Source organism: Calonectris borealis, chromosome 1, assembly GCF_964195595.1.
Source record: "Calonectris borealis chromosome 1, bCalBor7.hap1.2, whole genome shotgun sequence".
Classification (NCBI taxonomy): Eukaryota; Metazoa; Chordata; class Aves; order Procellariiformes; family Procellariidae; genus Calonectris; species Calonectris borealis.
This window is the reverse complement of record NC_134312.1, coordinates 41,362,311-41,650,668: the sequence shown is the minus strand read 5'-3', so window position 1 is coordinate 41,650,668 and position 288,358 is coordinate 41,362,311. Positions and strand designations below refer to the sequence as shown.

At 39.4% G+C, this 288,358-nt stretch overlaps 1 protein-coding gene across 1 annotated transcript; it reads right to left on the bottom strand.

The window, feature by feature from the left end:
- Positions 1 to 49,034: 49,034 nt before the first annotated feature.
- TRHDE (thyrotropin releasing hormone degrading enzyme) lies at positions 49,035 to 267,118 on the bottom strand. Its single transcript, XM_075150062.1, has 19 exons — positions 266,301 to 267,118; positions 260,312 to 260,585; positions 228,155 to 228,281; positions 180,564 to 180,718; positions 174,824 to 174,937; positions 162,874 to 163,011; positions 143,235 to 143,300; positions 127,383 to 127,448; positions 124,698 to 124,885; positions 106,090 to 106,178; positions 95,857 to 95,990; positions 95,704 to 95,759; positions 78,973 to 79,120; positions 76,784 to 76,881; positions 76,180 to 76,287; positions 62,206 to 62,373; positions 61,514 to 61,654; positions 55,458 to 55,539; positions 49,035 to 53,588 (listed from the first exon to the last, which is right to left on the bottom strand). The coding sequence occupies exons 1-19, from the start codon at positions 267,116 to 267,118 to the stop codon at positions 53,445 to 53,447; spliced, it is 3,114 nt and encodes a 1,037-aa protein (XP_075006163.1). The 3' UTR covers positions 49,035 to 53,444.
- Between the last annotated feature and the right edge of the window lie 21,240 nt (positions 267,119 to 288,358).

Below are 288,358 nucleotides of genomic sequence, written 5' to 3'. Positions count from 1 at the left end.
ATAACAGTCTGACTGAATACATTGTACGTGGTTATAAGAGTGTAACTAAGTTTAAAAGGAAAAAGTCATAGCCTTAACTCAATACTTTTACTGATAAAAACTTATGCTTAAACCAGGGTTACAATCATGACTTTTAGGCCAATTTCTCGGAATTGAGTAACCTCAATGTTGAACCTGTTACACAGTTAATTCAGAGTAAGATCCTGGGCGTTTAGGTTATCAGATGCTGGTCTGAACAGACATTGTTTCTATAAGCAAAGGTAAGGGATTTTGGACTAATAACTTGTGCGGTTGCAGAAATGCATTTTTTTATCACCAAATTTTATGGTCATAAAATATTTTTAAAGATGATAGATCTAGTGACTGGCAATACTGTTCAAAGGCTGTATACCCAGCAGATGAGAGTTAGACCACATCCTTTTTTTACCTCTGCATCAGCTACCCTATGCTCACAGAATAGCAATCTATTCCCAACCCAGTAGAAATGTGATGATCTTGTACATATACGTAGGAGAAAGGCATTCGTTTCACTGAAGGTAGTTCCACAGAAATGCATTAATTAGCATTCCTACAGAGTGCCCCATTGCCGAAATCAAGTGATGATATGTATAAAAATGAGGAAAAGGTTTAGCAATACTTTATTCCTCTTTGCAGAAATGACTGCCAAAAATAGTTGTAGTACTTTTACTAGTACTGCAGTATATCAGCAGAGATATGAATATTAGTACTGCAGTATATCAGCAGGGATATGAAGTATCTTAGTCCTGCAGTTTTTTCTGGTTTTGACGGGAAGTATTTTGCATTTCTAAAAGTTAATTAATTCATTACAGAAAGGAAGTTTGGAAGCAAAAGTTTAAGTGAGTCTACAACCAATCCCGGAAATTTGCATAGAATAAAGGCGGAAGGAAGCTTATTTTGAAATTGTTTCAAAGAAAAATAGGTCAGTATTATTTCAAAAACCCTGAGGTCACATTGATTTTAGATAGCTCCACTTTGGTCATACTTGAAAAGGGCAAATAAATATTTAAGGAAAAATATTTCAGATGCATTTCACAGAGTGCTGCTATTTGAGCAAAATGGAAAAAAAAACAACAAAAAATCCCCCACACCAACCAAAAATCAAGAAGGCAGCCACCCTCCCTGGCATGTTCAGAGAGATAGATGAATCACAGCAAATACCCCAAGGATCAATGACTCTTAGCTATGTCAGAATGAAGTTCAGGAATACTCTGGGTACCTGAGCTTCTATCCTTTTCACTTTGAGACCACGTGTCGTGATTTAACCCCAGCAGGCAACTAAGCACCACACAGCCGCTCACTCACTCCCCCCACAATGGGATGGAGGAGAGAATTAGAAGGGTAAGAGTGAGAAAACTTGTGGGTTGAGATAAAGACAGTTTAATAGGGAAAGCAAAAGCCGCGCACGCAAGTAAAGCAAAACAAGGAATTCATTCACTACTTCCCATCGGCAGGCAGGTGTTCAGCCATCCCCAGAAAAGCAGGGCTCCATCACACGTAACGGTTACTTGGGAAGACAAACATCATCACTCCGAACTTCCCCCCTTCCTTCTTCTTTGCCCAACCTTATATGCTGAGCATGACGTCTTATGGTATGGAATAGCCCATAGGCCAGCTGGGCCAGCTGTCCTGGCCACGCTCCCTCCAGCCCCCTGCGCACCTGGCAGGGCACAGGAAGATGAAAAGTCCTTGACTAGCATAAACACTACTTACCAACAACTAAAACATCGGCGTGTTATCAACATTATTCTCATACTACATCCAAAACACAGCACTATACCAGTTAATAGGAAGAAAATCAGCTGAAACCAGGACACCACAGATTGTTAGTTTGTTAGAAAACATTGTTAGAATGTTTTTATTGTTCAAGCTATCAGGTAGGAAGTCAAGTCCCTGGTCATTTACTACTTCACAAGTCAAAAACACTTTGATCAAGAGAATGTATAGCTTTAAACACTGCGATTATCAAAGAATAAGCTAAGGTCAAGGATGTTGTACTTACTTTCAGTGTTATTGAAAAATAACTAATGTATATAAACCAAATGGCAATTGAAAGAATATGCTTTACACATACAGTCCAATAAGCTAGTGATAACACTGATTTCACAATTTCTGCATGATATTCCTCACGAATTATTATTAATTCTCTTCAAATCTTGCCCTATCTTCGCATCCTACATAGTCTAAAAGAACTATTGGAAGATTTTGCAATAAATCTTAAAGGATGACAAGAATAATGCACATGCTAACTAGGAAATAAGTGTATCACTGTGGTAGAAATTATCAACTTTCTCCAAGTTGCAGAGGATATGTCAGAATATTTTACTGAAGAATATTTTAATACACAGATGAGAGAAGGGGTTAAGGTAGTAGAGTGATTGATAGTAGTTAAAGGATTAGTCTGATACTTTGTTGTGTAAATTAACTGAGGTGCCTCACAGGGGCAGTTCCTGATAAGAACTAAGAACTTGCCTTAAGAAACCAGCTAAAACCGACCCTGCGGTTTGGACAAAAGTAAGAGGACAACTGAGCCTGCGCAAGAACAAAAGGTTAATAGCGGTGACGAAGAGGAACTATCAGCCTTCATCCCCACGACCCCCGACAACCACCACTAGGAGGCAATGCGCAAGCGCAGATGGGAGGGGTCTATGGAAATGACTTCTTGGAACTCATTTTAATACAAAGCGGGGACAGGTCATGCATATGTACAGGCGTATTATGAAACTCTATGAATATGTAATGTTTTACTGTATATATTTATGGTAAGTGCCGCGTTGAGGCGCACACGACTTTGGTGGGACTACCCCCCCATGCCGCCCAGCGCTGAATAAACATACCTACTTTACAATCTCATAGATTGTGGAGTCCGGTTTCCGCAAGTCACAGACACACTTGCAGTAGAGATTCTAATAAAGAGTGGCCATTAAACAGAATTAAGCATGTATAAAATACTGAGCACTAAAAATACTGTCTGATTTCATAAATTCACTTACCATCCATACTGACTGAGCATATCCCAGGGAAAGTAGCCGTCATTCCAGAAGCTGTATAAAACAGCAGTACTCAGAGACAATTAAAAAAATATATATATATAAGATTATGAAATGACAAGCAGTGTGTCACTTCCCAGCATTTGCCAGTTCACAGCATGTACATTGCAAGAATACAGCTCTTGTGTGCATAAAAAGACAATGGGAATTATATTATGAATTAATTTACAAGGTTAAATTACAAAACCCAAAAATGATGTCTGCGTGAAGCTGGTTTACAAAGCAGTGATACCTGCATATTCTGCCAGGGTTTCCATCCATTCCTATCAAGATTTTAAAGTGGTTGACTTCCCTTTAAAACCTGGAACTTGTTCTCACCCTTTGACCAGGGAGTAAGTCAGACTGATTCTTCAAACCAGGCTAGAAATACTTCATAAAATTGTCCCCCTTGTGAACCTTGGCAGTGGACACAATGACACTGAATGTGGGGAGCTAACTGTGAAGTTCCCACCAGAAACCCTTTACTTATTTTTAGAAACCTCTCACAAATTATTGTGCTGATCCTGTGACTGAAACTTGCATTTCCTGAATCAGGTTTAAACTTCTCTACTGGACTTTTTAAAAGTAAAATGACTGTAGATAAAGACAACCAGGAGTCAGGCTACCCCCTGCAGAAAAACCTCACAAACACAGGAAATATTTTTTGTGTATTTCTTGAGATTGTGGGTGGATGCATTTTACTTCTTGGTAAAACATCAAAAATAATATTCAGGTGCAAAATGATGTTGTAACCTCATATGTCGTCCACATTTTTGAGCAAGACTCTCAGGTCATCTGGGCATCAGCTTCCAAAATACACCTTTTTCTTTCTTCTCCGTATAGAAAGGAGATGCATGAAGTGAGCCTCTGACTTATATTTTGTTTGTTTGCTTGTTTGATGAAATGATCAAACTATATAAAGAAGGGAAACACTGTCATGTGAAATGTTTAATTTTGTCAGAAAACACTATTTTCTAGCCAAAGAACAAGCAATCCCCCAACATATCAGCTCCCAAACAAATTTCTGTATTGTAGCTGATTTGATTTCAGCTGAATTTATATATCCCAGAGTCAAACACTTTCTAAACATCCTGGGGAAAAAGAATTAATGTTCTGTCCATTTATTATGGCCAAACAGAAGTAGCTCATTGTGTCACATGACATCCACAATCTATTCTTTAGTTGTTTTTTTTTTTCTTTTGGCAGCAGAAATACAGGAGATGATACTTTCAAAAATCATGTACAGAACAGGCTAGATAAAACACTGATTTATTTTGTTGCTGTTGATGACTAATAGACTGTTTAAAATATGAAAGAAACTATATACAAAAATAAAATAAGAAGCAAATGAGAAAATATGAAGAATGAAGTTTGAGGAAAAATACAGATACTGCAGTAAGAGGGTTGAAAGAAAATACGATTTTGCAATTACATGCGATTACCTGTGCCTATACACATTAAATTGCAGATTTGCTATTTTCTTACTGTTATAAATCAGAGAGGGTTTATTTATTAGGAATTTTAATTATGCATTTGCACACCTTTAGTCACACATAGTTTGTATGTTTCTATTGTACGGCTCTTTGTGATAGATTTTCCCTATGAAATAGTCTGTTGGTCATGAACCAAATAGAAAATAAAAAATCAATGCCTTCTCAATGTATTCATTCTGCCTTGTAATTGGTATTTACAAGCTAGTGATTATTCTCTTACAGTCCAAAAAAATATAATGGCAAACATCAGATGTTTCATAATTTGTATGCACTGCTCCTTGCCACTGTTTTCTTCTCTAGTGTAGAATTTAGCAGTCTGAGCTGGGTGGTTGATGGTTCAGATTGTTTTCCCCTACATTTTTTTCATGGCCTTTTGTTCTTCAGTCACAAAAAATTTTAAATGTTTTTTCCCTGCTTAAGCAAATATTAACTTGTCAGCTTGTACCTAAATTTTACCAAGGTTTTGCTACTGCATTTAATTTTAAAGAAGACCTTTGATGATTAAAATGTGTCTCCTGGAAAATGAATATTACAAACACAGAGTAATGTATTCCAACAGTGAATAATGAACAGCTAATAAGAGATATCAAACAAGAAGGATGTAAAGAATGTGTTTTAGCTATCATTAAAAGATCACACTGTCTTCCCTTCCTCTGTAACATACAGTAGCCTATAGCCAACAGCAAAACTTGATAATAACGTCTTTAGACGTAAAGACATTCTACTATCGGTTTCATCTCTTTAAGGCAATAATGAAATCTTAATGAGTACTAAAGGTTTCTTTCAGTGGTACAGTAATAACCAAATGTATTTGTGACTGAAAACTACTTATTCTGTGTTTGCACAGAGAAGGCAAAAGATTCTGATTCTTAAATGAATATTTATTTTATATCTATGTATTCCTATATTCCAGGCACTTAAAGACTGTGTTAAAGACTGTGAAAACAAGAAATGGTCCCTAGAACCTCAGCCCAGAGCAACTGTAACTACATAACCTCTCCAAGTCGTCTTCTTCTTCAGGACACCACTTCTGAAAGAAATTTTAACTGAACCTTCAGATCCCTCTTATTGGGATGCTGCTGCCCACCTATCTTTGCCTATATCGCTATGACCTTTTGCACAGGAAAAATTTCTGATTTCGGTGCCTAACAGACAGCCTCAAGAGCACATTTTGTAACACAATGAAAAAGCTCATGTAAGCCAGCATATAGCAGAACTGATGTCATCCTGTGTAGTTACTGGCTCAAAAAGCAGTGGTATGCTATAGAGAGTGCTTTTCAGCTTGTCAGAAACCGCACTGCATTCATCTCATGATTTTAGTACTAAGTATTCATCTCTATCAATATTTCTTAAAAGGTATCATCTGTCAAGCTACTAATAATCCAATTCCTTTTTATCAGGAAAACAACAGTTAGCAGACTACATATTGATGTGTGCTTTACACCATAACAGAGTAGTTAGAGCATCCTCTGAGATGCAGGGGAACCTGGCCTAAGTAACCTTCATCACCTGATGGGAGATAAATCTGTATCTCCAAAAGATTTCATAGTCACTGGAGTATCAGCTATTCTGGGTGAGGTACCACCAGAAGCTGATCCATTTTGCATGGTGAACAAAAAGATTTATTCGGTCAAAGAGGCACACAGAAAGAGAACTTTAAAGACGTCCCCAAGCTTCATCCATTTTACAGAGATGAGAGGTATTGATGCAGAGAAGCCCGTCATCTTTTCTGAGGGCTTATTGGGGTCTTTCTGTGGGTTACTGTTAGGGCTCCTTCCCTGCCCTTTTCTAGTCATCCTTCTAGAAACTACTGTTTGGAAAACTTTGTCTTGAAAGACTCAGCAGCAACCACTGCTCTCCCCTGCTCTCGCTTTCTCTGTCTGGGGAAAGGATGGCTCACGGACCTTGGCAGCAGGTTTGCACTTTGTCCCAGGCACACTGACCCCCTGGACCAAGCTCCCCTGAATCCATTCTGGGTCTGAACCGCCCTGCCCTGGGACCAGCTCTGTCTGTAAAGGTCCCGCACATCCTGGTACAATGACAGAGCTCAGGACTTCTTTGCCACTTGATACGTTAAAGGAAACATGTTACCAGAAATATTACTGAAACTAACAATTGCTTCTGTCAACTTGCCTTGTGTTTTACAGCCATGAGCTTCAATGAAATCTTATTAATAATTAATACCACAATTAATACCATATAGACAAAATAGCTGAAATAATATTAATACATATTTATACTCCATAGCTTTGAATAATTTCAGATACACTTATTATCACAACAAAGCTATGGAATTCTTTAAAACTCTAGTAAAAATGGAAGAAAAACAGTACTGTATAAGAAATTCAGATTGAGGTCATGTTTTTCAGCTCAGCCAAAACAGTTCACAGATGTCCCTGGCAACCAGAATGCATTTCAGTGGCTCCACCAAAATGAACTGCTCAGGTTGGACAAAGCATCTGTTTAAGAAGGACTGCAGTTCAGCAGTACCGCTCAGAATAAAGATCTGAAAGAAAGTGTTATCTCCATCTCCAGCTGCGGGGTAGAAGATTGATGCAAAACAGTTTTGCAAATTAAAGTTGAATGAATGGCAACTACACTGCACTCTCCAGACAGCAGTGAAGACCCACTTGAGCAAGCTTTGGACTAGGATCAAATCCTAGTGGAAATCTAGAGGCAGTCATTTGGTAGTGGACAGAATTTAAAACCTGTAAAAGATGCAGTGAAAATACAGAGGCAATGGGATCCATGGTGATCTCAGTTGAATCAGATCTCTACTGCAATCAGACCAGTTTCTTTCACATTTTCTTCTGCTGAAGATAGCACCATGCAGAGTACATCATCTCCCTTCACATTTGCTGAAGTTATTGGCTTAAACCGGGCCCTAGAAAGAGAGGCAGAACCAAGGCCTGTGAACCTTCTCTCTCCGAAGCTTATACATGCAAAAAATCGTGTCAGAATTCTACTTTTATATGAGTGGAAACCTTAAAAAACTATCTCAGAGATGAAGACCATCACAGCCTCTTCCCATCTCACGTAGTCTCAAACACCAGACAAACCCCACCATTATAAAGGCTCCTGAGGCCTCACAACATGTCAATTTAGTTTGAGACAGCTTGTCCATGGTTTCTTGCACTCACTGCTGACACATCTGGAGCTTCTGAAGGATCAAGAAAAGATTCCTGACCAGTTCTGATAGAGTTTTCAAACCTCAGGAAAGTATTTCTCCTTCTGAACCCCCAAGTCTGCTGTGGAGCTTCCTCAGGAACAAAGCTCACCATCTCTTCTCGCTTGCCAATTCTGATAAGACCATAACCCAAGAAAGAAAATAAGGAAGTCTTCTAAAGTTCATCAGTAATTATCATACAAAAATAGAAACTCTTGAGACTAATAAGTTCCAACAATCGTTCATTGATCTGGCAGTGTTTGAGCATGTATGAAAACATTTATATTTGTGACTTGAAAGTTTTCAGAGTGGTACCTCTCAAGAAATATTAATCAGGTGTATGTATAATTTAAGTCAGAACTTCAAAGCTTCTGCACCTGCAAAAACCACTTCAGAACAGGAGTATTTATGAGACATTTGAATTATTCCTACTGTGCAAATGGACAAAATGAAAACAAGAGGAAAAGGTGAAATAGAGGAAGAAGGGAACAGGATGGATAACAGAAGAGATTAACTAGAATATAATGATGAAAGGTAGATTATTATTTGTCATTATTATATAGCGTGGTATATATATTACATGTATTACATCAATACATTAATCAATACATTAATATACTGCTGTGATAATTTCCACTCCTGAATATACTGACTTATGTAAGAATGTTTTACTGTGACTTTGTTGCGATGACCTTATTCCCCAAATCACCACTGTATATGTCTGTGGTAGCTTGGCATGATCCTGGTCTTCACATTGTCTGAAGCAAGGATTGTGCTTATTCTCTTCATTTGTTGGGCCTCTAAAGAGCAGCACTAGAAACCACATCAGTACAGATAACTTGTGGTTGACTAATTAAAGTAGAGATGTGGTTAATAAGGTTCTGTGCAGTACAAAGCTGTAAACATCCTGTGCCTTGATAGGGAATCTGATCAGTTGCTCAAAGGTGGCTGACAAAGTAAAAAGAAGAGTTGCAAGTTAACAGCAATTCAAATGAAAAGGTCAAAATAGAGGGGATTTTCTGCTCGCTGCCTAGAATTACATCAAAGAGCAGAAACTAGAGCTTAGCAAACGGTGTAGAAAATACAACAGTTTCTATTTAAACAGTTCAAGCTAGCTCACACGGAACATTTTGCGTAAGACAAAATCTCTCCTGTCAAAATCATCATGAAAAGAACAAAAATTAGAGTAGTATGAAAGTCATGTAATGAAGGAAAATGGTGTAAAGGAAACACATTTTCAGTCCTATGACCACTGGAATGTAGATGTCTGGTAACCAAAATAACTGATGGGTTGAATATGTGTTCTGAATATGCAACACAGTGGATCAGCCAAGGAAAGAATACTAATTTTTTTTTCCCAAAGCTGAGGTAGACTGCATAGTCCAATGAATTAAACTGTATTTTCTTTATATTGCACTTACTGAAATTTCTTCACAGAGAAACGTATGAGCTTTAATAACAAGTATTGTCACAAACATTGTTGCAACAGCTTACACAGTAGTTAACAAAAAGCCCTGGTTTTTTTTCTAAACACAGCATCCTTACTTTTTTTCTTTTCTAGCTTTCATTGTATTATAATACTTCAAATTGCTACCAACTCATATGGTCCAAAGAGAAGAGATTTAAAGAATCTTTCTTCATGTCCTGCTGCACCTTGGGACAGAAGCATCTGCAAACCCAGCTCTGTAGGTGTCCTATGACCATGGGGGAAAAAGAAGAGATCTGCACCTAACAGCTTTATGAGATGGTGGGATACATGGAGATAGTGAAATGCTCCCCTGTTCCTTTTCACACCATTTATATGGAGAGAAGAAACGCAGAAGAAATATTAGCAATCAGTAGAGGTGATTGGAAAGACACTGAAAGGATTCTTCAACACTGCAGAGATTTTTATGATTTCGATAGTTTCCTGTTTCACATCACAATTACAGCATCCATAGCTGCCACAAAACAGTGAGATTTATGGACCTCAGGACACCTGAAACAGCACGTTCACTTAGGGCGGGAAAAAGTCTAAGCTGAGACACTGGGTTATATCACGCAGAATATGAATATAAACCCTGCTTTCATGCATCACAGTTGAGCCTGTTACCACCAGCCCATGCAAAAAGGGTTTGCCTAGCATGGAAGTCTCAGCCACAGAAGAGAAATCTTTCTTGCCAAAAGTGTCAGTAAAAGCAGTCCATGCTCCTAGGAGCTTAGGTTTCTATGGGCAGTATATTTCATTCTCAGCCAGCTCCAGTCCACCAATACTCATTCTGTGCCAGTACAATAACTTGTTGAGGATTATTAAAGCACTGAGCCAGTGCTTTATACAGTTGTGTTTGAAAGGAAAAAAAATGCTTTTGCCAGTGTAGTTTATTTTATTGGAAGAAATGATATAAATTATAGCACAACACTTCCTTTTCCTGGCACAGGCTGTCTTTACAGAAAAAGCATTTGCCACTAGAACTGCACCAGCTTAGCTACATCAACAAACCTGTTGTAATATATAAAATGCCTGAGACAGGCACAATCACTCTAAGAGCTGCTTCTGGTGCAAAAGTGGCCTTCAAGACCTTAACCTGAAATACATTCCTAACTTAATTGCAATTCAGTCTCTATAAAGCGTTATAGTACACGGGACCATCACAATAGGCAAAATATACTGAAAAGAAAGCAGTCATTGTTACCAAAAAAACCTAGAATATGAAGTCAAGAACAGGCGAATAAAGTGAACAATCCAGAAGAAATGCTTCATTCTTGTTAAAGTTACTGTTGATGCCTGCTATTGCATTGCTGACCTTTGCACATGATTTGGCCTCTGGGCTCTTTCAGTTGGAAAGTGGATGGAAATGAAAGAAAAAATCCTGGAAAAGGCAACTGAGAATGCAACTTAGAAGACAATATCACTGCAATATTTCCCTCTCCCCCCCCGCCCCCGCCGCCTTTAAGTTTCACTGTTTTCTGCCTTGAGATCATAAGGAATTAGATTTTCCCTTGTTTTTTTTTGTTTCCTTTCCGAAACAAATACTTCAAGGTCTAATGGAGATGAATAATGGAAATGTAGAGTCTCAGGTATATTCAAAACCAAATGGGTTGACTTCACTTCATTGGAAAATGTGATATGAGTGTCATGCAGATCATTAAGGAGTCTCTGGTTTATGACCAGTCATATTTTTCAGGCTTTCATGGAAATGTTTTCAAACATTAAATAAAAGCAGAGAGTTATTCATTGCTGCCTATTGATCCTTCTGTATTTATACCTTCTATTTAAAAAACTATCAGCCAGGAAGTGAGTGAAAATTAAACTAACTGGACTGAGATGACTAATCAGATGCCATGAGTAACAAACCGTCAGAAAGAACTGTGCCGCTTCTGTGAAAGCAGCCTGTGCCAACAGTGAGTGGTTAAGAATTATGGTCTGTGAGAAGATGCTGTGTTTGCAAAATCCTGCTGAGGGTCAGTGTGTTCCTAAAGTCCGAGACAAAGCAGTCAGGTTTAGTACAGAATGCTCCTTGGCTGAATATTTGTAAACACTTAGGGCCAGATCTCATCTGCTTCAGTCAAAGCTTGATTACTGAAACCTGTTTCCATAAGCCCCTGCAGAAGGACCAAAACTGCTTAAGCCTTCAAAACATCCCTGATTGCCCATCTATGTCCAGAAATACCTATGCTGGAGTTTATGATTCAAATTCTATTACAATTTTGTTTGGTTTTTTTGAAAAACCCAAAGGCATTAACTATGGCCCTGAATCAGCTTCTAGGCGATATAACTTTTGTTGGCTTCCCACTGTCAGAAGACGTGTGAGACTATCTTGGATGTGATAAATATAGGGTCACAACAGCAGCAGTCCTTTTTCCTGAACGGAGTTGATACGCTAGTCCTATGCTTCCCAGAAATACTTTTAAAGGACGAAATAATTTTCTCTTGTGAGATGAACTATCACTTGTACAGGTTTGTACCATAAAGTGTCAGAAAGTGTCCTTCAAGTTCAGTGTGAGCCATTCAAAGAAAGGAAACCATAAATGCAATAAATGCATAATAATTATGTGTGAATAAATAAATGAGACAGCTCTAAAATAAATCTTCTTTTTTAAAAATGTACTTACATTTTTTTAATTACATAAATTTTAGCCAAGGATCAAATTAAAGAATTGTTAATGACAGTGCTGCCTTAAATCAGAACCATAAAAGTCAATGTCAGTAGAAATAACTGAGAAGAGACACATGACACTGCACTACAGTCCAGCTCTGGTATCAGAGTTATCAGAGTTATTGGACTGCGTCGTTTCCTTCTGTAAAAATCATGATTCACAACTACATAAACATTCTTTTCAGAGGAAAGGAAGAGTGCTCTCTTCTCAGTTTGTCAAATACTGTTGAGGTGTAAATCAAAATGAGTCTGCTGAAGCAACAAGAACAGGCTGAGAACAGGGTCCACAATATTATTTTTTGTTATCTGAAGAAAAATAGAACTAAATAATAAAAATAGCACTAAATAAATGTGGAGATTTTCAATGTATTAAATGAACCACTAGCTTCTTATGGAAGAAATGAACAATTTCTATTTAAAAGTTTTCTTTCTTTCTACTTGAGAGAGGGTCAGAATTTGTCTACCAGAAGGTTGAGAATGTTTCTCTTCACAATTCAGAGTCTCTGTGCCCTGAGCTACTGTGCTTCAAAGGCTTTACAGAGGAGATGCCCACCAGCTTACACTGATATTCTCACGCTCTAAAGAGGCATGGAATGTTTTACAGCAGGGAGATTCCTCACTTCCTTCATCTCATGTGACTACATCTGGGCTTCTCTACAGAAGGTAAAACAAATCCCAAAATGACAACTGAGACCCAGAGTCACAAGAGGAGAAACCTTCTGCCATCCCTTACTTTTCTGTCAGAAATTTTCCAGTTTACACAAAAACTTTAAAATACATTTTCTAATAAATTATTTTCTACAGTGTTTCAGGTTTGGTTTTGCTTTCTTCTACAAAGAATCACAGGTTTGAATGGACATTTGGAGGGCAGCTGGTCTTAACAGCTGCTCAAAGGGACAACTTAGATTAGGCTTACATCCTGTAGTAGTCACTCATCAACAACAAGAGGAAAAAAGACAAATCTAAAATAAGTTTGAAATCTGATGTGCTGCAATAAAAAAACCCTACAACAAACAGAAGAACTGATGAGGAAAGCTGCAGAGTCAACCCTCAGACATAAAGAGATTATAAACAGCTATAAAATGCACATGTTAACAAGGTGTGCACTATATTGTAATGAGGACATCCTTCTGGAGCATTATAAAAGATATGTCCAAAGATGTGGTGCAGTATTTCCAGGACTCAGAAAAGTATTTGTGAAAAAAAAAAATATACAACAGGAAAATGCAGCAGCTGGGAAGCATTGGCACATCACAGTCACGTAATGAGCTTGCAACATGTTGTTCCACCTCTAAAGCTCAGATTTTTCATCTTTTCATTTAATATAGTAAAAGGGTTGGGTTGTTGTTTTATAAAGTGGGGAGCAGAGCACTTATTCCATTTTTCTAAATGCAATTTTTTTAACTGTCCATTAAATTATTACATTTTGTCCATTTTAAACAATTTACAACAAACACAGTGCTCTGTAAGGCACTTGAAACCCCCAGGGGCTGCTGAAACCAGCAATTGTAACTTATTTATCAGGGCTATAGCTATGCTAGAAGCCTGAAAAAAACTGCAAAAGCTACTAAATATTCAGATTTCTTTTTCTTTTTTTTAAACATACTTTATTCATGGTCAAAGCTAAACATAAACCTACAAAAGAAGGGAAGGCTGATATTAGAATAGTGCATATACGTCTGGTGAGTGCTTTCTGTAAAGGATACTAAGAGATGTGGAAAATGTTTAGAAAAGAACTATAGAGTTGATCTCAGGTCTGGAATAAAAATACCTTGCACTGACAGATTTAGAGCATACAATTTGTTGAGTCTGTCAAAAGAAACAGGAGCTGGAACTTGATTATAGCATGGAACTGCCTTGACAGGAAGAAAATAAGTTCCAAACGCCTTTATAATCTGCAAAAAAAGTACACCAGGAAACAACATTTGCGAGCTGAAGCTAAACAAATTAACATTTAAAAATTCAGCATGTATTTTTTCATTTGGCTTCCAAAAGACAGGAATTGTGTTGTGTCTGCCTTGCCTATCTGTCTATCTCTACCTGCTCGTACTTGAACCTCTTGATCAATTGCCACCATGTTTGCTACAGAGGTAGATTCATTATCTCAGAAGTACTGTCTCACAAATGACTAAGTCTCTGCAAGCTGCCAGAAAATAAGCAACTAGAGGAGAAAGACTGTGTAGATTTTCCCCAATGAAGGAAAGACATGCACTCAGCTCCCATTAGACACCAAAGAATCCCTACTGGAAGAGCCATTATCCATGCTCTAACTATAAGGAAAAGCTTCCATTACAGCTAACATGCTGCTAAACACTGGAGAATCTGAATTCGAGACATAAATCCATAGGAACACAAGATGTTGTTTCTACTACTTGCAGAACTAACAGCTAGAAATGAGGATGATTAGACTCTGGAGCAAAATAAGAAGGGAAGAAATGCACTACATTAATTTATTGCTATTTCCGATAAGGTCACGTCAGGTTAGTTTTTTATGGTAAGAGTTTTTATTCTGGACAGTCTCACATATACACAGAAGAGAATATCAAAGGGTAGAGGAATGGAACAAAGAAGTATCACAATTGCAGAGTCATTGTGTCATTAAAAAAGCTATAGGTTGTGCTTCTAGGAAAGCAGCCCGAAAAAACAGGACAATGGGCTATTGGCCATCTCAGTGAGAAAGGACACAGCTTGAAAGCCACAACTGCTTTGTTAGTCATGCACACCCAAAGACTGTAGTTAAGCTACGGCTCATGTACTACCCTCACTGTTTTTCCTAAATGCAGTGTATACACACTGAGTGTGATCCACCTGGAAAGAGGCAGCATCTGAACAGCAACTGTGTGGCAAAGAAGGCTCGTTGTACTCTTGTGCTCATGATTTAAGTACAAATAGAGTCATAAAGGAACAAAAAACTATTTCATATAACCAACAGGTCAATGACAAGGGCACTCACGTGGAAGGTGAAGAACATATTTCTAAATCTCTGTTGCTCCTGATTTAAAGCAAGGATCTGCACCTGGCTTATTGCATCCCAACTAACTGTCCTAGCCCATAAGTTTTAAAGGCAGATTACCCTTTTCATCTCCTCTTTCAGGCCAAAACCGTGTTTAACTATTTCATGCAACTGCAATAGTGTCATCCAAGAAAATTGCAAAGGAGATCTTGTCCTTGGAAGTGAGAGACTTGCTCTCAGCTTCCAAACACGTCTCCTGCTGCTCAGCTGAATACTCCAGCTACTGGCTTAAATAGGCTGCTAACTGCAGTGTCTCATCTCTATCGCTTATGCAAAGTCTGATCCAGCTCTGAGGATGCCTACCAAATAAGGCCTTGCAGATGATGAGACAAGGAATGTCCAATTTCAGGATCTTACCAGGATTTGCAGATGTGGATTTGACCGTGTGACTATGTACAAACCACTGTCAGAGACGGCACTTCACATTCCAGGTTAACTGACAGTAAGACAAGCGTTTTCAGTAATACAGTGGTGCCTAAATCTTGTACATGGGCCAAGAAGCCTATAGAAGCTGTCAAAGTTATGAATCACATGGCCTCTTACTTTACACATTTCAGGACATTCTCCAGTTTTGCACTGCATCACCTGAAATTTCATGTCAAATTAATTCTCCCTTGGAATACCTCCATTGTTTCTGAGACATGGCTTTCCAAGAGGCAGTCTCCTGATCTGTGCAGATGCTCTGCATTCACAGTTGTGAGATTTTTGGCTCACTATTCGGCTACACTGAAATACATCCCACACGAATAAGCCAAATTTACTAGGTGATCCAAATGCCCTGGGGAGACATTTAATCCTCATCATTATCTGTCTATAAAGTGTCTCATCCATGCATTTTATCAATTCTGATCATAAATATATTTTAAGATCATTGAAGATAATAGTGAACAGCATCCAACCTCATCTGAATACCATCAGTACCCCTTGAAAACCCTTCGGTCCATGATTCCCTTTGACAGTTGCTTTTTGGGATGTACTACTCACTGAATTTTTAATCTATTTAATGTGTGTTTGAATGACAATGTAAAGTGACCATTTTTAATCAGAATATCGTGCAGTGCTAAGTTGAAGGCATTATAAAGTTCTATTAGAATTGAGCAATTACTTACCTCTATCAACCAAACTTACAATTTTCTCAGACTGAACTCAGCATCATCATATTCCTAGACTTTATAGAAGTCCCTTACTCATTGATATTAGGATGAACTATTAAAAACTATTTCTTGGCTAAAGTGAATTGATCTGAATTATCTTAAGTGGCCAATAGTCTTTGTTCCAAACACTCACGTAGAGCAATAGCAAAGAGGTTTCATACTGATAGCCTCCAAGACTGATGTTTTCTTTACAGCCCGCTTTGTTTATCTTTCAACATGGTTCACTTACAGTTTAACAGGTCACTCACTGACTAATACCTAGGGAACATTACTATTGGAGAACTGTACAATATTGGAGTAAAAAACCTGTGCTGCTATGAAAAAAATGGACATTTTAAAGCCTAATGTGTTTTCTGATTTGAAGTAGCGACTATTTAGCATTAATGTCTGGTTTTTTTCTTTGCCAACATAATATTTTAACAAGCTTCTCTTACAAACCAGCAGGCTACCAAATACTAGTTCTAAGTTTTCCACCCACCCTGAAATGTATAAAGTGAAAAGAACAAACAGAATATTCATTTGATGTATCAGAAGGCCTTGAAAGAGAGTGCAGCAGGAAAAGCAAAGAAGAAACGAGAAGGTTACAAATTTGAATTCTTGTGTTTTGCTGGTCCCGGGCACTGGTAGGGCCCTCAAGAAAAAGCAATTCCATCTAATGGGAGAGTTGCCTGAACACACGATATAGGGTGCACAGTTAGCCAGTTAGGCTCTAAAGGGCATTATTTTAACAAAACATGATGGAGATTGCCATTAAAATTGAAAAAGAACTACACAAAGAAGAAAACATGAAAATGAAAAGTCCTAGTTAGCTGCTTTTTTTTTTTCAGGGTGTTATTTTTTTCCAGAAGTCTGCCCAAATTAACCCACTTGGTTCACCACAATGAATTTTTCAAAAACATCAGCTGATATTAAAATGTCAGCACTTTCTCTCCTCTAAAGAAGTTCAGCAAAAACTTCTGGTATTTCCACAGTCATTAACAATAGCCAGAAAATTCTTGGTGAAGCTTTAAATTATTGACTGAAAAGAGATCAGAAACCATTGCGCAGCACTCAGAGGAGGCTGATTGGAAAGATCTGATGAGCATTAGTAAGGGTTAGATCTGGTCCAACTTGCCCTTATAGTGTAATCAAAGTCCTACCTCAAAGTTTTGTCACAGCTCTTATATGAATGACAGCAACAATTTATTTCCACCCAGATTTGTAGCAAGATTGCAGCCGAAAGACTAGAGCATTTGAGGCTTTCTTTCTCCTCCGACTGGGAGGCAGCAGTTTGCTTCACAGACTGCTGATTTCTCTGCAACAGTAGTTCCATTAATACCTGTCTCTTGTTAAAAGGTTGCACCCACCCCAGTCAAGAACAAAATCAAACACAAAAGGAAATAACACCGAAGATCCATCTACGTGAATATCCCTCTCTTTTTTTTTACAACAACAATGAAGGAGAACAGCAGAAGCAATTGTTTCTTGCTGTCAGTTTGACATAACACAAACCAAGTGGATATGGAAAAAATATAATATTAGCTATCCAAGCATACGTTCAGCCTAGTGTGTGCACTCATGTTCACTGGAAAAACACAGTGCACAAATGCAAACAGTACTGTTTGAGAAGTAGCAGTATCTATGTACATGGATGGGCAGTAACATGGAGAAAAGTATGTTCAAAAATTCATTCAACGTCCTTCATTTCACTCTTCTCTCAAATACTGGGTTCACAGATGTTTATTACCCTCCCAAAGCAATGCACACAAATACTCACAAAAAAATCTTTGGTTGCAAAAATATTCAAAGAAAGGAGAGTCCTTGTACATGGCAATGTACCTCAGATCTTCCAGCTTTCTGAGGCATAAATGTAGGACACTTACAGAAAGTGAAAAGGACAAAGAAAATAGGTAGGGAAATTAAGATGTTGTGAGTTTTATTTTCTGAATATAAATAAATTCTTTAATATCACTACCATAATTTTTTGTTGTCCATGTAAATTATCTCCAGTGACATAAATGAAGTAACTTTAAATTTATGCCAGAAGGGAGATAGCTTTGGCGTTGAAATGGAAGCCAATGGAGAATTTGTTTTTATATGTTTTCATGGGAGCATTTTCTCAGGAGACATTCATTAATTGATATTGAAAATTATTTGTGAATTTGGGAATCCCTCAGTGAGGAAACAGAAAATGCTCACTGCTATTTCCTATTCTTGGAGTAAGGTAGTATTGCAAAACCATTATAGACAAAAGCTGCTAAATGTCAGTATTCCCATGAATGTGTCTTTCCCTCTTTCACACAGAAATTGTCAGCTACGTCAGTGGCTGCTCCCATCTCCAGGGTTCCTCAAAAGGCAGAGCCAAGGTAGGTAGGGAAAGGACAGGCCTGGAGTCACACAAAGCTGCTCTCACATGGCTCCCATGGAACTTTTCCAGCGATGCAACTTGTTGTACTGTCCGTTCCAGATATGACCAAAAGCAAAGACCCTGGAGGCTTTGATCCTGCAAGCAGCCTGAAGGTTGTTGGAGACCAGGCTGGTCACAAGGAACTGCCCTAGGAAGATCCCCTCTTCTTGTGGGATGATATGAATAGTAATAAAGAATACTTGGTACAGACTGTGTGAAAATGCCATAAACTACCGATAGAATTTTACGCTGACTTTACAGGCAATGGCAAAAAGCCTAAGGCAATGAAGAATCAGGGCTATTACATTTGGTATTGTCCATTTAGGCAAGACTTCTGCCCATGTGATTCTCACTATGGGGCTAGATTTGTGCCAGATTTCTTTTTTCTTTTTCAGTCTGATGATGTTCATTATCACCATTGACCCAAAATGTTAATAGAGTATTGTAAATTTTTCAAAATAACATTTTTGTCACTACTTGTTATTTTTAAAGTTTTCACGGAAAGAGATGAGTTTTTGCAAAACTTACTATTTTTGCCTTTCCCCTTATCTCTGTATGTGAAAGCATTCTCAAATATTTTCCTTTTAGTAAATTTTCTATTAACCTATGAAGTCACATTAGAATGCTTTATAGACAAATCTTGCTTGGTTAGTTATATTGCAGCAAACTGTCTTTCATATGTGATTAGAAAAATAAATATTAACCCGCCTTAGTCCCAAGATATGTAACTATGTCATTAATGGCTCCTGTTTGGTACCTGACCTTATAAAAAGATAGTTGATTTTGTTGTTCTAAATAAGTATAAATAATTCAAGAAAGTGTTTTTCTAAGTAGGTTATTACCTATAAAGGTGTAGCTTTTAAGACAGCCTTTAGTATAAAATATATATAACTGCCACATATATTATTAACAGATAACCAAAATTGTTAGCACAGTACCTTACTACCAGAAAAACAAATGAGAATTCTGATATGGAATTCTGTATCAGAAAAGATATGTGAGAGTAGACTTTTTCTTAAATGTATTTGCTTTCCCTTCGTGGGAATTTAAACAAACCTCAGTGTAAGGGTTTAATGATGTTTTGTCTCATTGTTATAAATTTAGATATAGCAGGAGAAAATAAGAGCTTGTCCCACAGAAAGGGAAAAATCGTGTCTCACTGGAAGGGAAAAAAGGATATTTGCCATCAAGAGGACAATCTGCTGTTTCATTCCTTTGATGCAGTTTGTATTATGATGGTCAATGTCAGGAATAATTAGACCAGAGGGTGGTGTAAATGCCAAAAGAAAAAGTTGCCGTACATCTGTTCTAATTTATCTCATGGATGTTCCTTCAGTGAGTAAGCGAAGAATGTGGCTTGGGCCATCTGTGACCCAGTTAGAGGGAGCAGGACGGCTTGTTGCCTTGCGGGTGCCAGGACAGGAGTTGTGACAAGAAGGTCAAAGGATGGTCTGAAGAGTGCTGGGGAATTTCCACTCGTTGTATGCAAAATCCGACTGGAGAGATGTAGGAGAGACTCTGGGGTGACGTGAGTGACCTTGAAAGAGAAACTAAAAGCTGGATCTTCTCAGGCGATCCTCTCTAGGATAATCTTCAGCCTGTTAGCAAAGGTATAGACATATTGATAAGTGTCCATTGACTGATGCAGAAATACCGTCAGGAAGAAAGCCAGTTAGAATCCCTACGGAAGGAGGAAAAAGTGTCCTCTTACATCAGCTTTAAATAGGACTCAAGACACCCAGTAGGAAAGAAGGAAAGATGGCAGATGACTCTTTTTAAAGATTCAATAAAAGTTTTATATTGACCTGTACTTTCAATATAAATTTTAGAAAAATGAGATGGGGGTGCTTTACAACGTGATATAATGAACAATGAGCAAAAGCTCTGTGTGTTTGATCGGCTATCTATGAAGTCAAAAGAACAGAGCAGACAAGATGAGCTAGCAGAAATTCCACGTGGTTTTCAAATGTTGGGTCATACAGAACTTGGGGAATGATAGTTAGGAAAATAGTAAAATTGTAGTCAGCCTCAATATATTTCTTACATGCAGCTGCCTGAGAAGTGCCAAAATTCAGTTAAATTAGGCCAGCAATAATCTGTGTTTTTATCTGGTAATGATTAATAAAAAATGCTGACAGTCAACACAAAAGAGAATTGGAAAGCAATGAATTAAAAAAAAAAATAAAAGAATAAACTATTTGAGAACTGAGAATGTGCTATGTAAACAGCCAACTGGAGATGAGTTTGTATTAAGCAAAAAGTCAGTGCAATTTTCTGTTAAATAAGCTAAGGGATCGCGTCCTGGGGTTTTAGCTTTCCTCCACGTGCTAGGAAAGAATTTAGAGAGGTGTAATTAACAATCATGCTTCTACAGGGATTAGCTGAAGAGAAAAAATGGTACAGGGATGGAAAGGAATTAGCTAACAGTGCTGTAATGCCAATAGGAGAAAGCAAGGTACTCAGCTTTGTCAAAAAAAAAAAAAAAAAGACAGGAAAAAAAAAAGAGAGGGAGAGTTTTTAATAAGGTACACACATGAATGGGCATAACTATGAAGGAACAAGATTCAAAACACTAAAGGGTATGCATAAGGGTGGGGAAGAGCAGAAATTATATGAAGCAGCAGGAAATCATGAGAAAGTGTCCCACAGGTGGAGCCTATGAAAGTGAAGAACAGCCTCTTCAGGAGCTGCTGAACCATATGTCTATAAAAAGCTCCAAAGAAAGCATTAGAAAGACAGCCTGATGGAGCTAACAAGCTTTCATTACAGGTAGCTAAGCTAAATAATACATACCTAGAGGTCATTTCCACCACTAATTTCCTATAGCACTTAATTGAATTAAAGAAAAGTTGGAACCCTATTCAAAAGCGCATTGAAACAGATAGACTTAAAATTGTTCCAGGAAGGTTTTGCTTAACTATTAATTTGCTTTACTAGTACTACTGAGCAAAAGGATTACCAAAAGATCCTATTCAAAGAAAGAATTGGGAATAATCTCTTGGATCTTTTCACAGGCTCAGAGGTACAAAAGAATCCTGACTTTTTTTCATGAAGGTCCCTGATTCGCTCAAACCCCAGCAGTTCTGAATTACTATGTTATTGTTTTCTTCCTAACGTCTGCTATGCATCAATAGTTATAATGGAGAGAGATTGATAGAAAGCTGAGATTTAGCAGCAACTCAGCAATTAAATTGCACAACTAGTCTTTGTTCTGCTGTTCCCTAGTGGATACAATCCTGTTCATTAATCTGCATGTTGATTATAGCCCCTCCATGGTATTGATCTGTGTTTCACAGTCCTGTGATTGCAAGAACAGGTAGTTGCCATGGGCAGCTACAGTACTGCATAAACTTTGAATTAATGCTGAAATATTTAAAGCCAGAAAAAGAAAAAAACCTACTGGTCCTTAAACTGATTTGAGCTTATGTACTTTTGCCATGGCAATGTTTTATTTTTCCCTCCAGTTGCTATTAATACAAAGAAAAATTAAACAAATTTAGACAAAAGAAAAAAAGAAAAAAAAACCAAACCCTTAGAAGTTGTTTGACTCGGGGAATCTCACAAACAGTATTCTGTAATTGTTGAACCAATTTCAGGTCTTTACCACAACTTCTTCCTCTCGTTCAGATACATTTCTGTGGACAAGTACAAGGAAGCCTATTATTTGTCATTTATTCTCTAAGACATAGTGAATGCATTTCTCTTCCTCTTGGGTCCTAGTTCCATATTCTGAATCTTCTGTATTTTTATTTGGATTTGCTCTAATGTAACAATTTTTTATTTTTTGTTTATTTAAAGAATGCACACTCGGAAGGAAAAGTCCGTTTGTGGATTCATCCATTTTTGAATTGGGCAATTACCCTGTCGGCTGTCTTCTCTGTGCATCTATACCACCAGATACAAGACCAAGGGTGAAAGCTCCCAGCTGGAGGAGGCCCTCACATCCCACCTGGAAGAAAATCCAAAGAGTGATGTAGGGGGACTGCAGGAGAGACATTCTATATATGACTATACAAAGAGACAGAGAAGGTGTTATAGAAGATACGCAGGGAAGGGGAAAATGAATCTTAACATGAAGGCTGCCTGGAAAAAGCATGTAATGTAACAGCATGTAACAGCAAAAGAAAAGCAGGGCTGGTATAGTCAGTGACTGCACCTCAGGAGCTCAACCCTGTCCCTTTGAGAGATGGCCCACTATGTCAGCGACTTTCCTCTAGTGAGGCAGAGAAAACACTCCTCGACTATTTTTCTTCCAGATTTCTCTTGTGATGAAAAGGGAGTCACTGCAAAGAAGAAAGAAATGTTGCTGAAAGGAGAACAGAAGGAAGAAAAATGACTGGAGAGAAGAAAGGGACTGATGGGGAAAAAAAAGAGAAGCGTGAAATGAATAGAAAAAGCAAAGCACAGAAAACAAAGGAGGGAAAGTAACATTAACCAGCAGATGGAAAGTTTTTCTGCAATATCCATCTTTAAGAATGAAGAGCAAAACAGATGCATTACAAAGTCAGTTTGATTATCGGTAGGACGGCTATCTATAATAAGATACTAGCCCACTCCTGAGACATTCATTCATTTACATGCTGGGGATTTTTCCGTCTTTTTAAACATGTTTCCTACCCCGAATCAGGAAGAACCTGAGAAATCTTGTTTTTTAAGTATTTTTGCAAATTGCTAATAATACTGGTACAGCCAATAACCACTAAGTTACAATTCAGATGTGAAAAATTTGGGTTTGGGTTCTTGGTTTTACTGGTTTTGTGCAGAGATTTGTACAAGCCTGTCATATATTTTATGTGAGTGTCCTATGAGTATAGCTCACATACTATGAGCTCCTTATGTGAGTCTCTTTCAGGGTGACTATTTGCAAAGATTATTCAATATCTTCTGTTGGTGCTATTCCATTTCATATGGATTTAAATTATTTAAAATATGCACTGGGTCAAGAACTATGTGAAAGCTCTGCCTCACTTGCAATGAAGCTAATAGCTGAGGTGGTTTAAGACCATCTTAATCACTGCTTAACTCGGCACTTCGCCGGGGATTACAAATCAGGCGTGATTAAAGTGGACCCATACCTTGGCCACTGGAGTTTGTAGCTTGACATCTTAATACAACCCCGCCTTTATCGGGGTGGTTACGTGAATATACTGGGCTGTGAAATGAAGCATAAGCACACGTTTGCTTTGCACTCCTCCTTGCCAGAAACCTTTGGCAGAGAGACAGAGCAGGCAACTGCGGGCAGCAGCTTCTTAAACTGCCAGAGCTGGATCCATCAAAAATTTTCTGCCTGAGTGTTAAGTCTAGACCCGGTGGTAACAGTACCCACCTGAGAAGGGACAATCCCAAGTCACATCATTTCCAGAGTTAAGCAGAACAAATATTTACCCCTTGCCTTGCTCAGGGAAGTGTCCTGTGCCCGACAGTATCCTCTTCTGGTTTTTCACTGGCACTTCCTGTGGATCATTGAAAATTTTCCCAAAAAAGCAGTTTGCCAAAACAGATCAAAATCCATGGTGTGTTTACACTTTAGTGAAGCAGCATGGCTTGCTTTCTGCTTTCTGCCCAGCTCCTGAAGCATACAGACACCTTGAGCACAACAACAGACAGCTCTAAATGAGCCGGAGATTTTCTCTGGCAATATTTTTGTTATCAAACGTCTGGCTGTACTTATTTTTCATTCACTGACTGCTTGATTCATTGCCAGCGGTTCTCTGCCAGTGGAAACATCCACCCCAGTGGATGGCTAACAGCGCTATGGCTTTAAACTCCGGCCAGATTGCAGAGAGCATAGCCGGCAGGAGCTGCCTGGAAAACCCACAGGGCCGGCGCATCTCCTGGGTGCAGCAAGGGCCGTGGCTGGGAGCACCGCAGTGCCCGCACCCTGCAGGGGCTCTCCGGTGCCAGGAACTGCCGGGGCTTCCACCCACCACTAATGAGCTTCTTAAATATACACCCAGTTTTAGCGCTCTCCCACTAATTGCATTTTCTCTATTTCTAGATATGGTCATTTCCATGCCTGCTTCTGTTCTGCATTTGGTTTAGCCAGTTCTTGCCTCCTGTTAATTTTCCTCCGTTTTATTTCACATCTTCATGACATTTTCCTCAGAGGTCATTTATTCCTGATGTTTTATATTCAGGTGTTCTGATTTGTTTGGCCTAATACTTGTTTTATGAGTCTCCACTTGTTTTTTGATTTTGTTGCTAATGCCTCCATTTTTTTACTGTTATTGCCGTTTCCATCAGCCTGACCTTACTCTTTGGACTGTTGCTCTCAGCCTCTAGAGCAACACTTCCTCCTGGCTTTTATCCTAAATTACCTCTTTCATGTGAGGCTCATTCAAATGGCATTTGGAATTCAGATTTCCTGAGCTTGATATTGCAAGCCCCAGAGTAGTTCTTGAGAAAAGAAAGGCCATCCGAATTTGATTAAAGCCAAAAGGGTTGGACAAAACATGCTGCACGGATGTTGTCTGTTCCTGCACGGATCAGCCCTGCAGAGCCATCCCTGCTCCCCCAGCTTGGCAGAAGTGCCCTGCCATCTTACTGCTGCTGGCAAGCCTCTGACTCCTGCTTCCAGCGACAACCTGCAGGGTAATGCACCGCGAGATGTCAGGATGGTTGGCGAAGCCCGACCCTCTGTATGCAAGAACGTGTGATGTTTTAACTTGGCTGCTTCCTTGCTCCTGACAGATGAAGCTTCCACTTCTCTACATTTAATCTTAGCTGTGCTCTGTACTTTGTATTTGCTCATACAGCCTCTCCGTGATGATGCACTTTATCCATCCTTTTATTTATTATTTTAAATCCTTTTCAAAAAGCCCAGCCAGCCTTACACCCGGAGGGTTGATTCACCATCTGTTCAAAGTGGAAAACATCAGGGTAAATAAAATTTGGGTAAGGAGGCTCAGAGCAAACAGGCCAAATCTTTCTAAAATGTTGGAGGTGACAACGCATCTTAATCATCCAGTTTTCTGTGTATTGAGTGCACCCGTTTGCTTTGAAAGTTTTGTCAGTCCTTAATTTTGAATCTTTCTTTCCTTTCAGCTTAGGCTATAGCCGACGTGAGATATGACTGAGAGACTTGAGGAGGGAGGAAGGAGAGTTAACAAATTGAAGGCATGGGCTTTCCACAAAAGCTAGTGTTACATATTTTTCCACATCAAAACACAAAGAATAGGCACTGAAATGACCTAAATATATTTTTACAAATAGATGCCTTAGAGCTAGTGGATTTTAATCTCAGATGCATGCTGCACGTGGTTGTCTATCTCAGAAAATCTGATGCTCTTAATGCTTGCACATGTGAAGGGCTAAATTTTTATGCATTTTTCTGGGGTACAGAAGTGCCTGACATTTTGAAATTAGACCTTAATTTGCAGGCTAAAGAAACCAAATTTTGATTTACCCAGAATCCACTTGTTTACATTTTAAGGAGTGTTTCAGCCCCAGAATTTAGAGGATTAAGTTCATCCCTTAATTATTGCAAGTGACCAGGCATTTATCTTCCAGTCTCATATTGAAAATTATGCAATTTACTTGAGAATTTTAAAAAGAAATCAATATGTTCCCCTGATAAACATACTGTCTATCCTTACTCACACTAGGGAAGCCAGTCAGGGGATGTTAATTGCCTAGACCCGGCAGTGCGGAGAACAGCATTAATAAATGGGGTGTACTGGCTTGTATAAAGGACAGATGTGAGTTTTCTGCTCCACTGTACGATGAATTAATTCTCTCTCTTTTCCACTTTTTCTCAATTTATATATCGCAGTGGCCATTGAAGAGCTGCCTTTATAGCCACTTTGGCAAAGTGTTCCCGGAGCCAAATCCTGGCAACATCTTGCACTGTGTGGCCATATCCTTATTCTTCAGTCCTCATCCCAGAGTCAGATCAGTCTAGAAAAATTCTCGAGTCTGAGATGTAAGAGAAGCCTAATCTGAAGATGGGAATAGCTGAGCAGCAAGGGCGGGAGAGGTTTGCAAGCTGACCCATTCCCCATCTCACTTGCTGTCATCTACAGACGCTTTCTCTCTCTCTCCCTGTCTCCCCTCTGTATTACTACTTGCCCCTGGGGACTACAATTTCTGCACTCTTTTGCAGCCCTTACCAAAAAAGCTTGCTGCAGAGGAAAGGGTAGGATCCAGAAAACAGTCAAAATGGGGTTTGGCAAGTTGGGTGGTTCTTCAGGCAAGAGTGACTTCTGGCAAAGAGACTGCGTAACCGTCAGCTGTGCGCTAGCAAAGACAGAGTCATTCAGGGCAAGACGGCACTCATGGCTCTCTGGCTCCCCTGGTTTCTGCCCACTAGAGCTTGTGCTGTTGCTTATGTGGTTGAAAGATTAGGGCAATTGAGCTAGGCCAGGGGAAAGGGGGGAGCTGGCATGCCTAACAGAATTGCAAGGCTGCTGTGGTTGGAAGAAAGAAAGACGGCAACAGCATGGCAGAGACAGCCCCAGCTTCCTAAACCCGTTCAGATAGCTCTCATCCTTGTAGACACACCACAGGCCAAGAAAGATGCACTTTATTGTGGACAGGAAAGGTGTTAACTTGCAACATGCTGGTTACTCCGCGGGAATTCCCTGCATGGATCCTGTTAGCCAAAGGGGAACATGGAAGAGGGCAAACATCATCATACTGACAGGGGGGCTTATGAGCACCTACCCCAGGAGTTGCTGCGCAGTAGCTATGAGTCTGTCACACTCACCCCTGAGATTACTTCACAGTAGCCTCTTTTATGCCCAAAGCCAAAGTCATTATCAGATCTGTTACCATTTTAGGGTTCAAACTTCTTCTTTTAGAACTTTTCTATCAATTTAAAAGGCAGGACTATGAAATATTACCCTTTCCCTATTTGTGTCACTAATCTGTGCTTCCCAGCTTCCACGGGAAAGTAGTCAGACACTATTTAGAAATATGTCGTTTCAGTAAAATGTACTTTTGTCAGAAAAAAAAATTGTCTAGAATTACAGGGACCTCTCAGTCTGATGTGCCGAGGATTTGTGCAGGCTTGGGAGTTATGTAAGCATAAATCACATATCATATATATATACTCCATAGTATTTTTAAGAAGTCACTTATTTTTTTAAACATCTCCTTTTAAAGTTTCCACTTGCTGGGGACAAGTTGTACCATTCAGCTGATAATTTCACATTGATTTATTCATTCTACTGCTCTAGTCTACTGTTCCCCACACACTTGCCATGGTAAGTCTATGTGATTCTACTGTATAGCTGCAGGCTAGTTTAAGGTGTACAGAATATGGTTTGAGGCATTCACACTAAAGCGCTCTTCCAAGGTCATCCAGAATCTAATCTAAAGTCCAGCAAAATCTCTGGAACTCTTGACAATGAGTTTATTGGGGTCTGGATCAGGCAATATGTAAAAAGACTCTTTAAAAAATATATTTGCAAAGAAATGGCTGAAGAGATCCTTGCTACTCTTTCAAGTCTAGGCAGTGAAAGTATGAAAGAGAGATCTGTTAGATCACACATTTTTTTCCAGAAAAAAAAGAAGGAGATTTGAGGTGTTTGTCTTGCAGGCAAATGATAGGCCAGAAACAAAGAAGGTGTCTACATTTATTTTTAATATGAAAGTTTTTAATAGAGAATGCTACCCTATCTAAAGGCATACTGAATCCATGCAACAGAATACTACAGCAAGCATAATATTTTCATTAAATGTTAAAGTCTGTGTCAAAAACATATGGAAAGCTTTTAAAAATTATATTGAACTTTTCTATCAGGTCTATCTTGTCTAATGCAACACGTATCATTTCATTAAAATTAAACACATAGCCCTCCTCTCTTCCTCTTTGCTGCTACCACTCATGCTAAGATTTTCTGATGTAAGAGGGCTTAAACTGACACCTCCTGAAGGTATCAAATTAAAAAGCTGTGTTCATAATTCCTCATTCTACAGGGAAAACATGATCATATCTCAAAGAGCATTCTTCTTATCCTTTCATTATCACATAAAGAACTACATACTCACACTAATACAATTACAAACACTGGCTAATCTGTATTGCTTTCTTTCCCTTTCACGTATCCTTTGAGAAAGCTACTGTCTTATCCTAAATATTTTTATATCCAGTTTTTTTTTCCATTTACAATGAGATTGATTTCATCTTTTGCATAAACATTTTATTTACAGTGTTTGCTCTCTTTGGCAATTATATTAATTTTGAACTCTATAGCTGATTAGCCCTTATACACTTTAGAGTACTGTCTTGACATACACATATGTGCACACTTACATACAAGGAAAGAGACTTTAGCTTTGCTATATATTGGTAGAAAACGACTAAATATTGCAATTCCCAAAGTCTCCAGTGAGGACTAACAAGCTGTTGTGACTTGCACTGTACAGAAAAGAAAATTCGATTGCATCGTACAGAAAAGAAACAATAGAGTTATCCCCCATCCCTAGTCAATATGTGCACTATAACTGGGCAAATGCATCAGCGGGCTTTTTCATGTTCAATGGTGCAATTACATCCCATATTCTCAGAATGAAAACAATTATAGTGCATAGAATCTACAGTATTGTATTTAAAAAAGAAAAAAAAAAAGACTAGAAAGCACCTCTTGCCAAAAACTGTAGGATATTGTCTGTGGTATGGCTCTCTTCTCCAAAATAAGTGGATGGAGTCTTTATAAAATGATTTTGCATAATTCTAATGCTATGGAAAAGACGTTACCTTCTTCCTGTGCCACCCTGCTTAAAAACAAAGCAAAAGCTCATCCCATTTATCTTACACTGATGATATCTAGTTTGTCCTGACATTTGTAACTTTCTGTTTTACTTCTGAACCATCCATTTCAATTGTTATCATAATTACCAGTCTTTTTGTGCAGCATTTTCCTTGCCAAAAATTACAGAGCTGGTTTAGGCAGCCCTTACTGTGGATGAGCCTATGCTGTCAGACAACTGGCTCCCCAGCTCCTTCCCAGGCCCTGCTCTCCTGATCTTACACAAACTCTATCTATGTGCCTTAGGTCACTCTTCAGCTCTCTTTTGAAGTGAAGTGACTCGGGAATACAAACCCACAATTCATAAGCACAACCAGCCAGCTTTGGCTACCTCAGCCCTCAAAAACTAGCCCAAAAATCCCTGCACCCCTCAAACTGTCCTGCATCTCCCTGCCATGCCCTGGGGCATGTAGTACACACTAACGGCATCATGACAGAAAAGAAAACGAGAGCAGCCTGGCAGGCTAAAACACAGCCCTCACATTATTCCAGACATTTTCTTTGAACTGAAGAAAATGCGCAAAGCAAGCAAGCAATTATTTCCTAGGGCTGTAAGCATGCTACCCAGAGCCCAAAGAAGACATGAACCCAGCCTAAAGAACAATGTGAATGAATATAAAAATACGTTATGATTTGGCCTGGGAACTATGCGCCATTCCCCAGAGCAGATGCCTTTTAACAGTGTGGACATAACCTAGAGGTGGAAGATGTCTGCGCTGCATCATCCAAGACGTAAAGGTTTCTTTGAAACCAGGCTGAACTGTTAACTGAGTTATCTCCCACACAGGCATCTTAAAACAACCACAGAGGCTGTCTGCTGTGCAAAAAGGTAGGGATTTTCTGCAAGGCCCTTAGATAGCAGCAGCTTCAGAAATTGAGTCATCGCCCTCAGAGGTAACATCTGCAGAAAAAAAAAGGTAGTCATGGAAATGTCACTCCGGGCCTTGACATCATTTATTTCCTCCTGAATCCTTTGCTGAGAAAGCTCTGAAGAGGCTCAGGACCTCGCCTCATCTATGCCCTCATCCAGGGAAGTATCAGTCATCGAAATTGCTCCTGGTGGTGAGCAAGACCACCTTCAGGCCCAGAGAGAGTGAAGGAGCAATCCAGAGTGAATTCTGGAGGGACACCTGCAATAGCTGCCACAGCTCAGGAAAGGACACCATTGAGATCTGGAGTCACAGGCAGAGTCACACCAGGGGAGGAAGAACTAGGATGTTATCTCGGGGTCTGTGTGCTCTGCTGCCAGCAGCACGGGGGTCTCCTGCCTCCTAACCATGGGGCACTTGTTAGGAGATATAATAGCACAGGTAAATGAACACAAGCAGAGCATTGCACAGTTCTCCATATGGTTGCTGTCTCATCTCCATCACATAATCAGGACTGATTTTTCACTGTTATAAAGACTAGAAAGAGACAGATTTACAAGAGATGATCATCAATAATTTCTGACAGCAGCTTCTTGGCTTGCCTCTACCGGTCAGTGGCTGTGCATGATACGAGACCAGCAGCAGGCCACTCACAAGAGCTGGATCCCATCCTGGTAGGAGCTTCGTGAGCATCAGGATGAGCTGAAGTCCCTAACCACAGCAAAACAACCATCTGACAAGGGGAGACAGAGAAATGACAGGGCAAGAAGCAGAGGCTTAGAGACATTTAGCCTATTTGAAAGAAACAACCAGGCTATTAGTGGAAAAAAATAGAGACAGAAGCTGAGTGTCTCACCTTGATGCAGTGTCCTACCTACACTTGATGCAATTTTCAGTGCATTCATAGCTTAAATGAGTAAATATATTCCATTAAGATTAGTGGCTCGCAGATGTGCCAAGTGTTATTCAAGAAAGTAAGGTTGCCATGGTAAGTGCACACACTTTTTCTGTGCAGTAAACAAATAAAATCCAGGTAATTTTTGTGTGTGCATATTGCTGTTTCTTGAAAATTCAGGAAGAGAGACAATCTTATTCCTAACTATATAAAAATAAAGATGAACACTACTTATGTTACTACTTGAAATGACCAGCAGTTAAAATAAAAAATCATTAACATTTTGTATGTCTCATTTCAAGTGCTTAACTGAGAGAAAATGGGAAAATGGGGCTTAGGGTTTCATGTGAAAACTCTGAATAATTAAAAGTTTTGGGTAATTAAATTAATGTCAGCTAGGTAAATCAACAATATTGCAGTAGTTTGAACATAAATGTGATTTTCCTGCCCTCTATAATGTTTTCATACCGGTTTAATACCACCCGATTTCAAAAGAGTTTGTATATACATATAGAGTTTGCATATACGTATAGAGTTTGTATATACAAAGAGTTTGCATAGAGATAAAAAGCCTGAAGTCCATTATCTTTTCATCAAGTAATGCCTATATAAAACCTATTTATGGTGCATCAAGGTAAGATTCAATAATATCCTATACACTTTAGATATCATGATTGATATTCATCTCCGCTCACCTACCTGTACGCATCTGTTCTGCACCTACCTGATTATCTGGACTTTTTGCATGGGCAACGTGTGCAATATATGACCACCTGACCTAATTTAGATATCCACATTACAATGAGATGAACAACACCGTGTTTCTCTCCATTAATTATGAAAAGACCCGATGACTAATTCAAATATACTTTTCTTATTGTCCCTGTTTGCATAGTATTAAACTCTAAGTGCCCTAAGCAACTTCATAATGCACAGTCATAACAAAAAATCAAATTTAAGACCTCAAAGTCTGGTATTAAACTTCCTCTTTAGAGAACATTAAGATCAGTTTTAAGTTTTTTATGTCATTATCAGTTTTAGGGTTTTTTATGTGATTACTTACCATGTATAGATTTAGGTCCTTATATTTAAAAAGAACTTTAATTTGTGTTACTCTTGTTTTAGTAAGTATGAATAAGATCAGTGAAAGAATGGTTTTGTATTCTAATATACTAACTGATATTTTTTGTGCCTTTTAGGGCTTTACTTTTTCAAAGTAGTTTTATATACAAACAGCCTATGATGAGAGCCTTGAAATTATACTTGTGCATCATAAGACAAAGATTGGGGTGTACCTTTAAAGAGAATTCCCATCATTCCCCCAAACCTTATTGCACTTTCATTCACATCAGGGATCCATACTGGAAAGCTTGGATTCCTTCTGGAGGAAACTGGGCCAGAAGATGCACTCCAGCAGCTAACAGGCATTTAGTCCATGGGAGCAGACCTGAGCTACTCTGAAATAAAATTCCCGGAGTTAGGTCCAGTTTCTCTGTATAGAGCTGCTGCCCGTAACACACACACCCACTGCTGGCTAATGCAGTCTTAGCCAGTGACTCGCTGTGTCACATTTTAACACTATACACTTCATGTGATGTAATTCTGAACCATACCATTCTTCTCCTTTGTGTATGTGCATGAGTCAAACAACTCTTTGGCAATTCCTGAAGAGGTGGCACTGCAGTTTTGCTTTACCATGGGTTATTTTCTACAAGGTAGAAGGGACAAAAGATGTGGACAACAATCCTTGCGTGAGCCAAGATGCCAGAATTCAACCTGCACTTTCCTTTGGTTCAAGTGCTTTTTACCACTTGTATGCCAAAAGTAACTCATTTCATTAGGAAAACGGGATGATAAATAATCGCAATGCGTTCACACTTCTATCTGAACTTCTGAAACAGTCTGCATCCTCTTCCTCCTCTATCCTATCAATAGCGGGATGTACTGCCCCTGCTGCAGCCTGCGCTTCTGCTCTCTCCATTAGGACTCAGATCGATCAAAACATGGCACTCTGCAGCACAAATTCTGTCACTCCTTAATGTATTTGATCCCTAAAATCTAATTCTGCCAGCTTACACCCTTCTCTCTCCCATGGTACATACCATTGAAGCAGATGGAAAAAAAATGCGTAGTGCTGAATTTTGACAATATGTAGGTACATTTACCCTCCAATTGCCTTCCTTTGGCACTTCAGGCTGTAATTTATTTCATTTGCTTTCTTCTGCACCATGTGATGGAGAATATGAAATTTGATTCTTGAGTTTCAGCACGGTAGCATTTTGTTGCAGACAAGCTTGACAAAGGCTGTGTTATTACTTTTAGCGTAATTAGACTATTAAAATGATTCATGTGCAGTATTTCAATCACTCATTATTTTGCCTCACTGTTTTCTTCAATTGATTAAATCTCTGGTAATCAAAAATGTTGCATTTTAGGCCTACAACTTATTTTGACTACACTTCATTGTTAGGACTGATCATTTAATAAATATCGATTGAGCAAGCTGCTCAAAATTCACCAAGTTTAATGCATGAAAATGTACTTAGATGGTAGTAGCTTTGTATAATGCTGCTCCCAGAGAATAAATGGAAATTTACAATTAACCTCATGGAAAAAGAATTAGGACAATGCCTATCGAGTTCTTTTGAAAATCGTGATTGTTTTGCCCAAAAAAATTGCAAACAGAGAGCAATCCCTTTGAAAAGTGTTCTCTTAGAGTCTCAGGTCAAAGAAAGAAGAGAGAATACAGGATCCTGTGGAAAGAACTCCACAGGATGTACTCCTGGAGAGCCTGCAATGTATGATAAAAAAGTGTCCATAGGCTCTGTGAAATCAACTTGTTTAATTATACTAATAATAGGAAGTAAGAGTATAATGCTGAAGTGCTGCAAAGCTCAAGATTTGTTTTCATAAAAGTCCTTCTCTAGGGAAGAAGAATATAATTAAAACCTTAGTTTTACAGAAAGTATGGAGATCTGAAGAAAACGGGAGTTTAAAAGAAAGTTGTTAGTCTTGATCAAAGTTATTTGATAGAAAATTAAGTCTTTCTTTGCTAAATGTTCCTGCTTACAATGTAAGAAGAATTACTGTATTAACTTTTACTTTGCCATTTTTGCTTAAAAGACAATTGTTGCCTGTGTTGTTCATGATTAAATATTCTAAAATATTATTCTTGCAGGCAGATAACATTCTTTTGGTGAATTGGTTCTGTTTGGTAATGCCAGTCACTGGGAACATTTTAATGACTGCAGTGACAGTATCACCATTATCTGAAAAGGCAATATGTCATCAGCCACGATGGCATCCACTGTCCTTTGGAAGGTTTGGACTTGATCCCATGGCCTTCACCAGGTGTTAGTTGGCTTAGGCTATAAATATCCAATGGGTTCAGTTCATCTTCCAAAAGGAAAATGTGGACCAGGGCTTTTCTGCATTTCACAAAAGGTGAGTGAATGTCCTTGAAGATCAGCCCCAAGAAGAACATACCTTTGAATTTGCCCTGAAGCAGAAGCGGCATTCATTGAAATGATGGCATTTGCATGTGAGGCCTCAAGGAGAGTAGTTTCTAGCCACGAGTCTTCCCTGGAGGCTCTGGAACAAGAAAGATTCAATTAAGAACTTGAAAATGACCATAGTATGAAGTTAGACCATATGAGACTAGAAACATGAGCTGAAGATTGTAAACATCACGTGAGAACTGCCTGTCAGCAGCGTCTGAAGTTTCTCAGTTCAGAGGCAGCATGCAGAAAAGTATCAGCTTATTTGTCCTGTTATGAAAGCTACATAGTTAGCTTAAAGCTATCTATAATAGCACTTGTGTGGCTACAGTGTAAGCATACACTTTGATAGGAAGCCAGAAAGAGTGCTTACATGAAGGAATTATCATAATTTTGATAGTGCTTTGAAATGTTTCTCTGATCAGGCAGCGCTGCTCTTCCCATGAGATCACTAACCACTGAAATTATTGCTGCTTCGTCAGGACACTCTTGGAGCAGAGCACCAGGAGTCTGGAAGAGGTGCTCTGCTGTTGGATTTCTTTGTCTCCATCTTTCTCAAGGGAAAACGTGCAAAGATTTGGTAGGGACCTCCCCAAATTACACTGGTGTCTCTCTCAGGCTGCTTAGGGACCAAATAACTCCTGGGAATCAGCAGTGCCAAAAATTGGGGGTGTAACAGATCAAAGTGTCAAAAAAAATACTATTAGCTAAGTTGGACCAGAAGAAAAAGTTAATTGGTATTTCCACAGCAGAAATAGGCCTCAGCCACCTTTTTCACTGAGATATTTGGCAAACTCTAAGGGTGTCCAGCCCTGAGGTTGGGAAGCCAGGGCTTGGACAGAGCCGGCAGCCAGCCCGCCTCACCGCAGCGCCCTGTGTCAAGGACAGACGCCAGCGTGGCTCTCTGCGCACCCAGCCAAGGGCTCACCGGCCACCGGCACGGCCTGACGGCGGGAGCTGCTGGGAGGAGAAAGGCGGCAGAGGCTTCAGGGAGGGCAGCCCTAAAGCAGCCGCTTTTCGATTTCATCTGCAGTCACAGCCTGGTAGTTGCCCTGTGCCTCTCTAGGTGGGCGCGAGCTCCCCCCCGACGCAGCCCGCCTGCGAGCTGAAACCTCCTTTTCCAGCCCTCTGCCAGCAGACTTGAATCACAGCGGCAGCGCTTTTTCCCTGCCTTGACTGCTTTGACTCTTCCAGAGACATTGCTCAGGGTCCTCTCCATCTTCTTTGTAAAGTATGATGAAAATCCCTCACATTAGAAGGCATCCGGGAAGGTCGGCCGTCCAAGTTAATTAAACAGTGCCGCAGTCAGCACAGCCACACATAGATCTTGTATGTTCCTTTTCTGCTGGAGTTACATTGTCCAAGGCCAGTGCCTCTGCCAGTGATCAAGCATCTGAATTAATTTCATTTTCTCCAGTGATTTCTGTTACCCATTTTCAGAAAATATATTACTCTCAGTTCAAGCTCTGGTTAGAGTGTTATAGATCACAGCTCTTTTACAACAATATTTTGGAACATTGATGCTAAATACTGCATTATTATAAAAATAAGGATGGGGAATGTAATTACAAACACAGTCAGGATGTTGTCAAATTCACTCACCCCACACCTGTCGGTCCAAACTCCATCAAGAATAAGAAATCTCCAAGGTAGCAGCTATTCATCTATCCATCAATTTTCACATCTTCTTTTAGCTTTCAGGTTAGAAACAGCAGTATTAGCATCAACTGATAAAGACATCGTGACGGTGATGGATGGAGTTCCAGAAACATATGCTGGGGATATGACTGATTTCAGAGATTTACATAAATTAAGTGAAGAGGTTGTATCCAGTCTGGTGGAGCCAGTGTCTTGATCTCCCTCACCAAAGGAATCTTACTAAGCTATGCAGTCATTTATCAGATGATATGGTAATTAAAGCAGTGTCAGCAAGGCATCTTGGCAGTCTCCACTGAATATACAGCTTATAAATTTTTGCAGAGGTACTGTTATTGTAGCCAGGATTGTCTGCATGAAGGCTGTACAAAGCTGGTAGGCAGAAATATATCTTTTATTCAACCTACTGATAGATTTGGAGAAAATCCCTAAGGTTTCAGGCACAAAAGCCCTTCTTTAGTTTTGAAACAGAACAACCTACAGATAAGTTCAGATCGCCACTTAACTGTGTTAGTCGGTGAGACTGGGAGAAGGGAGCAGTTTGTACCTGAGGAAGAGAAAGGAGTACCAGCGGTTCAGCCGCGTTTGAACATGCAGCCCTTAAGCTGAGAAGCCGATTACAGAGGGGAGGTAGAAAGGCAGCTGCTTCGGGTCAGGCTGTGAGCTGGGCTGGAGGGACCACAGGACTGCACCATGTCAGCAGATGTGCCTCGGAAGTCTGGGGATCCCATGAAATGCTCCGAAGACGTGCTGTGTCCCTGCTGCATTGAAACTGTTCCTTTTGTAGAACACTTTGCATGAACATAAAGAGGTTGGGGAGGTGTCAACCTTCTGTTCCAGGGTCAATATTAGTGATAGCTGGATGACAACTGCATCAGTGACAGCCTTGCCAACACACAAAGAAATCTGTTAGCAGATATGAGCAGGAAACAAGCGTTAGGAGTGGTAAGTAGCAAGTCACCCTCTTCCTGCCCATTATAGCATGTAAAAACAAGACAAATTTGTATTCACAAAACAACTTCTACCAAAGGCTCTCCAAACTTTTCTCCACCTTTCAATACTCAGACCTCCCAATACCCCTCGAGGGGGAAAGTATTATTATGCAAAGGCTAAATGACTTGTATTCTGCTAAGGATAAATGATTTGCCTAAAGACACAGAGCAAATCAGTGGCTTTGATTTATAGCTCTGATCTGGCCTGACTGCAAGGGAAGACTTTTCTGGAGCCCCACTGAAGTCGCCAGCCCCCATCAGAGAAAGAGTCAGTGCAGGGTCAGAAGCCAGCAGTCTGAGTCTCAGTACTCCATCTAGGAGAAGGCATTCACCCTTTTTCTTGCCCAAGGTATTCTTTGCGGAGTAATGTCTGCAATGTCTTTGCATTATGCATTTGACAGAAAAAAAATAGAATATAATAAGAATACTATAATGTGATAATGTATGTTTATATGCATTGCCACTCTTCTTAAAATTGTGTTTGAGCAATCTAGTTCGAATATTTCTTGTTTCTATAGAACTCTTTGCTAGCTAATTTTGTAAGTGTGTCTGATCGGGCTCATTTAATTCATCATTTTCATTTGACTCATTAATCTCTGCCTCTCCTTTGAAAGATAATCTGCATTTAATGGCTATGTTATGTAATATGCAGCAAGGCAGGAATATCTTGCATGCTTTCAGAGGGCAATATTGTAATGTGTCACTAGATTTATCTATGCATCAAAATCTCATTTTTAAGATGCCCAAAGTGCTTTCAATTACCAATGGGGTGAGTTTCTGAGCACTGCTATAATTTGTTTCTGGGAGAGTCTGAGGATTAGAAATCAGAGTCATGTAAGAATTTTTCAAGGTGTAGTCACAATCACACAAAAAAGCTTAAGACACGAATAAATTAAGTTTAAATTATATGCTTTATATTTTCTTATCAATAATTACTCATCCCAAAGCCATCCCTTCTATGCTAAGATTGGTCATGAGCTGATTCCAGGCCCTGGCAGGGGGATGGCCCAAACCCTCCCATTCCCCATGCTCCTTGCAGCTCCCAGTAAGGATAGCAAGGTCTTTGCGACTCCGCTATGGGCAGGTAGGTGCAATCCATTTCTAGTGGCAGATGTCGATCTGCACAGCTTTCAGCTAGTGAGTGAAGGTGTTTGGTGTTCTTTAAACATCTTTTAAAGACACAAACTGACAGCAGCTGGAGAAATTTAAAGATGCAACAGGGCAGTAAATCTGGCCCACTGTTGATTTCATTCAGTCTTTGTAATGTTTTCCAGACCGGAGAGTCAATGGAAACACTGAGAGGGCACTTGCAGACCTGGATGTTCACCTGGGTCTGGCGTTTCTTTTCTTAACTTCATCCCATTATTCTCACTGGAGGATAAACCCTGTCCATTCTAGGAAATTTGGGATAGCTAAGCTATGATATAATCATAGAAACTTCCTCTCCTTTACTGCGTTTAGGTTACTCATAGACTGTCTTAGTCACTGGTCTTTCATTTAAGATTTTCTTAATTATCTTATACCTATCCAGTGTACATACAAATACACAGACACTTTTTATTTTCATAATCTCTTGGCCAAGAACTTCATTTTATTAGCAAGTTGAGAAATCTGATTAGAGCAATCAAATACCATCTCCCTAAACCCTGTTTTGTTTCTCATCTTGAATCCTTTCCGTTTCTTAAATTCTTTCTGCGAATGAAAAACCGTATCCAATTGCAGTCAAACCAAAATTGGTAGACAAAGATTATAACTCCTTGCTCGGTGACATTATGCATTACAGTGTGATCCCATAATGGCACTAGCTCATTTTGCTACTATAACTCATTGCAAACTTATACCTGCTTTGCTCTGCTAACTCCTCTAGACTATTTTGCAGTGGTACTATTGAGGTTTCTCCATTCTACTGAGTAACTGGGTTTGTGAATGATTTTTCCCAGGAGAATTAGCCTGCATTTAGAGGTGAATCTTATTTCCTGCCCATTATTCAATTCTTTAGGTAGGGTCTCGTAAATTTTCCCCATCCTTACTGTTGTTAACAAGTCCCTCACACTGTAAATTTCATTAAGAGGCTGCTTTTCCCTTCCTTTCTGAGAAATCATTAATGAAGATATTAAAACTTGAGCAAACCAGGCATCCACTAGATATCTCACCCAAGTCTTAGAGATTGCCACTTCTCATTATCTTTTGTTAACAGTTCTTCAGCCAACTTCAGTCCATGTGAACATGTTTGTTCCCTGGCCAATTTGAATTAATTTTGAAAGCTGCTGTCAAATGCTTTATTAAAATCCAGATAAATGATAGCTACTGCTCTGAATTCATGCAATAATTTTGCAATTCTATCAAAAAAGCAATCATCGAGTTTGTCTTGCAAGATCTGTACTTGATAAATTCACACTGCTTAATGCTGTTGAGTCCATTATCATCCAGAAGTCCAGAAAAGCCTTTTTTCCCCAACACTTCTTCTTTAGCATCCTAATGATCAAAGTTAGACTTATTAAAGGGCAATATTCTGGCTGCCTAAGTATACATAATCATTGTGTGTTGCCACCTTCAATTTTCTGAAGCCCAGTAGTAGGTAATAATTGTTTTAATCTATTCCTCCCTTTCTATTCTGCCATTTGCTTACTATGTTTCTAATAATGGTTTGAAATGTGTGTAGAGGCTGTGAAGCCTGAAGCTGCTTCTTCCTTGGTCCAAGGAAATAGTTCATCTTTATACATAATTTCCAGATTATTGATGCTGTATTGTACTGTTCCACTTCTATACTTCTCTCTCAGTATCTTTCTGCACTAAGTACTCAGTTGTCTGGTGCTCTTTTCTTGTCCCAGATTAAAGTGGTATGTTAATCCATTTCAGTCCAATGCCTTTATCCAAGGCCATGAGCACTTTTGTTATTTTTTTACATTCCTACAACCTACTTTTTTTTTTTTGCTCCAGCCACCTTGTTCATAACTTATTGCTAATTGCCTTCACTGTGAAGGAAATCATTGCACCACCTTACGTTTGCCATTACATATGCTTAGATACTACTTCTGTTTTTATAATGTAAGACATTACAAACTGAAAAGACCCGACAATATAAAGGATTTTCTCTATCAGACAACATCTCCCCTACCATGGCATCAAAGAGTCAGGAAGAAATTATGTCATTCATGAATAAAACAAACTAGAGCCTTGCTCAGAGAATGCATCTGCTCTCTGCCCTTGGAATACATCAGGAGCTAGGCTAGTTTTAGCCAAAAGCACTACTCCATGTCTGTTCTTGAGTAATGTCATCAGGAAACAGTCAAACCCTAAATACTAATTAAATGAACAAAAGCTAATATCCCACATGTGGTGTGGAAAAAAAATCTGGGTTTAAATCAGCTTGTAAGAATGGATTAATTTACCAACTTTGCAGCAATTACCTGCTATCAGAGGATTGTCATCTGTCAGAACAGGCAGCGTATATCCTCAAACATATTTTGACTAGGATATATTGTTTCCCTCTAACACAAGTGACAGAGGTCTATGAAAAAAACAAAAAAGCCCTACTGAGACTCCCTTGGTTTGATGGTTACTTTTTAACATTCATGTTCTGACCAACTCAGGGAGTTGGTCTTTAATCACTAATTTTATTTACAGCAAATGGAGTCAGTTTTTCCAAGAAGTTCATCACCCACTTCAAGTTATGCCTTAAAATTCCCTATGTACATTATCCTACTACTGAAATTCATGATATTTACCTTTTCTATCTACCTTACTGCATTAGTTGCATGTTTTATGATGTGGCTTATTATTTTTTTCTCCATGTTGACTAAGGGATCCTCGATAACTAGCTCAGATGCAGACATCTGTCTAGTAGACAACTAAACTTAGCAAATCCGACACACATTGTAGGAACCAGGCTCTTTGGAAGTAGTGTACTGCACGGCTTTGTCTCAGCTGTTCAAATCTCTCTAGCTCTGCTAAAATAGGACTGGATAGTACATTAATTGAATCATTACTACTAGGACACATGGAAGTCCCACTCCTGCTGTGCCTTCAGACCAGTGGACACAATTCTTCTGTTACCAACTCTGATACAAATTAGAAGTTGCTAGCACAACACAGAGAAAGTGGGTGTACTTACTAGGAAGACGAACTCTATCTTGCCCTGCTGAAAGTGAGTCAGCTCTGTTTATTTGAGTTTATCCACTTGTCTATACATGTCTGCACTTAACCTGCTCGTTTTTCTAGAGTCAGTTGTCATTACAAATTTCACTTAATCCCTTGGTTCTAGCAAATCTCATTATTTACTTCAGTTTTTCAAGTGTAGCGCAATTAGCATTTTGTACCTTTATGTCCTGTCAGGTTTGTATCTGGTCAGCAGAAGCTGCAAGTTTAACATATGTAGGAAGGAAGTAGTAGACTTCTGTCCTTTTATAGCCTAAACAAATCACTTAGACACTTAAAATGTGTAGCACCATTTTATATCCTATTACAAAGTACAATTGCTGAACACAAGTGAAATGCTTTTAAAATTGTAATTGCAATTGCATACCTAACTTTATACCTATGACCTTCATTTTCCCGTTTATTATATGCATAATTTTGAGTACTTAGCCTCCATAGAAATTCCATGCAGCTATATCAATTAAATATTTGCCCATTTTAATTTAGTGTCATACCATGCACACAAAAATAGTAAAATGCAAACCCCATATATGCCTTAGAAATTTTGGTATTGGGCAAGGTCACAAAAGAATGAATTATGTAAAGACAGATGCAGAGACAGTTTTTATGAACTATGATCCTGATATTTTGCCTTTAGTTTTTTTATTCATTTGACTATTTTTCCCAGGCTGAAATATGAGTTACTGCAAAATACCCTCAGTGATAAGGAGATTTAAAGAGAACAAAAAAATTCCTGAGTCAACCATTTATCTGCTACTGAATTCTGTGAACTAATCTTAGTTTAAGCAAGAGCTCCCCTAAGCAGTTCGTATATTTTAATATGGTACAAAGCACTCTGTATACATGGTACAGCTTATGGCTTACACTGTTTTAAAACTAAAGGGAAAAGTCTGCAGCTGCATAGCACACCGGGTGAAATCCTAACCAAGGCTCCCAGCCCACCAGCCGAGGCCAGTCACAATAAGGCACTAAGGAAGTCTTCATCTTTTACTGCTTCTCTAACCCCCCACATTCAGTGGTAACCATCACCCAGTGTTTATCTTAAGCAAAAATAACCTGTCTTACAGTTGTTGGTAACTCCAGGAAGAATGTTTTAAAATGCATGTGTTTCATTAATCTTATGACATTGACCAGTGAAGACTTTTTAACATAAAAACTTGAGCTCTCTCCTATCACACTGGTTCCACTGGAAATTATTGTAACTGCTTGGCATATTGAGTTAAACCTGTTGATGTGAAATAACTCTCTGTACATATTTTTTTCGGTCTTTTAATTCAGCATTTAGCCCAAAGTGCTTTCTCTGTAAGCTTTCCTCAGAGCCACAGTCCCAATTCTTGCTTGTGTCTTTTTGCTCATTTGCTCCAGCTTCTTTGGTTGGGGTTTCACTCTGCTTGTCCTTTACAGCTGCACAAATCTTTAGAAAACAATCAAGAAAGACGTCCTTTCTTGAGGCACCCCCCAAAGTGCCTCTGCTTTCCAAGCTCACATGTTTTCCTTTGGAGTAACTTATCATCTACCTTGGGGTTACTTACCTGCTTGGGTTAACCTGCTTTTGATATCAACCACCCACTTATAGGCACTTTAAAAGGGACAGAACTGCTCTGATTTCCACTTGTCCATACGGAAATACATGCTGATTTTGTGCTAAGACTTCTGTTACGACACCATTACTCTAACCTCCATAGAAATGTATTCGAAATGTGTCAATCAGCTAAGCAACTGAGTGGGATGGGGAAAAACGTGTTACATCCATGATTATAGAGTGGAAACAATATACACTTTTGGTATTAACTTTAAATAGTTAATGGATCTAAAAGTGCATCTCTGAAAATAATACCATTTATTTAAATCATATTTGTGAGCCATTTCATCTTTTTTAAGGGGCATATTCACATTTGTGCTTGTGCTTATGACAGTTTTATTGTTGAAAAGTTCAAGGTACGTCTCATAATTGTACCAGGAACATGCATTTATCACTGGCAACAGTTCTGTGCCACATGAAATGAATTACTGTAATAGACATGTCATGTAATAGCATCTCATTATCCTCCCCCTCTTCCTCCTCTTTCTTTTTCTTAACCTTCTGCAATGAGCAGGTCAAAAATGACGGTAAGTATAACAGACAAAAGTGATTCCTGAGTAAGTGCAAGAAGCAAAAAGATGTTTGCTAAAAGTAACACTGTAGCAGTACAGGGAGTAATTAACATCGTGTTCAATACCCTGCAAAATGAAAGTGCTATATTAGGGCTTGAGCCCTAATGCTGCTGCTTAGGCCCTAGCAGTTTAGCAGGTAGTGAGGCACTTCAGTGGGTCAGGGGCAGGATGGCTGGCACCACGGAAGATCAAGGCCACTTAGAACCTTCTGCCCTGGTTTCTTTATTGCAGCCCTCTAATTACTGCTGAGAGGCAAGGTGATACAAAGGCAAAACCATACAAAATATACCCAGGCTCTCCCTGCTGTTCCTACAGTTGCTGTGGCCTGAGAAGAGCAGCAGGACCATGACAGAAAGGGAGGAGGTGACACATGGAAAGCATACCTAAGCATCAAGTCTCACCATGGTCCTGCTGATGCAGTTCTCACTCAGCCTTGCATCGTTAGTCCAAATTCTAATGGGCCGACTTAGGACAAATTGGCACAGACATACAGGTCAGTATGGGCTAGATTCAGTACAGAGGAGTTTCCGTAATTTGCCCCAACAACAATTGCAAACAACAATCGCTAGTAGGGTGCCTCCTTAACCATTCAGCAATTTCTGTTTACGTTTAATTAGATTTTGGCCACAGTAGCTGTGGCTGCTAACTCAAAGACTAAGTTTCAACATAATGAGGCTTTAATATCCCAAGTATATCCTCATTATTTCACATCATTTCAGCCTTACCTTCGTTACGCTTTTCTGACAACTATCTTTGTGCTCATTTTCCCATCCCATCCATAATACAACCTTGGCCATCAAATATGTCGTTCTGTTTCTCTAACATGGGGTTCATGTGCTTGGTTCTCAGAAAAGCCAGGACTATCACCAGCTCACTGAGTTGTTTCTCGCCACTCCGGAGGCCTTGCTCCTGCTCAGTTGCAGTATGCAGGAGTCAGAGACCTCTGAGAGCAGTGGGGCTCTGCATGGTGGCTTCTACACAGAAGGTGCAGCTTAAAGGAAGCTAGATCATTTTTGCTAGAAATAGGAGGAAGCAGGGCATTAGTCAGCAAAAACTGATTTTTCATTATTAAGATAGCAAATACTCCTAAGTCAATTTACAAACCAAAGGCTCTAACTCCTCTCCCTCCTACTCCCTCCAGCTCAGCTGCGGAGCTTTCAAAGCAAATGGGTGCCTTTAAAGTTCTGCTCTTACTGAGGACACTGAGCTGAGAGCAAATAAACAGCTCTTCATTTGGTCTTGTATGAAGATGTTCAACTTGAAAGCAGCTCAGCCACTGACTGAAGTGCTGCTGATTGCAGTGGCCGCACTGGGGATGAAAGAAGCGTGTTCCTTTTGATGTTTGATTAGGAGATGTGCTGCCACTGGGATTTCAGAGGGAAGGGCCATTTCCCCCTCCTCATGTCCTGCCTCCTCTCCCAGGGATGCTTCCAAGGTGGCCGTGCACTTCCAATCGGCTGTTTCAACACTCCGGGAGAGGTATATGTAGTAGGAAAGGGAGGGACAAGGCCCCTTTTGGGGACAGTAGTACATCACAGCCTTTCACAGTTTATCCCACATACCCTCTTAATGTGAAAGCTCTCTACTGGCTCCCAAGCCACCTCCTCGGGCCTCCGGAACTCCTGCTCCAGACCTGAACTCGGGAAAAATGTCATGAGGGGTATGTCTCCATACTCTGCTGACGTATGCATATAGGACGGTCAAAATTCTAGCCCCAGTATAACACAGTGAAGTGTTTAATGGTAGGATACTATAAATATACCCATTTAGGCCCCAGCTCTGCTCACCTGTGCTCAAAGCATCAATGCTGTCTGTTGTGCTTTGCAAAACCAGGACCTTAAAAAATCCCTTCGGCTTTTCAGCAGACTAAGATGTGCAGTACAAAAGAAAACATCTTTATTGTTAAAGAAAAAAAGACATTCTGGCGTTGAAAGGTATATTTTGAAAAATACAGGGTTGGCTTTTAACTGCCAGTGATGTCAATGTCAAAGCTCCAATTGACTTCAGTGGGAACATGATTGTATCCAATGGGTAAATAATTGCACATATTTCACATCTCATTGTTTCTGAAAACTGTTCTTCAAAAAAGGAAAATAATAGCCTGAATTCAAGGACTCTATTAAAAAGTCATTTGAACTGCATTCCAGTTGAAATCACTTTTACCAATGAAAAGACCTTTTTGCTTATTCAAAATTTACATAATTAGAAAAGCACGAAAGACTCACTTTTCTCTCTATTCCAGTCTCAGTCCTGTTAGTCTTGGAGTGCTTAAAAGTACTTCCAAGACCAAATTTTGTATTTTCTGTGGATCTCTGCTTTCTACTAGTCCCAGGATTTTAATCTGTTTTGAAAAATTCTTCATGTCAAAAAATACTTTTTCTTGCATGTTTTTCATTGTAAAACCTCAGTGTATCTATTCAGCATTATTAAACTGTTATCTCAACTGAAATGGGAACATAATCAAAAGGCTGGGTATTATTTATCTTAGCCATGTCTCCACGTCAGAAAATTAAGACAGTGATGAATTACACATTACTATACAAAATTTTATTATCAGAGACAAAATTCAAATTTGTTCTGCTTAAAATACAGAAGATAAAGTTTCTCATTTAAAAAAAAAATCCATTTAGTCAGTCCTTAGTTAGAGTGGAATAAAAATTTTACGTTGAACACATAGTGGTCCCATATTTATGGAGTAATTTTTAAAGGCATATCATAGAAAAACACTCTTCTGGTAAACTGTAACAGAAATTCATACACTTTATTTGGCTAATGGCTTAAATAGCTGATTAGATCTATATTCACTAATTAACATTCTAAGAATAATTCTGCTCTTATTCTCAAATCCTAGGATGCTTCAAACAATAAATGAAAAACCTTGTTAAATTTGGCATTTTAGATGTACTGAGAATCAGTTAGTATCTCCCCTCTATATGCGAAATATATGCTTTTCTATAAAAAAGAGAGAAGAGCAGTTGGCTCTATATAAAGTAAGTTGTGATTTTAAATTCAGCAAAAGCACATCTCCACATCCTGCACTTGAAACTTGTGCAGAAACAGGTTTCAACCTACATCACTTTCCAGAAAGACTGTTTCAGGCAGATGCATGATTTGATCCATAATTTGAAGCACTTGATTAATCCCACAGAAATCAGTGGGACTGCCTACATGCCTATATATGTGGCTGAGTCGTGGTCAACACAGCCTCACACCCTGCCTATGTCCAACTGCTTTGCTGCGTTGAAACTTTTGAGTAAGATCTGTAAATACAAATAACCAATGAAAGCTTTGTCAAAGCAAATGGTCCAGAATTAGAAGCTATACGTGCATGTTTATATGGTACATTAGAGAGAAAACTGTGACATTATGCAATGATCTACATTTCCTTTAAATGAAAATGGCATTCTCATCTTACAAACACTCTTTTGTGTGAAACCATTGGTGAACTGTATCTAAACTGAGCCACCTACACCTCTTACTTGACAAAGAACTGAATTCCAAAGAGTTCAGATCTGAGAAGCGATGGAAAAATATGTTCTCCTAATTACAGTATTCAGAATTAATCTAAGGCTGAGACAGAATTAATAGAGGGATTCATCCATTATAACAGCATTAATAGCTGCAGGACTTCTTTCTTCTTAAGGTGTCAAAAGATCTTACATGTGGAGTCTCTTGGGAAAATAATGCGATTTATTATCAAGCCGTTATTTTCAATAGTATGATCCATTTATGACACTGACGTGTGTGTAGTGGAATAGATCATTAGTTTTCAGGGAACTGGTTTATGTTTATCTTCTGCAAAAATAGAGCAACTGAACACCTTTCCGTAAAACATCAGACAGGGACCTACAATCTCTGTTTTTATAAGGCTATACGTCTCACCCACACCAAAGCCTACTGTCCCTCAAACATAAAAACAACATAGCAAAATTACATTTACACACATAGTAAAGCTGTCTTTGTACAGGGTAGTTATACAGTAATTACAATGATGTTTCCATTAGAAACTGTTAGAACATTTTTTTTTCACAGAGTGTCTAAGTCCAGGGAAGTCCATCTCTGCTGAAATCGACTGTTTCCAGGAAGAAGAGAGGCGAGTAGCCACACTCTTCGCAGTACAGTTTTCTGCAGTTCTCCAAACATATTATAAAGCTTTATCACATTGGAGCCGATCACAAAGTATTATTCTAACAAAAAGCAAAAGGAAAACAAAAAACATTTGTCATCCAATACGTGCTACTGAAACATAGATACAAATACGCAAAACGTCCTGTACGCCAGCCCAGCCGGCACCTCAGGGGGCTGTTTTGAAAGCAACGGGTTAGATCCTCAGCTGCAATTCACATCAGTTACTTCAACGGATCTACCTCACCGTGCACCAGCGGAGGATCTGCGGCCACACACGTGTCGTCACTTTGGCTACAGGTTATTTTGAAATTACAGAAATGAACATATTAAGCGGACTGAAACATATCGGAGAGAACTGAGACTGCATCTTGGCTCTCGGCCTCGTCCGCGGTGCCAAGGCCGTCCTTACCAGGCAAATCCAAGCGATGCCGCCCAGGAAACGTCGGGGCACCCCGGCTAAAGCCTCCTGGCTCGTGACTGCCTGCTGCAGCACAGTCCCCTCTGCCCTCACAACGCGGCTCATCTGTGTCCTCTACCAACATCGCTTTGATATCCTTAGCAAACAGTGCACGTAAAATAAGCAAAGCATTCAGAAATGCTGCTTGGCTAAAGTCGCACTTAATTCACTAGTTATAAATCAGCCAAATATAAATGCGTTTTTTCTGAGAAACGACATTGGGTCTGACCCACAGCACTTGCTCTTGTGGGTGATTCTCCTTAAGCCCATCTCAATGAAACTGGCTCCACACCCGTTTTATAAAATCTGACCTCAACTGCATTAACACGTGGGGGTACTCTGAGGTCGAGCTACCCTCCACTGTCAGCATAAAGACACAAGGTGGAGCTAAGTTCAACCAGCTTTTTCAAAACATACTTGATTTTAAAATTCTGCTGCAACTAGGGCATGTGGCCTTACTTAGGTGAAAAATCCTTACATGTAGCACTCCCTTTCCCCCTTCCTTCTCATGAAAACTAAATTGCTCATGTCAGCATGACTACTTGCTCAAGTCAGAGTGGTTCCACTGGGTTTCAGTATTGGTTTTAAGATAGGCAGAAGCTTCCACAGTCACATGAGAAACAAAGTGGCCAATTTTTTACATTTTGTATGCAAAAAGGGAACTGCACAGTCACTAGAGCCATATATGTTTGTACACACTACTGAATTTTTTTGTGGTTTTAGTACAGTAATTATTATTACTACTATTATTATCACAAATAATTTGTAGTGACATCCTTCCAAACCATTTGTTAGAAAAAGGCCTGAGAAACTCATGGCACATTTTCAACATATTAACAAAAATATTATAAAGGAAAAAACTGTCTGTGTTCTTATGCATACTTGAAAATTCAAAATATTTGACTGTTTGAAATCACTTCTGAAGAACGGACATTATAATATTCTAGACCTTTACAAATATTTTGGTCAACAGTTTCCAGTTGAGGCGACCAGAGCTCAGGGATTTTAGTTCGGGTTTTTTTTTTCCACAACCCATAACCGGCAAAGGGACCTTCTGCCCTTCCTGTCTAGCTCAGAGAAACTTGGACGGAGCCTCTCTGCACTTCAGGCACTGGTTCCCAGCTGCCTCTGACCCGGGTGGGCTGGTGGCAGCAGCGGATGATGCAGCCGGCAGTTTTCGGACTGCTCCATCCAACGCTGGGCAAACAGCCTCTATTCAGGCTGCTCAGAAGCAGGATGGTCCTTTTACTCCTTCATGCTCATACTGACACTGTGGCTATAAAGAAATGGTGGTAAGTCGATTATATATGCAAACAGTTTTCAAAGCCACATCCCTTTTCCTCAAAGAGAAAGTTGCACATTTGACTCAAAGCCTATTTTCTTTGACTTCAGTATCAGCTATGACCACATGGAAAACCAAAATTTTATTATGCAGGTACCTAAACAAAGACACCCTCATCTGCAAATATTGGCTTCACTTTATTCTATCCAAATAATCAGACTTACTGACATTTTATGAGAAAATTATCTCTACAGAGGATTTTTCACATGAAAATATATATATATATAAAATTTTCTTTTTTTATTCTTTACTACTAAGGATTTAATTGTATGGTTCAGGATCTCTGCTGTGAAAGCATTCTTCTGCATCAGTGGAGGTATTTCCTTTGACACTCTAAAGCTTAGTGAAACATCCACAACAGCCCAAAAGCTACACAAAATTCATCTTCAGTTTCCAACATAGTATAGGAATTCTTGCTATAGTCACTGAAAAGATCGTCAAAGGTCACAAATTTGGATGTACTTAAGGACATATGAAGTTTTTTTCATCAAAATCAATGTCCAAGTACTCCCAGTTATAGCAGAAGTGACATTTCATTTCAGAAGAATGTTTTCACATTGTTCTGCCCTAGTCACAATTAGTAGCTACTATCATTTTAACAGCTATTAGCAGAGGATACATGAATAATTCTACCAGCTACAAAGTAATAGGCTGAGATTTTTGTAGTGGACAATGTTATAAAAATACAATAGGTATTTTTACAATAGGTATATTGTTATGCTGGCGTAACATCATGTCTATTCATATGTCTTCCTATATGATTTAGTAGGCCATATCAATTAATAACTGCAAAAGATCCTGAGTCATACAAAGGCTGATTAGAGACACAGGCCTCATCAAATCTCTACAAAATGACACCCAGGGCCTGGGTAAGGTCCACGTCCACACTGGATTCAGATTTTGCAGCATCTCCTCTCACTAGAAAGGACAAAACTAAATCCTGGATTTGAAAATGCTGAAAAGTTTGGGGTATTTGGCTTCCTAATCATAATCCAAATTATAAAAATGGGGCCCATCTTCAGATAAGGACAAAGGAAGAAAAGGACTGGTAAAGGAGAAAGAAAATCAGTAAGATAAATAGATTTTTCTAAGCAGACTGTATTAGAGTTTTCCATGAGGTATCAACTATTCTTTAACACGCAGTTGTGTGGAACTTATTAAAAAAAGTTTTTAAAGACATATAATTAAATGCAGAGGGGTTGAATATTGTAGAAAACAGCTGTAGTTTTGCTGGATTTAATCCATTTAAATTTAATCCTGATTCAGTGTGAAACAGCAAAATACAAAATATAAAAAATAAAAGAATAGGGAACTATAATGGAAAGGCCAGCTCAACCTTAGCTACAGCAGTAATACCAACGTTACTAGAATACAACAATTATAAGCAATACATAAATAGGTATGTATAATAGATACATTTAGGGCTTGATATCTGTGGTAGACCAGTTGCTCAAGGCCACTAAAATATTAATTTACATCCAACACCAGCTAAATGTGCAAGAACTTCAATTCAAATGAGCAACAGTGGAAATTTCTGTGCACTGTGCAGAATACACAGGCTGAAATAAACTTTTGACTTTGGAACATATTGTTAGCCTGCCCTTTATCAGTGGAAAGACCAAAAACTTCTATACGCATCCTGGGGGTATGTGGTTTAATCTGTGGTGCTGAAAAAGAAAAGTCATCAAAGGCAATCTTAAATAAAATTGCAAAGGGACAGACCATTATGCACACTTCTTTTCTCCGAAATCCTCAAAGTAATTCACGTTTGAGGGCTTGGTTTTCTGCACACTCTTTGGATATCATAATTTTGGCCTTCGTTACAGGGTAGAGGTTACATTAAATAATATTTGGCTTGCTTTTTTATTATAACAAATCTGCATGTGACTTTGTTCAGTAGAAATTACAAATGTGATGCTACATACTGGCATTGAGGTTGAGTTTGGTCAACCACATAAAATAGTACTTTGCACCTTCAAATGCCTTTCATCAGAGGATATTCAAGTGCTTTGCTAACATCAGTCAAGCCTCACAACACCCCTGTGAGGTAGGTAAAATACATAAGAGGAGGAGGATTTCACTCAACTTGGACATGATAATGTTTCTGGGCATTAGGTTCACTAGCATTGTAACACAGCACAAAGGTTTAGGGCTTACTATAAGGCAAAGAGTTAACAGTACAAGAGCACAGGATTCCTTCTCTTGGTTATGTGTGGTCAAGCTAACACGCGGTGCTACACAGCACCAAACAGTGGAGCAAATGCCCACACAAGGATTTCATGCACCCAATCCACAAAAAGCACCCTCTGCATAGCAAAAGACACAAAATGACAGGCTCAAAATGGGTAGGACAGCTTAGTTATGCGATGTGTCTACCAGTTCTTGATTGGCAGAGTACCATGGGAATGAGAGCCCAGAAAACAATACCATCTCCACACAACTCTGATAATATCTGAAAATGCTTGGGTTTGGTTCTTTTTGCATTAGCATTTCAATTTACAACTTACTGGGGATAAGTAACTGCAACTGTAAAGCATGTTGATAACTTCCACACCCTGTGAAGGAAACAACCAGATAAAATGGCTGTTCTCTAATTTGGCTGGCCACATGTTCCCTATATACAGGGCCATGCTGTGGTCAGACGGTTGTCATAGGCTGGGATGGGATAAAGAAACACTGTCATACATCTACATTCCCCCTCTGAAGCTGCTGCAATCTGCCTCCTGAAGACTCCCTGTAGTTTTGTGGGTTTTTTCTTTCTCCATGGTGCAAACATGGGAGAGTATTTGGCCCCCACCAGTTTTATCCTCAACACTTAGCACCAATGGTGCAGATGGTCACTGTACAAGTAGCAGTTCCACTGTATCACTGACCTTTCAGATTAAGGATTCAGAAAAAAGAAACAAACATACGATTAAGAAAAGCGCCACTCATCTAGAATAGTCTATGTGAAATACAAGGAAACAGAAAGAAAACCATGTTCTCGGTATTAGCCAGTACAAATAAACACACCCCCCCTTCTCCATATTTCATTTTTCTAAGTTGGCATAAATTGTACATCCCATATTTGCAAAAGTATTGCCCACATGGAGAATGTGACCTGTCTATCATAATAAATCACTACAGAGGCTGGTCTACCACATGCAAGACAGCCCTCTTAGTTAATTTTATGTCTTTGCATGCAAGGTATTCTCCATGTTTGCTAATTTCCATTTGAATCCTACGTTTATTTATGATATTTGTGCACTATCAGCTGCATAACTTACTACTTCACAGGTTGGGTGACCCATCGTGAATACCACTGCCTTGTAAAATTGCTGAGAAGAGGTGGTTCATGGATTATGTGCAACCAATGCAAAGCTCCCCTCAAACACTGCATATGATCACAACTAAAACTACACTGTTCCACTGATCAGCAGTGAATAAATGTATATAACTCTAATGCATGGATGATGTCCTTCTCACTCATTCTCATTTTCTCTCCCCCCGCCCCTCGCTCTCTATGCTGCTTATTTAAATATGGGACTATAGAGACTGCAGATACAACAACTGGCAACTCAAGAAATGAGCTGGCATCTTTGTAATCATTAAAAGACAGTTTGAGTGGTAGGCTAATTGGCAGCTAGCGGGAAAGCTAAATTTACATCTCATACTGCCCCAAGTTGGAAGCCGCCTGCATTTCCTTTTCCTTCTTTTCCTTTTGTTCACTGCAACACTGATTGTCGTAGATAGTCTTTGTGCTTTGTATAATGCCCATCTTTGATGTAACTGGAACTCACTACAAAATGTGGCTGTTATACATAAGCATGCTAGAATACAGGCAGGGACAGTACAGGCATGCACAAAATAGTCTTGGAGGGGTTTTTGTTTTTCTTCAACATTTACATGCACCACTTAATATCATGTTTGGCTGTGTACACTGAGGACTGGATTTCACAAGCATTCACGATCTTCTCTTCTGAAAAGCTTCTTGACAATTTCACAAGAGCCCAGTGTAAAAAAAAAATCCCACCGTTAAAAAAAAAAAGGAAAAAAACCCCTTCTCCCTGCAATCTGATCTTGTCTTCATGATTTTAATGTTGAACACTTTTAAAATGTCTCCTCTTCCTCTTGCAGAGTTTCGTGTTAAATGGTTGGCTGGAAAGACAGATTAGTGTGTCAAGGATTTTCTTAGCCATTGGAATAGTTCTTCCTTATAAAGCCTTTGCCACCGCACGTTGGCTTCCACAGTTTCCACGGCGCGAGAGAAAGAGGCAGCAGCTCCCTCTTCATAACTCTTTATAAAATTCTTTAGCTGGAAATACAAGTTAACAGGTTAAATTTGCAGGAACTAAAGAAAGTAAGTACTTCCACTGCACACAAACAAGTCAGGCATTTAGGACAAACCTCCACGATCACTGTTGAAGTAGATGTAGTATGGTGAGGAAGATTTAATAGGAAATGTAATAAGACAGCAGACTGTCAATTATATGTGATGCAATTGCTTCAAATTGCACTGGAAGATATTGACATGTCAGTGCCGGATCACATTAATATGATTACCTCCTTCTCTCCTGTAGCCCAGCTGCTGCACTGCGCAGACAGCTGGGCTGCTCTAAACTTTTATTTCTACCTAAGAAACCAAACTGGAAGCACTGGAAATGCTTCTAATTCATGTTTATATGCAAATATCAGCAGAAGGCAGCCCTGATGCCCTTTTGTTTTATCAACTTTCGTAACAAATTTATTTCATTTTGATTTGCAGAACCCTTTTGATGATATAATACAGGTCAGTTGTTTAGAAAAGGAAGGGATTGTTACAGTGTGAAGAGAATGGCAAAATAACAAGTGGACACTCATTTGATGATCTTTGAATGCCTGAAACAGATTTCTTCCTTTATGAGAATCTTTGATCTCTTTTCAGCAGACTGAAAAGGCCCCTGCTCTGTTCTTGCGTATACTCAAATTACAGCACTATCACCTGGATTATTATAGCTGATGGCACTGGTGTGCTTTGAATTACTGTTCTTTTTAAGTGAGAACTGCAAGGCTAATCTGCACAGTAGGTTGCTGGTTATGTTGACTTGTATAAAATTAGATGGTTTTAGCAACACTTATTCATAACTAGTTAATTTTTGTTTCCTGGTGACAACAAATTCACCTTGTTTATTTAAACCTAACTTCCAACAACATCCCTTTGTGCACGGGCTCAAAACTGAAAAGGCTGATCCTGCAACTATCTCACAGTTAAAAGCATGTGAGGGACCTGGAAACTATCAAAATCAGCCCTTACCTGATCTCTGTGCTTTTTATACCAAAATGTTTACACGGCCAGTTTCCTTTAGGGAAAGTGTAAACAAGCAGCCTGCCAATGCTATCAAGGAGGTGGAAACTAAGAGTACAGAAGGCTTCCTTGTGCAGTGCAGATACTCAAATCTGGCCAGCACTGTTCTTCCCACCTGGGTAGCTTTGAGGAAACCAGCTGCGGCTCTTCCCTAAGTTCCTGAGGCCACTAGACTTGAGTGCAGACAAATGGTTAGACACAAAATATCACAGTGCAATCAGAGTTCAATTAATGGTGATTATGCTGCATAAGAACCATTTGACCCCTTTGGGGTAATGTTGAGCAGCTGCTAAGCAGAGCATAACACAACCACACAACTACCTCAGTCAGGGCAAATGTTATGTTAAAATGAGAAATCTTTGCAATCTAAATAAGAAGTATTTAGCATTTAGAACAAATTATTGCGGTGTCATTTGGCCAGAATATCAGGTTAACAGCTTTTCTCACATGGAAATACTGTAGGCAAACAAAAAAACAGAGAAGGCACTAGCAGCTTCTACTTTCAACACTGGGTTTTTTTAGGGTTGCCCTCTGCAGCATAAACTAATATGGATAGAAAGATCTCATCTTTAGTTTCTCAACCGATAGTCAAGAGAAAAAAAACAAACCTACATATCCAGCCAAGCACGGAGAAGTGCCTGCACTACCCACCTCCTTGACATCACCCCTAACCACTCAGGTGCCTTTGCCATTTGCTCCTCATCCTCGTGCTGCCCAGCTGCAGCACGGGTCTGCGACTCCAGCTGAGTAACCAGAGTTCCCAGACAACTGACACCTTGCTCCTGCCCTGCTCCCTGCTTACAACAAATACAGCCTCACGTATTGAGCCTTAAAAATTACCTCTCTTAGCTCTTCTTCGGTATTGAGGAATTCTGTGACCCCACTGATAAGCTTCGAATTCATAAATAATGCTTCTCCGTACCTGCAAGGGCAAAACGAAGATGCACAGAGAGTTAGTGCAAGTGCCAGGTCAGCTGAAAATTAGAAAATAGTCTTCTGTAAGCAAGGGAGAAGACATGAGACCGATTCTGGGGATCCAAGGGAACAGCACTGGAATTGGACACTGGTATTCCAGTGTTTCTTGCTAAAAACCCAGACTGAGACCTTCTTCTAGGCTGAGCTACTTGTAGTTAAATTTTAGTTGGATGTTACTAAGCAGAATGGGCTTAACCGCAGCCACAATTGAGAGCTCCAGAGGAGGAGAGGACCAAACCACAACACCACATCATGCTTAACGAAACAGCTTTCAATGTAATGACACGAAGCAGCTCAAAATACAGGCACCAAAGAAGGAGGGGAGCAGCAGTTATGGAGAAGTATTCTGAAGAAACCTTCTAGCTGTACCATTAAAACAGACTTCTTGAAGTGCTGCAGCCTTCTCTGCATTTTGTATTCATCCACCTCATCTACATTACAAATAGCCTCTAGATAAGTGAACTGAATCCAGTACCTGATAATTAAAATAAACAATACTGATAGAGAATAATACTGCTAAAATAATCCCCTGGGCCATGATGCAGCATCTTCAAAGAACCAACCCGGAATGAAAATTTGAAAGCTTGGGCAAAGAATATTTAAAGGCCAATGTATAACGGGGTAGGATATTCAGCAGCAATCAGCAATGACCTTCTGCAGGTAGTTGCTTTGAAACTGGCCATTCAAATCCTGATGTTCCACTTGCTTTTCCACAAGTTTTTTCAATCCCCCAAATGAAGCATCTACATCACTTACAAGATTACTCAGACTATTCCTGAAGTTTTGCATTTCATGTTGGAATAGTTTGTAGTTGGTTTTTTTTTCCCAAAGTGTCTAGTATGAAGAATGTAATTCCATTGGAAACCGAAAGCAAGTCTTTTATTCCAGTTAGACGTCATTCAGCATAGCAAAAGGCACTTGACAAATAGTTATCCTTATCTTTATCTGCACATATATCCAAAGCAGTATCTAGCTAATCTGAACATGACTGTTTTTAAGATAGGGAATCCAGCTCTCCTATCAGACATGTGTAAGTAATACCAATAGACTTCACTGCAATTAAGTTTATCCGGGGGAACAATTCAGTTCATACCCCGCTTTTACAAACTGATTTAGAGGAGGAATTCAAAATTCAAAGTGAAATGAACTAGCACAGTCACAGCTTTCTGTTCTGCTTCTATTAATCTTAAATTAATTCCCCTTAAATGCTTAGGTACTGTAAGCCACAGTCCTTTCAAACGGGAGAAAGAAAGAGAAAGAGAGAGGGATAGCCGCAGGGAAAGGGATAGAAAGAGGGAAAGGGAAGAGAACTGGGTTTTCTTTGAGAAGATTCTGTTTTAGGGAAGGTGTACTCTGTGTTGCTTACTACCTTGAGCTTGTGTGAGGGGAAACACAGTTATAGGTATTAAAAATCCTACTCCCTGACCACTAATAACTGAATTATTCATGGATATTTCAGCAAGTACATCTCTTTTTCCAAAACTTCAGTCACACTGACATATACAGACATCCAGAGGCAAACGCCTCCTTTGGGAAGTATGGATTTCATGGTCCTTTAAACACGTTTAGGCTTTCTAACAAAGCCCTTTATTATTACAGTCTCAGCTTAGCCTCATAATTGACTGCTTGGAAAATTGGAAGCTCCTCTTGATGGGGTCTTTTGACAAGGTTACCAATCCACTTTACAGAAGCGACCTCATAAAAACTGCTGCAGGGATTTTATTTTTCTTGCAGTCTGTACTGTAGCCACAGTGCAAACAAGAAGTAGCAGAATTCCTTCCACTGAAAATGATAACTTCATGAATACCTGTGCTGATTACTGCCCATTACGCATACTTGGTAAAAAGTCCGCCACTAACAGCAATTCCTAAACGGGCTCTGCTGCCAAAATTCTAGAAAAGCCACCTCCCAAAATAGTATTTTGCAGGCGTGAAACAAGAGAATAAATAGAAAAAGTGTTTGGTCTTGCAGGTATCAGTTTTCCCATCCTTCACAGGAAAGACAACAGCACTACAGAACCAGGACCTTACATGTCTGAGCTCCCTGGAAACATCCTAGAGTCACAGGCTCTCTACCTGCTCCTTTACTTCTGCGGGTGTGAGCCTCCAATGCCTCACATTTGTACAGGCTTTGCACTCAGAATCATAGAATCATTAAGGTTGGAAAAGACCTCTAAGATCATCGAGTCCAACTGTCAACCCAACACCACCACGCCCACTACACCATGTCCCTAAGTGCCACATCTACACGTCTTTTAAATACTTCCAGGGATGGTGACTCAACCACTTCGCTGGGCAGCCTGTTCCAAGGCCTGACCACTCTTTCAGTAAAGACATTTTTCCTAATGTCCAATCTAAACCTTCCCTGGTGCAACTTGAGGCCATTTCCTCTCGTCCTATCGCTAGTTACTTGGGAGAAGAGACCAACACCCACCTCGCTACAACCTCCTTCCAGGTAGTTGTAGAGCACGATGAGGTCTCCCCTCAGCCTCCTCTTCTCCAGACTAAACAACCCCAGTTCCCTCAGCCGCTCCTCATAAGACTTGTGCTCCAGGCCCTTCACCAGCTTCGTTGCCCTTCTCTGGACACGCTCCAGCACCTCCATGTCCTTCTTGGAGTGAGGGGCCCAAAACTGAACACAGTATTCAAGGTGCGGCCTCACCAGTGCCGAGTACAGGGGCACGATCACCTCCCCACTCCTGCTGGCCACACTATTTCTGATACAGGCCAGGATGCCGTTCATGTTCAGCCAGCTGCCAACCAGCACCCCCAGGTCCTTTTCCTCTGGGCAGCTTTCCAGCCACTCTTGCCAAGCCTGTAGCGTTGCCTGGGGTTGTTGTGGCCCAAGTGCAGGACCCGGCACTTGGCCTTGTTGAACCTCACACAATTGGCCTCAGCCCATCGATCCAGCCTGTCCAGGTCCCTCTGCAGAGCCTTCCTACCCTCCAGCAGATCAACACTCCTGCCCAGCTTGGTGTCGTCTGCAAACTGACTGAGGGAGCACTCGATCCCCTCATCCAGATCATTGATAAAGATATTGAACAGGACCGGCCCCAAAACTGAGCCCTGGGGAACACCGCTCGTGACCGGCCGCCAACTGGATTTAACTCCGTTCACCACAACTCTCTGGGCTCGGGAGGGCGAACCGAACCTGAGAGGCAGCATAGTCCATTTACTTTGGAGAGATGTAAATGGTTTCCCAAATATTGTCAAATTCCCAAATGCAGACAAATGATTCAGCACTTGAGAATGAAGGAATTCTTATAGGCAGCTGTTGGATTAAATTTTCACACACAGGAACACGCGATGAAAATGATTTAGGAGCCAGGGTAATGCATGCTCAGGTAACAGGAATTCAAGCATAGTATTTTCAATTCTCTTTTTCAGAATTTTAGCAGTCTTAGTCCCACGGATTTCTTACAAAAGACTTGTTAGGCACCTCAATTTCTAAGTCACCTTTGTAAATGGGATATGAGTGATTTTGAAGACTTTATACATTATCAGGATCTTCTGGACAATATGAATACAAACATACTGTAAAAATATAAAAGGATAACAATATTTTGTTGTCATTCTAACTCTTTGACATGCTATGTTTTGAAGTTAGAGGAAAAAGTGTTATAGTATAATTTAATCACCCTCAGCTATTTCATATTACTATCTCAAACATCAACAACTTTTATAATAAATTCAATGGAAAATACCATTGAGATACCACCATATTAAATTAATGTTTCATACAAAGTATTTTAATTTTAAATAAAATTAAATAATAAATTATAATTGTAGAAAAAAGATGCGTTGGGACAGAGTATACTTGAACAATAATTCCACAATAAAACTTGTATTTTAAAAATGTACTTGTGTGGCAAGCTGAAATCAGAAGCCTGATTTTGCATTCTATCATGTCACTGTTTCACTGAACATTTTAAGGGGCAAGGTGTTAGACTAATTCCATCCTCTCAAAGTCTCTCTTAAAAGGTTTTAATCTATAATTACAAAGTAAAGTTATTTTCATTGTACATCTCATCTGTACAGCTTGCACGAACTATTTAATTCCACTGCATTGAATCTTTTGGCGATTGATAGAAACTTAACTGGATGTCCCTTTCAGAAAAATGCAACTGCGACAATCCTTTTGGTGGCTCTGACTTGTGTTTGGAGATCAAACTGAATGTCGATAACATGAAGTCAGTGTTGGGCAAAGAGGCAGACTCTCTCTTATTTTCTCATTAAAAAAACGGACAATAACAGGTTTTTGATGAGGCTTTGCTGATTGTTAGGAACTCCAATAACACAGTAATGCATTTCAAGCAAGTGAGATAAATAAAATTCAAATTTTAGGTGAAGTTAAGCTATTTAAAATTAAAACACACAAAAAATCTGGCATGTGGCATAGTTTTCTAAATCTTGTCCATTTGTCTACACTTGTTAACCTTGCCCATGTCTAAAATCACAGGTGTTAGCTAGGTTGTCAGATGAACATACTTGCTAAAGCAAGACACAACTTCTGCATGTGTGTTCGTAGCAATACAGATTTTGACAAATTTATGCCTAAACTCTGTATAAATCCCTGGAGGAAACTGAAAAATTATTTGCTCTCCAGAGCATAACTAACTGCACTGGGTTGCATAATAGTAATGGGTCTGCCATCCACTTTCTGGAATAATCATACCAGAAGCAGAGGATTCTTAATTTTTAAAGTTCAGCACTCTTAAAGCTTTTTGGAAATTGCTTTCAAAAAGTATGCTCCTGCAATATAAACTTCCAAAACCAACTCCAGCTCAAACCTATTTTCCCAGCTGAATTTCTTCTAAAATCCCACTATACTATAAAGTATTACCCAAACTAGCATGAACAATTTTTTGAATCTTTAGGAAAGTTGCACAGTCTCTGAGTTTCCTTGGCTCTTCTTTTGATGCCATGAAACCTATACTAAGTTTGTACCTGTATTCATCAGGCACTAGGATTTAGTTGCTTAAATACAGCATCTTAAATATACCATTTCAAATATTCTGTGGTATACTAGATGGCTCCTCACAAGTCCAGAATAGAACAGATCTCCAATATTTTTTCTGCCAACACCATGGGAATGGCCTGACATGGGGTGTCTGAAGTTCTTGGACACCTGCCTTTAAGAACTTGAACCTCATTCAAGTTATGGTCCCTTCTAACCTGTCAGTATCAGATGAGCTGCTGTGAAATCTTTCAGACCCTCAGGCTGTCCCTAAAGAACTAAAGAAATTCCTCATTCATTGAATTAATATCAAAATCTTCATCAATAAGGATTTTAAAATGTTGCCTGGGCTTTTGAGTAGGAGCATGTAGCACTTGTTCAAAGAGAAAGAGAAGTAGGTATAAGGAACAACCCTGTCTCCTTCCTGTTCATCTATTTTTAATTCAAAATGTTGCTCCTTTATTACTTGAAACTCACCTGAAACACAGAGTGGAAGGATAGGAGATGACACTATATTAGCATCCTTTTGAAAATGGAAATGTTTCAAAAAGGGTTTGGTGTTTTTTTCCACAGTTGAAATAATGTTCTTGAAAAGATTTTTTTTCTATCAGACTTAAAATCAGCAAAATTCCTTTGGGAACTGCTGCTTTTTTATCTGTGAAAAGTAGAACTGCAGCACTTGACATATAGATAGAATTCATTATCATAAGCGCAGACACAATACAGTAATAGATATATATACAGATGATTGCTAAGAGATAAATGTTTCTATGCATGTATGTGATAACCCACGAATAAATGCATTTATGACTCATATGTATGTATTTCATATTTAGAGACATCTCTATGGATTAGAAGAGAATGGATTAGATTCAGGGACTTACATGAATACATACATATACAATACTTACACGAATTACATCAAAATAAGAAAATGAAAATAAATTTAGACTTTTTATCTTTACCTAGCATTTAATATTTTCCATTTTTCTCTGAAAAACTTCCAAGCAAGATCCCTTCCATGTGGATTTCGAGCTACGTGGATTATCACATCAATTGCATCCTGATCCAGGACAACTTCTGAGTTGAGAGACAAATTCAAAAGCCTAGTGGGAGAAACAAGGAAAAAAAGTCCTATTTAGTTTCACCAACACATAGTCTAAAAACAGCACATCAGAAAACTCTCAGAAAAAAAAAATCACTGCCAAATGGTTAGTTTAAGTTTCCAAGTGAGTTCAGTGGTTTATTTCTATGATTCCAAAGACCACGCACATTTATGAATCAGAAAAATCTTGATGTAAAAGGATTTCAGTAAAAGTTGAATGGAACTTTACATGTGCATTTTTATGAAATCAGTAAGATCAGATCAGTCAGTACATTTAAATAAAGCATATCCTTTAAAATAAAAATAACAGCAATAATTATTATAAGATTTCAAACATTTCCAATGAACATAGGAAAATCTGGAAATGAAAAGACAAAATATGTGTCACTTTTTATACACATTAATGCAAAAACATAAGACAGTTTAAACAGACAGTAAGCCTGTGCTTGAAAAGCAAAGTTATTTCATTTAGACCAAAGCTGAAGTGATGATCCATAAATGTTGAAGTGATTATTGGTAATAGTCAGATACAGATATAAAATATTTTTGTACCTGTTAAGCAAGTTTCTGTCATCACTGCAAGTTAAGGCTTCTAATAATATTTTCTTCTCAGACACTGCTGTAGTAGAATGAAATTTCATCCAAATGAACTCCCATACATCTTCATCCATCAGTGAAACTCCTGTACAGTAGACAATGTCTCTCACATTGAGTGGGATGCTACAAAAGAAATCAGTAATGCCATTGTGGTAAATAAGCAGCCTCCTGATACTGGAAACAAAGGAGGAACATCACTACATTTATGAGACTCCAAAATTAAAGTGCAACAGTAATCTTTTCTTGGAAAACTACATTTGCATCTCTTCACTGTCCCCAAAATCTTCCAGGCCATCCTAATGGATATTCTAATGGGTAACATGCTTGCCATTCTTTTCATAACACTGTCACATTGTCAGGGGACTATAAATTATGGTCATCCAGTTCATCAACACATAATATACCACATAAACTGCAGGACAGGTAACATAAGCTCTCCAAATTAGCACAGGATCTTATCACTCTGTTGCTGGGCTCTAAGCCAAATCTCCTCTTCTTGTCCTTAGTACTGAGGTTTCAGAATGGGAGCTGATCAGCCAGAAACTCCCCCTTGCTTGTGCTGTGAAGTGCTCCATCTTCATATAGTAACACACAAGTAAGGAAGGATGTGCTGAGATAATGCTACTTAAAAATGGTGTTTTCAGGAGTAAAGAAAATAGAAAGATCTGTTCATTTTTTCAGCGTATTAATACTAGTACAAAACCAGCTATGCCATAGGATGGTTGTGAACTGTGATTACTGCTCAAGTAATATAAACTCAGACTACAGTTAAATGAAAGCTTCTTCAAGCCAAATTCAGACCTAGTATAGGATGTGCACATGTACCATTTTCTTCTAAAAAGATCTCGGTTGGGCTTTCAATTTCCTACCCTGCTTATGTTTCCTATACAAGTATAGAAGCTGAAACATTTGTGAGCTAAAGGGTATTCCTGCAGATAAAGCTAGATACTTCCCAGAGGAATACATTTCTGATTTGCAGGAAAGAACGCCCTCTTTTTTTGGTAAAAATTATACCAAAACACAGTTCTCTAGTTACTAATAGCTGCGCTGAAACACCTCTGAACTTCATATGCAAGACCTATTAAGAGAATCTAGAAGTACATACAGCTGCTGTCAGTGCCTGGGCAGAAATACAGTGGGACAAAGAATAAAATTACCTCTGTAAAATTTGGTATCAAATCTTACACAACACAAAAAGAAAAGGTTACATCAAGACTTTAATTATAAGACTTTCTCCAAAGTCTTATACCATAGACTGGGCTATCCCAGTCAAGAACCAAAGAGGTTCTTTTACTCCCGTCTATTCATTCCCCAGAAAAAAATCTTTCTTCAATAAAAAAATTTTTTATTGTCGGGCTCTGTGATGAGTGTTTTTTTAAAAAAACTTTGGCCATGTCTGAGTCCCTGGAAAATGAAACCAGTGTGGTTTTTTAGCATTTCAAAGTTTTGGTTCCTCTTCAGTATTTCAGGCAAGGTAGGAAACCGTATATTGATGACTGTGAAGGGTTAAAAACTGTTGTTGCCTCTATGAGGTTAGCTGGTCCCAACTGCTATGATGGTTTCTTGAGAAAAAGAATAAAAGGAATATGTAGCTGAACTAAAGCAAAACTGGAAAAAAAAAGTACACTCCTCCTCCTGTTGGCTGAAGGACTTTGGGGAATTAATGCCTACTGCTTTTTTGTTATGCTTTTTTCTGAGTTGTACAAAAGTCCTGACATTGAGGCTTTATTCACATTCTCTGGCAAGTGTAGTCATCAGCTCAGAGGGGGTGTCTGCAGGTTTAGATGCAGCAGTCACATGAATTCTGCTTCTGCTGAGCTGCCATGGCTCAGGATAGTGCTGCTTCTTGGAGTGTTTTTAGCAAAGTCCCATGCTAAAAGAGCCACAAGGGCTGTCTTGACTAGTGCTGAGGTATTTTGCATTTGATGCAGACAAGCCTAGACATTTATTTAGGAATAAACTCTCCAAAGCAAAACTAAAAGGGTAGGCAAGAAAAATGTAATCCATTTTAAAGTTGCTAGGAATATGAAACTTTTAACTACGCGCAGCACACTCTAGCAATATTGCCTTCTAAAGCAAAATCAGAGGTGCAATGTCTCATCTCTGCCATGAACTGCTACCATCTAGCCAGTGTAGATTGGTGCTACAGCGCAGATCTTGGCATGGTTCAAGACCTTATTGTTTCCTCTCCTCCCACCACCAAATCACTGCGTGAGAACATGCCCATCCCGAGCCGTGCCAGGCAATCAGCCTTGCTATGGTTATGACCATATAGCTCAAGCAATTCTTACAGGTCACCAACACATAGATGTCACCTCCAAAAAATGCAGGTTCCACAGTTCCTCCCCCTTGATGCTTCCTTCCATCTTCTTAGATTTTTTTCTTTGATCTTGTGGTGCCTTAAAAAGCTTGGCTCGCACTGAAAGAAGTTAGTAACTTTCCTCAGATCTATCCAGACCAGTTGGTCTTATGGATGGTCTATGCAATTGCTTCTGTGGTCCCTACAGAACTGCTATGCCAAGACCAAGGAAACCAGAAAATTCTTAAAGCTGACCAGATCTATTAAAAGAAAGAGTGTTTAAACATACATGGGCAGTGAAGAAGAAAAGTTATCACTTTCACCAGCCTTCCCATACTATTGAATTTGATTCCCAAAAATTGTAAATCATTAGTAAAATCTGAGTTTCGTTGACATTTGCAGAATTATTCATGTGAGCTAGGTGATGAATTTCCATTTCACTGTAATGGAATTTGTACTTCTTACTTGAAAGTCTATCTAGCCCTTGTTGGGATATTTCAAACATTAATGAATATCAACAGTTTATTTTTTCCCCCATTTAACCTTTCTTTCAAAAAGTGCATGCAAAGGAAACTGCATATAATTGAGACTATTACAGAAAATTAAGACTACATATTTAACCGCAAGAAATCAAGACATACTAAAATTAATGGAGCAGATATTTAGGTGCTGTCTTTGTGCTGGCTTATATTAATTCAGAATGAGGCTTAAAGTTTTCTAAATAACTGCAACTCTCAAAACTTCGGGTCAGCAATTGCTGTAACATAAATATGAAGCCATATACACATACACTGCATGCGACATGAAAATTATATTAGTTATCATTGTGTCTTGATTTTCTGATACACTAGGTTATTTGTTCTTAAAGTACAACTCCTTTACCAGCTTATGTCTTTTTTTGCTTTTAATTTGGGATTTAATACACTGATAGCAGCCGTAAGAACACAGGCTAAATCAAAAGGAGTAAGGGTCCTGACCATGGGACCAAACAACCCAACTTGTTGCCCCGCATCTGTCTTATTATATGATATCTGAATATGAAGAACAACTGAACCCTGTCAAGCCTTATTTCAATGAAGGAAGGACTTTGTATCTTGACACACAAACACTAAATCACTGTTTTAGAAGCACACGTAGTTCTTGCCGGCAGAAATACCATCTTTGGTTTACCGCAAGAGATGCAACTCAGCCAACAGATACTCTAAGGAACTATAAGGAACTTGGAAAAGATAATTCTTTTTTGGTTGATTGCCCCGTTAATTCAGGTAGGAACTGTGTGCTGGAAGGACTGTCACTCCGTGTTTGGCTAGTACAGTCAGCAGCAGAGGTACCTAGAAGTGGATGTCTAACCCCAGAAAGGTCAGCATTCCTCACTTGTGAGGTTTACATTTTTGAAATTTATGGTAATATCAATCCAATGGGCTTTTCCAGCTACTCCATCTTTTACGTTCTAAGTGCCAACACTAGCGATTTTAGCAGCAGTGCAGTCAGTAACCACAGGACCATTTGCATGCTCTGGGAAGGAAGGAGGACTTCAGACAAGTGATGGCACTGATCCCATGCCCATAGCCTAGATGTCACCATGTTTCTTGTGAAGAAAACTCTATTGCCACCAAATCGGTAAGAGCATACTTGCAGTGCTGCAGCAGATCTACTCAATATCATCCAACCAATTGGTCCAGGGAAGGTTTTAGGTCTCTATCTATAAGTTAAGTCATTAGGACAACGTGAAAAAAATCAGCCCCTACAAACCAAGACATCAAAACAAATACTGATTTTAATAGGCTTAGCTTCAGAAACTACAAAACTTATGGCTATGCAAAGCTACAAATTACTCCTGCGAGAGGCTTGTAATCAGGACTGTAGACAGGGGAGTTCTTCTTGTGGAAATGAAAAGTGTTTATGAAAATGCAAATATCCCCAAAGTCATTTCTCTTTAACTATTCCTCAACAGAGAGCCCTCTAATTGAATTTTCTCCATTTGTGGGGATTTTTGCTTTCTCTCTCCTCCCGTCATTATGGGCCCGTATTTCACCATTATCTAAACATGTGAAATCTCCCCAGTCTGCAGATTTTTTAATTTTATAGCTTCATGGAAAACATTGTTCTAAAATTGCAGTTCCAAGGCACTAGATCAGTATGTGGAATGTTTGCCCCCTGTATTAACTGAATCAAGTGGATAAAATTACCATTGTTTCGGTACCGCTTGGGTAGTAACACTGCAGAAGGTATCCCCTTCTTATATTAAACGTCACTTGGGCCTTCAAGCTTGCTCTCATTTTTGAAGAGCTAATATGATGGATACTTCAGAAGAATAAAGATAAAGATTAACTTTTGAAAGCATCACTTTAAATGGCTTTTATTTGAATACTGATCCAATTTATTTAACTTTATTTTTCTTCCTTAAGAGATATGATGGTGAGAATGAAATATGTAGCTAGCAGAGCCCATGTTTAAAAATTAAACACTTTGGGAAAAAAGTTAAAAATTAAACAGTTAGAAAAAAATTAATTAAAATCGTGCTGTGCCTTTACAGGGATTTTTTTTTCAAGAGTGAATAATAAAGCTCTACAATGAGCTATGAATAATCTTCTAAGTTATAATTAATTGGTACATACTTGCTCCTATTTAAAGTATGTTCTAATAATTGGAGATACACTTATAAAATTGGACCGTAATTATTTATCTTCTGGGCAAATTGTGTTCTAATTTTTTAAAATATAATTGCACACAGTTTAGACAGTTCTTTGATTAAGTGACAAATTTCAATACCATTTAGGGTACTATTTGACAAAGAAAATTAATCAGAAACATTATTCTTTATTTCTGCAACTATTTAACATTTAACTTAAGCCTATTTTTCTTGATGACTATATTTATAGTCTTGTTTAATAGGTTACAAGGCTCAGATAAGAAATAACAATGAAGTATTGGTACTTTGTTGGCAGATCTGTAATACAGATTCTGTTATAAGGAACAGCCTCACACAAATTTTTTAAGGTGGCAGTCCCAAAGCTTATCCTCCCATTCTCTATTACAAACTCCAGGAGCCATGCTGCTGGCAGCACTGTGCACACAGAGGAGGGGAGCATCCTCTGCCATAGCACATGCCCAGTCTGAAGAGAAAGGGCAGAATTTCCCCTTGAAAATCGAGGCACAGCGATGGGCTTGACATTCAGGTGCCTGTCACGCATTGAATTCAGGGGATATTAACCAAGGATGTGGCTATTCAGGGTGTCTGCGGCAAAGCTACGCACAGACACCAGGTCTCCTCAGTCCCAGTCCTGTGCTTCTGAGCTTCAGGTATCAGGTCTGACCGAGGCAGGCAGGGAACACATCATCCCTCAAGCGATGGTTACTGCTATGGCTCCTTTCCCTTCCTGCGGCAGATATCCCATAACAGAAGATGTGACTAGCACACTCAAGCTCTTCAACACTGATTTTAACGACTGAGTGGTGAGTTAAGCACTTTTTCCTGAGACTAATCTCTGAATAGATATGCCTTGTTTTCTCCTTTCTGGACATTTTTTGCAACAAAAATATGGTCCTTTCTGTTGAATTGTTTTGCAGAGTTGTGGACAGATCATTCCTGAATGAGAAAATCGGAGATGAATCCATCTAACTTCTGAGGATTGCAAATTAATTTCTGCTAATCCATAATTGCTACATATAAGGTCATTTTATTGTGATCACACAGAAGTCAGAAGGTAAAAATGCTACCTGAACCAGCTGCCCCATAAAGCCCAGCTTTGTCTTTCACAAGACGAAATCCGCTCTCTTTTCAGACATACTCCCCAGGTGGTCTTTCAGAGCACTAACTCCTTGATTAACTCGTGCACTCAACAGTGTTTTCTTCTTCCTTAAACAGTTTTATTGATTTGAGTGCAAGATTCTACTCAAATGTTGTAACAACCTATTAATTAGTTAAATCACTTCAGCAACATTGGCTGACATTAGCTGGCAAAGCTCCAGTAACATTTCAAAATGCATGAATAGCTATGCCTGAACTTTTTCAGTAATTAAAACTTCTAGGGGTTGAGAACATAGAAGAAGGGATCCATTTTATTGTTTTACGTTTATCAGACATTCATCTGTGAAAAAAATGAAAATAACGCTCATTTTTTTCATGTTTGCTGCTAATGATTTCCAAAAATAGCTAGTGAGCCTCAAACCCGTGAAAAAAGCTAGTGCCTCTTCCAAGCAACTAACAAAAATAATTAACCTGTTGGCCACATTCCCACAAATACTTAGGTACGTGGTTAAACTTAAGTACATTGATAAGTTGTTGCAACAACAGTGTGCCCATGTGAAACAAAGCAACAAAATTATGTATCTCAAGGGAGGAGGAAAAGGAAAGAAAAAATGCTTTGTCTGGAAAAACATTTGATTTTCTATCACCTAAGCCAGACTTCATTGAGATGTTCTCAATTAATGACTGGTAATTCGTTATTTACCACTCCCTCAGATCTATGGATAGTTTCATTTATAGACATGTTACAGTCTCCTGTACACTCCTGCAGTGCAATTTGTTTTTCTGGTGGCATTTCCATTGAGTAGTTAAAGGTCCATCCAAGTAAGCACACTGCCAATTTAGGCAGGTGGACATGAATCCATTGTTCCTTGCAGAGGAAATACAAATTCTGCACAAACAAGTATGGAGATTTAGTACTCTCAAATTAGGCTTGTGGGTTATCGCTGTCTTTGTTCAAATTACGTAATGAAACTCACCTTACTTCATTACTTCCACCTTTCTTAAGACTGATAAAGAATTAACTAGTGTTCCTAACAGTCACAGCAACGTGACAAAAGTCTTTGAAATTGCAAACAGAAGTCACTGGAAAAGCCCATATCCACATTATTACACTTAAAAAGATTAAATGAGGTAACTGAGTACTAGGATGCAATCATCCAAGACCCTGATTTCATTTTTTAGTAACCCAAGGTGGTTCATCTGTAGTGCAAAACGACACACGTGTTCTGACTTGAAACCCACATTTTGAACAGGAAAATTCATGGCATATTCTCTTTCCAGAGATCTCTGGCTCCACCTCAGCACCCCAAGACTTCTCAGAACAACCTGGATGATTAGAGACCAGAACAGACTCAAAATATCTGGATTTGCATTCAGAATCGTCTGGCAATCTCTACTCCTCATTCACGAAGACAGACAAATGCAAACTTCATTAACCCTTGGGCTACAGAATAGATGCTGACTTCAGTCTAATTCAGTGCAGCAGCCTGCACACCACTGCAAACATCATCTATTCATCTGAGCGTTGCCTTCCTTAAAAAAGAAAAAGAAAAAAAAAGAAAACCCATGCTTTCCTATCTCTTGTGTTAGAAAATGTAGACTGAACATACACTCAGAATTGCAAAAAAAGAGAAAAAAAAAGTGTTAGAAAGAAGCTAGGTATTGAACATTAGCTCTACTTATCAAATAGCATAGTGAGTTTAGCTCTGTTGATCAAACATTAGCAGATTGTTATCAATCACAAGGTCAGCATCACAGGTGCAAGGACAAGAGACACCAAATTTGCAGACATCAGAATGCAATCCTCACTTTACACAAGTTTGATGTGGTGGAATATTGGATTTTCCCATTTTTTTTTCAATTGATGATATCTGCAAGGCAGTATTTCAAGTAAACAAAACTGATCAGCTTGCTTGTGACAGAAGAATAATAGTAAAAAGAGTAAAAACCACATTAAACCTAAAACCACCCCAAAGTGATATGAAGCCCAGATCAATCAAATGCATTTACTGTAAGTTTTCTAGGGATATTGAGGCAATTAATTAAGGTACTTTGTTTCCATTTAAAAGACAGCAACCAATAAATAGCAATGGTTACGTTTCTAAAGAAGGAAAAAATAAGAGCAAACTGAAGCGGCTATGACTGCCTAGGGGCCTTCCAACCGGTCCAATAACATCTTAAAGAAACATCTCCACATAATTGTGTCTGATGCAATACTATCATCCCCTGCTGCTCACTGCTGCATATTAGCAAAAGAATAGCATCACCACAGCTCTACTAACAGAAGCAGAATACAAGCACTCCTTTTGCTGCTGAAGGCAAAATCAGCTGTTTCAGTTCAAAGCATTCTCTCACATATTCCCATGTTCACGCTATCCTGTCTAACTTTGCCTCAAGCAAGCATACAACCACAGTCCACTTTGCCAGCAGAAATATGTACGTGGCAACCTGTAGCTGATGGATGGTGACAGTAGCTGGAAGAAAATCACGCCTGTACCTACAAGAGAGGTTTGCAAAAACATGCTTGTGTCTATGGATAAGTTATGCTTTGAGCCATCATAGGGTGTATTCACATGTTACCCGTTGTTATGATCTCTCCTGTCAGGAGTTTACAGATTGCAGCTCTCCACACATTCTTTCCTGAACCTCAGAAATACACGTTTACTCAGCCTATCCAAGGCAGAAAGTCTGAAAATGCTAATCCTCTTAGAAACATGTTTTTCTTTCAGAATAGATACGCAGTGAAGGTTAAAGGGGTTAACAAGGCTGATTCTCAAGCTCAGGCAGGCATTGTACGGTAATTTTGTTAATTTTTTAGGCTGAACCACAATGCTGTTAAATCTAAGGAGTGTGAATAATGTATTTCTTCACACATGAAAGAGCTTCACAGGGATGAGCTCAGTTAAATGAAGGTAGGAGCAAACATCTTAATTTTCAGCCAACAGTAGCATCTCTTGTACAGCATTCTGCCGTTGACTGAACCCCAGTAACTTTACATTCTCAAACTATGAGGGAAATTTCAATGTGCTTCTATGTTTTCTACTAGGTTTGTATTCTTCTAAACATCAACATGGAAGTTTCAAGGGTTTCCACTGCTCCGATACAGGAGTAGCATATATCCCAACTTAACAGAGTGAAAATGTTTGCCTTCATATCAACTATCAAGTCAGAAGTCAACGCAGACTTTTAAGCAAAACGTGCTTGAGCCATCAGCCATTTAAAAAGAGCAAAATTACTTAAATTCATTGTATGAAAAAGACAGTAAGACATACCTTGAAGTCTAATCTCAGATTTTCAGCTGAAAGAAATAATCACTTCTTTTTTAACAATTGCTAAGATTTAAATATGATATTAATTCCTAGACCAGTACAACCAGATATCTCCTTATAGCCTCTTCTACACGTGATGTTATGTGTTTAGTTTGTTCGTTGTAGAGCCAAACTTCTTTTTTAGAGTTATGTTCCTTGTTTTAACATCGTGTTTTGCCCTGCAAAAGTGGTAGTGAGCAATACCACCTAAAGCCCTTCGCATTCTAAGTAATCCTGGTATTTCAGGTACTCAAGTCTCCCTCCCCCAGATGAATGCTCTCATCTTTAGGCTGGAGAGCTGTATTATTTCTCTTGCTAATGAAGTAAATCCCAGTGGCTAAGCTTCAACTAGAGGAGGAAAGTGTGTTGCAGTGTCTTAACACTGTCCCAAACATCTCACAGATAGGTCATCAGGGCGGTCTTCTGCATGTGGCAGATGCAGGGCTGAGGTACTAAACTGCAGCTCTACCACAACCTCAGAACTACTGTTTAAAAAGGGATTGAAAAGCAGCTTCTCTGCCAGTTGTGTTTGAAAAGAAAAGGAGCAGACCTTTTCCTGCTTTAGTGACGCTTTTGAAAGGCATCTTTTGCAAGGACCCCTAATTGTATGATCACCATTTACACATTCGTTTGATATAGGTATCTTTCTACCTGCAGTGCTGGACCCTAAAAGGGCCCACTCTCTCTTCGCAGTCTCATGTTAAGAGGCTCTCCACTCAGCACAGTGGCTGCCACCAACTTCATTTAGAGGTTCCCAAATCCCCTCGTACGAAGCGTAATTCCAACTGTCTGATTCTGCCTTGTGAGCCAGGCATCTAAAAATGAAGCACTGCAACACCTAAGTCACTTTAGAAATTCAAGCCTTCAAGACTGTCAGCTGACTTCCACTTTCATGCATGGAGACTAATGTTGCAGATCACACGTATGGTTTTTTTTACTAATTCCATAAGAAAATCTGCAGTGCTACAGTTGGAAATATAATGGCTTTTTTCAAATAGTGCTGGAAACACAAAGAGGACCTCTGGCTTTGTGCTATGAATGACCATTATTTTTCTTGGTGAACAGTGGCAAATTATTTGCACAGTAAAGAACATGTAATTACAAAGTACAAACAGTAACTGATTATTATGATTATTCCAATCCCCTACAGTGAAGAGTAGATGGTAATTAATTTCTGGACCTACCAGACTAAATATAATTACTAGAAACCACAGCAACTGTAGGCATATGCTGGTAAAACAGAGTTAGATGTTACTGTATTTGTTTATTACCCAACACTTTATCCATAATTAAATGCTACAAGTAAAATAGAAAAAATATTTCAAAAGAACTTCTAAAAAGCCATAGATTAAAAATGTGAATTTTTAAAAATTTAAAAACTTTTTAAAAAATTGTGGATTTTAGCATTTGTACATGTGGTATTCAATACCACATATTAATTTAATATTACCCTAACTTTTTATTGATTAGAATCTTGGGACACAAGCCTAATTCCCTCGTCTCATTTTGGGGTCTACTGCTTTGAAGAATTTGTGTTCCTTCCAATATGCACTGCTTGTGAATTAGCTCATTGTGCGAAACATCTCATTTTCCAGAATAAGTTTTGGGAGGGGATCAGTGGAAAGGTTGCAAATTAGCCTTTATTTTTACTCTCATAGTCAAACTCAAATTATACCTGTATATAAAAATATCTCTGAGCTCTCTGGAACTCTGTCTTCGTGCTCTGGCTATGCAAACTCACCAAGACCAGGCTTTCTGCGATGCATCAGTCAATGTCTTTGTTCTGTTTCAGAAAAGGGAAGGGCATCTACAAGAACTTTTAGAGTAGTTTTCGGCAGATACAACTTTAATCGTTGATAAGGAGTGGAACAGGCAAAGATACATATAGTTTCTGTACCTGTCACCAGCTTTCCTCACCAGGAGTTGTCAGATAAGTCTGGAGAAAGATGAGCAGCATGAATTTCCCCTTCTTTGTGAGGAAACAAGCTCTGAGGTTGCCTACAGATTCTGAGGTGGCTGTTTGCAGCACATTGACAAGCAGCTGTTAAGGGCATCAAACTGAGCAAAACACTTGACTGATGAGAGAGAACACAAAATGGCATCTGTTGGTTGTGCTTTCTGCATGTATCTTGTACTTATCTGCTTGCCCTTTGCACCTGAGCTAGCTATTGTCTCCGAAGTGCTAAAAGAGGCAGAGGCACAACTCTAACACCATGTTAGTTAAATTCTTCTTGTAGAATCATCATCATTTTCTTGGTGGAAAAGCAGGGAAAACAGACCCTACTTTATTTTCAGGTTTCAGTTTGAGTTGGTTTAAACAGAGCAAAGGAGATATGGGGTACCTCTGATGCAGCAGGAATCTGAACATTTCTGAGAGAACTCGACAGACCCCAACAAATGTTGTCACTGTGAAACAAAAGCTGATTTTATGTCTCCTGAGCTGCTATTACTAGTAGCTTTGCAATGTCTTTTTAATGTAAGTAGATATGAAATGAGTCTGCTCCATACAGTTCCATACAGTATGGGAGACTGCTCTGAGAATAGCAACTGGTAAATTCTGGGGTGGGGAACTGAACAAATCCTATAATCTTAAGAAATAAATAAAAACGTGTCTCTGTCGTCTTTGCAAGTTATACCCCTATTTATCAGCTGACTGTCAATCTGTATTCTGTAATTACATTATTTGTTGCAGCTATTTTTCAAAACTGTGCAGTTCTTTGGAGAAATGCACTGCTCTAACTTAGTAGCTATTCTCTTCCTCTGCCCTGCTGTGATGCTTTTGTCATAATACTCGTCATATGCTGGCAGCCACAATCTTGTGCTCCCACGAATGGCCCCATAGAAAGGCTAAGATGAATCTTCAGATGGCTCCTTGAATTTATTCCTTTCCTCTCTTGCTATTGTTAGTAAAGCAACAAGCTTTTTTTTTTTTTTTCTCCTAATGTCTCCTTCTTCAGTCTTGTTGGAAAGGATGAAGACACAGGGTAGGAGAAAGCTTTGCAGGGTGCAGCTTTTTAACACTGAATAATCTACTGCTGTGCATGCTAATAGATGGTGCTAAGTTTGATTAACTAATTTTGCAAATGAATATCTACGTAAATTACTTTTTCAGATTGTTTCCAATGATTCTTTCTCTTTAATCTCGTCTTTGAATAGTTTCATACTGATTGTTGCTGCTGACGATAAGAATTCATATAAAACCCTGGGGTATGTATTTCATAGTAAATATATCTGGTATCATCTTACACAAGAAAACCCTCCCCTTCACACACATCTTATTTAAAGGTACATAGTCATAGTTTCAAGACAATTTTTTTCAGAAGTTTCAAAGTCATACAGGAACATAATTTCCATTAATGCTCAGTTCATGGCTGGTGTTAAAAGACACTCAGGTACTTATGTAACTGGGTATGCCTGTAAAGGATTTTCAAAGATTACAAAGACAGACAGACATATTTTAATTGTAAACAAACACCTGATTGGCCCAAGATGTCTTTGAAAAATTCTACATGCCTATATGTCTATAGAGAACTGATCCTTTTGCAGAGCTAATACAAGATTGGGACTAAAAATGTAAGACTTTTTCTCTTCTCCTTTTCTTTGTTACTTGAAAGTAAAATATTTTCCTTTTAACCAAAATATCATGTGATGTACTTATGCAAATACTTGAAAGTAAAATATTTTCCTTTTAACCAAAATATCATGTGATGTACTTATGCAAATACTTCTACACCCACATTCCACATAATCAGAAAATTCATCATTCTTTCTCAAGAAGTCGTGGTCTCAACCTATACTCTGTACTTATCTCATTGTCCATAGATCACTACATACTTAAATACTTGTATTTTCAGTAATTTAACATTTCTTAGATGCTTACCTTTAAAAGATAAATTTCATACACCATCCACAGCCCGTGTTCCTTGCCTCAGCTGAAGAAACCTGTGCCTGGACAGCCTAACTTACGTATTTGCTGTCAAACCACTACCGTGCTGCTAATGCTCAACACATCAGCTATCATATTATCCCCTCTCTGAAACCTTACATGAGCTTTTCCATGCATTCCTGAATCACATTAATTTCCAAGTCTTCACCCTTAAGTACTTCATAATATTTCCCTCAAATACATTGTTTCGTCTCCTTTCTTCTTTCTCCGTCCTTCTGCCTCTAACCTCTCTCACTTCTTTAATCACTTAGCACCTTCTGCTCTCTTGCCCCGACACAGGCTCCGTGTTTGTCTGCCAATGCGGTGTTCACTCATTTCTTTCTTTAAACCCCTCCTTAAAACCCATCTTCTCGCCTTCTAGCATATAATTATCTGACAGCAATTTACCAGGAGTGGGCAGTGGCTACATGGGTGTCCCCTCCACCCATTCATACATGCAAAGTCAAACAATTAATTCTGAAACCCCTCAGACGCTTTTAAATAACAGCCAGCGACCTCTGCTTCCTCTCATACCACTTTGCAGAACAGGGCACTGCGGATGGGGACGGGCAGGAGAGGAAGAGCATGCCAGCTGTATTGTCTCTGAGTAGGAGAAATGGAAAATAAACATTTCAGTTCCACTTACCGGTTCCTATTGCTAGAAATCCAATCTGAGATTAACGTTGCTGCCTGCTGGTGACAGTGTTTGTTACCAAAGCTGCAGGCCAACATGATGACTTCCCGACGCAACTCTCTGTCCAAGTTTAAGAAAGCAATAAGGCTGTATTAATGAATGTGTTTGAATGTTTACAAAAGTTATGTCTTGTAACAGAGACAGCAACTGATAGTTGGGCAACATATCAAAGATATCCAGCTATACAAATCTCAGTGTCAACTTAATGCTTACAGCTGCTGCAACAACTCAAGACAGATTGTGGACCAAAAGCAGTCCCCATTTACACTTATGCACTCTTCCTGACCTCTGTGGTCACATGAGTCCAAATTCTTACATATCCAGTGCAGTCAAATTTTAAATTAAGACTTAGGAAATCATGTTCTCCAAACTCAGGAAAGAGGAATTCATCTCACAGCATCTTGCTCCTCTCCCTCTAACACAGAAAGGAAAAGCAGAAGGAAGACAAAGCTAGGAAAGTATGACATGCTAAAGATGAAATCAAATTTTAGGGGAGTGCATTATTACAACTATATCCTGCAAACAAACAATAATAATAATAAAAAAATAACAGTACTCATGTTGGTAGGATGCTTGAACAAGCGATTTGTTTAAATTATTCGTTGGCCATCCAAGCTTGAGATACATTGATGCAACTTGTCTTAAAATATACTCCTGAGGGGGAAAAGAAAAATATATTTAGTGTTAACATTTATTTTTCATTTGAAATTGAAATACTATTGACTATTGAGTTTTTGTCTTTCTTTTCTACCCTCAAATAATGTCCTACTTTCCAAAGACTTTGATTTGCATTTAGCAAAGCAAGATGTCCACATATAATCCTCCTTCTGCTATAGTGAGAAGTAATCTATAGAACAGCTATTTGATTAGATGCCTAGGATAAGACAATTTATTGTTATACACCTCATCAATTTAAGAAGAGTTTCTTACGTGCTAGTTTGAACTCACAATACAGGGTCGAAAAGTTGCAGGAGTGTCAACAGCTTAATTTCTACTCTATGGCCAATCTCAACTACACTCTGCATGTTCACTTTTAAAAGAGTATTTTAATATCCATAGCAATGGCAAATGTGTCATGTAAGTACAGTCAATTGACTTCAGAATACCAAACAATGTGGCTGCAAATGAGCTTTGTACCGTTAATGACACTGCGTTTTAAGTTTAGGTTCTTGGTGTGCTTAAAGAACAAAACAAGCCCACAATGTATTTTAGCTTACTTTTACTTTCTGCACAGGAGACATATTTACATATTCTGGCCAGTTGTGAAGAAAACCACTGTCACTGTATTCAGCATAATCTTTTGCCAGTGGAATTTACCAATTTGAAAAAGAGAACCGAGATATAAAGAACCACATAGGAGAGCATCTATTTTATTATTATGGATGCACGGGCATGTATATATGATGTCAACACAAAAGCGAGATTCATAGTGCAGCTTTCTCTAGCAGATATGTTATTCTGTGACTAAAAAGACTTTTTATTTCCTCTGCTATCACCTCTGCTTTCAAAGCTCTCATCAGTAGTGATAAAACACAACCCAGCCATGAATTTTACTGGTGTTATTTTATAAAATTGTGTTTTCTTTACACAGCCATATTCAAAAGTGAAATAGCAATGGCAGACTTGTAAGAATTTTTCTTTGCAGTTAACAACAGACTAAACATGCAAGTTATTGCCACATCATTTAATATTATGGCTCTGGTTGGCATGTAGGCCCACATTGTAGGTTCATAAAGAAAGAATCTCAATGTGACTTTATTAATCTGTAGTATATGTTCTAGAAATACAACTTGCCATGTCAGCAGGTAGCTCTGCGTATGTGTGTATATATATATGTATGTTCTTCTACATATATACATACATACAGCCACCTCTAGCTTCCTGCTTTCTGAGCATTTTGTCTCTGGACACACACACACACAAGCAAATATATGTTTAAGAAAAAAAAAGCACTTTGAAGCATTTCAGGCTTTAGAGAGTTCCTTCATTTGAAGGCTTTATGAAATTACATAAAATTACAGTATGTTGGCCATTGAAAATATGTAGACTATACAAAACTCAATGTGAATAAAAAAACCCAAGAGTTCATAATTGTCACTGGCTGCAATCAAATCCTGTGTACTTCATCAAACATGCTTCAGCGTAGCTAGGAATTTTTCTTTATTTCAGGTAAAATGTTAAATTGTTTGTCATGTCTATCTTAATTATCTACTGCTAGTTGTTACTGCTGTCTCTTTGGACCCAATTATGAATGGGCTTTTGATTCAATGGTGATCTAATCCTTGTTAATTAAGGTAACTGCATTGAATTCACCATGGCTTTTTGGATGAAATAATGACTACAAATCCTGTTCAGTTGTGCCTGCATTTGGTGTCCTTGGGCATCAATCTAAGTATCACTGTGGGGCTCCTCAAAAGAGAAAATCTGGAAATAGATTACTTTGGCTCTTTTAAGTGAAATACTTTATTTGTCATAATATTTTAGAGGAGGGATAATTACCTTTCCTTCTACTAATCATATATGCCTCAAACAACAGTTCTCACTGTTCAAATGCAAATGAACCAAAGCTTGACAATTGCTATGTTCAAATAAAGAATAATTAGGAAGAAAGCTAATATCCCTAGGTCATTTACAGTATCTGACTGGGGAATAGTTCAACTCTTGGCAATGAAAGGAGAGAGAGTGAGAGAAAGGGAGGGGGGGAGAGAGAGGAAGAGAGGAAGAGAGGAAGACTGTATCTCTTACATTGAAGATGTTGTAGTTTTCTGTGCGGTCCAGCAATTTATCTAGAGGATAAAGAGCTCGGCTGGCAGCATGCCAAGGCAGAAAATCCTTCTCCTCTGAAAGGTATCTGATAATCTCCAAAGGAATATTCTGAGGCAAATAACCAGCTCTGCAAAACAAAAGAAGTTAGTATTAAATTGTTTTTGCAGAAGATACATGATGAGGCAAAAACGACTTTTTCTTTTCCAAATGAAATTAAAAGGCAGAAAAACATGATAAACTCATCATATTATAATGACATAAAAGTCAACCAGCAACTCACAGTCTCTCCCAACACATGTGCAAGCATCCTTACTGGATGAAGGAAGGCATGAAGACACATGAAAGAAAACTAGGCAAGCTATACCTACTTTTTATGGATTCCTGTGGCTATAAAAGACATGAAGTAACTGACTTTAAGCAAAAAAAAAACAAAAGGAAGGTGCTGCTTTGATGATTTGTAAGATAGAAAGCTGTCTCATAAAATCAACAACCCAAGGCATTTTGCTTCAGAGAACATTTCTACTGGCCATGGGCAATTGGGAAGAACTGATGGAGAAGAAGCATCCTTTAGTTTCACAGTTCTCCTCCCCACTCTTTTCTCTCTCCCTTAGAACTGTCTTGTCTTCTATCCACCTGAAGACATTTTGGAATGACTTATTTTATTAAACTAAAGTGGCATTCAGTGACATCACTTTGGTAACGATGTTTCACCACTTTCCATATAAACTACGTTTTTTTCAGGTGTTTATAAATCAATCAGCTAGAATTTTGCCCCATTCTTTTACAGTCATAAAGGACCTCTCCCTGCAAGGGAAAGAGTTTAGCGGGGTTTCAACTATTAAATTAATAGCTTTACAAGTAAAGTGCCACACAGACAAAGCATTTGAAAGTTGCTTTTTAAAACTGAGTACTAGAAACATCAAGCTTTAGAATTTACACTCATTTTCTTTTTCAAAACAGCATTTTTTCTTAACTATCCAGACTGCAGAAACAAAGTGTAACCCTGTGGGTGTGAACTTTCCAGAAACACACAGGTCTGTTCTTCTCCTGATGCATGTGTTTAAATCCCAAAGGAGTTCTCTACCTGCCTAGCGAGGAGATAATGATTCTGTTTTCGTTAAATACTTAAAGTCAGCAAGTTGGATTCCACAAGCTTCAATTTAACATAGGCTACAGTATGATATATCTTCACAAGCTATTTTTCCTCCTTGCTGGTTGCAAATATTCCCCTTTCCATCACTGTCTGGGGAAGAGATGCATGCATATAGCAAACAAAGAAAATTACACAGATTATTATGGAAATGAACCAATACATACATGTTGATATAAATGTTGATCTCAGTTGTAACAGCATATAAAAACTACTTTGCTAAAATAGTTGAAATAGATTGTTCTTTTTGGTACGATCCAAAACCATAGTTTCCTTGCAAGGTGCACCACATCCATGCAAGCCATTGTTTTTCACACTCTCCATTGGAAGAATTACACCCTGTTCCTCTCTTGTTCTAAGGAAAGAAGTGAGTTCATGTAACAGCTTTCACAAATATCTATCCTATGTCTTTATGATGACCCACTCTCCAGCCTGCTTCATGTCATCTTTGTCCACATTTTGTCAGCAAGGCTCTGTTCTCAACTCCAGTTATAGCACATAGTCAAGCACAAAAAACAAGATCACTTGGGGAGCTCACTGTGTCACTCAGGAACTGAGCAGATACGAAATGAGAATTGTGTGCTCTTAGAGTGCGAGGCGGACAGAATTCAATGCATCTGAAGACAGACAAAGTAAGCTAACTATAAATTACTCCATTTTATAGGTCCTTCTTATTTCTGAAGCAGCAGGGTATCATCCAGATGAGTTCTAGGTCTTAATACTTTGTAAAGATTTGTAACCATAATTAATAGAGCCAGAAGCAAGCTGGATTGACTGCAGTTAAAAATCTTAGAGATAATGTTAGCAAAGAGGTAAACTAGCTTGCAGTTGCATATATGTAATTAGTTCCTAATGGGATTTGTGATTATTGTTACTGATAATTTGATTGACATGAGAAAGTGTGGAATAAGGAACAAGAGGAATAGCTCTAGGAAACATGCTGCTTAAGGAATAAACAGACAAATGTTTATTATAGCTGCACTAATGGACATTTAGGAGCATGCTTCTGAAATTAAATCTCTCTATGCTAAGTGCAAAAGGGAAATCATCACTGGAAAACAAACAGATTATTTCTTTTTAAGTTTAACTTCTCCATAAAGACACATAAGAAGTGAACTCAGAGAGATTTATCACTTATTCCTGAGCTTTTGGCCTTCCTAATCAGTTTCAAAATCGTGATCCTTAGCTGATGATACTCATCCTGTTCACAACAGAAACTGTTACTCTCATCACTCACTGCCTTTAACTTCCAAAGTTATCAGCCCATTCAATTCTGCCTGCCTCTTCCCCGTCCCCCACTTTTCCTAATGTTTCCCTAAGTGTATATTCCTTCTCACAAAAACACATTGTGGCACAGTCTGAGGTTTTCCTGTTTACTCCAGTACTTCCTTCTCTTTCTGGGTATGACCCTTGAAGAGCTTAAGCACAGTATCATCAAAATCAACCCCCCACATCAACAGAATCAGACCCGAGAGCAGGGATGGAGATGAAGGGAGGTCCTTGTGGATGACATAATTCTATAAACGACAACAAATCCATCACTTCAGATCATGATTTTGAGGGAAAGTGGTTATGGCTGCTACGATCAATGTTAAACTCTCTGTCAGCACACGTTGGGCAGATGTGCTTCAAGTACAGCTGCTAGGCTGGACCTCTGAGGGAACTTGAGCAGAGACATATCTAAAATCCTCTTACAGTGGCAGTTAAAATAGGAGCACTTCCCTGAAGAAAACAGAAGTGCTTCAGGAACTTTACCTTGGCAGAACATTCTATATATTCTACACTATTTTATTGTATGGATGCCTACAGAAAACCATGATAGCCCTATTCTTTCACCCTCAGCCACTAAGCCTTATTTATGAACCTCTTATTCCAAATACACTGCACTCCCAGACTATTTGCCATTAAATAGTTTCTGTCAAGAAGTAGTGATAAATACATTCATTGTTTTACCTTTTTGTGTAAAATGTGGTACATAACGCATATGTTATAAAATATTAAATGTATACTACAGCTTAAAAAGCTTGAGGAATTTTTTCATTCACAAAGAAAGGAAAGAGTTTCATAATGGTAATGCCAAATACTAAGGTTGCTAATTTTTGGCATTCATAGCTGAGAAAACAACATATAAGGCGAAGCTCTCATCCTAAACCACACAAGAGAGAAACCATGAACCATAAAACCACGTACGGATAAAAAGTCCTAAAATCCAGATCACAGATCTAGGAGCTGTGTAAATTGTCCTGGGAGGTAGCATGACTATCATGACAACAAGGCCAGCAGAAGACAGAAACCAGCCAAAGCAGCATGTCTGTGTGGTGAGCTATGCTCTAGTATTCTGCATCTTCACAAAGCACAGCGGCTGCTTTCTTAAGCTTTGTATTTTAGTACAATCGTATTCTTTTACTTTACACTAAAAGCTTGTCCAGCACTAAGAATGATTTCAAGACTCCTCTTTCCCAGGGGATACTGCATCCAGCAAGATGTACTGGCTCACTTGAACAGTGGCAAACTCACTCACCAGCCAAAGGGTGCTGGCATGCTGCTAGGATTCTCCTTCACTAGCCTGGAAGAACTAGGTTCAAAGATGGTTACACAGGATCTGGTCAGCAAAAGCAAAATTTTTGCATCCAGCAAAGTAGGAAGGAATGGTCAAAGACTCACGAATGTCACAGGACTTGTGACAAACATACACCACCAGCTGGTGACAACTGCTAATTGAAATCACTTCTGTCATTTATGGCGCAGGATAATAACCAAGATGAGGAAAGAAGGCAGAACAAAGAATGACTCTGTTCTGAATATCTCTGTAAACTGATGGAAAAACACAGACCTGCAGAAATGTTAAACAGAAATATTTAATAATTATCGTTACAAGAGTAAGAAAAGTAACAGTAGCAACCTTCCCATCAAAGGCAAAAATGTAAAATAATTTCCCTGTCATATAATTGTCTGGCAATATTTATTCAAAGGCACTATAGAATATAACATAAGTTAACTACATACTCTACACATGCAGTTTGATTTATCACTCTCTCTTCCAACAATGTCACTGGAAGGTCAGTGACAGAAATCCTTATTTTTCTTGTGTCTTTTTAGCCATCAATCATATTGCTATCCTTAAAGCCCAGCAAAAGTACTATCAGATATTGCCTGCCAAAGTCCAAATGCATGAGAGCCAGAGCTAAGAGACAAGGTTCTTTGCCAGCTTAGTCATCTCAGAGGAAAACTGAAATATTGTCTGTCACTCGGGGAATAACTGATTATGGGCTATACTGAAACCAGGTAACAAACATGAACACCACAGAAATACTGTGATACGACCAATCTTATGTCTGGTCTGAAACAGTCACCGTTTCTCCAGGTATGTCTCCAGTAGCCACCTGAGAATCTTAGCAAGCATATATCTACAACAAAAAAAATTCTGCAGAGGAATATGGGATAGTCTTGGCAAGTATCTTAACAGATAAAATAGTCAAATCAAACAGTGTTGACTCATAAACAGTGGCTGAATGTATACGGATGTTCAGGTTAAGCATTTGTCAAGTACAGGTTAAAAAGTTTAGAAAACTTCACCTATAGGATCTGGAATGAAAAGGCTGGAAGCCACCTTAAGAACTCATCTAGCCTCTCCCCTACCCAAAGCAGGTTCATACCAATGCCATTCCTGACAGAAATTTGTCTAGTTTTGTTTATATAAACCTCTAGCGATGGGTATCCTAGGAGCACTACAATTTCAGTACTCCTCAGAGGCATGGTAACAAGAATATTATAACTCTGGTCTTTTGATCTGTAAATATTCACAGAAGAGTACCAACAGATCCATTTCATGTCCTAAAATGAACGGTTGTTTATGTAGCTTCAGTATAAACTACAAAAAGCAGGGGTCCCTTTTTATTGTATTCTAGATTAGAAGTTTTTGACTGACATCACTGGTCACATAGAAAGGAGCCCAGACTTAAAAAAGAGCTTCTACAAGCCAGCTCTAAGCCAGCCTTCTCCATACTGAGTCATTTAAAAAACATGTTTACCAAAGCAAAATTTAACCAAAAAGATCACATTTGAGACCCTTGGTTGTTTTATCACTTTTTATGTAATTGTCTTTATCCATCAGTTTATCAGCATGTCAATCATTCTTTAGCCACTGTTACACATGAGAACTTTAACATGTGTTAGAAACATGGCACCACATGAGGTTCGTCTCATCGTCTGTGTTCCTAATTTCACATTCGCCTGCTGAACTAAAGTGGAGAACAGAACAGGAACACAGACTAGCAAAGAGATCTGTTTTAGTTATTAGACAAATTACCTCTAGACAAATATCCTGGTCCAGCAGGTTTTTCACGCCTAAAGAGGCTGCTGACGAACTGTGGTGAAAAGGTGATATCCCATTTTTATGACAAGGGCAGAGGTGGAAAAAGACCTTTCAAAAGTTATATATATATTAAGTGGCTTATGATATTATATAATATCATAAGAACCAATGCTTAGCAAGGTACTACCCTGCTTAGACTGAAGAAATTGCTAAGGTGGCCATTGCTACAGAGAAAACAGGCAATGAACAGAAAAAGAAAGTACTGAACGTGGTAATGAAATATCCCTCACAAAGAATTCCCACTAAAAATCTCATAGCAATCAAAAATAATCTTTAAATTACATGAGCTTTTAACGAGTCAGATAAAAGCAGGAGATTTAGATTATATTATGAAACACCAGTGTGTATTCAGCTGCATTCTGACCTTGATTTGTTCTTTACACTGAGCTGCTGAACTTATGGACAGATCCCAGCACATTCATTTTCCCCTTAGGGACAAAATACCAAATGGTAGTGTAATTGCCAAGGGAAAATTATTACTCTGTTCTGAATTATTTCTATCATAAATCCAGCACCAGTCAAACAGACTCTGTCACAAAAACGACAGGGTTGCTGTACAGCGATGAGAGTCCCACATACAAGTGCACCATAAATCCCTTAGTCCCACCACCCAATAAAGTCATTATAAGTCATGTGTTTAAATCAAAATTAGAAAATCCAAGCTGGCAGCAAACCAGTCTGCATTGTTGAAACAATGGAAATGAGGTGATTTACTTGCTGCTGGTTTAAAACTCACCCTGCATCGTCTGTTTCTTATGAAATATGTAAAACATGACTAGCTTTTTGTCTGGATAATTTTGAAGGGGGAAAACGCAGCTCTTCAGAACATAGATGTGGAACTCAGATTAACTTCAGTTCTGTTTCTGTGCATGTGCAATACATGAATAATTAGAATATACTCATTAACCCATAAAGGGACAGCTTAAAATAAGTTAGGGTTCTTATTCATTGATTCGTTCTTTTACCATTAAAGTCAAGTGTGTGGATTAGAATAATTCACAGAGAAACTTAGTGCCAATGAACATTCACATTTAACTGTATTTGGCTTTTTCTAACCCTATTCATTTCTTCTGGACCTACCAAGGACTGGTGCCCCTACTGATGTATTCAGGATATTCTTTCCCTTAGTGCTTTAACAGCAGTTCTTTAGCAGCTGAGTAAAAACAGGTATGTTGAACCCTGACACGTAAAAAAAGCTTTGAGCAAGGCGACCTATGCAACAGGGAAACTAACTCTTGTAGTCACAGATTTCACCTTCAACTCCTGCAAGACTGGGAAGTCAAAGATTAAAAACTTATGGTGACTGGCAACCATGTTCAACAAGGGAAGTTGGAAAAAGAATGTTTTCTCATATAACACTGATGGGCAAGCTGTAAAAAAAGGCCCTGTGATCTCCAGTATCAGAGAATGATCTACCTCATCTTCCACTCCCAGGGTTGGTCTGACTTAGGACCAGATAAGCACTCTGCTTTTCTAGGACATCCAAATTGACTTAATGGAGGCATTATGATTAGTACCAGCTATGGACTTCCACATAAACAGGACAGGAATGCACATCTGCTCTGTGATAAATACAACAGCAACATTTGGCTTACAAGTTTATTTTAAGTACTAAATTTAATCAGCATTCAATTTCTCCAACATCAAAGGATTCAGAGATTATGACACTTTTAAGTGAAGCCTGCTTATTAGTATGTTTTCTTACATGCAAAATATTTGAGAACTCTTCAAGTGGCATTCAACTCCACACAAGAGCATTTGAAGCATCCTACAAAGAATAGTTCAAATTCAATGTAATTATCAGAGTATCACGTGGCTTAAATTATCTTGCACAGTTTTAGAGTTGCCACATAAGCAAAGATTAATATTAATTTGAATTAACCACCTTTGCTGAAAACAGAAAAAACCCCCGAACTTAGAACCCCCTTCTGTTTGTAAAAATGCAACAAAAATTCCTTCGAACTGGAGTTCAGTATCTCTCTTTTCTTCGTCTTCCCCATATGAATAAAAATGAATTAAAAAAGAGTAGTGCAAGATGAAAAGGAATAATCTTACTGCTGAAAATTAAAGACTATGCAGTAAGTTAGGTATGTCATGTTTTTCATCATCATGAAGCCCTGATTCTTGAGAAGTGTGTCATTCACACACTTCAAATTAACTAAAGAAATTTGAATGTATTTCAGAGGCTAATAGATGTCAATTTCAGATGACTCAATTATTAAAAGTGTTATTTATTTTCTTTCTTGATGATTTTGTTGGGAAGGGTAGAATGAAATAGCCCTTCTATTCCTTAAGTTGTCAACGGGCAATGGTATCTATGTTGTTTGAGCAAATTCAAAATTGAGTTCGTTTATTATTATGCACAATACATTTTCATGTCTCTCTGTTTTCCTGTTCTAACGTTTATAATTTGCATATCAGTCAGCCAAGTGAAATATGTGTTTAAAAGCTAGAAACTTCATATGGAAAGCACAGAAGCCTGATCTTGCAAATACTCATATAATCTGAATTTTGTTTGCCAGAATATCTACAGAATTTGATATTATTTCTGTAAAAGCAATTTCCTATAAACATATTTATAATAAAAGATTCTCTGAAATTCTCGTAAACCCTCACCTATTCTCTTATCTCCATTTTACAGGAGAAAACAGACACAAACAGTTTAAGTGGTTTTACCAAGATCACCTAGGAAGTCTATAGCAGAAACAGCATCCCAGGTTTCTCTAGTCCCTGTGCAGTGCCTTACTCATAACACGGTCCTTCCTGTCATTTATTGCTTGATTTCTGGATAGAGGAAAACACACTTCTCGCCAAATAGGAAGGAGCTAAACTAACACAATATTGATTCCCAAGACTTCTCTTAAATTTTATCAAGCGAAGGGACCTTAGCCTACAGTTTAAAAAACTGCTTTATAAAATCACCAAATGAAGACCAAAAAGCTTGGAATTATAATCTGCACTTTGAATTCAAAAGTTCACCCTGGCAGTATGTTCTGCCAAGCAGATAGAGCATACACTGACAAAGACCAGACCTCCTCTAGACAACAGACCTGGCCAACAGCAATCAGATGAGCCCAAAAAGTAGGATCATTTCTGAGAAAAATTGGTGCAGTCAGGTCAAAACTGCAGGTAAAACAGTCAGTAGCCTAAGGTGGCAGACTATTTTGTTTATGCTGATGAGGCATCGGCATTGTCCTTTCTAGCTAGAAAAGCTGGTTCTTGCCTTTTATTCATATATCCTTTGCTGATGTTGGGAAAGGGCAGGGTGTTTAGAGCAGCATCTCCAGCCTCTCAGGGTGGCTTGTTGCTGCTACCTTGACCAAGGTAACAGCAGGGTCTTTTGGTCTCCATACTAGTCCTGCCAGACCCTCAGAAAGAAAAGTAATGGGATAAGGGTAAAGAGGAAAAAAAGCTGCTTATTGTGAGAGGGCAGGTGAGGGAGGTGGAGAAAAAGGCTTACCAGGCAGCTGCGGGGAAGAAAAAGGGGTCTGTAGGTGAGGGGAAGGCAGGGAACGGGTGTATGCTAGGTAGGAGAGGATAGGGCCCCCGCAGAATGGCATAGGTTGTGAGGCTGGACAAAGACTTCCCCCTGCCCCACCAACACACACATTCCTGAAGCCGTATTTGCACCTTTCAGCCCCTTTTCCAGTACTCAAGGCTAAGAAGCCTTCAGCAAGCTCCACTCATGCCACTCTCCTCCTCTTGTTTAACCTCAAACTCCAAGTTAAGCGTTCTCTTGAAGTGTAATTCAGACCTGGTTTAATTAATGTTCCCAAAACAAATTTCGCAGACTGTTCCCCTCCCCTGTCATTACACAGCAGTCCCTGGCATCTGCACTGCAACGTGGAAACATCTACACCAAGCTGGCTTCAGAGACTAGCTTGAACTATAACAGACTGAGACCATGGGGTGAAAAGACAATGGGCTAACAAACGTTAGCTAAAAATCGTTCTTTCACTCCCTTGAAACCAGAGTCATGTTTTCCTGAGAGTTTATTCTGGGTTTGGCTAAGAATAGAGTTAATGTTGTTTACAGGATAAAACAATTACTGCTACAATTACTCAGAAGTACCAGAAATAACTGAAGCATAGGCAAATTTTGTGGGCATGTGGGTTAACAACATCACCCACTTCTACAGGACAGATGTATACTAGACCAAGACCTAACCCCTGCACTAAACATCTGCAGAGAACTCAGATCTACAGTTTCTCTTTTGTATGTGCTGAAGAGTCTTCTCCAACTTCTTCCCCGGCTCTTAGCAGGTTTTTCTATTGTCCAGGATGCTCTTGCAGCACCGGCACTTCGCTGGAATGTGCTGTACAATTTGCTTTACTGCTCTTAGCTACACAACAGGATCAGATGCACGTGATACGTACTACAAAAGCAGAATTGACTTTTAGTGTGCTTACTCTGAAGAATTGCTTTGATTCTTCTTGTATGAACATATGCAAACATTAACTGAAATGTGTATCTCCACATAAAGCAGATATCAAGGCTGTGATGTGTCACAGAACATATGGACTGACATGCAGCATATGGAATGAATGATGGCTACCTTAAAATATTTGTAGTTTTCTATTTTCTCTAAAAAAGGCACAGCTGCTCTGGCCCATTGAGAGAGTATTTATGTCAAAGGAAATCCAACAACTTTTGTAGGAAGCCATATCTAAATCAATTGCTGGTGAACCATCACCAAAATTTGCCTGACAGTGAAAGAGAGTTACCATGGCATCTGCTGAAGATGAGGCCTCATTTATTAAAATAGTAAATCTATACCACTATTAATCAAGCGTGATACAAACTATCGATCTAATACTCATTCCCTTAGCTGGTATTCGGAGGCACTAATTAAGGGAGCTGCTTAACGTATCTGTTGCGTGCCTCTGTGTTAAACTATCAGAAAATGCAATCAGGAGTAATAATGAAGGCTGGAGTTAAACTGCAGTTTATTCATTTAAATGGATCCTATATGATTGTTTATGAACACTCAAGCAAAACAAGGTCAACAACCCTGGATATGGCTGTTGAAATTTTAAAATATTTTGAAGTACATTAATTGGGCTAGGTGAGAACTTCTACCTTTGTCACCTACTTATTATCTGGCCCCAGAATTTTAAATGGGCCCTCAAATGCCTTGACTTTTCCTGACGTTACATTGAACAGGACTTTAAGTAACACAAACAAGTATAACATGGAACCAATTAGCCCAGGTATGTTGGAAGACAACATACTACAACAAATGAAATCTTAATCTCTGGAGAAGGAAAACAATGAAGATCACTTCAACTCCATAGTTTAATTTTGTTATGCACGTATTTCCACCACAAACATCAAGAAAACATTCTTCCAATTTAGCAGTAATAATTCTGGATTTTATGTGGAAGCGTATAAACTAGAGGCTTGGTTACAAGATAACTCTCAGTTTCCAGAAATAAGATCAACTAATCATTATGGGGGGTGGCGCTGCCTAAGGTAGCTGAATGGACAAGATGTTTTTGCCTCAGTGGCAATACTCCACATCCAGGAATTAACTCAAGGAATAAGGAGAGGGTTGGCTTTGATTTGGTCACTTTTTTTTTTAAAGAAAAACGTAAAACAAGGGGTCCTAAAGACATGATTTTCCAGATCTCAAAGGCTTAACTGAGACTTAAGTTTTAAATGAATTTTTCTTTTCAAGTTGGTGAGAAGGTGTTCTGGAATGAGTATTAGCTTACTTCGGTGTTTTACTTCTGGAATCAACTTAGAGTCAAATGCACCAGCTGTTAAAGATGAATTGATGTCAAGGGAGAGAATCTGGGTTTATATATTGAACGGTAGGTTGGTACTGCCTTTTCCCTTACCCTCAGACTTTGGTTTTCTAGAGTCAGCAGAGCTCACAGCTTGGAAAGAAGCAACCCAAGAAGAACTGATTAGCGGCAAGAAAACAATCATCATAACTCATCATACATCTGCACCAGGTTCCTGGTTTTGGCCTGGTGAATGAAAATTCTGAGAGAGAGGAACTCTCATGAAGGCCATCTGCAGCAGGGAAGTCGCCTAGTTCACAGATAATTCTGAAGGTGTATCTTTTTGTCATTGTTCATTTCTGACACAGCTCCCTATATTTGTGAAGTCTACAGAGCCAGGCTTTTCTGGCCTAACAAAACCTTATAGTTTCTTTCTGAAGAAACTATAGCTCACTCTCCCCCTAATCTGTGAGAGGGAATGGACAGCACTCCCGCATGGCCACCCATCCCTGGAGCAGAAGAACAATTATTTAACACCACCACTTCACGCTTTCTCATGAATCCAGTTAAGAAAAAGCTACTGATAAACATCAAAGAAATGCTGCTAAGAAATATGCAAAAACTACTGTCAAGTTTTATCCTTGGCCTTTGTTAATGTGCAACCAATGAGTGTAGTCTTGACGTGCACTGCGTTGTCACTAGGCATAGGCACCCACCCGAAAGGGAACTGTCAGGAAAATCTGAGTATCCGAGGAACTCCACCACTCTATCTTCAACCGCAGAACAGAAGACAAGATATTAATCGATAGCAAGACAGATTGTCAGCATCAAAAAAACGGTTTCCTGAGCAACTGGCATGCAAACCAAGCACCTGCCACCTTAGCACGGTGAGCTGACTGTGGTGCAGGCAAGATCAAAGGGGTATGAGACACACATTAGGTTTCAAGAGACAAAACTGATGGATTCTTCCAGAACTGGAAAGAACAATAACTATTTTAGATGACAGTAAGATAGGTATCCACAGTCACATCTGATCCAACGCTGATTAACACTGAATACAAATCAGACCTCTTTCTTTGACATAATATTGGATTAAGTCAACCAGCTTAATGAGGGGAAGCGAATATGAAGATTTAGAGCCCAGCAAGGAAGAACTAGGGGTGACACAACACTCCTGACATTAGGAGGGTAATTTATCTTATCCTGTGTTGTTAAGTGGCATTGAGAGGTCGGGTGCACGTTTCTCTCCATTAACTGCCAGTACACTGCAAGGTGACAAGCCCAGATTTACAGGTCTACCTTTGGGATGCCTAAAGTGGGAGGCATCCCACCCCACGTACTCACTAACTGACCCTTCTCCTAAGGAAAGAGAAAGACAGGAGAAGCTGACACACTCAAGAAAGAGTAGGATCTTTGTTATTTCCTGTGACACTACTTATTGGAGCTATCTGAACCGCCCTCTGCTCTGTTTAAGCTTAGAAGAGAACCGCAGTTCTATTTGTCTTCTCTCGGCTTTCTCAGTCAGCACATCCCATTTACTACAATCAACATATTTTCAAATTTCATATAAAACATCCCCAAAAGATAAAGGATCATCAAGAAGAAGGGAAGAGAGAGTGCCAAGGTGCTATTCTTGCTCAAGAATTTGGGGCATGTATTTCCATAAGCTATGTTACTGCCAAGGCTACAGCTCTCCAGATCCTCAGGGTGCGTGCATGTACTACAGCTGAGAACAGAATTACGCTTAAAAATCTGAAAAACAAACAAGCTTGCGAGAATTCAAACACAGTGGGCAAGCTATAGCTGTCTTTTATTGTTATTATTCAACTCAAGTCTGCTTGATTAATTTTATGGAACCAAAATACACCAAAAAGGAAGGAGGAGGAATGTATTTCCATATAAAATGGGCAAAACTTTATGAAATTAAAGTTATAGAGTTTAAAATATTCCTTGGAGGTACCAATTGATTTATGTTGAGTTTTTTTGAGAAATCATTACGCTGGACAGTAAAAGGATAATAAACATTTCGGAGGAATGAAATCAAACACATCTTTTTTAAAAAAAAAATAAAATGTGGTGCTCCAAAATAATTTATATGAGCAATTTTTTCATCTTTCTCCAGATCTAAATATTATTAGATTTTACCAAAGATAGGACCTGTACTTGTTCCACAAACAAAATCAATTAGCAGTAAAACTACATAGAAATATCATATTAGGACATACCACATAAGGACAGTGGAAAAATTGAGTCAAACCCTTCTGGTGTGGAATGGAGATTATCTGTATCAAGTTCAACACTGCACTAGGGAGTACTTCAGAAGTTTCTAAGAAGGATGGGGTATTTTGAAGAAATACAGTCTCTTTAGTACAGTAAAAAGAACTGTTTATGTTAGACATTCTTTTAAAAAGGACCAGCATTTAAGAAGTTATGTTTTCATTTTTGCATTATTTTATCACTGAAAATAGTAGCTAGGGATTAAAATAAAAGTATGTATTTCAGAGTTCTCTTCTCTCTCTCTAAATGTGTATGTTTATAGTTGTAGACAAGAAGACAACGTATCAATGCAACTAGGGACCACAACTGAGGACTGAATTACCCTTAAAAACAGCCAGTCTTCTCAGAAGTCAGGTCTAAACTACCAATTACTACCTCTATGCCTGGTCAATAAGGTTACTCACCTTTTCTCATGTCACAGTCAGAGACAATCGTACGCGTTTCATCTCCCCATCACGTAACACTATATGGTCAGGGAGAAACACATGCTGTGCATCGGAGACGAGACTGAATCAGCACCGCATCCGCGAGGCAGCTAACATCCAAACCGTGGTACTGCTCCACCAGAAAGTGAAGAGACTTTCTGCACTGCGCCTCGCAGCCAAGAGGGGGAAAGCTAAGCTGATTTTAGACTGATGGTGGCCTTCTGAACACTGGCTTTCTGAGGAAATTGAAAGGGTCTGTGTGATTTTGACAGCCCTCGGAGCTTGTTTTAGGAACACTGCTGTGTCAAGTCGGAGCACCCGACACAGCAGGGGCAGCTGCGCTGCACTGCAGCATCAGCGGGCAGTTCCTCATGGCTTGTCCCAGCAAGAGCTTTTCCGTCTGCTTTTGTACCCCCAGAAGTTCAGGCGCTCTGCCGTCGAGGCCTGCCCCCAACACACTCCTCTTCTAACAGTCTCGTAATGCCTCTCTAGTCCTACTCTTGATAAAGGAACAGAGCAAGGATTAGGCCTATTCCTGGTTTTTCTTTGTCTGGGAGAGGGGAAATGAAACCAAAAACCACCAAATTCTTCTTAAAAAGGTATCATATAGTCAGCTAGCCAATTAGACTAACTTCAGCATCACTATAATTGTTTGGGTTTTTTTAATAGGAAAGATGATAGATGTTTAGCCAAGTCCACATATCTTATTGCTACTCTTAAAATACAGAGCATAAATCTACTGTTTGCAAACATGCAGATCTTTCCCCTACCTAGACTGGCTTGTAAGGCACGTACTTAAGGTAATACTACTGACAGGAGACTGGGCAGAGATTTTAAAGACACAGGAATCACGCTACGTATCCCTGCTGGAAGAATATTTCCTCATAAGTAATATCTATGCGTGTACATGTGTATATACTGTAAATATTTAGCTCAACTACTTTTTTCCACGGTGCATGAGTAGCAAATGCAGCAGCAGTCTGCTGCAGCTCATCGTTAACGAAAGAAAGTCAAGTTTTTACAACGTGAAATCTCGTGAAAGACTTCACAGCGCTCTGGCATAGTTACCTCTGAAAAAGCAGCAGGAGCCAGTATCACCATAAAACTGCTTTGGAAAGCAAGTGGGGAATGCATTACTCATCTAATCTCTGGGTGGTGTTTAGGTAGACAAAACTGGGCCAGACGATGCAGGTTGGGCCTTTAATCAAGACTTTGTCTTTATACTTCATGAACAAGACATGCTAGAGCACTGGCCCAGTACTGAGTCAGAAGAAAAACACTCACCTACATGAACCAGTTTAAGAAACAGCTTTTTTCAAGTGTCTAGATTTTCAGGGAAGTCTAGCCACATCTGACTGCGTTCAGTGCATGGAAAAAGAAGAAAGCGCCACGCTGATTCTGTGTAACTGCACACTACTTCTCTGAGGTGCCAAAACCAAATAAAATTGGAACAGACTGTTACATTACTGAACATTTAGTAGTTCTTCTAATAGTCTAGATATTTCACAATACTTCGCAATATTCTACTATCCAGAGAGTACACAAATCACGGTCCACTGAAGTCTGAAGCGATGACCTATTTCTAGTCCTTTACTGTTGCCAATGGGAACACGCCACGAGGCAAGAAAGAAGGGCAGTGCAAAAAGCAAATGGATACTCCTTCTCTCCCCATGATGCCTCCTTCCCTACTACGTCTCTGGACTGTTAAGTAAGGGCTAATCACTAGTTTATGTCATATATTCAGTGTAGCACTGGCAGCAGGAACAGTGTGATAGGGCACACAACTGTGTTTTACTGCAGTGATGCTGGAACATCACTGAGCCATAATTTCTGTGTGACACTGTGTGTGAATCTCAAACATCTCCAGTGACTGTTTGTAGTGAAATGTACCTCAGTACTGCCGATTCTTGCAAGCCCCTGCTCAAATATGGCTATAAATACGCTAGCAAACAGAAAAGCCAGTAATATCAGGAATTCTTTTCATGCTGCTTTTGACATCACAGTGTTTTACTGATGCAATGTTCCCAGGTACCTCAAGAATCAAAAAGTTTGAAATGTTCCACTACCTTCCTCTCATTTTACACTTTCACTACCAATATATTGGATGTCCTGATTTCAAAATGGGGACAATTCCATTGCCTCAATTCGTAAAGAAGCACTATATGTGTTAATTATTAACTCTGACCATAGTAAAACACAAAAAGTTGTGTAAATTCCAGAAATGCTCAATGGAACTCTGATTTTCCATTCTGTGTGAAAAGCATCATGCAGAAAAAGAGTCTGTTCTAGCAGATTACAAGAAAAGAAAGATATTGGAAAAATGATATAACAGCACAAGTCAGAGCAAAAAAAATTCCTGAAGCTTGAAGGTGCCTTCCATCACAAATTAAATACAGCACAAGGGTCAATTATAAAAAAAGGAGAGGCAAGGCATTAGGGAGAAACAGAAGAAAAACCCCTCATTCATTAGAGAAAGAGGAAAGAGATTATTTATCTCCAAAGTGTTAAATTGAACTTGCTGCAAAATTGATCAGACCTCTCCAGACTCGGAAATACCCTACGGCAATTATTGATCAAGAGCAGTGAATGTGCTACAGACCATGTTTATGTGCCATACATAAAAAAAAGGGAGGGTAAAAGAACTAAAGTGTGTTTAAAACATATTTAACTTCGAAACACACTCAACTGCTGAGTTAATGATTGCATGAGTTATTGCAGCAACGTGTATGAGGATAGATTATCTTCAGGAAAACATACCTGGCTAGATTGAATGCATCATCGACCAAGCCTGCTCGATTACTGACAGAGATAACCTGTGAGGGGAAAGCACAAAAATTGAACCATTTAGGGTGATGAAACAGTGAGGTTCACCTATCAAAGCAGATTTTAGGGATGAGAAGAGGAGCTTACCTTATGGTTCCTTGTTAGCTGATTAATTAGCAGCCTCCAATTCCTAATATCATAATTAACTCTGAAGTAGCCAGTCTGGTTGATGTTCCCCAGCAACCAGCTTGCCTCTTCCAAAGCAGGAATTCTGTGGCGTTCTGGAAACAAAGAACAAGATGGGAAGGGGACTTGGTTTTAAATTTAAAAATTCTAAAGATATTTCTGCTAAATTCTCTCCTTCTTTAAATATCCATGAAGGCAGTAAAATTAATGTGAAGACTAACAAAAACATTGTGTTTGATTAATGATTTCCTTTATCTGTTCTGATGTAGAGAGACACCAGCTGACAGTCCTATGGGGACCTTTTACACGCAGAGAACTCCAAGGGTGGTTTGTTTCTGGCAAATAGTATTTGTATGAGAGGTGCCCATTTTAAGCCTGGTATCCTGATTCTGGCCATGCTAAAATAGCTTTCTACAACCATAACTCCAATAATTCAATGGATGTGCTATAGAGAGAAGATTAAACCTGTGATTAAAAAAAAAAATATTCTTAAGTGTTTCTGCACATTGTCGATGAAGCTTTTATATTGGATTTTAAATTAAAAGTATTTCCAGTTGTACAGCTTCTAGCTACTAACCACTGAGAGGCTCCCCTTTAGAGCTAGACCAATTAACCTTATATCAACTAACCTGTTCGTCCTCTTTCTCCTCTTTTTAAGTAATCACTTTCGGGATGAAAGTCTAAATTTATTCCAGTATTTGTACAGTCAGGCAGTCCACAACTATTTGCAGGACTAGGGATTTCAACAACAAAAACGCCCTGAACTCACAACACACACTTGTTTCACTACAGAAAGAATCATCATGGAATGAAGCCTCAGGCTTCAATGTCTCTTGAAGAAGCCTTCAATCTAGTAAATTATTTTGACAACACTGATCATGAACCAGAACTCCCTAAAAATTCAGCAACATTTTTTTCTACTATAATAAAATCAGTTTTTATACTGTTGACAAAGGGAAGTCTTCTCATGCATTTTTTTAAATAAAAAAGAAATACATAAAATTTGTTTTAAACGTAATTCCATCAAGGAATTTTTTTGTGTCCTTGAATTCCCTGAAAGTAACGAATGGGGAAAAAAGTTAACAATATGGTCTTAACAATTTACACATACTATCTATACCTAGACTTACTAAAGAAGTTGATTTGTTTCAGCCTTTCTTACAAAAAAGCAATTTCTGAGGAAAGAATAAATGACTAGGACTACAAATGAAAGTTGTGCTTCTCCCTTGACTAAATAGCTCTAGCAAACACACAAATAACTATTATATTAAGGGGCAAAAAATACAAAGAGCAGCAAGACCCCAATCCTGAAAAGACCTAATTATATGTTTAACTTCAAATTCACAGAGTTGTGTAATGCACATGAATTCAGATAAAAAGCTTCAGGATCAAAAAAGAAAGTCCTGTTCTCACCTAGGTAGTTCTGACAGCATTAAAATCTCTTAAAAATACACTTCTTAGAAATATTAAGCCCAGAAGAACTCACTTGTTGCCTATTCAATTCAAATGTTATTGCTTTTTTAGGGTTCGTCTAACTGACTTGCACCAATTCAATTAATTATTCTATAAAAACAATTGAGGAAAAAAAACCAGACCCCTGGTTTTAGTTAAAATATTGGTTATATCCATTTAGTTATCTGTGATAAAGCACCAAGCAGACCCACTCTTTAAGAGCCAATATATCCTGCAGAAATGGAACTAAGTGAGAAAACCAGAATTAAGTCCTACAACTCTGTGGGCTTCCCAGGCGTTCATACTGTCAAAGCACCTAAGCTGCTTTTGCCACGCCATCTGATTTGGAACAAGATTTTAACACCGGGTGTCCTGCCTTCCACAGGGGTCTGTTAAACACTGGGCTATATAGCTCAGTCCTAAGCAAACTCTATTAGACTGCTATACCGAAGTTGCTCCTCTGTTTAAATCCTTTGTTCACTGGACCTGAAGTCAGAATCCACCCAGTTGCTCCAGCCTACTTACGGAAGCCTTGAATCCTGGTTCCTGTGTAAATCACTGAATCTTACGCAAAGAAAAACATTATTGTAGAAATACTGTAAAAGATCATAACAATTCACAGCATAGTGATAAAGGCACTTTCTTAGAACAGATTTGGATCAAATATCTGCTGTAAAACAGGGAGAGAAGGAATTTGAATCTAGATCTACTCCATCCTATTTAGTTGACCCAGTGTGGTGCTGTGAATACAGCTTGTCACCCCTAAATCTCAGTGATGTTCCTTAACAACCTAGGGGGTTTCTTAAGAGCAACAGCAAAAATACCCACTTCTGTATCTAGGAGAGACTGCTGAGGGAAATGACGACTTTTAGAGTTTCTCTGGATCTTCAGGGGCGTACTGCCATGTGGGGTCGGGAGAAGGCTGCTCACGCCTGGCAGAAAATCCTACCACCTTAAGACAGAACTGCTTTCTGCCCATGCTCTTCTGTTGCAAACTAACCTTTAAATGCCACCATCGCTGAAAGCAGCTACTTGTAACTGGTTAATCCCTGCACCTCCATGATACCTAAAAGCGTACCAAATGGGCTATGAGCACACATGAATCAAAATTTGGGTAAATAAATACATTAAATGGAAATATTCAATCAGATGTAATAAAACATCTACATACATTTTTTCTTGTTTGAGTTTTTGTATTAAATTTTGATTTCTGAAGTGAGGAAATTACTTATGCTTTAATAGAGTACTGAATGATACTTGCCAGTCAAATATGACAAGTTCAAAATAACCTATTTCACAAGTAACAGCTGTGCAACACCTCTAACACATATTACTTTAATGGAGAACAGCATCTTTTCAAAGCTCAATGGCATTATTGCTGTTTTGGTCAGTTTAAATCCAACCACAACCCCTTGCTATTATTTTTCGATAAGACTACTTATGTGTTGACCTTCTCCTGAAACACAGGACAGGAATCTTTCATGCCTTTCCAGCTCATATAAACAGGTGGTTATTTTAAGAGACTGCCTGATGCATGCGCTTCACATAGTTCTATATAATTTACTGGAATTTGATGTTTGAGACTGTCGATTCCCATGCCTTCCTATAAAAGAAATTCTTTCTTTTGGTGATTATAGCACGGAAAATTTCAATACACCTGGGCAATTTCTCCACTTACCACAAACACATTTATTAGTTTCCTGTTAAAAGTATTATAGTTAGGGAAAAGGTAGTTATTCGGTGTTAAACCCTATATTAAACCATTCATGACTTTTTAAACAACAACGAAGATTTCATTTGGGAAGAAATCTATCTTTGATGGTTTTAGTTCACCTCTTAAAATTCAATCTAAAATACATATACAGTTGTATTTGAGATTAAAGGGAATTTTTTTTAATCTTCTTCCAACAGAAAGTGTTTTTCCATGGTCATGTTTTGTCTGGATGCCTCAGAAAATAACACTGCTCTGAAACTTCCAGTTTTGCCACATACATATAGGAGACATTAGGAGGAAATGGTTAGATTTTGTAACATTTGTTTGGAAGTAAGAAAATCAGTTAGGGTCTGATTCTCATTTTCTCTGCTCTGAAAGTGTGAGACAGTCCTCCAGCTGGTGCTAACTGCGCACGGCTTGAAGTTCTGAGCTCTCCCAGCTCTCGAGCAACTTCAACTCCATCAAAACCAGCAGGAATGATGGAAGCCTGCTCCTCCGCACCACAACATGAGCACCTTGTGAGGCAGGTCTGGCCAAAGGGCAACCCTCTGCAAGACACTACGCCAATGCTGACAAGAGCGTGGGCTAAACACAGTTCTGCTACCGTTTCAAGTGTTCAGACTCACAGTTGTTATTTTAACTCTTCATTTTATACAGCCCCTAGCGTACTAGGAAATTGGTTTATGCTGGTAGAATCCCTACTGGGAGAACTGACTCCATTTTCCTGCAAAAATAAATGTACAAGAGTAGCACAATTTCATGCCAACAACAGCAAGTGAAATTTTTCCGACAAAGAAAATGTTCCATGAGGAATTTCATCACAATCACAGTATTTTGTGAAAAGATCCGGCTTTAAACTAAATTCTACAAATCTTTTTGCAAGAACTTTTCATACGGGAAGAAGGCAAACCAGAAGAAGAAGCAGTTCTTTCCATCTCACTTGCCATGTTGCCATAGCTCCACGTTGAAAAAAAGAGTTTTGGTGTCGTGAACAACACAATAAATGGAGCACATCAGTAAATAGGATCATGTTCTGTCTCACATACTCTTTCCTCAGACTACCCTTCCATCCATTAACATTCCTATATGATGGAACTGCTAATGTCTAAGACAATACACAATGTAAGCAGCAGTCTTCTGTTAGGATCTTTGCTCAGCTGTTGGGATAAGGGGAGTGATTCTGCCTCACTCTGTCAAAATCATGCCAGGATTGCAGGTCTTGTATCCCTGGTCCTCACTATGGCTGACAAAAGTTGTAAAGCAGGACCTATATATTTCTTTTACTTGACAGTGCTTCCCTTCCTCCTGCTTTTGAAAGATAAAAGAGTGGAGTCTGGAAGCAACACAGGTCAAGCTCAGCAGTTGAGTCTCAGAAAGGAAAAGAAAGGGTATTTTTCTAATGCTGCACTAATGCTCTATTCCCCAGTGGGCAGCCAGCAAACCCCAGCTCAGAAGCAGCTGTCTTCTCGAAAACACTTCATGGAGGAGAATCAGACTGTCAAGGGGTGTACAGGTAAAGTAGAGATTACCTAGTAGGAGGTGGCATAATATAGTAAGTTGGGACCTGCTGTTTGGAAGGCAATTGCCCTGTTGAACTTTCTTTCCCTCATCTCATGGCAATTCTGTGGAGATACGAAGAGGAGTCTGAATGACAGTCACTTTACCAGAGGCAGAGAGGTCCATCAGAAGAATATTTCCCTGAGACATAACAAATCAGTCAAGGTACAGGAGGTGGGGGTGGAGAGGGCAGGGAGGCAGACTGTAAAGCTGTGCTAGTCAGTTCAGCAGCACTTGCTGAGTCGCACGGAGATGTTTCCCACCTGGAGCCTGAGCACCAGAACAATCACGCCCAGGGAACGGCAAGTATGCCTTTGTCCAAAGCCTTGCTCACCTGTTTGAAATGGATGCTAGCTAAACCTCCTCACTTGAGGTTAAGGTCACTTCTCCTGGATTTGCAGAACAGATGAGCCTGTGCTTCCACACTTAGTAATCCTTCAGCAGCAATCGCCAACACCTTCCCGCAAGCCCTGCTAAGCAGTCATCTTGTGGGGACAGGCTGAGTTCAAAGCTGGTCCTTCACTTTTTACCCACTACTGATTTTGGGCTGATCCCAAAACACTGTGGACATTACATTCATACATCATTACAGCAACCTCAAAAGAGGCAACTTATCTAGGAGAAACAGAAACAAGCCCTGGATCTATGACAGAGCAGAATTTTGTAACACCAATAATTTCCACAGTGCCAGTGAAATCTATCGTTCAGCAGACCTGCAAGACTGTAGCACAAAGAGCACTGCAGTCATCTTAGTGTGATGCCTCTGACCTCAGCATGGGTAGGAAGGCTAACCATGAGATGCCTCCTTTGTGACTGGTTTAGTTTTCAGAGGTTTAATAGCTGTCACTCGCCTGAAGCAGAACGGTCTCATCCATGGCTATAGGAACAGGGAAAAAGGTGGTGGTACAGCAGTCTGAGAGCAAAAGAGACAGCTCCATTTCACACGCCCAGACAAACTAAGCCAGTAAAAGGGTCATCTGGTATACGAACTGGTGAGTAGAAAAATGGTTACATAAATGCTATGGCTCACTGGGTAAGAAAGGAGTCTGGCAGAAGCACTTGCAAAATGAAAACCTTCCAAAACTATGACTACATACTTTCCATAAACAGGTGTGAAGAGCTACATTGAATATGAAACATCTTGGAGATTATGCACTTTGTCAGACAAGTTGCCAAAGCCTGGCACTGCCCTTTCTACAGGATTTGTTGCAAAGGACAATGAATTACATCTCAAAAAGATGCTGCATAGTTGTAACTTCCAGTGTTTCCCTTCACTTTGATGTTGTAAAGAGTGGACAGAATGAGCTCTGCTGCCAGCAGCTGGGATGATCTGCAATGACCTGAACTAATCCTGCTGAGCATATTGAACAATCAGCGATTCGCATGCCTCACTATCTCTAGTATGTAACCAGACCGGCCAGGATGAGTAGAGAGCAGCAACCCAAGCATCCTACATTCAGTGGCTCTCACAAGACTGGACAGCAGCCTCTTATCCCTTGCTCATGAAAATGCCAATTGGCATCCCACAATACCTTGATGAGGTCACAGACATGGTAGCAAAGAGGATGCAAAGATCGGTAATTCTCTCTCTTGTCCTTCTTCCATCAGCAAATAACCATCCCTGGTGAACTCTAGTGCAAGGCAGGGGTGTACTCTCCTGGGAAATTGTTATTTAAACTACCACAAAAAAGGAGTATTTCTTGATGGCAATCTATCATAGAATCATAGAATAGTTTGGGTTGGAAGGGACCTTTAAAGGTCATCTAGTCCAACCCCCCTGCCATGGGCAGGGACATCTTCAGCTAGATCAGGTTGCTCAGAGCCCCGTCCAACCTGACCTTCAATGGTTCCAGGGATGGGGGCATCTACCATCTCTCTGGGCAACCTGTGCCAGTGTTTCACCACCCTCATTTGTAAAAGATTTCTTCCTTATAGCTAGTCTAAATCTACCCTCTTTTAGTTCAAAACCATTCCCCCTTGTCCTGTCGCAACAGACCCCACTAAAAAGTCTGTTCCCATCTTTCTTATAAACCCCTTTTAAGTACTGAAAGGCTGCAATAAGGTCTCCCCGAAGCCGCCTCTTCTCCAGGCTGAATAACCTCAGCTCTCTCAGCCTTTCTTCATAGGAGAGGCGTTCCATCCCCCTGATCATTTTCGTAGCCCTCCTCTGGACCCGCTCCAACAGGTCCACATCCTTCCTGTGCTGAGGGCTCCAGAGCTGGACGCAGTACTGCAGGTGGGGTCTCACCAGAGCAGAGTAGAGGGGCAGAATCACCTCCCTCAACCCGCCGGACACGCTTCTTTTGATGTAGCCCAAGATAGGGTTGGCCTTCTGGGCTGCGAGCACACATTGCTGACTCATGTCCAGCTTTTCATCCACCAGCACCCCCAAGTCCTTCTCGGCAGGGCTACTCTCAATCCCTTCATCCCCGAGCCTGTATACTGGGGGTTGCTCTGGGCTTGCCCCGACGCAGGTGCAGGACCTTGCAGTTGGCCTTGTTGAACCTCATGAGGTTCACAAGGGCCCACTTCTCGAGCTTGTCCAGATCCCTCTGAGTGGCATCCCATCCCTCAGGCGTGTCGATCGCACCACTCAGCTTGGTGTATCTATAGTATCTTGCTAAGGTGATTAAAGTCATTACCACCTGCAGCTCCTGATATGCCATGCTGTCCTGTGAGCAGATATTGCATAATCTTGGCCACCCCAGCTCGTTGTCTGCTGTCTTAGCTCAACTCCTCAGTCAACAACATGGTAAACCATGGTAATACAGCTAAAAAACAGCTTTGTGTCCGCAGAGAAATGGCTTGTAATTAACAGTATCCAAATGGTAGGAATTAGAGAGCTGCTCACATACTTCATTGTTAGACTATTACCCAACACATTTTTAGAACTAGTCCTCATTTTTGCCGTTTTGTTCTTTTAATAGATGCAAAGAACTACGAAGAACTAATCTCTGTGATACTTCAATCCATATATGTAGCTATTTCAAAACTGCCGTGGTTTCATTTCTCTCAGATAACACACAGACAAGGTTAATTTTATTGAAAAATGTAAGTGATATGCCAAGATATCATAATGGTAGTCATTAACCTGGACCCTCTTCATTATTGGCAGCTGTCAGTATTACCTGACAGACAATAAACAGCTGTTCATCATCTCCTATCCACTCTTCAGGTTACACTGGAAGCTTCTTTAGCACAGCAGTTTAGTCAACAAGAAGGAAACGCCTGCTCCTTCCTAAAGAGGGATGGAAACCATCCTCATGAACAGCGTTTCCTCCAAATTTGATTTGAGTATCCACACTCAATTACACTCAGTTGAAGAACAATGTGACCACTCCCAATCTTCCAAATACCCTCTGGAGTAGTTTGTTTCACCTCCAGCTTGCAGACTACTTGCTGGGACAACACTGAAACTGTGTCCTCTGCGCAACAGAAAGTCTTCAGGATTCTCCCCGTCCACAAGAACCAATCCTGGAAACCATCCTTTCCAGTCTCAGAATCCCTCCCACATCCCCATGAAACAAACATACCAGCTGCAGAAAATCTCCAGGAGTATCAAAAAACCATCTGTATCAGCCCCAATACATAACGCACATACAATGAATCATACACTGAGTACATCCAGGGATGTTCTCACTGACTTTTTTATGTTGAGCTAGACAACAGTAAGTGGAAGCAAGAGGACATCCTTGCAAGTGAGTGAATGAGTGAGAAAGTAATGAGGAAGGACAAGGATAATGACAATAGATCACAGTGGCATTGATTCGCTACACAGGAAACTGATGACTCAGAAAGGTTCCTCTTTAATTTCTACACAGCAGCCACCCCAAAATCATTGCTCACACTGGCCATCATTAATTTGTTGATTTCTTGAAGGCATTCCGATAGGAGTAGTAGATCTTAAAAGTGGTTTTATGGACTTGTTCTTCCACAGCACTCTGCAAGTAAAAGGCAATGAGGAATGCAGATGATAGTGATATACTGAACTTTCAAGGCAGGAGTGAAGGGAAGGAGGCATGCATGTACAACCTAATGAGATGAGATGAGATGAGATGAGATGATCAACTCTCTCTGAAGTCAGTGGGAATCTGTCTATTAACTTCAATGAGAGTTCAATTAAGCCCTAAAGGACAAAAGTAGAGCAGGTCACTAAAGCAGATTGTGAAAGTGCAAACAGGTTTTGAAGTATTCCGGAGGTGTTAATATTAAAAAGTATGACCAATGCGATATATTTCTGCAAAGTGAGGCAGCATCTGTATGCTCTGACTAAAATATGTTTCCCAGGTATGAAAAGTGCCTTGGTCCCAGGCACATTTCTAGACCATTATATCATGGGAGCAGCGTAAAACATGTTATGTTCTGATAGGCTGCAAATGATCAGGGCAAAGAAACACATACCTTATACCACTAGAAAGTTGGGATACTCAGATTTCCACTGATCGTGCACCATTTATTTCTAGTCCTACTGGCTGCTAAGCTCTATGTGACTATTATCTTTTAGTGACTTATAAAGAGAAAAAAAAGGAAAAAACACAGGCTCACACAGGTTTGACTCTTTCCTCTCTCCAGTTAAATTTCTATCAGAGGGAAATCTCTATACCCTTCTAATTTTACAAGAAGGGGTCAGTTCTCCCTCTATAGCCCATGTGTTGAGGGGATGCATGGATCCTTCTTTTCCCTTCCATATAATCATTCTATTCAAGTCTCCACATTTCTTCCCTCACTCTCTTCAGTTCCAGTCCAAAACTGTCAGCTGATGTAGCATGAACTGCTAGGAAGGAAATAGAGAAATATTTCATGAAATTTCTATGGCAGGATTCCTTTTTTAGGCGATAAAAAAACAGTGGTATCTAGCCCTAGCTGTCCTCAGGACAGTAACTATTATCATCATGTAGGAACTGAGCAGGGAGAAAATAAGTAGCAAGCGGAATAATGCACTTTTGAGGTCCATCATCTGGTTATCTAATAGAGAGAACAAATACTTTGATAGATCAATAACGAAACTTTTTAATGACAGTAAACATTTCTTAGCCCTGGTTCAGACTATGGATCGGAGTTAAAAATGCCAGAATTCTAAATACTTTGCATTTACTAAGTTATACTTATCAGATGCTTTGCTATAAAAATATTACATTTAACTTTCATCAATCAATAAAGTAAATTGCATTCATCAATGATTTGATATATGTTGCTAAATATAAAATACTTAGCACTTAGGTATACATTTCTATGTAAAAGCTTTTCATTATACTGTCTAACTTCTGCGATAATTATAAATCTTGCTTGTTGCTCATCCTTCATTACTCCTCCCTCCCTTCCCAACTCTCCTTTTTTTGTAATTCATTTCAAGTAGCTAAAACTGGGTGCAGAGCAACTAAACAATTATCTAGGATCAATTCCAAAGAAACAGTTGAGGAAAACATAAGTATGCTTTATGAGATTCCACTGGGAGGAAAGTTTATTTTTACCTGATTTGTTAGACACCCATATAATTGCCTCTGATGAGATGTGGCTCGTATTTCCTACTGCAATTGTTAATGGAATCTGCCACAAGTAGCTGCAAGACAAAGGAGGGGGAATCTAAGAACAAAAATACTGAACTGATTCTTCTCACAGCAATCAGGGATCATGTCAAAGAAATCAAAACACAATTTCAGTAGCAGTGTAAAGATGTGGATTCTAACAAGTTACTTTGATTTTGAAATTCATTTGCTATTAGCAATAAAACAATGAAAAAGTCATTCATCTTAAAAAAAACCCCTAAATTATATTTTACATTTTTCAAACACTATCATCATATGAGGACTTTTTTGCAAGGCTTTCCTAATTTAACAAAATGATTCACGAAAGAGGAAATAATGATTTCCCATAGAAAGAAGAACACTTTTTTACATTTACTTAAAAAAAGAGAACCTCCAGGTGAAACATGCTTTGATTTGTAGGAACTCCAAAGTTTAAAAATAACATACTCTTCTAGCAACTTCCTAAAAAGCTATGATGGGCTTTCACAGCTGCTGGTTTATAAAAACAAAACGAATAGGATGGATCTGCACTTTTTTGTACCATTTGTTATCACGTACATGTATGCAAACTGGACAAAACATGCTACATGTGGATTTGGAAATATGCTGGTGTAATCAGACCCCCACTTCCTTATAGGGTATCACAAATGTTATAATCTACCTAAGACTTTTATATAACATCTTTATCTCAATAAACAGAAATTGACTGTATGAAGTCAATCTTTTGGGAGAGAGATGGAAAGGATGAATTCCTGCGTGTTTTCATCATCACCTCTATTCCTGAACTCTCAAAAGTACCACTTCACCAGCCAGTGAAAGAACAGACATTTCCCTCACAGGCCTGCCATGTCATTTTGTACACCACTTAGGGGGAAGCACTCAGTAATGGTACAGGTGGTACCTTTGTCTAGGGAGTATGTGTGCACTTAAGCAAGACAGCGAGGCAAGAGAACGGCCCCAACTCAGATATCACCGTATACTACCACTTTGATACCAAAAAAGTATATCATTTTAGATTGATTGCATTAAAATGGTGCAAGGATAGGTGTGGGCAAGTTCTTGATGTCTACATCAGCTTCTCTCCTGATTGTACACAGCATTGCAAAACTAGCCTACGGTACTAAAAAAAATTAGGTTTGCTCCTTTCCGCTTACCCAGAAGCCTGCTCCACTGAACTACAAACACCACCCAAATGTGCCACAACCGCAGTCGACCCGTGCTGGCTTGCAAGGCCTGCCTTGCTGGCCTCACTTGGAGGCTGGGGGATGGAGAGACCCCTGCCCTGCCAGCCCTGCTGCCATGCTCAGCTCCTGGCTCCCCACCCATTCGTGAAGAGCCCCTCGCATGCATGGGGGGTTGCAGTGCTCAGAACAGAACCGCATGTGCCGGCAAACACTTGTCCATACAGCAGTGATTCAGCAGAGAGGGGGAGATATTTGGAAAACTGTACAGCTGAAAGAGCCATGAGTGACACTAGAAAGAAAACATGGCATTTATTGCCATATGGGAGAAGGAAAAAGGTCCCATGTGATTTTGGGTTCTCTGAATGTTGGTATCATGACACACTGGGAAAATTATTAGATCTTCTCGTGCACCGAAGACACGTTCCACAGGAGCACATACTCTGGCAGATGCTTTTTGGATAATTAGGCTGTGGCATTTGAAGATGCTACTGCCTTTATCAGTCTGCCCACTCCTTGTGCTGGACGTTACCACCCTCCATAGCACAGCCAGCAGAAAAGGATGTCCACTGGTGCATTAGCTTCTCTAGTTCTCAGTCTGGGGTCTTCACACAAAGTTACCTTCATTGTTGGCTTAACTAATATTCTGGATTGTGAACTGGAGTAATGAGGTGAAAACGTGTATTGTGTCCTGCTGTTTCTGCTACAGCAGCAGTAAATTCTGAGTTCGACAGGTGAGGGCAGTCAGGAGATGCTGCGAAGCAATGCACTGGAGAATATTCACTACTCTCTTAAATACTTCATACGTTACTAGACACCCACCAGTGTTGTAGAGTCTGCCCAAAAAACCTTCTAGGAAATATATCATCTTTAAAAACACACCCAGTTCTAAATACTCGGCTCTCCAGAATGAAAAAGATGCTGGCAAACTGTTGTCAAGAAAAATGAGGCAAAATTAAGCATAAAGCTGGTACATTATTTGAAAGAACAAGAACTTTGGTATATGAAAAAAATGAAAGAACTGCATTTGCATGGTATTTTTATGACTCTTGAAATCAACTCCTACTGAAAAAGTTGAACTGCAAAATAAAAGATACTGAGAACTGCCTATGTAGCTTATTTAAACACATATATAAATATACACAAATATAAGTGTATGAACATATACATGGACAACTGTTATTTTGAGAAGGAACTTCATAAAAAGATATTCTGTACATTGCAATATCTATACAGAGAAGACTTTTTTATTACTTTATATTATTATTTTATGTTACCTCCAATTAAGGTAAATCCTATTGAAATAAGGACAGATCCTTCTCTGAAAGGTGATCTAGCTGTGGAACAGGAGTCATGTAAGCAACCCATCCTCAGAAAATACATGTGGATTTAGTCGGGAAGACTAGTACTGGTAGATTCAACTTTTATCTTCCCAAGATGAGAGACCTACTGATGTTCTCAGCACTCTTCAGAACCTCCAAACCTTCTCATCCTCTTGGTTATTGGTTTACCAGGTGAACCACAGATTCCCTTTATAATAGACATCTCCAGAAACCCATTTTTCCTGTTTGTACTGCTGCTGTTCTCTGGATGTTTATCTGTTTTCCCCTTCCAGTCCTCTTCATTCTCAGTGAAACTTCTGCCGCTGTTGCAGAAGCAGCCATGGCTAACTTTTTTATATGTATGTGAGGGAGATGTATCTGGCTCACCTTTCAAGAATTTTTGTTAGGATGACTTCTCCTAAACACCACCTCTGAGTGATCTGTATGGACTGTGTTCTCCGGGTGTGACTAGGAAGAAGCAAACTTTTCTATCGCACTCTTCTACTTCACAGAGAAAAGAGGAAGAGGGCCCACTTGCCTTTTGTCCTCCTGCTTTGTCTGGCAGTAGTGCACATCTTTTATGTATTCTTTATACGTTGGGAGCACGTATGTTTTCTGTGTGTATTTGACCAGGGAAAGGAGCATCCTGTTCCACCTGGCCATCTGCTGCCTGCTGTGACAAACCACTTCCAGAGAAAGTAAGAATCCAGCTTTGAGGACTCAGCGACTAGAGCAGCAGGACTTGAGACCACCCATTTCGTCCTCCTACCCTCAAGAATATGTCTGCAGGAATCGGATGCCTGCTCAGGTAGCTCACTCAGCCCCTGGAGCTAATGAACTGTGTGTCCAATCTGCCTGAGATGCTGCTGAGCTTCAAAGGGATCTGCACATGATGTCCCTCTGGATACAAAGCTGATCACCTTAACAGGGAGCTAAAGGCAGACCACTTAATTGTGGGGAAATTAAGGGTTATTTCAGGAATTTAAGAAACTAACTGCGAGGATGAGGGGGAGAGACATCTAAAATTGGAACAGACATAGTAAATACGAACTGTGCTGTACATAACATTGTTCAGCCATAAATGTCTTCAAGAGATGTAGGAAAGGGGGATCTTGTTGAAAGGTAGTATAAATAAGCCTTTTGATTACAAGTGAGAAACTGTTAATGTGAAATAGTTAAATATAGGTTGACATGCACAATTAAAGGGAATGCTTTTGTGCTTTTTTTTTTTTGTAGCACCGCATCAATGCATAATACTGAAGTGTGTTAGCATCTCCATTCAGCTTGAGGAATAATCAGAGGGACTTGTTTGATGAAGTAATACAATCTTGCATCTGCCAAGGTACATGCAACACTAGAAGCTAGCTAATTATGCTCTGATTAGATTATATAGATTTTTTTGTCTTGAGCATTACATAATGACTACATAGCCAGTATTAATGTACTTTATCTCACTCAGAAAATGATCATATTTGTGATGAGTACTTGCTTATGCCTTGACTTCCAACAAATAAGAACTGAGATCCCTTCACGGGCAAATTCTGAGACCATAAAGTATTAAGCAAACATGATGCCTCACACTTCTGCCTCTGATGAACAGTAATGTTGTAGTAACATTGGATTTTCAGTGGAACAATTAGTTGGCTTATTTGTAAAGAGCTATGCAAAGCAGGGCATAGCAAAAACGGCAGTAGATAGTTTCTTCTGCTGACAAAGCAAAGATCTCAGGTCATTAAAAAAGAAAAGGTAAGGTTCCTGGAGTTTCAGATTTTGCACACCTTTTCAACTACTTTTTCACATTAATGAACGTTTTCACTGAAATGTAAACCCATACGTTTTCAAGATTCATCCTCCCAGTAACCATAATGTGCCAAGCTTTCACCCACTGCCTCTAGTGAATACCATGTACTTCCAGTGACACTTCTCCTTTCTCCCCGGATTCAAATCTAAATAAAGAAGTTCAGCTATTCAGTCATTACTCACAGAACAATGAAGATATCTGCTCAATATTCAGAAGCTTATTATCCTTGGCTGCATTATAAAGAGTAGACAAGTAATGTAATTGCTTCATGTAAAGTGACAGAACATCTGTACCTAAAATACCACAGCCGAACTTAGCTAACCCGCTTTTTGAATGGGAGAGGACATGAACAACCACATCCCTCTCTATATCCTTCTGCTTTTACAGACCTCTGGGTTAAACACTCCTAATGCATCCTGCTGTTCTTTATACAGAAACTATACTTAATCCTTCTTATTGTCCACCTCTGTATTTTTTCTATCTATTATACTCTTTTCCAGGTTAGAAAGCCAGATCTGCCCTCCATGCTTTGAAGGCAGGTCTACCACGGATTAGGAGTGGCATAATTATTTTCTCTTCTACACTCTTTATACTTTTTATACGCTCCTTTCCTACTAATTCCTACTGTTCTATTTACTTGCTTGACTGTGTCTGCACACTGAGCTCGTTTACAGAAAATTACCTACCATAACTTCAAGATCTCTTTCTTGAGAGAGAACCGTTTCTTCAGAACTCAGCACTGAGCATCTAAGGATTGTCTTCCCCACATGTATCACCTTTGTATTTATCAACATTAAGCTTCATCAGTCATTTTATCACCATGTCAACCAGCATTAAGGGATACTTCTGTAATCTTGGTAATTAACTTTTGGGTTTACTACCCTCACAAACCTCCTATTACCAGAAAACTCTGTCACCTCACTCTTCCATGCCCCTTATCACATCATTGAATAGGAAAAACTTCAGCACAGATTTCTCAAAAATTTAATGGGTTATGATCCTCCACTGAGAAATTCAACCATTTAATTTCTCTTTTTTTGCTTGTATTTCTTAACTGAGATCTTCCCTCTTATCCCAGTACAGGCTATTTTCTTTAGGAATCATTAATGAGGAAGCTGGACCTCCAAAAATACATAAATAACAGTTAAAATGATAAGAGGCTAGGTATGTCTAGATATAGAAGACATCTATTAATAGTCTTTGATTATATACTTAGCTGGAAAATCAAAGGAGGAGAACCATGACAAGGTAGAAGAACAGAACAATGTACAGACTTCAGAAAAAAAATTATTATTTTTTACTACATCTAACAACAGAAGAATAAAGGACAAAATTATAATGCTATGCACAAAAGCAAATTAAGTGATCTGCCTCTTAGCAGGATATAAGAAGCATAATTATTTTGAAGTGTAGTGGCAAGCATGAACTTAAATCACAGAATGATTTAGGTGGGAAGGGACCTTAGGAGATACAATCCTCTACTCAAATGTGCTAACAGCACAGGAAAACAGAGTTTCATTGTAGGTGGAACATGAGATCAGAGGCTGTACACAGGCTATACGTTCAGCAGCATCACACAAAGTCAATAAAGCCAAATGTGGCAAATGATTTGCCATCTGCTTTTTTCCCCTAATGCCGCTCAGTGCAAAGCATCTACAGAACTACTTTCAGAAAAGCTGAACACCAAAAGCTGTATGTACCTTCGCACACCTTACTAGGCTGAGAAATGAAATTTTGAGTTGTCTAAATTATCCCTGGTTGGAAAAACAGAAATAATGTATCTTCCATCACCTGGCACTGGTGAAATCTCAGCCATCACTCTTCTCTGACTTTCTCTGGGCTAAATTCAGTTGTGCAAGGTGATGTCAGATGAGCTGCCGTGAGGTACCTGAGACATCTGTTAGGAGCTGAAAGATATGGCACAGCACCTACAGATGCTCCCACCCGTGTAGTGGCAGCACAAGGTCAAGCAAGATACCTGAGGGCACCTCCAATGGCACCAGTCACCTGTGCAAGCAATTAAACGAGCATCTCCATTCACTCGTTGTTGACAATGATACCTTCCACAATTCCCGAGGAAACCTTTTCATTTCTAACTGAAAAAGGCAAATTTTCAAAAACCAAGCTGCTCATAAGAAAGAGAACACTTCAGCACAGATTTTCAACTATAATATTTAAAACAGGCACTGCTGAAATATTTTATAACTACTTCCAGTTTGCTGATTCAAAATGAATTTCGGCTTGAAATACAAGTTAATTGAAGGGAGAAGTTAAAATGAGTGAAACTGAAATGTAAGGTACTGAAATTACGAAATTGAAATGAATGTTCTAAACCAATTTTTCCCCAATTTTTTGCTTTGATTTTTGTCCTGATTCAGTACAGGGAAATGTTTTGATATGTTGAAAATTTCTGTGGGATGGGAATCCATTTTCTTGCTCATCTGTAACACTTACTAATCTTTGTAAAGTATTTTGAGAATATAACAATCTGAGACTTCATATCACAGAAGGATATGATTAAAGCTATTTAACACAGAGATAAAGTGAGGCATTAAAAAAATTTAAGAGTAAAAAGAATAAAAAGAAAATCCAAGAATAAAACTGACCAGTTACGACACCTGGCTCCTTGTTTTAACCACCAGAACTTAACATCCAAAATGCCAACTCTGTCTCTTCAGTTGAAGATAAAAGTTTGGTACATCCAGAGTGGCTGAAGCTGAAAAACAGGGAGCAAGGACTCCTTGGCATTAGTTTCCCATTCTCAGGTCTCCAGATGGGGAATGCTGAAATTTCATTTACACAGAGACATATGCTTGGGTGAGCAGTGCTGAGTCTGAGGAGGAGACACCTTCCCGGTGTGGCCCTTACCAACAGTGACGATTCCTTGATTAGGTTAGGATGCTGACAGGCATTTCTTACCAAAGGAATACCTTGCTATGAGCCGTCCACATGAACTCATGTTGTTGGGATTTCAGAGACAAAAGAACACAAAAGCAAAGTAATGAGAAAATGCGACCTTTTGGAAAGCAAGTAAGTCTTACAGAACAAAATGAAAACTAAGAATTAAAGATTTGTATTTTTACTTCAGTTGCATACTTGGCTGATCTGCAGAGACATACAAATAGTGGCCAGTAAAAGAAGCATTTAGCTGCATGGTTGCAAAAGTTTCTGGCTAATAACCTTAAAGCCCATAATAAAATAAAGGGCATAGAAAGTTGATAACCTGAACCAACTAAAGGATAGTGTGAAGTTTGGATATTAAATCAGTACAGCAGGAAGAAAGTAGAGATCTCTCATTTCTTCTCCCTGCCAGGACAACTGCAATGTCTGTTAGCCAGGCAAAAGAAGGCCTTTGTTTTCAGTGAATTTTGAATATTAAGATAGTGCAAGGTTCAAAGATAAATTGTTAATGGAAAAGCTGAATCTAATCTAATCAACTAATCTGCGAAATTACAAGCCTTGTTGCCGTGATGCCTGGAGGCTTTTATTCCTAGGCTGAGAGCACAAGTAGACATAAGGTGGTCAGTGGGAAATAAGCTGTTGAACAGTACAACAGCTTTAGAGCTTCCTACTACAGAAAGAGATTATACACGAAGCAAAACTCAGCGGTACCAGGGTAAAATTTTGTAAGCCACACTTTCTAGAGAGATTGTGTTGGGAAAGATAATTTAAAAGCATCATAGAGATTTTCCCAGGTTATTGTATAGTATAGTATCTCATTCAGTAAAGAGTGTTTCAGGTTCCAGGGGAAGCTTATGTGAGTATCACAGGAAATCACATACTTTTATTAAGCGTGATTCTACAGAGTGTTAGTTCTGTTTAATGGATAAGGAGCTGACAATATATTCATGTTGTGAATATCATTCTCACAAGACTGAAGAACACAGAGATTTCATTAGATTTAATACGTGCCAGTAAAGTGATTGTAGGCTGTGCCCAGAGGCACAACACAACAGAAGAAGATGTTATTCCCACTCTCGCAAGTATTACACCTCCTATACTAAGCCAAGGTGTCAAGAGATTCCTTCTATGCTGTCAGCACGGAAGATGGCAGATAGGAAAGGAAGATTTCACTAACATTGTAGCAAAGACAAATACAAGATGAAAAATGGATAAAGGAGAACAATTTGAAGTAACTGAGATCAACTGAGCACAGCTTGGAGGTATTCACTGGTCATCGGCATATGCCCAGTGTGATCTTAATTCCTATGTTCAGAGTGAGAACAAGAAGTTTAGTGCAAGCAACAATGAGAAACAAGTGAAAAACACCGGTAAAGGTAACTGATTAAGTTGGATTCCCCTACAAGTGTGATAAAAAAGCAGACAACAGCAGACTTTTTAATCAAATAAGAAGTTGCAATTAGCTAACTTGAATTCAGAATGGACAGCACTTAGGTTTTCTTAACTGGAGAAGGCCTTCTGGTGTCTGAATTGACAGGACTTTCGCAAGTCCTGCAGATAGACAATTTCTGACTGCAGCACTGTATGCAGTGAGGAAATGAAGAGAGCAGGAGACGGTAAGTGTGCCATACCACATTAATTGTGGAATGCATATCAAGAGTTTGCTGGACTTGAGCAAAATAAGGAAAGGAAATGGTGCTAAGGTTGGGATCCTGGGGTTTCAGGGGTTCTTCCCTCACCCAAGACTAACAGACTGGCCAACAAGAAAAAGGTAAGCTAAGGGAAAAAAAGGGACAGAGAAGATAGTAACAGTGACTACATGACCAACTAGAAAAAGACTGAAAGAAAAAGATTGTGGAAGTGTTTACTCCAAGATCATTCTGGACTATACTGGGCAGAGGCACTTCCAGCCCCTTTACAAAAGCAAGGTAAGAATTTGGACTTTGGTGGACTCTCTGAATTAAAGACAGTGTTCCAGCATAGTCATAGGGAGCTCTATCTGACTATAATACAGACTGTATTTTTTTCCTCCATGAGTCCAGACATAATGCAGTTAGGGTGCCATGTAATACACATGCAGTATTGTCTAAGCAGATAACAAAACTGCAACTGAGGCACACGTTACTCAGAAATTAATGGTCTTTCTGTTACCAATGCAACAGTGTCAAAACCTAATTTTTGTATCAGTTTCTTCTTTCTCACTAATGCCTCACCTATGGAGGAATTCAACTTTTTAGTCAGAGCAACCTACCAACCAAAACAGCCCAATGGGGTCAGCTCTTGATAGGTGCTGCCAGGCAGAGAATGGCTTGACCACCTGGTGGATCTGAATGGACTCCACACCTGAGGTGTCAGTTTGTGAAGAGTATTGCAAGTTTTTAATAGAATTGAACTTAATAGATGCCTCACAGATGAACAGAAATCAATTTGTAGAGCAGTCTTGCCTTTTAACTACTAAGATTTATCTACTTTGTCTGAAGTTTTCAAAGGCTCTGATCAGGGTCCACCTAATACGTATTTCAGAGGGAAGCAAGACTTGGGGATTTGGAAGGTATCTGGAATTGTGGGCCTATTATAATTTTGAATACAAATTATACTTAGCTGCATACATGGAGGAAACTATGCATAACCTTTATAATTTGGAGAAATGTTTAGAATTGCGTGAAAGGGTGACTAGGAAGCTATATTCTAGGTCTTGAAAGATGCTAGCACTTCTGAGATGACTTGCTTCTGATGGTAAGCCTCTTTATCTGCAGTTCTGCCTCAATACAGCTGCTAAGTTTATATATTTGTCTATTATGTACGCTTTCATTTAGAAACTCATATTAAAAAAGGCAATCATATTGGTATATTCTAAAATAAGGGTTGGTAGTTGCTTCTAAGAGCACCTATTTCTAGGATAGATCATGGATCATTTGGAGTTTTTCTGTATAAGAATCTAAATACGAAGATATGGAGGGAAAATATTTTCAATGCCAAAACGGTATTGCTAGAATGTATTTTAGAGGCATGTATTTTAATACAATCATTGACACTATAATTCATCTGTAGTCAGAACAGTGATTAATATGTTTAACAGCAATGTGTTACAGATGCGGATTCTGTGGTTTTCCTTTACTCTGCCATAGTCCTAACTCATCCTGGATTTTACAAGAATCTTTGGAATAATTTTCAGCAATGAGTAAGTCTTAGAACTGAAATAGGGAAAACAATTTACATTCTTCAGGAGTCTTATGCCAAATATAATGTCCTTACGAATGCAGCGAAATCACAAAGTCCCAGACATAAGAAAAGGCTTCAGTGCTGTAACAGCAGCACTAGCATAAAAGAGCCCATGCGTGGCTCTGCACTGTGGGACTGCCTTAAGATGACAGCACGCATATTCTATTAGAAAACAGCTGTATGTCTTCGGCCATCCCATATAAACGCCACTCTCCTTTGGTCTGATTGCTTTTTTAAGGGTGGACAAAAGGTAATTTAAATTAGTTAATTTGAATTAAATTACCCAATTTGAAAAGAAAAAAACCTGCATTGTCTGATAATAAAATAATATTATCTGATTATAATTATCTGATTACTAAACCTTCTACAAAGTTCTGTGTAATTTTAGCTTAACATTTCATACCAAAATAAATTATAAATCAGGTGGTTATAAATATTATGGGGTTCTCTAAAATTGACTCATTTCAGTGTCAGTGCTAGCAGAGTACCTTACTAAATTTAGAAAAATATTGTGGGCAAAGAACAAATACTACAAATTCTTTGTCAGTACATGCTTTCTCCCCCCTGCCTAACATTACCTTTTTACACTGAAACACAAAAGGCTTCATTTTCAAAAGTGACAAGCAATTTTGGGTGCTGAGTCAGAGATGGATAGAAAGAAGCTGGGTTTAAGCAGTGTTAAGTGTCTATTCTAACAGCTGCCTCTTTACCCTCCAATAAAGGCTCTTAATCTCTCCGGCATCCTCTGTTTCGTCTTGCACCAGTGCAAAACGTCCTTGCAGAATTGCACACGTGGTGCTGATCATGCAAACCCCATCTCTATGCTGTCCTTTACCCACGAGCACAGTCCCTTGACTACAGAGTGCAGATCTGAGATTTCTCTGAACGGAGTGAAAGGACGTGATTATGGGCTGACGAGAGACCCCCCCTAGTAGGAATAAGAGTAGCATTTTAGCTATGCCTACAATCCTCCAATATGTTCTCAGAGACTTCATGCCAAGTATGTTAGAGTGTGTTCCAATGTTCAGTTCTGATTTTTCCTCAGAATATTGTGAATTTAAGCAAGATTAAAATATAATTCCTATCACAGTTTCTCTTTCCTCCATAAACTTCCCTAAAAGTCCCCCACCAAAGTATCTCCTCCATAAAATCTGAGATTCTACTATTGCGCGTGAAGGCTCACATACAGAGAGAAGGAAAAAAATTCATTATCAGCAACTTAAGAAAGCAAAAGAAGGAAGAGGTAAAAAAGGAGGCACATTAGTAGTTTCATCCTCTGATCTACAATAGGGAATCCACACCTCTGATTTTTACGAAGCCAACAAAATATGACATTTACCCACCTTCATCTCTCCCATTACCCTTGCCTCTGCCAAAAGCTGTTTGGGCTTTCCCAATCTGCTCTTTACTTCACTAAAGCCCTTAGTGAAGTAACCTTCTCCATTTCCCTGGTTCTCCGTATTTCCCTATTCCAGCTACACAACTTTAATGCTCCCGACTCTCACCCATGTCTGCACCCTGCCACACAGCGTTCCCTTTCCCTCCCCCTGCATGTTAGGCAGCTCCCCACCATCACTGCTGCCCTGATTCTCCTCTTCTCCTCCCCACCTCACTCTGAATTAAAACATAGTGCTGCCCTCAAGTACATGCTCCTTCCCTCACCATGAAATTGATTTAATTAATGTGAGTTAATTAACTAGTTTGGGTATCTAGCAACTCCTGAGAGTTAGCATTAGCAAATAAGATGAGGAAAGTGACACAGCCTGCAGTGATAATAAAATACAGCAGCAGCTTTTCCCTGTCAGCCTAACTTCTGTCAGAATACGAGTGCTGCCACCGCACAGGAAGCAATGACACAATACACCAATTTTGTCTTCTTTAGCATCCTGCAAATTCTAACACTGAAAGTTGCCCATATCCTGCACACCAGAGCATCCTGGAAGTTTGCCTACAAACTTCCGAGAGAAGCACTTCTCGCAAATAGAAGCTGTGAAACGGTTTTGGAAATAAAGTGTTAAATTACAATTGGCATTTTTGAGATCTTTGCTAGCATCAAAATCTTGCTGAACAGACATCAGCACAGATATGTGCAGGAGCAAATTTTAAGAGCAATTCCTATTCTGATTTAATAATAATGCAACAACCAGAAGAGCCTCTAAAAAATAAAAAGGCAAGACAAAAGACTTTCTAGTGGCTTCTACAGCAAAAAAATCCTATTGCAGCAGGCAGTGCACAGCACAAGTATTGTGCTGACCAACAGGAGCATCCAACAGCAAAGGCACTCCTCCCGCAGGCGCCCCAGGCAGGCAGGCTTCCTTCAGGTCACCTGTAGAAGCAGCTCTTCTGCCTGCTCGTTCTGAGGAGCCACACTCTGCACAGCACTGTCCTCTCTCAGGCTGCTGGGGTTAAGGACTGTCCCTATGCACACTGAAGGACAAAATCTATTGGTGTCATAGAGCTGTCCTCTACTAAACACCACTGTACATGTAAAGAGAAGGAGCTCCCCACACTTTCTCACTCTTCTGCAAGAACAAGTATTTTCAAGTCCCTGCTTGACCAGCAAAAAAACTGGTTAAATCAATATCTGTCTGTGTTCACACACAGTTTTGTGCTCCACTAAGGATTCCTGACTTTTTAATCTCGTTCCTGATAATTCCATTTCCTCTGTGCCTAATACCAGTACCTTCCTCTCCTGGAGCCCATTCCCTTCATTGCTATTACAGCTGATATAGAGGCACTCAGGTCAGTCAAGATGAACCAGGGTACCACATCTACTCCCTAGGTAGCAACACAAAAGTTGTTTCTAGCAGAAACGCTGATATAAGCATAATCTTTCAGGTATAGTAAAGATGAAAGGCATAACAAGAAAATACTCAAAGGACGTGAGAAAATGGAAGATTAGAGGATATTTCCCAGAGACAGGGAGGTAAATGAGTACTTCTTTTTCTATTTATATTTTGTAATCCCTTTTTCCTCAGCTTATAGAACAATATTTGTCCATATTATGGTCCTTTTTATTACATAATTAATACTAGATATGCTGCATTATTCCACAATTGCTCTAAGAAGATCTCAAAGATACTTATCAGCATTCCCCTTGTGCTCCTAACATTTTGTTTCGTGTTTAACCAGCCCCTCAGCTGATAAGTGGACAGAGTAAGTTCCCCATCGCTGCTCAAGTGATAATGCCATACAAATAGGTAAGAATACACATGGCAATATCCAAACACAGCTATGCTTTTACTATTCAAATAATTATCAGTAAAGGGACAAGCACAGCCCTTTTTCCACAAAGCCTGAATAAATGAGCTTTGTGTAGGAAATTCAGAAGAGACTTGAAGGGAAATAAATTCTGCAGTTAATCATTCATCTTGGAGTGGAGTGACTGTTGAGCAGCTCTGCTGCCCATTGTAAAGCCTTTCAGTTGTCATAATTACTACATGCTGTTAGACCCACGAGTCTGTACAGCTCTAGTTTTGCTGGTCATGTCCCTGGCTTGCACCATTCAACTGAATTTTCCCTAGTTCAACCACACGGAGAAAGGTACCGAGGATTACCGCACTACATCACGAATGAATACCCTGTCCATATCCCGATTTGTACCTCTTCCTTTTCTCTCTTTCCCCACAGCTAGCTGTGTTCATTGCCTAGCAAGACATTTTCCTTTAGGATATTAGATGAACAAGCAAAGATTAGCTACAGAAACTTCATGCATGATAAGAATGCTATACAAGTGAATATTACCTCAGTACCATGAACTTAATTATTTTGATAACATTGGAAAGATTATTTCTCCACTTTTGAAGAGACAAGTTCTGTATATTTTTAAAAGGCAAAACTTATACCCATAACCAGAAAGCTTTGGTCTGCTCTTCAATACAGTATATAAAAGGTTTATAGATTTCATCAAAACTCGTTAGTTTGTTGTCTAGACCACAGATTATTTTTCATAAGATTTCTTGTCATATCTGTGAGCCATTCTTGTAATGATGGATGAGACTGGTGCCTTAAAATCATCATTTTCTCTGTCAGCAGGGAAACCCACTGAACCCTGTCAGATGGAATATCACCTCCTCCCCTGTAGCCTTATAATGTAAGGGCATAATCTGTTCTCACAGGGGTATACAGGAGTCCAGGACTGAACCCACACGTAACTAAAGGATTGTTATTTGGGAGAAGAATATGAATTATACAGTTATTAAAGGAGTTTTAAACTTTTGGTTGGATAAGCTGAAATTGCTGCTGAAACACTGTACCAGCCACAGGCTTTGACATTCAAATCAAAGCCCAATGATTTTGGCCCTTCTGAGGAATGGCGTTCCTAGAAAAGGTATCTGTCATTGTTACTTTTATTCTCTCATAAAATGAGAAGTATGGATCATGTAAAAGCCTCAGTGTCAAGTAAAATCTATGCTCAGTTTGCAAAGAAGTGAAATTGTATACCTTCTGTAATTTCAGGCCAAATGTTAGAGCCTAGCATGCCATACAGTCAATTCTACACTCACAAATAAATCGCAGTTTATATATGTATGGCCCTTGAAACACATATTTCTGCAGTTATAGAGAGACAAGTAGTCCAACTGTACATGAGGTGGGAAAATCAACTATATGTAATCATTCTCTTCTGCAGTAAAATTAAAGACACTTATAGCAATGGACTAGGTAGAACTGGGAGTAAACCACTGTCAAAGGTAGCAACAATTTTCATTTTCACCGTTTATCACTTAGAAAAATCTGCTTATTGCTTGTATATTCCTCTATATGATTTCAGAGAAAAAATTAAATATGTTGCTTCGCATTTCATTTTTAACAGTTAATTGCTGCATAAATACATAACATAAAGAAAAGCACAGACATTTTATAAAACTAAAATCATTCTGAAATATTCAGTTGCCTCTTTATTCGCATTTCTTATGCAGCAAATAGACCTACTCTGAAGTGACTCTTTCTAAAGGAAGGCAAAGTTAAATTTGCCTAGAGAGGGTCTGAACCAGAAGTTTAAACTCCTCATCACTTTGAAAGCAATAGAACTGACGTTTATTGCTGTGCCATGCTGAACTACAGCCCCACCTCTGGATAACTAAAGACTATGTGGCAGATGGATGCTTTAAGAGCCTTCCCCGGAGCCTTCCAGTGCATATCGTGTTGTCTGTTTAGATGATAAACTCCTGGAAAGGCCTGGACCGGTACATTTTTCTGTGTTTTGTGCAGCTCTACTATTTATGGTGTTTAAAATGACCATCACGATTAATCCATAGATAAACCAACCTAAGGAAGCCAATGTTGCCCGCTCTGCAAGAGCAGGGCCTCAAATGTGGCATAAATACCATTTGCTCCCCGTTATTTGCAGTGCCTATTATCGTTCACCAGGGAGCCATGTGTCCAATCCCTAATTCATGGGTCATGCAGGGGAGATCAGCACCGACTTTATTGGACTGTGAATTAGGCCACTGATAGGTAACACCCCCAAAGCCTGCAGGCTGACGTTATATATGTGTATATGTATACCTCTGTGCCTCCCACAATATCTACCTGTGCTATTAGGCCCTGCTGAAGCAGTCAGTAAACCCTTGCCAACGTCCTGACCAAAACCACCTGCAGAATCAGCTAGAACACTGCATTTCACAATATTACTGAACGTCCGTCAACGTGCTGTTTCCATTCCAGTTATCACCCCACTTTGTGTACTTGTAGAAAAACTGGCCCCTTTGTATCATGTCATACAAACTTCAGCTCTTGCAATGTTAAAAACCAACATGGAGTAATGTATCATGAATTATAAAATGACATCACATTGATTGATTTTCCCTGTCTACTGCTTTCACAGTAATTGAAGCAATAGTTACTTTTCCAATGAAAAAAAAAACACAAAAAAAACCCTGGAAAAGATCTACGTCATTGCTGTCAGAAAGAGTAAATTTATTCTCAGTATTCCAATCTTGTTTTTCTACTTAATTTGATGGTATGAAAGAACATGTAATGACACAAAGCCATTGTGCATACCAAGCCACATGTGCCTGTGGGCAGTGCACCAATGAATTGCATGGTCATAGTTGTAACATTCTAGACACTAATTTATAACTAAGTCATAGGACTTTAACATAAATTGGTGGATGATTTTTGAAAGGTGAATGGCACAGGCAAGTTTCACCTTTTGCTAAATGTATATGGTTCCTGTTCTTTGGTATTTATACTTATGTAATATGACTTTCAAATAGCTTTAACTGGGAAGTGGCAAACTAGCTCCATCATCTAACTGGCTGGAGTAAACATCCCATCTGTAAAGCCTTCCTTGGGCAAGGGGCTTCCTTCCCATTTGTGGTTAAAAGGACGTGGAAGCACAGAGAAAAACAAATCCAAAGGGGAAAGAGAATGGGAAAGAGACTTGCAAAAGAGATCCATATAATATGTATTGTACTGCCTGTTAGGACAGTAAATTCCTGGCAGGGCCCATGCTGATACCTTTTTCAGTGCTCTCTATAGCACTAAATCTTACTTCCCATGTTTAGAAATTATAACTATGATAAAATATGTAGGTAAAATCTCCTGAAAAGTCCAGCGTAACTTGCCCTAGTGGTGCAGAACGCTACCCTTCCACATATCTCAAGATACAGTTTGAATTCTGAATTAATGTCACAAATGAAAATAAAACTAAGTCTAATTCTCACCCCTGATGTTCCACCTTACAAAACACTTACACATCCAGTAGTCTTTACTCATGAATTACAGTACCAGTTATTACAATCAATACTGAGTACCTGACAAATCTATTTAAGAAAGTCTCTACAATCCTTAAAAGCCTTAATATCTCTGTTTTAATCGACCAAAAACTAATAATCTCTGTTATTCTGAGTAGTAAAATCCACTCAGATTACGTAACAGGTATATACACTTGCACAAAAGAAATTTTCAAGTGAGTAAGGGAGAACCACACTCATGCAGCACTGAACTGTGAGTCATGAACACTTCCAACAGTCCACGTTCACTTGTTTTATCTCTTTTTCACAAAGGAACTCATTTCAGCCCAGAACTTAAACAGATGCTTAATACCCTGCTAGGTTGTTCCAATACAGCCAGAAAAACAGTAATTTACTCTGTGTCATGTTTGAGTTCCATAATATTCATGTTCTAAAAGAGGATAACGAACTTCTAAACATTTCCCAATAAATGTAACTATATTTTCAGGCCTTCCTCAACAGGAATATTCTATAAGCTCCAGTCAAGCAAAACTTGGTATTAAATTTTACCTTTTACCTTTTAAATCTACTAGACAAGCACAGAATACTCAAAGTTGAGAGTGTGCCCTCTTTCCCACTGAGCATGAATAGGTGAACACAGAAGCTTCTAAGGCTATCTTGTAATTCTCTAGCTCTATATCCTTGGCCTTGAAATATGATGCCAAAACTGCTTTAAACAATAAGATGAGGATTCCCCAGCATCAGCCAGGAATGTCAGCTTGTCTCTGGGATGAAGGAAGTGTGTGGAGTCAGCTGGGAGGAGGAAGGAAACAATCTAAGAAGGGGAAAAAAGGCAGGGGCAGAGATGTGTAAGCGCTTGCTGATTTCAGCCAGTGTAACAGTCCCCATAGGACCAGTTCAGCTGGCTTCAAAACTGGAACAGCTGGAACCTCCTGCCTGGAAAAGAGGTCCAGTTCAGCTCTTGACTGCTTCCCAAGTCAAGCGAAGTATATATGCAACATACGGTTACATCTGCCTACTTGATGTATGAGCATAGAGAGGTCCACTCCAAAGAATTACTTAAAAAGAACTATCAGATCTTCCAACCACATTCCAAATTACTTCATGGTGTGTGACAAAATCAAAAGAAAAGGAGAGGAAATAGATGTGTGACATAAGACGTAAGACACAGTCACAGAGAGAACTGTCAGGATGCAAATGGGCACTTTAAAAGCTTTATCTTGTGGTTCTACTACTTTAATGATTTTTTTCAATTCTTTTAACTAGCCTCATCTTTACTACAGTTCAAATGGAAGGGCCACCACATGCTATTGATACCAAGCAAAGCTCAGAGATTTCTACAGAACCATCTTCATAAAAATACACACATGAAGCACTTACTTATACAACTACAGCCTCTTGAAAGATATTCATTGAGAAATGTAAGTACCTGTTGTCTCCAAGGGCAGGATCCTTGGGTTTAGCATCACTATCATAAACAAAACGCTCTTGGGAGATCACTATGACATTGTCCGTAGTTTCATTTCCCAAGATAGTGATAACAGGATAACCCATCTGTAGTGTCCACTGATCCATTACTTCTTGGATATTTACAGATTTTCCAACCCTTTTTAAAGCCTTCAAGAAAAAAGAAAAGTTTCAATATGTTGAAGCAATACTATCATCCAACATATAAAACTTTTTTTTTTTTGTCCCAGAGACCATAATTAGTTTTAGAGGTTTAAATAACCATCGCACATGCACACACACACATTTACACCCAGCAGTACACACACACTCATAATTTAACCAACAGTCTCTGTATATTTTAAAAATAAACATTGAGCAATCTTGCCAGAGAGGAGACTGACAGTCAGAAAGTCATGTTTCCCATATCATTCAGACACTTTTGCTGTAACAGAAGAAACAACCTGCATTACAGGGTTTTAACAAGAGCCACAGAAATAGTGTGTGGCTGTCTCCAAAAGATATTCTTGACCAGCTAAGGCTAAAAAAGACCCAGTGTTAGTTGATCTAGGGTACCTACAATAAGGCATATTCAAAGGGCCTGATTTCTAAAAGTACAGAGCTTCTCTGTTCTGAAAATCAACTGACTTATTATTTGAAAATACTGTCCCTCATGTCCAAAGTGAGGCCATGTATACAAAGATATCCCCAGCTCCTTCATAAACTGCACCTGTCATAACACACAGAGGATTAATGTGTTCATATTTGATACTGTATGTCAATAAAAATGCTGTTTTACAAGTGGATTTTCATCTGAAACAAAAAGAGATACTATGGCATCATGGGAGATGAGACTGGGTATAAGGAGAATGACAGGCATCATTTGTTCTTCAGCAACGGAAATGTCCCTAGCTGTCGAACAGTCCTAGATCACAGACCGAGCGACCTCTGATGAATACCAGCAGAATCCAGCAAGAAGTCTTCAGAACTGAAGCTGCAATCACAATGTATTAAGAACAAAGCGGCTGGCAACAAATGTGCTTACAGGCAAATGGGATTATTAGCCTTAACAATAGATTTGAGCATACAGTATAACCGTAGTGGTTATGGACCAGAATACAGTATCATTTTTCTTCTATTTTACTAGCTGAGGGTTCTGCTGTTCTTTCAAGATTACATTCATCGCTCTACCTCCCATCACCCAGAACTGTCCCAAAGGCTTTAACATAGGAAGACACCGGGTGAGAAGCAAGAAAGACTTTTGCAGTGGCATTCAACTTCAGATTAAGACATAGATTTAAAAGCCTGACTGTACGTTACACATCTCAACTCTCATTAACAGTCAGTATAGACATAGGACTCAGTTCAGTTGCCCACACATAGGTGGCTAATGTCATTTGACCCTGACCTGCTATTCCAGAAGAGTACAGATTTCCCCACAGATCTTGTGTCAAATCGATTAGACCCACCTTAATGTCTTGAACACCCTACTGCACCTAATCTGGCACTAGTTGCCTATATTTGAACAACTATCTCAAGTCCCTAGTCAACAGTCAGTGGTTCGGGCTCATTATAAAATAATCGTGTAGTGGCTAGTCAACTGAATTGCTCTCTATGCTCTGCTGACTATATTGACTAGATTTCTGGGATTCCAGTTGTTCCTATTCACCAAGTGTCAAATGAGACATCCTAAAATATTCAACACATTCTTGCAGAACTGGTGGACCTACAGCAGACATGCTTATCGCATGTGGCAGCTGGAAGACAGGTAGGATAAATTAAGGTAAACGTTGTTAGATGTCTATGAACAGGCAACTGAATCCAGCCCTCATTGACAACAACTGGAGCTTGGACATGTAGCTTGTATGTATATACCTGCTTGTCTAGATAAATGCAGGTGTCTTGACCTCCAGCTGAATCCTAGCTTTGGTGTCAAGAGTTATAACTAGATTGTCATGTCTACACGTGGCTTGAGTTGGTAGTTGTGCCCAGACTCCCTGACTGTACTCTACATTGCCTTGCACTCTGTCTTTATTCTGGAGTGCCCAGACTAGCTCTGTAGGCAAGAAATTCAGGCATGCTTGGCTCACTTTCTGAAAATTAAACTCTGCCCTTATAGATCCCTGCAGCTGGCTCTAGAAACGCAAGCTGAGCTTGGGCATAGCAACCAAAGGGAGCATGGACATAGCAACTGTAAGTCTATACAGCATGCCAAATGTTACAGCAAATACTTACCTGTTTACACCAAACTTCAAAGCTTTAATAGTTTTGTCGTTCACTCAAATCATAACTCCATACAAAATCACAAACACACCTGATGTCAATGCCAAAGCACAGCACTTTCATGTGCCTTCCAGCTTATGGGTCTCAGCTTGCTGCCACTAAAGTCAATGATAGTGGACTCCACAAAGTATCTTTTACTGCACATCAGTGACATAGCACAAGCAAGTAAATATATTCTATCACAACAAAGAATAGAAATGCTGCAAAAAACATATTTTAATGTTGCCACGAGGTTAACTCAAATGGAATTTCTTTGCATCTATTTTTATATTTGCTCTGGGGTCTGAAGATCTCAGTATGTACTATTCACTCCTAACCTCAACAAGAAAATTTACCACAGTAAATTCCTGCTTCTCCCTCAGTGCAATAGATTAAAGCATTTTACCTTTGACAATGTGTTCCAGAGATCATTTCTGGCTGCATTGCCATACTTGTGAATGGTTAAATAGTCCTACAGAAATAAAATAAAAATACAAATCAGTATTACTATACACAAGCCAAACAACTAGAGCTGTGAATCACTGCTATAAGTTAAATCACATTAATGTTTGCATTTGTCAGAAATCTAGAAATATACAATATGTTCATCCTAAGGGAGTAAATAAACAATTTCTTAAGCTTGTTTACAATGCAAAAATTGTTGCTAAAAATTTCATTTACAGCGTTCAATGCTCTTCTTTTTCTGTGTAAGTCACTCTATAAGCTAAATATTTAAAATATACATTTAAAATACTGTGTAATCTCAGAAGGGCTTCCTTGGTAATTCTCGGCAATGAAAGGAGAATCTGCTGAAACACAGTTCCAGTTGCTATTTTAGCAGGTCATTCAAAAATTTGCTCACTCGGATGATAGCTAGATTTATTACAAAAGATTTAACTGAGCAATAGCCTACCTGAACTACAAACTCTTATCTAGGGAAATCCTGGTGCTTCAACGTCAAAGGCTCTCCATGACAATCACAAGGCTCAATCACAAAGGCTCTCCACGACAGGGAGCGGTGGAAGAGGGGTGACGGGATCCCAACTCCGCGCTTGTGCGCAGGTACATACATGTGTGTTTTCACAACATACGTGACTCAAGCTCTGGGGAGGTTATAAACTGAATGCTTTCACTCATTCAGCCACAGTTTCAATGACCGAGGGTCCATTCTTCTGCCATAGCAACCAGAAAGATAATGCCTAATAAGCTACCATCGCATCAAATTAACTTCCCGAATTAATAGTTTAAGCATGTGACTAGGTTAGGTCTGGGCGTTTCAGGCACAAAATGCTTCTGTTTTTTAATGACATCTGGATAGACTACACTGTCAGTTTCCCACCATCCTATGTCCCTAGACAACAGCTCATTCAATTACAGAAGTGAAATTCAGCAATGATTATTTGAGTAACATATATTTCCAGCATTTTGATTGGAAGAATTAAGTGAAAAAACACATCAGAGGTTGTAAATCAATGGGTTCTCCTGCATTTGAATTTCTACCATCTTCACTTCACACAATGGTAGGAGACAAACCCTAATTTACAGCACAATGATAAAACTGGGACAAATTTGCTGACTCTGTTATCTGTGCTTTGTGTGAAGTAAGATACTTTGGGAATAATTAGTATTTGGAAAGCAAATTTTCTGATACACAAATTGTAGCACCTGTGACAGATTTAGCTTTTGTCAGCCAACTCATAGTACAACAAGCAGCAACTCCCATTTAATCACAGCCTAGGAAGGCTAAATGAGAACACTGACTCTGTAAATGCAGTGCCTAGTCTTAACAATGTCATGAGAATAACTTGGAAAAAAGACAATATTATATAGGCTGCACCCAAAGCACACTGTGCTTCCATTTTGTCTAAAAATACAGAATCATCTGAGGCACAGTGAAATATTCAATAGCTTTCAAAGCTAAAGAAGTTGAATTGCAAATTAAAAAGCTAAAATAGGAATAAACAAAAGTGGGACAAGGTAAATAAATAACAACAAATATACATGTACATTCTAAGTGGTACTAGAAAATGCTGCATGTGTTGGTCTTTCTGAGAGCTGCTTTCAGAATCGTTACACAGCAAAATAAAACAGGTGGAACACTTGAGGATTTACTTCATCCAGTCAATAAACCTATTTCCCAATCTACCATTAGGCATTAAATTCAGCTTTTACATTTTGCATTCAGAAAGACTGCAAAGAGATGAAATGCTTCTGCCCTTTTCGTTTGTTTTTTTCTCCCAATACACAGGTTGGGAGGTTTAGATATGGCTCGTCACTCAGTTAAAAATTTATTAGCCTCCAATCTAACATGTTCATCATACAAAGGAAAACAAAAGGATTGCTAACATTCACAATGAAATAAGAAAATACAATGATAAACACAACATACGAGTACAGTCCTGGTACCATACAACTTGATCATCCATTTTTCCATTATTTCATGGAAGCTGCATTGAGATCATATACATAGCCTCAAACTAGGAGTGTTATCGAATGCGTATTACACAAAAAGCAATCCTAAGTGACAATGTGCATCAAAATATGCTTCCGATAGTAAATCTACATGGCAATCCAAAATCTGAGTGCACTTTCTACAGGCACAAGAGCATAAAGCTACTAAACCCGGTCCCATCAAACGTCCTCATATATCAGTATCCTGTTTTCAACAATAACCAGTAGCAGACACCTAGAAAGGGTATAAAACATGGCAAGCATACAGTGATACTTCCCCAGTATGCTCTCCCAGCATCCAGCACTTCATGGCACAAGGAATCCTGAGCAGATTAGTATCTTTTTATTTAATAGTTATCTTCTGTGAATTTGGCCAGTTGTTTTCTGAACCCATATAAATGTTTAGCATTTGCAACACCTTATAAAAAAGCATTTCCCACTTCAGTGATCTGTTGTGTGAAGATGCCTCTGTTTCCAATATCTGCCAGTCTGCTGGTGTCATCTGTTGCTCCCTAGTTCTGGCACTAGAAGAGACAATGAACTACTGTTGCCTGCTTCACCCTCCCCGAGCCATTCATACTTTTACAGATCTCTATCATATGTGTCCTCACACCAGAGCTTGCTTTTAAACTGAGGACACCACCAGACCCAAACACTTCCCCGCTGTGCTGTAAAGTTACATTTTGTTACCACCGTCCAAGCTGATGACTTCAAAGCTAGCTAGGGTTACCATGACCCAGCCTGAACTCTCATTATCAAATTAGCAGCCTCTCTTGATGTACCTTTCATGGACAGGCTCTCAATTTAAAAAGGAAGAGAAAAGGCTTATACGTATCAGTATCAAATACATGCCAGGAAGTATTAAAATAGGAGCCAAAGATCTATACATACCCTGCCTGTCTGTTCTAAGGATGGAACAAGCAGGAATAGAAATCGTTTTTCCTCCTGGGGACCCATATCTAAGTCTTAAGTAGCTTGCAAAGGAGTAGAAGACATGTTCTCATTCACTGTAATTCTCCAGGACAGGAGTATTAGCCACCCCTTCAGCTTTACATTGAATAGAAAAGAACGAAAGCAAACAGAAGAAAGACGCAAGCCACCGAACAGAAAAGGAAGATGACACTGAAAACACAGCTGCCTGAATCTAAGCTGCGCTCAGCACAGCTCCAAAGGAGGTAAAGTGACTTAAAGCCACTTTCTCACAAACACATATGCCCAGAACCATCTGGCTGCAAGGCTGCTTCCCATCATAAACTCGCAAGTCTATCACCTACAAAAGCTGTTCCATCAACTGGAGTATGCTGGAGCATGAAGATATGCTTCAGCCACCTTCCTAACTTTCAGCTATAACCCTACGGTACGTGGGAGGAGAAAAGATGGCATGAAAACCTCTTTAACAACCCAAGACTTGAGCACTCTTCTACAGCTCCCCCTTCTGCTTCACTGTAATGCCGCCTCTAAACTTTTTCTTTGTCATGGGGAAAGTACAAAGAGAGTTCACAGACCCTAGTGAAGTGTCACTCAACATGAAAATTAATCAAACACACACACAAAAATGATCATTTGGTTTTACATTTTCAGCAAGCATCCTCTTATAATATTCTTCTTAACATCTTGGCATTAAAACATGAAGCCGCTCTATACCAAAAAGAATAATGGAATATGATCCTTTCACCTCTATCAATAAAAAAAAAAAATTAATCAGACAATGTGGTTTTCTGACATGTATTTTAGTAATTTTTAACATCAATTAAAAAAAAAAAAAAACCAGAATCTGACACGCCATGAAAACAAAGTCCAATTACTGCACAACCAAAACTTAAGATCTTGCAAAGAATCCCAACAGATTTAGGCTATAATATAATGTTCTGTCAAATAGTAATTTTAATCCCCCCCAAAAAAAATTAAAAGGCTCAATGCCTTTGAAATTTTTTTATTACTTGAATACTGAAACAGATAGCTTGAACAGCAGGTAGAAATAGGAGCACAGTGAAAAGTGCTAAAGAATTTTGAAAGATGTTTTCAGTAATGCTGTACTGATTAAGCTTGCAGGCCTTTTATTGTATTAGACTTTTTTAAGAATAGGAGATTATTTAAAAGGAAAAAGTCTTTTATCCCTTTACAATCTTAGTTCTCTCAGTACTGCTAGGGATTGAGCCTCTTGGTTTCAAAAAAATGAACTACCCTATCATCCAAACATGATAACGCTCACAACTAATAAAAGGTAGTGACTGATAAATGCAAAGAGGTTAAACAAGTGTAAAGGGGGAATACGTCTCCAAACATGTATCTTACTTTCAGGGGAGACTTCAGACCTATAACCAGGAACTGAAACATCAATTCTAGGACCAAATTCCTTTCTCGGTTTATCTGTATGAAGTTGATTGGTTGGCTGAAGGAACAGCTCCCGACTTATATGAGTGGTGCTGAGATCTGAAACAGATTAACATTGAATAGCTTACTTTTTCTCCTAAAGATACTGGGGAAATCCCACTATATAAGATGAGTGAGGAAAAAGTAGCAAAATATTTTGGCATCAAATTCTGGTGGCTACGTTCCTCTGAATGCCCTTATTTCTCAGGGCTCGGGAGACAGCCGTCTTGCCTCTACCTCCCTCTTTTGTATTTCATTCCTACTCCTGGGTGCACATCCTCCTCCCTTCAGCCTACAGTATGTTCTTGTTGAACAGTTTTATACACGACTGCTGTATCTCACCGAAGATTTAGAGCTACTAATAAAAACATTTAGTTCAAGCGGAAATCAGGCTCTAAGGCTCTGGCTGTCAAATCCAGCGTGTTCGTTTTCCCAGAAATTTGTATACTTAACCTTAAGCTACCAGACACCATCTGACAGATGCTGACTCACTGACTATAACATGCCACCTTTTTTCCCCCTTTCCTTCACACTGCTAACATCAAAGCTGCTATCACGTATTATCTTGACATTGCCTAACATTCCAATAAAAAAGCTTGGGCAAGGCTCAGAAGGAGAAAGGTACTGCATATGTTTGCAATGGTGAGTGACAAACAAGAGGGAGTGAGAACCAGTGGTAAAGCACTACCAAGAAGCTACGAAGAAGATTCCCGTAAGAGAAGAAAACTACTGAATAGAAAAGCTAAAATAGCCAACTAGATTTGCAGTATTTTTCAGCTGTACCACAGACTAACCCTTGAGAAAGAGCCTTAAGGAAGATTAAGGCTGGGCAGTGAGACAAGCAGTAGAGTACAAAATAAGGAGTAGGTAAATTCACCTTATTGGTCATGGTAAACATTGTATGAGGCAAATTAGATGGGGCTTAACTCTATTTGTGTCAGAACTAATTTGTACCAGTGAGTCAAGCTGCAGAGCTACCTCCAAATTGAAAGAACAGCTGTGATCAGACCACTTACCACAGCAGTACTACAAAGCCAGCTAAAAAAAACCTTGGAAACAGATTTTTCCAGGTCAAGTAAGCCAAGCAACTTCTTCACCTTCTACATCAGTTTTACTAAGAGTGCCTAAAACTGCTTCCAGGCAGTCTCGTCAGAAACTGCCAACCTATAGAATACACTAGAGTAATGGAATATACTTTAACTTTCATGGGTGAGTTCTACCAGAGGATCAAAAATGTCGATATCCTTCCTATACTTTAATCTACTATTGCATTCAAATGTGTTCCTCCAATAAAAAATTAGGTTACTCACTGGCCAACAAGCCAAGAATTAAACTAACTAAAAAAGCATTTCAACCTACAATAACAAAAAACAGCATCAAAATGATATTGAAACAGCAAGCACATACGGAGTACAAGGCCATGCCTGCAGTGTAGATAGTCCCCACCTAGTAGTAAAACTATCACATCTGTTTTATATACAGACACAGCATCAAATGCATTCCTGTTTCTCCCTTGAGCCACAGTTTGATGAGACTTGGTGATACAGCTAGACTAAGTACCTTCCGCAACCTCTGCTCCTCCTTGTCCCCGTCCCCCTGTTTGTGAGGCTATTTTGCAAACTAGACCTCTGAAATGGCCTGTATAGGAAGTACATCTATCATTCTGCACCAAGGACACCCTTCCTTCCTCGATCAAGTTTACCAAAAAGGACTCCAAACTCCTCCACTGGTACAAATGAAGTGGCGCTGGGTGGCCACGCATGGATGGGAACGAGCAGCTGGAGGTAGCATTGAGGAAAACAGAAGGGTGGTTTCCTAAGCCAGTGTCCTGTCCAAGTATGCGGCGAGTATTGTGAAAGAGACCAAACAGAAAGAAACACGGTGGTGATTTCAGAAGACTGTTAAGAGAAAGATTATCAATGTATCACATTTAAGGGAAACAAAAAGTTTATTTTGAAGTGCATTTCTCTAAAAGTGGTGCTCAAATGTTCTTTTCAAATGTTCAACTAACGGTTGATGGTATCATTCCTCAGGAATAAGCTAATTTTGCAGTGCATTAGTTAACCTTCATTAAACCTTATGTATGGACACTGTCATTCAGAACTGAAGTACACTAAACTCAGTGACTTCAAGTCACAATGAAAACACTATCATGAATTAAAGTAAATGAAATAACAGTTAACTTCAGTTTTGAAAGTGCCCACATGGGGCTACAATAAGGTTTAACTAATCCAATTACAATTCACACCTTCAGCTACTCTGAATGAACTTTTGTGTGTCCCTGTATAAAGACAGCTTAAACCTTGTTTACTTGGCATTAAAAATAAAACTCTGAATTAGAATGTTACATCTCTTTGAACAATCAAAGAATATAGCTACTAAGGATAATCTTTTTTTTCTCCTTATTTCTAATAATTCTACACATATCAGTGGAGCTACCTGTTGAATCTCTTCACATAGAAATTTATTGGCTAACGTATTTTAAGTGATTACTAATTCTACCCATCTCTTCATTTTCTGAAAGTGGTGTCCCTGTAAGACGTCCAGGCCTGGCAGAGAGGACTGGGGTTTTTTTATTTTTTTAATCTTCTCCAAATCGTTTTTGTCTTTTTCTTTAAAAAATAACACAAAAGAATTATTTTATCTGCTCCATATACAATCACACTTTTTCAATTGCTAATTCATCTAGCCTGTATTTTTATTGTTAGTTGCAATGAGCAATTAAAAATTCCTAAGAGCAAGTAACACTTTCAATGTTCCCAATAATTCTACTGTGGTACAACAGGAAAGCAGTGTTTAAAATGTCCACTATCAGGAACTTCTTAGCTAATTTCTAGATTAAAACTCACAAATAGGTAGAAAGAAGTTTAAAAAAGCCTGAGAGGTGTGCAACCTACTTCAGAGGCATCATGCAAGTATTCAGTTCAGCTGTGTTTTGCTTTCTCTTTGGGCTACTACCTCAGTCAACACATAAAATCCTAGGGAAGGAAATCAGTGAAATCCCACCAATGTACACCAGCTGAAATTCCAGCCCTTTATTTTCAAAAGGTATATTTAGACTTTTTTCACACACAACAGTGATACAATGCTCGCAATCAGCAGCAACTGGAAAATATCCACTGTCAACATGTCATATCTGCAATTAAATCATTACATCCAAACAGCAAGCTATAACTACTAATCAGGAAGAGTGATACTGGAACCATGTATGGAAATAAATCTTAATTTTCTCTAGAACCAATGATGCTGAATAGGCCACATAATTATAGTATTTTACTTTGTCCCTTTTTCCTTTGTAATTCATAATACTCCAATACACTCTAACAACAGATCAGCAGAACTGACATTTCTGGCATTATATGGGTCAATGGGATTTTCAGCATTGATTTCAGTGGGAGAAGAATTAGGGCAATGTTAAGAGTATCTCACCCACGGTGTTGGAAGTGTAACATTCATTTAGAGGATACAGATAGGACCTGCGTCCTGTCCCAAACAGCACGCCATCCAGGCTGAGACACAAGAGAAACTAGTAAGAGAAAGGAGGAGGCAAGAGCCATCATTACGTCAATGGGACTGCTTTCTTCGCTCTACCTGCTTCTTGTTGATAAGACACCAGTACTGCAAATCAGAAGTAACCCAACTGAAATCACTATGGCCCTGTCATTTTCATTCCAATGCAAGAAAAGAATCAAACCTCAAACTACTGTAAGAAATGCAATTTTGCAATTAATACATCTTCTGCAATTGCAACTCAGTGAATCCAGTGTGAATGGGGCATCTAAAACAGATGCAAAATTTGTACTCGGGCAAATTTCCAGCTACTTTAAAATATATCCTGCTTTGCTGGGGATCCTTATTAAAAGATCAGAACTATTAAAAGGAGAAGTTTATTTCCCTTGTAAAATACAGCTTCACCTATTAGCTATTAACATGAAGAGGAAGGAGGTTCCATTTTGAAACACAGCAACAGCAATTGCAGTGTGGTGGCAAAACAGTTTGCATGCAAATCTAAAAGAAACAGAAGGATTGCAGAGTTATTGCCTAGCAGAGTCTGATGGTATCTGCTGTGCAGTGAGACACCTGCTAGTATATTAAGCTTGGCTTTAAAGAAAAATGTATTTGATGTATTATTTGGTAGTGGTACTAAACTGCTGAGCTAAGAACAGACCTTACAGAAATAAAGTACTCTTTGCAAAAATTGAACTACATATCGACTGAATTTGTACATTCATTTTAGTTCTGCCTTGTTTGGTTGTATAATACATTTGAACCTAAAACCTGATATTGCTCAATAAATACATTTTTAATGCACACAAAAAATGACAGAATGTTTTCCAGAGATATTTGGATGGCACCTGCTAATTGTGACAGTTTGGCTGCTCATTCCTCTGCATTAACTTGAACTATGCCCAGGGATCACTAACCAGACAAAAAATCTCTGCTGTACTTTTCTGTAATACTTTTTTCTACAGAAGCCCCAGAATTGGAAAGACATTAATGCTACTTACTATGAAAAGGTCACCATAAATCACTCGAGAAAACTTATTGTAAGTATGATTTGCATGTCACTGTGTCTAGTCCATAATGATCTGCAACATTTGTACAGTTACATGAGTAACAGGTAGGAAAGCAGTAACAGTGAAGCTTCGACTTCGCTTATAAGTTATTTGTTGTTTGTATCAATTGAGCACGTTTCTCATGGTGCAAAAGATCATCATACATACAGTCACTAGAGCTGCATTTAATTTTGCAAAATTAAGACACCTTAAAAATTATTAGCATTTACATCTGGCTATATGCTACTGTGTCTACCAAGCTACAGTAACGGAACTTTAAATGTACGTAGAGAAAGAGAAAGGAAGAGGAAGAGGAAGAGGGAGGAGGAGAAAGCGAAGGAAAAGGAGAAAGAGAAGGAGGAGAAGGAGAAAGTTTTGATGACGGCCTGTTTTATCCAGTAGGGATTTAGCTTTTTTCTGAATGTCCTCCACTGGGCTCAAGAGAAGTAGATGTATTTCATTTCTGACCTGTATTAAGTGTTAACTAGGAGTTCAATTCTGCAATCTTTGTGCTGGAAATATCTCCACTGACTTCTAAAGAGCTAATGAAAATTTTGATTGCACGAGGATGGCAGAATTGCACACAAAACATGTACTTCCAATGCCCTGCGAAGTCCATTGTGCTGCCTCATAGCAACAGAGGCGAGGTTGCCACTGAGGTCCTATCAGGAAAACAGCATAACTTTATTCCAAAAGAAAACATTTTCTTAAATAGCCACTCAGCCTGCTGACGTTATCTGAGAATTCATACCTATCATTCTTCCTCTTAAAAATTCCTATAATAAAAATGAAGGAGAAAATAGTCATAACCGAATTTCACAGGCAACAAAGTAAGAGAAGCTCACTGAAAGCACACCAAGTGAGTAAGTTCGCGGTATCTGTAGTAGGACTGTTTGTAATATTGTCGTAAAGGGCAATCCTGTTCTGAGGAAAAAAACTTAACAAGTTAAGTAAATCATGTGTATATTAATTGTTTTTCTTTTTGTAAGAAGCTTGAGCAATGGAGCAATAAAGCAACATTTTATCCTAGCTGAAGAACAGCTTCCTCCTAATGAAGGCAACACCGACTGTTACCTTGCTTTAAACGTGGGCACTGGCTAGTGTAGCAGTTAGCAAATGCTGGGGCTACAAAGCAAATGAAAAGTATACAAAACTATTGAACAGAAGGTCAATTCAGTTAGCATGGTCCACTTTGTGAATTGAATCAGACAACTGTCCTATGTAGAAAACACTGGGCAATTGCATTATTAAAAATCCTGGTTAAGGTGCATACAAAAAAGGAAAAGAATGCAAAGATAAAATTAACTTCAGCATTTCTCAACAACTGTACATTTAAATTATGCATGTTCAATCACATTTTTTCTTTAAACGGAAGCATTTTGCTATACATATAGTATACTCAAATCCTCTTGGAGCTAGAGGAAGGAATTCCATTTTTAGTAGTGATATCCAAGTGTAGCCCTTACTATGCTGTACATCTTTAACACTTTCAAAGGAAAAAAATATTGTGACACTGCAACTTACAGAAGTTCTTATGTAAATCTTTTACTGACCTATGTAAGTCATGGTGGAAAAAGCTACAGCAAAAGTCCATAACACTGAATTCATTTAACAAACGTAAACCTAAAATCCAGAGTGATGTAAATTAGAAGCGTAAGAAATGGGGAGGGCCCAGAAAAGGCAAAAGAGGTTATCAATCTTGCATGACATGCAGTGTAGAAAACAGTGATGTCAGCTCCTATGAGATTTCCTATGACTTCCTATGTCCTGCTTTTAACATGCTCGAATTATCTTGTTGACAACTGTCAGTAGAAGTGAAACAGTTTAAAAAATAACGCGATCAGTAGCAACTTGCTTAAGGACAGGTCATAGCCAGTATGCCTATGGTGATACTTTGATGTTCACCAAGGTCACACACTCTGTGCTCTTCTACACCAGAGGAGATGGGTGCAGAATTAGCTGAAAAGTACTTTACTCAACATCTACTAAATGCACCAGCTGCAACACCAAGAGGTACTCCAGCTGTAAAGATGCTCCTGCCTGGTGGCAAAAGTTACATCCTCCCACTGAGCAAAGGAAGACATCAGGTAGTTCCATGTGCACTGTTGATCTGGGGACAGCATCGCAGCTCATTACTTCACTGAGCCTGATCCTAAGGTGCCTGATCTTTTTTGTTTTTACAGAAAACCCTATTAAGAAGTCTCAATGATGTCTCACTTTAAACAGCGTACAGCTAACAGTTGTGAATTGGGAATAAAGATATAATAAATAGGTATGATAAAATGAGTACACCGAAACCTGTTTAATATACTAAGTAAAATACACAATTATAAAATAATACTGTGGAAATAGATTAATACATTTCTTGTACTACTAGATTCTTGTACAGAAGTGGCAAACAATATGGAAAATAGCACACTAGAGCTTTTTTTTACACCTAGAAAGTTTCTGATAGGGTTTCACATTGACTGCCACAATTCAAACAGAACACAAGCATGCACAGAGGTGTCTAAAAAGCAGGAAATACTAAGCAGTATAGATGAAAGAAAGTCTAACTAGCTTTATGGTAGTAAAAAGTTATTGTAATCTGAACCATGCTTTATTTAACAGCCTGCATGTCAGATTTCCCCAGACAGCTCCTCTGAAAGGTTGACCAATTTGTTTCAATACAGAGGCCACCCAACAGCACCAAAAAAGACAGCATATATCCAAAGCACTGTATGGAAATTCTTCTTCCAAATGTACAATGTGAAGCCTAAAGTACAAAAGCAGTTAATTTATCACAGAAGCAGAGACTCCTACAGTAACTAATTCAAACTGCTGATGATGCACTAAATCAGAGTGAGTGATGAACACATACATAGCAGCAAGTGAAGTTCAAAAGGATACAGATCTATGTGATCAATGAGCTGCCACATGGCAAATGAAATGCAGTGTTGACAACATATAGTAATAGAGATGAGGTTCTATCAAACCAAATATAAGAAAAATTTAAATAAACCAGTGCAGAAATGTCTCATTACAGAGCTGGAGGTGCCTCTTTACACACATCTAAGTACCAGACTTTCAAATCACTGGGCTTTCTCTCTATATTTAGTATGAAAAACCCCCCACTGATAACTTGAAGAGGTGCCTTGCTATAAAGCAGCAAAACCTTCCAGGAAATGTAATACAGTGACACCAGTCATGTAAGCAACCATCTATTTCAAGCACACAGATTAGGAACAACAGGCTGCAGATGAAAATCTCACAGAAATCTAATATTATATTGCATATTACTGCCCTGAGTGATGAGTGAATGAAAAGGCCAACTTACGGCTTCTTCCTCTACCAATCTATGCAGTTCAGAAACATAATTAGAGCAAGTGATGCTGACCAAGCCTCTTCATACTCTAATCGCTGTTCTAGCTTATTAATGGCTTTTTGACTGAAAAGCAACACCACTTTGTAAGAAGAGTACTGGCATTCAGTGACGTGCACCTCTTGAATTCCCCTGGAGCATAAGAAACTTTGCACAACATGAAAGATGTCAGGACTTTTAAAAAGAAAGAAATCACCTACTGTGAGAAGGAAGGGTTTATTAGACATTTTCTACAAAAATAATAGCTGTGACTTTCTCGTATGCAAGTGTTACCAGTTGTGGCTATTACTGTCATTATTCAATTATTCATTACAGCCAATATAAATATGTTCTCTTTTGGTTTTGTCTATGGAGTGCTATGAGAAAACAGTGAGAAAGTTCTGTCTTTGTTACTAAATCTTCTCTTTGAAAATGTCACATGATTCAAGACATCGTATGTCTTTGAAGAGCTTCCAGAAAATCACACCTTCCCTAGGTAGTCTCTTGGCTGCAGTTGTATTGTGGAACTTCCACACTATAATCCAATGGTTTTTCACAGTATATTTACCGTGATAGGAACAGGCCAATTATTCTTGACAGATATGAATCTCTCCAAAGTCATCTACGCTATAAAACTGAGCATCTTTACTACAATTTTACCTCCTTGCAGACTCCTCAACAGTGCAGTTTGCTGAACTGTTAGGGATCGTGTGCACCTTTGTACATTTGCTTCAGCTCATATTCATTGTTAAAGAATATCCAACAAAGAGCCCCACTCTCCTTCATCAACTTTTTTCTTCTTTTTAACACAATGGATTGTTTTCTTTGACATATAAGGGATTTTTCTCCCCCACGCTATCTTGATCTGCTCTTCAAAAAGTCCACCTGCCAGGTGATAGCCATGTAATTAGATTCAGAAAAAAAGTGGTAACTAACAAAAAAGGTAGCTATCCCATTTGCTTCTTGCTCTAAACCTTATCTTTTCCTCTCCTTAACCCAAAGGTTAGCATATTTGTTGTAGCTTCTCTCATATAAAAGCTCTAATTCTGTAGTTCTTAATTAAGATGATGAATCATACCTTGATTTCGATGAAACCACACTCAACGCAAACACAAATAAAGGGCTACTCATTTTGGTTTATGCTAATGTAATAAGACTACAGGAATACTCTTTTTTATCATCTGCGAAACACTTAAGGACATACCTAATACACTGAAAAGAACTGAAATACTATTAATACTATTAACACTGATGTGCTTCATGTACTGGAGGCTAATGAAAAATAAAGCAAATAAGATAAAGCAGAGGTCCTTCAGAATTCCATTACTCAGCAAGCCATTAGAATAACCCAGGACGAACAAATCATCAAGTGCACTTTCAGAGTATTCGTTATGTGAAGAGATTTATAAATAGTAGTAATATTTGATTTTGCAGCTATCCTTGAGAAAGACCATTTAGTTGAACATTAGAATTCCATGATAAAACTGAATTCAAGGCAACATGATGCTAAATCCCAAGTAATGGTACCAGGGCTAAAGAGCTAAAAAGCCTAAACCAATGCATGATAGAAAGGGTAAATTAGTCCTCCAGTTCCCCTTACCTTTAGCAAAGCTAGCCTCCCAACTCTACAGTGCAGGAACACTGTTTTGTTAGATCCACAAAATACAAAGAATTAAATGATTGACAGATATTTCCAATTGTATAATTTGTAGCTTATGAACAAGCTTACGAACTTTATGTTTTATTTTGTTCAACTTGGACACATAGACATGGAAAATCTCTATCTGGATTTCAAACAGGTTTTATAGGAGAAGTTAGAATATCATCTTCCTACTGAACTGATGCCAAGACTTTAACTAGTCAGATTTTCACAGATTTTTCATAGACTTTCATTAGGAAACAGAAGAGTTTCTATTTAGAGCAGAACCGGTGAAAAGCAGAAATAATAGGAAACCACTCAAATCAAAAAACAAAGCTCCATTACAACTTTATGATAATTACAATTATTTAATCCCTGCATAGCCCTATTCTTTGATCTGAACTTTTTTCTAAATTTATTTCAGGACAACTTGCACACTGTTATTTCTCAGGGAAACGTAGAAGAAAATAGAAAAATGGGGCTTCAGATATATGTATTAAAATGTTCCCTTCCTAAAACCCTGAGTGAAATGCTTTTTTGGGAAAAAGTGCTATTGAATTTCCATATGAACGGATCTGTGTAGGAAAAAGTTTCCAGCTGGAATATGAAGTTTGCTGGACTAAGGACAGAAGTCTTATTGGCTTAAATGAGATGAGGGTTTTATCCTTGACATATCAAGATTTTATGAAGGAAACTTTTGATTTCAAGATTTCTTATCTGGATAAGAAGATTATCTAACTGATCTGACCCCGTGTTACAACTAAGAAAATGATCCAACCGGGTCCTGTGCATAAATTACGCTGTAAACCCTGAATGTCCTGTAAAGTCTTCAAAAAGCTGTATTCCCCCAGCAGGTTTCCTTTCATTGCCTATTGCATGGAACACACCTCTCTGACTAACCAATGCATTTATTTAACTTTTGTTTTATATTTTATCTTCCAATTTATTTTGGTAGAGGTAGAATTATTCTGTTAAAAAATGACCTGATCCTAGACGTAGTTTATTTAAATTTCAAAATGAAAAGCTTACTAAGAACAGATAAGATTGATTGCTCTTTCCATCTTAGCATAATTGTATTTCAGGTGAACATCAATTTACTTTAAAGGACACTTCTAAGTAGCAGGCTGCATCATACATAATTCATCAATCACAGCTGCCTGTAACATGATTTACTCAAGCAGATTTCAATGGAATAGAGGGAGTTGCATTGTTTTTTATGCTTTCGCTTGTTTGTTTTTAAATAGTTTACAAAACACTCATTTGTGCTGAATTATTGCTGAAAAGAGTTCATCCTTGGTAATCAGCACGTTGAATTTCTTTCTCTTCGTACAGAAATGTTACCTTTTTAAATTTCTTTTAAAAGGCAGAGTGAGTTTTCAAAACATCATTAAGGCAGAGAGCACTCCATGCTTATCAAAGGTAAAAATAAAGCTCAAGGATTTTGCTATCGGGGAAGGGAAGGTAAAAATATTTATCTGAAAAGCATTACTAGTTTTAGGGCTGTGTATTTTCTAGCTGGCTTGACATCATTTGTTATTATTTGTTATACCGGCACGCAAACATAATTGAAGCTAGCCCTTCACACAGTTGTCACATGGATAAAATGGTTTTTAGGGGGCAATCTACACAAAACGGACACAAAACTGTGTGCCAGTTAAAGTGCAATCACTTGATACACCAGGAAATATAGGTGAAACTGGGGGCACCGCGATGTGTGTTACACTATGCAGCGTCTTCCATCAAATTCAGCTTCAGGGACATGTTGGTGTCTCAGATGGTCCTGAAGTAAAGAAACATTTCCACAAATAGATGCAAATATAGTTTAAAAAGAAAAAAGAGAGAGTGAGAGAAACTGCTAGAAATGCACACCTACACAAAGACAGAAATGCCTTTACTTACTTGTAAGCCCATTTGAAACACAGAGTGACCCATAAAGTTAGCCAACATTCGAATTAGGGCTGCACCCTGTGGGAAGTAATAGACAAAAAAAGAAGTTACCTTTTTTGCATGTCAATATTACACAATAATAGCAATCTGAAGTAGGCATTTCCATCCAAAGCTATCGTCTTGGAAACTTGTGATTAACATAATCTTTATTTGTGTTGAAATGAAAAAGAGAGAGAGAAGATAACGCAAATGCTTACAAGGAAAAGTGAGGAAGTAGACTGATATTGTTAATATCCTGCCCTGTATGCTGAATAAGGCACAGGTCATAAAACACACTCTCTCCACTGCTGGAGCACAGACGTGTCAGCTCCACAGCTGGTTGCCCCCAGCCCTTCTGTGCACTCAGCAGTACTGCGCAGTTTTAAATGAGGGCAAAAAATAATGTCCGTGCTAAATTCTACCACAGTGATTATTCATAATATTTTTACCTTCATTATACTATTGGTAATCAGGATATAGTGATACTACTTCCCTTTGTAAAAGCCTTCGAGATCTAATGATTCATAAAAATTTTATAAGATGTGGATATACATATTTGACTTATTAATAGTCAGCTTATTTCCCAGACTGTCATGCAAAGAGGTAAGTACTTTTGTATAACACTCTTTCTCTACTTATCCAGTTCTTATCCCTTTGCCCCTTCAGGCAAAGAAGAGAGATCTAGAAAATTTCTTTTGTTTCACAGGTGATTCTAATTCTCCGTACTTACACCAAGAAACAGATAGATACTTGCTAGAGTAGCTTTCTTTAAGGCATTCCTTTTGCATTTTCTCACTCCCTCTCAGAACCACAATTGCTGTGTATTTTCCCCTTGCGTAAGTGCTCTATTTCAAGCAGAAATATCTTTGCAGATCTGATTTGATGATTTAGCTATAATATCCCACTTTGCAAACCAATTTCAAGACAACCAGCCTTCCAATCCCATTAATCAAATGTTATACTTAGTACTGATCACTGCACAAGAGGGAGGACACATTTGATTTAAAGTCAGTGAATAAGAAAAGGCCATATGAAAACATGATGCTAGAACTCAACAACCTCAGCTACAGATGTAGGTTCAGGAATTAGGCTAATGCTCAATTAGAAAACAAAAAAAAGAAGAAACATTTCACAGATTCAAAAATTCACAGGTTCTAAAGCCAAAAGGACTGTTACAACAATGTAATCTGACTTCCTGCATTAAGAGAAGTCAAACAGTAATTCAGGCAAAAACCCAGTGCTTCTCTTTACACAACAGCATCTATTTTAGAAAGATCCAAGAAAAGGAAAATGTTTCACAGTACTACATAACTTGTCACAACTAATATTTACTCTCACGGTGCAAATATGTACCTTTTTATAATTTGAATTTTTCTAGCTTCAGCTAGAAAAAAGATTTGATGTCTTTTCCAGCTAGATTGAAGTTCAAAATAGTTTTGGAATTCAACAGTTGTCCAAGTTTTAGACCATTTAACACATGTTCCACTTATTTTTTTGTATAGTGCCTATTTTTGAAATACTGAAGGAATTATCTGTAATAACCAACATTTGAAATAGTGATATAAATCAAAAAGATTAGTAAATTATTAGTAAATCTTAAGAAACACAACAAGTTCTTCAAAGACAGCAACAACAAATAATATACAGTTACTAAAGTAACTGAAGAAAAAATGAATTAATTCAGGAGATGTTTGTAATTGCTTATGAGAATTGAACAGTGGATAAATCAAAAGATGGTGTTTGCATTACTAACTCTATGCTATGTTTTTATGGTGGTATCTAATCTTACTGGGAGACCAATCATGTCTGGAACACACAGTAGCATAGAAAATAATCCCTGTTGAAACAGATTATTACCTGCCCAGACAAGACCATAGGTCAGGAAGCATTATTACCCTTATTTTACCAGAGGAACAGAATGAGTAAAGTTCTCAGAGGTGTTTAAGCAGATAAATAGCAGATTGTCCTGGTTTTGGCTGGGATGGAGTTGATTTTCTTCCTGTTAACTGGTATAGTGCTGTGTTTTGGATGTAGTGTGAGAATAATGTTGATGACACGCTGATGTTTTGGTTGTTGCTAGGTATTGTTTACGCTAGTCAAGGACTTTTCATCTTCCCATGCCCTGCCAGATGTGCAGGGGGCTGGGAGGGAGTGTGGCCAAGGCGGCTGGCCCAGCTGGCCAATAGGCTATTCCATACCATATGACGTCATGCTCAGCATATAAGGCTGGGTGAAGAAGAAGGAGGGGGGGCGTTCGGAGTGATGGCGTGTGTCTTCCCAAGTAACCGTTACGCGTGATGGAGCCCTGCTTTCCTGGCGATGGCTGAACACCTGCCTGCCGATGGGAAGTGGTGAATGAATTCCTTGGTTTGCTTTGCTTGCGTGCGTGGCTTTTGCTTTCCCTATTAAACTGTCTTTATCTCAACCCACGAGTTTTTCTCACTTTTACCCTTCTGATTCTCTCCCCCATCCCACCCGGCGGGGGGGGTGAGCGAGCGGCTGCGTGGTATTTGGCTGCTGCCAGGTTAAAGCACGACAGTCCTTTTTGGCGCCCAACGTGGGGCTCGAAGGGTTCGAGATAACGACAGGTTTGATTGGAATGTGCTAGATTGAATTTATAGCTGTTACTGCTGTTTAGCTATTAATTCGCAGGCTCTTGTGCTTGCCATGGGGCTTGCTTGCCTTAATGTGTATTAGAGTCTTGTGCTCGTTAGTGGCTGCTTTTTTGCTCTCGCTGCTTGCTGTACTGCTGCACTGCTGATCGTCTTACTGTGCTGTGCCTGGGAACATTCTGATAACAGCAATGGGGATGTGCCTAGGCTGGCAGGTGGCCAGGGCATCGCTGCTGCTTCTGTGCTGCTGTGCTGGACAGGCTGGAACTGCAGCGTGAACTCGAATTGAAGGGACTGTGACCTGTGGCTGAGTCCATGCGGGACAGGACACCCCGAGGCGTCTGTGACTGTGGATAAGCCCATGCCAGAGCAGGTACATCTTGAAGCGTCTGTGGCCGTGATTATGTCCGTGCCGCAGCAGGTATACCTCTGAAGGGATTGTGGCCTAAGGATAAGTCCACGCTGGAGAAGGTACACCTCGAAGCATCTGTGGCTGTGGATAAGTCCATGCTGCAGCAGGTACACCTTGAAGTGTCAGTGGCTGTGCATGAGGCCGTGCTGGAGCACCTCAAAGCGTGTGGCCGTGGATAAGCCCATGACAGGGGAGGTACACCCCTGGAGAGATTGCAGCCATGGGTAAGGCCATGTTAGAGCAGGTTTACTTCTGAAGGGACTGTGGCCCATGGAGGAGGTCACACTGGAACTGGTGCACCTCGAAGCGACTGTGGCTGTGGACAAGTCTGTGCCGCAGCAGGTATACCTCTGGAGAGACTGTGGCTCATAGGTAAGGCTCCACTTGGAGCAGGTACACCCTAAGGGGCTGCAGTCTGTGGATAAATCCAAGCCGGAGCAGGGGCAAGGGGAGGAGTTCATTGCAATGTTAAACCCTATGGTCTGGCCCAAAGGGACCAGGGGTGGAGATTGTAATGGATATACCTTTAAATTGTTGTAACCCATGATTTGAGTTGCATGTTATAGGAATTACTATAGCAGGAACCACCTGAACCAACGGAGGACAAACTTTACAAGAAGCAGCGCAGGTGCAGCAGTGACCCGACCTGAGCTGGTTTTGGTGCCCAGTAACTCCATGCAACACACCACCTCTGCTGACCTGAGTGACCACCATAACAGATGGAGCCCAAAGTCATGGACTAAATGAACGCAGTGGACATTTTGTGGACATTTATGGATATTTTATGGACATTTTACAAGGGTGGTCCATAGACTAAGGGAATGATATCTGTGTATTATATCAAAAGATGAGAAGGGGGATGGTGGGTAATGAGAATGTATTGGATAGTGTGGGACCTGAGCATGATGTAAATGGTATGGAATAAGGGGTGGATACTGTCCTGGTTTTGGCTGGGATGGAGTTGATTTTCTTCCTGTTAACTGGTATAGTGCTGTGTTTTGGATGTAGTGTGAGAATAATGTTGATGACACGCTGATGTTTTGGTTGTTGCTAGGTATTGTTTACGCTAGTCAAGGACTTTTCATCTTCCCATGCCCTGCCAGATGTGCAGGGGGCTGGGAGGGAGTGTGGCCAGGGCGGCTGGCCCAGCTGGCCAATAGGCTATTCCATACCATATGACGTCATGCTCAGCATATAAGGCTGGGTGAAGAAGAAGGAGGGGGGGCGTTCGGAGTGATGGCGTGTGTCTTCCCAAGTAACCGTTACGCGTGATGGAGCCCTGCTTTCCTGGCGATGGCTGAACACCTGCCTGCCGATGGGAAGTGGTGAATGAATTCCTTGGTTTGCTTTGCTTGCGTGCGCGGCTTTTGCTTTCCCTATTAAACTGTCTTTATCTCAACCCACGAGTTTTTCTCACTTTTACCCTTCTGATTCTCTCCCTCATCCCACCCGGCGGGGGGCGTGAGCGAGCGGCTGTGTGGTATTTGGCTGCTGCCAGGTTAAACCACGACACAGATAAATCTGTCTAAGCAGATAAACAGCAGATAAAAAAAAATCTAAGAAATAGATAAATCTTATTTATCCAATAAGTAACTTGGGCAGGGCAACCCAAAACATCTGTAGCAGAATCAAAAATATATAAAAGAAATCAGTCCAAATCCTTACCGACAAAGACATTCTTCTGCTCATCACACATCCCTTTTCCTACTCACTTGTTAGTATTTCAGGGTCCCCTTGTTTCTTTCTCACAGTTTAGATTTCACATAGTAGCAACGGGCATGTATTTACATAGGCACCTTAACTCTACTGATTTCTGTGAGGAGTAAGCAAGGAAAATCCTTCATGTGATCTTGCTCACAGAGTCTTTTTCTATCCAGAGACCAAGAACTGTCAGACACACGCAAAAAAATTACAAAATTCCTCTCACAGGTGACATTTAGCCAAATTGGATGAACTATGGGTGACCCTTACACATCAAACAAAATAAAAAAGCAATTAAAGATTGAATAGGAGATCCAAGGCACAAAGGCAGGACTATTCTCTTAGGATCCATCCATTTTCACAGCTACTTTAGAAGTCCTTTCTACCAATTATTTACCTTCAGGAAATCCAGAAGTCCTACTTACAGCTTCCAGAACAACAATACACTTGTCCCAGCTCTGCCATCTTCCCCACACAGGGAAGGCAAACGCCTTCTTGACTTGTTTGCTGAAGGATAGTACAGGAAAGGAGAGAGAAGGAAAGGAAAGAGATTCTGAAGAAAAAGTGGAAAACAGAAAACCAGAGAACCTCAGGGGAAAAAACTGTCTTGGGAAGAAGGGAGGAGAAATGGGAGCAAATGCAGCTCTTGATGTGGAGAGAAAAGAAACAGGAGGAAGAAAAGGGAGGAAACCACGTATTTGAACCTTTCTTGCACTTTGAAAGCCGACAGCTTTCAAGAGAACAGCAATACATTCGTAAGAAGAGCAGAAGAAATCAATACATGCCCAGCTCTGGGAAGGAAAGGGAAAGGCAGCAAACACTGGCACTCTGGAGATGAAGAGAAATGGGTTTGCAGGGAGAAGGATTGAAAAGCAAGAGGTATGCAGAGTAATTGGCATAAGGAAGAGGGGCTTACTGAAAACAGGAGCTTGGAGGATGACCCTAACCAGAGGGTCCTGGGAGATAAAGAAGGTATGTGCAGTAAGTTCAGTTACAGAAGCAATGAAACACATGACCTTGGGGTCAGCTGAATGGCCCAATGTACTAACATTTTCACTGCCTATTTGCCTAGCAAGCAGTGAACTAGATGGGAGTCCAGAGGACCTATGCTTCCATACCTTCTGAAAGCTTCTCTGACTTAGACCTAAACCTACAGAAAAATCCTAAATCACAACAAAACTGTCCTGCTGTAGAGGATGCTCTTTGGAACCCGTCAGCATCGTTCCCTGAATGCCCTGACACGCAACCGATCTGTTCCCCACTTCACTCTCAGGGCCACTTCTGCTCTGCCAACATTTGTCCAACTGAGGAATGAGGTATGGAGTCTTGAGAAGTGAACCTGGCTCTCTTACAGGGCAGAATGGCCACTTATTGATGATTTAAGTGCTTCCCTCCAGGCAGTGGATGACTCAGTACCTTGTCAAGAGGTAAAACACATTGGTTTAACAGGTCTAAGGGAAAGCAATTCTTTCCTATTCAAAAAACTTACCCATGTTCCTGTCAGTAAAATCTGACTCACCTTAAGCCATTGTACCCCATCTTAACAAAAGTCTAGACAAATACACTGGACATTCTGTGAATGATTAATGGCGCTACTTGGCTCTGTTGAAGCACTGCACATTAGCAGATCTCATGAGTGCTTCATAAGGTACTGATATCAATATCCTGCAAATTAAAGGGAAACTGAGGCACAACCTAGTGAAATCATTTGCCGAAGATCACTCTGCACACTCCTCATATAACCTATGACACAGTTGAAGCTTCCTCAGCCTCAGCACTGCTATAGGAAAGGAAGGTAGAACACGTCAGCTACTCTCTGGAAATTTACTGCACACACAGTCCTTTTCTGCAAAGTGCTCCTGGGAAAAAGCATGCTCTTGGGCAATTATCCAACACTGGCTGAAGTTCTGTAAGTTTATACTCTTTCTTTTCCTGAAGAAGCTGGTTTGCACACTCACACCATGGTAAAGATCATCCATAATTAATAGGAGCAAAATTCCTTTATATGTGAGCTGAACTTGTCTTTGAAATCTACAAAATGCAGAATCACAGCTAAGGCATTCAGTCTAATTCTCTCCATGCCAACATAAAATAATATGATTGCAACCTTGATCTCAGATTAAATGAAACTAATTTTTAAAGACTCACTCCTACATTTTTTGATCCTGTGGCATCACTACAGGTCACAATTACTGTAAGTTAATTTAATTTTCTGACTTATTGAATGATCTAATTTTATTATATCTGATTTCTTAAACGAATTGTTTCACTTGCAACTTGCATCCTGTAATCATTTCTTACACAAAAGAAAGTACCAAATGGAATTTTCTTGAACAGGAAAAAAAAGTAAGTCTTACCTATGAACCCACAAAAGTATGACTACTGTATACAACACAGGAGGGAATACATCTGACCAAATGCAGGTATCTGTAGCATTTGTGTCTACAATTACTTTAGTTGTTTGGACTTCCTTTACAGTCAAGGGACAGCATCAGTCACTTCTGAGTGCACTTTATCTCATTTTAAAGTAGACCTCCAAACAGATCAGGAGAATTGTACCCTAAAAGCACCAATCTCTTGTAATTCACTAGAAAAGCAGCCTTGGGTGTCTAGCTCATATGTACATATCTGCACTGCAGACATCTAAAGTGAGGTGAGACGAATTCAACTGCATTGTCCAAAAAGGCCATACAGACACTGATTCCCCACTCTGTTACAAAAGTTCTGTACGAGTAAGTAGTTCCCAAGAATTTCTGAATTGTGGAGCTATAAAACTGGTGTGACACCATCCTTTTCTATATATATAGTCATATAACATATAACACATTTCGGTTTATTCTACATTGTCATACTTTCATATAATAAAACCAGCAAAGGAAGGTATTGAGGGTCCTGAAGAGAGGGCAGTGTGCTTGCTAGCTGAAGGTGGATGTTTTGTACCGAGCAGAGAGCAAAGAAAAGCACTTAAAATAATGAACTGGTGAAGCAGTTGCAGTGAAGGGAACAATGTAAAAATTAGTAAACCAGCACACAGGATTACGGAGAAGCTAGGAGGCAAGGGCAAGGGGCTCTGTGTGAAGAGATAAAAATGAGCTGTAAATTCATTCAGCATTATTCTTTTAAGGACCAAAAACTATATCGGTATTCTAAAAAGTATTTATGAGAGAAAAATGTCACCAACACAAAACAGAAACCATGAACTACAGCTAACTCTTGTGAGGGTGAAATAATCTATCGTTTTATAAATGCATTGGAGTGGGGGAAGGCAAAGAGAACATAAAAGGCTGACCCAGAAAAAGCATAGCTCTTCTGTCCTTCCCACCAAAACTTGTCATTTTTTCCTAGAACATCAACTTCTTTTTTTCTTTTTGGTTCTGCTTTTGTGTGTTTTGTTGGTTTTGTTTTAACCGTAGGATTGAGATTCATCTGACTGAATGCAGATGCCTATATAGTAGCTATCTGATGCTTACTCAGTTGTGTACAGCTGAGCCAGCTGCCTGACTCCCTTTTAAAGGCAATCCAGAGAGAAGTAAGCACTTCAGCTCATCCCGATTCACCTCATCCAAAGACATGCATCTAAAATAGGATAGATTATTTTCACCCTAAAAGTGCCTGTTTATCTTCACTAATGATACGGGGAAGTTAGAGGACTAGTCAATTGCAGGAGTCCACACAGTGAACATCCCAAGGGAGATGACATCAATCCCTCTGAAGATATTTTATCCTGCAACTTACAGAGCAATCTTAGAAAATGTGAAAGCGTAAACAGTGGAAAAACACCTCCCTGAGCTTGTGAAGTCTGAGACAGCATCTTGCAGGCTAACCTACCCATTTATCTCACGTAATGCCAAATATCAGTAATAATAATTACACAGACCTCAATATATCTCTTCTTCACTGAATGTCCACCTTGCCACCCTTGTTTAGGAATGAAAGCTGTTTATTTTCATTTAGTTCAGAACGATCCCTTTTGTGACATAACAGCTAAAATCAGGAAGTATCCTGGTATGAAAAACACCACCGTGGTATCCAAGGTGTAAGGGAGGAGTGAGTGACTACCAACAAAAATTATATAACTGAATTTCTAAAAAAGAAAATTTAATATGTCAATTTTCCACAAAACCTCCACCCATCCATTTTGCTTTTTCTTCTCTCGTTTAAAAAAAAAATCAACCTTGAATACAGGTGATTTATTAACATTCTTCTATTGTGCAGTAGTCAGTTCAAAATCAGTCTTGATTAATATGTAATAGCACCGCTTGTTTTTCTAATACAATGGGACACAGATAGGAGGCCTACAGTTATTTTTTTGTATGCTGGTATCCCTGCAATTCAAGATTAGGATTACTTTCTTTCTAGCTAAGGGAAATGTGAGGTACTCTGTCCTCTACCTCAATTATACTAGATTTTATTCATATTATTGTTAGAGCTATTATTATCAATAATAACTTCTTACAATAACCTTCCTCTTCATTGATTAAAACAAGACTCAGATCACATACAGGCACTTACAGAGGTACCATTCTTTCATAAAGAGCTCCTGATTTAAGATGAGAATCAATACATGAAGTTTGATGGGTACTAATATATACCTGACACATACTAGTATTCTTTTTTTTAATGAATCAGTCACGTAATACACACATCAAATAGTTCCCTCCTTAAACTATTTACCCTGAGCTATAGGCGAGGTGCCTTGTCAAAGACTTTTTTTAAATCCAGTGTCTACTGACTCCCCCCAAGAACTCCACTGGGTAGTGAGAGAGAATCTCCCTTTGCAGCAGTTTTGTCCTGGCAAGACCAACATATTTATCCATGTGCTCAGTTATCTTACTCTTTATGTCCTATAGAGTCCCCACCTTGCCGGAGAAGGAAGTCAAACTCATCAGCCTATAGCTCCCAGGACTTCCCCTGGAGCCCTTTTTGTACATTACCCCAGCAATTCTCTGGCACAGTGGCCACTTGTAAGGATGGTCTATGTCCCATTGCCAGAAGTTCTGCAGCTCCACATCTGGTTACCTTCAGAATGTGCAGGTGGGTGCCACCCAGCTCTGCAGACTTCCTAACAACTAACTCAGCTCTTCTAGTTAGTGTTTCCCATATGCCTACCTCAAATTGATAGATCCTGCAATCTATCTGTTACAAAAAATAAACTGAGCATGGGAATCAACCCATTCTTCAGCAGGAAAGTCTAATGCAAGTAATTCCCTGCACTTCTCTGCTATATTCTTAAAAATCTGAGTTCCCCTTTTACACTTTGGCCATGACATGGCCCCTCACCAGTAACCAGAGCCACACCTGCTGTATACACTCAAGTCAGGCATGAACTACCTTAGCAGAATCACTTAAGATCACACAGAAAATTTCAAATTTTGCTTAATATGTTTTGAATAATGGTTGAAATGTATCTTTTCTTCATGAAATGTGCTAAAGAAAGGGATTTTTTAGAACTGCAAATTTCATAAAAGCAGCATACGGGTTGTTTTTTTTTTTTTTTTGTAATTGTTGAACATATTTTTACAGTACTCTGTCACATAGAAGGGCATCCACAATCAAATGGGTTCTTAAGTAAATTAGTATAATTTCATTTCAACTCAAAGTTCCTGAATTCATACATTATTCTTTATTTCTCAAAACCTTAATAATTCTGTGATTCTAAGCTCATTTCAAATACTAAAAGAGCATATTACCAAGCACTCACAGAAAGAATGCATATTTGCACATTATTTTTGTAATGTGAACACTAGCCAACAACTAATATCCAAGTCACGTTTTCCAAAACAATCATTCTTTGTTGGTACTAAGCAACCACAGCTGGATGCCCCATGAAATTTAGCTTATTGGGAAAAACACAGCATGAATTAAAGTGAAAGAACAATGTACATCAAACATGTAGCAAAAATGTGACATTTAAAAAATAACTCTTACATAAAATCAAAAAACAAAATGAAATCTGTCGAATCCTGGAGAAATTTAACACAGCAATATGTTTTGACTAAGTCACATCTGCAGAATTTGCTCAAATGGAGATACAGAATAGTGTATATGTGTGTAAATGAACTATTCAAAAGCTTGGCCAACTGAGTTGCAGTGCCACACTACACGTAGTGCACTGAATTAACTGAACTGTCACCCTCAGCACCTTAAAGAAGAGGATCAAGGGATGGGAGAATTCTGGCTGTAATGTCTGTTGAGTAACTGGTGTGACCTTAAGCAAATCAATGGACATCCCTTACTTCTTCTGTAAGAACAACTGAAAACTGGGTAACCACTTTCAAATCTGGGTGTTGCATTTAAACTGTGCTTCCTTAAGCAAACATATACACCATACACTCTTGCTTTTTTCCTTTTTCCCCATGAGGAGAAGTCCAACCATTTGTCAGCTCCCACTCAGAAGGTCATGCTGAAATGTATTTTACCTTCCTACCTTTGTAATCTGAACTGTCTTTCATGGTATATGGCCTTATCCTGATAGTCGTGGAACACGTGTGTCCTGTTCATGCCATCAGTTACAATACGGTACTGTGGCGGGTTCCTGAGAGACCTCTGCTAAAGTCCTTCTATCGAGCTGTAAAAGCAGAGATAATTGCAAAGCCTTCTCTGGAATTCTTCAGCTGTCTCTATCCAAAATATCTCATCTCTGGGAACTGCAGAAGTACTCACTGAGAAATTCTTTTCAGGGAATTAATTAGACTGTATCATGAGTCACCAGCACTAAATCCCTCTTTCATTTTCAGAAACTGAGCACTGTAATACATCAGCTTGGCTATTTTCTGTATTCTCCAACGGCACCTCCAAATACTACAAGAAAAACGAAGCTTAATGCATGTGAATTTGATGAGTGTGAATGCTTCCTTATTTGATTAGGATAACAGAATAGATTTGTTTAAATGAGTAAACATGTGCCTATGATTTCCTCCCTGTGGCAGAAATGTAAAATGTTCAAATGAATTCCTAGGGGCTTTCCCTTTGGGAAACCCACGTAAAAGCTGTAAAAAGAAGTAAGGAGAAGATAGGTATATGCAGATTTCGCAGCATACTAGTAAAGAATGTGACAGTATGAGTCTAATCCTAAATTCTTAGTCTGGGCCGTCATTCAGTTCCTCACTGAAGTACCGTAAATACGTAAGCAACCCCACTTAAATTCCACAGCTTACACACCTAAAATTAAGCAAGTAACTATGTACTTGGCTGAATTTGAGTGTGACTGGTCTTCCTGCACTTGGTAACATATTATTAAAAGGGACTACATTCATTAAAAGGAGCCCAAAAGACTATCACTACTTGATTTTAACAGTACAGACTAGAAAAAAAAATCAGTCATTTAATTTATCTTCTTTACTTTTTAAAGTAATACATAATTTCCAATTGATATTTGCTTAACAAGCAGTGCACATCCACAAGTTAATGTGTTGTTGATATTCAGCAATAAAACCAGAATATATTTTAAGAAACAAATTAAACTTATACTATTTTTAAAACTTTACTTATGGTGTGGTTGAGTCAATATTTTTAAAATCAGCAAATATACCTATAAACCTGTAAAGTACTGTGCTAAATCATCAAAGATGCATAAAGGCATCTTACGTTGTTTTTATAGATTGTAAGGCCATTTATCTGATGCCAAAACATCACTGAAAAAGCAACATTATATTCAAGGAGAGCTTTTCACTAGGAAATCATAATCATTTTCTATTCTGACAAACACAGCTGTTCTAGGGCTGGATAATACCAAAATGGTCAGATGGTAAGATGAGCTTTGGTGAAATGTTTGTCTTAGACATAAATTCTGTTGCAAATTTTAGGAACATGACACAAAGAACAAAATTCAGGGGTAAATGACCATAACTAATCATGTTCTTCAGGTGGATATTGTCACATCATTTTCCTTGAATAATAAAAGGTATCAGTCACCTAGACAAAATGCTATCGGGACTCCATTTACAACAGGAGTTTTATTTAGCCTCACCACCAAAATCTCTCTTACATGTTCTGACACCACTGACAAGGACAAAAGCACATTATACTTTTTCATTAAATGCTGTATGAGGAAATCTTCAAGGATGGACAAACATAAAAGTTTATGACATTATTTACGTAGACGGGCCATCATCAGAAGTTAAGGAAGAAGCGAATAAACTATTGCATCTTAAAATCCACTGTATTAAGAACCTCTTGTAATAAGAAAACTGGCTCCACAAATCCATGTTTTCTATTAGGAGTAACGGACAAAGATTTTCCCTTTTATGATGAATACTTACAGAAGTGTTTACACGGTCAGTTACGTCACTTCAAAGAGGAAATGCATCACCATTTTACCAACCAACTCCATAGAGAATCCAAAAGCAAATTAAGTAGAATAAACCTCAGAATTTGCCATGATTCTCCATTGATGACTACCTTGGGGACCAGTATGATCTAACAGCTATCTATTAATCCAGCCAATGTGTTCTGTAGTGATATGGTACAGCACTGAGTTTTTTTAACTAGAGTATTATGCCGTAATAAAACAAAGATTTTAAAAGTCTATGCCTCAACACAATTTATCTTTACCAACCACACATTTAATCTCATCAAAGATTGAAATCAGGTCTGTTTGACCAGGTTTGTTTCCATGAAGCATGAAAATTAATATTCCTTTTTTTTTAGCTCCCTAAATACCACATAAGAATCTCAATCCATTTGCCTAGGACTGATTTGCAACTAACTACAATTAAACATGCCACTCTACTTTCTCTTTTTTAATATATCTTTTAAGCTTCAGAAATTATCCAGTACTTAAACAGACCTTTAAAAAAAAACAACAACAACAAAACAGTGTGGAAGAGGTTATTTAGAGAGTTCCCTCCTGAATAGAGGTCCTGCAGGCTTGGAGTATCATATTTTGATCAAAATATTGACCATATTTTTATGTCAAGTTTTTTTTTCCTTTTACTCTTATTTCATTACCTCCAGTTTATTTTCTATTTCTAATTCTTACAATTTGTTCCAAATTACTTTAACATTTGTAATTGTTGCTCGTTTTACTGATCTGAACTAGGATGTGTGTCAGCAAAAGTCACCCCTTGCCTTTACTTGGGCATTGTTTTTTGGACTCCTTCAGGGAAAAACCAGAAACTACCTCTAAAGGCTTACAAAGGTACTTTGCTGAAAATGACTGTTACAAAGTAAAGCCGGAGAAGCAGAAAAGGCAAGTGCATTTCAGGAACTCTGGTGCATAGGGTGGTACCTCCACGTACACCCACCTCTATCAACGCTTCATTTTAAGCCATGGAAACATCTGAGATACGGATGCACTATTCTGTTCCTTCTACTCCCTGTTGGGGAAAGAAGTATGAGAAATGATGGCAGGGCACAGTGTCGCAAGCCACCGTTGCCATTTCTGCTTTGACCACCTCCTCTAGCCCTTGGGAGCTGCTGTTTGCTGCTGCCTTTCGACAGGGAACAGGCAGAAGACAGTCTCGTACCACAACACGTTGCGCTTTCCCGATTGCTCTACCTTGACTGAGCAATCCAGACTAACAAGCTCTTCTTTAAAATAAAATGCCTTTATTAACATTTGTGCTCCATTTTTATTATTTCCAATCAAACCCATATACAGTTCTCCCCAGCGTGGGGAACGTAATGCCTCTGAAGCACTGTAGGTGTGTACGTGTTTCGATACCACACAGTGGTTTCTATGTTTCTTCTTCAGAAAGTACTATCTTAATATACACTAAACGGTGTAAAAGGTTAATGACTGTTTTGAGTCAGGAAGGTGCTCAATTTAAGACAGATATCTTGAAGCCCCTGCCTACTTTTATGCCCTAGCACCCACTGGCTGGTGTGGGACAGCCTGCATACTTGAAGTCAGGCGCTCTTGGGACAGCTCTGAACTTGAACCTAAAAGTTTCACCAACTCTTGAGTTTCAGTGGCTTTCATACTGGAAGCACTAACGACCTACAACCTTTTTATCCAAACAGAAAGAAATTATTTTCATTACAAGATACTTCTTCTGTTACGATGTATTACAAACAAATGGCTCCTGAAAACACCTTCCGTAATCTGGGCACTGACCTGCTGCGCTTGCAACTCGTGGCACAGAAACCAGCATCACGCTAACGCGCACCCAGGGCTTAATGACATTCACAGACAACATCACGGCTAAAGTAGTCAAGGAGAACAAAAAGCTTCCCCTTTACACTGTGGTAAGGGAATGGGTTGCAAAGCCACCTGGATTGTATTTTAAGACTTTTAACTAGCTGGATGCCATCTTATGCTACTGATTTAGCTATGTGAGTATTTAAAAACAAAAACTGTTTTACTATATTTTACTATTTAAAAGTATTTCTCCAGTATTTCTTTCACTGTTGATAAGCTGCTCTCACTCTTCTGTGGTCATTTCATAGATGCACATTGTTACAATTTCATTGCAGTCATGAACTCCGTGGATTTCACTCTGATACTAATCCTGATTTTACCGGGCAGAATAGATGTTTTGGGTTTTTTTTGTTTTATGTTGTTATTACAGTGCCAATATCCTTCCCAGTGCCTGAGGAACAGAAGTAAAAAGCACAAAGGTTTCAGAGAGCCTTTCCAGTAGCTGCAGTTAGCCCTCCTGTTCTTCTACATTCTTGCAGAACATGTTATGCTGTAAAGTTTCAAAAAGGATTACACTCAAAAGTGTGAGCAAGCCACTGCTTTCAATTTCTTAAATTCTCCTTTGCCAGAACTGTCATTGCAACATACAGGGAAGCTGGGCATTTTTCTTTGTGCAAATTTTTAGTTGAACAGGTTTCCTAACGCAGAACATTGCCTTTGAGGGGAGGCTGGGAGCATGGTCCCCCTTTATTAGTATTAGAATTATATCTTCCTTCCATCACTCAGACACAGACAGCAGGGAAAAGCATTTTTAAAGAAGTGGCACAGAGTTAAGAAGGAAAAGAAAATTATACATACAAAGGTTTAGGAAATAATTAATTGTTTGCACTACAAAGCCAGGGCCAGTAACTGATCTCACTGCTGAGGTTAATTTTGCTTACAGGGTGGAAAAGAAAAGGAATATTCTTCTCTATTCCAGTCATCCTCTTCCTTGTTTTGATTATTATTTGTCACTTACCAAGACATATTCTACTGGGGGTACTTTTATAGTTACACTCCATCATACTGGTCTTGCCTGCTCTGATTGCTGCTAGAATCTTCAAGCAGTACACTTCAAAGCATGCAGCAGGCTGACAGAAACGACTTCAGATATTATCTGGCTCTCTACAGTGTTCTTGGTGCCCTTTCATCCCTTCTCTTATCTGGCTGTGACTGCTCATCTAGGGCTATGACTCCTTTAGTTCTGTCTGGGATCTCTCTCCCTCACGCTGTTCTGGGTCTGGCTGCTCCCTTTGAGATGCAGCTGTCTTGTTTCTCCATTTTATTACAGTCGGTTTTTCCTTGCTGATTGCTGCTCCTCATGTTATTCTTGCTGCACTCTCTCCTCCTCTGTTGATGCAGCTCTCCAGGGCTGTGATTCCTGCTGTCAGTTATTTCTGGTGTGGAAAGGCTGTCACGCGTTTTGCTTTGAATTAACAATTCTCAGATACACTCTTGTGTTCAACAGGCTATATTTCCTACTGCACTTGGGATATAACCACTTTTCCTGTCATCGTGGGAGGACACTATCTCACTTCCAGCTGCACTGGGAAGACACATCCACTCTCTAATGTAACTTGAGAGCCTTGAATAATCTACCAGTACTGTTTATTAATGAACTATCACGACTTCTCATTTTCCTCTACATATTTGTGGCCCTAGTGAAGGATGACATGCTCCTATCTGAAGAACGACTAGTACGATGCTTTTGAAAGAGGCAAACATTACCCTCAACAGCTTAAGTGGAAAAACATTGTGTGCTGCAGGGCTGTAGTGCCTGTTTCTCTCTGCTTGTGGGATTACCTGAATACCATTCTTCAGGGGTTTATGTCATGAGATTTCTTAACATGTGCTATCACCGAGGACAAGAAAGTGGAAATGAAAAATATATTCAGCTCCAAGGCATTTAAATAGCACAGTTTCAATGGTCATCTCTGAAGTGTACAGAAAGAGAGAGAGGCATATCTCTAAAATGACAGCTGAGTGTCTAGCAGAGATGGGCACTCTAATGGTGTCTAATTGATTTATGCCATATTGATGACAGTAAAGACAATCAAATGACAATGACATTCTCTGACTGTCATTTCACTGAACAAAAATTAGATGGGAGAAAGTTTCACCATTTCAATATCGTGCAGAAAATCGTGAAGAGAGAAAAGAGATCACATGGACAATCCAAGGTCCCAAGGAGCACAAGGTGCATATTTAAAAAAAAATTAAAAGAGAATGAAAAAAAAAACCCATACGAAAATGTAGGGAAAAGATACTGCATGCAGTGCTAGACTGTTTAAAAATGAACATTTTATTTAAGACGGTAGGAAAGTCCTCACTGATGTTCATGATCCAAAGTTTACTAGAGTCAACAGAAAAAATTTCCAAGAACTTAATACTTTACAGCAATTTAAAAAATAAGTCAGCAAGCAACCAAAAAGCCATCCCAGAAACACCAGAAACAACATCCCTCCAGCAGGGCTCATTTGAGGCACCTGAAAATATCTGAGCACACACCTGACCAGGTAAAAGCCTTCAGTATAATTTTACAGTTTGGATTTTATTGACATACCATTCACCACAGTATTTATATTGGCAGACACTAGAGAGCTAGAAGGATAGGCAAATGTTCTAGCTATCTAAGGAACGAGCTTGTTTCCCCAGTCGATTTTAAGTGCAAGCTACGTATGCATGCATACAAGGTTACATAGGAATGAAACAACGTAAGATCTACATGTTAAATTTGCTTTAATTTATCCTCAGAAGGAAACAGTGTCAGGTGTTTGGAAGAAGGTACAGAAACAGTGAAAAGACAGGTACGAGGTCAGTCGGGAAAGTTTCTTCCTATTAGATATCGCTTGCATCTAAAACAAAAGGATGAATGGTTACAGAGAAGAGCAGGCAAATTATCAGACAGGAAACCAAAGACTCCATGCGTGAAAAAGTGGGTCTTTTAATCCCCTCACCTATGAAGATGTGTAAGTAAATTCTTCCATTGCCATTCCTCAAGGGGGTTTGCTATATCTGGCAACTGGGTTCAAAATTTACAGGATCAGGCCCTGTATGAACACACTCAGTGTCACATAGGGTAAGGGAGAGTTGGCCATCAGAGAAGCTGAGTGGAGATGCTGCCATATCCACTGGGCATGGCCACTGTTACGCTGAAAAAGGAACCTTCAAATGGACAGATACAAGATAGAGATTGTACTCTAATCTGCACAGAAAACAGAGTGATCCTATTAGCCTGCATAAAATAGCTAACAGTATACAGATGTATCCTACTGTCCTATTTGTCATTTCAATGTAAATGAAAATTACTTAATGTTTGCAAAGTGTTCATAAGATGAAAAGATAACTGTCAAGTATTACAGCTTACTGTGTGATATTACTATTATCATATTAATTAGAAAAAATAATTAGCTTGAAATATTAAGATACTGATATGAGATAAGCCTCTGAACCTACCGAGGTTCAGCTATCACTAGCAAACATATGATTGAAACATTTAAACAATGAGAATACCTCAGCATGCTAAAAGCTGCTGGCTATTATAGCTTAATTGACCAACAGTAATGTTTTCAAAGCCAGCTAAGGGATTTTTGAAAATGTTACTTGAACAACTCCAGCATTTTAAAATATTTTTCTAAGTATTTTGTGTTTGCATATTACATCTTATACCTATTACATGGACACACACACACTCTCATTTGCCCATCCTTAAAGGCATAAGATCCTTTCATGGAAGAGGATCAAGTTGAAGTTATCGCTGACTGGGAATAACTGATGACTGTAAAAGAGGATACACCTCTTTTTTAGCCCAGAATGAGCACTGGATAAACTGGACGTTGAGTAGGCAAGTCAGTACTATGCTGCTGCTGTCTTGTTGCAGTCTGATGTTAGGCAGCTAATGACGCAGAAGAAAAGATTATCAAAGGCAAAGGTGATAGTCAAAAGACTCTTGTAACTGAATCATCAGCAGAGAGCTCCAGTACAGAGGCAGCAGCCTCTGCGTCATGCATCAAGCACGTTTGGTCGTGATATTAAGGCACAGTGTTACATATCATACCATGTAGCAGAGAATAATCTGGTGGTATGATGGAAACCACCAGCTTTTGGGCCATATGCTAACAGCAAGCCCAGTCATATGATGGAGAAGGTGGAAGAGTGCAGCCCTTTCACTCCTGCACAGAAGCAGTTCAGTCCCAAAGCTGGCCAAAAGGCTTTCTATTCATTGAAATACAATTTGAAATTGCCTAGATTTAATACATATTCCTTCACCACCCCAGAAGGCAGTTCCTCCACTCTCACTGTTCAGCAATGACTTCAGAGTTTTACTAGCTGACAGAAAAATTCTCATGCATAGAAAAAACAGAAAAAACTTTACATTTAACTTTAGCACTTGATAAGTTTTCTAGAGAGTTTCAATAGGACAAAACCTACACATCCTTCTGCTTTTTAAAGCATCTAACACAATTCAGACACTGCCACAAAATAAATAGTAATAAAAAAACCCAAATCTTCTTACTGAATTCTGACAGCCTCCCAACATTTGTAACAAATTTGTAACATTTAATAACACTGAATGTGTTGAATGTAATTGGCTAAAATCACTGTAGTATATTCCAAATACATTCCACACAAATTAAAGTTTCCCAATTAGTAGCCACTGTAGTGTACGTATTTTTACAATGGTATTTGTTTTACAGATGGAACATGATCTTCTAATAGCTACTAACATATCTATAAATAGAGCTAGATAGGTTTAATTAGTCTCACCTTTTTATAGGCAATCCAGTCAAACACCCTGTCAATGTCTGTGGCTTGCTGCACCTCCTGGGACACTGGATGTGAACTTGCCAAGCCATCCAGCAACATCACTTCATGTAGGACATCTGTCAGAAATCTCTGCTTTTCCTGAAATACAGCATATGCAGTAGTATTGCAGACAAACACACATTTACAACAACACGGAAATGATGCACAGTTATCAGAGGCAGTTGACTAATATGACAGTTGACTAAAATCAGACCTTCTGGTTTGAATGTAAGTGCCCACGACCTCCTACAGTCTTGAACAGGTATATGGAATAGATTCTGACTTGAGATCTTTTGCTGCAATGAAACTTGACGGAAATTAAATTAAAGACTATTAAATGAATCAAAATGTATCTGTAGGTACAGACTGCAATTCTGATTATGACTATTCATTCACAGTTACGAGGGGTGGGGAGAGAGGTGAAATAGCATAGTCTTCAATCACAAAAATATATGGATGCTGCAAGTCGTCAAGCTCATTGCATACACAGGTACAAAAACTTTTGACAGAGATGGGTAAATACAATTATAAGTGCTTTATTTAGTGAAGTTTAAGTCACTTGGCTCTTAGTGCCAAGTTCATACGGCAGGTCAACGTGAGACAGGACAATGAACAGAGCCCACAGCAGTGTCACAGCAGATGCCTGCATTGTCTTCCATAATTTTGGTATAGAAATTCTTTCTCCTCAAGAGCTTGCGTGCTCTACAGAGTTTGTAACTTCCATCTGAAGGAAACCATTATTCTCTCTCTTTACAAGTGGGACAATAGCTGCATGTAGAAGTTAAATGACATAGTACATCAGAGGCAGGTGCAAACCCAAACAACATCCAACATACTAATTTGTTTCTATACCTTCTATAAACATGGATTGCAGAGGTATGTCAAAACTGCTGCATATCTACTCCGGCAGCAACATTAATTAAATGTTCACATATACTCCCTGAACTGTGGTGCACTCACTTTTACAGTGCAACTAGATGGGACTTTTTCAGCTGAGAAATGACATGCCTTAAAAACTCCTCATATTGCATTTATATAGTTGTCTCTAATCCAAAAGACTGTGTCAGGAAAGAAGAGCTTCATTTACTTGATTTTTCAAGTCACAAATAAATGCAGAGAGTAAATTAAAAATTGTGGAAGGTTTAAATAAGCTTTTTTCACCCTGAAATGACATATCTCAAACTTTATCTAAATTACAGCAGTTCCTGAAAGAATGTCAACCTAGTGCCATAATATAAAGAAATTCTAGGGAATGCTGCATCTTTTCCAAAAGCCACCTTGATGTCCACAGATAAAATAGCCACACAATTACATAATAAATTCTATGTTTAATTTCTTGGGTGGCAAGGTTTCAGTATCAATGTGTTAATTTAAATTATATTTATAAGACAGCCGAAAAGCTCTTCCAGTGCTGATCCATCTGGAAATAAACCTTTATGTTAAAATTCATTGGAGCACAAGAAATGTACCTTGAGCTGATTGTATATTCAGGCAATTAAAAACACGAGATGCAGGAAAGCCAATTACCCAACACACTCTTAGTGTTCTCAGCTGGCTGCGTGAGGTAAGGTTTGTGAAGGGAAAAGTAATGTCTTGTTCGTATTATTGTTCATTTCCAAATTTTCTCAGGCATACGCAGTTAGTAACTGCCCTTTTTTTATGGGGAAAAAAAGGTGTAGGGAAACGATTATTATGACAGTCCTACTCAGGGGAAAACTGCTGAGGTGTAGGTGCTTTGGTTACACCTCACTTACATTCTCTATTAGTAACAGAGCCCCAGTTTCATCAGATGTATGATATGTCATACATACAGGTATGAACACACAGAGGTATGGACCTTCTCCAAATTCAAGATTGGATATCACAATTGACAAACAGTTGTGGGAGTGGATTGTTACTGTTTGGAATTAACTCATTAAAAGGACCCTTGTTAATCACAAATTAATACTTTAAATACAGAACCTGGAATCAAGAAAATCAGCACGTAGGAAACAAAGTGAAGCTATAAGAAGAAGAATACAAAAGATATAAAAAGGACAGGCTACATTTTGGTTTTCTGTTTTTTTCTTTGGTTATCTCCTGAAGGGCTGAAAAGGAGCGTTTTAGATTCATGATCCAAGTTACCATAGCTGAAAAGTCTTCCTTGGAATTTATGGCAGACCGTCACACTGGGATACAACTGAACAGCTAGTATGCCTCCAAAGATGTAAACTTGCATTTTAGTGAGAATTAAGAAGGCTTTTGACCTATAAAGCTAAATTTATTGAACTAAAAGGATTTCCAAAACATCCCCACCTTTTCCCTTTAGTACGAAGCCTCTGAGAGCAGATTTCAAAAGGAGACTCGAATACAACTCCAGGGAGACACAGAGAGAGCAAGAGAGAGGAGTTTGCTGGTTGACAGGGGGCCTGCAGCTTGAAGAGGCAACAGGAAACAGAAATGCAGAAAGAAACTAAAATTGCCTTAATTATGTTGAAGAAACACTACCTCAACCATTAAAGTCCTATCAGCACATTAAGGAGAAAAGGCCAACACATGTGACCAAACTGCTTATACTGATGGAAGAGGGGCTTTCTATTTCCTGGTTATTTTACCCTATGCAGTATGGTGGGATTGATTTGTTTTAACATGATACATAGAGGACTAAAGAAACACCCAGCACAGAAATTGTAAAGAAAATCAATCTTGGAATGCGTTTAATGAGGCCGGTGAGCTGTCCACACAGTAGGTGACAGGTTTGCAGCTAGACATGAAACAATGACAAAATGTTGTTCAAGATGACCCTCCTCTGAGGGAGTTCAACTGCAAGAAAAAAGCCAAAGACTGTGATCCACCTGCAAGGAAAGGAGGGCTTCAGGTGATTCTTGAGGCTTTGCTTGGAAAGTGTCGGTAGCTGCATATAAGTGCAATGCTGTGCACTGCTAACATAGGGCCAAGCCTCTGAGCAGGAGTTGGTATGACAGCAGCAGAAGCCTAGTCTGAAACAAGGACAGAGGTGCTTCCACTCAAATTTATGCCTTTCTTTAAAGGCAAGCAGGAAGCCGCTCTGTTCCTTATCTTCCTACTGCCCACTTAGAACCTGTCTCTTCATGTCCTCTCCTCAGAGCCTTCCTTGAACTGTCAAAGTCTGGGAGACCAGACCTGTGTTGAGAAGAAAAGACATGTCAGTTATTTCTGGTTGCTTTCCCTCTTACTCTTGAGAATGCTTCCAGGTGCAGGGACTGAAGTGCTGTTATCAGACAAACATGCCTTTCAAAGATGTACATTTTCAGATTATTTCCCAAACATCTGTGGTCATTAGATTCAAGTATTTTTCTCTTCATAGGAATGACTTCTTTTAATCCTCGCCAATAAGACCGTCTCTGTTTGGTACAAGGTTGTCCTGAAAGACTTATCCCTTCTCTGTGCTCTCCCCTCCTTAGCCAACATTTAATCATTGTAAAAATTCAAATTTCACTGCTTTGGGTAAAAGCAGCATAAATGCTACAGGTAACAGGGTCAGAAACTTTCCACCTATAGCAATTCTTCCACATTATGGAAATAATCTGGAGATTTTAAAATGTAGATCTGTAGTGTAAATCATTCCACAGCAAAAAGAATCAGGAGTAAGACACTGGCTAACCACAGGAAAACCTTCTGGTTCTGGTTTATTTTCACCTTGTTCTAGGGAGGAAGGTTTATGGAAAGATAGTGGTCAATCTTTGTGTATTAATCTCCAACAGGATGCCCACCATTCAACTAGTCTACCTCTAAATGGAAAGAAAGCAATTGTGAAATAACATTTTTTGGCAGAAAAGACTGTACCTTCAAGAGCCATTAAAAATTTATTGTGCATAACAGGATAACAATGATGTAATGCTGCTGGTGATTTTATAATATCATATTGAGGCATAATGTAAGAGTACAAGTTAGCATGACAATAATGTAATACTTAAAGTTAGTCAGATAAAAATAATTTCCAAAAATTAATATGAAATACCAGGGAAAAAAATTAAAATGAAAAAAACTGGAAAACATCCAACAGTGGTACAAAAGGAATAGAACAATGAAAGCCAAAACTGATAATTAGTACGCAGAAGAGATCAAAGGCCTCAATATTAAAGGCAGAGCCTTTGTTCTGGGACAGCCATTCAAACAGTTTATGGACTGAGAAATCTACACGAATAAAGCTTAATATTGGTATTGCAAATCTGCAAATGATTTTCCTGACAAATTTTCTGGAAATATATTTTCCAAAATATAGAGCTTTACTAGCCATCAGGAATACAAAGGAGATAAGTGATCTTTCATGCCTGAAAAACAAGCATTTGCAAGACGCAAAACTTGGGTTTATAGGGAAAGTGCACCCTAGGGAAGAAGGAATAGGGCAAATTTTGAAAGCAATAAAAGAACACCAGCATATACACTACAAGAAGTTCAGTTCTAATACAATATATTTCAGGGTGAAGCTTAACAAACTACAGAGAAGTATCATCTATGAGGAAACCTAAGGTTCAATAAAATATCTTAAGGCAGAAAAGAACCACTGGGTGCCACTTTCTGTCTACATGCTTATAAATCCTAACTTGTCATAGCACAGGAAGTCTCCTGAGTACTTGCAAATGAAAGCAACATTTCTTTCTCTTTCTATTTTCCCAACACTAATTTGATGTAATAGCTTGAGCAGCTTACAGATTGTCTTTTTTTTTAATTTATATCTCTGCACATGTGCTTCAATTATGTGCATAGCCTGTTGAAGGAGGTCTGCAACACATTCTACACCTGTGAATATGTCACGGTTCCGTATCTACCTTCATAACCTTTTCTGCATTTTCAGTCAAAGTTCTTGCAAAATTTCTGTCCCCGTGCTTAAGAAATTTTCACACTGACTGACAATTTTTGTTGTTACAAAGCAATGTAGATGTTCTAGGAGTTCGTAGTTAAGGAAGATCAATAGCTTTGAGTATCAGGAGGGAGAACTGGATATGTATTTTCTTTTCAATGAAGTGCCAAACCAGATATACATGATCACCTGCTTAAGTTGCCAAGCAGATGGGTAGTTGATTTGGAGTTTTTAAGCAATTTCAGCAGCTACTTCAACTGCTGTTTCCTCTCACCACTCCGTTTTTCAGGTATAGCTTTGATTTGCTTGTACACCAGATCCATTAGGCCAAATGTAGGCCTACAGAATGGGAGGATGCAGTACAAAAAAGGGAGCATTAGAAAAGGAAACAACACATACTGACCACCAGCACTTCAAAAAAAAAGGCCAGTTTCACTCTCCAAAATCATGTTTTATCACCTTGTATGTAGTTGCCTTCACAGAAATAGAGTCATTAAGCAACTGGATGAACACAGACCCACTGTCTCCTCATGCATTTGTCTCCAGAGCATTTTAAAACATTAGGCAACAAAGTATGAAGTTTATCCTCTAATTCAAACTCCACAGGGGAAATCTGAAGAGAAAATTCACCTCAATTCAAGAAGCAGTAAATAATATTTAAATGAAAAGTAGCTTTAGGATATGGTTGGTATACTGAGTCAACTTCCAGCAACAACTGCCAGAGGTCACCATCAATGAGAATACTTTTCGGGTGCTCTAGCATTTGCTGGATGGATTTTGCACACCTAGACTGTTTCAACCTGAAAGTGATGAGATTCAGTGAGCTAAGACGTGAAGGAACCAAAGATGTTTTGCAAGCACACCAACAATCACTCATCAGCTTCTGCTCCAAGTAACTGCACACTGCCACAATTTTAAAATAAACAGTGGCAGCCCATTCAGGACAGCTGAAAATTTGAGAAGCAGAGTCTTTCAGTAAGGATGCCCTCAAATATACAGCTACAGCTTTGCCATTGAACTTCCCATATCAACTATACTTCCTGATGAAGTGCGTATTCTTGTTTCAGGAGGGCTACCCTGCAGTGAGTCCTTGCCTTGAGGCAAAAGTTGCCATAAAATTTCTTGCTCGTTTTTACTGAAGAAAAAGTGGTTACTAATTCAAAATTATGTGAAACTCAGCCAGTTGACTGAAGTTTCTTTCTGAAACCAAAGCTTCATCTAAACCCTGAACTCAGGAGATTTGAACTCACACGACCCAAAAGCTCTCATCATAATGTCATTTTAACTGCTCTCTCAAGATGAGCAGATAATGACACAAAGAAAGAAGAGACACTGACATTCTCCAAACCTGTACTTAATCTCTTGAATAAATGTTTCATCTAAATGTTGATATTCTTTTACGTCTGATCTCTAAATGTTAAGAGTTAACTACTTAAAGTTAAGCGTTCCATATATTAATCCACCTTGCCACAGCATAAAAAAAGAAACTGTGTTAAGGAAGACCATGTGGAGACGGAAATTTATTTTCTTAGTTATAAGCTAAATTTAGTATAAGGATTTCTCAACTGGTATACTTAAAAAGGACTAGTAATTAGCAACCAGAAGATCTTGCAGCTTACCTTTACATATCTCTTTTTTCCTGCCAAAGTCAATTATACATGAGATTCTAGTTAATTTTACATTGAAAGCTTCCCCCATAGTTGAGTTAAAACAGAAAATCATACAAGGACTGACTTCACTGAGCAGTTACTGGGGAAAAAAACACTCCATGTGGTATTAATTAAAGGCTTACTTTATACCAGCATGGGGAGCCTTTAACCAAAAAAGAAGAGATAAAAGTAGTTTTAAAAAACGAGAGGCTGAATCTCTCTCAATGCTGACCCAGCGCGATATTTATGTTGGGAGGATCAAGCAGGCTACAGCTCAGGTCTGAAATGCCAAAATAATAATGAAATAAATCAAACAGGCCCTTGTCTTAAGTCTATTTCAAAACTTCTGATTTTCTGGTTTTCTATGAGTCAAACAATGCCTAAAAAACTTTACAGGTGGAGACAAATGCTTTAGGAGGCAATCTGAGTCAAAGCACATTAAAGATATGCATGTGTCTAATGGCCGTATTCACTTCTATTACTTCAACCGAGTCAGTGAGAAAGACAGGCAATTAAGATCATTTATCAAGAATTTGGGCAGCACGTTGCATGATGTTCAAAGTACTTAATGTAATGAAGTTCAGTTAAATGGTTTTCTATTAACTTTTTTAGGCACAGGTAATTTCTTGCAGCACGTATTTTTAAAACAGAAATGTTGATATGCAACCTCATTATTATTTTCAGCTGCCTATAGTAATGGCAGGATCGTCTAGACTGTGGAACCTAATAGTGTGAAGGAAGCACGGTTCACTTTAAGAAAGAGCAAAGATGCCCTTCCCTTTTGTAGACACAAAGTTTTACTCCACTTTAATCACTATTATTTAATACTAAGAAAATTTCTGGCAAATATTAATTTTAATATTAATATTAAAACCATTCTTAATTATAAAAGTAGTAAGCACACAAGAAAGTGGGAGATCTTATCCCAGAGCTTCAATGGATAGAGAAGGCAGAGGATTCAAAGCTATCACTGACTCAACCAATACAGTTCTCAGCAAAGCTAACTTTTATATAAGAAAGAAAAGGGAGAAGGCAGCTGGGCTCTGTGAAATACTTTTTCAGCATCAAGCTGGGTACTGACCACTAAAGTATTTGATGCTCGTTTGATGGATGAAAGGGAAAATTACACGCCAGTAATTCCTGCTGTCATAGTCCTCAAAACCTACCCCAATACCAGAGACATTCAAGGACAAACATGATGGTTCCTTCTACTAGAAAATAAGGAGGCAAAGATCAGCCAATAAATTCCTGGATCTGTAAGCCTCAGTTGAATTCCTTCCTTTACATTGCCACATACAAAGGACTTCAGGATAATGAGAGAAACAAGCAGAGAGGAAGACGGAATATATAGTGGCAAATGGGCCTCTGAAAGGAGGAAGGTGAGCAGGGTAGATGAGAAAAGACAGGGCTATGAAATGGAAATTACCAGCATGTAGTTTTCTACTGTAATTTTCTTTTTTCTCTGATCCTAAAACTAGCAGAGGCACCTTCCACAGAGGTGAGATTACCTTGTATCAGTCATAAGAACTTACAGCTCAAGAACTCACATCCAGCTGCTGTTGTTTTCTGATGGCATGGAGAGACAACCAAACAGTTATATGGTAAGCCTCTAATACAGAAACCTCATCTCTTTCTAAGTCATGAAATAGCAACAGCCAGGGAATTCACATGCAGATGACTACTCTGAGCAGACACGATCAGGCGAAATTCTCTGATCTCTGCGGGGAACAGTTTGCAGAGCCAGCTTTCTTTTTAAAACCATCCTGACAACACAGAAACAATTGTTTAAACTTCTAAGACCTTGAAGAATGAGATTTAAGAATAAGAATTTGAGGCATTTCAGAGTAAGAATTTCAAAAGAATTTTAATTTGGGGGACAGGCAAGGCAAAAGGCTGAAATGGGAAGAATGGTGAATTCATTTCCATGGCAAATGTCTAATGACTGTACAGTAGGGACATATTTCCGCAAAATCAAAGGTAGCTTCACCTTCAAGAAGTAAAAATTAACATGTAGGGACTTAATTTTTAGCTGAGGGAAGGAAATAGTAATTTCTAGCTCTGATCTGAAAGAACTTAAATTTTGAAAAGGATATTAAGACCAGTGGTGGAACCATGAAGGATCTTAGCACAGAAAGCTCACCTTCCTGTTTTAAAACCAACAAAACCTCGTCCACTTCCTCAGGAGAGTTCTGATGTATCTCATATTAACTGCAACAGATAATGGACGCCTCCGTCAGAATGACTCTTCATTCTGTTCTTCACCCAAAATTTTAATAGCAGGATCCAGGGCATAAGGATGGCAAGGGTTTAATACAGACTGGATTTCCTTTCTCATTAAGATTATGCAAGCCTGATGAAGCACGTAAATGCCTTCTGAACAAGACAAATTCTAGGCCTGCTGGAAGGCTCAAGAAAGTGTTACAGCTCCATGGCAGTTCGGTCTATATTGTTATCCATCCACCTTTCCCGCAGTAAAAGAAGAGCCTATGGAACAACTGAAGAAAAACTGATAAAATCAAGAACCTCAGAGGAGGAAGAAATGTTTAAGCAAGCTAAAGAACCTAGAGAAGAAGGAAAAGCCAGAAAACAGGTTTCAGACAAAACCCATGGCACTCTGCTTTGTGCAGAACTCAGTGTTCTTGGTTTAAGTTATAATGGTGTGAACATGCCATAGTTCTCCTCAAGAATCTCAGGTTCAGCATACCAAGTCTGTGAATGCCAAATAAGATGGACGCTGAAAAATGCGCAGCTCTGCTAGAAGAGAAGCATCTTCAGGCAAGTAGTAGCAAAACTTTAGGGGCTTACAGAGCTTTAATGGTGAAAGCTTATGTGCTTGTAGCCTATAAGCATCTAACAAGTTAGGTAGGAAGCTGTGGATAGATCCATTTGATTCAGATGTATCCATATTGCCCAAGTTGCATTTCCAGACAGAAGTCCTTTTTTCTGGAATTGACTACCAGTCTTCTGCTTCTACACTTATCCAAAAGAAAATGTGACAGAAAGTCTTTAATAAGCTGAAAATAAGCTGAATTTGACATTTTAGTCCATGGGCTTCTTGAGGAAACTTTCAAGGGTAACATTTCAAAACTACAAGAGAAAGAAGTTAACTGTCCAACTTTCCCAATTCTTTAGAAAGAAAGAGGATTTTGGCATATTACTCTCTTTTCCTAATGCAAATTGCTGTGGTATCATACACCATAAAACCTTTTAGTTTTATTTCACAGGTATGAATTACTGTTGACAAAACACCACGCAGAATGCTGGAATATTACTCTGTTTAACCATCATTACAGAAAATAAGGTTTGTAATTCTTGTTTTTGCAACTGATTCATGAAGCTTGTACATATCCTTCACTTTTGGGGAAAAAAAAAAAAGTTGTTTCAAACAGTTTTTCTTTTTATAAATGCTCATTTCTTCTTTTTCAAGTTTACAAATGTCAGTATGATCTAAACAGCAAATATGCTTCATGCTGATAACAAAAATATCCAGCAAGCCAAATTCCAGTAACTCTTGCTTCCTCTTCCTACAATCTCTGTAATAAGGCTGAAACATCACAGTATTGATTCCTACCCTAGTCTGCAAAAGAATGCAGCATGTTTAAATGTTTAACTCATCAAGTGTTCCAACTTGCCACCAATTTTCTAATTATTTAAATATGTCAATATGGTTATTTTTATATCAAAGGCCAATGATATCCAAAGCCTTATGAAAAGTTTATGTCTACCTTCTTTTTAATTTAAGGAAAAACTTGACAGATGAATATTTTTTCAGGCACAGCAATATTACTATAGTTAATTCTAATTTATGCAGCACGTGTCTGATTTCCCAGTTTAACTGTCATACCTTGTTCAACCCATTCGTTTTGCTTGTATTCTGCTAAGACGCCAGGATTTCATGTGATAGGCATGTCATTTGCATAACAGTGAACATTATATTAATTCCACAGAAATCTCAAGCAAATATTCTACATTCCAAATGACTTCTAAAGCAAAGTTATTCTGGATTTGTTAAACTGATTATGTGAAGAACAAATGACTGACGATTTGAAGATAACATTCAGTGTATAAACGTTGTCATCTATGACATTTCACTATGCTAAAATCATAAAGGCCTGCAAGATTTCATTGCATTCATAATTAGAATCATTACATTGTAATTCAGTTTTTCATATGTAATTATGCTTTTCATAAAGATGAAGAGAATGAGTTTTAATACAGCCAAAGCCAGGTAAACCCAACAAGCCTACCTATGCAAGACAGATGTCAGTTCAGATAAAGGTTTATTTTCCTTTTCATAATGCAAATATAAACCAAAATTGACACCTGAAAGAAAAAATTAAAATACTACAAAGAATTCAAAGCTCATACAGCAAGAGTACCTGTATACAACTATTTTTAAAAATTAGCTTTAACTCCTAATTACAGCATCTTCATTTCATGGCACACAAAAGTTAATGGGATAAGAATACGCAACAAATCACCCAGAAACGGGAAAAAACATTTCAGAATTTAGTATGCAAGAGCTTAAGCAAAACATTCAAGCTACAACAAATCTCTATCAGGCAATCTGTATTTATTTATAATAAATATTTTGCCACATAATTAAACATGTGTAAACACAAAAGGATACCAAACAGAAAGATTTCTCCAAAGGACAATAAAATCTATATAGCAACCTTCAACATGGTCTCACACACAATTTCCTTGTCCTGAGGTCTCATATCTCTTATTTTTCTTATAAGCATAATATTTCTAGACTACAGCGGTTGATATAAACTGGGACCTGACTAGGTATGATGTGATGTAACAGAAAGACTCCAAAAGAATGTCCCAGCATGGTCTTCCCAGTTTGCCCTTAGAGAACTCCAGTATTTGCACACCAGTTGACAAAGCATGTCCAATTGTGTACAGCTGGAAATCATACTGAAACCTAGATTCTCAATTCATTTATCCCATGTTAACTTATTATGTACTGCTAGATGGCCAAATAACAGCAGGGAGATAAAAAAAGTAAACTTAGGGAGAGGAGAACAGAATACTGTAAGAAAAAATATCATCAGTATGTTTTAGCCAAACATTTCTTTCCTATTTATGTCGTGTTTGTGGATAAAATTCAATATTCTGAATATTTCCAAAAATGGTCCGTGTTAAATCATAACTTATTTAATCCAAAGTGCTTCTGAACAGAGAGACAGCAGTTATTTTAATATTGGGTTATGATAGACATGACCTTATTTCTTTTGTAATAAATTGCAGATTACACTTTTGGAATGCTGTCAAATTATTTCACACCTAGTGATTTTGCTTCATTGGACATCTGATACTTGCATGCATCATTTGGTATTTTTCAGCAGTTCCATGCCTATAACAAAAGCAGGAGTGTAACAGCAGAGCAACTTTTCTGTGGAGTCTCCAAATTAACAAAATAAAACTGACTTACCATGTTCCATCCTGGGTAGAGGTAGTCTGTCCCGACAAATTCAAAATAGTGAGCAAAACCTTCTTTCAACCACACATCTTCCCACCAAACTGGAGTCACAAGGTCACCAAACCACTGCAAAGAACGTTCAAATAAACAACCTTTAGGAAACCATATTTGTATACATCTCATTTATACAGAACACATTCTTCAAAAGTTTTAATAAAAACAGCAGTATATACCACCCGCTGAAACTTATTAACTGTTTTTTTCACGTACTAATGAATTAAGCCTTTACAGGATGCACAAGTTACTGAAGTAAAACATGAGAAAAGAACAAGCAGGGGAAAAGAAGCGTTGAGGAGAGTATTCACAGTGTCTACTTTAATTATCTAAAATAGATGCTCACCTAGGTTTCAGGGACTAACATACAATGGACAGAAAAAGGCTTCTAACTCGAGTAATTTGATTCGTTACCTGGAAACTTCACTATGTATAGTGTGAATCTTGAAAAACTGGGAACACAATCCCTATTCCTCAGACCTAAATTTTAGCATTTCTTCCTCCACGATGTCTGCCCAGTAAGATTTACAACACTACTGATGCTCCGTTCATTGGGTGGTTTCCTAAGGAAAGCAGTTTTATACAATCATGCCATCTCTCTGTGGGTAGGACTCAGATGCCTAAAAGCAGCTAGTTGATGCCACTTAAAGAACATCCTAGGGTATCTCAGATACCCACACAGGCCTAGGAAGTTTCATACAGGACTTACAGGAGATCTGCAACCTTCCTGAACAGCAACCAGAGGCAGAAGGTATCTAAAAAGGCACAGGCCACCTATGTTTACGCAAAGGAACCCTACCTGAGCTGACTGCCTTTCCCGTTCCCCCCAGGTCGCTCTTGTGCATCCTGACTTCAATCTAATCTAGAAAGAAGGACAGAGATCTCACAGATAATTAAACTCCTACAAAAGCACATGAAGATCAGCAGCTGAAGAGAAGAGAAGGACCTAAACTGAGAGCAAGGCAAGAACACAGCCATTAGATGCTCTGCTCAGTAGCCATCAACAGCCACAAACTTGTCATGGTACAGGACATGTGGGTGTTAGGGGAATTTTAAACAGAGTTGGGATGACCATTGGAAGAAGAACAAGGACAAAAATTCAAAGGAATTCAGGCGTCATCAATTCTTCTGCTGATGGATGACCCTGTTTAAATGATTGTAATGGCCCTGTACAACCTGGATCATCGTAACACCAGTGGTAAAGAGCAGAAACACATACACTTTTACGAAAACATATTTCATATTCTCTGCGGCATCTTTTTTGCCAAACAAATACCAAAACTTTGTTTCAGTAAAATTCCCTGCCAGTTTTTTTCTTAACGGGATTAGAAATGAGATTAATTCATAATCAACAGAGATAATTTTGAGCTTTCATGGAGTCGTAAGCTCTGAAAATACACAGAAAGGGAGCAGCAAATAAGTATTCCAAAGGGAGAGACTCACATCAGAGCAGAGGAGCTGCTGCTGTAATGAGAGTGGGGAACAAATGAAAGCAGAGTTGGCCAGTAAGCATTTTGCTTTCATGACGGTTGGCTTATCTGAAGGCTTTGTCTGGGCCCTAAATGAAAGGTCTCGCTTCTGTGCGTGTCTTTGTGGAGTGAGAATAGAGCCAAGGAAGGATCAATGCTGCGACGAGGATCCGTAGTGAAGTGAACACGGGGGCTCCAACGAACAGACAACAGCAACTGAGATTACCAGGTTGCCACACAATGTTCAGTAAATAGGATTTGAACGAAAAAATGAAGCGAAACATGACAACGAATGTCATTGACAACCAACTTAAGAATTTAGAGAGAAAAGATGAGGTTGACATAAGTCATATTCACACACTAAGTGAAACTAAACTTAATGGACACTCAGTGATCATAATCTAGTTGGAGGCTATCAATAAATTAACTCCCTACACAACCAATAGAGATAGATCCTGATCTTAAGAACATTTAACTGAAAAGACAAACAAACACCGGAAATGCATCCATATAGATAATGCAGTTTTCACTATTTGAAATGTTAGAGTAACACACCACCAGAGAAGTATGAAAGTTATATTTACACTAGACTAGATCGATTAAATGATTTCAGAAGTGTTTTACAGGCATTAAAACAGCATGTGATACCAACATGAAAATGTAGGGAATTTGCTTAACTAGTCTTGAATAGTATCAGAGATAGTTATGAATGTCAGAGACAGAGCAGTCCCAGAGACTGCAATTAATGAAGCCAAATTTTCCAGCAGAGAGGTGCTATTATCTTCCTAGGTGTTACATGTCTGAAAGGAAAACATTAAGCAAAGCACTTCATTTATGTAAGTAATTATTTATTTATTTATTTGTGTATTTGACTATAGACACTCTTTGCCTGGAGTGAAGATCATTACTTCATTTTGGAAAACAAAAATGAATTTAAATGTATTGATTACACAAATTTCTCGTCTCCCTCGGGTATTATGTTCAGCCTGACATGCAGAAGGCACTTCTTTTCCAGACACACTGAAAGGACACTCTTTCCTATATGCTTTCTTTACAGATTATTAAAAAAACATTGATTTAGAAATTTTTAATTTTCCTTCTGCTTTCATGCCTCCCTAACTCAATCTGTCACACCAAGTTTTGTGCTCAGGTGGGAAAACTATCACAAAAAATCATGGTGCATAAATTCAAATGATTCTTTCTTCAAAGGCTGTAGGTGGGACTGATCTGTGATATGCAAATAAAACTGATTACTACCTTAGTAGAATTATTTTAATGAATCATGGTAATTATTTCAAGATATCAACTTAAGCTGCTAGAAATATGTGTGTTTTGACCAATATCTCATTTGTGTTTTGGGGCCTGGAGGAGAAGCTTTTATGCCAAAACACTCCTTCTTCCAATTATTAATTTTTTTTTAATTAAATACATAAAATGCTCTAAAAGAACACTGAAGCTGAAATATCAAGCACTAGCAACCTACAAAATGACTAAACTAAAGCTTCCCGTGTAACTTGAATGTGTCCCTCCTAAAACATGTACTTAAAATAAATATCTGGTCTAGCTTTACAAAGTCACCTGTGAAGAAATCAGGCATAAAATTCTTTTTTTACACGCTTTTTACCTGTATTTTGACAACCACAGAATTTTTTTGTCCTTCTGCAATGCTGTCTCTCATTTTCTATCTGTCCTGAACACTGTGCTCAAGCATTAATACGCAGCAGGTTTGGGAATTCCGATTTTAAACAGTCATATCTAAAGGTAACAAACCCAATTGTTAGTATCCATCTGATTTTTCTACTCCTGGGAACAACATTAGCAAAGCAATTGCTGTGTTACTCTAAGTAACAATGGTCTCATACAGGTCAGTCTGCTACATGCTCAGATATGTTCTGTAAGTCTTAAAGACATGGGTTTAAAATCAGGGGAAACAGGACAATGATACAATTCTTCAAAAAAGAAAAAAATGTATTTTAGGAAAATGTATTTTAGGAGAGTTCCCTTTTCTCTTACTTGAAATTTTAAAAAAATCAATAAATAAAAAGTAAAACTGGAGCTGTGGATTCTACTTTTGGCTGCACCAGAAGTGATTTTGATTACCTCTGTTATTCTTTGTGTAAAATTGAGTGAAGGGGAGGAATATTCATGTGCCACCCCAGGTTAGCAAGCGAGATGATGCACAGCAAAAGAGGATGAGAAATGCAGTGAATAATTAACAATTAAATAGCAGAGGCAAGAGATCCTGGACCCAACCTGGTCTCAGTTCAACACATTTTCAGCTAAGCTAGTATTGTTTACAGTTCCTGCTCTATGCTATCCACAGCTAAACTTTCCTTGAGGGGCTTCTGAGTATGGTAAGATAAAAGCAGAAAAAAACTGGCTAAATAAAGACAATACTCTGACGGAGGTGCTACACAGTGTTTTGTGGCTTGTATTTTTGGAGGGTATTCTCCCTTTAAACTTTATTTGCAGATGAACAATCCATATTCTCTGTGACTCGATTCTGCATCTAAAAAGTAGAAATGATATTTCTTCCACCTGAATATTTTCTATCTTGTCCAGTCATCCCATGAAGCAGCTGAGCAAGGACCTGATCTGCATGTATTAAAGCAGAAACAGGAGCAACGTGAATGGAGGAAGATACTTTTAATTAAGCGAACAGCACTGGAAGTAATATCAACACGGACACCAAGTAAACCTTCTCATTTGCAATTTTAAGTCACTTAAAAGCACTCTATGACCACATTGCCACCCTAAAATAAATTTAAATATAGTTTTCACCCACTTCATGATCCTCTGATATTTGCAGAACAATGTAAAAAGGCTTCGGTTTCAATGAGAATCAAATAAACTTGGCAAATTACTGATGTGATAATTGCCCACATCTGAAGTATAAATTGCTTTGGAAGCAGAGGAAATTATTAAAGTGGTGCACAGAATAACTGGAAGTAATGGAATGACTTCAGAAAAAGGAAAGCTTAAGCTGAACGCTAGGAAAAAGTTATTGACCATCAGATTTAATCAAAAGGTTTTAAGGGAAGCAGTGTAACCCTGTAATCAGGGGCACTAAACCCGGCACTACAAAACACACCGCATAGAAGAATCTAATACTAACAGGAGCCGGGATTTGATGACCTAATATGTGTTTTCCACACCTGATTCCTAAGGCACTGTAATTTTTCTGGCTGAACAGTGTGCTACCCTATGGTACTGCACAATAAAGAGCATATAAAAAAATCAGATGATCGTATTGAGAACAAACCAGCAATAACTTTCAATAAAAATTTCATGTTGTAGTTGAGGACTTCATATTCATCGACAGATTTAATGTGAAACATGAATAGGAACCAAACATTATTATTTCCAGGTTCATCTACCAGAACTCCATTACAAAGGCTCCCTTTTATATGGTACTTTTTATTTGCAGAAAGTGTTAAGAATTTGCATTGCCTTTTAAAGAATACTATGTAAAGTCACAGATGTAAGCCATGCTGATTACACAGTAGGATTTCATTCATTTTAACCTGAAGGCTATGATTATGCCTCTTATGAGTGCAAGAAAGGGTTTCCTGCCCCTGTAGCAAATTTCTTCAATAACATTTGCATTCAACTCAACATTACTAAACACTCGTAATGTGTTCAGTTTGAGATAAGAAGATGGAAAAAAGGTAAAATAAACTGTAATATGGTTTTATTACAAAGTTTTCTTACTGATACAAGTTTCTGTACACATGAAGACTCAATTATCCACCATTAGTGAACAGAAGGTCAATACCAAATTAAAAAAAATTGAAAAGAAAAAGAAAATGGAAGTATCTGTATATGTGACAGAAGAAGAAGATGACTACCAAACTGATTTCAGCCAAAACATTTTTTGACATGAACATGAAACTCAGCACGAATCTGCTATAGTTCTGCAAGAAATCATTTTCTGCAGTTATCAACGTGTTTAGTCTACACACCAACAACACCCTCACAAATATACAGAATATAATCATACAGAAGATAGGGAAGTTGTTCATTGCTACTAATTTGCTCTTCTATCCCCATTTTGAGTCTTCCCAGTTTCTGCATTGTAGTGATGTGTCTTACAGATCTCCGTATTATTTGGACTCCAGTTACAGTAAAAGTTGCAACTGTCTATGTCAACAACACAAATTCATTTCCAGTTTTGAAAAGGAATGCATGGTTTCTGACATTAATATCAAATATCTGAACACCTTTAATACCTGATGACATAGCTCATGTACAATGACCATGGTGACATCCAGTAGGTATGATATAGAAGAAATGCTTGGATCTAGCAGTATCCTTTGCTCCACAAAAACACTCAGTCCCCAGTTCTCCATAGCAGCATATGGATGCTTAGGCACAGCTAACAGATCTAGAAATAGAAAAAATATATGTTAACTCTTTGTGGGAGCTACTATGCTGAAGAGCTATTGTAAGTAAGGCCATAAACGATCACTAGAAGCATTTTAAATAACATACATGTAGAAAAAAAAAAAACTTAATTTCAGCTCTCTAGTAACGTTATTTAGGAAACATTAACAAAATACTCATTTTTTTATCTTATGCCACTATCTGTTCACACATGATTACTATGTTATTGCTATAACACAGTACTTTCTAACTGAAGGTTTCTATACAGAATCCAGCTTATTTACAATACCTTGTTGATTTACTTCTAGGTTTGATACTGCTTTTCCTCTTTACTATACCATATCAATATAGTAACACAAACTTTTACCACAAGTATTTTTTATCTTTTCATTGAAGTGACTCCTTTATGAACATCTTACACATCAAACTATGTAAGGACTGACATTAAGGGGAGCACTAAAGAAATACTGTTTCATAACAACCAGAAAGATGGCAAACTGTTCAGAATCACCAGTTCTTACAAAACAAGGCATTTTTCAGTGTGCACTACTGCTAGCATGCACTCTCTGAGGACAGGACCGCTGTCAGCCACCTCTCAGCCCCCCAGGCTGGAACAATGGTGCCATACACAACTTCAGAAGTATTACTTCAGTTTTGTATTCAGTAAGTGACAAAATATTAGGAAGAAGACGGGAAGGTCCTTCATCAGGTTAAAAAAAAAGCGGTGGGGAATTTCTCTCAGTGGCATGAGGTTGAACAAGACAGTATTACAATGTCTATCCACGTGTTTGGAAAAATCTTACTGCAGAAGATTGAGGAGGAACTAAAATTGACTATCAGTCTGGAAATAAATCTAAAATTACAGTAAACTGACATAGGGGATAAACCAATACACAATGCTGCTTCATGGCAAAGACATCTGAAAGAGCCCAGAAACAACTTGTATGTCTACAAGAAGCCCAGTGCAACCTGTGTACAAATCAGAATTTTGGAAGCTACACTGTCACATCAGCATGGTGCTCCCTCCAGTCAAACTAATTAGCCTGGCTTCTCAATTAATTAGCCTGGCTGCCACATTCCTCTCATTTGGCTGTATTACTTCTGGTTCCAAAGCTAGTTCATTCGCAGTTAACACAAGTATATCTAGGTGGTACTTTACTGGGTGGGATGAAAGGTCTCTGGGTTGACTTCCTAACCTGAAGAAGAAAAATTCCGACCTGCTTATTCTAAATAATACTCTAAATTATATCACAGCACTGACAGATCTCCTAAGTTTGTCTATTTTGGCTTGCTGATATGTTTGGTGGAATTGGCTTGGAGAACAACCTGACAGCAGGAGCTCTACTTCAGGGTTCACAGGAAGTTGCCACTGAAATAACAGGAATGGAGAACTTGGGTATATTCCAGCACTCCCAAAAAGGGCCTGCTGCAAGAAGTATAAAAACACCAGCCTTCTAGTGGAAGCACAGAAAGAGTCTAAAAGCTACTTCCAAATACAAGCAAAGTGAAAATATCCAAATTGCAAACAGAGACATACTACAAATGGTAAAGAATAAATATTTTATATAAAGGCAGACACTAGAACAAGAGCCTAATTAAGGAAAATAAAGCAAAAATCCAAAATATGGTGTTCAAGATTAGACATGTGAGTAAATTCAAAGTTACATGCTTTCCTTTTCTTCTTCAGTTGAAGCTCGAACTGTACTAATTTTTTAGAATAACTGCAATTTGTTATAAATGACATGCAAAATGAAAAACACCTGTCTGCTGTACAAAGAAGGGATAAGGATGAAAAAAAAAAAAGGACACAAAGGCTATTGGGTGAAATCACTGAAGTTAATGGCAAATTAATATTAAACAGGGATCTCTCCCATTCTCAACTCTGTAAAGAAAGCCGTAACTTCTTCTGCAGCGATTAAACTTTCCTCCAAAAGGCACCTTCAGAAGAAGAATACAGAAAGACTCTGCTCATATTTACATCAATTAAGTTTTCAGCAATTCTCCTCAAATAAGCAAAGCGACACCAAAACAGAACTAGCATTAAAGTAAAACCAATTCCCTACTTTTAACTGATCCTTTTGTTTCCTCCTTTGGCTTCATTTGTAGTTTCTGGTCTTTTTTGCCAGTCATAATGGACAGATTTTGTCAGTGTCAGCCAGTAATAAACTGGAATAACTCTGTGGAACTGGGAAACTAGGTCCCATACTGAACATCTTTACAGGCTAATTATAGACTGTCTTTCACTATTTGTGTCAGTGGTATTGGTGTGCTGGTTTAGACCGATACTTTATAGCACTGACACACCAATAAAACCTTCCAATCTGATGGACGGCTAACTGCCTTGCAGGTAGACAACCGCAGAGGGATATTCTAAATCACTTTCATCCAACACAGCCCTGTTGCTCTGCAAGCCTGGAAACTCATCTCATGCATCAGCTAATGCTTAAAGGGCTTTTCTGAACAGACAAAACAAAATGTAATAGATAACCCTGTTGGTTTCCAGAATGCTAATTCTTGCAGGTGACATAAGCATACCAATAATGCTGAATGAATTAGAAGTGTACTACAACATATGAACACACTCCTACCTTTTCATAGTGCAAGGTCTGATGCACTGCACTTTAATGCCCAAGAAGAGACTTTCTTAATCTCCAGTGACTGACAGAATGGAATCTGAACATACTCATTATCACAAAATGAGAAATCTTCTGCTTCTCACTGTCCATGTCTAAACTCTGAATGTCTTGGTGTTAATTTAGAAATTAAATTCTTCAGTGCTTGGGTCTTGATTGCTCCACAAACTTCTACTACCTTTAAATAAAATTCCAAACACACCGAGTTTTGTGGTAAAAGACACAATAATCTATATCTTTCTCTGGGGAGTCATAAACATTTGATTTCAGAGGAACAATGTTTGATGTTCAAGTCTCAACATGAGAATTTGTATTTCCCTGTTTATCACACCATTAGAGCACTGAGAAAGGTACCCTATGCTCCTGGACGTGACATCTGTTAAGGTTTTAGTGCAATTTTTAAGGAGCAAGGTACAAAAGGAAGGGTGATGATGCAAGTTTTGATAGAAATATCACTCACACATATTACTGCTGAAAAGTGTTCTGCACTAACTGCAAAATGTGAACTACTGAATATATAACAGCTCGTGTGCATGCTGCATCCAGTTATTCTGCACACTATTTAATTAAATCCTTTGTAAAGCACTTGTGAATGTTTGATTATGTGGATATTGCTGGGGAAATAGAAATGCGTGTTATTGCTTTCAGAGAATAATATCCTCATACATCATAAAACTGTTACTTGAGATTTCCTGATACAGCAGTGCAGAGAGTCCTATGTACTGCTGGAATAACAGAGGGTTTCCACCTCTTGGCCTTTACAAAGACTAAATTCATGACCAAGAAGTAAAAACTATACAGCTAAAATAAAACCACCAGAAAAGCCATCAGGACAAAAACGTATTGGAACTTCACACTAATATACTATACTGGTACAATTATTTGAATACAAGGACAGCATTTGGACATTTTTTTCTGTGTGAATCTCATGAAAAACATTTCAAGTTACAAAAACTGTACATAGTTCAACAGCTTCTTTTATTTCCAAACGTTTAATTAAGGCATCATAACTATGTGAGCTTACATCAAAATATAATTGTCTAACATTATAGCAAGTATCATCATAGTGCAAAATAGAAATTAGCAACACCTAAGCTGGTCACAAAGTCAATCAACATTCGATGGTTTTTTAACTTTATCTATGAACTTAGTATCTGTGCAATTCGAACAAGTGAAACTATTTTTCTTTTTCCCCCATTCAGATATAGTATTCTCTAGGCATCCTTAAAAACCATTAAATTCCCCAAACCACACAAGTGGGAACATCACTCTTGCTTTAAATGAGAGCAGAGTTAAAACTGAAAAGGATTAAATGCAAAACAAGATCCAACTCTCATGCAGAGTACCCTGAATTTGGGGGTCCTTCCCCTCTCCTTTATCATCCTACTCTTTTACAGGCATCAAAGCACCTTTTCCACCACTGTGATTCTACTATGTTAAGCAACCTGAGTTTGAAGTCTGATGGGGATACTGGTATAACAGACACACATCCTTACTATACATAAAAATATGAGTGTGTGTATAAACACAGAAAGACAGACAGACATCCACATGCATGAACACATTTACTAATATTATGTACTGCAATTTTATTTGGTTTAGCTTCTGGTTGAAATGTAACGAATGGCTAGATCCTGCAGAACATATGACAGTATTAAGTTTCTAATACTCAAGGTGGAAGATAAAAAGCACCTACGGGGGGGGGGGAGGGGGGGAAGAATAACTAACTAAATGTGTGAACAATTTCTGCAATTTTTCTGTTATCATAGATAAGTCTCCCAAATAAATCTGAGAGCCCTGAAACACTGCAACTTGTAAATGACAACATACAGTGAGAAACAAGAATTTTCCGTCAAGCACCTTAACACATATATTTTCCTTAATAAAACCAGGAGGCACACAGAGATAAACTGCTCACTCCATGAACTCCATGTTTTTCCCTTATAATCCCTATTTTTATTACAAAAAATGACACGATAAAAATAATTTGAATTTACCTATGTGCCTCTCACAACGTTATTTTCATTCATTTCTTCAGAGAGGCTTTCTTCAAGATTTCAGCTGTAGATTTCTTGCTACTAGGTATTTCACTTTTTTGACAACAATTTCAACAAATTAAGAGAAAGCATGGACTAATATCAGTTTATTGTAGTCTTGACAAATGAAAATCTGAAGTATGGTTTTGCTCTTTCTTAATGCTGCATAATGCAATCAATAGCTTTATTAAATCTCTCTAAAGGTCTTGTGCAGTTTCCTAAATTAATGTTGTTGTACAAAAAAAAGAACTATTTACTAAAAGGGTTTACATTTCTGCCACTCAGATTCCTTAATCAAAGCCATTTCTTCTACAAAGAATAAGTAGAAGACACTTTTCTGTAACGGAATACCATTTAATGATTTATGCAAATTTTAAGGAACAAGCCAACTATAAAAAGTGACAGCTCTGGTTAAAAAACATTAAGTCAAACAGTAGTTATTGTAAGAAATACCCAAAGTTTCTACTGATAAAGAACTCCTGATAACAGTACTTATAAGAAATACCTAAACTGGCTACTGAAAAACTTTCTTTTCTGCACTGTTTGCTTAGTATATGACAGAGAAGTTTGTGCTGGAAAACCTTGTATATACTTTCATCCCCTTGAAACAACAAAAAACCAAACATCCCAGGGCTTGGTGAAAGCTCTCTGAGGCCAACAGGAAGGTCTCCAACTGACTGCAACAGCAGAAGGAAACACAACTAATGGATTTGAATGTTCACCTTGAGACACTTTGAGACACCTGATTTTCAGAAAATACTAAGTGCATATTTCCTGAAAGCTAAACCATTTCAGTATTTCACTTTTGGCACTTAGAACCTAGGTACCCTAAAATAGCTGTCTTTTAACTATCACTTTTATTTAAACTACAACTTAATAGTATTCTTCTATCTTCTCTCACTACACACAAAGTATTCAAACACACAGAAGTCACAAACAACCTGAACGACAACCCCACAGGAACTCTTCGACTAACATTTCTGTTTATCCAAATGCTTATTCTGGCACCCATCAGTTTTTATCTCGGGGACTACACCACCAATATCATTCTGTAAGCATGACACTTACCAGCCCACATGGACGTTAGCTTGCAGAGTTAATGCGAAGGTCTAAAACCATTTGCCATTATTTCAGTCAAATCAAATGGCTTGTTGCAGACCCTGAGGAGAAATCACTGACACACAGCAGTTTATTGCTGGGTTTTTTATTGCTTCTTATTGCTGTACAAAGTATTACTTAACATTAACTGACATAAACAACGGATGGATTTCCAGAGTGTTTGATATGAATAGCAGATGTTTAATGCAATGTGACTACTAAAAGATCCGAGAGGGAAAAAAAATGTGGGAGAGAAAGCTGGGGAGTGTAAGGGGGGAGAATAAGCAGTAATATAGAAAGAAAAACTTTGCTATTTTTTCAAGCAATTGAGCCTTGACACAGGGTGATGGCTAGTTTACAGTTTAAGAAAATAAAATAGAAACCCGTTGATTTTATTTGACATGCATATTATCAAATTGCTTTCAATTTTCATAACCCCAATCTATAGATCATTGCTTTGTTATTTCAAAGTATATCAAATTATTCAATGTTAAAATGAAAAATGAATGCAATCACCCATTGAGACTGAATTATGTATCATCTTGGTTGGATCGATCTCTACATGAGCAATGCCTTTCTTTTAAATAATACCTGGACAGACCATTATGAATTGCTGCACAGTAACAAACACGGAAAAAAAAAAATCTTTCACAAAGTTTCTTTATAAATATAAACCTTTTTTCCCAGCCTTCAGTCTAATGTGGGCATTTTAAACTCTTCTTAGACATACGTTAGAACAAAGAGTTAGACGGAACAAACCGAGACAGACTGAAATCAGCTCAGGTTTCTGTTACTCCAAGCTACAGGGCTAATACTGTATCTGCTTCCCTTACAGTATATACACAACAGATGAACAGAGAAAATACATTCCAACTCTCAACACTGAAAGATCTGGAGAGAGGAAAAAACAAGAAAGACTTTTGTGGCCTTCATAAACAGTTTCTAACGTAAGTACTAAGAACACTGACATGATGGAAAATTGCCAACAGCCATTTTCCTACCACCACAGTTAATAGAGCATGAGGATTCTACAGCTGAAAACAACACGCCACTGATTACTGAGCACTTCCAGTATGAATGCTGCCGCAAAGAAAATGATCAAGTGCCACTGCCGTATTCCTTCCCTTCACTGCAAAACCAAGGTGCAAGTATACAAAAAACTCCAGAAATCCATACTACTTAAGGATTTTAACAATGAGGTAACATAAATCTTTTAATCTGCCATACATAAAACTGATTTGCATCACAGTAATAAAGACATGAATGTTTCCACCAGTACAACACTCTATATACCCAGATTTACCTCTTTTATGTTTGCTTTAAAGTGAGATTGTATTCACAGGTGATGGGCACAGTTTAGCAGCGAAAACAGAAATAGGAATTTTGGGAAGACAGGCAAGTGTCTCACATTACCAGTGTCTCAAAAATATGTATCACAACATTCCACCTGAGATAAAATTACAATATAGCTAATTATATGCACTACATCTGAAGGCATTGTTTTTGTGGGGACTGTATCTATTTCTCTTCTCCTCTTCTCCAGAGTAAGATGAAGAAATACGAATGGACTGTCCTGGATAGCTCCAGAGATACTGTTTTTAGGTCTTGCTGCTTATCCTAAGCCCTAAAATAAAGTTTATCTTACATTCTTATGCAAATTCTTTAGATAATATTACATTAAGATATATTTTTACTATCTTAATGAAAACATTTGCTATCCTCTTGCTGATTTGTTAGTATAAGAGTTAAAGAAGTTATCAAAGCACTTTTCTGATAAAGAAGTTAACAAAGCACTTTTCTGATAAAAGACAGCATGTATCTATGTATCCATCAGTTTATTTAAAACACTAAGAATCAATAACTTTCTGCGACATATCACAAAAAACCCATCATCCTGAATTCTAGAGAAACACAAATAACAGAGGACTCATTCTGTTCTCATGCAAGCCCACACTCTCCCCTCCCAACTCGTGCCTGAGGATGTAACCGCTTAAACTAAGTCTTGTCACAGAATCCATATTCACCCTTACAAGAGGCTCACGGGAATACCCCGATGGAGCAGTGGGACCAAAATGTGAAAGTCAAAGCTGAACTTCTTGGTGCATTTAGATATCCTGGAGAGATTCAACTAAGTGAATTTACTCCTTCACTCTGTTCCAGGTCAGCATGGGCACAGGCTGCCAGCAATGTGCTGTGCAGTTACCCATCACAGGTGAAAAATCACAGTTAAAAAGCAGAAGTACAAGATTGTGACAGAAAAAAGATCATCCTTCTCTACACAGTAACTCCAGATTTCCCACAGTAAAATGCAGCACCAGGACCTGAACCTCTAAGAAGCTTTGCTTCCCTGGCGCAGGAAGGCTGAGCAATGGGCTCCGCTCGACCCACGTCCTGGTACACAGAGGCAGGCAGTAATATGTCTCTGAATAAAGAGGGTCTTTTTAAAGCATCTTGGGCCCAGAGTTATTACTGAACCCCACATGATTATCAGCAAGTGAAAAAAAACAAAAGGAATTAAAAGAAATAAACTGGATGGAAAAGAGTAGCTGAAACCTCCACCAGAGCTGAAAACCTCTCTAAGCATGGAAAACAACAGGAAGAGATGGAAATGGTGCTTTATCCTGCACCTGGAAGCAATAGGTACTAGTGAAGAGAAAGACACTAATTAGAAAGTAGCCTTATTTCTGACAGTTGTGGTTTCAGATATACTTGAAGTGTTTAATAGTTTCAATTACCTCAGAGAGTAGAAAGCAAACATGAAAATCTGTTACAAAAATGGAAGAATACCGCAAACCATGTAAAAACAAAACCCTAGAAAGGTATGTTTTTAATCTGAAGTTACAAAAGAAAAGTGACACACTAAAGAGAGGTAGGTGACTGATACAAATGGAACTGTATTACTGAAGTTTGGCAAAGAGTTTGTGACAGACCTGGGACAAGTACTTCAACAACAGACTATTGGGAGACTCAGAAAGAAGGAAAAGCAGAGCCTGACAAACAACAGGAGTCATCCGGTCCAGAACAACTTTTATAGAGATCAGACAGATCTCTGACACAGTGAATAAGATTGATAATCCAATATCCCACCAGAAAAGAAACCCAAGACAGAAAATCAAGCAGAGCTCAGAGAACATGTGGAGCTGCACACACAACGACAGCCTGGACAAGTGACAGTCGTCTTCAGCATGGGGGAAGAAATATTGGAAAGCTGATGGATTAAATCTCTTCCCTCCACCGATGGAGTGACTGTATTGACAAAAGGGATGATGACAGCAACACCAACTCCTATTAGTATTTCCTGGGTACTTTTATGATATACAAATGCCCTAGGGTACCGCATTGCTACACTTTTGTATGAAATATGCCTTGTTAGTTCCCTTAAATCACATTTAAGCCAAAAGGTCAAAAATCAGTAACAAATTTTATCACTAACTTTCAAAACAGACAACACTGTAACAAATGCTTACAAAAGTTACCACCAAATAGACAAAATCTATGCTTAATGTATTTACACTGATCCATACTTACATCCATATTGAGCCAGCACTGAAAAGCAGGCAATCACAGTTCCAGTCCTTGTGCACACCTTATATTTCATATCTTCCCTATCACCGAAAAATTATTCAGAAGTTCTGGTCTGAGAATTCATCTGCAACAGATTAACTTCTCACAGAGCACTTTCAGGTGCACTCCTCCACCTCCCCTTAGATCTTCATATTCCTGCACATCCCTTGGTTAAACCACAACAGGCTTTTACCAATCTCACCTTTGAAATGTTCCTGGGATCTAAACAAACTTAATCTTTCATCCTGACTCATTCCATTTCCCCCATTTTCGAGACACAGTCTGTCCATTTTTCTTAACAGTGCTTGTTCACTTCCTTAGATATGCAAATATCTGTTTGTTAGACTAGAAATTATGTTCCATACTAAACTGGCTGGTAAGCAGCTGCTTACTTCAATGCCTTCAATGAGGGGATAAAAATATTTCCCCCTCCCTTTGGTAATTCATTTGCATTTTTCAGTGTGTAATGTGACCTCCACCGGAGCTTACATTCTGTATCAATCTTTACCTGCCTTACACAAAGATCTAAATAGAGTAAAATGTATGCAGCTCATTACTGGCTGCTAACTGAGACCAGTAATGCTACCACACCACTAATGAACCACTTTGGGATAGCAGTGGGCTTGCAGCAACTGATCCCCATTGCAGCCTCACTGCTCTCTAAGTCAGAGAGCAGAATAAGACGACATAAAGAAGGTATGTCTTCCCTTGCTTTTGCACAACGAAGAACCCATGTAATATTGGAACTTTTTTTTTTAATTGCCTACAAGGGGAGATATTTTGAGAGACCATTGATGTCAAATATTTAGACGAATGTTAGACGAATATGCAAAGTTCTAGCAAATTCCGTTTGAAAAGGTTATGCATTCATCTTGTGATGGCACAGACAGGGTATCAAGTTTTACACAGTAACACTTCATCTGGGAAAAAACAGGAAGAAAGAGTGGCAAGAGGCTTTGGACTACTTTGGAAAGATTAAAAAAATGCCAAGCTAAAACTAAACAAACAAAAAAAAAGCACAAAGGGCATACAACGGAAGTGCTAGAAGTACAAAGAGCTGTTAATACACAAAGGTGCACAAGCAAACCACGAAGACAGCATTATCATCATGTATAGACAATAGAAAAGATACTGAGATTCCTTGGAATAATGGATTAGGCAATCAAATTTGTGCCAAATTTGGTTTTTTAATTAGCAACTACTGTAAGCCCTACCGAGAAATCCCATTTACAGACATCGGAAAAGTCCATGAAAAGGCAACAAGAACTGAAAGAGTTAGATAAAGAGATCTCCCTGTAATCCCACAGCCAATTCAGAAACTGTATGACAGGAAACATAAAACTAAATTCTTCAAGTACCTTTAACATGGTATCAATGCAATGCTCTAACAGAATCACAGAAGCTTGAGGTTGAAAGGGACCTCTGGAGGTCATCTTGTCCAACTCCCCTGCTCAAGCAGGGCCACCAAGAGCCAGTTGCCCAGGACCGTGTCCAGTTGACTTCTGAATATCTCCAAGGATTGAGACTCCACAATCTCTGGACAACCTGTGCCAGTGCTCAGTCACCCTCACTGAAAAAAAAGTGTTTCCTGATGTTCAGGAGGAACCTCCTGCGTTTCAGTTGGTGCCCACTGCATCTTGTCCTGCCATTGGCCACCACTGAAAAGAGCCTGGCGCCACCTTCCTTGCACCCTCCCTTCAGGTATTTATACACATTGATGAGATCCCCTCCTGAGCCTTCTCTTCTCTAGGCTGAACAGTCCCAGCTCTCCCAGCCTCTGCTCATAGGAGAGATGCTCCAGTCCCTTAATCAACCTTGTGGCCCTTCACTGGACTTTCTCCAGTATGTCCACCTGTCTCTTGTACTGCAGAGCTGAGAACTGGACACAGCATTCCAGGTGTGGCCTCACCAGTGCTGAGTAGAGGACAAGGACAAGGATCACTTCCCTTGACCTGCTAGTCATTAGTTCCTAATGCAGCCAAGGACACCATTCACCTTCTTTGCTGTGAGGGCACAGTGCTGGCTTATGGTCAACTTGGTGTCCACAAGCTCTTTTCTGAAAAGCTGATTTCCAGTTGGTCAGTCCCCAACATATACTGGTGCATGGGGTTGTTTCTCCCTAGACACATGACTTTGCACTTCCCTTTCTTGGACTTCACAAGGTTCTTGTCAGCCCATTTCTCCAGACTGTTGAGGTCCCTCTGGATGGCAGCACAACCCTCCAGTGTATTAGCCACTCCTCACAGTTTTGTGTCATCTGCAAACTTGCTGAGGGGACACCCTGCCCCACCATCCGGATTGTTAATGAAGATGTTGAACAGGACTAGACCCAGCATTGACCCCACACTGCTAGTGACTGGCCTCCAACTAGACTTTGTATCACTAATCATCACCGTCTGTGCTCAGCTGTTCAGACAGTTTTCAATCCACCTTACTGTCTGCTTGTCTAGCTCATACTTCATCAGCTTCTCTATGACGATCTTATGGGAGATAGCATCAAAGACCTTACTGAAGTCCAGGTAGATAATATCCACTGCCCTCCCCTCATCTACCAAGCCAGTCATTTCATCACAGAAGGTTATCAGGTTGGTCAAGCATGACTTGGTGAACCCATGCTGACTGCTCCTAGTCACCTTCTTGTCCTTCATGTGCATGGAAAAGGCTTCCAAGATTAGTTGTTCCGTCACCTTCCCAAAGACTGAGGTGACGCTGACTAGCCTGTAGTTCCCTGGGTCCTCCTTCTTGCCCTTCTTGAAGATGGGGGTGACATTTGCTTTCCTCCAGTCCTCCAGTGCCTCCAGGCACCTCTCCCAATCACCATGGCCTTTCAAAGATAATCAAAAGTGGCCTCACAATGACATCAGCCAGCTCCCTCAGCATTCATGGATGGGGACCATTAGGGTCCATATGGTTAAAACTAGAGAGCACTGTCATGGGCACTAAACAAAAATTTGGAAGTCAATATTCAAGCAGAGAAGGGACTTCCATAATATAACACAGATAAGCTGCTTCAAAGAGATCTTGTTTTTTGTTAAAAAAAGGTGAGAAAATCTCCCCTTTTTTCCAGAAGATACAACTGAGAATTGTTTGTGTGTGCTACAAATGTATGAATCCTAGTTCAATTCTTTGTAGTTTCAGCAAATCAGACCAGTGCTCTGGATTAACTGACAGATAGGCAGGGAACAAAATCCAGAGCTAGATACTGTCTATACCAACAACAAAAAGGTTGTTATCAGAGAAAATATGGCCTGTGACTGCCAGAGAACTGAAGTCTTTCAGAAAGTAATCAATGCTTTTAGGATAGGATAGCCAAGGCAGCATGTTGCTGTCACTCCAGACAAGTATTTACTAAGGATAAAGAGACACGCTTTCTACAGTTCCCTAAAAGAATGAAGAAATAAGAAAAGTAATTAGGCAATCAAAAAAACCTAAGCAATCACTCCTGAGACACCACAATGAATTAACCATCTCCACAAAGGCAAAATACCAGTATTTTATGGTAAACTCATCAATTTGAGCAAATCAGAGATTACTTGTACACTTCTCCTAAGTTTGGTTTGTGAGTATGGTTAAAAAACTGGTTAAATGATTCGTGAATTTATGCCATCTGAATGTCCCTGTTACGTTATTATTACGTTTTAGCCAAAGAAGAAAACCAGACAGTGGGAATTTTAGCTGTAAGTGATTCTGCTTCCCAGACAAAATTATTACAGGTAGGACTCAGTCTAAGTCCGTGTTCTGGTCAGAAGAGGAAGTTCTAGACACATCTGTCCAGACAGGCCATCCTAAATTTTATGTGATGCACACAACAGATACTTCCACATTTAATTCTATAGGCAAGATGCTGCTTCTGAGGCATTTTTTGGTGAATGAATGCTGGAGGCTATGTGCCTCCCAGCTGATGGCTATGGGTAGAGCCAGGGTCTTTCTTCTTCACTGTTCTCTATGCTCTTTACCAACCTCATTTTCCTAGGGCTGAGACCTGACCCAAGGAACTCCACCCTATGCTAGAGACTTCAGTGCAAGCCGGCATTGTAGTCTGTGAGCATGGTCCTCCTCTCATGACCTCTCTCTTCTAGCACAGTCTCCCAACCTACATTCCCATTTGGGGAACTGACTCCAGGCATGCAAAGACAGTATTGGTCAGCTCTTGACAAAGAAATGGGCTTGGAGAGAGGTCAAGCCAGGCAGGATAATAAAGAGCCAGGTACAAGACCATTATAACAAATAAAGCAATAGCATCAACATCTAATAAACTGTAATGTAGAATTACCTACATTTGGAGTTGCGATATAACCATCCTGTTCATGTATTGCCCATTGCTGCTATCTATAGGGTATGAACTACAGCAATTTCTTCAGTCAGCGTGTCCTTCTTGACTTCTGAACTAATAAATCTCAACCTTTCAAATTTAGTTCTTCAACATAAATTGAAAAAAGAAAGTCAGCTTTTCTGGTTTTTCAACTTCATGTTGAACAAGTCATGGAACTAAACTAAACAGAATAAATCACCATAAATAAAACTTTATTCTTCCAATAGCACAAGAAGCTATAACTACACAAAACTGATACAACACTTCAACATTCTTTTTTTATGGGGTTTAGCAAATTACCTTTCCAAATCTAGAAGTCTGTCATTCTTCAAGACTTCAGCGGAACAGTAAATTGTTTGAATATTACCTCAAATTTAAATTAGCACAAAAGAACATAGATCAGTCAGGCCCCCAAAAATCCGCTACAACTTACGATCTGAGTTCAAAGGAGAATATTTTATGCTTAAAATCTGATTTAAACTTTGAAAAATCTGATTTAAAATACAGTTTAAATAACAGCATTTTGTATATTTTTACTAATAGGAAATACCTGTAGAATATCTTTCTGTTAGTGTGCACATTTTATTCAGAATGCTATTCTGGAGTAAACACAGAACTCTTATCATGTCCAAATGAAATCTTTTTTTTCTGTACTCAACACAGAGGCTATTCCTACTTCTTCTCTTTGGTGATGACCAAAGAGCTAAGAAGGTAGCTTGGAACACCAGAAAAGCACTAGCTTGAGCTAAAAAAGACTGGATTACTTCTGAAGAAATGAAGATTCCGTGCTGATGGAACTGAAAGATCCTGCCTCAGAGTACCAAGAAATACAGTGGGAAAAGCCGAGAAGTATTACCAGAAGGCTTGAGAGACACAGTGGAAATAGATGAGAAACACAGACAGACAAACTGAGAAACAAGTCAAAGAAATGAAAACTTTGTCTGAGACAGCCAGTAAAGGCCTAGAAGCTGAGGAAATATTACCACAGGGACTATGAATACAACCAGCAGAAACATTCTGAGGGAATCGAGAAAAGAGGAAGCAAATGAATGCAGAAGGAGAATATAGACTTAATCTTGAATACATGATTTAATTACACTTACCTGAAGATACCTTGTTAGGACACATTTACAATTCCTCAGACTCATTCCAATGAGGTTTTGCATATCTTCAATGCAAAGAACAAGAGGAAACAAAAAACCCATGGAAAACCGCATCTTTTCCACTGCTCAAGTAGAAAGAGTTGAAGGAGCTGAAGGTTCGTGAGGTATTGAAATAACCCACTGCAGCAACTCTTTGGTTATTAACTAGAGATGTCAACACTTTAGGTGTTCATGCACTCTGCCTTTATGAAGAAGTTTACATAGCAAGAAGGACTGCAGAGAAGTTCTCAGGAACTCTGGAAATCAGTAAGACCTGTAGCTTTATATACACAAAGCGCAATGACAAAGAGAATTCAATGACCACATAAGCATCAAAGTTGTTGAAGGAACAAACAGCAGTTAAATAAGCTGAACTAGCAAAAGAAGCCATAAAAAAAGAAATGTGAGTAACGTGAATGTAAAGCAGACAGAAATTCAGTACGACCAATTGCACCTACCAGGTAACAGAAGCTGAGAACCTTCCTGATCAGCCCTTTTACTGGCAACAAGAAAGAAGCCAAAACAGATGTAGCATGTTCTTCTCCTAAAAGAGCACTACTTATCCAAGTACCATCTTCTCTATGCCCTATGTTATACTGTGGCATTACAAAGTCATGGAGATAAATGTCTGCTCTCAGTACTACTAGTCCACCGAATACATAAACTTTTCCAATTATACAGAAATCAGAATGGTTTCCCTGAATAGAATTTCATTCCCTGCATCATAGATTTAAACATTAAAGTTATATTAAAGTTATATTAAAGAACCATAACAAAGTTAGGTTCACAAACCTCATCTAAACTTGATAACCTATGAATAATTTACATTAAAATAATATAGTTTTCATCTTAAAGTGTTTCTATTATGATGACTTTTCTCTTTCAGAATCATAATTTTTCCATACCATCCTGCTTCATTATTATTTACAGAAAAAACAATTTCTGATCATTCCACTTAAAAGAAAAAGAATCCAATTAAAGATTTTGCTGCATCAGTAATGTTTGATGAAGACTATGAAAGAGCACACAGCTTTTCTTTTCAGAAAATGTAAGAATAACTTGCACAAAATAAGTATTGCAAAGTCTATTAAAAGAAAGAGAATAACCTGCTAGATCTTTAGTATAATGGAATGCACAGAAGAACAACTGGTATGGGATCAGGATTTAATAGTCCTGGAATCTAGAAAGTCTTTTTGTTCTGGCTCCAATCAACACAGTTCAAATTATACAAATAATTCAATGTGCACCACGGGAGTGTTCTTAAAAATCTTAATAATACCATGCAGAGGACAACCACAGTCCTGTAGTGAACTTAAGCCAGGCCCCCAAGTCATCAAATCATCTACACTGAAAGTATGCAAGATTCACACTGAAGTCTATGAACCAAAACCTCCTTTACACTGAAGACATCATCTTCTCCTTCTGAAGACAGACTATAGAACAGCCTGAATAAAACAGTGTTTTCATGTGGTTCCTGGTCCCTTTTCAGTGCTGGAACAATGAATAACAGCGTTGGTTTAAATGTAAATCAGACTCCAAAGGACTAAGGACTTGCTTAAAGCAAATGATTAAGTATATGGAAGATCAAAGCCTAGCACTTCACTGACATCTGAGAATGCAAATGAGAGATGCAAGAGAGGATAAAGAAAACAAAGGAGAATTGGGGGATTCTTTCTTGGTGCAAGCATTAAAAATCTCCTGGTTTAAATTAAGCAATGACAATTATATGTGGAGGAACCCTCTCCTTATCTCATGGCTTTACTTGATGAAAGGCACATTATAGTATTTCTATAAGAGGACAGTTAGTTTTGTTTTTTCATGCTATTATTTTGATACTCCCCAAGAAGATATTTTACTCTTAAAGCCAATTTTGTTCTCTCTCATTTAGCAAACATTGATTTTTTTCCCCCCGTCTGCATTTCAAATAGAGCTAAAAGAAGCAAAGCTGGTTCTGTTTAATACCTTCAAAGGTGCTGAACCTCCTCTGGCTATCTGGAATAAAAACCCACAGCTGTGACTAGTTCTTTATGGATATTCCAATCCCAGTTTTCTTCTTCTTCAAAGCTTCAATAGCTGTTTAAAAGAAGTACTATGCATCCTTCTTCAAAGATGACAGGAGAGGTACTGCACTTTGCATTACCATACATGATGTCAATACATTCCTTGCTGTCTGCTCTGCCTGTGAGTTCAGCTTGATGTCAGCTTGCAGGTATTACAGTGATGACCAAAGATAGTCATCCACAGAGGCAAATTACTAGGGGCTTCAAGAATACCAGCTACCCTGCCAGCAAGAAAACATGAAACACGTATTTATCAAAAGGCACTTTTGTCTCTTGCCACAGCTATACGCTACACAAGGAATTGCTATTTCATTTACAAGTGAATATTGAGGTTGCATTGACAACACAAATTTCAGCAAATGAAGTAATATGCTTGACAGAGTCTTGAAGAACAAGATTATAACCTGCCCTTTCAAACTTCAGTACTTGAAATAACCAATTAAAAACTTTAGAAGCATCAGACAAAGGATGAATAATCCCAACCATCACTTTAAGATCCAGAAGAGCACATTCATCCATTTGGTATTTAATGTCCCAGATATTCACCTTTTTCCACAAACATTCTCTCATAATTACATATTATTTTGTGTAATAAATGTATGGGTTAGCCTCATTTGAAAACAAATGTCCAAACATAATGAATTAATTGTATGCAATCTATAATACACAGAAATGCACGGATTATAGAAATATATTCTAGCAACCAATGAAGAAAGGCAAGGAACCCTCATGATAACAAGTTAACACAGAATTTTGCTACTTAGTCTATACAGCAGAAGTCCCTCTGACAGTGGCAAAGGCTGTCATTCTTAGAGATTCCACCTCTTGAAGTGTTTTTTCAGTTAGAGAAATGTCTTGACTTGTATCAGGATGCAATCTAATCAGAATAGTACTGCTGAAATCACAGTTAAGGGAGCATGTCTGCAGGCACCTGAATCGCTGTTACGACTTCTCCACTTGACCTGCAGAAAATCCAAGCTTCTCCAGACATTCTGGCCTCCCCATAATTCTTATTGTCAATTCCAGCATATCCCTTCCAGCTCATGTTATTTGTTAACTCCTCCCCTCTTCCAATATCTTAATGATGCTTCCCTCTTGATCAAAATCCTTTATTCCCCTTTTGCCTATATCAGACTACTACCTTTCACATCCTTAGGTGTATTTGCAATTTACTGTTTGGATGCTGGAAGGAACTAAAGAGAAAACTGAAGAGAGAACTGAACCTTGTGTGACTCCAAAAGTAGAGGTGTCATCAATCCTCAAAACTCCTTTGGCTGTATGTAATCATACACCCAAAGGAATCGCCTATGTAACAGCTTTATCAGTCTTTCTTACGCAGCATCAGCAATTGCATCTTTTTGCCGCCTTGTTAATGTATTCCACCGACACGCCAGGAACTTTCTCCTAGGTCACACTGGCACAGGTCAATAGTGGTTTTTCTGATCTAGTCTACTGAATGAGCTATGATCAGCTTACCAGGCTCATATGGGAAATTACGTTTAATACATTTCCAGGTACAATGAAGATTTAGACCTCTTGGTCTCCCCTGTTTTCTTTGCAACTTTGAGGTTTTACCTTTTGTACTAAAGGTTTTAAGTATGCTGCAAGCAGTTGCAAAGTATTTTGTGGTTTCTTTTGAACTAAAGGACTATTAAGTAGTCACCTGCAACAGAAGGTGACTAGAGTTGTTTATTCAATTGGTTTCTTGCAGGTCTGATAATTTTCTGTCCCTTTTTCTTCCTCCTGCACAGGATATCAGAAAATCACAGATCAGAAACCCACGTGATCAGATTTGAAGTTGAAGGTTACACACTCATAAAACTATAATTACCTGCCACTTCCTAGACTTCATACTCTGTTGAGGCCTATTTTATTTTCAGTGGGCTACTGAATTTGAAGGAGTCTGTGTGTTATTTTGGTTGAGGCAGGACCACTGATCTTTCTTCTTCCTTGCAATATAATGTGTCTAAAAGAGCGGTCCTGTTGCAATGTGCTTTTTCCTGACTCTTTATATCAAGTTTCTGTATAGGTGTATAAACAAAGCTAGTCCTGGTGAATTAGAAAGGATTAAGCCAGAGTGCTCAGGAAAAACACCAACTTAGCACGTACATGAAGCAGCATTTGCCTGCACAGTTCCAGGCTACATCTATCTTCCCTTGGCAGGGAAACCACCTGATGCAGAGCTGCGTCTGCTGCCCCACATAGGAAATATGTTGAAGGTGATTGAATGGCTCACCCAAATATGCTGAACTGGCAGGCATTGCCATCTCATTGTAATTTTACATCAATAAATCAACAGTTAAAAGGCATATAATACGAGGTGACTTGAAGTGGCTGTCATTAATTATGTTCTATCTTTTGCTTAGTAACCACCACAACACAGTCTTCAATAAAACTAATCCTAATTACAGTTTGACAACTTTCCCAAATTATGCTTATGATTTATTTTAGCATGACAGTTTTGGAAACTACAAGAGCTGTTCATTTCCTTTTTATTTCACAAGTATATCAAGCAGAGGTATAGTCAGAGATAAACACACACATAAAAAGCACCATTTGAACCTCCAGGAACCAGCAAAGCCAGTGTTAGAAGACACTAGTGTACCATGAAAATATTAAAAATTAAATTTGTAGTAACTACAGCATCAGTTTCAGATAAAAAGGTGATAACTTCCTTCTGATCTCTTATTGGAGCAAATTAATCAAAAATTCTCTTCTGTACTTCACTAGCGACTCTGTAATTCTTCTACCTGTTTTAAACCAATCTCCTACCACTTTCAATGAGCATCACATGTAGTAGTTTCCCTTGCAGGATTCGATGAACTGTAGTTCTGCATGAATTCATTTACAGTTTTATTTTTCCCTTCAGTAAACTCTCTGTAAAGAGCCCCCTTAAGAATATATTTTGTACTCTCAAAGTCAAACCAGTTTGGGATAAAAATAGGGGAGACTAGAAAGATGGGAGCAAGAGAGTTGCAAGTAATCTTTAATTTTAAATTCCATCTCTCAGAATAATTCTTATCTGAATCACTTCAATGTTGTGAAATACGCTTTCCTCTGTTGCTAGCCTCTTCTTCTCCTGAAAACTAGGGAATTAAAAATGATGTTACTGGGTTTGTGCAGTTTACAAAAAACGTTCAGGATGAAATGTTACAACAGGGGAAAAAAAAATCAGCCTTCATTGCTGAAAGGTACAGTCAAATTTGGAGAGCTGTGTTTATGTAACATAGCTTTATAAACTTAATAGTTAGCTTATCAACTAGCTTTCTAAACTCCTATAAGCAGGACTGGAACCTTCATTCTCCAAAGCAGTTTTTCTGCAAAACTGGCAGTCAGGATGAAATAAAACCTTTAAATTCATGTGTTACAAGAAGAATTTCATAATCACACTTCAAAATCACGAAGCTAATGAAGGAAGTGTCACATCTCTCGTATTCTCTGGTCACCCATACCTGGCACTGTTCCTGCGAAAGGCAGAATCCTTGAATTGGCTCACACCTGGCTGCTGTTCTGCTCTCAGCTTTTGTAGAAAATGGCTTAATTATTAAAAAATGAAACACAAAATATTATCTCTGTCTTCAGTTTGAAGTGTACACACACCAGCCTTTTCTATACATTTTTGCCTTTAGCTGACATTAGTCTTAGTGTGGCATATGCTGGAAAAAATTACATAGCGCTGGCTGCACATCTTTAACCCTAAAGACTGATTCCTGAGAAGCATCACCCTCAAAGAACACTAATGCTCTTAATGCCTTAGAAGGAGACTGCAAGAAACTTGCAGGACCGGGCTTCTTTTCTCAGCAACCGGCTCTACACCACTGCAAAGGCTCTGAGTGGCACTCCCTGCTCTGTTCGCATTGATCCTTGGCTGCTGCTTGGGACATCGCAGATAACGCCAATTATAGGGGCCTCAGACTTCAGCAGCATTTGCTGAGGAGCCTCTGCTTGATCTCACTCCCAGCACAAGGAGGCTGGCACACCTCGTGATCCAGAGTGAAGCAACAGATGGGAAGGAGGGGAGAAGAAACAGAATCAAAGCTGTTCCATGCTGTTTGCTCAGAGGTTGCCAAAAGAGGCACTGACAGCAAGTAGCTATAAGGAACTGAGGATAGCGTAAGTCCTAATTTCTCAGCAGGTGCAAAGCATGGAGATAGCATTTCAAAACAACCCCCTAGGAAACCCTCCTTTTTTTCCCCTCTCCCTTCCTTTTTTCTTTTTTTTTTTTTTAACAATTTCATCCCCTAACAAACAAAATTGCCAGTGGCTTTCAACTTACAGCAACAACCTGGAGGCAACTCATGAGTACTTTGTCAACAACACTAATCTGTAAGCCAAAGAAAAAAGACTTCCATCTATAGTTTTCAAAAAAAAAAATAGTTGTATTCTCTGCAAAACAGGCCTAGGAAATGTAAACTGATGCAATCGGGTCCCTAGGGTCTGCAAGAATGTGAGAGTTCTGCTTCTGTTCCAGCACTGCAGATCTTTCTTTGTCTTGCTCTATCCTCTCCTACGTGTACACATTTGTATTATATTTCACTTATGCTTGGCATGTATCTCACAGAAATCACAGAGAATGACCCTGTATGCTCCAGTGTGCAGACGTTCCCGCAACACACACACTATCAACTACATGGCAAAGACTTTCCCTCATTATCACCGGTCACTGGGGGACGTTTCTCCCAAATCAATGAATCAAAAGCTATTCAATGCCATTTAAGGGGAGAAGCAGCTTTTTTTATGCCCTTGAATTTGGCAGCTGCGTACTTTATTGATAGGGTACTCCAGCACCCTATTTTGAAGGACCATTACAAGCAATAGGGAGTATATTGCTGTTAGCTAGTTATTTTTAAATCAGCCTTAAATCGAGTCAAAGTGAAACAAACATACTCATTTTCTAAATCCAAACACCAGTTCGCACACTTAAAAAAAAGTATAATGATGATTTAAAGAGAAGAAAGAAGCAGACATACATCTACTTTGCACTTCAACCAGCTTTAGAAGTTTCTCCCACACTGTATGGTTTAGTTCGTAAGCCAGTAGTTTTTCTGGCTGAGGACTGTGATTTTCACACGTGCCTATCTCCTAGGGTAGCCTTCACCCTTTACCAGAAAAGAGCCCAAATAAGAAGATTCATTTTTTCTCCTATAACCCAGATTTATCATTGGAATCTTCCACATTCCACTCCTCCTCTCATTTCTCCATCTTCTGCCAAAAAAACTTTTATTTGTACACTTCAACCGAGGTAGGAAGAAATTTAGTATCTCCACCCATCACGGGACTTTGCCATGTCCTGCTCTGGAAGCGCTAACATGTGAGGTGACACCCAAACAGTGTTACCTGCCTGGATTGACAATGAGTGAACCCTCCACAAGTTGATTCCTATGAGGCATAAGACTCCTTTCACCGAAGCAGGAACCATTCCATACTCATAGCCTGACACTGATTGAAACACGTTAATCTCTCTTATTTTATAGAGCGGTATGCAGGGGATGTGTGTGACCCACACAAAAGGCAACACTGTCTTTTTACTGACACCAGCTATGGTGGTAACAAGTCTCTTTGGGACGATAATGAGTTTGGGATGAACTGATCTTAACCCTGTCTGGAAGGGTACATTGATACCCTAATGATGCAAATGCAAAGCTGACTTTGCACCCAGAATTAGAAAATGCAATCCCTCATCCCCTCCGGTGACCATGTAACTCCTGCATCTTGCTTTACCCAAATGCTTCAGTGAGCAGCACCACTGGGAATGAACAGCTGTAAAAAAAACCACAGCACAAGATTCTCCCTTTTTTCATTTGCTAGTTGTGGTTTAACCCCAGCCAGCAACCAAACACCACATAGCCGCTCGCTTACTCCCCCCACCTCCAGTGGGATGGGAGAGAGAATTGGGAGAGTAAAAGTAAGAAAACTTGTGGGTTGAGATAAGAACAGTTTAATAATTGAAATAATAACAAAAGAATATACAAAGCAAGTGATGCATGACGAATTCCTCACTACCCACCGACCGATGCCCAGCCAGTTCTCGGGCAGCGATCGCTGCCCCCCAGCCAAGTCCCCCCAGCTTATGTACTGAGCATGACGTCATATGGTATGGAATACCCCACTGGTCAGTTTGGGTCCGCTGTACTGGCTACGCTCCCTCCCAGCTTTTTGTGCACCTCCTCGCTGGCAGAGCATGGGAAGCTGAAGAGTCCTTGACTAGGTAAGCACTACTTAGCAACAACCAAAACATCAGTGTGTTATCAACATTATTCTCATACTAAATCCAAAACACAGCACTATACCAGCTACTAGGAAGAAAATTAACTCTATCCCAGCTGAAACCAGGACATTAGCCTTTCTCTCCCTCCTGCCCTTCCATTCCTGTCAATCAGTAGCTGTATTATGTGCTGAAGCAAGAGGGTTTACATCTCTTACAAAGTCTCAGATAATCTACTGTAAATGAATGCTTTTATTCATCCGACTTTCTTCCTTTTCACAATACCTACAAGGTTCTGGCCTTGATGAGAACTGCAAGCACCAGGTTTTACAAATGAATCTGCCTCCCCAGCCACAGTGTGGATTTTCTAAGACCCAGCTCTGGGAAAGAACTGCCTATAGTAAAGCTGGCCATGGCCCCTATCAATACACGAAGAAGAAAGAAACTGAGTGGATTTGGAAAAGATGTGGAACTGACATAGTCTGAAAAGGAGAAATAATACAGTACCTAGAGAATATACACTTAAATCAGTATTGTAGTATCCCACAAAATAGAATCAACATGACTGATACAGTTACTGTTACTTCTGGACCTGAGTTGCGCCATCTAATTGAAGTGCCAAAAACAGGACATCTGGATTTTGTCTTTTATGTTTTTCAAGTAGCTACGGCCCTAGGAGGAAATAGGTTACCATGTCGTGCCTAGTGTCAGACTTCCCCTTGATTACCAAGAGCCCTTTTTCTCTGACTTGTTTCTCCTTTCTGCTCCAGGCCTAAGGTATGGCACTAAGTCAAAAGGTTTTACTTCAAACCAGTGAACTACCTGTCGTGGTTTAACCTGGCAGGCAGCCAAATACCACGCAGCCGCTCACTCACTCCCCCCACCCCCAGCGGGACGGGGAGAGAATCGGAAGGGTAAGAGTGAGAAAAACTCGTGGGTTGAGATAAAGACAGTTTAATAGAACAGGGAAAAAGAAGGGAAAATAATAATGAAAATGATAATGATAAAATATACAAAATGAGTGATGCACAATGCAATTGCTCACCACCCGCGCTGACCGATAACCAAGTAGCGATCCGTACTTCCTGGATCACGCCTACCCTTCATATACTGAGCATGACGTCACATGGTATGGAATACCCCATTAGCCAGCTGGGCTGGCTGTCCTGATTATGTTCCCTCCCATCTTGTGTACCTAGCTCAGTCAGTAGGCACGGGAGCTGTCCTTGGACTAGGAGGGCACTTAGCAACAACTGAAAACATCAGTGTGTTATCAACATTCTTCTCATACTAAATCCAAAACACAGCACTAGGAAGAAATTTAACCCTATCCCAGCCGAAACCAGGACACTACCACACCAGGTTCAGTCTTTCCTACTTGCACATTTTCCTTCCTGCCCACTCCTTACAGACCAATGACAGCTATTGAGTCCAAGCTATTTGTTCATAGACAGCTCACGCATTCCTTTACAAAGTCAGGATACATTTACTGTGGAAGAAAAAAACAAAATTGTATATACAGTGTTTTATATGGTATGCTTTAAAATTAATGTTTTAATTTTCTTCCAAAAAGTAGTGTAAAATTAAACATTCAAGGCCACAATGAACTTTGAGAAACTAGACATGAAGAATCCTATCAGTCACTGCAACCAGAATTCAGACTCAAAGACATTCACTTCTGTCAAGACATTCTGAATCCACAATATTTTCTGGTAGGAATATTAGAAGCAGAAGACTCTAGACATATTTAAACTGGAGTTTGATGAGTTGTTGATATAGCTTGCAGTCAAACCCAAAAATAGGACTGGGTGTAATGACCCAGGCTGTGTCCCCAACTACGTTATGCATTCTGTCAACCTGGCCCTAACAATCCCTGCATTTTCTCCTATTTAGGGTGGTCTCACAGCAATTCAATTTCTACCACTGTGAAAATAAGTCTATTTCTTTATAGCAGGTGTACAAGTTATCTTTCTGGGGCTGTTGCCCAACAGCATTTTAGAAGAAACCTCAATTTTTGGAGAAAAAAAAAAACAAGTGGTACTCAGAGATATACAGCTGTTTCTGTTCGCTTGTGCTTGCTTCTCAGGGTCATTTATTCAAAAGATGCCAAGATCACATGTGTGCCAAGAAGAGTTAACTGAAGACATTCTTAGCCCTTTTGGAAACTTGACACCAAAAGGACAGTTCTGCATATTTCCTTTAACACACAGTACAAAAAGTAACAGCTTTGAATCTCAAGAGTCTGACCCATAAAACAACCAGCATACATAAACCACATGTATGGAAACACACATGGAAAGCAGACAAATATTACTAAAAAATGTTTCCATCACTTGACATTTCCCACAATTAACATGGAGAAAAAACACTGTCCTCCATCCTTAAGAGAGAGTTTGGGATGCTTAAGCAAGCACTGCAGAAGTGAGATATTAATAGCTAAAGCAAACTCTACTTTTGCCTTTTTCAATTCCTTTCTTTGGTGTCTTCCAAAAGGACATCGCATTGAAAGGAACAGGCTCCTTGGTGTTCAGAGTGAAATGATAAATGGGAGGAAGCACTCGCTCGTTCAGCGTTTCCCCAGATAACACAACCTTTGACCAAAGAATCTACTTCTAGAAATGCCTATTCATTACTGAATGGGATAATTTAGCAACAGCAGCAGCAACGTACACATGACATTGGCTTTGTCTCCCACAGTTCAAGGGACACAAAAGGTTACCCACATTGCTGTAGAGTAATGTCATTCTTGTCCATATTTCCTCAGATCAATCTGCAGCCAAAACATGCAGGTGCTGCTGTGAAAGAAAAGGTCATGATGCCGATCTATCTGAAGCCAAGGGAAGCCTTGCTGACAGGCTCCTACAGAAACCCAGGTGCAAAATTCAGCTCCCTTCCCTTCCAGTGAGAAGCAGTGAGAAGACTCTTGCTTGTTTGGCAACTTGACAGCGGCACCTGATCAGCAAAAGGTCTGTCCTGCACAGGTTTCTATGTATGTACTCCATAGTCCATGCAGAAATCCTTAAGTCGCTTCTGCAGTCCAGAAAGGAATTCAAATTCATGGCTACCATCTACAAACTTAAACCTGGAGTCAGATTTGCAGTGAACTAGGATTCAGTGAAGTCTGCAGAGGCTTTTTGCCATGTGCCACATGGTCTCCCAATGTTCCACAATTCTGCCTCTAACAATATTTAGAAGCACAATAGTAGTCTCTCTCTCAGTAGCCCACCAGGCACCTCATTTTTGCCATGCCCAGCAGGCCCTCTGAAACACAAAGGCACAGTAGACCTACTTCACATGAACAACACGACCAGTTTAGGAGGCCCATCTACCGGAGGCCCATCCTACCAGAGGGTGGATCTACTCTCACAGAAGGACATATATTCAGCTGCTGCACAGAGACTCTGCTGTCTTGAGAATCTTGTTCCCTGGTCTGACACAGGAAGAAACAATCTGTAATTATATATAAAGAGACACCTTCTTTCTAGGGATTTGTGTAGTGTTTCCCTGCAATAAAGAGTGTTGCTAGTCATAGAAGAAAGCAGCAAAGGTCAGACAACATTCTTTAGTCCTGAGCCCAGCATTAAGAGATGGATTAGAGCTTGTGAAGAAATTCTGAATTTATAAAATTGCTTGATGGAAGCAGAGTATAGCTTTTTCCACACAGAACAGTTGCAAGAAATTGGCTTGCTGCTTCTGCCAGCTCAAAGCTTTGAATCGATGTCTGTGGAAACCATTTCAGGTTTTTCCCATCAACTCCACTGGGCATGGAATCTCACTTCAAACAGCCTGTATAGCTAAAGCTCTAATTATCTTGCTGTACCTGAAGATTATCCCTTGGGCTCTTCTCTGCGATTATTTCCTCCGGATGCTTTTATTCTATCCTAGAAATCGTTTAACAAAATAACATAAATTTTCCACAACATGATAGAAAAGACAATTTGCTTTCTCAGCCAGTAAAAAGTCAATGGCAAATGATTCTCTCTCTTTTCACATAATTTACTTGGCATATACTATCTTTTGATGTCAGTGTACAGGGGACTATACTAGTTCTTCAAGGGACTACAGCCATACCCTTCTCAACAACCTTTTTCACTGCTATCTTGTCAACATGAGCTTGAAGAAAGATCTCACAGAAAGAGAGAAAAAACACAGAGGGAGCACATTTCTCAGCTGATTAACAATTTTCTAGCAACAATAACAATCTGTCCCTTTACTTCTCCAGCTACCTTAACATTATTCCAGACACACTGAAAAGTGGTGACTCATTTCAGGCTCATTTGCAAAGGGAAAGAGAATTTTCAACTACTTATGCTTTTGCACAGAAATGGCAAGTGTGCATAGAAAAACATCTGAAAGCTAATAAAATATCAGTTTGTTAGCAGAAAGCAAAAAAAAAAAATCACAGGAAAAATCTGACTCTTAGAAAAGGGGCTGACAAAGAACCACACAATGTTTATAAATCTGGTTTAGAGAAATGCTGACTTCAGTCCATTGCTTTTGTATTTCGAATAAGTGATTCTGTGCACTCTTTCATGAGATATTGCCTCATATTAATATGCAACATATAGGGGGAGGTTAATTATCTTCATGTATCTTTAAAAAAGTGAACGCTTAAGTTTATCTTTAAAAAAATCTAAATGTCCAGGGGAATCTCTCCTGGCAGTTTATTTTAACCTGTATCATTTCAACAAGCTGATTTACAGCAGTATCCAATAAACAGTTTTAATGGCCCATGTGCAAGGGAAGCAGGAACAACCAATAATGGGCAGAACAGCTTCATAAGCCAGATTTCTCGTGAAGCCAATGTACGTTATAATCACATCCCAAAATAAAGTCTGAAAGGACCCAACAGGCAAGATTTCCTTGTGACTTCCTTGAAGTCTCAAGTTTCTGAGATTTGCAGACTCACAAAGAGACCATGGATTCAAAAGCACAACTGAAGAGTTCTTCTCAGTCTAGAAAGCAAACTGATTTTTTTATTTAACCTGAGTAACCTAAGATCTGTTCCTTAAGCCAGTAATTTCAAGGAAATCCAAGTAGTGATGGAAAGGCTTACTGTTCTGTTACTCTTGGTACTAATATTTCTATTTCCAGGATGGGAAAATCCTGATGGAGTGTTGTACAGAGCCATGCTACATTGAAGTGCTGTCCAAAAGAGCCAGAGATTCCTCAAGCAGGTGTTAGTTGAGAAGGTTACCCCAACCAGTTTTACCATGCACCAACAAGAACATTACTACTCACGGATCTCTAACAGTATGACACATCAATTAGCAAATCACCTTTTTATGAACTGCACATGGCACTTTAATATAATTAACAGTTTACTTGTAATGTATGTGACAACATACAAACCAGGAGTCATCTAACCATTTCAGAGGAAATGATTACTTAGAACTGAAAATCTAGGACTGAAAGTCCGTATCAAAAATTCCATCGAACACAAGCGAAAATAAACTTTGTCTGGAGTACCTTCCATTAACTAAAATATTCTACAAAATTCTTCTTTCCTAAAGACTATTGAAGGAAATTTGAAAAATTATTTCTTCTACAATCAGATACCAGGAGAAAGCTGTTTGAAAATCTGTCATAAATACGGGTCATATTTTTACAATGAAAGCTTACTATAGCCAATTGCAAACCATTACTTATCACCTATGGTTTTTTCATTCTTATGAATTATAAACCTCAGCACAGTCAAAGCCAAAAAAGGTAAGCATACCCGTTTGTTGAAAAATGAAGTCTCTTGCAAGTAAATAAATGTGTTGCATCTATTTCAACTTCTTCTTCATTTATATTTTATTACATGAATTTTAAACATTTCTTCTGTAAGCACGTTGATATTGACATCTGTTAGCTACCAAACATTCTGTACATTTAATTCCACTGCAGATAGAAATCACCTGTTGGTATCTCCCAGCTATGTATTTAAAAGTTCAGGGCAATGAGGTACTTAAACATGTTAGGTTTGAGTCAGTAAGAATAATCATGTACTTACATTCAAACACGACTTGTTGAAATAGCTCCTGAATTGAAATCTCCATTGGTAAATTATTCAATTGAATGTACAGGGCTGCACAACTCTTTCTCTTCTATTATGTTCTTACTGAAAAAAGTAGCTATTTTTTTATGTCCGTTGAGGGTATGCCAGTTAACAGGCCTTAAAAAATCCACTGGATACATTTTAAAATGCCTTTCTTCCAAAAATGTCTACTGCTATTTGAAAAACAAAAATTAATAGTATTATTTTAACCATAAAATACAAGAATATTTTTCCAATTCTTATTCAGCAGGAATGCTTTTAACATGTTTAGATATCACTCTGCGCTCTAATGTTACCCATTCCAGAAAATCATTTTAGCAACACTGTTAATCTTTTTATAAGTCAAATTTGCAAGCTGTAAAAACTTGTAAAACCTACAACCTCATAGTCATCGTACTTCATAATGTCAAATATTTCTGGTCACAAAGATATTCTTCCAGCCTTACCCATCACCATATGAAAATATATATGGCATGTAATTTATTCTGACATTTTTAGTACAATGTAAGACTTTCATTTCATATTCTGTACTATATATATTCAATAGACAATATACAGAATAAATTCTGTGCATCCAACAGTACAATTTCATTGAAGAAAAAATAGGAGTACAAATTATATTCTATGTGAAGTATACAATTTAGGTTGGGTAACAGCAAGTGATGACAGATTTTATAGCACTTCAATGCTGACTTAATCACTTCATTTATTATTTCGAAGCAATTTTGGATTAGTGGGGTTTTAGATGTTGAAGATTCATTTATATACAAACACAATTTACACTATGCTGGAATTTCACCAAATGTAAGTATGCATATTTATACCTCCCAAAATGTACAACTATTTTAAGGCATGATGTGATGAAGGATTTCTTTGGTTTTATTTCATCCTATTGCAAAAGAAGAGTTGAGCTGGTCGGAAGCAGAACATCACCAATTGAATTAAAAGACTGTTTTACCAACAAGACACCCTCCATGCAAATCCTGATTGTGCCTAGCCATGTTTGATTTATGATAGCTGATGGGATTACAGCCTAGTTGAGGCAACCCACAATACACAAATGTGCTATTAGTAGCCATGGTACATTAATCAATGGTGATGAGTGTAAAAAAATCTAAAATACTCTGATCTCAATATGTTATGGTTTTGCTCAGTTTTAGTGCATGGTAATGGGAAATTTAAGCACAAACCCATGTGCACTGATCATATGCTATACCTTAATTGTACGTTCAGCAATGCAGTTGTTCAGAACTCTGTTTTAAAAAGCTCTGTGTCTACATAAATACAGAATATGAATGCTCTCCAATCTCATCTTCTAAAATTGTACAACATTTTCGCTTTGGATAGCGAATAAAAGAAGAAAAGAAATTAACTTTTGTTAATTACATCAAGATTTAGAAGAAACACAAAGGAAGTGAATTAAGCCTGATCCAATTGAATAAAATCTCTTAACTGAAAACATTCTAAATCAGAGTTATGGTAATTCCAAGGCTTAAATGGGACATCACCTTTTCAAGATCAAGCAGACAGAACATTATCTTCATGTCAGAAATCATCTTTTTAAAGTGGATGTTTTGGTGCAATCCCATTTTAAACATAAATCAAGTATGCATACTGAGGACCAAGGACAACCAGCTGGTAGTCCACAAGTAGAGTCAGGCAGTTCGTATTGATTCTCAAATCTGCAACTCATCCCAGCGCCTGGCAGCTCTCCAACCATGTGCTGAATTTCTAGCACCTGGGATTCCCAATCTCACTGCTCATCACAATGCATAAAAACATGAAGGGAAGATGTCAAGCAAAGATTGCCGTAATAGAAAAGAGCTGCACATTCAGGTTTAAAGATGGAGAGCTGGGTTCAATGTTAGAACAGCTCCAGTGGACATAAAAATAACATTGAGAGCAGAGAAGGTAAACAAAAGGTTATTTATATGCTGTTGAGTTCTACAACTATACTGCCTTCACAATCATGTTGGCAGGGATGCAGAACTTAACACAGTAACATAGAGAAGCTAGTATTATTGCAGAGTCAACTGTTCAGTCTACCTGGCAAACCAAACACTCAAGACAAAATTCAAGTCAGTCCAAAATCACAAATGTCATAAGGTGGGACTTCAGGTGAGATAAATAAAGGAAGAAAAGAAAAAATCCTTTTTCCTCTCTATTTTAACTGCTAAAGAAAAATTCTTTTTAAAGAATACAAATCTTAGTATACTGCTAAAACCCATCAAAACTTTATTACTTTATTTTGAGTACATATAATTTTAAATCTGAAGTAAATCCCAGATGACAGTTTTAAACAATCAAGTACAGGACTCAGCTTCAGCTTCCTATTAACCGAGTCTGAAAACCATAGTACACCATAGAAAAGTCACATACAAATGAGAAAACAGCTTGACTCAGCAGTGGTTACCATCCTGAAATGGCACACTCGGAAAGACCAGAAAAGGATGACAGAGGCAATTAGTCCTATAATTATGACACTCAGTAACCAGTCTATACAGTCAATCCTCCCCAGGAAAGCAAGAGGAGAAAATACAAAGATTAGATTTTGAAGTAAAACTCAGTGATCAGCATAAAGAAAAACATAAGCTGAGGTTCTAGTATTTCTTTATTATAAAACCCAATGCGTGCATCTGCCATTTGATTTTCACTACCTCTGCTAAGGAAAGAAAGAAAGAATCTTTACAGGTGCAACTTTGTAATATAGGTGATAGCAAAAATACAACCAATTCACACTGAAAGAAATGCAGCATACTCTATTCATTTGAGAATGTATCCCCTGTAACAGATTTGTGAGAGGATGAAGAAGATGCCCTTCTTTTATTGGGGTACTCCACACACACCTCTAGAAAAGTGTCAGTCACGAGACAAGAAGGAAATGCATCTGAGATGACTGCGCAATGCAACGTCTCCATCAGAGCAGGAGACAGGCAGCTACTGACAAAAAAACCAGAAACTTTCGTATTGAGGGAACACCAACAACGAATCAAAACTCACTACTGTTCTATAGCACATACATTTCACTAGCATGCTTAGTTTAAGGAAGAACACGGTGCTAGAGTATTAGGACAGAGAAAAGACATCTTACTGAAGAGACCCACCCACATGTGGGTGCTTATCTAAATTCAGTTTTATAACGGCCTGCATCAGAGATGAGGTTTTAGAAATTTGAAGACAAAAAAAGCATTATCTCGTATAAGTGATGATAGATGGATAAAGACATCCAAAAAGGCTTTTAAATATACCTACCTGAGTGGTTCTGTATTTTAATACCACGAACCAATACCAACATTACCAGGAATTTTCCGTCTTCACACAAAGAAAGAGTAACACTGCGTCGCCTGGACTTGTTCATAATCCTTAGGTCAAAATGCCTTGAACTCTGGCTGTGCAGTGAAGGCAAATTCCTAGCTAGGAGTGTTAAAATGAGTTTCAGTGAAGCTCACCAGTCTTACAGATCAAAGAATATGCTGTCACAAGACTGGCTCTGCATGGAATTACCTTCTAAAATATAAAATAGTTTCCTTGTCAAGTCAAAAGTTTTGATATGAAGAGATATTTGTATTAGCTCTAGTCCTATTATCTCTCTGTAGGAGCCCTCTTCCTAAATATGATTATTGAACTGAAACAATTTTACAGCTTCTGTGTCTGTCAACTTTTACTTATAGGCTACTTGAATAATGGAAATGAGCCGCTGGTGGTAGAGTATGAGATAGTTCGTTCTTTTTAGGTGAGTTTACTCTGTCACCTTTATTTTGCTAACAGGCAGCAACCAGGGGCTTTCTGATGCTGAGGTCCCCGATTTTGATAACACAGATGATACAACACATGTTAGAATCTTTACATATGAATCTTAAGAGTTACTTTGGAATTACCCTTAACTTTACCTTGCCGTACCATCTGCGACTATAATCTTCCTGGGGTTATAGTTTCATGAATACTGGCAGCAGAGCTGTCTTAAGCAGTTCTGGATTTCACCCATAGCCCAGCCACCACTCCCCATCTCCACATTACAGTTCACTGGTTCTCAGCAGTGCAGCTAAACTGTGGGACCAGCCTGAAAAACAGATCTCTGGAAAGAGGTGGTTAAAAATAACCTCCCAAAAATCAAAGGGAAGAAGATGACTTTATACCACTGCAGTTAACGTCTTATGAAAGTGCATGCAGGACAGAGTCTGCTTGCCTCATCTTCCTTGGGTCTGATGAGAGAGTACTGCAGTGAGGATCTGTAACTGGAGGGGGCAGCTGGAAAAAGGTCAGGAGACTTGTGAAATAAGGGACGTCTAGCCCACAACCAGTAAACAGGACCCATCTTCCCCATGGGACCCTCAGATAAGGGCCTGAAAGCAAGCGCACTGCCCCAATTCTCTAATTATCCACAGATCCAAACTCATCTCATGCTTGGAAGTGAGACTCCCTATTCCCAGACTACCTACCCCATGGTGCAAACACTTCTTGGTTCCACGGTCAGACTTGGCCCCATTACATGGGACAGCAGAAAGGTGGGCACTATGGCCTGGGAGAGCCTCCATAAAAGTCTGTGGCACTTGCTGACTGGAATTTTATCTATAGATAAGTATTTGCATAACCTTAATTAATAGGATTACAGTCATATGCACATAAAATACAACCAGGATAATATATATAGATGTTTGGATGTGTCTATGTGTACGTACATATGGTTGGAAAGATAGATTAATGTTAAAGGAGCATTCACAGACAAATATATGTAAAGTTTTGAGAGGCTAGAATTACTTGTAGGAAGATTTGCTTTTATTGTTTAAAACTGCATTACATTCACTTGTACTGTTTTATTTCTCCACTTCACTATTGCAACATTAAATTATCCTTCAGCTGAGTACTTGGATTTGACCATTTTACACTCCATATCCACAAATATCAGAGTTACAACACAGCAATGGTATTTTGATTGCAAAGAGCGAGCAATTTTTTTTTCTTTTTTTCTTTTTCCTTTTTTTTTTTTAAGAAATAGACTGGTAAAGATAAAACACAGTGAATTCTTCTGGGGCTGGACTTTCATCCAGCTGTCCCCGCATGCAATACAAGCATTACAGAAAGCTGTCTGTTCATTGTTACTCTGAATGACTTATAGCGACTCCTGTATATCCTTTGGTGTCATCTGACAACATTCTTATCTTTGGAAGGTTTTATTAAGAGCTACATTATATCTTTCTGTTATCTATCACAGCTTGTACAATTCAGATCCTTTTAATCACTTGGAAACTGTTGTACGGTTTCTACAGAAATACCTGGAGAGATGGCATGCAGCATAAAACTGCATTTCTAATGCATCTGTTTGTTACTGAGTAACAGCCATGCTTCTTCACAAAACTCAATTGTCTGTGATTACCTTAAGACAGAACCAAAACTTAAAACATTTCAAGAATATGGAGAAAAGATGCCTAGGAAACCATTTTACATTAGCAGTGAAAAGACATATAATGCATTTTTCTATGTATCTAAGTTACAGCTGACAGTCTTGTGAAGCTTTATATATTTCCACGCCTGAGAATTAGCACCCTAGGAAGAACAACTCTCATACTAATTTTAAAGTAGGAAATATCGGAGCCACTTGCACGTCTCTCACATGAAACTGAATCATCAATACTTAATCATGAAAGGATGCAAGTTTCAACTGCCTTCTGTTTCAATACACAAATTTTATCTGACAAATGAACATTTTATGCAGGTCTGATCAGCAAAACATCTGCCTGCCTTCACCTCTCAGCACTCTTCGGCTTTCAGCTGTGCCTCTAAATAGGACAACAAAACCGTGGTGCTTCTCCATTTGCAAGATGCATTACGTGTAAACAGCCAGTAGTGATTATAAAATGCTTAGGTTCTATGACAACTATTGAAATAGCTTATATAATTTCATATGAGGAATTCAACCACTGACTTTTGTTATTGCTTTAGGAGTTGCATCATAAACATAGTCAGGTGTAATTAAAGTTCTGTCAAAATACCTGTGCTTTTACATCATGACCCTCAAAGGAAATCTATCTGTAGATTGTGTCATAGTGTTGGTGATAGACCAAACCCCCTGCTGAATCAAATACATATAGGAGCTCTCTTGCCATGATCAGCTCCACTGACAAGTCCCCTATTCGTTGCAGAGCTGAGGGATCAGTTACAAAGCCACAGACTCAGGCGCTATTCTGAAACCATTTCCAAAGGTTTATCTAAGCTACGCAGAGAGACAGCAATAGCTGCAGAAACTTACGACAAGGGCCTCCAGAACATATTTCTAAGTTCTTCTCTTTCGCGCATCTTCGTGCATCTTTCCCCTTGCCTTCCTCCACCACCCACTCTGGGATTCAACTGCTCGGTAACGTACAACAGAAGAACCACGCTCAGCCAAGCCAAACCTGAATGCGCCAGAAGAAAAAGGGACTTGATCTCTCTAGACTAAAATATTGCCTGAGCTTCAGTGAGGAGTAGCATATGACAAGGAACATATTTTTGAGTTGAACAGTGGGAGTTGGTGTAGCTTAATACGCTTTCTGAAGTGTGCTATCACTATGACAAATATATATCTTCATGAGGACAGCTTTGTTACTGATAAGAATCAGAGAGAGCGAAGGAAAACACAGCCTTCACAGAACTGATCCTGAATCTGGAAATGTTAGGTTTTAAATACACAAGCAGATGGCATTTAAATAAATTAGATGCAAAGAAAAGGAGAATTTATACACAGCAAGGGAGACCAGGGAAAGCAAGTTTAGCAGTATCTGCCAGAGATCTCCACAGCATTTTTATTAAGTGATTCTTTTAATGTCCATATACCATTTTAAGAAGCTTGCCAGCATGCGGGGCGGGGGAGGGGCACACCTATAGTGACAATTCACTTGTTTTATTGTTCAGCCATCTTAATATTTTCATCTTTACACTGAAAATCATTCGTTTCCTTAATGCAAAAATTAAGTTGCTTCAGGCATGGCGCTGCAAACGTAGCATAATTCATTGTGGTAGGATATCTTTTCAGTTACAATATCCTTAGCAAAAGCAATAAAAGTTGCACGTACATCCCTTTGAATTTCAGTAGCTTACAGAAACTAGCTAGTACAGGTGGAAGGTTTATAACTAAGCCAGCAGAATCTAGGCAGCAGCAATAGGGTTTATTCAGCTCTGTAGTTATACACTTCTTCACATCTTTTGTATGAACAGAAATCTCTGGCCTATTTAAGTCCCACTTTAATGTGCTATAATCTTTTCCAAGACACTGTCATAATCTCTTGAAAGAAACTCTTCATGTTCTTTGATGATATATGAAAATGTATCTTCTTTATGTCTGTATCTATGGGTTTTTTTTACAGTACAGAAGAAAGATTTAAAAGCTCATTTTATAGATCTACATACAGACTTTTAACTATTTCTAATATTCAGGACATTATCAGTAAGTGGTTACTTTTTTGTAACTCTCACTGCACCAGTAATGCATAACTCTCAAGTTTTAGATTTATAAGAATATTAATTGTGTAGATTTTTTTTGTGTGTGTGTACTTCCCTCATCTATTTTCTTTCTGGCACAAAAGATCCATAGTGAAGAAGAATGTTATTGGTAGGGACAATTAAGGAGTTGTCCTGATCTTGGTGTTACAGTAAGTGTGAATAAGGTCAAAAATTTTAAGTATATATGCATATTTCAAGATAAACATAGGAAAATAAACAAAAGCAAATGCAAGTCAGTTTAAGTGAGTCAAGTGGACGAAGTGCTTTCTCATCATTTTTGCCTAGGAAACTTCTGTTTCTCAAAGTAATATATTTGATGCCCTCAAAACAGCACCTAATGGAAAACAAACTTTGTCACAATACCATCTGGAAAGCATAACAAACTACCCCAAAGAAGCACAATCCTTGTAAAACTGAAAACACAGAGAGTTAACAGGAACACTTCTCCAGTGCTGCAGAAAAAAAAAAAAAAGACACAAACTTATTTTCCATTCTCATTTAGCAATGATACTGATATGAAAAATAATTAAAATTACACATTCTTAGAAGTCCTAATCAGCATGAAAATGACGGCAGTGTTTTCAAAATTGCTGTCAAAACAATTGCTGTCTCCAAAAAAGGAAGAATACAATGCACGTATTGTTGAAATCTCCTCTCGGTCTTATCTTTCAGTCTTTCCACATGGAAGTTGTCATTCCAGCCATTCAGAGACTCTGAATAAGTGGCAGAAGTTACAGATTAGCTCTGAAACTATAGCCAAGCACCCTAAAACAACTAACAGCTGTTAGCTAACAACTCCTCGAACATCAGGCCTACCCTGAGAAGGAAGGCAAGGAGCTAGCAAACCGTAACAGCTCTAAGTGCCTGGAGTGAGGGAAAGAGGCAAAGAAAAAAGTCTTTTGAGCCTTTCTAGCCTACCTCAACCAAGGAAATAGGCTACACTGGTGTTGCCCTGTGAGTTTCAAGCTAAATAAAACTGTGCTTCTGACATAAGAGCCTGAAATAAGAGCCATGACATTAACTCTTCCAGGGTTGGAGAGCCAATGCAGCAGCTACAAGGTTCAGCAAGCATAACGCTAGGCAGAGCTGAAACTAGTACAGAACACATTTTTATAGACAGAACTGGAAGAAAGAGTCCATTGTAATCATTTATAGCTCCTGTTAGACTCATTTGAACCTGTTTTTGAGTCTGGCCTGAAACTGAGTCTTCTTCACTTTTCAAATGAAATGCAGGAGGCCAAAAATCTTTACCACAATGCTGAATGAAAAGGAAATACTACTGAAACATATTGCTCCAGTACGTAAAACTACCTGTTTCAATCAATTCACCACAAAAATTCTTAGTAGAGAATAAAATTGTCCTGTACTCAAACTGCACATATAAAAAAAAAAGTCTGAGTGAACGATGTTGGTGTTTGATGTGGACAGTACTCTAATCTGCCACTTATCAGCACGATACCTTGACATTGCTGAGCTTCATTCTTCAGACAGGAAAGCCTCTGCTTCACATATAAGACAGAAAAACCAGAAGTCACCATGGTATCCTTGTTTTTTCCCCACACTTGAAACTGCAGGGTCAAATGAAAACCGGAACCTTCATGAAATGAATTCTAAAATATCTTTATTTAAAATTTGTCATATGATTATGAATATGAACCAGATACACCCAAAATTACAGCAAGTCAAGTAAGTCCTCAATAAACTTTCACATTTACTCAAATGGTGTCATTATGAACATGTCACTGTTACTCTGTTAGCTCTGTGTGTGGATATACAGCTATCTTGAAGATGCTGTTTAAACACCGCTCACTGTAGAAGACTACATAGGTGGACCATATGTTTCATTAGGTCAACAGTAGTCATCTCCCTTTTCCATCAAAAGACAACATACTTGAGCAGACCGTATAACACTTCTGTACTGTTTCAAATGTAGAGAGTATCAGGTTTCTACCTCAATTCTGAGAGAAAAGGCCATTACTTTCTCCTTGGTACTCTAGTTAATTGATATAGACCAACCACATTACCTTCAAACTAAACATTACAGGTATGATTTTTAAAAGGAAAATTTTCCTAGTTTAGCACATCCTACTGCAATCCAATCTTCCTACATACTGGCCAAGGATTCACACACACACCTCTTCATGAACGCCATCTAAATCTATCACAGTATCCTCAGTGATATTATTTCTCTTTCTTCCAAACCCTTCTATATTTGTTTTTCCACCATGCAGCTCTGGTCTCCACATGCTAACTTTCATAGTACCATAACATGCACAGAAAGTAACTCTCCCAATATCCTAACGGCATATAGCCCGTATCCCATAATAAAAACCACAGTTCCCAATGCCTATACAAACATGAAGCTCATTGTGGGGCCAAGGCTCAAGCCTCTGATGAACCCTCTCAACTGTCAGATCTAACAAGTTATTAACAATCTTCAGGAGCCTCTCTTAAAAAAAAAAGTTCAAAAGCTAGACATGGTCAAGAGGATTCTGGTTCCAACAATACTATTTTGCAGCAGATCAGTACTACCCTTCAAAAATCTGATATTCATAAGTGAACATTTCTGGTCAAGAACAGTATGATTAAACTAACAAAAAGACAATCACGAGCAGCCTGAGAGAAGACAATCAGGGATGAGAGCTCTGCTAAAGCAGAGTGAAAGGAGCTATAATGAGAACTACTTTAGCCATGGCTGGCTAAAAAGTATTTTGGATTCATGCGCTTTTAGGCATTTAACCATCTCATACCAGGTAAAAGTTCACACAGTTTCCTGGTGATTCCCATAATTTCTCTGGAGTTTCTGTGTCTGTCAAAGATCTTACCCCATTTTATAAATCCTACAGAAGGATTCACCTCATCTTTTAGCCATCTAAAAGTCAGAGATCAAATTTAAACTAGCCAGATTAGTTTCCTCTCTCTATAGTCAGCAGAGACACCTCCACTGGTACCTCCGCAGGGAAGATTTATTTCTCCGAACTTTTGATAAAATGCATCATTTTCTGAAGGCATCTATGCTTCTCAAAAGGTAAAGAACTTAAGAGTAGACACTGTTTTTAGATGGCTAAAATTCAGTGCACCCACTTCTATATTGGTGCTAACTGCTCAAATGACTTACTGAAGAGCAGCTTAGAAAAAACCTATTTACATTCAGATGAAAGATTCTCACGGCTCAAAGAAGCCCCAACACTTCCATTAAGTCTCCTACAATCCTACATCCTGTTACACTCTCGTAACAACAGCATCACTCTTTTTTCTTTTTTTATTAATCATTTAAAAGCCAAGCTGGTTTAGCTGAGTAGCCAGTGGGGACTCTGTCGGATTTGGTCACCCTTTTACTACAGGCTGGCTGAACTACTACTGGCAACAGTGCTACTATCTGAACATTTCCCATGTTTGAGAGGTTTGGATTCTATTCATGTCACAATTAAGAAGGGAGGAAAATCGCTACATAATGAAAACATTTCACTTGGAAGAGGATTATTTCCACCAGGGCCCATTCACCTTTATTCTATATAAAGCTCCTTTATTCCTATATGTAACTTTTCCCGTCTCCTGCAAACAGTATCAGACTTGTTGCGCCAAGTCACCAGAGAGAGATCAGGTTCCCCTTAATAAACTTCCAAAGCCTGTTACGATGCCCATTATGAGCTCTATTATCCTAATTACTGGAATTAATTGGCTTATCATTTAACATAGTTTAGAGCAATACAGTAAGAAAAAGTCCAAAGTAAAGATTACTTTTTCCCTTTTTTCTTAACATCATACTATGGACTGATTTCCTACTCAGTTTGTTTCAGTGTAGTAACCCACAGTTCCTTTTTGTATTTCAAAGCATTGCTCTGAGAAAAAAACACTGCTTTTTCCTATGGCTGCAGCTGGAATTTTTCCCTCTGGAGCCCTGACCAGTTGCTGTTTTGAAGTGCTCACAGCTTAGAAATTTAAAAAGAAAAAAAACCACAACCTCAAAACACAGGCTTCAAAGGTCAGGATAAAAGTTACATAGTTCGTTCTGTGTACAAATGCTCTGTATCAACAAATAGTCCTCTGTGTGCAGAGGCAGCAGCCTTGTTTCAAGTACCTGGTCAAAGAAAATAGTAGGTTTCAATTCTGCTGCCTAAATATGGGTGATAGCCCCAGTTGAGATGCTGAAAGTTATTAAAAAAATCCATGTGGAGCTGTCAGGTATGGAGCAGCCATGGACCAACAGGATCTTATCTGGAGGCCAGCAGGAGCAGCAGCTAGGGGTCTTCAGGATACCCCAAGGTATCAGTAAACAGTACCAGATAATCATGTTTAGGCACATGAATCAAGTCCTCAGTGCCTCCTCTCCCACCCTTCCTCATTCCAGAAGTCGTATGTCCCACTCCCAGGGCATCTCCCTTCCTTCTTCTCGATTCAGAAGACCATACAACTAACAACTCATTCAGACTTAACAGAGTCTAACGTTTCTTTCCCTCTCTCCTACAGGGTTGTGATGGATTCTCTCAGTGGAAGGGACTGGACATCTTTCAGAAAGAGTGTGTACAGTTCAGACAGGATTACAGCTATGATGTCATAAGAACACTATGAAACACTACAGCCTTGCCATGCTAGAGGTCAGATCAGACCAGCATTTCTTAAATTTTCAGATTGGCAACCTCTTAATCAAGAGGCAACCAAATGGACGATCATTTTCAACTACTGTAAAAACAAGACCAAAAAAGTACTAATTATTGTTTTCCTTTTACAGATGGAGAAGGAAAAATTAGCTATCTTGCTTGCTGTAACATAGCAATTCCAGGTCAGAGGTGGCAGGAAGAGGCCACCTTGCTAGGGAGAAAGACAAAGTACTAGGGCAGGAATTGTGAAGCAGAGAATGCAAGCAACAACATGGAGGTTCATCATAGAAGGAGCAACAGAGACAGGAGGAAGGACAAACGAAGGGAAAGTAAGAAAGCAGTAACAGTGGAAAGAGTGCTGATGAAGATGATGGAAGATCAAGCAGGGCAGATGGCAATGGATAGGTTAGGAACTTGTCAAAGAGTCAAGCTAATAGTAAAGCAATTAAATCAAAACAAACAGTTCATCACTAGTGCTCACAGCAAGTCACTTGGCCATCCTACAACAGCGTTTCATGCTTTTATTCTGGGCCTGCAATGCCTCACACAGCAACAGGCAGCAGCACTCTCTCTCTCACCAAAATATTCACGCTCAACAATCAGGGAATGGAGCAGAGGTACATGAGTTTCCTTTAAAAATCAGAACAGTTCCCTGTTGAACTTTTTCTTTACATGGCTATTTTTCACATCATAAGAAAGAGTTTAAATTTTTCCATGACACACTTTTTAAAAACTGAATCCTCAAAAATATTCAAAGAGCAAATGTTAATGGTCCAATCTTGTCTTCCATTGTGCAGCACGTACACTAAATCCCTTGGCAAATCATTTTCTGAGACTTTGCGTTCACAATTTTAGTGTTTTATGCTGCATAATGAAAAAAAGACCATATCATTTTTGCATGAATCAGGTAATTAGTACCTTGAACATACCTGTAAGAAAAAAAGCCATAAAATACATCTGATGTAATCCCAAAGTTTGCTGTACAGCCAATCTACAGAAGAGGAGACTTACTAAAGTATGAGGGGGGAATTTTTAAAACATATTTTAAGACTATAGTGCTCACACAAATTGCAGTATTTATAAATTAAATATTGATTCATATCCACTGACCTCAAGACAAACAGCAAGGGGATTTACTTTCACCCAGCCTTTCTGTAACATATGCAGCCATGTCCCAGAGTGGATTCTTCAGCTGTTCATATTTCTACCTTTCAGGACACTTTCAATGGGGATTTAAAAGCTTTCTGAGAAGCCCAAGTTCTTCTCAACCCTATTCACAGCTCTCCGTCACTAAACTGCCTTAGATACATCTCCTTCCCAGGTCTGCACATTATGAAAGTTTAATGGTACAAGTGACACTTAAATTAAGCTCAGGGGTTAGAATAGAATAGAATAGTTCCATTGGAAGGGATCTACAACGATCATCTAGTCCAACTGCCTGACCACCTCAGGGCTGACCAAAAGTTAAAGCATGTTTTTAAGGGCATTGTCCAAGTTTTGGGGCATCGACCACCTCTCTAGGAAGCCTGTTCCAGGGTTTGAACACCCTCTCGGTAAAGAAATGCTTCCTAATGCCCAGTCTAAAACTTCCCTGGCATAGCTTTGAACCATTCCCACGCATCCTGTCACTGGATGCCAGGGAGAAGAGCGCAGCACCTCCCTCTCCCCTTCCCCTCCTCAGGAAGCTGTAGAGAGCAATGAGGTCGCCCCGCAGCCTCCTTTTCTCCAAACTAGACAAACCCAAAGTCCTTAGACACTCCTCACAGAACATGCCTTCCAGCCCTTTCACCAGCTTTGTTGTCCTCCGCTGGACACATTCAAGGACCTTCACATCCTTCTTAAATTGCAGGGCCCAGAACTGCACACAGTACTCAAGGTGAGGCCGCACCAACACTGAATACAGCGGGATAATCCCCTCTTTTGGCTGACTGGCTATGCCGTCTTTGATGCACCCCAGGATGCGGTTTGCCCTCCTGGCTGCCAGGGCACACTGCTGAACTCATACTGAGCCTGCTGTCAGCCAGCACCCCCAGATCCCTCTCTGCAGGGCTGCTCTCCAGCCACTCCTCTCCCAATTTATACCTGTGCCCAGCATTACTCTGTCCTAGGTGCAGAATCCAGCATTTGGACTTGTTAGATTTCATGCAATTGATGATTGCCCAATGCTCCAATCTATCTCGATCTCTTTGCAAGGCTTCTTGTCCCTCAAGACAGTCAACAGCACCTCCCAATATCGTATCATCAGCAAACTTGCTAATGGTTAATAAAACATTTTTTCTCTTACCTAGGCAGTTCCAGCGGAAGACTCTGGCCATATAAGATTCAAACAATCCCCAGGAAGATCTCTCCACTAATGAAATAAGGAACCTAGGGCAACCAGCTTGCTAATTTAGATGTGCCAGTTGAGTGCCTAAAGCTGAATGAATCCAAGTAAAATGCCTTTGAATTAGGCACTGAGTGTCTGACCCTTGAGACACCCGAGTTCCTTTACACAACCCATAGTGGTTACACTAATTACCTGAGTGTTTAAATACAGTACTCAGAATAAAACAAATTGAGTTGTAACATGAGTTTTCAGAGCAGCAGTAAATGCATCCCACTAACACTGTGATAATGCAATGCTGTCAAGGGGAGGAAAACCGAGGCCCAGAAACCCAAAAATCTTCACATAAGTAGCTTGTTTATGCACCACACGTGACGTTTTGTCAGTCTTTTATAACTGGTGCCTTGTAAAGTTTCCCAGTTCACAGTAGATGAAGTATTCTGAAAAGAGATTCTGTGGCCCTTTCGTAGAAACACTTGGGAAACTGGCAGACTATGAACGTAGAGATAGCCCTGCCGGCTCAGACAAAAAGACTGCCTAGCACAGTATTCTGCTCTCCAACAGCGGCCACAAGCAGACGTTCAAGAGTAAGACCAGGGAAGTATAAATAGCACTCTCTTGAGTATTTCCCAGCATCTATTTTCAAACCATGGGGTTTCCTCCCATGGAGGACCTCTCCCAAGTACTCGTCCATGTCTCCCCTTGGACTTTTTTGCATCTACAATCTCTTTTGACAAGGAATTTCACAAATCTACCACCTGCTGCAGTAACAGCAATCTTTTTGTGGTCTCTGCAGCTGTTTCCTGCTAAGCTCATTGCATGGCCCTTTAGCCTTGGCTGGAAGAGACAGTCATTCCTCCACCCCAAATCATTCACAACTTAAGAGTCACAACTGTCCACATGTAAAGAGTGCTTGTTTACCTAATCATTCCCCAAAGGGAAACTATTGCAGTCTCGAAGATCCTCATAAGAAAAAGCTCTATGCATACAAAAAAAATTTTGTGTGTATTGCAAACTGGATTAAAATTAAATATGATACAAATATGGAAATGTATTTTATATTCACCAGCCATAGAAACACAATTAAAAACCCTACTGTATACCTTTTTAGAATTAAATAAAACCCAATGCTTTATCCGTCCCTCATTTTAACTAGTGTTTGTAATGATTTTATAGTCTTGGAATAAACTGTTTTTTAAAGACCTGACTTATTTTTCAGAAATTAAATTCATACAAGAATTAATAGCTTAAAACCCTATACAAGCACCTTCCAGTTCAGAGTATGATGTGGAAAGTGGTTCCTATACAGAACAGTAGCTGATTTATTACAATCTCAATGACGAGCGCTAGTTCCAAATGCCAAGGATCCGTGGAAATGGACCTCAATGAAACACAAAGTAAACAAACAAACACAGGTCCCTCTGATATAGCCACACATCTGAAGCCTAAAGGTCCTCCGATATGCCCACGCCCACCATATAGAGTGTTCGAATGGATGACCACGTAGACGATGAAAGTGCTTCGCCAAAGGTTGCAGGTCCCTAGTCCCCACAGAGACACCCCAGCGTATCGCATTGATACTAACAACATACCGCTCAGTAGCTCGTGCAGCACCTGCATAGTGAGCTGGTCAGTATTTTGACAACGGAATTCTTTTGAAAAAAATAAAATGTATTTTCAACCAAAATAATTTCATTTGGTTTAGTTCACTCTTGTTAGAACTGGACAATATGTGAAACAAAATTCTTCATTTTTTTTAAAACATTTACGTTTGAAATAGAACATTTTCTACAAAACTGACACTGTCATTAAAAAGCTTTTTAAACTACATTCTTCAATTTTCACTCCCACTTGAATACATTTCACTTTTTACTTATAAATCAAATTAAAAACTCCTAAATGTCCCACAAAAAACATTCTGATTTTTCTTAAAACCTTAATGAAGTACCAATCCTTTGCAGCACGACAGAAGTGCATCAGGTGACAGTCCCAAGGCTTTAGAGAGCACAGGTGTGTTTTCTGTATCAACACATCCTCCTGATGCACACTCCTTCCACTGCTGTAGCTAATGCTCTTTTGTCTCTTCCCTCAGAAAATTCTTTAATACTCCTGCAAAATCACTATCATAGAAAGACTACAGTATTTTTTAGTCTTTCTATTCACCTACCAGACTATTGTCCCTAACCTTCCATTTTCCAGTAAAAAAAAAATAAAATTCACTCCTTCAGATTTAAGATACTACTAGCACATGCTTAAATTTAGTGATCTGAGTGTTCTGCTGATCTGATAAAGATACCTATGCTCAAATGCAAATCAAATTTTCAAAAATATTTGAGTCACTGATAGAGTTTTGATAGAGTGACTGATAGAGTCCTTATTATAATTTACCTTAAATAAATTTAACCTTATTATAGCACAACAAACTTTGCAAACTATTTCCTACAGTATCATTACAGAATAACTAAAGTTTTCAAGCCGTTTTTCATATTAACTCAACAATTTTACTACAAATACTTGATGAAAAAATACAGTTTTACTTGTGACTATTTCTCCTATTCTATTCCAAAGAGATCTAAACTGGAACAGATTCATTTCCAATGAGAGATTTTTAAAAGATGTGCTACAGCATAATGATAACGCATACAGCACGTTGAGTTGAAAGACCGTGTGTTGCAATTGTGAAAGATATTCTGAAGTAGATACAGTCACTACTGCCTGCTGCTACCTGGCATCCTCAGTAAACTACCTGAAGTAATGATCGGAGTCCCACTGTTCGTCCTTTACATTCAACAGAAAGTTTTTGATTATTTTTTTCCTTCTAAATTTTTGGCACTGGTAAGTCTATAACTTCCTTTATGAAATCATCATTACATACCTGAAGCCAGGTATGAAAGGACACACACAAAGCCTGATGCATGTGCCATATTTAACCCATCTGTTTATTTCTCCGGGAGAACACTGCCTGTAACCCATCATTTAAAGATAACAAGAAACAAATGCCACAACATTCTTACAAAAAATTCACGCCACACCTTCATCTAGCAACATCAATTACTTTATCTATCTCCTACACCGTTAGCTGTAAGACTAATAAAGCTACTCGGCAGGCAAGGGATTTAATGAAATATACCCTGAGTTCCTGGGAGGATCACCTGTGGTTCCAACTCTAACACTTCTGATCAAATACAAGCTCTCTTCCTGCTGCTGAGCAATAGGCTCTTTGGATCTTGATCAAACATGCTCCAAAGGAGGGAGGGTGTAATAATACGGTGTAAAGTATTCAAGTGTGTAGGAGAACAATTGATTGTGGTGAAAAGGAGGAGGAAAAGAAACTATTTAAAAAATAATAGAAATTGACAGCTTTTACATTTAGGTCACTTGAACAGCAAAACAAGTTCACAGCGATTCTTTCAATAAGCAACAATACAATTAAGCATATGTACTAATCATCATTAATAAACCACATAAGCCAGCATAAAAAAATACTGCCTTGCACTGTTACAGGTTCCCATTTTCCACAGACATTTTCGATTCTGTTCCCCATCTAAGGCTGAGGCATCAAGATACAAATATTACAGAACAAACACCTCCCAGTGGCTATCTAATGAAAGTAAGGACCAAAACAAACAGCATCAGAAAAACCCTAACCCACTTATCCATGAAAGGTCTCAAGTTCTCTTCCTAGAGTCCCACTGCCTAACAAATTTAGTAGTCTGCTTCCTGCTGCTTTCAGTGCAAGGCTGGAAAGGGGACAATTGGACTTCCCTTCCTCTGCAAGGAAGAGACGAAAAATTCCTTACTTATTGATCCTCCTAAACAAACATTCCTCCTTAATCCAAACATTTCTTAGCTTGAAATCTAGTGCATTCTGGGCTTAAATTTCCATTAAAAAAGCTGACTTAATCTCCCGTCTCTGGGTGAACTTCATGTTCTAGGGGAAATCTTACCTAATTTTGGCAGGGAATAGGGCACTTTAAAATAATCTTCATAAAATTCAATGAGTCTCCTTGTAATATTTAGAGCATAGTCCCCCGATCCTCTTCGGATTGCATCAGGCCTTGCATATAAACGTACCTGTTAAAAAACAAAATGAAAGACTGATCATTTCAGCATCTACATTTTAAAGCTATCCTACCTGCAGAGGTGAACTATTCTAAGGTTGTTGTGAGGTGGCAGGATTATTCTCTTAAAGCCAAATGTGACTGTCGTACATTTGTCAAAACGTGTCATAGCTGAAAACCAGAACTCCCACAATTAAGGTTACAAAGTTGAGAAGTCACAATCTCCTACTTATATGTGTTGCCAAATAAAAGATTTAACATTCCTTGCATCAAAATAAATATTCAAAGAAAAACACTTACATGTGTTTGCTAGAGATATGATGGGAGAGTGGATTAGTATAATGGTTCTCTGCCTACACTGAATGTAGGCAGGACGCAGTGGCTCAGTAGGAGAGAAGTTCACGGTTTGTTAAAGGCACATTATATCGAGCCCTGAAAGTATTAGTAGACTGTGGAGAAAAAAAAATAATCGTTCTCTTTTCTTTTCTCTGACAGTGACACAGTTACCCTCAATGGAAGACTGCAAAAACAACCATTTATGAGCTCATTCATGTACACAAACAATTCCTGAAACCTTCAGGACTGCTTCAGGCCTCTGTTTTCAGAAAGCAGTAAGTTAAAGCTGTTTATACAAGCCACAGACTGCTGTGTTCAGTATAAAACAGCTCACATATCTGACCACGTGGAGCACCCAAGTGAACAGAACTCACCTTCATCATTCAGCACCCAAGCATGACCAGCTTCCCTCCCCATCAACAAGGCAGCGGAAAGCACCACCAGGTTATTCATTATTCCCTGTCCTTACAGCCCTTAACGCTTCCTTAGTGCAAAGATGACATACAGCTAATGAGAACTGTTAACCAAGAAAGGGATAGAAAGGAGAGACACTTTTCGCTCTCCCTCCTCATACGCAGTCTGATGGATGCAGCCGAGGGGAAGCAGTGTGTGCTTTGTCTCTAGTGGCTGTGGCAGAAGGTCTCTCCCTGACGTACATAATGACCTGATACAAACAAGACTCTACTAAATGTCAGTCCTAATAATAATATCTGACTCACTAATACTTTCTGTGGTAGGATTAAATCCCAGCCAGGGTTTGAGGAAAGCAGCAGGGCAGAAATCAGAAAATATCAATGCAAACATGAAGCAGAAATATCAGTTTTGAAATGTTTCTAAATGCTCTATTCTGGACCAAGAAAAGCCAATGGGATTTTCAGCTTCAGTGAAAACATTACCAAGTATTGCTTTACTGCTCTTTTCCTGAACCAGTTCAGTTACTCGAGTGGAAACCAGATATCAAACCTCAGTACACTGTACCTGTCAGTTCTGTTTTAACCCACTATCTCTTCGTTTTCAGTATTCAGACACATTGTTCTGCTTTGTTACTATGTCTATCTTTATATTTTTATCTTCGCGTTGTATTAGACTCAGTGCACAATCAACCATAGCTACCATTTATAATGTAAAACAGATAACACTGTAACCAAATGAGACATGTAATAAAGCAGACTTCTCATAATCACCACCTGAAAGCATATAAACCATTATCTGAACACTTCCAAGTCACTATTTTTGGTTATTGCTTCCTTCCAGAGTTAACAGTGACGTGGACATTAAATGTTCCCTTATCTGCTAAACTAAATATATTTTTTAACAAAATAGATATTAACCACAGAGATCCTAATTCAAACATCTCAAAACCTTTAGTTTATGGAAGGATGGTAAGAATCACAATTAGATTTGTGACGAACGCTGTTTTGTATCATTAAACCTTTATACACAATTTTGCATAATTGCTTTACTGGCACAGTTGACTGTATCAGCAAATTAGGGAAAAAAGAGTCAGCCAACCAAGTATGCAAAAAATCATTCAATTTGACAGTGGCCAAATGTGTCCATAATAAGGAACAGGACAACAGAATGGAAGAAAAAAATAGGTACATACAAGAAAAATCAAGGTTCAACTTACTGCATTGCAACCTGTGCCTTTTGGCAAATGCAGAAAAGGCATTTAATGGTGCCTGAGATGGAGCCCAGGTACCAAAGCTCAAAAACCGCAATGCTGCAAACTTTCGTTTGCCACCTGCCTAACGCTGAATATAGTTTTATTTTGCCTGTAAGTTTCCCTGGGTGCCGCTCTGCCTGCCTAGAACAGCTCCGGACTGCCAGGGCTGCATGGCTCACACTGAGGTCACCGCTAAGCTAGAACACAGTTCAGAAATTACCGGTGCCTTTGCCCAGGTCTCTCAGGGGCTTTGAGGCAACAGGCGTTGCCGAGCATGCCAGCCACCTTCAAATGCTGGGTCTGCTTCTGCCTTTCACCCAACAACCACTGAACGTGACATGTATGGAGGAACCTTAGAGGCACCATCGCAGACTTACCCTTGGCCTCAGCAAATGCTCTCTTGGCTAGCAGAGGGCTACCGCAGGGGATGGTCTGTGACACTCTGCCTACTTGGCTGGCTGTTTTGGATGACACCTTCTGAGGTGTCATTCACGATATAAGGAGCTTGGTCCAGAGTTCAGTCTAAAGGCTGGCACCTATAAGCTTGAAATTGAAGCCCCTAACTTTCACATGCCGATGTCCTTTAATGTGTATGGGCTTATCTTGACCATGTTTTACCTCCAAGTCCATAAAATAGGGATTATATTATTTCCTTAGCTTATACGAACATTTTGAGTTTTAAGTAATAAAGACTCTAAAGTTTTCAGATACTGCTCCAAAGAGGAGTTTAAATAAATAAAACAGAATGAAGATTAAGACATGAGATTTGTTTAGCATAATTTTTTTGTTTGTTTACTGCTTTCATTTCAAAAGGCAGATAGGTTGTGTTACTTTATAACTACGTTGGACTGAAAAAATGCATAATTATTATATACTTTCCCACAGGCTGTTTGACCACTATGCTAAGAATTCGATTTTAAATTAATTTAAATAAGAGAAAGAACAGAAAATCTTCTGCAGGGTCAGACCTAAATATAAATAAAAGTAGTACGTGTTCTTCTACAAAAGATAAATAGGTTTCTAGCTTAAGTGTATAATTCATCACTCACTTTAATGGCATCTACTGCCCTGCAAATATTAGTGAAGCTCTTTTTCACAATCTTTGCAAGATTAGGTTATACTATTATTTTCATGTAAGAAAGTGGAGAACAAAGAGAGACTGAGACTAATTCTGGGTGCCTATCTTGACAACCCTCAAAGTCAAGTATACTTAACAATTTTATTGCACACACTTAAAGCACTGTTCCCATTATATCTTATTGCAGTGGTGAACATTTTATACAGCTTTGAGTCTGGTCACAGGTGCCTTAGTTTGGGTATTAAGAAAATTAGTCACACACGATTAGTGACTAAATGAGACTGTGTCAGTTTATGGGATTTGCTCGGCATGTCATAGCAACTCTGGTGGCAGAGGCAGGGAGGTAATTCAAAGATGGCATTCAGCCTCTCAGCCACCTGACAGCCTGCACCAAGCATCTTCCACATTTGGGAATTAATAAGGTAGGGGCTGTTCAGACAACAGGCATATTCACAGTACACTAGTGTTGTCCTGATGCTGCGCAGTTCCCTGTGTGTCTAAATGACAAAAATACTGGAAAAATATTATGAGGGATCATATTAGTAATGACACTGTCATAATACCTGCGAATACAACAAAGTTCACACGGTCAACTTACATTCTGGGGTTTTTTTCTTAACTCCCTTGCACCTGCATTTGCAACCATTACCAGTCTTTCAACAGAAGTTCTGACTACCAAGAAAAAAAAATTCCAAACCTCTCATTTCTCTCTCAGATAGAACCAGACTGACCATCTCCTTCCTACCACAAGTTTGAGTAACTAGGTTTGCACGTTCAGCCCTACAACCCACACCTTCCCTTCGACATTTATAAGATGCTGTTGTTCTTATACTGCACAGCCACTGATGGAGACCAGATACACTTTGCTAGAAATCATTTTCACTTTTGTTAACAGCAGAGCAAGAAGTTATTAGAGATCCTAAATGAAATCACTGCAATGTATATTTTCTCATTCTTTTCTAAAGTGAGCAGAAATATGAGTTGTTTCCCCTCGTTTCCTGCCAAAATCCCTGGGCTATTTTCATTAGAACTTTAAATAAAGACAATACAATAGCCACACTCAGATACCACCACAGAAAAATCATCCTGAAGGATTAATTTAAAAATATTAGTAACCTAACTCAAGTTCTTAGAATGACTTTGGCAGCATTATCAGATAAAACACTAAAATATTCCTGAAACTTGTATGGTAAATTCCATGTATTTGTTATAAGTGATCAATAGTCTACTTCTCTATAGTTAGTCAAAAGTATTTGCTGTACAAAAAGTGTACTTTCACAAATAATTTGTACATATTGCACATTTTCTGTAGTCTCTCTTAGTATTTCAGCATTTCTTACATAAAATAAGTCAAAGTAACTTAAAAATATTTGTAATACCAGGTCGCCAGAACAGATAAATGTGATTGTAAAATGAGAGCTGTTTCCCATATTGAGGGACAGTTGTGATATACACGAAGAAATGTGCAACAGATTTAGGACAAATCACATCTGACTAAAGTCAGGTTATTAACTACCGTGCATGAGAAAATCTTCCTGTCTACAGAAAGTAAAAATTATTCAACAAAAAGTTAGCACTTAAAAAGAAAAAAAAGAGATTTTTTTTCTTGTCTTATTACTTCAGAGTGTTTCAAAAAATGTGAGTTAGTAACTATATACAAGGTACAATGGGTAAATTCTGACAAGTACAAACTGTAAATAGCAATGAACATCTTAATTTCTGGTGAATAGTATGTTCACTAAAAATGTTTCCATTGTACCAAAGACCAGTGATAATTTCAGCACATAATAAACAGAGGAATGGGTTCAGAAAAAGTAGAACTGTTCTATTTTGACATTTTAAAATCACAACTTTTTTTATTCTTTTTTTTTTTTGGCATTAAAATTGAAGTACGTGAAAAAAAGAAAAGGATGAAAGGGATGAAGAACGGTAAGGAAAAACCTGCAGTCATTTTTTCACATTCTGTGTAATATTTCAGGTCAAACTGAAGGCTTTGTTCAGTCCTGCTTTGCAGGTAGGAAGAATATGGAATACATTCAGCATTTTGACCACAGAAATAAAAAGTCAAAATCCATTATTTACACATCTCTAATTGACAAAAAACTGTTGTCCAACCTTCTCCCTCTGCAGGAATTCACCAAAGATGAAGGAAAACCAGAGAGAACCACAGCATGTCCTCCCTCTGGCGCTAGAAGACGACACTAACAACCTTTGCTAGAGGTGCCACAAACCTGCCAACCTGCTTCCCAGGGAGTTAAGGAAGCTGACAACCTGGCTGAAATCAGGATGTTACAGCAAAAGGCTTGCAGGCCTGAAGCATGCCATACACCAGAGCCCACCTCTTACTTTAGAATTAAATTTCCACTTTTAGATTTGAAGCCTGCTCTTGAAGACATTATTCTCTATGCCACCTTCTATTTTATGCATGCATCCCCTTTGAAACAAAGTTTGTTATCTTTTTACGGGAGCATCACCCGGCTTCATATCAAGACATATTTTTATTCTTTTATTTATTGTAAAGTTTGCCGCTCACAATAATCCCATGTAAAACCCTGCACTAATTATGCAAGGCACCTTTTCTTTAAATGTTTAGCCTTTTTTTTTTTCCCATGTTTTAAGACCACTCTAATTCCATCACTGCCTTCCCTGATGCCCTGGGGGGATCACAGCTTACTGGATGAGAAATATTGCTCCAAGGGAATAAAGTGCACCTCTGTTTTAGGAAGGGAAGGCTCATTGGGCTCTAACGACCTAACAGAACACCCACTGACTTGAACTGAATGACTCCTGTTAACTACAGGGGCTTGAAATCAGACTTTCAGAGGAGACATGACAAATCCAGCCCCTGGGCTAGGGACAGTTCTGCCAAGGCAACCTTCACCAACAGCATCTGCCATGTCTACAGTCCATGTTTTTAGACCACCACTTGAGTAGTCCTTGTTAGGCAGTGCACAGGAAAAAAAGAAAAAGAAAAAAGTGCTTTAAATGGCGGTACTCTGATCATGACCACTCATAGTTCAGATCATGAGAAGCAGGACCACTGACTGGATCTCATGTTTATATCCCACGTGCTATAAGGAAAATAGCTCTCTGCATCTTGGAAACATCCTGACACAGAATCTACACAACAGTAACCATTGCTGTATCTCTGCTACAGCATCAGGTACAACAAGGCCAGCTTTGTTGCTGACAAGGGGAGAAGATGCATCTATAATCCCAGCCCTTGGTTCACACCGTCTGATACCATGACCATGGCCACACACGTGAGTACACAAAACCACTCCCGAAGGTACCCTCATCCACAGGAAGCCTCTGCTTGGTCCTGAATCTGTCACATCACATAGGCCAGTGAGACCACAAGAGACTTGAATCTCTCTCTCCTTTACCTTGGCACTATTACAGCATCTTTCCAAGCAAACGTGGCTAACGTTCCAAGGATGGCATCTATCTATTTTGCTAGTCTAGATTTCCCCTTCCCCCTTTTTTCTATCTTTGGTCCATTTTGCTACATGTACTTTGAACAGACTGGGAGCAAATGGGGGTATGGAAACTGAGCAAAAGTCTGATGACAACCTTAAATCTTGTTGTTTCCTCGGGCAAGCATGGATTAGGTAACCTTGTATCAACACAGGATCCACTTCACAATTAAGGATAGTTTCCCCTCCCACCTACTTTAAGCAAAATTAAAAGTAACTTTGTCAGGTGTTTTAAAGCAGCTCAGAGCACTTTCCCATTACGAAACAGCTGTTTCTGCACATCAGCTGATGTCAGCAATGCCACCCTGGGAATAATGCTTGTTCTTTAATCCCTTCCTCAAAGCCAGCAGACTCCACATGAAGCACTGTTCTTGGGAGGCCCCTCCAAACTAGCTCCCGCCCAGCCCTGGTACATCTGGGGTCTCACTCACGATGATTTAAAAATCTCAGTTCAGGAAAGCACTTACGCATATGTTTAACTTTAAAAATGTGTTTAACCCATAACATGCACGTACATGTTTCAGAAGGCCCTAACATTTCCATAGAGCAGCCGCTTACAAATTTTATAAAGGGGGAGGAAGTAGCCTTATGCTCTTTATTTCAAGATCCATGATACTTCTGCAGTAAGTGACACTCAGCTGAAAAACACATGCATTGCCTCTGTACTTAAAAGCTTCAATTTACTTGATCATCTGTGATCTCCTTCATCTCTATTTTGCTCACTATTTTAGGCACAGGCATTGGTTTTATTATTGTTACAGAGACAAATATATGTTCACATTACACATCTAATATAGCAGACAGATGTCTGGACACAACAGTCTTGGTTGTGATCTCCGTGGGTCACTTCTGCAAACAAGGCATTGCATCTCAAATGAGTTTTTAAATCTGAAATTCAAAAGAAATAACACTTTGTTACATAGGCGAACAAGCTACAAGCCAAGTTCCACCAAGAAACAATATGAGTTGTTTAACGTGTGTGCATAACTCCATGAGTTTTGTATTCAAATGCAATAAATTTTACAACTGAGTGAGGACACACTGATGAGTGAAGGAGAGAGAGGTAGCGGTAGTGAAATATCAATTTTGCTGTACTGAACATAGTTAAACTTGATAATGGGAAGAAATGACAGAAAAATGCCTTGTTTCAAACTCCTATTCATTATTCATCATGGACAATACCCAAAAGAGACTGTATGGTAATGAAATGTGCTTACTGAATACCGAAGGGACAGCTCATCTTTATAAGGAGATGACTTTTCTCCAAACTGAGCAGTCACACACAGCACTGCACTGAGCCTTTTTTGGATATAATTATAAGCAAAAATGTTTTAATACATTTAGGAAATTTTTTTTAAAGCTAGCTGGAAAGAGTGAGAGTTCAATGACCTGATACTTGCTGAGGAAACGCTGTTTTGCTGGAAATTGGGTGGAACTTTTTTTAAAGTAAATAAATATTATCTTTGCATCCTGATTCAAGACAGCTTTAACTGGTTTAATAAACCAGTTAAAAATAAAAGAAGTCACCACTAAAAATGAAGTTTTATGAAAGAAATGGTCACAGAGGGAGTTATACTGGTAGAGAGGTTTCTCAGGAAACTAAATGCAAGCACAGGGGTGCTGAAGGGCAAGGGGAAAGAGGCTCCGAACAGACATAGCAGATGTTTCTGGATAAAAATTCGTAGCATGACCCTGAAGGAGAAGGAAGTGAAAGAAACTTCTCGGGTTCCAGCTGACAGTGGGAAAATGAGGAATATTAAGCAAAGAGATTGTCATGTATTTTCAGAGCTTTAAAAGGGGGGGTGGGGGAAATAGTTTTGTGCATCTCCTTTCTAAATAAACATGACTGCATGGGAGAAGCATCTAGTTGCCTTATCAATTTCTCATCTGAACAAAAACAAATGCAAGTATTTGCCGACTTCTCCAGCCAAAGGTGCAACAATATATTCCACCAGGAGGCAAAACTGTCATGCAGACTTCCCACAATTTCTAACTTGAGAAGAGATCATAAAATACTTTGGAAAGTTAATGAGCTGCACTCACATATAAATCTGACCAATGCTCAGCTGGCATAAAATAAAATACTGGCTATGTCACTGACCACAGTGCCATTAGGATTAATTTAGAGCACTCGGAATCTGTATCATCTTGTTGAAATGGCTCAGGGACAGAAAGTGAACATGTTAACAACTAATGTATAGCAAATGTAATTACGGACGCCACTTCATAGCCATTTCAGCCATCTAAGAGTGCCACAGTCCCACCACTACATACTCAATCATTCAGCCTCAACTCTTCCCTTACATCAGCGCTAGAGCTCATCTCACCTCACAGGAACCTTTCAACCAGACGAGTGGGCTAACTAAGTCAGCCAGGTGGGTGGTGTCCAGGCAGCCCAGCTTCCTCACCTGGCCACCCGTCAGGTCGGTGCTAGAACCAGTATGAGAAAGCGTTTGTGGAGAGAAGAGAGGACCATGACAGACAGGATACAGATAAATTTGAGTCATTACAGAACTTCAACCTAGGACAAAAAACTTCGCTATTGTGGGGAATTCACTGTCTAAATTGTTGAGATTCCCAGTGGTTAAAGCTCCTTCCAGTTCTTTGTAGAAGGTGAAAAATCAGCATAGCTTTAAGAAACAAAGCACAAAGATTTATATTATTTACCTATTACACATAAAAACTCTGTATCGCAACACCAGTGGCAACATGATGTGAGAATGGCTTTTTCCTCCAGGAAAAATCTGCAGTAGATGGTATCCCAAGGGTTAATGCCAGTTTCCATTTCCTTTGGTTGGACTGGGATTGGATTGACATTTAAAAGAATTCTCTTATTCAGAGTATTTTTCATTGGCTATTTTATAGTCAAAGCATTCACATCGCACATCTTTCATAAATAATATTTCACCTGTTCTTGCATAAAAAACAGAGTTACAGAAGAACACAAATTTAAAGAAAGTGCTAACAAGTGACCTACAACATTCAGCAGCCCGACAGCATGACCGGTTTCACCTGGCTAGAGACAGCTCTGTCACAAGCACATAGATGTTACCTTAGAGTGATTCCATTTGAAATGATAATCTGCAACTATTACAACTGCTGATTTACATTTTGGCATTGTCTAGAGGCTGTCAATACGACAACGAGGTTCCTGTGTGCTCAGCCGGCTACAGAAATAGGAGCAAGGGTTGTCTGTCTCAGATCTTTCTGTCTAAACAAAGACAGGCAAAACATGGGGGAAATGAACTGTTATCGTATCTGTTTTATAAATGAAGGATGCAAAAGATCCTTCAACAAGAAAATCTGAAAAAGAGCTGGAAATAGAACTCGAATTTCCTCACTGCCCTAAACTGATAAATCATCTTTTCATCATAGATCATCAAATTACTATTCCTAAAACACATTTCCTAGAAAACAGCCTCTTCCATTAAAAATTTTTTAAAATTTAAAAATCCTGTTTTCAGGTCCCTCAATCACAACATGTTTTTTAAAAACCAGACCTAAACTATATCGCAAACTGTAGACCAGGATCCCTGAAATTGCTCAACTACAGAAAACATTCTGAAAACTGCAATTGCTCATGTTCACTCATGTCTAAGCGTAACCATCCCATCTCTGTAACAACATCTTTTGTCAAGTGGCTACTGTGCTGAGACTATTTAGCTTTGTTATTTTAAGAGATTTCAAAAAAGTGGTCCCCTACAAAATAGCTACTAAGTAAAGTGATGTACTTGTCCAGAGCATAACAAAAAAAATGGAAGGAGATAGAGACAGACTGTACGCGACAATCCAATGAAGATGGAGTGGAAACCACAGCCTGGTGGAGATACATTTCACCATACTCATCATACGTAAATCTTGATTGGTATTAGGAAAAAAAAAAAAAAAAAGAAATCTGTGGTAAATAAATAGAACAAATAACAAAATATAGTCCTAAGAAAAGAAAAGCAGAAGCACAGTTCATATGTGAGCTCAAATGCATTTACTCAATGCATAGCTTATAATAGCAGCGATAAGCAAAAGGAACAAAGGAAAGTATTTTGTGAGCTACATGTAAACTTAATAGAAAAACTGTTTGCAAAGTACATAGATTAGTACTGTAAGGTGCTGAGTTTTAAAGTAACCTTTAAAACTTGTTGGCATTGAGGAAACTCAGCACTTTGTAGACAAGTCTGCATTGTGCTGGATTGAGCCCACAATACTTTTTGAGAAACTGTACCTAGCCTTTAGGAGGGAGAAAAATATGCATGTGGGAAATTTTGTGCTCTGACTGGTATAAAATCCATAACAAAAATAAAAACGGGTTACATCAATAAGAGCAGCAACCATATTAACAGTGAGAGTTCCTTCAGGCTACAAACTTGTCAGAGCAAAGAGACAAACAATTTGGTCAGTAAAAGCAAAATCCATAAACTATGAATTAGGGAAACAAGAAATCAAATTTTTCATATGGACACACACTAAAAGCCACTAAAAAAAACTTCATTAAGTGCTCTAACTCTGAACTAATATTTTAAATGTTTTTAAAAAGCCTCCAAATCCACAGAGCAATATAAAAAGTAAAACAAAAAAGCTGAATGTGCTAATATTATCTAAACACTTTTGCACAACTAGCCCCTGACAAAACCATGGGCAGAATGAGCACTTCAGCCAGAGAAGATAAATTAGGGAAGAGCAGTTACCTATCAATAACATCTCCTACCCATGGCTGGAAGGATTCCAGCCCCCTTCTGGGCACACCAATCTCAGTGTAAAACATGAGAATTAGAAGAGAAAAAAAAATTCCAAAGGCAAATTACAATTATAAATAGAGAAAGTAAAATAGAAGGGCTGAATCAATTAGAACATTATTCCTATCTCAGGCCTCCCATCTGAGAAAGATCAAGGCCACAACCAGGGATCAAAGTGATTAGCCGCCTAACCAGCAGCCATCAGAGACACAGATGAGAGGTGGCAGATCATATACACACAAACAATCTGACCTGGCAAACAGAGGCTTTTTGCATCTTAAGACAGAAGAAGCTGGAAAATTCAAGTACTCTGACATATACAAACTTAGACAAATGTGATAAACAAGACTCTGAGGCATGCTGTTTTTAATCTACAGAACACACGTTAATATAACAACATGTAAATCGTTTAAATTAAAATAAAATACTATAAAATGTTTAACTGCAGGGTTATTAATCAAATCCCTTCCAATATATGAAATGTTCAATATTTATGATAATGAAAAATTATTTTTGCACATTTCATCATTCAAATTACATTCCTCATCTTAAAACCTCCACTACTCAGGACATACTTCCCATTAGGAAGATGCAAGTTAATTAGCGATGTCCTCTGCATGTCTATGGAAAAGGCCAATTTGCTAACACTTTCTGATCAGCCACAGCTCAAACACCACATCCGGTTTACATCTGGACACCGAGCTGAGATTTAACTAGGTCTGGATCACTATCACACAGGTTTCCCAAAACGAAGCAATTTGGTCAGAGCTGATCTCTTTATTCATACCTGCTGGTTAGCATTAGATTAATACAGTTTGTTTAGAACAAGATCATGTCTAAGAGAAGAAAAAGGATTAAAACCCTTTCTTACAAAACAGTCAGGGCAATTCCTTCCCCAGGAAGCTAACTAGCACAAAATGCAACAACAGGGTCCAACAGATTATGGGAAGATGGAAAGAAGAGAAGTATTTCTGAAACCTGGGCATTCCAAACTTTTAGATGCTGCAGGCATGGCAGTCATATCGCAGGCAAAACTGAAGTCGCACAAAAGGTTTAAGTCTTAAATAATCAATCAATCAGGCAAATAGGAAGACAGAAGCACTTTTGCCACAATCATTTCTTTAATTCCAAGCACAATAAAACAGACTACACAGATATATTCCTTTGCTGACAGTGGAACAGATCACTGTTGTTTGAACAGTCCGTCCTTCCCTTTTCTTAGCTGATGAAGAAAGCTATTCCCCTGCTTAGCTTCCAGCTGACATCCATGTCAATATAACAGCTTCATTAGTCTCTCTCTTTTTAACACTTTCCTAGAGTCTAAGGTAACATTCCCTCTCATGAGACATACCCTGACTGCACAGTGCAAGGTAAATCTTTAAAACGGCAGGCTTTGCTTGCTCTCATCCTATCTGTACTCACAGAATAAACTGTGCCTACAACCAGAGGATTTGCACCTCCAGGTATCCAGATTAACAAACATTAAGTACAATTATTAGGGGCAATATCAACAGTGTATGGGCAGCAAAAGCATTTCTGCACTTTAGCAAGTACTGACATGAACAAACGCAAAATCTTTTGGAAGCTTCCATGGGATATAACCACTGGAAAGGATAAAGCAGGAACTTTGTAAGGAAGCTTCCTCTAGGTTCAGCATATCAGAACAGGACCTCCAGTACCCTTTTTTCCCCAAGTTTCTGGTGCTTGACTCTGTGTTTGGGAGGGCAGTAGAAGAGAAGGACAAATGGCCTGATCCTGACCCTCTCTTTGTGTACTGTAATTATTTGCAACAAAGTATCAGTGAGGCGCACCACTCCCTGTGACTTCTGTAAAAGGCAAACTGCCATGGGGGGTATGGGAAGATCATCAAAAAGAAAAGGGGATTGAAGGAGCTAGGCAGAGAAATTATAAACTAATATTCAGTTGAGTCTTCAGATCAGCGTATGAAGTGAACAAAACTGCTACCAGAAGCTTCTAAGAAAAACATTTGTATAAATATCACTGACTAATATTCTGCTGCCAGAGGAAAGCTCTCAAGTAGCTTGTTGCTACCGCCTCTAAAATACCTACTACGCTTTTCCCATGAGAGTCTTCAAAGCTGCCGTTTCCTATTAGGCAAAGCAAAGGACAAAAAAATGATGAGGGAACAAGAAAGAAATCCCAGGGCGAAGCACTGCTGCTGGATCGCATGCTCACAGTGCTGACTGACTCCTTAAACTAAAGCCCAAAGCTTAAAATGTTCCCTGGTTCAAGGGCCAGTCAGTCTCATCGTCAGCACCCCAAAGGATTAAGCCTACGAGAGACAGTCAGCCTCCAGCTGCTGTACTTCAGGGACCCCAAACACTACCCAGCCAGCTGCTGCTCCCAAGTGCCTCCGTGCACTACGCTTACAAATCCAAACGGGCCTTGTGACTTTTACAGCTGCATTTGATCATTGCCCAGCTCACTCATGAAAAAAAAAAAAGGTTAGTAGTCACAGATTACGTTAAACAATTATTAGAGTACTTCACCTCTGTTTTTCTTTCTAACAAAACAAAAGGGCCTCATTACTCGCAAAAAAACCCCAAACTAATCACAGGATCAGTTCAGGTCTGTAGATGGTGAGCTCAATCTCAGAAAATGGTAAGCTTTTGGAGGACAGGGCACATGGAGACATGAGCAACCTCAGCAGCAGCCCGGACCCTGCTTCTGAGGAGAGAGCTCCCCTGGGCAGCAGAGCATGCTGCAGAGGAGCTAGCAGACGCGCCAGCATCGCTGCATGTTACAGTCCAGCATCGCTCAGACACATGTATGGCAGAGGCAGAGCCGTGTCTGAGCTAATAAGCCTTGACTTGCAGCACAGTAAATGACCTAGGACACGATGGTCTGCTGACATTGCTATTCCACTCTCCGTTCCACAGGCAGCTACATCAGTGCCAATTAGAAGATCACCATGCTGTACTTGCGCTGTACTCCCCTGAGGATTACTCATCTCTCCCTAAAAAGGACAGATGCGCTTCATTCGTTTTACACCAACGCAGGAATGGGGTCAAATACGAGCTGCGCGATAGCTGTAAGTCAGCTGAACAGCCATCGTTCTCCACGTTCTTCTCCATCATTTTCTGTATCCAGACACCATACCATAGACCCTTAAGCAGCAGCAAAGGCTGCTCCATCGGTCTTCTCTGACCCAAGTTTAACTAATGTACTTGCACATTCTGCAAAGCACACTCACAGAAGACCCTGAGAAATGATGACACTTTGAATGCTGATTTTTACTTTGTCATTACTGCTGAGATGGCTAAGGGTTTTTCAGACTCTCAAGTAATAGGCGTTCTGAAAGCTCTAGGGTAGTACTGAATGGAAAAAAAGCAGTTTAATAGGTGGTGGCCTTTGAGCTCATAAAAACTGAAGCATCTTCACCACATGCTAGAAAGAGCAGGTATTTTGGAACAAACTCCAAATCCTAGGTCACTGAAGGCTCAGGAATTACAGAAATAGATCAAGTTGCTAGGTCGCGCACATAAGCAAGCCAGTAAGCACAGCAAGGAAAAGATCTGATAGCACTTCACTCCCTTTTGGTCTTGCAGTTTAAAAAGAAAATTGAGCCAAGAAAGCGAATAGAAGATTTAAGGGTTTGTCTACACTGAACGCTGCAATGTTTGAAGAGTTGATCTGCGATGCATTTACTCCCACGTTACACAGCATGATCACAATTATACAGTCTCTCCATTTAAATTACTGGTGTCTCTACACCTGACCTTAGTGGGTGTGTTACCTACCCCTGCTAGTCTATATACCAGTAGCTTTCCTAGCTGTACATTGCACTGCATTCATATGGACATACTGAAGGACTTAAAATCTACAACAATCAGTATCAACACAAATATTTAGAAAGTAAAAGGAACGGATGGAACAATATGACCCTGTGAACAATTCTGTCTCATTTAACTCCCATGATGAGAGAGTTAGCAGCAACCTGAGTTCATTCTGTGCACACAAAAACAAGGCTCCCAACAGGTTTGCACATTGTAATCGAATCTGAAAAGAAAAAAGAGCTCTGATTCAGAAGTTTCCCATACACTTGTGGATTCTGGGATTCATTTACTAAAATGAAGAAGCTGGAGAGGAACAACCCTGAAAACAAGTGTATTTTCAGCTGTACAAGGTGTTTGGAGGCCATTTGCAGTCACCTATGAGCCATGATAAACAGCCAATAGTACATTATATTAGTATGAAATGCTATCCAGAACACTGAATTTTAACTGGGAGGGAAGGGATTTCGTTATTGCTATTATTATGATTATTACATTATTATATTGCAAATAGGTACTGTGGAGACACAGCATCCATGATTACAGAGTCTGTGACTCCACAGTCAGCTATTCGAAAAGAAAATTCCAGCTTGCAAACAGTTTGCAGATGTTCAAGACTACATTCATTGAAAATACATTGTCAGATCCAATCGGGAACAAAATGCAAGTTTGCAGAAGTCTTTCAAAGTTGTTGTGGACTCCTTTTTGTGTTTTGATTCCAGTACAAGCACATTCTAAAATGAATTATGTTTCCATTGTGCATTTCCCACAAACAGTGCAGCACTACGCCAATGCATAATAATTTGAAACATTAATATTATTTGAAAATAACACAGAAAAGGTACTTTTATTATTTCTTCTGATAAAACTAAATTGGTAAGTTCATTAAAATTATTTTTGATACTACTTTCAATTACCATGTAACTTGGTCATGTGAATACCACCACTATAGCCTACAAACATCCCTGGTAACTTTCACCACCCAGGGCTTCAGTTGCCTGCATGCCAAGGTCCAGCTCTGGTATTGCCTAGCTGTGTAACTACTGAAGAAGAGCTAGGAGAAACTCTGAAGGCAGATGAAAACATGAAAGTTACAGAAGTTAAGATTATCAAGACAACATCACCGCTAGCTCAGGGATTCAAGAAGAAAATACCAACACAAAGATATAAAGAGAGCTTAGCTGGCCCCACTGGGAATCATCACCTCCAGTCATCACCATCATTAGTGGCAAAAGAGCTGGTGGAAGATGGCAGCTCAGCAACACTGAGGGTCTATTGAAAGGAGCCACGCAGGACAATCCTTCCCCCCCAGCCAAGGCCTGCCAAGCCAGCAAGGATTGTGAGCAATGGTGAGCACACTAACACTGAGCCTAGTAGCTCATTAACTCCTAGGTATTTTTTGTGTGCATTATCAAACAAATAATTGTTTTACACTTTTAAGGTGAGTGTATCTTGCTTGCAGAATCTTTTTATACCCAGCCCAAACAAACTGAAGACGGTAACAGGCCTTACCTTGGCAACAACAAAATTCCATTATTGTCAAAGCCAGTAACTGAACAGACACTCAACATGTAAGTCACACTCATTCTTGTGACTTTACAGAATCAGGACGTCTATTTCTCCTGCAATCAACTAATAACAATGTCATTTATCTTTATATGAATACAAGAATAAAATACAAAAGACATGTATTTTACTTAAAACACTGTCTGGGGTTAGCCATACTGGGCAATTGTGCATTGCCAAGCACTGATTTGATTTTCATTATACTGCACTGATGGCAAAGTCATTTATCTTTTTTCAGCTCCCAGTCTCCTTTTATCTTTTTCTTATGCTTCTGTATTTTTCCTCTATCCTGCAGTGTTGCTGAATGCTGATGAGCAGAAACTGGTACAAAACAGACAGTCTCTTTCAGATTAAAAGTTCAGGTATGGAAGGTCCAACTTTTTTCCATTTTGGAGTTCCCAAAGAAGCTGTATATTTGGCATTGTGCAGCTATATAAAGATCAGTTAAATACTTCACTAGCTATCCTTCTCTAGAATAGACAGACTTTCAAACAATATGATGTTTCTTTCACGGTTCTAATGTGCTCTCTGTTAAGAAGAAAAATTATCTTCCTGTCACTGCAGCCTTGGATGTTTAAACAAAAAATAGTGACCACTGCAAAAACAGTTTTCCACATACCAGAACCACAATTTTTACAATTTTTTTTGCATTCTTGTTACATTTGTAGATTACTAGCATTCCACAAAAATCAGGAAAATTGGAAATACAAAGAAGAAAAAAGTCTTCCCAGTGTTCTAGTACTTAGCTTTTAAGTGTGTTAGCATCTCACCAAGGATGTATAAACAACTGACTTTTTCAATTCACCAGCTGAACTTGCCATCTTAGTTTGTTAGTACTGAATCAAGTTTGCCTTAACTGTTTCCCTCCAAAACAAAACCAAAGTATTTAATGTCATGACAGACAACACATTCCTCTTGAAATGAAGCAGAATGTTTAATTTCCTAAGATTTGTTCAAAAAATAAATGTAACAGAATTACAGTCAAAACACTACAGCTTATGGTTAGAGTGATGCTTCACAAAGCAGACACCTCAGATGTCTTTCAGGTCTTAAAGGTCTCCATGATGTACATACCGGCATACAAGATGGTAACTGTACCTCCACTGTCAGTCAATGGAGGTCTGTTCAATACAGCTAATAGAACCTCAAGAGTGATTTAGAATATTCCAGAACAGATACACCTACGTCAGGTCAGTGGACACTGACTAAAATACACTCAAAGTATTGAAGATGTTGGTCAACTTCAGCATAGCAATTGCAATTGCTAACATTACTAGACTTCTCACACAGCAGTGACCTGAACCATAATTATCTATGACTTCTAGCAACAACCTTTATATTCTCTCTTCACCGTGTATTAGGTTTAGGCGTGTATATTATCACATTGTCAGAATCTTTTTCAACAAGAACTTTTCAGTAAAGTTCCATCGAAGTTTTCTGCCACAAAACAGAACATGCAACTGCCATGTTCTTGCTAGCCATGGACTCTTCCGCCACACCAGCAGAGACAAGCAACAACAAACGTGTCCAGAACTGACACGGACATATAAGCAGAAAAGTGTGCAGTCTGTACAGAATTATTCAGAATAGTCATACGTACAAAATGCTGCAGGTGAATCTCATGGTAGCAAGTGGCTGGCTGGTAAAACGGCAGATGAAGTTCAACGTCGGTAAGTGCAAAGAAACACAACTATGAAAAAATAACCGTAACTACACATACACGGTAATAGAGTCCAAATTAGCTATAGCTCCGGGAGGAATTCTTGGAGTCACTGTGGACAGCTCTCTGAAAACGTCAGCTCAGTGCTCAGCAAATATTCAATAGGCAAACACAATGTTACAACTGATTAAGGAAAGAATAAAGATCAAAACATTATTATGCCACAGAACAAACTCAAGCATATAAACTTTGAGCACTGCAGGCAGCTGTGGCACCACCCCTCTCTTTCACTCAGTGTTTCAAAACAGGCACTGTAGAACTTAAAAGGCACAGAGAAAGGTGATAAGAATAAGAAGAGATAGGAAGTGAATCCCATACAAGGGGAGATTAAGTACTTTGGAGTGCTGAAAAAGGACAGCTAAACCATCTATAAAATCAGGAGCGGTATACAAGAAGTAAATAAAGAACAACCAGTCACTGATCGTCACAGCAAAACAAAAGGGCAGCCAATGAAAATGTGGAATAAGTGCATTTAAGTAAACAAGACATGCAAGTAAAACACAGATCTTGTTGCCACCAATTGTTACGGAGAGGAAAGTGCAACAGCTTCCAACATAGATAACATACATTCAGAGAGAGCAAGTCCTTTGGCAGCTATTAAACCAGTGGCCCACGTGTAACTCCAGGTCAGGGTCACTAATAGCTGGAATCTAGGAGTAATACTCCACCGGTCACCATCTCTAAACTGGTCTCCGTATAGGACACGGTAAAATATTTTCCTCTGTGGCTGTTTTTACAATAAGCATGGGTTTTTTTTTAAAGACTGAAAAAAATACATCAGTGTAATCTAACACAACTTGAAGGCCAGCTCTGGCTGTGGGTCCCTTCACAGTCCCTCTTCCTAGAGGATAATACAGGGGGTTTTTCCCCCAACTATAGTGCCCAACACAGCTAGACTCCAGGAAATAACTGATAATGGGTTCTTAATAATCAGGAAGGTGAGGTACAGACAGAGAAATGGTAAAAACACCTCACCCCTTTGACGGGTCTCACTTGTAATTCACACATACCGATCACCTGGCATTAACTTCTTCACCTGGGTAATAGTGAGAGCTTGGATGTGAAAGTGACACCTCCACGAGTCAGAGTGGCAAAATACTTCCATAGACAGTTTTATATTGTTCTTACTCCACAGTTATGATGGCATATCACTAAAAAGGACAGTCACGCATTGCCTCCTCCGCCCAAGTTAGATTCATGGACTATCCACACATTGGGTGAGATGGTTCGGTCAAAAGGTTATTAAATTTTTTTGCTAGTTTCCCTTTGGATTATTGCAGTGAACAGGCTCACTGTTTAGCCACAGATCACTAGATCTAACAGAAATGGTATAGCAAAAGTGTGCAGGCGAGGGTGGGGGGAACAACTCTGCTCAGTAGCAGCTCTCAGCTACACTGTCTTACATACAATGCTAAACTGCAACCTATGGTTCAGCAACATTATTTGAACTCGGCCTGCTGAATGAAAAACACAGAAGTCCTTGGACCTGAAAGACAGCGAGTCTGAAGTGACTAGATGCCACAAAGCAGCCACTGAAGAAGAAAGAAAAGGATATGAAAAACTGTGGTTCAGGGTTGGTAGTTGGGGGAGCTTATTCAGGTGACAGAGCTCAATAAATATGGAAAAGCACTTCAACTTGTAAATGTTTATCGTAACTGTTACGGTAGTTCCACTTCATGAAAACACCCCAGCATCAGTAAATCTCCTCTGCATTTGAGAGGAAGCATTTTTCAGAGCAGATAGATTCTGCAGGGAAATCAGTTTTGTTCTTTTCTGGACTTCCTCATGTAGGTACTGCAAGGTATCATTGTACTGGTGAGTTCAGTTAGGGAATAGACTATATAATTAAATGCATTTAAATACTTTAAATGCTGCTAAAGCCCATACATACGTACAAAACAGTACTCAGGATATTTCTTCTTAGCCATCAACCATGGGAACTATGAAACCAGGCAACTCTATGCTACCAGCTGCACTATGATTCACTGATCCTTTTTATCCTCACAATACTTCATGGTAGTATAATCATTCCTAGTCATGTGTGACTCATCAAAGTATTTTGTAGTAAAGACAAATGCTATAATATGCCCTATTGTAACCATGCAAATTACAAATCTTCATTTCCATACCTAAATTATGCTTTCGCTGAACTTTTTCTGCTGCTCAAGCAGCTCTCACATACAAGCTAGTTAGGCATTTCAAAGTTGTTTCATAGCAAGGAGTCCCAAGCTTTCTGAGAGGTGGCCTTCTTCACCCCCTTTCACTTTCTCAAGCCTCCTCACGCCTTCCACATCACAGTTTTGAAAAGGTTCGCACTAGGTTCTTAACTCTAAGATACCACCATATCTCCTCTGTATGCCTCACATGTTTCTTGTGTTAATGTACAGAGTTATCTTGGCAGATAAATTTTATATAACACTTCCCACAGCAACTCTGAATGACCAGTCCTCTGTGGATCATCACAAGCCAAGCAATACAGAGACACAAGGAAAAGTTTCAAACTTTCTTTTTCTACACCAAGATATCATACTCCCAGTGAAGTCATCTTTCTACTTTCTTGGGGCCTATTAACTTTAATATACTCATTGCTATCCCTGTCCACAACAGATGTAATATTTTTAAGTAGAAAACTTAATAGAGTCTCCTCTATTTCTTAATCCTCTGCATATTAAAACTTTTTTAAAAGTGATCGTCAGGGTCAATGGGTGACTGCAATGTAATTTTAGAACTGCTCATATTAACTGCCTAAATTTCCAGTTCAATGGGCTTGGCTCAAGAACAAACATTAAACAGCTCCAAGGAAAGTAAACCTTATGTGTTTTTTTTAAACCAAACACAAAAAGGAAACACCACTCCACATTTTGTGGGTAAAAGAGCAGATTACAAGAACGCATACTAAGAATCACAGCCCCGTGGAGAATCCTAACTAAACCTCAAACTGAGGAAGGTCCCAGGTTCCAGAAGAAACCCCTGCTACATACTCCTTCAAATGAAACAAAGGGAATAGTGAAGAAATAATATACATTCCTTTCCCAATAGGAACTAGAATAGCAAGGGTTTTTAAATTCAAGCACAAAGGCAAACATACACTTTATATGCATCACAGATGCATATTGTCTTTGCAAGTAGATGGACAAATTTTTGCGTGAATACAACTTAAGCATGCGATGATAGGAGGCTTCCAAATAAGGGCAGAATGCTACTACTGCCTTTGCTGGTGCTTATCACAGAAAGGTGATACAGTAAAAGTACTGTGGACTGAAATATATCAGATATTCCCTGTGATCACTCTGTTCTCTTACTCTAGAACTGCATATTTAACGTATTTTAAACATATGGAGTTCCTAAGGAATAAAAAACAAAGGTTAATGAAGAGAAGAAAACCAAGTTTGGGCATCACTCCTTTTCCATCACCAGAATCCAGTTAGCAGAATTTCAGTAAGATGAGGAGAATTCTTCCTTTAGTCTGGGGGGAAAAAAGCTTATGTCTTCTATGACACAGCGGTAGCCAAATTTATTTTATTTCGTAAAATAAGTAAGTACTTATTTTATGAATGCATGTACATATGACTTTAAATGAAGCAGTACACTCATTGACATTCCCACATGCAGATTTGGGCTTCTATCTGAATTACTAAGGTCAGACAAAAAACTACCAAACTTTCTCACCAGGTATAAATCAGTCTCCCTTTTTCCCCATGGTATTTAAAGTGTAACAATGAAATTACTCCAAAACAACAAATTTTAAACATATAGGAACACTTTTCAGTGAAATGAAACACAGCATGATGTACTGTTTTTCAACCATGGACTGTGATTTAATTAGCCAGAGGACTGGAGAACTACAAGAAACACACATATGTGGTATGCGAATGATTCAGTAGGTATACTTCTTCCTTTGAAATTAATCCATAGGAATTCACTTCCCTTCTTCCTCCTCCACCTTTTATTCCCTTCTTCCTTTATCTCCTCCACCTTTTACTCCCTCCTTCTTTTATCTCCTCCACCTTCTACTCCCTTCTTTTATCTTTATTAACTAAGGTACTGCTTGCTGTCCTGAGGATACGAACTCTTAATTGAGGTTCCAAGCTGCTGTGACTACCAAACTATCCACTGCTCTTGGGAAAGGGCGGGTGAGAGGGAAGAAAGTGTGGGTACCCCCAGAGGTGCCCCCAGTGAATGCTAATAACCACCTTTTGCTTCTTATCCCCTCCTCCACCGTAGTAATTTCAAATAAATAAAGTATTAGTCTTCTCATTCTGTCCCACACTGCCACACAGCTCCACCGCATGCCGTGAAACAAAATGCATCGCTAAATATTTGTCAGGATAATCCACTGTGGGATAACTTTTTTTAATACACTTTAGGTCATTTACCCTTCAAAGAGAAACATAATCTGCTTTCAAATTATGCTGTACCAAATAAGAAGATAACAGGCTCAGTTCTCATCTCTGGCTGCTCTTGCTATGTCTCAACAGCACACAGCAGCCAGAAAGCTGCCAGACAGGAGCAGTGGAGGATCTCCTAGGGGTACCGTTCAGTGGAACCAGGCCAACGCGGCTGGCTCTCTGCCACCTGCCCCCACCCCACTGCATGAGAGGGGTGCCAGGGGACGGGGCCACGTGCAGGGCTCGAGCAGTTGGGCAGCCACAGCAACTGCTACGAGATGGAATAAACTCAAGAATGAAACCACCGTCTGCAAGGTGGTTGAGAGTCACCCTGGCTCTTCCCGCAGCTGCAGAGTTTGCCCTGTGCAAACGACACCCTTGGAGAGTAGCAGGGAAGGACATGTGAAGCCAGTCTGTGGCAGGCTGGACCCTGGAAAAGCATATTTACGCTATGAAGCTATGGCATTCTGGCATCTGATAAAAAAAATCTTCAGAAGAAGTACCTGATGTGTGAAAGCAGCCCACTGGAAGAATGAAAGAGTCTTGTTAACCCTACGGACATCTTCATAAGAAATCAAACAGTCAGACTAGGTCTTCTACTAGTACAAATGGGGGTAACACCACATACCATAGAGCCTTTCCTCTACTCCGGGCAGCAAAAAATACTGGGACAAAGGCAAAACTAAGATGGCATTTGTGCAGGTTTTCCAACTGAGGCAAAGGCAAGCCTAAAAGGTGAATGTTACAGACATCTGACTGTCAGAAAAGGAGGGGTTGGACTGACAACAGCTACAAATCTCCAAAATGAGTGGTTACTTTCCCACCACTGGCCATAAAAGCTGGGAACAAATAGGCTAAATTTCTTGTTTCTATATGAAAAATATGATTAAAACTTACCTAAACCCTGGAGAAGAGACTGGTCTATAAATAAATAAAAGTACACATCACTCTCCTCCCTCACAAGTACTGTATCTGTCATTCAACTAGATGTCAACTAAGCCACCCGCCTCAGTAATCCATTTTCACTGCACAGAGTGCAGTTACTATAGTAGGTATACCGGATAACACTGGTTTGACTGACAGATGTTCAGGCTGGTGCATGAATGTGTTCACCTTTACGTTGTCCTGGGGTGAGATACCTCCTACAGATTATTTGGCACTTCATTTTTGCTTTTATAGCAAGAGCATGACTCTTATGGAAACACATTAATAGACTCTTGCTACTTCCTTGGATGTCAAAAAGCAGAATTCACGTTAATGCCAAGGACAGAGACCTTAACGAATAAGTTAATGAAGTCAAATATGACAGCAGAACATAAGAGGCATAAGGAGACATGAAAGAAGGTAGTACAGAAAGCAGAGCACAGCTCGAGCGTTCAGCCTTCGCTATGAGTTATATTGTCACAGTACGTATTACTAAGCATCTGCTCATTAGTACATGAAAGGAAAAGGACATAGTCTTTCCTCCTCCACCTCCCTCCTTCCCCTGCTTGTAATGTGGGAAATGGGAAGAACTGCCAGGACTTCACACTCCTCTCCTCTGAGCAAATGGCAGGGAAGGAGTGGAAAGTACTAAGAATCCCAGACTTTTCTTTCTTTTCTTTAGCCAGAAGAGACCCCAGATGAAGAAATGCTCTTGAAGGTATGGAATTGCAATCAAGTCCCAGGCCTGATGCTTGTTAGAATAGTAATCACAGCTGCTGCCTCCCTCTCTGCTCTCTGTTACTGCAAGCAAGCTAGAAGCCTACAAATTAGCCATAAATTAAGAATTTACACTTTTCGACAAAGTCTTCTTGCTACTACATACGAAGTACACCACTGCCACCAGATACCTACAAGTGATCTTCGCAGGCAAAACCAAAACAAAACGTTGTTCCCAAACTCAAGCATTTCAACTCAGTAATATTATTTGCAGAGTGCAGCTGACAGTTTATGTTAATAAAATAAATACTGCATTTAAATCTGCATGTACTACAAGTGCTGACGGAGAGCATTTTTTTAAAGGCGTAAGCACAATACATGTACAATGTTTTCCTAGTGCATTCGACTTGCAAATTCAACCAGAAATCAATAACAACGGATTGCAAGTTTGCAATTTATGTTTTTAACAGATTCCCTGGCATATTCAGTTTAGCATGGATGCTGATCACATAGGTTTTTGTTTGTTTGTAGCATATTTTGTAGCTGTAGTATTTAAAAATTAATAAACTAAAAGTCATTTTCAATATACAAACCTGAAACAGAATGGGTAAACATTGCTGCGGTGAATCTGAAAAAGCTGCAATTTATTTGGATTACTAATGTAGTATATTATGGTTTCCCACTTAACTAAAACAATTCACAATAGTAAGCACCAAACTGGGTAACAGGTACTTTTAGAACTAGCCTTTCTGTTGTTACTACAGAGAAAATTTCATACAAACAAAAGAAAGCACAAACACACACATGTTCATACGCGTGTGTGCTCTTCCAGCTCAATGTAACTGCATACCTCCCATTTCATTCTTTATAACATGCATTTTATTTTTAACTGATGATGAAAGCTATTTTGAGGAAGGCAAGAGTGGGACATTTGTAATAAAGACCAAAACATTAATGAGTATCACTATCAGAGCAGCATTCCAGGACATAAAGATTAAACATTACAAGTCTGCTTTACACTAGGCTTCAGAAATATTACTGGTGCTTCCTCCATTAGCTGCTATCTGTTTATCAGATACACGTATGGCCTCCCAGTGGTAAGTGATGGGCTAACAAAAGTTACTTTTCAGGTATAGGTGGGCTTAGAAAGTAGAGCTCAACTCTGGAGCTGGACTAAATACAGGTTTCAGAGGAAGAAAACTTAATTTTAATTGAAGGCTAATTCTACTTTTCATAGCTAAATCATTCTGCTGTAACCAATTTGCTCACCCACAAAGAATTATCTGGTGTATAATTGCTTCAATACTGATTAATAAATAATAACTGATGGAGAGACTTTGCTGACAGTTAATAACCAGCAGCTGAAGAGAGGGCCTAAGGCAGAGCCTCAGGCCTTTAACTCAGGTAGTCATTAACTGACAGAAAATGCCTGGTCTTGAGGTCATTACTGCTATTACTTAAAATTATTAATACATTTTTCAAATATAGAATAATTTTCTAAAAGCTACAGGCTGAACTGCACAGTAAGTGCAGAGTTATTTTAGAGAAAACTGATGGTTTTGTTTTTTTCTAGTAACTAACAAATGACAGAACCCACTGGAGAAAAACTTACTCTGAACAGTTGTTCAACCTGATTCGGTTTTTTTTAGACCACTAATGAAAGTCAGCTCTTCAGTCTCCTCAGACTGATCACTGCACTGCAGATGAGGGAATGCCCAGCCCAGCTCCCCAGCATCTCAGGGAGGGCTAGAAGCACTACACTACCTCCAGTCATCTTGTCTTAAGGACAAGTATAAAACCATGGTCCCATGGTCCTGGATCTAAACTAACATGAGCTGTTGGACATGCACTGACTCTGACCTAAGTCTGCTTATGTGACTCTGATCACTGGCCCTTCCTGGGCAAAAAGGATTTTTCACTTGTGCAGAATTGAGCAACTATTACTGCACAGATCCCATTTTTGAGACCACTCTATCTTTTTGTGTGATGCCGAGCCAAACTGAGTGAGCCCCCCCAAACACAAGCCTAAGAATTCAGTGCTGGGACATTTATGCAGGCTCTCTGCAAGCCAGAGAGCACTACGGAAACGGTTATTATCTTATTCTCCTTTAGCCAGATTGTTACAGCTCCTCTTCGTTGGCCAGGATAAGACTTAACTGTACTGTAAGGTATTGAATTAAGACTTTTACTAACCAGGAGCTTGTGATCTCTAATTACATCTTCGATAAAGTAGTAACAAAACAGCAGCAGTGCAATAAAGGTTGGCCTTATTGTGGTATGACTCTTCTCATAAGATCTTTCTTAGCCTCAAGGTCTTTCTCTGTATCATGATAAATTACTCAACACTGATGATTCTACAGTAATGTTTAATAAAACTAAAAGCAAGATGTACCTGGCTGTAGAGCTCTCTTCAAAATGTAATGCGCATGGATTCAGCCAGCCAGTGGAGGGCCTACCCTGCACAGCTGCCTCAGCTGTGGTCAGGCGCACACACTGCCAGTCCTGCAACACATGCTGCAACCATTTTGGAATAGGAGCGGATGTAGCAAAAGTGAAACTACGCAAAATTCTTCTTTCAGCACTGCCTTCCATAGACATTCCTCCTCCCACCCTCCACCACCCAGCCAGAGAGCCACTTCCTTTCACTCTGCTCGCTCCCATCTGCTCTGGCGCTGCCTGCGCTTGCTCTTCTAACCCCTGCACCCACAATTACTCCTGACTCCACTCCTTTCCACGCACTTTCCTTTTTTTCTTTTTAGCAGATACTCCCCCTGACAAGAGACACTTTAAAGCTGCCAGTTGGCACTTTATTTCCATACCTCTCTCCACACCCCACCCCAAACACAGCAAAAGAGAAGAATGGTAGACAATGAATCTCCCTGAAACATCTCTTTCCAGCTTTCATTTCCACTGATACATTCTGCTTTGTTTCTGAGCGCTCACTCCTTCCACTAACTGAAAAGAGAAAGAATTAGCAGGAAAAAAAGGAATTAAAATAACTTATGAGACAGTGAGAAGGCATGCAGGATATAGTGAGTTTCCATGTCCACCTGACAAAGGAATGATGAGAAACAGAGGGTTTGGAGAACAGAAGTACAGCTAAACATGAAGTACAGTAAAAATAAATCCAGATGGGAAAAATAAAGTAACAATAGTAGGAAGAGGCCTAGTGGATAGAATGGACAGATAAAGACAACAATGAAGGAAAGAGATACAGAAATGATGTGACAGACATCACAATCCAGCCAGCAATATTTTGCTTTTAAGAATTACTGACAAAGAACATACGTAAGAGGTATGATTAGAAAACACAACATATGAGTAGAAGCAAGCAAGCATGTGAAGGTAAGTGGAGTTTTCTGGATTATTGTACTGTGCAAAGATGACAGTACACAGATCCCATGATTTTCACCAACTACAGCTGGCACAGCTGCAGTGGATATAGGGCCATTCAAAGATCAGCTAAGCCTGCTCGTAAGGGCATCCCTCCTCCCTCAATACAACACCTCAGGCAGCACCCTGGTAGAACTATACTGCTCCCTAGTCCACAGCAGCATAGATGACTGCACCACATTCCTTTCCACAAGAATCAAGTGATTTGAATCACTGCCTGTAACCCCAGATTAATCTGAACAACATATTATATATCTGTAATGCATACAAGAAGTCAACTCTGCTTTCAAATTATCTGCTCTGGAAGGGATTCTGGTCAGACCCATACGGACTAAAGACTTACGCTGATGATTCACATCCACTGATCTGTGCTCCTAGAAAAGCACTGCTTGTCTTAATTCCCCTTTCCAAATTAATTTTAGTGTATGAAATATAGAACATCTTCATGTCTGCAAGAATTATATAGGATATATCAAAATTACTATTTTGATTGGCTACCTAAGCTTTCCAAAAGTCAGTTTCTATTTATAAGTTGATTTGTATTTGAATCTCGCACTTGGTTAAAATTAATTTTGAGGTCGTGTCATTCTTTGAGAAAAACTGAACAGCTAACACTTAATCATTTGTAAGGAACAAACCTGCTTTTAATCTCACTGCTTCTTTTATTCCTCAGGGAGTTTATCTACCCTTGACCATAGCAGTTTAGTAAGACTGGTCAGCCGGAAGACAGGTGAGATTTCAATCATTAGCATGCTGTCAAAATTTGAAAGGTCACTTCCCCACCCCTTCCCCCACATACACATGAAAAAATGCCTTGTGAACCAAAACCAGGTTCAAGGAAGTGCCAAAACAAAAGCAAAAGTATATGCAAGCTGAAATCTTTTAGGTGTCTACTATATGTTTACAAAATAAATACAATATACATTGTATTAATTGAAGTAAGATTCCCCAACGCAAGAAGTTGCCCGTCAAGATGCTTCAATATGGGAGTTCAGTTAATTTTCCTGAACATTCATTCATTTTTAGAAGCAAAATTACTTTTACCATACATTTACGTTCATTGCCATGGATATGGGAGCAACCAAATTTTAGTGAGAGAGTGGCTTCAGAGGAAACCAAGAAGTTTAGAATTGCATGTGTCAGGTTTCAGGTAATTTCAAATTCACCCAATAGTGTCCATGAACTCCTGGTACTGCAATACAGAAGACTCAAAAAGACGGATTACCTCAGCAATTCATCTGAACACACAGAGCTCTAAATGCCGTGAGTTCATACCTTAAAAGATGCTCTTTCAACAAAATTGAACAACAATGAGATATGATCAGATCACAAACGGACTGAAAGATAGCAAAATATATTCAACCAATAACTCAGTATAAACTATTTTGGTATTCCATTAACATACCTCTGTGATAGGGGTACTATACAAAACAAGAGCTAAAACTCTAGACTAACCATACAATTTTATGGGACAAGAGACTATCTCAACCTATATAGGCTTTTGGTTTCAAGTCTTTGCGAAGATGATCCACTGATTTGCATAATTGTTGGCAAAGTTCTGTACAATGGTACTGTCAAGCTGGTGGAGCATACATTTGTATGTCCTACACGCATTGAACCAACAGACTTAAGCGTAACTATCAGGCCCTAGTAGCCACAAATTCCTAACAAATTAATACTTAGATGTTCTGTTTGGATTCCTGTTAAACCTGAAGTCTTGAGAACAGTTTTGCCAAATATGAGAACAGCAGGAAGTTATCAATTATTGTCTACAAAGCATGAGTGTGCCTCTGTCTTCAGGGTATCAAACATACTCAAGCAGCAAAAGTCTGCAAGATATGAGCTCTGAATAACAAGAAATACAAGAAAATGAGTTAAAGAGGAAGTAGGTTGTATCTTTCAAATTGATGGTCCTGAGGTCCATCCCCCAAATTTCATACTCTCTCTCTCTATATATATATATATATACACACACTCTACCTACTAGAGAATACACCAAAAACTTCCATCTTATTAGAGTTAAAGGAGAACCCCAAATAACCAGTGTTTTCTAAAGCTGAAAAATACCAGGCCATTCTTAGCTTAAGACTAAATCCTTCAGCAGCAATGGAGTAACATTACAATGAAAATCATCAACTCCTACCTGGATAGAAGTCTGTTTCGGTACTGGTTGATAGAAAGTACGAAATGGCCTGATATCTCACCCTGTTCTACTAGGCCAGTGAACACTCCTCTTTATCAGGGAGTGTAGTGATAGGATGAGGGGTAACGGTTTTACCTGAAAGAGGGTAGATGTAGATTAGACATTAGGAAGAAATTCTTTACTGTGAGGGTGGTGAGACACTGGAAGAAGTTGCCCAGAGAAGCTGCGGATGCCTCCTCCCTGGAAGTGTTCAAGGCCAGGTCGGATGGGGCTTTGAGCAACCTGGTCTAGTGGAAGGTATCCCTGCCCATGGCAGGGGGGTTGGACTAGATGATCTTTGGGTCTTCCAACCCAAACCATTCTATGATTCTATGACTATTACAACCACCAGAGGCAACCAATTCCTCATCCCAAGAGCAATCTCTTTTGTACAGATAATTAATCTGTTGGTAGCAACACGAAGAACCAGGCATCCACTTCTCCCTCCTTACTTCTTTGCCTTGGCACTTGTGAGACCTTTTTCTAAATTAACTCAACTCACTGAATTGACAGAGAAACAACCTAGCCAATAAAAAAAAAAAAAAAACCAGACCCAAACCCCACAAACTGAAAGGCTTTCAGCCATCGCAGGTAACCACTGGGACCACAGGCATGGCCTCAGCAGTTCCCACATCCTTACACTCATAGGTTAAAGCTCCTCAGAGAACCAATTCCTAGCCAGGCTTCCTCCTCCCCTTTCATGGGGCCAGAGGGTAATGTCATAGTCTGCTGGCCATGGTATGAAAGGGCTGTAAAGGAGTGAAAGGCCCACAGTGTTCTACCCAGCTGCTTCAGTGACAAAAGCAAGACTTATTTCCTGACCACTTCAGTATGGGCTAGATGAGGAATGCCAATGCAGAGGGCTGTCCTGGGTCCACCTTCCATCAGCGCAGCCTTGAATCTGTACTAGGGCTCTGGCAGCCGCACAAAAAGCTGGATCAGATTTAGTTGAAAACTTACCACATTTTCATTTACTTTTTCAGGTCAGTTTTCAGCCAGATCATACGGCTGTACAGAGCTGAAGGCTGGCAGAAGGAAGGCAAAGAATGCCTTTGGCTCAGAGAAGGTGGGATCAGCTCCCTCCACAGCAGCTCAGTGCTTAGGCTAGCTAAAAGTGGTTATGGAGACGTTTCCTGACCTGATCAGTCATGGAAGAGAGGCCTGCAGTCCTTCCTCATGCCCCCAGACTATAGCACAAAGTCATAGAGCATTTGCAGAAGTATAAGGTAAATACCCCCTTTGCTCAGGCACACAGCTTGAACTGCAGCCTAGCCCTCTGCTTCCACAACTAGCGCTGTTTTGTTATTCACAGTAACTAAGAAGGAATATATGTTCACCTGAAAAATCAAGATGACAGGGCTGTGAAATATTCTATTAAGCTGACAGCATTTCTCATGTATGTTTTGGCTTGTTATACAGTTCTGAGCTTGATATTTGTAAACAAAAACAAAACTGACATAAATAAAGGATTTTCTCTCTTTTTTTTCATGGCATAACTTATGGCATCATGCCATATTTGGAAACAACAGCTCCAGAAAGTTAGTGCTTCCATCAACTTGGGCCTCCACAGGGAGCTGATAGGTTGCAAAGTCCTGCTCCTAAGCAAGAGCTCTAAGATAGAAATTACTTTATCAGCCTCCTGAGCTAGCAGACAGCACACCAAGGGACATGTCAGTACTGAAGGAAGGAGACTGGAAACCCTGCCAGTACTACTGCTTTCTTTTAATAAATAGTCCCACAAACATTGGTATTGAAAAGGCTACAGGAAAAACAAGAGAAAACTTCCCAAGAAAATCAAAATGAAGTGAAATGCCGTACTTAAAAGCTTAAAATGTCATCAGACAACCACACCTACTAAGCTAACCTGTTACAAAAAGTATCAGACAAACCAAAAATGGTAGACAAACCTTCAGAAAAGGTCCCAAACAATACACTCGATCATTAAATAAATTGGCAAATTTTAGGAATGTTAATCAAGAAAATACTTTAAGCATGTGATGTTGTGATTCCTTACAAAAAGTGAGGGTTTTCAAAATAACAAAATGTATTTGATACAACATTAGAAATACTTACAACTACTCCACTCCTGGTGACAGTTTCCCGGTATGTAAAATTACACACTGCCCAAGCTAGGTAATACGTGGACATGAGAGGGGTCTGTGAAAAGTGATCTGTAACCCATCCATCTTCTTCAAAAACAGAAGTTTCAACTGGCATGTTGGACAAAGATAAGTAAGTTGCTTGATGCCTGATGCTGATTTTGAAAGTGGCCTTGTAGATGGGCTCATCAAAGCAAGGAAAGGCTTTTCTGGCATGAGTAGGAGAAAACTGCGTAACACCAAGAAACCTATAAAAGAAGCAAACAAAAAAAAAAGGCAATTACTAACTGTGCACAGCAGTTGTTTCATGGATGTACCAAAGAAGACATTGCTTGACTATTGTGCTTTAAGGGGGGTCGGGGAAACAAACTGTATGATGCATACATTGTTTGAACACTGCTTTATCACTTTCTTACTAATTGTACTGCAACGCAATTGATATAAAGTAATGGTCTACAAATTTCCTACAAATTTGCAGACACCACACCGACGTGAAATAAATAATCCCTCGCCTTGTATGAAACTTTAGGTTCTAGCGGTTTTGCTCATCAATATGTGAAAAAAAGTTAGCCAATATTGGTTATACGATGTAAAACACGCACAGTCCTCCGTTCGAATCGGGATTTAACAGCCTTCAGGGAGTTCACTCTGCCCTGAGACACCGACAGGGCACTTTGCCTTTCTTTGGGCATGAGAACTTAAGGTCACATAGCGCACTCAAGAGGGTCTTCCACTGCTGATTATTTCTCTACCAGTTGCATGTAGGTCTGAGACACATATAGTGTCTATGCAGCACTGCTGTGACTGTGCAAGTCCAAAAAACCATTCTGTGAGCTTTGCAGAATTACAAATACAAGCAAATGATTAAACCAGCAGAGAGTAGTTCACCATTCTTCTACATGTGCTTTTCTTTTCTGGTGTAATTTATAAAGAATAAATCGATGTTCTCAGTTAATAGGTCAAATTATGAAAAGATCTGTGAAGGACGAAAAGACATTTATTATGCCACTGTAGAGAACGGGAAGGTTTTAGTTTTACAATAAAATCTGTAACTGTTTTCTTTGGAACTAAAGAGATTTTAATCCAGATAGAGAATAGGAACTTTTCTGGGTAGAGACTTGTATTTACACATTTGGAGAAAACCCATGTGCAATGATCTCTTTGCAGAAACAAGAAGCTACACTTGAAAGGCTGAATTATGGGGCTTGATAGGAATATTTTCTGGAGGCATGCAGGATGAGAAAATGACTATGAGCCAACTACGTAACTGGAAAGGTAGTACATATGTAGGCTTTTCCAGTGGTATTGATTCACGTCTCACTTTCCAAGGTTCCATCAGTGGAAATAGTCATGCAATTTTAGATACAAGGTAAACATTTATCAGAATTTTAGAGGTTGACTAATCATCTGTTATTCCTCTGAAGGAAGAGGATGGGTGGATAGATCTGATATAATGAAAATGGTGGCACCTATTATTAATCAGTCTGTAAGCATTATTCTGCAACATGATACTCTCTAACGCTGAGGGAGAAAAAAATAGGTAGCCCATAATGAAAATAAAGTATCTAATTACCTTTTTCTAAAACTTCTTGGGTTTTATACATATTTTGGAGCATTATTTTATAAAAAACAACAAAGAAATAAACTTCTTGAAACGTTACACTTTTATCTTGCTATAGTGCATCCAAGCCTGACAGAACTAAATACATGTTTTCCAGTGAAATTATTACCTCTTTCAAATAAGGTTAATTTTTTAAAAACTTGAAAATTTTTTCCACCACTGAAGCAGTTACGATTGGTCTCTTGTCTAAAATAAAAAGCCTTATTTGGCCCGTAATTATTAAAGGAATTCATCATATCACAGTTTTCTTGTATAATTATAAAACATGGATTACTAAAGTCATAATTCTGCATAAGGTTGCTAAATATAAGGTAAAAAGTTGGTGCCAGGTATTCCAGTGTTAATCCAACAAAATTCCATATTATCAGTGGATTTGCACCAGTGCAACAAAGCCAAATCAGCCAATTAAATGAAGCAAAGCAACTTAATTTATATGCAAAGTATTTCAAGTGGACGTGATTCTGCATTCTAGGCACACTCTAAACAGCAACAGACATCAACAGAAGCTTCAAGTGAGCATGGAAAACTGTACTGGCCTGTTATTAATAAAGCAAGAATGATGAACTTTCCTCCGCAATTAACAATTTTCATGAGCTCAGACACACATGCAAATGTATACTTAGGGAACACTGTATATATTCTGCCACTCTCTAAATAAGGAACCTTTTTTTTTTCCTCTCACTTCTTGAAGATCCTATTAGTAGTCTTTTAATATTTGTTATGTGTTAGGTCATTGAAACAATCTCTTCACCACACTAATAAAACCTGGTAAACTCTGCATCTTCTGTACTCTCACAGAGAGATAGATATATCCGCATACACATAACTGGGCAAACACTGGGCAGTCAATATTTCATACTAAAAATACATCAACTACCAATAACAGTGATCTTTATAACATGTGCATTACTACCAAAGATCGATTTGCTTGTTGTGCCATAAAGCAAAACAAACAGAAAGTTAAAAACTGCTTCCCAAAGACTAAATCCTTACACACGTTTAAAAAAAAAAAAAAACCAAAACATTGTCTGTGTTTATCTATTTCTCCTGTGTAAGGAGGAAAAAACAAGCAAAACTTCTACAGCACGCCAAAAGTGAAGACCAAGCTGAGTATTTTATCCCTCTCTCTCCACATCTCTCTGGGCACTGACATTTTTATCTCCAATTCCCCAAAATATCACCATAAAAAGTTGTACTTCTGGGAATGACAGCCTTGCAGTCTGTCTTCTCAGCATACCCACAGCAGTAATTTGCAGGTGTTTTAATTCCATCTCATCTGCTAAAGGAAGACATGTGTTTCCTCAACAACCTATCTATTTCAACATCTTAGTTGTTATAAGATGGAAGAATATGTCCATTTGTTTTGTTTGCGTGATGTAAGGAAATTTTTTTCCTTTTCATTTATGCCAAAGTTTGATGTTCATTTAAATTATGCATGCATGTTCTTATGGTACTCTACAATAGCTCTGTATTAAATGTCTGTTGATTACTGCCAGTAAATTCTGGCACATAATGCAAAGTAAAGTTGTAGCATCTCACTTGCATTTCACATTTCAATTAAAGTAGGAAAGATTTCCGTAAGAAAATAAATACTTTTATGTGGCTATCAACATTTCAGGCTGATTTATGACTTTCACCTGTGAAGACCACAGAAAATTAACTACCTTTATGAAAAAAAAATTATAAAGTGAAGGCATTACTATGCTTGTGAAGCCTCACAGTTAGCCAGAGTTATTCACTCCTCATGTACAACAAAAGTGAAAAATGATGGTTTAGACCCTTTTATAGCAACCGCTACTCGAACGATGTTGCTGTATTTTAATTGAATATAAAGATGTCAAAAAGCTAAAGACCTGCTGGAACACCAAGGTCTCTCAGAGCATGAGAGAAGCCTGTCTATCTATCATAGTAGAAGCCGTCCATGTTTAAGGACTACAAATGGTTATACGTATTACATTAAAAATGGGTTATTAATCAAAATGCAAATTGCTACACTGCAAGAGCACACTCTGAACAAAGAAGTTCCCTGGTTTAAAATGCGTATTATTTACTTTATACTACAGTGAGTCGTTAAGCCTGTGACAGTTGAAAAGGAAAAACAGTACTTCTATTAAACACCTGAAACTATAACCATGCACTGATTACAGTTTTAAAAACAGCATTTTACTGGAAGAGATATAAATGAGCTGGTACGAAGAAAAAATGCCACCGATTTCAAGAGAACAATGCTACCTTACACAAGGTAAGGATCTCACCCAATATGACTATATTTGTGTATTAAAATATGACTATAAGTCTATTAAAAACAAAGCAACTTGTATCTGAAAAGTTACACGAAGAGTACCGAGAAACACATTTTACCATCACCTTTCACTCCATGTCTTAAGCCAGCTTGATCATTCAAAAAGTGAACAGGCCTTTTTTTAGTGTTGTTTTTTTTTTAAATCATAATTGGGGCATCGGTATTGAAGTGTAATACAGTAACTTTGGAGAAATTTCACTGCAACACCTATTTGACAGTTCAATTATTCCTATACAAAGTCTAAACACACAAGAATAATAACTTCTTAAATAATTTCTTGAGTTTGTAAAGTGAATTATACCCCCTGCTAGAAGCAGTATTTTGTCTTCTGATTTGCCCATTTCCATACAGGTCTGCACAAACTCCTGATTACCCTAGTCATTCATTCCTCAGTGGTAAAAGGCATTTTATCTGCATCTTCTCCTACAACCGTGCTTCTCCAAATTTCCATTTTATTTCACTGCGATGACAAATCGCACAAACCGCACAATCCTGCTTGCAGTTCTAACATCAGGCTGTTTAAAATTGTCACTAATCATAGTAACGAAAATATGTTTTAATACGAGGGCTTTTGATTTAATTGAGTTGGTGAGCACTCTTTTTCTGTCCAACTTACTTTTTTTGCCCAATTCTTCCAACTATAAACTCTTTGCTTCACAGTACAGAACAGTAAGATTCAGGAAGAGAGAACCTCTCACTGCACAGATGTTTCAAGAAAAGGACAGCTTAAAAAGAAACTAATTCTAAAATGATAAACAATGCCAGAACTGTCAAGAAGCCCATTCCATCTTCCTTTTCTATTACAAAGTCTGATTGTGATTAAAGGAGAAAACTACTAAAAAAAAAAGCCTCTGTAACTGCCTGAACGGGGCCTCCATAGTGACCCTGCCTACCGTAACAAGTGCCTCGACAGGGACCCAAGGGCTACAATAAGAGTAAATACAGATCGAGATCGAATCTTGTTCTGCATGAAAACTGAACACTGACCAGGTTTGCTCTGTCACAGGGTGTAAATCTGCAGTGACTCAGTTGCAGCAGGCGGCGTAAATGTATTCACGTTAAGTGAAATCACATCCCACCACCTTTTTCTTCAAATAACGAGATGAAAACAAAAGAGCAGAGAAGTTTCGCTCCCCTACACGCTGCTATCTGTAACCCCGCAAGGCAGTGCCACACGAGCACACAGGGTGGCTGGACACAGGAGTGTTTTTTAAACAGACCCGGAGTTCCCGTTCCGGGATTGCCCCGACGGGGACAGAGCGGGCGGTGCGTTTTACTCGTGTCACCCTTGGAAGTTCACTCGTTACCACCGTCCATTTCCAAGCTGCGCAGGGGCATCTCCCGACCTGCCGGCTACGGCCCGCAGCCTCCCCCGCCCGAGGCGGGCGCGCAGGCGGAGCGCTCCGCTCACCTGGCGGCGGCACCGCCTGACCCCAGCGCGGCCCGGCCCAGCCCGGCCTCCCGCACGGCCCCAGACCGAGCCGCCCCGCAGCCCTGCCCGACCGAGGCAGCTCCGCCCGCCCCCGGCGGCGCCCGGCCCGCCCCCGCTCCCCGCTCGCTCCCACACACCCCCTCAGCCTCGGCCGCCGCCGCCGCCGGCCGCCCTCCCGACCCCGGCCGGTGGGGCGGAGCGGGGAAGGGGTCGCGGCCGCCGAGAGCCTCCGCAGCTCCGCCTCCCCAGCACCAGCCCTCAGGAGCGGCCGGACGGCGGAGGGGCCCCCGGCGAGACAGGCGGCGGCTGGAGGCCAGGCCCGGCCTGCGCTCACCGACCTGCCGGGCGGCCGTTGGGCGGGGGCGGCCCCTCAGCGCGCCGCTCACCACCCGCAGCCCCCGGCAGGCGGCCGGGCCCCGCGCCCCTCAGCGCGCCGCGGAGCCCGCGGCCTCACCCGCCTGGCGGCGCCGCGGCCCGCCGGGTCCTAGCGCCGCCCCGCCCGAAGTTCGGCGCGGAGGGGCGGGGGCCGCCAACTTCGGCCCGAGTTGAGTCGAGGCGGGCCGGCGGCGGGGCCGCCCGCCGAGCCCCTCCCGCCCCCGCTCCGCTACCTTCTCTCGCCGTGGAGGACGTAGGAGCTGCGGAAGAAGCCCAGCAGCTCGTTCTCGATGAGGGCGTTGTAGAGGATCTTGAGGTTGTAACTTCTCTGCACCTCCAGGCTGCGGTTGAGGACGACGACGAAGACCTGGGTCTGGGGGTAGAGGAAGGAGCGGGCCACCCGCACGCCGCCGGCCAGCTTGTCCTCGGCCACGCGGACCGCCTCGATGTGCATGCGGTGGGCGTGCAGCACGATGTAGCGGCTGGCGTTGCGCACCTCCAGCTGCACGTTCACCTCCCCGCTGAAGGTGAAGTTCTCCATGAAGGCGCTCAGCATCAGGTTGTAGTGCAGCGGCCGCAGGTGCCGCGGCAGCCGCGGCCGGGCCCAGGGCGGCAGCTCCCGCCGCCGCTGCCACTCCTCCTCCTCCTCCTCTTCCTCCGCCGCCGCCTCCCTGCCCCGCGCCTCCTCCTCTTTCTCCGGCCGGCCGGGGGTCTGCCCCGCGCCGGGCGGCTGCCGGGCGGCCCCCGAGAGGCTCCCGTTGCCGCCGGCCCGCGGCGGGCCGTCGGCGGCGGCGCCGCACTCCTCGAAGCGGACGCTGAGCAGCACGGCGATCATGGTCACCGCCAGCAGCGCCAGGATGGAGACGGCGAAGCCCAGCACCAGGCGCTTGTGCACGGCGATGTGCCGCTCCGTGGTGCGGGGTCTCGGCCCCGCCGCCTCGGCCCAGGGGCCCGGCGGCAGCCCCCGGCTGCCGTTCCGCAGGGCGGCGTCTTCCTCGATCATCATGGGGGTGACGGCCGGGCGCTTCTCCCGCTTCTCCTCCAGAGCCATCACGGCAGCGCCGCCCCCGCCTCCCGCGGGGCCGCCGCCCCCCGAGGGGGCCCCGAAGGCATGGGAGGCTCCGAGGCAGGGGGGCCCTCGGCCCGGGGGGGGACGCGGCGCCGCCTCTCACTTTCCGGCGAGCCGCATCACCCCTGGCTGCCGGCAGCCCCGCCGGGGAGCGGCCCCCGGGCGGGGGGACGGGACGGGACGGGGTCAGGCAGGAGCCGGCGGCGGCGGCGGACGCTCCCCGCTGTCCGGCCACCGGGGCCGCGCCGCGCAGGCAACTTGTGCGGCTTCTGCGGGGCACTTCAGCACATGCCGCCGAGCGCTCCTCGGCGCCGAGGGGGAGGGCTCTGCCGCCCGGCCCCCCCGCTAGCGCCGCCGACCGCAGGGAGCTCTCCTCCCCCCGCGCCCCGAGCTACCGAGGCCGGGGTCGGGCTCCGCGCCTGGCCCCGGCAGCGCCCGAGCCATGCGCGCCCCGCGCCGCCGCGCAGGTCGGGCCGCCCCCGCGGGGCTCGCCCGGCACCGGGGGTGGCGGCACCGGACAGCGGCGCCGGGCCCGTTCTTCTCCTCCACCTGGCGGGGCCGGCTCCGGAGAGTAGCTCCTCGCGGCTCCTGTCTTATTTTGTCTTTTCCGTCTCCTGCAGGTACAGAGCCTCTCCCGGCTGGCTCGGGCAGAGGCGGCTATATATAGGCACCGGGGAGAGGCGAGGGAAGGGAAGGGAAGGGATGGGAAGGGGGGAGAGGCGGGCAAGCCCCGCCGCCCCTCGGCTTCAGCGGCTGCTCCGGCTGCCGGCGGTGACGGCGGCGCCCCGGGGGAGCGGGCGGGGGCGGGAGGCGGGGGCGACGCGGGGACGAGGGAGGCTTTTCTCCGGTGTGTCACAGGCGGCGGCTCCGGGGGAGGTCGCTGAGGCGGTGGCGGGAGCCCCGGCCGGGGCGGGGGGAGGGCGAGGGCCGGGCTGCGCCGGGGACGGGGCGGCTGCCCGGCTGCAAAGCCTCCGAGCCGCAGGACTTCCCGGGGTTACACGCGTATGAGTGTGCTCTCCGCATAAATATTGAGCGCCGGTACTGTGGCTTAATAAAGAGCTGCCGACTACACGTTTGGACGACAATAGCGCTGTCATACTAACGTGGGGATGGAGCCGAAAAAAGGATAAATACCCCTACTTACATCGATAGGATTAATACGCCGAGAAAAATCACTCCGTAAGTGTTGGCTGGGACTTTCAGGAATCCCCCTGCCTTTACTCTGCCGCCCCGGGACAGTCTTCTCACTCCTGCTCTCTCTCCTGCCCATGCTGGACCCTGCTTCTCAGTTGGAGGGATTTAAGGACGTGTTAAATGCTGCTTGGGGTAATATGCCAACACGTGGCTTGAGTAGCCCTAGGAGTGAACCCCGGTCTGGAAAACTGAGTTACTGAATCTGAGCCCACTTCTTCCACCTGCGCCCAAACTTTTGCACATAGGGACTGCAGAAACACAGAATTAATCTGCACAGCGAGGATCTAGATCAATGTCTGAAAGCATCCCTGTTCCCCTTATTTTGCTTGCATACTTCAAAAACTATCTATCTGCATTCATTTTCTTCTTTGAAGCTATTTAGCTCCAATCTTCTAAGCAGTTACATATGTGTTTATCCATGGCATTCAGTCCTGTGGAATCTACGAGAATATATGCTGTACGTCAAGTTAAATGCATACATAACAATTTGCAGAATAAGGGCCTTATTTTCCATAGTGAAGAAAAAAAAATGAGAGTCAAGTCCTGCACTTCTTTCATAAGCAAACCAAATCACCAGAGTTTCATGAAATGTGATATATTAGACATTTTACTTCCCAAAGGAATGCCTGATCTCTGTTTTCTCTGAATCTACTACATCTTCTAGAAATGTTATCTGAGTTTGCATGCTGTTGCAGAATACGAATGATCATTTACTGACACTCAAACCAGTTTAAGTCTAAGGAATAGCAGTTGAAGTATAAGGAATTTACCAGTTTCCTTATATATTCCTTATATTTTCTTATATATTCCTGCATATAAGGAATATATATAGGTCTGCCTTCCCTGGAAGGAATTAAGCCTTTGTTTTTATCATGCAGTACAGTCTAACAAAGGCTTGTAATCTTAACTATTCTTAATCATCAGTATGGTGACCCACTTGCTAATTGGGTTTGTATGTCCTAAGAGGACTAAGGTCTTGCTCCATAACTAGTTTTCCCCCGTATTTATTGTGGCATTATTTGGCTGCCTACCTGTTAAAACAGGCCAAAGAACAGAAACATTTTATTATCTGAAAATAGCCTTCATATTTGTTGACTGAAGTTTAAGGCACAAAGGTAGAAAACTATTGCTATGTGATGTGGAAAAAAAAAAGAAACTGACGCTGCAAAATAACATCCAAAGCTACAGGTTTAAAATGTCAGTTTCTATATGTTTCATTAAACCCTTTAAAAATGGGCACAAGAGAAGTGCCTGCGTTTAAGATTTCGTATGCAGGCTGTCAGTATCAGGCATTAGTAAAATAGGCAGTGTCCCCCTCTATCGCTTTCTGCAATCGTTTTATGTTATGTTTGTTCCCATCAGCAGCACAGGGAGACATTCGGGCAAAGATGTGCTTCAAGAATAGAAGTAGCTTGGAACACAGTGGAACAGTTTGAGTGTTGTTTATAAATATTTTTAATTTTTAATCACATTTTTCATTCAGTACAATTGAGTAGTTACAAGTTTCACAGGTTAAGCTTTTTGTGAAGCCTTCTCAGAAAAGCGGTGAGTGCCAGGCAGTTGGGCTAACCAGCTCTGCCACTTTTAAAGAGGGATGTACAGCTGCATGTGACAGCACAGGAACATCATTCTGGCCTTCTCGGTATACAAATAACAAATACATAACTCTCTGGGCTGAGATCTTCGAAAACCAGCTGAGACAGTCAGTCACACAAATCAGTTTTGGCAATATTAGTCTGTAAATTGAAGGGCCAGTATCGGAGAGGGTATGTAAAAGATTTAAGGTGCATGCTAGTAACAAGCCATGAGGCTAATTCCTTTTAAGCCAAGCTGAAATAGCACAGTCAAAATACTGGAGCAAGGCATGAGTGATGGGAGTTAAGGCTGTTTATATTCACCTGCAACTTTGGTCCCATTACTCAAACAAAGCATTGAGAGGTTTGCAGCCCACCCTCAGCCCCTCCTTGGGCTTCTTGTCAGTCTGGAGACTTACGATAAGAAGGTACTGCTAGGTACAGTGTTAAATAGCTCATGTGCCTCGACTCATCTATCATTCTAAAAGTGCACATTACTAGATTAACCTCTTTTCATATTAGTAATGATGGGTTTCTAAAAATGTAGCTTGACCAGATACAGGTCAAGGGAGGTATTAACTTATTAATTTGTTCCCAAATGCTACTCTCTGCAAGTAGTTCTGTGTACAGATTGTTATATATAGCCATTTTGATGGAAAATTACAAAGGCATGGGGCTCCCAAGAAACAATTTGTGTATATCTGGGAAAAATTACTGGTTTTTCTTTTGTCCACAGTTATAAGCGTACACATGGATTTCATGGGTAGCACCTCTGAAGCTTGCAACTCCTTTGGTCTTTCTGCAAAGACTGTTGGAAAATACATCATGGATCATTTTTTCAGTAAAATCCTGAAAATTACTCCCAGTTGTTCAAAACTTCCCCTAGGCCATCAACATCTTGTATGCAATCACATTTTATGAGCTTATAGGATAGGCTTTCAGTTACTCATACAAAATAAAAGAGCATGTCTCACCTTAACTGAATCACTATGGAGATGGCCCTCCCTAGACAAGTATCAGAAGAAACATGGATAAACTTCAGACGGCACAGTTTCCGACTCTGTACCAGCTTATACTATGGCCAGCAAAGAGCTGATGAGGGACTCCCCATAAAGCTGTGGTTTGTGTTATGTTAAGATTGCACAGAAACACCTCTCAGTATTCACAGTGGTGCTTTACAGTCTTGGAAGAAAAGCTCTATAAATGAGCAACCTTATTGTATATCATGCAGCTGGGTACACTTCATCCAAACAGGGGATCAGCACATTATGGCTTTCCGAGGCTGCCTAATTTTTTCTGCTTTTTAACCTGAGTGATCCATCCGAGTATATCAAAGGTTTACAGACAGACTTTATCATACTGACCCCGCTCACACAAAAAACCCCTTGGTAAAGGGCTCAGAAAATGTCCTTCTATGCAAAGCTCAGAAACAACTGGAATTTATACAGGGAAGAATTACAGGGGAAAAGGACTGCGTCAGCCCACATCAGTCAGTGCTCCACTGACCCTTTCAGCCTCAGTCAGGCATTTCTGTGGTCAGAGTTGGATTCTCCTTGCGTACTTCAAAGTCAAGGATACCCATAGCTCTTAACCCCTTCTGTGTAAGTGCTAAAATGGACTACACGTCATAGCCTGCTAACATGTTCATCAAAACACATCAATAAGGTGACCTCCCAAAGTATTATGAACTATTCCCTTCCCATAGACCCAGCTTCCGTGTGGCTGTTACTTACCACTGTCTTTGGGACCAAGTGGTGGATGACTGTTTCCAAGCCACAACAGGTTGCCAGAGAAGCAAAGAGAAAATTAGCAGCCTATCATCTGTTGACTTTGCAAGTTAGGACTAATTCCCCAAAGAAGTGCCCCTGCCTAACAGGGGACAGTTGCATCCTCCTGAGGCTTGCAAGTGGGCCAACGGGAGTGGATTGGCACAGTGGTCCTACCTTTAGTGGGTTTTGGTGGGGGTTGTTTTCCAGAAGACTTTCAGTAACATGTCAGGTTTAACATATGGCACTGGTGAATACACCTTGTGTTTATTTTAAAAATTGCTGCTAAGAAAAATGCTAAGGGAAAGACTTTCTAATTAAAAGCTGAAACAGCCATAACACTGGATTGTAAAACAAGCTGACACACAGTGATTTGTGCTGGCTTAACCATACCAAGAAAAGGAACTTTCCTTCTACCGTTCTCCTCTGCTCCTTCACCCTCATGTCACCTGCATAAATGACCTTCTTTCTTACTTGAGTCCAGTGGCATTAGGCACTATTTATGTTTAGTTTATAACTGGAGATGGCTAGGTGACGAGATACGGCTTCATCTTTGACAAGTTTTATTCTTCCTTTTATAAAGGAACAGGCATAAGAGGAAGGGGCATGGTGCTGCACTATGCTGTGGGTAAACTCCTATCTAACGAGAAGCTGGAATTTTACCACAGGACAGACAGGCTCCCTAATAATCTATCCTCTTCTCCTCCCTCCTTTCTCTCTCATCATCACCTCTTTTCGGTCGCTTCTCATGTTGGAAGGAACATCTAAGGAGGCATCAATGGAGTGTTGCCTATGTACCACCAGGCTTCAGTTACCACCCGCTGCTTCCCATTCACCCTGTGCTTTGAAATCGTACCATCGCCATCCTTTGCCATGGAATTTTCTTCCTTTTTATTTCAATCCTTTAAAAACTATTCAGTACTACCCTATATTATAACGTATTTTTTACTCAAAAGCCAACATTTTCTATCTCAAGTTTTAGGATAAAAAAAATCTACTTTCATATGAGAATTAAATATTTTAAAGTTCCAAATTAAGTGGCTGAGATGCATTGTTTTCCCCAGATGTTCTGTTTTCATATTTATCCACGTCTCTTCAGCAACTGATTTTTCTTTTTCTTCCATTGATTTCTTTTTCCTCATTTCAGCAGCAATTTAGAAGGAAAACAAGTGTCCTCGTTCTCCACTAGCAAGTTTTAGTTAAAGTATATTTCAATCTCTTTACAAATGTTTTTTTCTCGGTGTTTTTAAACACAACTTATTGAAGGTGGTTTTTTCCCAAGCATAAGCAGTTTCAATTTCACAAGTTCAGTAATGCCATGTTGTTAGTAATGGGGTGCAGAGTATAGATATAATACTGTTTGTTTCTTTCACTGAATAATTACACTTCAAACTGGCTAATTGGAATCAATTAGTGGTAAGAAGTTAGTCTCAAGGGGAGAACAAGAATTTGTGGAAAATCCAGGTTGTGTTAGGAACCAACATTTCCACACCTAGATCGTGTCTTATCTGCTAGTTCATCACCTTTTTGCTGAAAAATACAAAGAACATGGTACTGGGCAAGGCAAGAGGGTTTTTTCCATTAAAATTTATTTTAAAGCACATTTTTTTTTAGATCTGTGGATAATCTCTTTGTCCATTTAATTCTACAATACACGTTCAGACTTCTGGTACTGGATGTCAATGCAGTACCAGAATTTAGCGTGTTTTGTAAAGCATTATAAACATCCAGTGCTCTTGTTTTTTTCAATATCCCATTTCCCATTTTACAAGGAAAGAATATGGATGTTCCCTTGTGGGTCTCCTGATTTAGCTGAGCTAGACAGTCCCTCCTTGTCGTGCTTTACCATCACCTGCCTCAGGCCCATTTTTGTGTCCAGTAGACACTATATGAGTATGTGAATGTATTTAGTCAGCTCCACCATAACCAGTCATATGCTCCTATGGACTCCCTGAGTTATTTTAAGGATATACGCACTGATCTTCACCTTCCCAATCAAAATACCTTAGGGATCTGTGACTTGCCAAATGTCCTGGATAAGTATAAAATAGACAATTTTTGAAGAAATGTGGCCAAAATTTAACAGCTGAGGGCAATACAGCCTGCATCAGTCCTTCAAGAGGAACAATCTCTAAAAATAATAACAAACATCTACAAACAGAATCACTGTGAAATTCCTCAGTCCAAATTCTGATTGATCCTAAACTTTCTCTGAGTAAGGACTGCAAGGAAGAAGGTAAGCGTGTGTTTCTGGTTGCCGTGTTTTTATAATTGATTCTAACAACGCACTTTGGTACATGCTGAAACGTGCCTTTCTGTGGACTAGCCTTTAAAATGGAGCAAGTGCTGAAGGGGAGTCCTAAACAGGGAGAGAGAAACTACTAAAGGGTAGAGGAGGTCAGCTGAATGGGCGGGAGCGCTTACCCAGTGCTCGTCTTGGCCAAAATTTGCCTGGGTTTGCTTTTACTGGGATCCTGAGGAATAGATGCTTTTATTTCTTCATGCAATGAATAATGAGAACCAATTGAATGAGGCCTTTGAATGTAGAATACTAGTTATGGATTTAAAAACAACAAAAAAGTAACTCTGTGGTGATAAAATTATTCTGAATGCATTACCAGCACTAAAGCTTTAACCAATGTTTAAAATACATGAAAATATCCTCCCCAGTCATTCTAGATTCCAGTCTGTCAAGCTACACATGGGGTCACTTTTCATCTCCAGGGTGGTTGCGAAGTTGCAATTTCATTAAGCATCAAAATACATTACCAATACATCTGATCACTTGGTGGGTCCCAGAGCACGCTACCAGGTATTCTGTAATACTGCACACCTCACAGAAAAATACTTTAGAATCAGTTTAAAGGGTTTTTTTCCTTAATGCATTGGTACTGTTTTAAGTTTGTCTCTGCAAGTAAACTCCTGCCCCCTATCGCCCTTAATAGTACTGATCCCATAGGCACACAATTCAGAAAAAATAAAAATGTTATAGCTAGTCTGGTTATAAAGGTCTAGAAATTACTCTGATGCAATTTATTTAATCATGTTGTAAGCTTCAGGTCAGCAGTCTACAGAACAGCCATGGTTGCTACTTGCTTGTTAGAAAAGTGTTAATCTGACCACTCACTTGTAACGCGGATCTCAAAAGGAGTTTCATGATTAAGATGTTTACGGTGAGAATTCATGCTCATTATCAAAGTGACAAGATTTAACCCCTAAATTATAAAATTCTTGGTATAAAATTCTTGATCACAGAACCATATTATTTCAAATAATTTGTTTATGAAATAAGACCAGAGCCCTCAACAGCAAAGGCATAAAAATCAAGCAATCAAAACATTCCAGTAGAAAACTCATTCACATTGCAGACAATAAATAATTCCTCATGTCATATCTCTTGCCAACATGACTAATAACTGAAAAGAAGATTTCAGCTTTTAGTTCATTTGAATTCCTTTATTCCTTAGAGAAGAAAATTAATTAACTACATTTTGATCACAATTATCCTTCCTGAGATTCTGGAACTGTGATAAGCGGATGACCTATGTCTTGTTCATTCTCTTTAAAACTTAACTTTTGATGTGGGATGGGGACAATGAACCATCTTTGCTGCTATATAGCTTTAAGGCTTTTCACAAAATAAAATTTAACTGACAATAAAGGAAGCGTGCTCCTAATTAAAATAATATTGATTCAGCATATGGTATTTTGCCTTTGGTTTTCACTTTTTATTAGCCAAGTTGTCACTTTTCTCTTTAGTGCCACCTCGTGGGTCAGCCAGTTATAAAAGCACATCCGTCTCTTCGGCTGCACTAAAAAATAGTCAGGATCTGGCATTCAGAGCCTCACGGGGAAGGGGCGAGGTTGTGCTTTTTGGGGGTTAGGGCGTCTTTTTTTAAGAAAAAAGCAATGATGTACAGAGAAAATGTTTGCTATACATTTATAATAGGTATGCAAGAAGACAGAACAATCTCTCTGGGATAGAAAGTAATAGGATCTACAGAAAAAAAAATCAATGCTCATTTACAGGATAATCATCAAACTTATCTTGGAAAATGTAAGTGGCGAGCTCTGACTTGTGTGATTTTTGCCTCAAGAAAAATGCTCCTGTATCTTAGTCCCATTAGTTTTGCGATACCTTTCCATGAGAAGTAAAGCTAGATAATTGTAAACTCCCACTAATCCCACTTTCAGAAAAGATGAATGATCAGATGCAACATCATAGCATACTTGCTTGTGAAATTCAGGGTGGATTTGCACACAGCAGCTTCAGATTCTGCTGATGATAAAGCACAGACATTCAAAAACGTATATAAAAAATTAAAAGTGTCAGGGGACATAGGTACTGCAAAGGACGTTCAGATCGAGACTTGGCTGGAGTACGGTCACAGTATGTGTTCCCTAATACAGCACTAATAACTCAACTGTCCCCTAACCTTACAGAACTGAACAAACGCGTCCTCATACATTACTGGGAGGAACTGTGGACAGTGGAATTATGTTCAGTTTGTCTTCTGGAAAGGAGTAGAGAGAATGTTTCCAATGTTTCTAATTTTTAAAGAGCCCTTTTTGTTACCTTTATTAACCCTTTTGGTTGCTTTTCTTAATGCCAGCAACTTCAGAAGCTACAAGAAAGAAGTTTTTGTACATTATAAGCCCCCAAACAAAACATCATCTTCATTTTATTCTGCATACATATTAAAAACAACAAACCACTTTAAGCTTACAAATTCTGGGTTTTAGCTAGCCAGCTCCTTTGCATTCTCTCTTACTAAATACAGACTTATAAAGGAAAATAAGTCATCCCTGAAAATCTCTTAAACCAAATCAAGTAGTCCTATATCAGGTACTCTTACTGGTAAGGAGAGGGGTCATTTTAAAGGGTAGCTCTTGGGTTTTACTGAAATTAGATTTCATCCTTAAGACATATGATCAGAACAAATGACAGAGAATATAAAGCAGTGGAAAGTGCAGTTTCCCGTGATCAGATATAGTTATTATTTAGCTAGAAAGAGCCCAGGGAGCTGCACAGGAGCACATGCCACAGCAGGCGTTGAAGTTCAGTGAGTTCAGTCAAATTTCCCAAGGATGAAAAGCCCAGTAAACTCCTCTACATATACACCCTACCAACAAGAAGGTAGGTGTCCAGCAGTTTCTCTGAGTCTTAGTTAAGTTCAAACATGATAAGTTTAGCTCAAGCAAACAGAATAAAGTAGGAAGGATGATCCAACAGCCAGCTCACTAGCCCAGGCTGCAAAAAACTCAGCAACTGACTTCCCAGTACCACCACAGCCTTCTTCCATAATCCCTGTATTCCTGTACCCCTTTGCTGGCTTTATCCCTCCAAGCCGTGGAAAAGCCTTTGAGGAAAAGAGCTGTTAATGACTGTATGGTGGTTGGATGCTACACCCCATGGAAATGCTGAGACGGCAACGGCTGGCACAGCCGATCACATTCCAAAATTTGCTGTGAGCTGAAGAGCCACCCGCTGCAAAACACTGATGGGCAACTGCTTCTCTACTGAGAAGGCAGGAGGGGGGAAAAGTAGTTGCAATAAGGTTGAGTGAAGAATGACACACAACAAGTGAGAGAGCTTTCATCCTGTGCTCACATCTCAGCAGTTGCTCAGGATACAGCTATAGAGACAGCTGTCTCTGCATGGCTCCACCATGCATCTTTCCTCACCCAAACCTTCACATAGACCAGACTATGATCAGTTACCAGATACTTCTACATATTTACCGGCACCAGAAGACATGCACTGGCAATCTGCCTCCCTGAAAGCTGCACTTAGCGGACTGAAGAATGGCCACATGCTTAAAAATGGGCTTTGGATATTTGTTTGTTTGGGGTTTTTTTTGTTTTGTTTTTTTGGGGTGTTTTTTTTACACTCTTGAAATCCTGAAATGCTGCAAAAGCATTAGATGAAGTTTAAGTGGGGAGAGTGAGTGTGATGGATAAAACAAATACTTTAAAGAAAAAAGTAATGGGCTACCCAGGACTGCAACCATTGTTCGTAGAGAAGGTCCTTGTGTTATTTTTTGGGAAGAACTGGATTCTGTTTTCTACAAGGGATTTTTAGCCTCTGCTGCATCGGAAGCAACATACATGCACCACAAGCTATGCTTCTGCCAGGCCTAGCCTCCTACCAAACGCATCAAGCGTGAGGGCCCCCAGCCCCAGCTGGTCAGCAGTCCCACCATCTCGCCAGCAGCTACACTCACCACTAGCCAGATCCCATGAGTCAGACAGTGATGGAGTCCAGACCCCAGTCTTGCAGGGATGTGACCATCTTGCCTGCCCCACTCCTCAGACAGACATTTACTCGTGTACCTCCCTTCCTGAAGAAGCTGCTCAATTTGCTTTTGAAAAGTTACATACATAAATAATTTCACATGATTTTATTTGAAATGCAAGTTCTCCAGATGCCAGGAAATTCCAATTTTAACACTATATGCATATGCAGATGGCAACCTTAATTTTCCTAGACTGCAGGATAGAGGAGACTAGCAGTGTCACCCTGCTTCAGTAAACACCAGAGCCTTGCCTTTGCAGTAGTTTTAGTTACACTGAATGGTAAGTATCTGTACATCTATATAGCAGGGCATCACCTAGAAGAGCTGTGATCCAGCTGGGTTGAAGGGTTTTAGCTGCTTTAAACACCGTGCTGTTCAGGCTGCTCCAACAGGTTTTTCAGCAAGATCACCTGTGTGAGACCAAGTGCCACACAGGTGCCACACAGTGCTGCCATTAGAGGTAGCCTCAGGGTCTCTGCACAGCACCGAGCCGTACCGCACAGCACCGAGCCGTACCGCACAGCACCGAGCCGTACCGCACAGCTGAATCCCACCAAGGCAGCAGAAGCCTCCTCTGAGCAGCAGAAGCCTGTTGCATATGCTTGCAATGAAGTCAAGCATCCCCATCCCATGCTGCCCTGTTCAACCATAAGAGAGCCAGTCCCCACAGATAACGAACAGCTCAAAGTCACACTCTGTAGATGCAAGGGATTGCAAACTCAGCTACAAGCCCCTACCCCCACTCTATCCCAGCCCGTTCAGGTGGGAGCAGGGGTGGCCAGAGATGCTCTTTCCTGCCAGCTCTTGAACAAGCGATAGCAGATCATCCTTCCCTGTCTCTCCTTCTTCCTTTGCAGCTTCCTAGCTCCCTGCTTGGCAGTTTTCCTCTCCACATTGCTTTTTCCACCACTCCTGTCAGCCTGCATCTCTGAAGCCTCTCCAGGGCAGCCTGCAGCCTCACCACCTGCTGCCCCATGATGCCCAGGCAGCCATCTCTTACAGCAGCTGGTTCAAATCTGCAGCTTGATCTCAGCTAGGGGAGGTAATTAAGACATTCATTAACTCTCCCCGAGCTGTGGCAGAATGTATTCACCCCATCCCAGTAACCGAGGGCAGTAGTAGCATCTGTAGGTTATCACCCTGCATATGGACCAGCATTAAGGAGCCCAAGCTTTACAGACACATCTTTATCAACAGCAGAAGGAAGGTTAAATCTTGGTGAGATTTTGGAAGGAGTGTGCTCTTTTTATGAATATCCTTTTGTCCTCCCTTCCTCCCCAAAGCTGGTGCTTTTTGCTTCAACCACTTCATCCTGCTTTAACTCCCCTGTCAATCCCCAGATGTCTCACCTCAGTTTTAGTTTCCATTCCTCAGGCTCCTCATCGCAGCATCAATCTCCTGGAACACCTCGGTGCTGAAAATCATGACGTGACATTTACAAATAAGATTTTTATATGAGATTTCCAATAAGGTCTGAGATCTCACCACGAGGGCCTAACAGTCTTTGTACAGCTAAAATATAGCAAAGCAAAATTTTTTTCTGTGGTTTTGATTCTGAAATGCATCACAGCAGAGGACAGTTTAAATATAGGCAGAAAACACTGCTCAGTTTTAAAGCCTCTCAGAATTAACTTTCTCAAAAAATATTTTTAAGGCTGACAAATCCAGTGTAAGGTCTTTTCCCAAAGGAGAATTTTTCTTGGATTCATTTAGTAGTTGAAGGTTGTGTCATATGTCACTGGAAAGGTAATTTTTCCTAGTTTATGAAAAATGCCTTGAATTTGACTTTGCTGTCACAGGCGAATAATGATATCTATACAGTTAATAAACTGGCACACAGAGATTGTTGTTGGTAGCTTTGCAAGAAGTATACAATTTTATAGAGGATGATAGGAAGTAACAGGGTGAATTAATATCAAATATGCAATTTATTTATATAGTGTCTACCTGACTCAGGTTTCCAGCATTTATAATATTCTTTTAAATATTAATAGTTAAAGCATAACAAACACAAGAACATTTTAGAGGAGCTAATGTACAGCTCTGTAAATTCAGTAAGCGATGGCTATTAATGTTCTCTTTTGTCTTCCAGACAGAAAATCAAAGCTATTTAAATTAAAGGATGCGTATAAAATCAATGTATGTTGATAAGGTGTGCACATTAACAATAATGTTTGCAAACATTCTTTGTAACTTGTGTATATAATCTTCTCTTTCTGGATAGACAGCCACATTAGCTGGCATCATCAAGAGCTCCTTAAATTAATTTTTTCCTTTATTTTCTTTAAATTATTAATTTTTAAGCCTGTATAGTAGAAGTCTAGGGTAGGCTATAGCGGCGCAGGCGTTATGGTGGCACAACCGCGTGTGCATTCAGATGGGTAGGATATACCTATACAGCCTGTTTGGCCCAGGCTGAGGCTGGTAGCCGAGGAAGCCTCCTGGTTCGTGGTGCTGACCCCAAATTTGGACACAGGCAGGCTCCGCAGCTGGGGCCGGCCAGCCCTGGCCCCGCCACCAGGCAGCAACCGCTGCCAGCTCCTGCCTCCCAGCTGAGACCCCCACCCACCCGGGGGCTGCTTCCCCCCACGGTGCCCCACGGGGGTCGATCACAGCCACAACCACGGGGTCGATCACCAAATGGTTGGATCATACAGTGGCAAGCCAGGCTCCCACAGCTTTGCTGGAGGCAACCAGTCATGTGCCGTGCAAGTCCCACGACAAAAGCACCAGCGATCTCGTTTCCTGAGCTGGTTTGAGTCCAGGGTGGGGGAGCCAAGGGTAGGTTGCTGGCTGGGTGGAAAACAAGCAAGCGAGAGCACAAATGTAGGCTGAGACTATGATCAAATGGGCAAAGGAGGCTTAGCTTTAGCTTAGGAAGTGATTATCAAAATCCTATGTGATGTACTGAACGCGCAGCGTTGGCTCATGACAGCTGCAGTAGAGATTTAACGATATCTAAAACCAAGCAAGAATAAACTGGTGATTTTTTTATTTATTATCTATCCATGTCCATACTTGCACCCACATTGTCTAATTAAAACCAGTTAGAGAATTATCCACGTAACTGCTATTCATTTCACGTGGGGTGGTCTAGCTAAACCTTGTAGCTGGCTCTATAAGCCTCAGCCTTAATGTTTATCACATTTAGCTGTGGTCTATCCAGGTGTAAAATTCCCCACACACCAACTTGCAGCCAGTTCAGAGGCCAGAGACTTTCAATGCAGAACATTTGTCCCTAGGTCCCCTGCTATCACAAACATCCTGGAAGGGATGAAAATAGAGCGAGATGGCCTTTTGCACACTGGTAAGTCACTGAATCAGAAGGAATCTTAAATATCTTGGGAAACCACCTTGACAGAATCAAAAGAGAGGACACGCAAGGCAGCGTCGCTCAAGAAAAGGAGCTTTGTTGGCTGTGGGGAATGGTACTGCAGGGTGGAATTACCGAGGGTGTGCACAGAAAGGCGCGGGGACTGCGGTAGCTCCCCAGAGCAGGAACATCCTGGCAGGTTTTGTGGAGGGCTCCAGCCAAAACATGTAGAAGCTGAACGCATCAGATATAACCTTATTTACATGAAGAACCTGTTTTTGCAGCTTCTGCATGGGCTGAAGCCCCTTTTTCTCCAAAGGAAATATTTCCTGATTAAAAACTATCAGAATGGATCTCCTGAAAAGCTTTTTTCATATGAATAATTCCACCTTAAGAAAACCATGGAAGATCTATTTATCTGTAGTTATATGTTGGCAACCATTACTGGAAATATCTGAAACATGATATATATTTTTTGGTGAGATATGCAGGAACAAAGACCTGTGCTCCAATGTCATCGCTAAAGCTTAAGAATGTTATTTCTGGGATAACCAGGAATGCTCCGTTGTCTCCCAGACTTGAGCCCAGACACACCAGCAAAATACCGGATCTCACTTTCAAAGGTGCCACTTTAAAAGAGACTGGTTGACAGGAAAGTTGAATCAGCCTTTCTCTCCTTGGCAAGGCGCCTAATGAGGTACAGAAAAAAGGGATACACCTGTTTAGAAGCCAGCTGAGCCAAAAGGCTGTTTACAGAAATAGAGGGGGATGCTTAGTAAGAATAAGAACCTGAATCATTATTGTCAGGAGCTTGACTGGGTGCCAGGAACAGGGGCACAATGGGAAAGTCGCAGCCGCATAATCAATGCCACAACTAAGGCATACCACTGCGGTTTATTTTGTTGTTGTCTTCTTGTACTGCCTCCCCAAACCGAGGGGGATGGTTGCTGGCTGGGTGGAAAACAGGCAAGCGAGAGCACAAATGTAGGCTGAGACTATGATCAAATGGGCAAAGGAGGCTTAGCTTTAGCTTAGGAAGTGATTATCAAAATCCTATGTGATGTACTGAACGCGCAGATCATCATCTAAAAGAGTATTTTACCCAGTGTCAAATATTGAAAATAGTTTCTTGCAAATGGCTTCTTGCTCAATAAAAATTAATTAAGGAAATTATGTAAAAAATATATTTTCGGGGAGAATATGCTCAAAACAATGAAAACAAAGCATCTTTTTGGACAGATTCTGTTGACAATAATCCTGAACACCACAGTTTCCAGCTGATGTATGACTTGTCACTTACATGGTAGCCACTATATTAAGTTGCAGATTTGTCCGTCGTGTTAATATGTATTCCTATGGCAGATGAAAAGTTCAAAATCAATTTGAGCTTTGCCAGTGGCTCCAAAATGAACAGTCATGCACAGAACTTCATATAATGACATTTAAAGTGTGCACAGATGCACCCATCTCACATACACTTTAAATCTTGTATTTAAAAGGAATTGAGCAAAAGCATGAACTATTTCATACATTTTCCCGAGACTGCTGCAGGAAATAGCGGACAGTTTAAAGTGAAAACAAAATTATTATATGTCTTTCTTCACAAAACAGGAAATGATTCACATTACGTGATACCGTGAAGCTCTCCATGGGCAAAACAAAATTGTTGTAATGGTAATTGTATTTAGCATTCAGTTACAATTTGTGTGCTTCTTACTCAGAGTAGAAAGTATAAATGGATATTCTTGGGGAGGAGGGAGAAGAAGAGAGAATCAGACTGTGTCAGATTTAGCATATATAAAGGATTTAATATAAAATGGTTCCAGTCTCGGATAGAACTTCTTGGAACTACTGCATGCATGTATGCAAGTTAATAATACTGAGGAAAAAGAAAGCAGACCAGTAGTACCATTCACTTTTCTCTTCATGGATTGAAGTATTTCCTCTCCTCTGCCTTTGTATTTGGTCCTTCATACGCTTTTTCTGAATATCTGAGTGGATTATCCCTTTCCATTAATTTTCTAATTTTGTCTGTCAAATATACTCTTCAATTTCCTTAACTTTTCAATAAAACTGCATGAAAATACATCTCACTGGAAATCGCTTCTAGAGGATGCTATAATAGATGCTTGTCAGGTATATTATACGAAGAAAGCTTTGTTTATTTCTCCGTGTAAATGGACACAATTAGGATACTATAAATTAGAATGTAATTCGTGTCCTGTGTTTCCTGAGGTCCTCTGAAGGAGCTGAACACTGTGTAACTCGTTACTTCCTCCTAAACATGGCATCTGCTATTTTTTTCTAAAGCAAGCTATATTATATGTTGACTATCGAAAAATATTTTACAGGACAAGTATTTTCCCCTCAACAGGGTTAAACCTTATTAGCCTCTGGTAATGGTCTTTTCTAAAGGATAATTAATGTGTGATCAGCAACTGCTCGGAGGAAACTGGACAGTATTTTTAATGTATAACCAAATTGCATAAAATACCCGTTATCTTTGTGAGCAGGTTTCTCATCAGTGCGTGTTTCATTAGCCGTCAGCACCCCGGACGTGTCAGCTGGCCATTGATCATTCTCTGGAAAGAGCTATCTGAAGCATTTAAGATGGAGAACTTCTCAACTGAGCTGTTTTTGAAATCCAAAATAGTGATTATGCAACTCCCATAGATTTCAGTAATAATAAGGCACAAAGTGCCAGAAACTGGGCTTAACCACCCTTGAGTGGTAAAAGGGACAAGTGACACTAAGAAGCCTTTCTGAATAGCTACTTGGTCCAAAACTTTGTGGGTTGGAGGAGACTTATTGTAAATTGATCGTTGTCACATTGCCCTGGGAATTAGTTTTGTAGGCTTGGTCTGGTTGTAGGAGGGCAAGCATGAATGATGCAGTTAAACTCATCAAACTACACAAGAAGTTCACCCCGCTCAGTGTTTAGTCTGGTCAATGAGGAGCGAAGATCAAAACTGTCCTCAGCATGACTGACTCCCAGGTCAGGTGTTTGGAAAAGGGACGATGTCCTGTGGAGAAGAACCCTGCTCGTTCATCTGCCTTCACATGCCTCTGAACACACTGACAACGTATGGGGACTTACTCTTTGCTTTTGTGACTCCAATCCACAGAGCTGGAAGAAAATTGATAGTAAGTTTCTTTTACTTTTCAGAAGAAAAGTCTACGTAATTATGTTGGTATCCTTGAAAAATAATACTTCAGTGTTATAAACTATTTCAGAAATCTGAGGTTTTGAGCCAGTTCCAATATTGGACTTTTACAACACCCACACCCCGCCTACTCTTTTCTCTGCTTGATGCAGTGGCTGCAAAGCGGTGTAGGAAGATAGAAACAACCGCTATTTACTTTGCTTACTCTTAATTGATTTTTTCCTCTTTCTTTATTCTCTCTCTCCTTCAAATGAGTCTTTTATGATTGTGGGATATGATAAGCCACTTCTTTTACAACTTTATACCATCTCACTACTTCATTCTTTTTTCTCTCTTTAGTAATATATATTACACAAGTAATGTGCATCACAGATTATTAGGCAGTTCTCTGTTTCTTTGCTAGGTTTAAGAATGATATACTTTTTCAATTTATTTTCAATAAAAGTTAGAAAATGACAGCTATATTTGTTTTTTACTATGTAAAGTGAATGATAATGGTTCACCAGCTGATTTATTTATTTCTGTTCTTCCCACACTATGCTACGTTGCTTGTAAAATATTAGTCTGGTTTAGCTTGGAAGAACTATACATGACTATAACAAGTCCTTTGCTTTTGAAATTTTAAAATATATAAATAAATAAGGGTAATGTCTGGGAGAATAAACTTTTACAAAAGGCTTAAATCTATACAGGGTTGTCCTAACTATTCCTTACAGATCTCTAAGAGTAAGGATGCAGAGAAAGGGATGCTCTACAGGACTGCCAGGATCACAGAGAGTTTGCTCATCTCTCTTCAGATCTGTAGACATGATTAGAAGGAGCTAAACTGTTGCTTTTACGCTTAAGAAATGGTTTAAAATTTTCTCTGTAAATGCCTTAATTTCCATGAAAATGATCTAAAAGGTTTTAGTCATCAAAGAAATAAATGTATAAAATCTATAAAACAGCTCTATAATGTATAGAGGGCTGAGAGAAGAGGGTGTGAGGAGACTGAGGTCGGACATTACAATTACTTGTCAAAAACTCTTCCAGCACAGTTATGTTTCTTCTCATGTGACAAGACCAAAAGTTACTTCTCTTCAACAGCCTTTTCAGAAGAGGTGTTGAGGTCCAAGGAAGTAAGACAATTATACTCAGGTCAAAACCATAGATTTGTCATGATGCTGCTACGGTCAGCTTAGCAATGCTGTCATCTCTGTGCCCGTGGGACTCTGCCTTGGGTACCCAAAAGGGAATTAGAGTGCAGCCTATGTGCTTAAACTCAAAACTGTGATGCTAAAAGCTTTGCTAAAACAGGTATCTTCCCAAAAAAGATTCAGATCCGTATCTCCCAAAATAAATGATAACATAACACTCTCTCCTTGTATATGGAGATGTGGCTTTGAATCCCTTGGGAAGAAAGGAGGGTTGACCCTCTGTTTCCCACATCTTGGCTAGATGGGTTATAAAATGTGAAGGAGTCCTTCTGGTTTTAAGAAAAATAATGACTGAAAGAGCCATGTGATGTAAGATACATGCCATTTGGACTCCCCTGTCCTCCACATTTCCTTACTAGCTAACTGTACATTCTGACCTATTTCTCATGAGATCTTCTGTAGATTTTGAGATTTTAGCCTTTTTATAGTAGAGTAACCTTAGCATCTATCCAGAGCATTTGTGTACATAGTTATTTGCAAAAAGGGAGGTATTAACTGTTACTTACTAGATTCATGGCAATTTCAAGTCATATGATAATACTTTTTTCCTTACCTGTTTTCTACTTATCACTAAGTGGTTACACATAAATTTATGTCAATTCCTTAGCACTTACATGAATTAAAAGCTGGTGAGCAGTGCTGATCCCTGTTTACCAGCAAAGTTTTCATTAGTCTTCCCCTCACCCAGCTGACAATGTGGTTCAGTTTAAAAATGTGAAGAGGGCTCTGTGCTCAGTATTGAGTATAAAGAATAGTCTGAACAACAAACGCATGTTTAGATATCGCAAACATTTATTTTCAGGCTTAAATGAAAATTGTAACTAAACACTTTAAATCATTCTCAAATGCGTAAATAAAGCACAGGGATTACTCTGTAAGTATGAGGTCATGGCAATACTTTTTGAGTGATGATATAAACATCGTTCATTTGATGTGATAACACACAAAAAAGTATTTTATTAAAAGCAAGATATGATCTGAAAACCATACCTGTCACTGAAGCATCATGTGTCACTGCTTAAAGTACGTTTCCTAGCCTGAAAAGTAACTTTTTAGAACTTCTACCATAAAGGCTCCACATTCACATCCCACATGTTGACAACTGTCAGCTCAAATCTGCTGAAGTCCCAAAGAAAAGTTATCTTCTGCTAATGGGCAATCCTGCAAAGTGGATCTGGGAGCAGAGAGCTGGCTCCATGCATCCGACTTTGCGCATCACCAGCGATAAGCATGCTGCAGCCTGAACTCGGGCAGTTTCCCTGCTGACGAAGCACAAACTGGAGACAACCTGGCTCATGCTTCCACGGTAATGGTGGTTCTTCAGCGGTAACAGACGGAAAAAGTAGCAAACATATATTTTAGTCAGGAGTCACCAGTCATTTATGACTGCATACACAAGGGGAGAAGGTCAGCTGGTTACATCATTCCCTTTGTTCCAAGTGACCTTTCACGGTTGAGGCAAAGCATTTCAAGACTAGCTAGAGCATTCAAATACCCCTAAGCCTGCTTATTCAGGTAAGGGCTTCTGCTAGAAAACCCCGAGCTACGCCGTGGGAGGTAGGACTGTCGAGAACGGGGATGGAGGTAAGGGGCAGGCTAGGGCTACATGACAGCAGCTGACAGCCATGGCTGGCTGCCTCCAGGTCCTTCCTCCCCAGCGCTGACTTACCGGGGCTTTCCTCAGTGCAGGTGGCTGCTCCTCTCCTGAAGTGTCAGCAAGGCACTTAGGGCAGCTGAGGCTTTGGATCCAGACCTGCCACAGGATCTGTGATGTGCTGGGCCTGGCAGGACCGAGTGGCACCGCTGGTGCCCAGAAAGACGCATATTGGTAGTTGCTGAAAATTTTTTAGGATGCCATTGTCTCTTTTGTTGTGGTGCAAAAAGACCTGCCTGTGAGAGGAGAGCAAACTCCACCGGTTTTGGTTTCCTCTGCTGTCATTTTCTTCAGTCAACAAACTGATTTAAACCAAGCGTGGATGTGAGTTAAACAAGAGCCCCAACAGTCTGATTCTCATAAATGTTTAAGGACACTTTGTACCACTCTGTCAGCTTAAAAGGGCCTTGTAGACTTAGTAAACTATTTTTGCATTCACTGTAATGCTTCTGATATTACTTATATGGAGTAAAGCAGCATTCATATAATAAGAGTCAAGACCTAAAACAGTGTCTTTTAAAATTTCTACAGAGAGAAAGCAGAAGTACTTAACAATGATCCCATCCCACAAGATAATCCCACAGCTATGCAATTACCTTACCGCTTACTATAAAAAATGCTACCATAGTTGTAGCAGTAATTAGTGAGTCAAAGAAAAAGTAAGGTATATTAGCGTGAAGAGTCATTAGTATATGTGCCTGGTGCAAAGATTGGCTTGAGGTTGGCTTCATCTTTAGTCAGTTTAAAAATTATGGGATTTTCGCCTACATTAGTTTTTAAGTAAGAAGCAGTAAACAACGGTGAAAGCTGTAAAGTTACCCGATCTTTTTGAATAAAGGTACTGCACACACTGGGAGAAGCAAATCCCTAGGTACAACCCTATTTTGTGCTTCCAACTTTTGAGGACATGTCCTCTGCACTGGGAACACAGGGATTCTTTTGCCGGGGAACGGCAGGAAAACCTCGATCGACCATTATCGACAGTAAGTCAATGGTATGGTTTGACTGGTAGGATTCTCACAAAAATATTGGCTGTCAGTCAAGAAATATGTGCTAGAAACTGTG

Bases quoted from the DNA above. Each gene is read 5' to 3' on its own strand.
- TRHDE (XM_075150062.1), bottom strand. From the start codon at position 267,118: ATGGCTCTGGAGGAGAAGCGGGAGAAGCGCCCGGCCGTCACCCCCATG. The intron at 106,179-124,697 runs GTACTTACATTT...TTTGTCTTGCAG, and splicing joins CCTGCCCTTGGAGACAACAG to CTACTTGTGGCAGATTCCAT. The intron at 55,540-61,513 runs GTAAAGATAAAA...TTGCCCTTGCAG, and splicing joins TGGAAAATATTAAATGCTAG to GTACGGAGAAGCATTATTTA.